The sequence below is a fragment of the Gopherus evgoodei genome, chromosome 8 (assembly GCF_007399415.2).
Source record: "Gopherus evgoodei ecotype Sinaloan lineage chromosome 8, rGopEvg1_v1.p, whole genome shotgun sequence".
In the NCBI taxonomy this organism is placed as follows: Eukaryota; Metazoa; Chordata; order Testudines; family Testudinidae; genus Gopherus; species Gopherus evgoodei.
In genome coordinates this window covers 64,670,101-64,958,458 of record NC_044329.1, presented here as the reverse complement: position 1 = coordinate 64,958,458, position 288,358 = coordinate 64,670,101, and the positions used below count along the sequence as shown (strand labels likewise).

The 288,358-nt window shown below is 41.6% G+C and overlaps 2 protein-coding genes across 4 annotated transcripts; one reads left to right on the top strand and one right to left on the bottom strand.

Annotated features, from left to right (window-relative positions):
• Positions 1–99,258: 99,258 nt before the first annotated feature.
• On the bottom strand, positions 99,259–281,895 carry CDC73 (cell division cycle 73). Of its 3 annotated transcripts, XR_004001500.1 has the most exons (18): positions 281,726–281,895; positions 271,289–271,394; positions 266,020–266,089; positions 265,170–265,232; positions 265,027–265,079; positions 261,791–261,879; positions 258,526–258,742; positions 243,483–243,581; positions 241,370–241,448; positions 228,515–228,579; positions 146,758–146,815; positions 141,565–141,600; positions 141,276–141,363; positions 123,839–124,000; positions 121,857–121,957; positions 110,166–110,307; positions 102,732–102,849; positions 99,259–100,690 (listed from the first exon to the last, which is right to left on the bottom strand). XR_004001500.1 is itself a non-coding variant. In XM_030571549.1 (17 exons), the coding sequence occupies exons 1-17, from the start codon at positions 281,854–281,856 to the stop codon at positions 100,642–100,644; spliced, it is 1,608 nt and encodes a 535-aa protein (XP_030427409.1). In that variant the 5' UTR covers positions 281,857–281,895; the 3' UTR covers positions 99,259–100,641. The 3 variants fall into 3 exon arrangements, 2 of the variants coding, with proteins under 2 accessions (XP_030427409.1, XP_030427410.1); XM_030571549.1 differs by lacking the exon at positions 102,732–102,849; XM_030571550.1 differs by lacking the exon at positions 99,259–100,690 and having other exon boundaries at positions 101,259–102,849.
• On the top strand, positions 179,603–187,436 carry B3GALT2 (beta-1,3-galactosyltransferase 2). The gene is made up of 2 exons (XM_030571551.1): positions 179,603–180,202; positions 185,278–187,436. Exon 2 carries the CDS (start codon positions 185,410–185,412, stop codon positions 186,685–186,687), a length of 1,278 nt encoding a protein of 425 aa, XP_030427411.1. The 5' UTR covers positions 179,603–180,202; positions 185,278–185,409; the 3' UTR covers positions 186,688–187,436.
• Positions 281,896–288,358: the final 6,463 nt, after the last annotated feature.

Below are 288,358 nucleotides of genomic sequence, written 5' to 3'. Positions count from 1 at the left end.
TCCCTCACTCAAAACTCTGATTCTCCTTCCTCATTGCTTGATAACCCTTTTCTCATCCACAGGCTATTCCTATTTTCTTTCTATGCCCATTACTTATGGTTTGTTTGTTTTTTACTCCATTTCCCTAGTAATGACTCACTACAGATTTGTTGGCATAGCAAGGCCTCAGGAAACTGACCGTGTCTACTGGAACAGGTGAGACATTAAGACACACATTTCCTGAGTCAGAGGCAGACCAAGCTCATAATGCATTACATGCTTCTGATCCAGAGCAGAACAAAGGCATTTAGTTTTGAAAACAGCAGCTGGGTTGGCAGCTGGATCTAATTTGACATGGCCGTGGTTGCTGTGAGAGGCCCAGGGCCTAGATAATGTCTTAGTGGCCCAGGAACTGACATCAGTTGTACATGGACAAGGATTTGTCTCAATAGAGTTAAGAGCTTGATGTAACTCTGAATTTGAACAAATTCATATTTGTTTTCTGTCTGTACAACACTTTGAAGTGAAATGCCAAATACTGGCATTGCTGTTCCTAGTGACTAGTGCTTTTCAATGGTACAAAAAGAGACGTGAGTAGAGTAATTAATTGTTAAAATTCTCACATTTGGATCACCTATGAACCTTGTCATCAACCGCTCAAATACTACTCAATAAGGCTATTTCAGTTGTGTTTCTAAACATAAAAACACACTCAACTTTTTCCTGTACCTTGTAAATGCTATAATGCAGTGTTTCCTTAAAAAAAAAGACTTGCTTGTTTTACCTAGCAGCAGTCAAAAGAACACACACTGCAGTTATCGGGCAGAGTAGCTGGAGCCATTATCATAACCTTTACTATATCCGCTGACATTCTAGTTTTGTTCCTAGCCCAGATGTCAGGTATAATGGCAAATATGCTCTCATTAGGTGCATTAGTGCCTGAGAATGCCAACACAATTCAATAAAAGGTTGGCTATTTTGAGACGGGGACAACATATTTCTAAGTTCTTCAGAATTCCTACCAGTCTTCCATAAACCAATGTTTTCTTCCTGTCCATCTTTTACGTGATGAAGTCAAGTACAATCTGGTTGGCGTTTTAGAGTCCTGACATAGGACAAATTATTTCACTCTATTGAAAAACACTTGCTTTAGTCAGGGTCAGTTTAAATAATGCTTACAGAATTATTGTAGGTTGCCCAAGTGAGTAAGGTGCAAGATGCATTTGCCTGAAACACCCTGCTAGCAGGCCCAGATCTTACTCGGGGAATGTTGAAGAATTTATGCTGACTCACTGAAGCAGGTGGCTATTTATCCTGGCCATATACAAGAAAGGTCTCTCTCCAGAGAGAGAAGCAGCAGAGTGTAGACTAAGCAATCCCAAGATGGAAACCCCAGGATTAATCAAGTCAGCGGAAGACTTGAGTTGAACTTTGTTTTATGATTGTTAATTTCTGTATTAATAAAAACTTAACCTAGAAAGAGGGGGAGTTTGGGATCTTCTCAAGTGTGGACTGTGAAAAGGAAGTTGTGAACAGCCCCTGGTACCCATTTTTCTAATTCCATTTGGGTGAGGAAATACACCAGGAGATGTGCCTAGCTCTGCCATGTGTGGTTCATGGAGAAGTTAAACTAATAGTCAACAGAATTTTCTTAAACAAGAAGCAGGTGCAGGCAGGGAGGAGTCAGGGTCAATGCACCAGGTGAGACATTTGAGTCTACATTGACAAAAATAACTTGCACTTTGCACATAACTAATTAGTTAGGTCTCATCCCTTCTTATGTAATAATGGGGAAGTTGCAATCAGTAATAGAAATGTGCAGAGCTGTGCAGAATGCTTGCATAATATTAGCAAGAGCAAGATAGAATAGACAAGCATGGTCAGATACTTATTTTCATAAGCACTTAAATCTAATCATATTTAACAGTAATTATTGTTTGTAGCACTTAGTACCTGCCAGCCAAAATCAGGGCCCCATGGTGCTAACCTCTATACAAACACAGTAAAAGACAGTGTCCACCCTCAAGAGTTTGCAGTCTAACTAGACAAGATGGAGAAAGGGTGGGAAAAATAAAATATTATTGTCTCCATTTTTCATGTGAGAGAACAGAGGCAGAAAGAGATTTAAATGACTTGACCAAAGTCACAAAGAAAGTTTGTGACAGAGCCAGGAACTGAACCCAGATCTTCTAATAGCCTGGTATGTTCACCACAAAGAGCATTAGTCTTCCCTTAGAGAGGCATTCTTTCTCAGGTGTAATTAAAAGCCATTTTAAACACAACAGAATACTAACACACAGTACCCTCTAAATGAACTGCCTTGGCAACACCCTGATCTGTAAATAATAAACTGGACCTGGTCATCTGGAATGGCTGAATTACATCTTCCATTGACCCTTCAGCAACCTTGTTTGCTGTAGCTAGACTCCCTGACACTACAATTGCACTGAAACTGCTGCATGCACACGTATAAAGAACAGAACTCTAAAAATTGGTGACTGTTTAGTTTATTGTTTGCTCAGTGAAGAGCAAGTGGGAAGCTGGTTGCACAGTGTAAGTTGAGTTATAATTTCCAAGACATTTCTCAGTAATCAGTCATAATTAATGACTTGTTTGATGGCAGAGTGTCAAAAGGAAAAGGCCAATGAGTTTCATTCATGCTCTAACAAATTAGTTGTTAACTACATTAACCACCACCTTTGCTGTTGAAAACTATAATTAACAGAATATTAGTAAATGAGCAGTTTTCCAGAAGAAAATATTGCAGCAAGCCTGGCTGAGTAAGTATGAGAGCATGTTACATTGCATAGCTTTACAAATTAAATAAAGTTAGCTACACGAGAATATCGGGTATTTTTCCAGGTATGCAGTATAAGTTTGCCTCCCTACTTGCCAGAATCGAGAAGCCTGCAAGTTCCCCCAGCTTAAGAGCAACTTGTAAATATATTTACATGCTCCCTCAACTACAGGATAAGACGACCCTGATTCTCACTGGTTTTATTTTTGTTCAATACGTTGGCTCAGAATGATCCCTCCCATGATAAAACGTGCAGATGCAACCTTATGGGAAGAAGCTTCAGAGGATCTCTCTGTTGAAGGTGAAGATCTTTCACTGCTGCTGGAAAAGGGCAGTGGGCCAGTCCTCAAACCAGGCAGCTCCCAGTGTTGCTGTACCTTTACACTGGGTTTGCTGTGCCCATACCACACACAAACCCTGGTGTAGTGTTTTAAACATGACTGAGGCATATTTTAGGATAAACTTATTTTACTTTAGGACTTGTCTACATGACGGAGGTATAATTTCTAAAGCACACTAATGTGTTTCATGTTAATTGATCTGTGTAAACCCTGATGGTGGGCTTTAAGGTAGTGCTGTTTGTAACACTGTTAAAATGCACTAGGAAACTTTTAGTGCACACGGGCAAGATCTACATGGTCAATTAATATGCAACACATTCGTTCACTTTAGAAGTCACACCCCCATAAAATACATTACCCCACTTGGTAGACAAGCTCTTACCCCTCCAACTGTCTAATACACTAGTTCTGTTTTAAATGCAAGATGAGTGTAGCAGTCTGGCTAAATTTCTGAAGGAAGTCAACTGTTTCGCTGTTCTCCAGATGATTAAAAGAATATTTCTGAGGACAGAATTCAGCCCATAATATTTAACTATCAGAAAACAAAATTAATGCCATCAATGAACAGGTTGTCCTTTGGAGTTTATTCATCAAAGTTGATGCTGACTACAAACCTTAGAATAGAGTATGGATTACCATATGTTTTGAAGAAATATAGTAAAAAGGTTTTATTTATATAGTCATATGAATAAGATCACAACCTAGTTTAACTAAGCTAAAATTACAAGAAGTACTAACCTTCATATTCTCAGACCTCAGGACATAACATGCTCACTTGCAGGAGTTATGAAAAATAACCCATATGTTAAAGTAACATTCAGTTAGGCACGCAATGGCATGAAATATCCTTTCAAGCATCTGGTTTGAGCCATTGAAAATACAGGATACGAGAATAGGTTGCCATACCAAAATAGAACAATGCCTATACAGTTTGATAAAGCAATTTTATGAACTAAACAAGGTTTTAAAAAAATATATGATCATATGAAAAAATATCTAGGCTTAATGAGTTAGTAAACTTGCCTCCAAGAAATTACTACATATCTACTGTGTTTCTAGAGGTAAGTGAAGGGGCTTTAGTGATTTCATTCCTGACTATTTCCAGCAACTATCATCACAACTGCAGAATGAAAAACATTTTTTAAAAGAAGAAGATAAAATTGTGTCATTCAAACGTTGTAGCAGAAAAAACGTATTCTATTAGATAAAGATTTAACTAAATTTTCTAAGGATTAAAATTAATGTGGTGGTGTTTAGTTCTAGTTTTGTAATAATCCATACTCAACTTTTCACTTTTGGGGGGGAGGTTGTTTTGGTTGATTGGGGTTTTCTATTATTTAAGATTAATTGATAAGAGCTTGCTTTACGCAATTTTAATTAACTGAAAAACATCCCTAGATTATTTACTATGTGGAAGTGCAATTATTGACTGTGCCATTACAGGTTTATTATGCTGTTAAAAGTTAATGTTGCAATTGCTTCTGTTTTCCTGAAGCTAAAATGAACCAATGGTATTAGTAATTCAAAGAGGCCCAAGAGATTTCTCACAACCTCAGGATGATAGGCACATGTCTGTCAACAAACCTAACCTGGAGATTAAAAAATTAAAGGGACTGTAATACATGGGAGCACATATTAAAAAACAAACACAACAACAACAACGAGGGGATGCATTTCTCACACAGTCTGTATACATAGATCATAACACACTTATTACAGATAAAATCCATCCCCCCCAAAAAAAAAATATTTGTGAAGATGAAGTTAAAGTTAAGAAAAAATATTAGATCTGCCTACTGTGGGGCAGGAGGAGATGAGGTGAGGGCTTGGGGGAAGGGCAGGGCTTGAGGCAGAGCAGGGGTTGAGGGGTACCCCCAGTGCCTGATTTTACCTTGTTAGTTAACTCGAGTTAAGATTCACGAGGCAGAATTCTTTATTTCACACACAAACAGCAAGAACATCTGTTCCACTTGCCTTTAGTTATCTATACAACCTTGAAGTCAAATTTTTGGGGCCATCAATATGTAAATCAGGAGGATAGTTTACTATGAATTACTGTAATATCACCACAATTTTGGTGCATATAGAAAGTCAGATTGTGAACCTCACACTCACACGGGTGAGTTTATTTAATCCAAAAAGGTGACAGGAGTATTCATGAAGAAACTATTCGTTAGTTCAGGTAAGGGGTTCATATTTGGACAAAGTTTACAATAAAAATTCATTTGCCTAAAAGTTGCTATGAAACTTGGCTCTTCTGCAGGGTTTATTCCTGCCACACTGTCATTATTTAAAAAAAATAATCTCATTTTGGTAGCTGATGGGAATAAACAATTTTTTAAATTTCCAACAAAAGCAAAAATGTTACATTTTCTCTTCAAATTTTCTACTTACAGGAAATGGCCTTTATGATAGTACAAGAACTGCTATGCAGCCTCACATCCTCCCTTGTCTCTCTGAAAGCCAAACAATAACTTGGGTGAGAGACTACGAATCTTCCACACCACGAGCAGGTGAGAAAGGCAACAGACCACACTTCCAACCCGTCCATAGGGCTTTCTACACTGAAGAATTTTGTTTGTTATAACAAGCCAAACTGAAATCTAGCTCAGAGCAGAGAGATATCAGCCTCACTGATACTTAAAACCTACTAGCTGAATGGAATGGCACTGCAGTCTTAAAAGGACGCTGCCTCCTCTCCCAGCCAGAGGATGAATGTAAAATGAGGAAAGGTATGGATTAGGTAAGGGAGCAGGCAATTGACAATATCTGAGGTTAGATCTGAAGGAACAGAGAGGCTACTTGGCATCTGTCTTTCAACAGAGTTGTGGTTGCCAGGGAAATATCATGTTAGAATGCCTGCACCATTACAACATATCAAATATTTTTAATTAAAAAACCTACCAAGAATTAAATTAATTTCAGCTCCACAAACAATTTATAAAAGTCAATTACAAGGTGAGCTGCTTAAATGATAACATTGCATATAATCAAGTATCAGAAGGGTAGCCATGTTAGTCTGGATCTGTAAAAGCAGCAAAGAATCCTGTGGCACCTTATAGACCAAAACGTCTGTTAGTCTATAAGGTGCCACAGGATTCTTTGCTGCTATTGCATATAATGGAGATTCTATAGCTATAATTTAGCATCTTTCCCACTCTCCCACTTACACAGATTGGAGACAGTCAATGAATTAAATATGTACTGAGACAACATACGGTACCTAGATAAACAGCAAAACCTTTATCCTAGGGTTCTGTGACTTGGGTGCTCCATATTTTAAGTGGGGACTGCTGAATAGTGCGGTTACTTGAAGGCTCTGACAAAAAGGTCAACAGATTCTGCTCAGCATTCTCAAACATGTAATTAGAAATACATTTATACTGAAACAGTCAGCCTCACTGAATCGCACACTTGAACCAAATTAAATTATCTCAGACACAAGAAGCCATTATCAGGTTTATGTCTTTTTTCTGCTCAGTCTAGCCTGGCATAACCACAGACAAACAGAGCTTAATCAAGGAATACTTATTAAACTGCAGGTTTATGCAGTTTCTGGGAAAATATAGAAATAGAAACCCATACTCTGTCAGTCAAGGAGGATTATTTTTACTCTGCCACTTGTATTTAAAAAAGGTAGAACCAGCCTGAGCAAATATGCATGGTGAGCAAATTTACTATGATTTTGTGCCTTGTTAACTTGCCCCCTTATACTGAAGTTTGTTCAATTTTGCCTAACTGTGCAACCCACCCAGAATACTTTGTCCATTGTATATAATGCTAATTACCTTAAGTGATTGCATCCATATTATTTACCCTACTCATTGTTTTTGTTAACCTGGGAAATATGCATATTTAAATGTCTTTCAAGTTTGACAAAGGGCTAGATTGTCACAGGTCTTACATGGCTGTGCCAGGGAGGAAAAGGGATTAAGGTCTTCTTCCTTGCTCCCCAGCTCAAATTTTGACTTTGACTATGGTGCGAAGAGCAGAAGACATGCCTCAAACACTCTCCACAGTGAGCAAGTGTGTGGAGAGAGGACAAGAAGTGATGGCGAGTAGGAGGAGTCCTGGAGTAGCTGGCCAGGGGCACCATGGGGAGGAAACTAGTCCATGAAAGGGGGAAAAGGAATTTATTCTTCCCCCAGAGTAAAAGGGAGCAGGAGAGGAATTGTGACAATCAAAATTCATTCTCTTGTCTGCTCTTGGGGCACTGCACTGCAACTACAAACACACGCTCTTCTTTATCTAGGTTGCAGAGTTATAGTCTAGACCACTATGAGGGTAATATGATCTAAGTTAAGTGGACTCAGGCCGGCAGTCCTTGCCCACCCCACACCACAATGGGGGAGAACAATACTTATTCAAGTACAAACATGGTTGAACCAATAAGACAAATATGCAATTTATAAGGGTACTAACTGCACTTCTTTCAATCATTATACATAGATGTAAATGTACTTCATACTGCATCTATGCAGGATGCATGGCAATAAGGAAATAAACATCTGCAATATATCAGTTAATTGCTGTAGTATTGTTTTAAAAATCACGTAGTCTGTTAACATGAACGTATATAGGGACAAACCCAGAGGCTCATACAAGTTTTAACTTGTGAAGAAATTAAAACTGGGGTCCAAAATCTGGTCCATAGCTCGTTTGGCATAGGATTATAATATATTCAATTGTTATACAGAGTATAGACTGATTAAAGAGGCAGCAAAATGTTCTGAAGATCTGAAATTATTTGGGTTGGTCAAAACCAGGCCAGATATTGATGAATCCCAGAAAGACCTAGAAACACATGATGTTAGGTGATAATGAATGTAAGACCGACACATGCAATGTAATGTACATTGGATGAAACAATATAAAGTCATTGTGCACAGCTGCAGCCTTGCTGAGAAAAAAAAAGTCTAGAAGTCTCCCTGGATAGCTCAATGAAGACATCCATCCGCTCAGCATTCATCAGCGCTAAATGGAGAAAACAGAGTGTAGGCTACACTAAGAAGGGGCAATAACAAAATCACCCCTCCTCAAAAAGTGAGTGATGCTAGTTGACACCTGGAGAGCAAAGTTGCCCTCCACAACAGAAACCAAAATGGAGGGTAGGCAATGAAAATATCATCTGTGTTTCTTCAGGACTGGCAGGCTAAGCTGATGCAATTTACACTTCTGTACACCTGCAAAAATGAATCTCTCCAATCCTCTCCTGCTACTAGAAAACCTAAATATGTGCCCAATCCTGAAGAGGTACACACTGGGGGGAGGGGGTGACACTAGTAAACCAACTGCTAGTTTTGGCCAAGGCTGTAGGCATTAGCTAAGGACTGACAAACTCATAGCTGGAAACCAAACCAGCTCACCTGTATGTTAGTTTTATTCAAAATAGGTATTAGTCTTAGACAAATGTATTTAGATTCTGAATGCTTGTTAGTTGCTGCATACATTAATCACATAGGTTTTGTCTGTATTCCATGCTACAAGGTAAAATATAAGTTTGTTTTAGAATTGTAAAAATGCCTGCTCTGAACTTGTGAAATCAGATAGGAATAATAGTTCCCTTTGCCCATCAACAAAGACTATCAAGACTTAACGGGCCATCTAGGACAAAGATTCGTTGATTGCCCCATCCACTAATGAAGAGGTTACGTGCAGGAGCCCTCCTCCGATAGATTTGAACTGTGGGGGAGGTCATATAAAGTTGCTCACAAGAAGAAATGGTTCTCTCTTTGCTGTTTGAACTCTCACAAGGCTAGGGATACTGAACTAAGTTATCCCTGAATCTGCCCGGAAGGACATTTTAAATTGACAGATTACATCTTCTCTGTCATCTTTAGGAACCATCTGTAAATAACTCATTTATTTCTGCTAGTTAATAAACCTTTAGTTAATTTATTACAGAATTGGCTTCCTTCAAGTGTTGTGTTTGATGTGAAATCTAAGGTACAAGCTGATCTGGGGTAAGTGACTGGTCTCTTGGGGCTTGGAGCAACCTGAATACTTACTGATCACTAAATCCAGCTTGCCTAAGTGGCAAGATAGATTGGAAAGCCTAAGAGGACTGTCTGTGACTACATGGTAAGACTGTGAACCAGGCGTTCACATTTGGTACTGGGTTGGTAAAATCTGATTATAGAACATACCATCAGTTTGGAGTGTCTGCCTTGAGAAAGGCACTCTCGTTCATTAGCCACTCCAGACAGGGTGTTCATTGTTTGTCCTCACCACGCCCCCTATGCTGCCCATATCAATTAATGTCCTACAGAATCCTCAACTCTAATTCATCATGTGTCCAACTAGGTGCTGAAACCAGTGATCCAGTCAACCTAATAAAAAATGAGAAACACAAAAATCAAGCAAATAATGCCCATATTAAAAACCTGGGTCCCTCAACACAGATTGCCAACACAAGGCCTAGGCCCCACTTTGTGGCTGTGGCTGTGTCTGCATAGGCAGGTAAAACTGCTATTTGTACCTGAGCTAGTAACCAGGGTAAACTGCACAGGTGCAAATAGCAGCTCTTCCTATCGACACTAGCAGTTGCACCAGTGTAGCTATACTATAAGCAAGCTGTTATCAGGGCAGCTCCCTAGTGTACAGGTAAGGCCTAAATTCCACTCACACCTTTTGCTGACCCCTGGTCACCATGAGGGAAAACTGCAACCCATCGTAACAATAGTGAACTTGATCTGCTAGGAAATGAGTGAAGTAGGTGGAGGGGATGGTGATAAAATTAACAGAAAATTCAGTATCAAAATGACCTGGGGTAGAATAAGTCTAAAATATGGAAATTAATTTATCTTCTCAGCTAACAAAGAATTTCTCCCTCGTCATCTCATTTGTAGAGCCAAGGTATTCTAAGCACCACATTTTAAAGCCAACTGATGCTGTTTGTCAGATAGGTCCTTCTTAAAACAAAAAAAATTAATTGAGAAACTGCTGCTTAATTGTTTGCATGGGTAACAAAATGGTTTGTTTGGTCTTTCTGCTCATTGGGAGATGCTTATTTACCAGGAAATTTAAAGCAGAGGAGCACTAGCAGCATGGTCACATCGACTTATTTCTTAAACATTAACTTTTTCTCAAAAAAGCCATTTCATTTGCCTTTCTTTTCTTTCTTGTACAGATGTGCAGCTACCCAGCAATAATGAGTGGTATTTACTCATTTCCCTTAATCATTTTAACTATCCAGGCTTTGCTGCTTGCAGTATAATAAAACGTACAAGATAATTGCTAGAGTTTACACAATGATTTTTTTCTCTATTGAAAATGTAAAAAGGATAAATTGTGCTGTTCTTTCAGCACCAAGACTTCAATCCATTTCTAGTTGAATATTAGAAGAAAAATATACTATAAAGCATCAACTAGTTTAGAAAATGTGCCATTGTTACATTAAATCCACTGGCACAGTCATTGCAGAAATTTCATAACTCTGCCACTAACTTGATTCTCAGCTGGGCCAGTAGATTACAGGCACATATTGAAAGTAACTCTGAGTGCAGGGAGTGAGACCTGTTCACCCGGAGCCTGAACTTTGAACTTGTACTAACACAAATAGGCCTCAGGCAGCAGTCCTATTGAAAATGTGTGAAGGTTGAAGACCTAATGGTGAAGAACTACAGGGTCGGTATATGAGCAGGTCATACCCCTTTGGCCAACATATGCAGCATTGTCAATTCTTGCCATTTTATCATGACTAGGGTGACGGGCATGAGTGAGTGACAATCGGTGTATGGGCTGCCAACCACAGATCTCCAGAGTCCTCTATCCTGGGCCATTCGCTCTAGCTGGTTCCAGGTATAGCCCAATTTTTTGCTATCAGCCTGAAGGTTGCGTCGCCAGGTGTTTCTTGGACAGCCTCTTTTCCGCTTGCCTTGGGGGTTCCACCGCAGTGTATGTCTGGTGATGTTAGTTGGCTGCTTACGTAGTGTAATTTTATCATGAGTCTTGTGGTATTTTGTTTTCTTTAAATCTCCAGTAGGCATATGGTTACATGAGAAATTCATCTTTCATTTAAAGTATGTTTCTAGCCCTCATGATTGTGAAGGAAAAACTAGAAAATGTGACCTGAGAGTATATTAAACTCTCCATAACCAGAAGGCAAAGGAAAAGAACCCAAAATGTATTTTTCTTGAATGTCATGATTGTTGAACACTTGGGATTGACAATGCTGCATACAGGATTCAAAATATGGTTGGAAAATAAGATGAAAGTCATTGTGGAACAATACAATCTAAGACATATGGAGAGAGGGAAATGATTCACAGGAAAAATACCCAGTAGAAAAGATATACCGAGAATGCAGTAAAGCTCAGAGATAGCAGGCAAAAAATAGACATGAAAGCATTTAAAAATGCAACAAAGCAGGGAGGGAAAGGCCAGTGCAACAGATAGCACATCAGGAAAAAAGGGAGATGTTTGTCCATCTTTCCATATTGCTTTAATGTGCCTGAACCTTATGTTATTAATTATGTTCTGGGCATCTGATTACCACAAAGATACAGGTAAACTAGAGAAGAGCAACAAAATATTGGGGATGCCTAAGAGATTGAATTATGAGGAATGATTAAATGAATATATACACACACTTAGCTTGTGTAAATAACTATGAAGGCGATGAGGAGAAATTATACATTTACACATAAATCTTAAACACCAAGAAAGGAGAGCAATTTGTGTTATTTGGGGTTATAACTAGGTTTGATGAACTTGAATGAAAGAACGGGAAATTTATTATAAATATTACAAAAAAAATTGACTATGAGCTCTATTAGGCTGTGAAATTGTCCCCAAGGGGAATTGATGGGGTCCTCCTCACTTAAAACTACATAGAATACACTGGGGCCGGGGGAAGGGGAGAGGGAGAAAGCACACCAGGCAACAATCCTGTATAGGTCTGAGGATAAACTGCATGATTTAATAGGGCTTTTCAATCTCTAACTTCTAGAATTCCATTAAACTGGATGAGTCTTAGGATCCCTTAGGCCTGCCGGCATCACATCCAGCTCTATCTTCTGCACAACACAAAAAGAAACACTGAAGAGGATGGGAGTAAACAGCATCCATTAGTTACATCTTGCCTCTACAGACACAGAAATAAAACTATGCAGAACAGGTACCTCATGTTCACTGGATCCAGATGATCTTTGTTTGATGTTTCATGAAGTGAACAGAGAGGGTTCACCCAAGTGAACTACCAACTTACACTATGAGGACTATTCCTTCCTCACCCCAGATTGGACAACAGTTTCTCCTTGTGTCTGTGTAGCTACTGATCTCACCTCCACATACTCCAGGTACCCATGTGGTTACAGCTGATGTAAAACAGCATAAAACCTCAGATCTCGATGGAGCTATTCCAATTTATACCAGCTGAGGATCAGGCCCTATTATTTAGCCCTTGAATTCTAGTGATGTAGATTCTGAGAATTTTTATAAGGCCATAGAAAGAATTATAGATGTTGAATAATACTGGAGGAGGTGGGAATTGATCATAGTTTCCATCCCCAGTGAGGTAATTAATGAATGTACTTCCTCTCAAAAATAAATCTATCACCAATATTAACTATGAGACCAACAAGTTTCAAGCAGGCTTAAGAGTTAAAAGTAAGCAGCTATGAAAATAACTAGGACAGCCACATCTCTCATCTCCAAAGAAGTGCTCATGTTCAAAAGAGGTTAGCTCTTTTGCTTTTAATTAGTTGCCATTTTGATGTCAACATACAGACAGCATGAAAGGGATCAGACCCCTGAAGAGCAGATATAACAAAATCTGAGACATCTCCTTTCCTTTCAAAACTCCTAATCATTTGTGTCGTGTTCAGAATGGTGGATGAGATTCAAGAAAGTTACAGGCTCCTTTCTCAGCCTCACTCACTACAAGACTTTTTCCATCTTTAAAACTGGAGTGAGCTTGTTCACCAGTGATTTGAGCTCTAGGGAATAAGCCCCACAAAGCTCACTCAGAAAGGCTCAGGCACTCCCGGAGATGTGACCCATAGATTCGTAGATGAAACATAAGCCTACAAGCTGCTGGTGTTTCCATTAAGAGATTCTGCTCTTTTTTCCAAGGAGCAAGAGAAATCAAGGAGAAAGAGCCAAGAAAACACATACATTTAAGTGCTTTTGTGGGGAGGAGTGGGAAGGAGAGGGGAGAAGTGAGTTCTTCCTTTTGACTTATTTAAGTTCTCTCCCTTGACTTATATACTAGGAAAGCTTTTAAAAAGAGAGAGCAAGAAAAACAGCAGTCAGTGGTGTCAGCTGAAGGTGATAAACGGGGGTCAAAGGGGCTAATATAGAGGCAACTAGATGGAGAAAGATGATTGGACAGTGATCAGCTGTATTTGAAGGTAATGAAGGATACAGAGAGAAAAAGAAGGAATAAGCTAGGTACTTCTGCAGATAAGAGGACTCTGGAGCAGGTAGCCTGTGACAGATGGACTTTAAATCAAGTATCAACTATTGGTGGACTAATCTTTAGTAGCCTCTTACCAATAGTCATACAAAACATATCAATAATTTTGCATTAAAGACACACTGAGATTGACTCTGTTTTAACAGCTTCAGCCAGGAACTACTAACAAACAAATCAGGGCAGTCATCTTGACCCTTTTGGCTGAATAAGGTATAGGGAAGATCAAAGGGGCATTTGAAATACTGGATTTCGACAGAAGAATTTGAAAAATACTTGCAGAGCTAGTCAGGGGGATTCTAGCAGAAATAAGAGAAAGTAATCATTGTACAAAGAACAGAGACCATTCCTCTACCCTAGATAGTACACCCAATCAAACATTACACTGTTGAAAAATGCTAATAAGCTTAGCCAGCATGCCTGATACAATAATGAATTCAAGCAGATTATAAAGGTCAAGGATCTGAGTTGGAGGTATGATCTAAGAACCAGGAAAGCATAGACTGTGTCTGTGACATGGACCCTGGCTAAGGGAACAGAAGAATGTGACTGACAGGCTGGGCAGTCTGAGTTGGGGGGAGAGGAGTGCTCCTTAGAAATACTACATATATACTGTGGCGTAGGCTAGTCCTGATGGGGAGCACCTACCGCCTCTGCCTAGATCAGGGGTGGGCAAACTATGCCCTGCGGGATTGACACCCCCATTGTGCCAGACAGCTAAGGCAGGTTTCCTGCTGCCCTGGCCCCGCACCACTCCCAGAAGCAGCCAGCACCACGTCCCTACAGCCCCTGGAGAGAGGGGGGAAAAGAGAACTCCGTGCACTACTGCCCTTGCCTGCAGGCACTGCTCCCCACAGTTCCCATTGGCCGGGAAAGGGGAACTGCAGCCAATGGGAGCTTCGGGGGCAGTACCCACATGCAAGGGCAGCACATGAAGCCCTCTGCCCCCCACTCCTCCCCCAGGGACATGGTGCTGGTCACTTCCGGGAGTGGCATGGAGCCAGGGCTGGCAGGGACCCTGCCTTAGCCCTGCTGCCTGCTGCTGCCACCCTGGAGCCACTTGAGGTAAGCAGTGCCAGGCTGGATCCCACACCCCAAACCCCTCCTGCACCCGGCACCCCAAACCCCTGCCCTGACCACCCTGCCCTGACCACACTCCCAGCAAGGGACAGAAGCAACTGTGGAGTGAGAGAAAGACTTATTTTGGTTTTAGTTAACATTTGAACTTCAGTATCTTCATAAACCGGACCACAAGGAGGGGTCTGAATTTTCATGACTGTCTTATCCCACCCTTAGTCACATTTTGCCCTTTTACATTGCATTCTTATCCATGCTCAATAGGTGGTTCCCCATTTGTTCCTTGGATCTCAGTGCAGCAAAAGAAATACCTTATGGAAAAGGTACTTTAAGTCTATGCTCTTTTGACTGAGAATCCCCAATTTCCAGGCATCCTCCTTCCCTAGATCATCAGAGAAGTTGAAGATTGTTCCACCTCTTCAAGTCAGTCTTCATGAAATTACCGAACAAGAGTCTAGGACTCAAGTTGTCTAATTAAAAAGAATATTTAAGGGAAGAGACACTCGGATTAAAACAAGAAGAGTCTGTGAAATATAGTTAGCCTGACACAGGTTCCATTTAGGTGTAGTTAGTGCAAGTAAAAACTGAGCCTCTTACCTTACTAACCTTTCCAAAGATCACATGGACTATTTACACTCCCCTTTTCATCCATCCAAAGCTGGCCTTTAGCACCCAGGACCCCAAATCCCTTGAATTCTAGGGAAGGTGATAAACCAATTCACATCTTGAGAGGGGTTGGGTGCCCATGCTGTGGCAGATGATGCAAGCTCCCTTCCAGTTAGGTGTCGGCAACTGAGCCAGCACTTCTGCTAAACAGGCAGTGTGGTCTTGAGGCACAAGAAAAAGTGTGGGAGGTGGCATGGGCTAGTAGACAAAACGCAGGGCTGAAAACAAGTGATTGGCATTCTAATCCCAGCCCTTAATTGTGGCTCCCTGTATACCTTTAGTCAAGTCACTTCAAAAGAGAGAGCTTTTTCCTCATCTTTAAAGTGTAAGTGAAGTGTCATTTTCTCCCTTCACTGAAGTGGGCGGGGGAGGATTCTGATGACTAGTTAATGTTTGTACAGGGCTGTGTGTACGCTGAGGGGAACACACACAAAAAGTTCAAACCCAGAGACTCTTGAAACCCCCCCAGCTTTGACAACTGACCCCCGCAAAAATATTTAAAACAGCCATAAATCCTAGTACCGACAGCAGGGCTCCACTTGTCCTGCAGCAGGATATGGTAGGAACTTCATGAACCGTCTCCCCATCTTCTAACATATGATGAGTCAGTTAAGCTTAAAGGTGCCCCAAAAATCATCTTGCAGACCTTTCTCCAACTCCAAAGGCATCTCTGTGTACAGTGATGTGATCATGATGGACAGTCTTGATACCTTGTAGACTTACCACTACACGTCTTCTTCCACACTGCCCACTCTGAGCTTGATCCAACACCCACTGAAGTCAATGGGAGGCTTCATCTAGGTCACAGACAAAATATAATAAAAGATCCTACGACAGAAAGGTGGCATATCTGACACCAGTGAAAGGAGTGATATATATGATGCCTCCGCTTCATTAATCAATTTGCAACAGAATCATGTAATATAATAGCCATGAATATGATTAGCTGAAGAAAATTTGTGCTGATGATGTAATTCCCATAATTTGATATCTGACTGGGGAACTCTGCTGGTGTTAAAGTTTCTGTGGAACCTGACAAAAGTGGATTTCTCCCTACACGTTAGCCCTACAGAGAATTATACTCCAGTTCAGCAAAGCCCTTAAGCACATTCTTAAATCAGTGGGACAATAAACACATGCTTTGCTGAACTGGGGCTTTAATCTCTTACTAGAGATAACATTGTATTAGCTTCCAAGCTCTCAGATATGCTATTACATCAGACACAATAAAAATAGGAAGGGCAGAAGTTTTAAAAGTTTGAAACGGAGAGAACAATATGAATAATCCATGCTTCTGAACTTCATACTCACTGAGCATGAGACACAACATCAGAGTCTGCTTATAAAAATAGACTAAAAGGAGCAAACTAGCTAGAAAGGCAATTCTGCTAACTCCTCTCATAGAAGAGATTTTACTGCACTTACCTGGGTTCTCACATTTTTTTTTGCAACTTCTGTAACCATGTTTCACCTGAAGACAGTCTTTGTCTGCCCTCTCCCTAACCCAAAAAATCAGGACGATGAGCCTAACACAGCTGTCAATCAATAGTTCATTAATTTAGTTCCAATCTTCTAAACTACATTTCATTTATTGTGATGGCCAGCATTAAGTAAGGTCAAGCCTCAGTTTAACTGCAAGAAGCACTAAAAATGGAGAAGAAAACTGGTGATGACCTATCATCTTTTATAATAAGACTTATGTAGGATAATTACACCACCACTAGTGATCTGTTGTGTAGGTCACTGCTATTCCAAACTCCGCTTGCACATACATGCTCCTGGACATTTCCATAGAAAAATTTTCATTTTAATCCAGGCAATTACTATGCTTCTCTGTATATTTTAAACTTTAATATCCAAGAAAGCCAGTAAACTCTGCAAGAAGTTGTCATTGCAGCATCCATTGCATTTAAAAGCATGGAACTATTTCCTTCCCAGCAACTGGCAGTGGCTGTAGTAATTTCATGACACCTAACCAAGAATGCCTCATAAGATGCATCTAACATTGGTTTCTGAGGCATCTGTTTCAAAATAATTACATCAAAGAGGTTTCAAATCATCTACTCATTGCTACTGCTTTTGCCCATTCCCCCACTTGCTTGCATTCTAAGTCTCAGAGCTTCTTAGGTCTGAAATTAATCCACAGTCATTAATTTAGGGCATGTTTTTGTTTCCTGCCTCTGCATGGTCCCATGTTATGTAACCTTTCCCAGACCAAAATACCTGAACCCTGTGGCATACATTTCATTTTCGGAACAGAAAAGTGTGTACAGCACTGAGCCACTGATCCCTCTTATTATAAAGCAGATCACTTGACTGATCTGCTAGAGGCCCCACTAATCATTCATGAAGAAAGTTGAAATGATTCAGCAGAGCCTTAAATGTTTCAGAAATCTGTTTTCCAAAGCAATTGCTAGTATTCTGACTGCTGTACTTAGGCTTTATACAATATCTACAGATAAGTACATTTCCAACCTCATTATAGAGCGATCAACAAGAGCCAAGCATTGAAAATATTTTATGCATTGCCTGAACTGTATTTCAGTTTGGAAGCAACAAGGAAGATGTGTAATCATAAGTAAGGTAGACAGAGGAAACAAATTGATGACATTACTTTGATTTTAAAGCATAAAGTAAATATTGATGGCTACATTCCATAGCTCCCTATTAATAATTTGTAAAGCTAATTTAAAACAGGTGGACTTTCTCACTTTATTTTTACTGCTTATCCACCATTGCCTGGATTCCAAATGTAAAACTCTGCTTGTCATGATGCCTGTCAAAACAGAAGATAGTAATAAAGGAGCCTTTACCCACAAGATCACAGCAAGATTTCAGCCTTTTGACAAAAAATGCAGCTATACTCAAGTGTACTCATGGCTATTCATGTGCCATGGAAGATAAGTCTTACAATACTCTAGGTCATAGCCAATTTATAACACACCAGGTCCACTATATTAGGCTGTTTCAGTGATTAGTTATTTTGAATGCCTCAGTTTTTGAGTTACCAACTGGGAACTCTTTAAAAGGGCCTCTCAAAATGCCAAACACCCACTCTCTGAAATATCAGGATCTTTAAAATTCTCATACCCCAAACCTAGCCACTTTTGAGAAAAAAAAAGATGATAAAAGCAAAAAATGGGAGAAACAAAATCCCCTATGCCCAGTTGTAGTCAGTAAATCCATGGCCCTAATGTGAAGGTGAACAGTATAACTAAAATTAAGCCAGTGTGGCCATTACACTTAGTAAATTTTAATTTGCTCATAATCAAAATAAGAGTAATTAATTCTGATCACCTGGAGCAATCATCCCCACTTATGCAAATATATATCATTTTTTTGAGAATCTTATGTTTCAACTGCTATTTACAAAAGCCTTCTATGAACAGACCAAGGTTGCACCTAAAGTAACTGTCAGAGAGAGAATGAGGGAGGAATGCACAGAAATTTTGTATTTCAATGATTAGCTCTGAATGAAAAAATTAGTCTGTCATGTACAAAATAAAGCGTATTTTTGTGAGTCGCACAGTGATGAGAGAGACAGGCTTTTAAAAAAAGGAATTTATTCTAATGATCCACCTGAAAAGTTTGTGGGTTATTTTAATACAAAATTAGAACTTTTATAGAGAAATAATGGATTAATGCTTTTTGATAAGTCACTTCACAGAACAGGGATCAGAATGCAAATTACAGTTATTTACCATAAGTGGTTTTCCATTAGGATTGCATTAATATGAAACATTTTCTTGTTCTTTTCCCATCAAGAGATTTCATGGTATTTCTGTTACTTAAAACACGACATATTAATTTAACAAAATTATATATAATCTTGGGTGTACTATGCATGATTCATTATCTTTTCCAACATTCATTATTTTCCTTTTCTTTGTCAAACCTGTTAATTGAGAACATAGCTGCCTCCTTTCATCAAGGTTTGAGATCAGGGATGCCACGTCTAGCTACAACAAATTATTATAGAAAAATGTAAGTTTTATTAGATGAAAGGCTCACACACACTCTTGGGTTCAATAATCCTAAAGTCCTACTAAGGAGAAATTTTGTTAAGGAAAAAAAGATTTCTTTAGCTGTTAATTTAGACTATTGATACAGTTTTACCATCTCTTCCGAGAAAGTGTTAAAGGGATGCTATCATGATATTGCTCTAGCATGTGGGATATGCAACATTAAAATTACTGGTGAAAGTTGTTTATGAGGAGAAAGCAGAATATATTGTCTTGTAAACTACCCTTTTCTGCGTGAAGTTTAGACACAAGCCAGCTGGAAACTTGCGTATTTTCTTGCCAGATTTTAGTATTGCTTTGTGATATCTATAGCTCTGCAGAGCAGTCAAAACATAGCGGATCCAGACTCCTCTCTGCTTAAGGGGATCCCATGATATAGGAGCCATCAAAGCAGTTAGTATATCACCTTTCCTAGTCCACCAGACAACATAGGAAGCATAACTGAGGGAAAGGGGATATAGCCAGGAAACATCTCTACATTCCAGATATCCCAGGCTGCCAGAATTTGGTACATTTGAGAAGCCAAATGTAAGTTAGAGCAGGGCGAAAACCTCTCTAGCTTGCACCAGGGAGTGGCCTTGTCTACCACTAGCCCTAGAATCAGGGAAGCATAAAAGGTGTCATCACCTCTCTAAATTTTATGCACTAAGTCATACTTAAGGATCTGGGCCAATTCAAAAACATACAATTTAAAGACTACTTTTTTTAAAGGTAGTAGAAAACCAAGGGTTACCCAGCCATTGTCCTGTACCACCATAAGCACACAAATACTTAGCACATAGAGATAAGGGTTCACTAATAACATATACAGAAAAGACAGACCTAATGATCTGTTTCAATTTTTATTTTTTTTTAAATTCAGAACCAATCTAATGATGATATGTAATGGAAAAGAATTTCTGTCTCTGTCAAATATCATCACTTACAAGGCCTGCAACCAGTAAACAGCATTTAACACATTTGGATTCAATTAGTAAAGAAAAAAATCTTTTTACTTTATTATGTTATGTTTTCTTGTCTCAACCCAGTGGCTCTGCAGTTGATGGAAATTCTCAGCACTGTAGCCTGTGAATCACAGTACTTGGAAGCCATTAAAGCAGCGGTTCTCAACCAGGGATAAGCAGGTCTTCCAGGGGGTATGTCAACTCATCTAGATATTTGCCTAGTTTTACAACAGACTACATAAAAAGCACTAGCAAAGTCAGTACAAACTAAAATTTAATACAGCCAATGACTTGTTTATATTGCTCTATACTATACACTGAAACGTAAGTACAATATTTATATTCCAACTGATTTATTTTATGATAGTGAAAATTAGAAAGTAAGCCATTTTTCAATAGTAATGTCCTGTGACATGTATTTTTATGTCTGATTTTGTAATCAAGTAGTTTTTAAGTGAGGTGAAACTTGAGGTACACAAGACAAATTAGACTCCTGAAAACGGTTGATGGACACTGCACCAGAGGGCCCAACAAATACTACAGATGGGGACTTTCCTATGAAAACCTCTTTAAAATAAATATGGGCAGATTCTGTAGGGGAATCATAATCCCATGTAACACCCATAACAATAGTAGGCTAGGAAAAATTGGTGACTATCAATGAAACCAAAGATAGACCAGCAACTGTCCCACTGGAAATGAAATAAACAAGTAGCAGCATCTGCAGAATCAGAATAGTCCAGCCAATGTCAGTTAAAGTAGCTAGCCCAGACAGACAAGCAAGATAGGGGAATCTTGGGCTCTTATCCTGCACTGTAGTTACAGAATCAAGAAGGCAGATGGGCAATGGGAAAAGAAGAATGCAAAAAACTGAACTTAAGAATTATTAGCAGAGGTCAGTTTATTAGTAATTATGGGAAAATCTCCAAGATAGTGGTCATTATGGACAATTAATTACTCATTTATTATTCATTGTAATTACTCACCCATAAGCCAATCAGCAGTAAAAATAATCATTGTATGTGGTAATAACTAATCCCCTTGAAACAATGTGCTTTATAAACCATGTTAACTAGTTTGCAACAGCAATCTTGTGCTTTTAAGGATATTGGTAAGTGGGCTGCTGAGAAATTGGTCTTCTGCCAGTTGACTATTGATTTTCTAGCCATCCAAAGCAGTATACAATCTTGCAGTTACTTAACATATTTTCCATAATGATGTTCTGTTAAAATATTGCATGTTTAAAATAGATAAATGCACATTTGAAGTGTCACAAATGGAATCAGTGTGAATGAACTTTGACATATATATTTTAAAGAAATAATTGGATAAATGATTCAGGCCCAGTCTACACTTTAGGGCTTTTACCAACATAGGTATATCGATAAAAATCACATCCCTAACCGATATAGCTACGCGGTAAAAGCTCTAAGGCCAGTAAAATTTATGCACTATTAGGGAAACTGGCATCAGTTATACTGGTATAAGCATTTTTATACCAATATATCTGCACCTTTAGTAGGGGTTTTTGCTAATATAACTATACAGGCAAACTGTACTTGAATAGAAAAGGTCAAACTCCTAAAGCCAAATTATCTCCGACTCATGCTTTTTCATTGTCATTTACACAAGTACAAAGTGCACATAAAAATATCAAATCAAATATTAGCATTTTATACTCTCTTTGCACACAACAAGGTAGAGGAAAAGGCAGAAGAAGATCCAGCCAACAGACTGAAGGATTTCCACCAATATATTTTACATTAGAAAATATTCTGGGACTAATAACAAATATATCTTTATTTCAAATAGGAGCAGTATGCATGCATGCCAGAACAAAATTTGTCTCAAATATTTAACACTATAAACTTCAGCTAAATAATATACATATCTAAATTGCTCAAGAGCCAAGGGTAGAGGCCTGAATGCACACACACACACACGTGACAGTGATGAGTGAGAAAGCCCATACCTCCGAAGTGAACAGTTAGGCCTGATCTCATGTGAACATCACACTGGTATAATGTGTCATTTAGGTGTGAGGGGTTTTACTCATATACTTATATCAGTACAATCTCTAGTGCACATGCAGTTAGAAAGGTATAAGGATGGCTTATACCAGTATAGTTAGTCCCCTTGCCATGCAAAGACTGGTCTACACTACAAACTTTTGCCGACATAGCTATGTCAGTCAGAGGTATGACGACATGTGATTTCTGACCAACATAGCTGTGGCATCAAAAGCTCTAGTGTAGATGCAGCTATACTGGTAAAACTGTTTTTGCCAGTATAGCTTATTGGACTTGTGGGGGGAGGGAGGGGACTGGAGCTTTAGAATAAGCTCAGTTTTGCCAGTGTAAGTTGAGTCCACACTAGGAGTGAATTGTAATATACTGGTAGACATAGTGTAGACATGGCCTGAAAATAGCTGTACAGGTATAGAGTACCTTTATACTGATATAGCTGCGTCCTCACTGAGGGTAAGTCCACACTACAGCACTACATCAGCGTAATTGCACCAATGCAGACATAGTGTCTAGTGAAGACGCGCTATGCTGATGGTAGAGCGCTCTCTCGTTGGCATAATTACTCCACCTTGGCAGGAAGTATAAGCTATGTCAGGAGGAGAGCGCCTCCCACTGACACAGCACTGGTGTGGACAGCGCAAAACTTGTGTTGTTCAGGGGAGGGCTTTTTCACACCCCTGAGAGACACAAGTTAGATCAACTTAAATGGTATCATAGACCTACCTTGAGTATGTGGGGAGCAGGCTAGGAGGTGATTCAAGTTCTACAACTATACCAGTATTGTTAAAGCAGTACCACTTCCTAGTGTGGACAAGGCCTAAACTACATAATATATGCCCCGTACAGTGTATAAAATGGTTAACATGTAGACGTTTTTCAAACTTTAATTAAACTTCATTTTGTTGTGTCTGCCACATTAATTTGAGAAATAAACATTAAATATGAATGGAAACAATTTGTATGGCTGCACCTGTTTTCCTCTTCTTCACCTGTTTTGGTTGGATACAGCACAGAGCTGTTTCATGAAAGCATTAACACTTTGAAATGTACTATACCATTCTTCAGGGGACGGGGGGAGGGAGAATAAAGTGAGTGAACAGCAATTTTGATCACCAGCTCATTCAGTTGCTACTCCTAAAATACTTACCTTTGCTGCTAACCCAGAGCTAGATTCTAATACCCTTACTTACATTGGGTAACACTTTACTCCAAGAGCATTCTCACTGTCTTCAACAGGACCATTCATGGAATAAGGAACCATTCCTCATAAGTAAGGTTATCAGAATCTGTCCCATACATAGACGTTGCCTACCACACAATTACCTTATGTTATCTGGCTTTTAAGGGGCAGAGGTGACCAAATAACTTTGAGACGTCATCAGAACTACAACAACTTTACAGACTGAGTTTTCTGATGCTGAGTTCTTAGACAAACAATTATGAGCGTTTATATTAATATCCACATTAATTTGCAATTTTAAATGCATTCCTATGTCAGTGGGCCAAATTCTGCTCTCTACACATCTAATAGAGCTGAATTGGGTCCAATGACTTCAGGTAAACTTGCACATGGTAGATTGGGACAGGATTTAGGCTAGGATTGTCAAAGGATCCTATTGGAGTTAGTTGCTGATTCTTATTCAGTTTTAAGAGAGCTAGGCGCCAAACTCCCATTATGTGTCTTTTCCCCATCATGAGCACATAATACTGGGTAGGTAGGGAATTATATTGAAATATCAACTCATAGCTAAAATAAAAACAGCGGTCTTATGAAAGAGACCAGTATTCTAAAACTTTTCAATATTACAAGGACTTTTCACCATGAATAAACTTTAACATGAATTTTTCTTTAGTTTCTAATTACAACTGGCACATGTAAGCCCAGTAGTGAAGGAGGCCAAACTTGCTAAAACTTGCTTTAATAACAGAAAAGACTATATTAACGATTAAAATCTACTGTACTAACAGTTTAATAAGCTCTTGTTCTGAATCAAAATGTTTGTAAATACCACAGTGATTAACATCTTTCATCTCTCACACAGACACAAATGACATGCTTCAGCAAGATGGCTGTCTCTAACTCGAGCCCTGATTCAGCAAAGCACTTAAGCATATTCTTGTTTTGTTCAACTCAATGGGACTTAACCATGTGCTAAACTTCAGTGCTTTGCTCAATCAGTGCAATGTTAAAACGTTGGGGAGAAAAATACATTTCAGAGTGTTTATAGTGATAAACATTTCTTGCTCTGAAAACTTGTAGGTAGATAGGTTAAATAAAGCCAGTGCAGTACTCCTTCCTGAGTTTGCATTTCTCAGTTAGAATACAGTTCTTCACATGACAGCTCTAAAGAAGTCAACTTGTCTCCATGTTAAGAGATGCCAAAGAAGAGCAAGGTCCATGCCAGAAAAATATCATCCAAACAAAACTGCCTCAGATATGAAGCATTCTAGACACATGGAACATTTTTACCTGAAAAACCTAATTAGGCGAAGGGGGAAATGTGCAGAGAAAGCCACTGTGCTTGTCAGACAGAATTACTCTTAATGGAAAAAACAATTGGTCATACACCATAAACCCTTGTTTTCAACACTTTACTGAAGGACAAAAGTGAAAAGGAAGGAAAATCCCATCTCTAATGCAATACTTAAGAGAACCAGGAAGAACAATATTAGACTTTTCATTTACTAAAGCACAGCCTGGCTCAACATGTGAGTAACCCTACATGATACATTAAGTGAATCACAAATCACCTCAGGACAGCCAGTGGTAATAGAACAGATGAGCAATGCAGACAACCAGTCACCTTGCTACCAAAGGGTGCATGAAAAGGAGACAAGATAACTGCAAAAATGGGCTGGGAGGGGGAACTTAGGCCTTTGTATTAGAGGCATGAAAAACCTGTAAAAAACTTTATCCAGTTACACAATCAGGATGTTATTCTGAGAGAATGAAAGGGGAGAAATCCTGAAGAACATCCCAAAGATGCATGGCAAGATGAAAACATCAGCTGAGGGTTATTGGCTAGAGAAGCCACCATGGATTACAACAAAGATAAAGCTGTGAAGCAGCAAAACTGACATTGTAGTTAAATTCTGAAGTCCTAGTTGCTGTACCTGGCCATTACTGTTGCCAGGGAGGGAGAATGCTGATCACACAGAGTAGAATTTCATTTCTATTTTTTCTATAAAATGTCCTGTCAACATCATACTCCTCTGATTACTTTGAAATAATTATAGTACCCAGGAGTGCTGTTGTAATACAGCAGCAGTCTCCTGTTTGTCTCTCACTGCTCCTTATTAGGCTGCCTTTAATAATGATAATTATACTGTAAAATCCTTTTATTCTGCACTCCTCCATGCAAATTTCATTGTAATGATAGATAAGCAAATGTGCTCCAATTATCTCTATCATATTAACCATGGGAAGATGCTCTCATATATTGGGAGGCAAACTAAATTCAGGAGTGTCTAATTGTCTACACTAATCTACTAGGAAAAGAGGAACATAAGGGACTTAATGAAGCCAGACAGGTAGGTTTTTATCTGCAGATTCCCAGAGAGTGACTGACCATATCATCTAGGCATTAAAACTGCATTTCATTCTAAGTCTTGTGACAATCATCTACATGCTAAAAAGGGAATTAAGCCTGAAGTAAGAGGAGTTTTTCCTGTTGATTTAAAGGGAAAGGTAAAGGAAGATTTCCTTTTTACAATTTGAGGAGATTTGATTTATAATCTTCATTCAAATTTTCCTGCCCTCTTCCACCCCTTAAGTTATGTTGCATCAACCAAGCAAGGTACTAACAAACTTCAACAGAACTTTATTTTTACAGTGGAAACCTCTTTACCAAGCTGCTGCTGCACATACTAACTCTCACTCAGCCTCCTCAACTCCTCCCCCCTCCTTCTTGTTTCCTGTCCTTTCAGACTCCCGACAGCCAATGCTCCCAGTTCTAATAATACAAGCAGCATCTAAACACCACATTCCCTCCTCTCTTAAGAAACTCTCCCAATTAAAACAAACATTGTTGTTCTAACTAACCACAGGAACAAATAAGGAACAAGACATTATACTATTGGCAAAAATATTACACTGGAAACACTGCAGATACTACATAACAGTCTCTGGTCCAGGAAGGTGGTCGTCTGGGTATGACAGGCCGTCTCTCAAGCCTTGGTGCAATGTCTTGTTGTGTTGGTTCTACGGTGAAGTCGTCCAATGCAGACTGGGTGTTGGCATAATCTCCTCTTGGTGCACAGGTAGGTGCAAAATAAGCAGCATTCCATACCCAGCCATCAGAAAGTCGATAGATGTAAAGTCCCTTCTTCTCTATGATTTTAAGAGGAGCTGTGAATTTATGGTCCCCTTTGCGTAAGATTCCGGGTTTTTGTATTCTAACGAAGGAACCACACTCAAACTTTGGTTCCTTAGCACCTCATCGCTTGTCTGTGAAAGCTTTACACTTTGCCTGGTTCTGTTAAACTGTTTTTCTCACATCATCCTCATTTGGGGCATCAGGTCATGTCTTTAACAATCCAGCAATGTTCAGTTTAGTATTCATCTGATTCCCATGCAGTAACTCTTGCAGTTGATCTTTGCATCGTGGCATGTCGTGTAGCCCAGTATGCTTGCAAGAAAACAGTAGTGAAGGGTATCCACAATTGCCCATCCAGTTTAGCTGTTTGCAAACTCTCTTTCAAACTTCTGTTAAACCATTCGATTTCCCCAATGGCTTGAGGGTAATATAGGGATGACCTTCTGTGTAAAATGTTCCTCTCTACTAGAAAAGTTTCAAACTCCAGGGAAGTAAATTGACTATCATTATCTGAAACCAGCTTTTTGGGGTTACCTTCCCTGCTAAAAACTGAAGAGAGGAACTTAATTGCTGCAGCAGAAGAGATTTGTGATGTAAATGCTACCTCAGAACATTTACTGAAATAGTCTATTAAAGTGATGGCATAATGACAGTCAATTGGAGCAGTATCAAAAGGGTCCTACAATGTCAAATCACCACTTTTTCCCATGCAGATTCAGGAAGAGGAACAGGCTGTAACGGAGGGGTACATGTCACTGCTGTCTTATCATGCATTTGGCAAGTGACACAGGATTTTATGAGTGCTTCAGTTTGAGAGTCCATCCCTGGCCACCAATACAGATTTCATAGTAGTAGTTTGGTTCCAACAATTCGTTGATGAGTATCGTGTGCCTGGTGTATGAGTTTTGAGTGTAATTCTTCTGGCACAAGTAGCTGGAGTGTACCTTGTGGCACACAGCCGCCAAGCAAAGTTCATCCCAAACTCTAAGATAAGGCAGCAAAACTAGGTCAAGGTTTTTAGGGTTACTCAACCATCTCTTCGTCAGAAATCCCTGCAGTTTTTGTTGAATTGGACATGCTGAACAAGCAGCTTGAAATTGTTCTCTTGTAACTGCAGTAAGAGTGCTTGTAATAAGCGCAACTACTACATCCTCATCCTCCGGTGGACCATCTGGTGAAGGCAATCAGCTACCAGAGCCACCTAGAGGATTCGGGGGCCTGGGACAAAGTGGGGGAGCTACAGCGCTTGTACTCATCCAGTGGCGGTCCAGGTCTTCAGCAGCATTTTGACAGTGGGGGGCCCTTCAGTCGCTCCATGTCTTCGGCAGCACTGAAGGGCCCCCCGCTGCTGAAATGCCACTGAAGACGCAGAGCGGCTCGCAGGGCCCCTGAGGGCCCTGGGGCAAATTGCTCCACTTGCCCCCCACTCCGCTCGGGCAGCCCTGTCAGCTACCACGTTTTTGTTTCCAGGCTTATATTCCTGTTCATAATTGAAAGAGAGTAGTCTTGCAGACCATCTAGCAATGCATTTGGTGCATGAAGAAATAAGAAGGCTTGGAAGTCAGGTTACCCATCTGCATGACGTACAGCACTCAGGTGTATAGTTACACATGCACAAAAGTGATATTCTCCAGAAAATTTAGCTCATTCTTTTGCGCTTATAATCTCTACGCTAATCAAAAGCCTCGCTGCTCAGAAATATATGACTCTACTGCACCTTACATAACTGAAAATGCTTGTGGACACCCCAGGCTCTAAAAGCACTCATCTTCAGAATCACATTGGACCATTGGGAGCCACAGTCATTCTAAATAAACAATTTTGTATACAAATCAGGATCTCAATGAGAACCAGAGAAGCAGAGTTTCTTTGGATAAATATCTTTCACAGAAAATACATCCCATTTTTTTATTGCACAGAATAATGGTCATATATGATGTGTTTGCTGACAGGAACAGAACATTTTCTTCCTTCTTCAAGATTGGGTCCAATTAATGAGCCAGAGCTGTATAAAATGGTGAGCTGTGTTCCCTAATATGTGTAAATTTTTAAATATTTCCCTTCTGTGTAGCAAATTATTCTTTGGGATATACCTGGATAGATCTACACCAAAGGTGGGCAAACTCTTTGCTGAGAGCCACATCTTGGTGGGGAAATTGTATACAGGGCCGGGGCAGGGGGTTGGAGTGTGGGAGGGAGTATGCGGTGTGGGAGGGGATGTGGTGTGCAGGAAGGGGTTCAGGGCAAGGGATTGGGGCAAAGTAGGGGTGTGGGGTATATGAGGGGGCTCAGGGAAGGGGGTTGGAGTGCAGGAGGGGTGTGGAGTGCAGGAGGGGGCTCAAGGCAGGGGTGCAGAAGGGGTGCCAGGTGTACAAGGGGCTCAGGGTGGGAAGTTGGGGTTCAGTAGGGGTGTGAGGTGCGGGCAGGGGCTTATGGCAGGGAATTGGGGGGGAAGGGTGCAGGAGGGCTTCAGTCTCTGGGGTGGCAGCGGCACGTACTGGGGCCAGGGCAGGCTCCCTGCCTGCTCTGTCCCTGGCCCCACGCCACACCCGGAAGTGCTGCGGCCCCTGGGGATGGGGGGTGGAGGGCTCCGCATGCACTGCCCTTGCTGTGCCTCCAGGTACCTCCCCCGAAGCTCCCATCAGCCATAGTTCCCTATTCCCAGCCAATGGGAGTTGTAGGGGGCAGTGCCTGGAAGCAAAGGAAATGCACGGAGCCCTCTGCCGCCCCCTGGGGAGTGCAGGGATCTGGTGCTGGCCGCTTCTGGAGAGCAGCGTGGGGCCTGTGGCACCACGGGGGCAATCCCATGGGCCGGATCCAAAGCCCTGAGGCACTGAATCTGGCCCGCGGGCCGTAGCTTGCCCACCCCTGATCTACACATACATTGAAAATGCCTATCTATGCAAGAAGTAGTAAACCAGAAGGAAAAAAAAATTGTATTTCTTTAAAATAAAAATCCATCACTATGCTTTTAAGTTTGAGAGCACAGCTTGCCTCCTGAATACCAACTAATTACCCTTTGCCTTTTAATTTTCTTGTGAGCACAGGCTTTGTCAAGTCAGTTGTAGTTCTGGAGTATGCATGACCCCCTCTGTTTGTGTACGTTCGCTTTACTGGGGTTGGAAAATCATTGAAAGATGCACTGAGGCATGGTAGACTGCTGGAACTTGTGTGTTGATAACATGCTATCCCATACAACCAAATACCATAATCTCTAAAACAAGCCCAACCCTCTGCACCTATGCTTCACTACTGCCCCCATGCTACATTTTCTGCCTGATGTCTGTAGTACTCAGACTTATCTATTACGATGCTTCAGTGTTAATACACTGTAGGGAACTGGCTCAGGGCATGATAATCTATACCTTCTCTTGCATTTGATGTAGCTCTACTTTGTGAGAGATTTTGTTTTAAACTGCCTGATGTATTTTATAGAAAAAATAATTAAATGCTGAGCTGCAGTTGAAATGTATCCACAGCTGATATATAATACATAAGTAAAGAAAAATACATTTATTTGGATCTTCCTGTGCACTCATGTACAGTTACTTTACTAGCATATCCATGCAACAGCAATGGTACCCTATTTCATAGACTCACCACACTGCAGGCACTCCATCATGGAGATACTCAACATTACAATAATTCTATCCTGGCTCCTCCTTCAGGCTCCAGTAGTCTGGTGATGTGGCCCTCTGGCCAGGACACACAGTTTCCTTGCCCATTCTGAGTTAACCATGTCCAAACCAAATGTCCCACAAAGCAAAGATCATGGAATCATAGAATACCAGGGTTGGAAGGGAGCTCAGGAGGTCATCTAGTCCAACCCCCTGCTCAAAGCAGGACCAATCCCCAGACATATTTTTGCCCTAGATCCCTAAATGGCCCCCTTAAGGATTGAACTCACAATGCTGGGTTTAGCAAGCCAATGCTCAAACCACTGAGCTATCCCTCCCCCCAAATAAAGGCCAAGCACACGGCTTGTGTGGGATTTGAACCAGGGACCGCTCACACCCGAAGCAAGAATCATACCTTTAGACCAACAAGACAGACAAACAAGATTTTCTACCCCACCTGGGTAGTTTTCAGAGTCCAAAGTAAACATAAATGAACCAACTCTACCACCCTTCTTGGGATCCTCTCTCTATAGACTGTGCCAAGGCTCTTCAGATTTCTTTGCTGCTCTTTTATAGACCACTGTAGGCTCAGCTTCCCTGGAGCTTCTCCCCTTGTTTGTCTCTTCACATATGCCTGATCACTTTTGTCTAGCTGGGGTTTAGCCTTTTTCCAGGACCTGCCTTCTCCTTTCAGAGCTAGCCCCATTAGATATTCTCCCTCTGAAAGCTCTCCTATCAACTGAGCCTACTCCTGCACCTCTCCCTCAGCCTTTTGGGGAAATCACCCATCTTCCTCCCAGCTGATCCTCCTAATTGCCCCAAATCACCAGATGATCAGGGTCAGCTAGGGAGGGTGGCTGACTCATCCCAAGCATTGCTAAGCCCAACTACCCTTAATCAGCTAGCCAGCCTGACACAGCACACATACACCACACTCTTTTATTCACTTTCACATATACATGAACGTAATGGGCAGCATTATTCATGTGACTGTCATGAGTGCAGCTGTCATTGTGATGTGGAGAAGTAGGCACATAGATTAGCATTGCATGTGGCTAAGGAACATCGGGCAATACAAAGACAGAATTTTAACAACACTGTGTATTGTTACATGGGCAGTGAGGAAGACTGGTTAAACCAGCCAACTCAGAACTACTCCTATTCTTAATTTTCTCAATTTCTTTGTGCCTTGGTTTGTCTAGTCAGAAATTAAGTATAATGAATAGTTCAAAAGCACTTTAAGATCAGGGCCGGCTCTAGGCACCAGCAAACCAAGCATGTGCTTGGGTGGCAAGTTTTCAGGGGCGGCATTCCGGCCATCCTTCTTTTTTTGCTTCAGGTGACAAAAGCCTACAGCCAGCCCTGGCAGCAGCAGCACATCATGAATGGGGGGCACCCTGGGGCCGCTGTGGTTGGTGCCGTGGGAGAGCAGTGCCCGCACCTTGTGGCTGGGCCAGGCAGGCTCTGAGTGGGGGACACTCAGGCTGGAGGACGCCCCATGGGGCACACAGAGCCACCTGCAGGTGCCGCAGGGCAACCGCCTCCAGTACCACAGTCGGGTGAAGGAGCCCAAGCCACCCAGGGACTGCAATAGGGCAGTCAGTAGCAGCAGCAGGGCCACAGAGGGTGGGATGCTGCTGTGCAGGGCCCGCATCCCACTCTCCGGGGCTCTGCTCTCTCTGGGGCTACCCTGCCCCAGCACCTCAGCCGGGGCAGTCTCCTGGCTCCGCTCTCCTGAGTCCCCGATGGTCCTGGAGATGGGAGCCCTGGCTAGAGGAACTCTGGGCTGAGGCGCAGCCTGGGAGCCCTGCTGCTTACCCTGATCCTGCCAGTGCTGGACCTACTGGAGGTGAGGGGTAAACAGGTGGAGTTACCACTGGTGGGGGAGGAGGGAGAACCCAGTGCTGGGGCGGCAGTGGGGGCAGGTGGGGGAGTGCACTGGGGGGGGGGGAGTGAGAGCCCAGGGCTGGGGTAGGGACAGCCAAAAACATTTTTGCTTGAGGCAGCAAAAAACCTAGAGCCGGCCCTGTTTAAGATGCATGTATGAAAGCTCACCACTCCAATAATTGTTTATCGCAAGGTGCACCACGGAATCTATATTTATAATTAAGATAGAACATTTGGACACTATGATAAAAATGAATAGACAGATAGTGTCACAAAAACAATGCAGGGAATAAGTGTTTTGATAATATACAAAGGAAGTAATACTCAGTACCCAATTAGTAAATACTCAGTACCCAATAGGCAAATTTTCAGTGACAAAGATTACTTGCTGAAAGAAAAAGGGTACAAGACTAGGGGAAATTGTATTTAATTTATTAGACAGAAATTGGTTAATTATAATACTGAAAGTGGGAGGAGAACTGAATGTTATTGTTATGAAAATAAATAATGAAGGGAGGAAAAATATGTGAAAAGTCATGTAGTCAGGAGAGGGGGAGATGGAGACAAAGGTAGTATGAAAAGATGTAGAGTTAGCAAGAGCAAGAGTATGAAGAAATGAGAGCACAGATGTGGGCAGCGAAAGAATCAGGCAGAACCTTGAGGGGAGGACAGAAGGTTTGACGGCAACATGGAAGGAGAAGAAAGGCCAGGTAAAAGATAGAGATATACACATAGGCCATGCCTATACTACAAAGTTAAGCCAACTTAATTTAAGTCGACGTCTAGCAGCTGCAATAATTAAGTCAATCAAGTGTGTTTCAGTGGAGTGCATCCTCACCAGCAGTGCACTGATGCACAGAGCAGTAGCCACAAGGGGGTTTGGGAAGGGTTTGCAATGCCTGATGAGACCAAAACATTGTCACAGGTTGGAATGGGAACTTTGAACATGGGCTTTGAACATGATGCAGTTTCCTCCCTCCCTCCCCTGATATCAATGGCAAACAACCCATACTTTTTCATGCCTTTTTTCAAAAGTCTAGCTTAGCCAGGCATATGCCATAGCCCGAGAAGCATGGAGCCTACTCAGTTGTGCACTCTTGCTGTGAGCATTACAAACGCCTCATGCCTTGGTTCTGGAAATACTACAGGGTAAGACAGAAGCTGCTGTGTCAAACTTTGTGATGTCCTTTAAGCAGCCCTGCTGCAAGCCATAGAATGAAACAATTCCTGGTTGCTGCTGGCAGTCACGCTGCTTCTGGTCCCAGGAAACAAGCACTGACTGGTGGGATCACATTGTTATGGAATTATAGAATGACTACCAGTGGCTGCAGAACTTTCCAGTGCGGAAGGCCACTTGCCAGGAACTTTGTGCAAAGCTTTCCCCAGAGCTAAAGAGCAGCAACACTAAAATGAGACCTGCTCTGATTGTGGAGAAGCAAGTACAATTGCTCTGTGGAAGTTTGCAAAGCCAGACTGCTACCCATCAGGGGGGCATCAGTCTGGAGTTGGTAAATCCACGATGGGAGCTGTTGTGATCCAAGTTTGCAGGGCCATTAATCAACGTCTACTAAGAAGGGTGGTGGCTCTGAGAAATGTGCAGGACATAGTGGATGGTTTTGCTGCAATGAGGTTCCCTAACTGTGGTGGGGCCACGTTTGTACCTTCCTTGCTCAATGCATAGTGACCAATAATATGTACTCATCCGTCTGAACATCTATCATTACCTCCTTCCAACCACTTCCAGTTATAATTTATTTCACAGTTTATAAAAGTGAACCATCTTAACAACTTTGGGAATGCATCTAACCAATTTACTTCTGTGAGAACAGAGCATATTCTTCACCTCACTGGAAGCACTAAGTGCCTGGCAGGGTCAAGCACATACAGACTATCTTCAGAGACAGATTTAGAAAATATTTTGTATGTAGGAAAAAAGTGGGTTTGCCGATTGGGCACTGAACTAATAACCTGCAGCATAATTGCAACATAAATATTAAAAATATAATTTCTATATTAATTAACTTTGGGGGGGATGCAAACTAGATGTATTAGTATCATTTTAATCACAATTGTGAATGCAATTGATGGTACAATGAGATGATTCCAGAGCAGCTACAACGTATAACGTTATTAAAACTGAGTGAAAGTAAAACACTGTGACGGTGCTGCCCGTGGGAGCCAGCTGAGGTCACTCAATCAAGGTGAACTGCAAACAAAACGGGGCAGACAAACCCCAAATGCTGGTGGTTATTCCAATACTTAGATTTACCAAGCCAGCACAAAACAGCTTCTATAGTACCTCACTGGTTACTTAGAAGTCCAAACCATGCAGTTCCCTTAAAGTGCCCAGCCTCAGGCCTCCGTCCAGACACATCTGTCAGATATGATGATGATTCCTGAAAATCTTACTTCATCATATAAAAGAAAAGGTTCTTCCAATCCCAAAGGGTCAGCCACATACCCAGGTCCAATTATAACCTAGATCTTACCCAAAATACACGGTATAGCCAATTCTTGTTAACTAAGCTAAAATTTATTAGAAAAGAAAAGAGAGAGAGTTGGTTAAAAGATCAATATACATATAGACTTGAATTCAATTCTTGAGGTTCAGATATATAGTAGAGGTGAGCTTGTAGTTGCCAAAAGTCCTTTTAGAAATAGTCCATAGGTTATAGTCCAATTTCCATATTCAGGGTGGCTCCAGTCAATGACTGGGGATCTCAGTCCTTGTGGCTTAAGGTTTCCCCCTCTTGAAACCCAGATCTGAGATGCAGAAGGATCATGTCCCAGGATTCTTATACATTTCCAGCAGCCTTTTGGCCTGAGAAAACAATAGGCTTAACTCCTTCTCCCAAATATCCTGGCAATTAGCATAGAGTAATTTATCCATTAAACTGTTCAGATACAGGTTACCATAACCTTCAAAGAGACATATAAACAATAATACTATTTCACTCAAGTATGATCTTAAATGCTGATATTCTCTTTTTTGATCTTTGAATTAAAACTATAGCAATAGACAAGACTTGTTTGCTGACATCCCAAGACCTGAGCAAACATCTACCCTTCTACTTTTAACAATGCAGACTTGCATTTCAAAGCTCTATTCATTTACTTATCTTCCTAACCAGTCCTTAAGGTTCACCCATGGGTCAGGTCAGTTAATTAACTCTTTCTGGCCCTGTCATCTTTCAATGAGATATTATGTTACACTCGTAACATCACAAAAACGTTAATGAGAATTCATTCACAGAGATGGTCAATGGAAAGGGAATTTCCCCCCCCTATTTAAAAGGCCATTGTAGTATGAAAATTATTCATTGCATAGTAGAAGTGTAGAAACAATATGCACAAAAAGATTTACACAGTATATGCAATCAGTAATACATGAGATTCAGATGGAATATTGATAGAATGTCAGACAAGGTGTAAAAATATGCAGAAATATATTAGCAAAAAGAGATAACACATTGCTATATCCACATAATTTAAGAGACAATTGTTAGACTAAGTCACCAAATCTATATACATTTCCTTTTATCTACTAAATTGTCTCTAGGCATTTATAAAGCACCATTCAGCATGGAGTAAAGGAACACATCCGATTAGAAAAAGAACAAATGATCTGGCATTCTAAAATTGTATAATTTAATTAATTCAAAATGCTTTAATTTAACCTGAACTCTTCCTAATTTTCATTTTTGAGAGCTAGAACATAAAAGCTTTACCTCCCACCCACCCAAAAAGTGCAAATGACCTCTGGTGCACTCTATGCTTGATTCTTGTCTGTTTTTGTACAACACCAATCTAAATTATATTGCAAGCTCCCCCAGCAGATATATTGTCTTCCACTGAATACGCAATGTTCCATTTACATCTATGGCACTACACAAATTAATACATAATCATAATCAGTTAACCAAGAAACTCATCAGTATTCAGAAGACAATATGAAACGGTTGACTAGGAGAATAGGGGTGTGGAAGAGTGTTTAGAAAAGTATAGGAGACAGGATATTGTAAAGAGTGGGATGGCCCCAGATACCTTAGGAAAGAACGGAAGAGTGTGAGTAGAGAAGTTTAAGAACATGAAACCAAAGAGGAGGCCAGAGTGATTGAAGAAATTAAGAGAGAAGGAAAGATAGGAGAGAACAGGAAGTTATAGTGGGAGAAGTGAGAAACACCATTGTCATAAACAGATGGTTAAGGGTTAATGCCTCTTTTACCTGTAAAGAGTTAAAAAGTTCACCCAGCCTAGCTAACACCTGACCAGAGGAACCAATGGGGGAACAAGATGTTTCAAAAGGAAGGAGAAAAGTTTTTCCTTTGTTTACAGTTTCAGCCGGAGTGAAAAAGATCAAGGAACCAGCCTCTTATCAGAGCAGTAAGTTTTAGAAAGGGATAAATAGGTTTATGTTTATTTTCTTTGTAACCTGTCTTGGTACCATTAGGGAATTATCAAAATTGGGTATTTGGGTATTTTTTTGTGTAACTAAATTTGTGCCCAGGGGAACATCCTCTGTGTTTTGAATCTGTTGTCTGTGAGAGTAGCTGGTATGCCAATCTCTCCCAGATGGTTTTCTTTTACCTTTCTTTTCTTTAATTAAAAGCCTTTTTCTTAATACCTGATTGATTTTTTCCTTGTTTTTAGACCCAAAGGGGTGGATCTGGATCCACCAGGAGTTGGTGGGAGAAAGGAGGGGGGATGGTTAAATTCTCCTTGTTTTAAGATCCAAGGGGTTTGGATCTGTGTTCACCAGAGAATTGATGAAGTCCCTCAAGACTACCCAGGGAAAAAGGGAGTATTTGGGGGTGGTGGCAGCGATACCAGATCTAAGCTAGTAATTAAGCTTAGAAGTGTCCATGCAGGTCCCCACATCTGTACCCCACATCTGTACCCTAAATTTCAGAGTGGGGAAGGAACCTTGACAACCATCATTGAAGTTGCCACTATACCAGCAGACAATCATGAAGTACAGCCTTTTCTAATTCTCCTTTCATCCTTCCCCAGCTTTTTTCACTTCTGGGTAGTTCTGTGCTTCTTCGTTGGTATTTGTTTTTGCTTTCTTTGGGCTCGATACAAAGCCAACTGGAAACAATGGAAAACTTTCTATTGATTCCAAGGGGATTTGCCTCAGGCCCTTGTTCTGAGGCTCCCTCTCACCAGAAGTCAAATCCATTGGTGGTTCCCTAGGCTGCATGTGTTTTTGCAGCTGAACTGGGTGCCAGGAGACAGGAGAAGATGAGCGTATCACCTATACAATGTGAGCAGCTCCTGTAGTTCTCTGTTATGGGGTGATGCAAGAGTAGTTTTCAAGAGCCACTCACTCAACCACAGCCACAGGAGCACACCTGCATTAGTTCTTGAAGTGAAGCTTCAGTCCTGCCACATTTCCGATCCCACAGCTTTTTTTTTTCCTTTTGCCCTGAACCACCCTAGACTTGCCTGAGCTGTCCCAAGAGAAGCCCTTCCTGCAAAGTGGGGCAACAGTGTTAAATGGTTTAATACTTGTCCATCAAACTACATTAAAAAAACTTCCACTCTGCCTTGTCAAAGTCTAACCCCAGTGACAATAGGAAACCTATTACATTGGCCACAGTAAGGTTTAGTTTAGACTTCTTTGCATAACCTGTTGTAGACATTAGCATTAGTCTGGAGTGTGACTCACTCTGGTCTGACACATTGATCTCTGTACCAGACAATGCTTCACAGCACAGTGCATCCAGCGAAGGGAGATTGAGAAACACTTTTCCACGATGTTTTGCACACTGCTTATGCCTGCTTGCACAAACACTTCAGAGTTAACCTGAGGAAATGTTAGGGATTGCACATGTGAACTGATCATCTTCTTTCTTTAAATGCCTGAAGAAACCATGACTTAGGCTGCAGAAATAAAACAACTGCCTGAATTAACAATTTAGCAAATTGGTTCCATATGCCTAGTGTCAGATATGGCAATTTTCTGCCAAATCCTTGGGGGACCCTATTTAATTAAATGTATAGGGTATAGTCACAGTACCTGGTGTATTTCATTGCCTAACTTATTTGTCATCTGCCAGTCACAAACATACCCAAGCTGTTTTCTTTTTACCATAGATACCTTTCATTCCTTGCTCTTTTACACCCAGAACATAACACAGGCATCTTGTAGAAGCTTCCCATGCAGTCTCCCCCTCAACACAGCTCACCTTCTGAGCTTCCCCTGTGAACTCTTCCTTGCCTCCTGTTCCTTCTACTTATATCCTCCCAGTTACATCATCAGTCTAGTAATTACCACACAAGTGCTCAATCCCCCTCAACAGAACATGTTTAATTGCTCATAGCTGAGCCACAGCCTTCATCATGCTGCAGCATCCTCAGTGATCAGGGTGCTGCTCCTAGCACTGTGACAAGTACCTTTGGGGCCCATTGTATTAAATGAATGGTTTAGGTATTATTGTGGTCCAGGATGTATGTTATCTCTTGAGGGGGGAGATGTGACAGATGTGAGACCTGGAGGTTCAAAAGATTACATTGAACAGCATGTCTGACAAGGATGGACTTTTAGAACGTTACATGGTTTTCCTGGAGAATATCTAAGGGAAGGCGAATGCAAATATCCCATCTCCAGTTATGCAAAATCCCAGCCTTTTGAAGGTATGCCCTGAGGAGTGGGCCATTGTCTGCTGATCACCTGTTACATGATGCCAAGTTCCTATATAAGGAAAGACAAATGTTCTTGGCTGTTCTGATTCTAAATCTGAGACAGTTATCAACATAGAACCACAGGGAAAACCCAGCTGTGGGTTTTGAAGGACTGACACCTACCAGAGCTCTTTAAGAATAAATGTGCTTGCTTATAAAGAGCTGTGTGGTAACTTTTAACTGCATCCCATTACACTGTTCAGAGCCTCTGAAGAGAACACCACAGCAGGCAGGGAACTGTGCAGCCTACAGAGATCCCAGTTAGGAGCAAGAGAGATACAGAACTTTACCCAAGAGATTGACAGCTGAGGAGCTGGGAGACAAGATTGGATACCCTCGAAAGACCACAGAGGGGCAATAAAGTGCAGTTGCCCTGAAACTGTGTGTCTCTCACACACACTCCCCCTCTCAGACTTTTGGAACACCACAATAGGAAAGATCAGTTTCATTTTTTACTCCCTCCTCGTTTTCCACATGACAGAAGTCTTATTATCATTTTTGTTTCCATTAAAAGATAGGTCCAAACTAAGCTGTAGATCTGGACCCACCTGAACTTTATGAAAATTAAATCCCAGATCTGAACTTTGAGTTTCAGCCCCTCTCTAGTTAACATTCTCCATCAATTGGATATTGTGGCAGGTGATAATATAACATTAGACAAGAGATTTATTAGGTGCTGACACTATAACTGCACGTCTTGCTACTTACAGATGCTCCTCTTTCATGAAAAAATATGCAGACAGTTTGACAGCAAAGAGATTGTTGAAGAGTATAAATGCAGTGTCGCAAACTCTCAGGATATTTGGCACTTTTCCTGTAGCTCCTGCTCTTGGAGTAGGTGACTATGGGAGAATCTCAGCTTCTATTTAGTAAAAAAAAACAAAAAAAACAAAAAGAAACAACCACAGTTGTAGCCCTCATGCTTGCAGAGAAAAGCATGAAAAACAGGAACTCTAAAGGCTAAAAATTCCAGTACCAAATAAATGGGCTGAGAAGCATTTTTAAATCTTTATGATTTTTTTGAGCAAATGATGTTTTGCCAATGGATTTATTTTATTTTTTGGGGGAGGGGGGGAACAGTCTGATTCATATATATATTGTGGCAAACCCAGGACAAATGGCTACAAAGGGAGGGGTAGTAATTAATCCTAGAGGGGTTAAAAGTCCTCTCCCTATCCATTGAGGAGAGATAGCCATGGAGAAATAAGGTTCAGCTGGAACAGGGGTTTCTAGGGAACTAATTAGGTTCAGCTGGCCCCAATTGCTGGAGACCTTTCTAAACCCTCCCTGGCATGGAAGCAGGGTGGGAGAGTGAGAGCAGCAGAGAAGCTGCCAGGAAGTAGGTGCAGCAGGACTCTGAACTCTTCCAGCAAGGAAGGCGGCACTCTGTCCCCAGAAGGGGAGAAAACCAGCACAAGGGACTGACTGAAGGAAGGATCAGCCAGACCCTGCGCGACCTGGAAAGACTTTGCTTTGCCCAAACCTGTGTCTCCAAGGCAAAAAGTGACTGAGCCAGCAGAGGAGAAGCAGGTACTTTGCCACTATATATATATATATATATATAGATATAGATATAGATATAGATATATTTTAAACACTTTGAGCACTTTAACTGTGCTACACTGATAGAGAAAAGTTACTTCCCTATACATAGTCAAATATGTAGAACTGTTGAAAAGAGAAATGCCTTGTCAACATTACACTTTTAAAAGCAAGAATAAAAAACTATGCCTTTCTTTTAGAAGGACACATATTTCTGGAAAGATGCTGACCTTAAGATTATGTTACTTGCCTGGTCATTCTGCTCAGAACCTTTCAAGCCAAGTACATCTCATGAAAAATAAAGCAAGGTATTTCCTTAGTTACTTTCTAAACTGGAGACACTGAGAAAACCTGAGAATGAATGCAAAATGAATGCTGGAGCACCCACAGGAAAAAAAAGTGGGTGCTTAGCATCCACCAGCCACAGCTGTTCGAGGGCATCGTCAAACAGCTTATTGGAAATGCCACCAAATGGCTGTTCGGTTGCTTGGGAAAGTGTATGGGGGAGAATGTAAAGCAACAAGTGGTGAGTGAGGGCCTCGGGGATGGGGCGGAGTGGGAATGGGAAGAGGTGAAGCGAGGGCAGGGTCTTGGGGGAGGGGGCAGAGTGGAGTGGGAACTTGGGGCAGAGGAGGACACCCGAGGAAAAGTAAAAGTTGACCGTCTGTGGTGAAAGATATGTCCAATGAATGCTTTGGGGTCTGTGGGAAAACAAAAATCAAACCCTTTAGCAGTTTTTGTTTTTTTTTAAGTGTCTCCCAGGTCTCTTTGGATAAGACCCATAAGGAAAATCAGTGGTGAAAAACATGTTCGCCTTCGTAGTGCCTTTCTGCTCACTGATAATTCATTGCTCAGACCAGACCTAGGGAATCATTTCAGAGATCTAGTTTGGTTACTGACATAACCCACATGATTTCAGATATCAGCTGGGTCATTGTTAGGTTAGCACCATTAGTGAGAAAGGTTGGATTACCAAGGGTAGATATCCTGCCTCCGGACCATCTCTAATGCAGTGGCTACAAAAAGGAAACACAGATTTCATGTGTCCAAAAAGCAAGAATGACTTTCAAAAGAAAGTATAATCCAAGTAAAACATTATAACCCTTCTCAGACTTGACCAAGGCTGAAAACAGCTTCTGCTGAACCTTCTGCAAAACCAGTTTCGGAAAAGTATTGACCTCAAAAATTAATTTTACTAAAGTACGCCAGCATTTTTCTTTTCATCTTCGCATGAAGGTCAGATTTAGACTGACAAATTAAACCCCAGGTGGGATAATAAAATGTCAAGAGGCTGGTCTACAGAGGTCAGCTAAGGATACCATTCATATGCTTAGGAAACACTGTTTAGGTTAGGAAGGGAACAAAGATACCAAGCAGCAAAGAATCCTGTGGCACCTTATAGACTAACAGACGTTTTGGAGCATGAGCTTTCGTGGGTGAAGATACCAAGATGTCAGAAGAGGCTGTTTAAGATTGTTAACTCCCTTTCAGAGGAGTAAAGAAGTTTCAACTGGAAAGTAAATAAATAGTCATTAAAGGGATTGGGCCGAGACATGAATTTCTTTGATTAAGACAAATTTTCGATCCACATTTTGATGAGACTGTCACCTAAATATGATGGAAAGGGGATGAGACAGAAAGAGAAGTTTACCATCAGAAAGATGGGAGAATATTCATGAGAGCCTTTCATATCCCTTTGTTCTTCTAAACAGCATTCACACTCTCTCTGTGGGGCTGTCAAAAGGAAGAGAATTCTTTCCCTTTTCCCCCATATCAAGAACCTTAAAGAAAGATTCAGAGATGCACTTCATGCATGTTTCTCGTCTCGTTTTAACAAAGAACAAGAGTTCTGTGCCTCAAATTTTTGACTCCTACTAAAAAGGGAAGATTTTGTCTTTGCCAGCATCTCAAGGGAAGAGGATACTTTTCACAAAGACTTCTTTCCCCTTCCCTCTCTAAAAGCCACAGGATTTGAAGAAATATCACAAGGAGTCAGAGAGTAAAAAAATCTCCTGCTAAAAGAATGGTCTAGGGGGAGAGAGAGAGAAAGAAAATCCAAGTTGGCGGTGGGAAGAAAGATATACATATATCTAATAATATCAGGTTTAAAGAAAAGAAAAATCAGTTTAGCCAAGACTCTAAATCCATTTCAACAACTTCATGAGAAAAGAAGCTTACTAAAAATTTTAAAAATAAAAAAAAATCAAAGAAATAGTGATAAATGTATATATGTTTCAACGATTGCCTATGGTAGAGCAATTGCAGGGGAAAAATAGATTATTATTATTAAATGTAAGATGTGTATGCTAAAATAGGGTACTCCAAATTCCTCTCAGAAGTCCTGATAAGTATTTTAATTTATGCTATTTATCCCTGTCAGTTCATTAATTTGAATAAAGTTTAGCATTTTCTTTTTATTAGAAGGCTAGATTCTGCCTCCTTCATTGATGCTGAATAGTAGCTTCCTCTCTGAGAAATCCCATTTATTTCAATGGATCCTACTTACAAAGTAAGGGACTTCTCAGTAGGTGGCAGAAATTGGACCATATATTTTAAGATTTTGATGGATACAGACAAAATACAGAAGAGTGAATGAGCGTGTGCATTCATCACATAAATCATTCTGATTTATCTCATAACAGGTACTTTGTGTTACGATGTCTAAAAAATGTATAGTATAATTACTATTTTAAAAATCATAATGCATTGAATATTAAAATGAAACAAAGGTTCTGCTCTATGCTGAGGTTTTTGTTTGTCACTGTCCTATCTATCCAGCTACTGAAATGAAACAGTCTAGAAAGGAGCATCATTACAATCACCTGATCTGACCTCCTGCGATGGAGAATCCACCATATTCCCTGGAGTAAGTTGTCGCAATGTTTACTTACCCTCGTCGTATAAAACGTGTGCTTTATTTCCAGTGTGAACATGTCCAGCTTCAACTTCCAGTCATTGGATCTTATTAAGCCTCTGTCTGCTAGATTAAAGAGCTTTGGGTGATGTCTCATTATTATATATCCCCTATGAGTATAGGATAAAATAATAGGATTACCTGGGCCCATGAAGCTGCTCCAGGCTCAACAGTTTTTCGTTTTGCTTAAAGTATTCCAAAGCCTTAACTGAATTTAAAGACATACAGTCTCAAAAATCAGATATGGGCACCCAGCCTACAGTACTCTTAGTCATGGTCTACACTACGAGTTTAGGTCACTAGGAATTTAGCAGAGGTAGGTTGATTTAACCATGCACCCTTCCACGTGACCAAGCCTGTTTTGTCGTTTTAAGGGGCTCTTAAAATCAACTTCTGTACTTCTCTCCAGCGAGGGGTTTAGCGCTACAATTGACCTCGCTGGGTTGAATTTGGGGTATTGTGGATGCAATTCAACAGTATTGGCCTCCAGCAGCTATCCCAGTGTGCTCCATTGTGATTGCTCTGGACAGCATTCTTAACTCAGATGCACTGGCCAGGTAGACAGGAAAAGCCCCAGGAACTTTTTAATTTAATTTCCTGTTTGGCCAGCATGGCGAGCTGATCAGCACAGGTGACCATGCAGTCCCAGAATCGCAAAAGAGCTCCAGCATGGATCCAACAGGAGGTACTGGATCTGATCGCTGTATGGGGAGAAGAGTCCATACAGGCAGAACTCCATTCCAAAAGATGAAATGCCAATATATATGCCAAAATCTCCAAGGTCATGATGGACAGAGGCTACAACAGGGACAAACAGCAGTACCTCGTGAACATTAAGGAGCTCAGGAAGCCTATCAAAAAACAAAAGGAGATAAATGGTCACTCTGGGTCAGAGCCCCATACATGCCGATTCTATGATGAGCTGCATGCAATTCTAGGGGGGGCCTACCACTACCCCATCACTGTCCGTGGACACCTGCAAGGGGGGAGTCCCACGCAACAGGGATGAGGATTTTGTGGATGAGGAAGATGAGAGGAGGAGGTGGTTGAGGATAACGCACAGCAGACTAGCAGAGAATCCCTTCTCCCTGGCAACCAGGAACTGTTCATCACCCTGGAGCCAACACCCTCCCAATCGTCCCAAGGTGGCTCCTGGATCATGAAGCCGGAGAAGGCACCTCTGGTGAGTGTACCTTTGTAAATATAATACAGGGTTTAAAAGCAAGCCTGTTTAATGATTAATTTGCCCTGAAGACTTGGGATGCATTCGTGGCCAGTATAGCTACTGGAAACATCTGTTAACATGTCTGGGGATGGAGTGGGAAATTGGGGAATCCTCCAGGGACATCTCCATGAAGCTCTCCTGAAGGTACTCCCAAAGCCTTTGCAGAAGGTTTCTGAGGACGGCAGTCTTATTCTGTCCTCCGTGGTAGGACACAAGCCAGTAGCAAGTAGTCTGGAATCATTGCAGAACAAAGCATTCCAGAAAATGGGCCCGGGCTTTGGTAGCATTCAAGCAACATCCATTCTTTACCTCTCTGCATTAGCCTCAGGAGAGTGATATAATTCATGGTCACCTGGTTGAAATATGGGAAATTTGTTTAAGGAGACATTCAGAGGTGTCTGTTCCTGCTAGGCTGTTTGCCTTTGGCTGAAAAGAAATCATCCCTGCTGTTAGCCATGCGGTGGGGGGAGGCCTGTTCATGCTGAGCTGTTCATGTTTGGCTGACAGGGATCTTCCCTGATACTAGCCATGTGGTGGTGGTGGGGAGGTGAAGCGATCATCCCAGAGAATTGGGGTTGGGTTGTGCTGCACATTCACCCTAAAACCACAGCCCCTTCTTTTAAATGGCCAACTCAATAGGCTTTGCTTAGTATGGGAAAGGAGGGCGCTGCTGTTTGAAACCATTCCTACATGTTATGAAGATTGAAGAAGTCAAAACTCTTAGCTTTACCATGGCTGCCTGCAAGCCGAATTCTGTTGCCCAGCCAAGCATGTGTGATGTCTCACACCAAACCAGCAGGCACTCAGTATAAGAGGCAAAAAAGAACATGTGCTATGTAATGTGAATTGCTTGATTCAGCGTGAAATAGTCTTCCCTTTGTTCTCTAAAATGAATCTTTTTAAATACTACTCTTCCTTTTTTTCCTCCTGCAGCTGCAAATGTTTCTATGCTCCTCCTATCATCTCCATCATAGATTAGAAGGCAAAAAAACTGCACTTGCGATGACATGTTCTCAGAGCTCATGCAGTCCTCCTGCACTGAAAGAGCTCAGCAGAATGTGTGGAGGCAAACAATGGCAGAGTCTAGGAAAGCATTAAATGAACGCGATGAGAAGAGGGAGGAGCACAATGAGAGGAGGCAGGATGCAATGCTGAGGCTAATGGGGGAGCAAATTCACATGCTCAGGCATCTGGTGGAGCTGCAGGAAAAGCAGCAGGAGCACAGACCACCACTGCGGCTCCTGTATAACCACCTGCCCTCCTCCCCAAGTTCCATATCCTCCTCACTTAGATGCCCAAGAATGGGGTAAAGGGGACACTACGGGCACCCCGCCACTCCACTCCAGAGGATTTCCCAAGCAACAGAAGGCTGTCATTCAATGAGTTTTGAACTGTAGTGTGGCCTTGTCCTTCCCTCCTCCCCTCATCCATCACTCCACCTAGTGCTTCCCTTCTCACCCACCGCTCCCGGGCTACCTTGTGAGTTTTCCCCTTATTTGTGTGTTGAATTCATAAAGAATGCATGATTTTGAAACAATAATGACTTTATTGCCTCTGAAAGTGGTGATCGAAGGCAGGAGGTTGATTGGCTTACAGGGCAGTAGAGTCAACCAAGGGGGTGGGTTTTCATCAAGGAGAAACAAACAGAACTTTCACACCGTAGCCTGGCCAGTCATGAAACTGGTTTTCAAAGCTTCTCTGAATAGCTGTGCTCTTCTAATAGCCCTGGTGTCTGGCTGTGCATAACTGGCTGCCAGGCGATTTGCTTCAACCTCCCATCCCACCGTAAATCTCTCCCCCTTACTCTCACAGATATTGTGGACCACACAGCAAGCATGAATAATAATGGGAATAATGGTTTTGCTGAGCTCTAACTTAGTAAACTGCGCCCGTGAGCTTTTAAATGTCCAAATGCACATTCTACCGCCATTCTGCACTTGCTCAGCCTATTGTTGAACTGCTCCTTACTATTGTCCAGGGTGCCTGTGTATGGCTTCACGAGCCATGGCATTAAGGGGCAGGCTGGGTCCCCAAGGAATTTCAACATCCCCAGTGGTAATTTTCTGGTCTGGGAAGCAAGTTCCTTCCTGCAGCTGTTCAAACAGATAAGAGTTCCTGAAGATGCGAGCGTCATGCACCTTTCCGAGCCATCGCAAGTTGATGTTGATGAAACATCCCTTGTAATCCACTAGTGCTTGCAGCAACATTGAAAAGTACCCCTTGCGGTTTATATACTAGCTGCTAAGGTGGTCCAGTCTTAAGATAGGGCTATGCATTCCGTCTATCGCCCCACCACAGTTAGGGAACCTTATTGCAGCAAAGCCATCCACTATGACCTGCACATTTTCCAGAGTCACTACCCTTGATAGCAGCAGCTCAGTGACTGCATTGGTTACTTAGATCACAGCAACCCCCACAGTGGATTTACCCTCTCCAAATTGATTCCCGACTGATCGGTAGCTGTCTGGTGTTGCAAGCTTCCAGAGTGCTATCGCCACTCGCTTCTCAACTGTGAAGGCTGCTCTCATCTTGGTATTCCTGCGTTTCAGGGCAAGGGAAAGCAAGTCACAAAGTTCCATGAAAGTGCCCCTACATATGTGAAAGTTTCACAGGCAATGGGAATCATTCCAGATCTGCAACACTATGTGCTTGTTTCCCAGGCCCAGAATTGGTGTTCCACTGCAAGAACCAGCCCCATTACCACCATGATGTCCAAATTGCCAGGGCCCATGCTTTGAGAAGTCTGTGTCCATGTCCTCATCACTATCGTGATCGTGCTGCTGTCGCCTCCTCATACTGCAGGATAATGCGTGAGGTGTTTACAATGCTCACTGCAGCAATGGTGAGATGAGCGGGCTCCATGCTTGCTGTGGTATGGCGTCTGCAGAACAGCAGGAGAGCAGAGTTTCAGCAGAAGTGGTGGATGATGATGGATGCCACGAGAATAGATATTTATACAGAATGAGAGGACATGCAAGGTGGATTCATGGCACCAGGAGAGCGGTGGATGATGACGGTTAGCAGTCCTACTTCACCGTCTGCTGACGGCAGCACCCAGGACACAATAGCAGTGGTGACGGTGAGCTGAGCTGAGCAGGCTCCACGCTTGCTGTGGTATGGCGTCTGCATGGAAAAAAGGCGCGAAACGATTGTCTGCTGTTGCTTTCACAGAGGGAGGGGCAACACAACGTGTACCCAAAACCAACCACGACAATGTTTTTGCCCTGTCAGGCATTGGGAGGTTAACCCAGAATTCCAATGGGCGGCAGAGACTTCAGGAACTGTGGGATAGCTACCTACAGTGCACCGCTCCGTAAGTCAATGCTAGCCACGGTAGTGAGGACGCATTCCACCAACTTAATGTGCTTAGTGGGGACATACGCAATGGACTGTATAAAATCAATTTATAAAATTTGACTTCTATAAAATCGACCTAATTTCATAGTAAGGGTATGTCTACAGTAGGTCCCTGGGTCACAAAGTCTTGTTTGATTTTCAGTAAGCCTTATTGAAACCTAAAGGCTTCTCCCACATTCTATTTTTTTAACCATTACACTTAAAAGGAGGGAGGCAAAGAGCAATAGCTTGTAGAGTTCCCACGGAAGATTGTTTCTAGCTTTCATCATTGTTACGGATTTACCTCCATTCTTTGGGTGCAGGAATTTCCTAAAACAGCCCCTAAAAGAAAATGCTCAGTTAGAGTTACTTCATGAAGCCACGGATAGTAAAAATTTGAGCAGGATTTTCAGAAGCTTTTGTTGACAATGGTAAAATTCCACTTGGCTTCAGCAGGGCTAGAGATAGACTTAATGCTGAGTACTTTTGAAAATTCCAGCTTTTATATTCACTGATCACTGTGATAATAGCTGAGTAATTTGCCACTAGATGGGAACTTCAAATCACAATAAATTGAGAAACCAATAATCTCTAAGCTGAGTCTACTGTTGAGGTAAGTGTTTTTTGATCAGATTCCCATTCACCAAAATAAATTAGGCCCAAAACACAGGGAATAGGGTTTTCCCAGATCTCAGAACTAGTAAATTCAAATGGAATAGCACTTAGCATCAGCATCCCCAGATCACAGAATATCAAGACTAATTATGTTTGCCAGTGTGCCATTTGTTCCAGGTTGAAGAGGCAGCCCATTTTTATTCTACGTGTTCATGGAAGTTAAATTTGCATTGGTCTGATTATAAAGCAATTGCAAGTATGCAGTGTATGTTGGTGAACATTGGGTCCTGAGTTAATATAATTAGGTGGGACAAAGCCTGATAGCTGGCAAGAGGGTAGGCTACTGGGGTGAAGGAAAAGTACAAGTTTAGAATTAAGTTAAACTTCATTTTTTCATGCTGCTGTTACTGTAAGTACTTTTCTCCACAACACTCCTGAGAATGGCTGCCAACACAGAGATGTAGTGCTACTCATGCAAATCTAACTTGTTTAGTTCCCCCAACTCAGACAAATTCCAATAGTAAAATGGACTCCAATATTGTTTGTCAAACATTTTTTTTTTTTTCAAAATCACTAGACCTACGTAGAAAATTGTTTTTCTTCCACAATTTCCAGCTGACATTATACTGGGTTGTGTCAGTTCACATCCCACTGAATGAGATAACACAGTATGATTGATGTAACAACAAGATTCATCACAAAACAAAGTACCAGTTAGAAAACCACATAAGCAGCTATTTTCATGGATAATTAACATATAAAAATGTAATATTTATATTACTTGCCATGAGACAGCCTGCAGGAATATGACACAAAGCTTTTGCAAAAGTACCATTTGATTCTATCCCTGACAAATGTCACTGGGTGATTCTTTCTTAGTGAAAGAATTACAATGTAACATCTAGTACCTTCAGATAATTTCAGCATACAATGTTGTCCAACTCTTAATACCAGTGACAATCTCAGATAGAAGGTACAGCAGATGTGTCTATCCATTTGGGTGTTTCCAACCTTAAAAAAAATTAAAAACCTAAAACTCTACAAAGGGGAAAGAAGTATCCTCACCACTACAAAAATCTCCAAATTGAAAATATTTTTCAATAACATTGTTTTGCCTTCAAGTGTTAGCCTGTGGCCCATTTACAGTAGTCAAAAAGACACTGCAAAAAAAAATTGGTTGGAAAATTTTGAGCTTGTGCCACCCTGTGAAACATCTTGCATCAGCCACCTTAGAAGTTTTGAAACCACTGCCATCATTCTTCCAGCTGTTTTAAAGCACTGGCTGCATCATGTGCAACCAAATTTCTAGCTCAGGTCCAGCTGAACTGATGCAGGCTACAGAGGAAACTCCCACAAGTGTTAAAACTGCTTCAATTTCACTGGTCCTCCTAATTCCATTTCATAAGGGTGCCTCAGTTGTGGAAGTTACCAGAAATTCCTTGCTAACAACAGCGTTAGGCACTATGGAGTAGGTGTTTCAGAAATCCCAAAATGAAATGGTACAGTATGGAGTGCAGATCTGCTAAAACAGTTCTGTCAAAAATAGTACTACTGGGTACAGAGCTACAAGGACAAACGTACCACCTGCTGGTCTCTACACCATGTTCCTGCAATGACTTCCTTATACATGGCACGTATGTCCCACCTGGATGGAGGGAAAAAATATTGCATGACTAAGTTGCCATTATAGCAAGCAAGAATTCTGCAGTCCTGTTCTTTGTAATATCACTACATAGACCTTAAGACTTTTGCACCTGAAAAAAGGTGTTCTGAAGATGGCATTCAATAGGAGCCAGGCATCTCACTCCCTTAGAAGGGTCTGAACACAGGAATGCAGAGGCAAGATTAGAAAAGCAAAGGCACAAAATGAACTCAAACTAGCTATGGGAATAAAGGGAAACAAGAAGACTTTTTATCAATACATTAGAAGCAAGAGGAAGACTAAGGACAGGGTAGGCCCACTGCTCAATGAGGAGGGGGTAACAGTAACGGGAGACTCGGAAATGGCAGAGATGCTTAATGACTTCTTTGTTTCGGTCTTCACTGAGAAGTCTGAAGGAATGTCTAGTATAGTGAATGCTTACGGGGAGAGGGTAGGTTTAGAAGAGAAAATAAGGAAAGAGCAAGTAAAAAAGCACTTAGAAAAGTTAGATGCCTGCAAGTCACCAGGGCCTGATGAAATGCATCCTAGAATACTCAAGGAGTTAATAGAGGAGGTATCTGAGCCTCTAGCTATTATCTTTGGGAAATCATGGGAGACGGGGGAGATTCCAGAAGACTGGAAGGGGGCAAATATAGTGCCCATCTATAAAAAGGGAAATAAAAACAACCCAGGAAACTACAGACCAGTTAGTTTAACTTCTGTGCCAGGGAAGATAATGGAGCAGGTAATCAAAGAAATCATCTGCAAACACTTGGAAGGTGGTAAGGTGATAGGGAATAGCCAGCATGGATTTGTAAAGAACAAATCGTGTCAAACTAATCTGATAGCGTTCTTTGATAGGATAACGAGCCTTGTGGATAAGGGAGAAGCGGTGGATGTGATATACCTAGACTTTAGTAAGGCATTTGATACAGTTTCGCATGATATTCTTATAGATAAGCTAGGAAAGTACAATTTAGATGGGGCTACTATAAGGTGGGTGCATAACTGGCTGGATAACCGTACTCAGAGAGTAGTTGTTAATGGCTCCCAATCCTGCTGGAAAGGTATAACAAGTGGGGTTCCGCAGGGGTCTGTTTTGGGACCGGTTCTGTTCAATATCTTCATCAACGATTTAGATGTTGGCATAGAAAGTACGCTTATTAAGTTTGCGGACGATACCAAACTGGGAGGGATTGCAACTGCTCTGGAGGACAGGGTCAAAATTCAAAATGATCTGGACAAATTGGAGAAATGGTCTGAGGTAAACAGGATGAAGTTCAATAAAGATAAATGCAAAGTGCTCCACTTAGGAAGGAACAATCAGTTTCACACATACAGAATGGGAAGAGACTGTCTAGGAAGGAGTATGGCAGAAAGAGATCTAGGGGTCATAGTGGACCACAAGCTTAATATGAGTCAACAGTGTGATACTGTTGCAAAAAAAAGCAAACATGATTCTGGGATGCATTAACAGGTGTGTTGTAAACAAGACACGAGAAGTCATTCTTCCGCTTTACTCTGCGCTGGTTAGGCCTCACCTGGAGTATTGTGTCCAGTTCTGGGCACCGCATTTCAAGAAAGATGTGGAGAAATTGGAGAGGGTCCAGAGAAGAGCAACAAGAATGATTAAAGGTCTTGAGAACATGACCTATGAAGGAAGGCTGAAGGAATTGGGTTTATTTAGTTTGGAAAAGAGAAGACTGAGAGGGGACCTGATATCAGTTTTCAGGTATCTAAAAGGGTGTCATCAGGAGGAGGGAGAAAACTTGTTCACCTTAGCCTCCAATGATAGAACAAGAAGCAATGGGCTTAAACTGCAGCAAGGGAGATTTAGGTTGGACATTAGGAAAAAGTTCCTAACTGTCAGGGTAGTTAAACACTGGAATAGATTGCCTAGGGAAGTTGTAGAATCTCCATCGCTGGAGATATTTAAGAGTAGGTTAGATAAATGTCTATTAGGGATGGTTTAGACAGTATTTGGTCCTGCCATGAGGGCAGGGGACTGGACTCGATGACCTCTCGAGGTCCCTTCCAGTCCTAGAGTCTATGAGAAAATCCTAGCCTCAATTCATAAATGACAAACTCACAAAACACAGCATATAGAAACAAGGTACAGCGCAATCTAGTCAACAGAGTGCGTGCGCATTCTCCAGTATCAATCTATTTTAATGGACCATAAAACAATATTCAGTCAAAAAGTGATATAGTATTTTTCCCATGGGATCTTATGACAATAGCAATATTTACGGCCCATACTTAGGGAAAAGACGGCAGGCAAATTAATCTGCCAAAATTACCTGTCCAAAACTCTTGCTGAACTTCCTCGAAAAAAAAGTCTATTATGGTATGATCAATAAACCAGTAAAAATATAGGGCCAGATTCTCAGCTGGTGAAAATCAACATAAATCCATTGACTTCAATGGCAATATCCAGATTTACACCAGCTAAATTGGCCCATGAACCATAAAAAAAATTATAGACTAATCAGCAACCAACTAACTTATACTGTGGTAGACTTTTTTATTAATTCCTACTGTCACATACATTCCAGTTTTATGCTTTGAAGGTCAGTTATTTCAGTCAGTTGAAACAGAAAAATTCTAAAAAACAATTTCACCTCCAAAACTATTATGTCATCTCGTATCGAATGCTACAGATTTTCTACCGAAGCTACAAGTCCTTCTGCCATTTATTCCTGGCAAACAAATATGGGATCTCGCAACACTGCACTATTAGGTTTATAAAAAGCTGTCCTAACAAATTCACCATAAAGTGTGTTACTACAAAGGCTATATATAAGCCATTTAGATGGGTGCTATAGTAAACAGCTTCCAGTTTCAAGATACTATATACTCTCTGACCCCGTGATTGATAGTGTAGCAACCTGCTTTTATAAACTCATTCTCAGATGAGACCATACTACAATAAACACAAATCAGCATATCTACTAGATGGATTTTGTGTCATTATTCTCACCACAAAAAAAAAAGGAAGATTAGAGACAACCTTTATGACTACAACCAAGTTGTTCTAGGAATTTATCCTTTGAAAAACACATTAATATTTTCACTGCCTATCTCAACAAAGGACTCAAGTAATGAATTTGTCACAGTACAGTAATGTTCCTTCATAGATATTGGGATTGTTAGGGTGACTTTTAAAGCACTACTTTAATGTAAAAAGGAAGGTAGCCTGGATAGAAACTTCAGAGGCAAATTTCTCCCTTGAGGTCAAAGATAGCAGGTGAAAGATAGGATTAAGTAGTGAGTGCTACTGCAGATTTTCATTTCTCTATTCTTTTATCTACTGTATCTTGAAGAAAATTGACATAAAAATTGTTAAATAAAAATCTAGTGCAGACTTGACAAAACAGAAGCCTTTGAAGGATTTTGGACATCAAAGCAACCTTGACAAGTTTGGGTATAGTTCCATTTCTTGTGTCTGCCTCCTCTGCCCAAACTTTCTGTTAACAAAAAAGTGAACAATAGATCACACCAGAAGATGATTTATTGATTTAGCAACTAACAGCACTGAATTCTCTGCACCTTGAGGTCTTTAAACCACAATTTGAGGACTTCAATAACTCAGACATAGGTTAGGGGTTTGTTACAGGAGGGAGTGGGTGAGATTCTGTGGCCTGCATTGTGCAGGAGGTCAGACTAGATGATCATAATGGTCCCTTCTGACCTTAGTCTATGAACCTATGAATTTAAAGTCAACTGATCACAATAGACAGTGTAAGAGCCATTTCACCAATCCAGCTGGGGAGGCAATGCAGTATAGTGGTTAGAGCAAAGGACCAGGAATCCTGTGTACTAATGCTGACTCTGCCAATGGCTCACTGTGATCATGGCCAACACAATTTGACCCCATAGCAAAGAACTTAAACACATGATTTACTTCAATCACATGATCAGTCCCATCGATTTTAATTAGACTACTTACACCCTTACAGCTAAGTATGTGTTTCAGTGCCCTGCTGGATCACATAATCTGAGAGTCCTGTTTGGAAAGTGGGTATAGTAGTGTCTATTTTACATAACTTGTACCCACTCAGCATGGTGCTCGTCCCTCCCCAATAGTAGTCATACATAGAGGTTGATGAATCTGCTTTAAGCTAGGCTAACGGAGTTAGATATTTTAGTGCTGGCAGTACAAAATCATACTGTGTGACCCAGAGGTTCCAGGTTTGATCTCTGCTGTTGCTGATCCATTACATATACCTATTGTACCTCATAGGAATGTTGTGAAGTTTCAGTAACATTTCTAAGAATGTCACTCCCCATGTGAATACTGTGATATATCCTATATATTACCATATGCATATACTATTCCTTTTCTCTCTAGCATGCTCTCATACACTATTTGTTATTCTCACACATTACTGTCTGTCCTTTGCTTTTCTTGATACATCTTTTTGATATACCCTTGGTATTGCATGTTTACATATGAATGCTTGGATTCTTCCTGCCCATTCATAAATCTTCAAGATCACTGACTGCTAGTATCAGCCCATATTCAACTTTTAATTCTCTGCATTTCTAAACATTTTCTCTGCAGAAGTCAAAAGGCGAAAGAGCTTGGGAAAAGAGCTTTCACTCTTTTTGGATGCTGCTTAGTATCATCATTCTCTCTCAGTTTCTTGCAAATAGGAGCAAGCAAGGTCCCTATGGACAATCTAACATCAAATGGTAATGTCTTACGTTGCTGATGCTTAAAATATCACTTGCCTTAAGCCCTGTCAGCAAAATTAGTCTTACTTCATGATCTCCCGACTTTTGAAGCTATGGGAGTTTATGTGCATTTTTCAGTAGGGAGGGGGCAGATCATCCCTTTGTTTATGTTACATACAGATTCTTATTCTAGACTCACTGGGTCTCAAATTCTACTTGAGGACAACAGATCTATTAAATAAAACTCTGTTAAGATTCAGTTTCTTATCACCACCCTGTACATTTCTGCAAACCTCTCACACACATTGGATCTTTTGAGGACAGCATCACTATGAAAATAAACAAGTGGAAAATGACTTACGGATTTATGAAGTTAATGTGAAATACTGTGGACTAAACATACCTGCAAAAGGTACTCTCAGTGAAGTTGTATGGTAATCCTGAGATTGCAAAGGTGGCAGCAAATGGAATTCATTCCCTCTAAGACACAGCAAGGACATTTTAAATACAGCAGAGGAAATGCAAGTGGCAACTCTTTGGTTGAAGTAGCTAGAGAGAACAAATTAATTTTTCCTCAATTTTAAAATGTCACTAATCCACCTTCTCACCCCTCTCCATCAAAATCTATTTCTAGAGCTCCAAGTCTTGGGATGGCTCTTCCAGGCAGTTTGGGGCTGGTGGGGAGGGGAGAAGACTGCCAAGTCACTGTTAATCTTCTCCCTCCCCTGGAAGTCTTCCAGGATCTCTCAGGCATCTGGGGGGAGAGAGAAGGAAAGGTAGGGTGACCTGGCTCAAGGAGAGACACACAAGGGTGGCTGAATCCCTTCTGGCTACCACTCCAGATTAGTCTCCCCTGGGGCACTTTCCCTTTCCTGCCTTCTCCTTACAGTCTCAGTAATTCAGAGCCTCAGATGGGGGATGGGATTTCCCTGCTCATTCTGAGCATCCCCAGTTGGTCCCCCTAGTCAGGGAGAGAAAGTGAGCAGTGCCAGGTCCTCAGCCAAGTCCCAGGCCTCCTCCTGTAGATCACTCTGTTTCAACAGCTACCACCTGTCAGTGTTCTTGCAGCTAATCTCTCCTTTATTGTCCTCCCACCTGACTGCCACAGTTCCCTCTTAACCAGGTCTTCCATAAGGAGTATCCCCAGCAGTTACTGATGAGGTGGTGCCTTCTCAACTCAATACTGCTCTATTACTCTAGTAGCCTGATCTATAGATTAATATATGGAAATATACCTATCTCATAGAACTGGAAGGGACCCTGAAAGGTCATCGAGTCCAGCCCCCTGCCTTCACTAGCAGAACCAAGTACTGATTTTTTGCCCTAGATCCCTAAGTGGCCCCCTCAAGGATTGAACTGGCAACCCTAGGTTTAACAGGCCAATGCTCAAACCATTAAGCTATCCCTCCCACTGGTTATATAGTAATTATATTGATTACCTAAGAATTCCCAGCTGTCACTTTGACAGGTTGGCAGGTTCTTATCCCAAGATCAGGGCCAATATTATTCAAATGATTATGTAGTTGATAACCCAGATATGCACAGCTGCAACACTCACACTACAGGAACTCTTCTATATTTACAAAAAGTTTATTAATATATTTAGTACAGTCACAAACACCTCAATGCAATAAGGTAGACAAAGATACTACAGAGTGCACATCTCCATCTCCATATATTCACACTATCCCTTGCAGAAAAACCTGAAAGGTTAGCCATCATCTTCCTCATCACCATCACCTTCTTCCTCATCACCAGTGGCCATCATTCTGGCACCTCCCAAGGACTACAACGCTTTCTCCTACTGCCCCTTGGCTGGGATGCAACTTATATAAGATGAAACGCTGATGCCAGTACATTTGACGCATATTCAGTACCCCTCCTTTTCCTTATTTGTGTATCCTAACTTTACTAATGCTGCACTGTCCTTCTCATATAGTTTAGTATATCAATTATCTCCACTTATTATCGTATATGTCAGTTCGCTCTCTTGTGGTTATGTATCTGCAGATGTTATGTAAAACAATTCATCGACTGACACTCCTGTGGTTGGGTAACATACTTGGGATCAGAACATCCCCTTATACTCTATTTTCAGTTCAAAGTTTATCTGTTCAAACGTCATAGGCCTTAAGCCTTCTGCTAATTGGTGAAGCTAATGTTTTACAGGATACAGGCCTGTAGGTTCCCTGCATTACCGCCGAATAGAATAAAAGCAGACTACAATGGAAAGCAGTGAATATAATAACACACTAGCCCACAAGGCTACACTCTTAACCTTAGTATAGAATCAGAATACCAGGGTTGGAAGGGACCTCAGGAGGTCATCTACTCCAATCCCCTGCTCAAAGCAGGACCAATCCCCAACTAAATCATCCAAGCCAGGTCTTTGTCAAGCCTGACCTTAAAAACCTCTAAGAAAGGAGATTCCACCTCCTCCCTAGGTAACCCATGCCAGCGCTTTGCCACCCTCCTAGTGAAAAAGTTTTTTCCTAATATCCAACTTAAACCTCCCCCACTGCAACTTGAGACCTCTCCCATAAGTCATTTTGGTGGAAAAGACGCGGGGGCATTTAGATGCCCCCACGGGTGCCATGGTGCCCGTGGGCACCAGGTTGGGGACCCCTGGTTTAGTCCATGAGTCTTCTTGGCTTCCCTTTTACAGAATATAGTATTACCCAGAAGTTGTTGCATGTGTAGTCAGCTAGTTTTCAGCAGAGCTGAATGAAGTTCTCAATTTGATGAATTTTCACAGGTATCCCCTTTTTTAGGTTCTGAGCTAAGGCCCAGCTCTTGCTGGCTCAGGTAACACTCCATGATGTAAGTTTCCATTCTCTCAATTTCTTGGGCAATTTTTTCTTCAAGTTTTAAAAGTGATTTTTTTCCTTAAGACTGGAGGAAAGAAATTTAACAGAGTTTGGCTGAAGTCAGACTGCAAGTGCTCAGCACCTTTGAAAAATATCAAGCCAACAGCTCAATATATTGGGGGTTTATTTCCCCCACTATATGAAACTTTGCTAAACAATGACAGTACAATATAGTCCTGTGAGCAAAGGACAAACCGGCCTGCAAAAGCACTCAAATTATGTCAAATTTTGCATGTCTTCAGCGGTGAGTTCTACTCTGAGCATCAGCCTATTAATACATAGCTTGTTCCAGCCTATTTATATACTAGTTACAAGAGGCTGCAATTGACCTATATGAAAACTTTGTCAGTATGCCAACTCACCTAGTCCCCTTCTCAACCACAAGTAACAGAATAGGTAATCTAAGACTGGTTCATTTGTCTCATAGTAAATACCTAGATGCTCTTATCTCTAGCTCAAGTAAACTTGATAAATTTAAAGACTTGTTTTTACTTATGTGGCCAATCAACTCGTTTTGTTTTTATGCTGTACATTATACTTAACCTGAGAGCATAATATCTCTTTAGTGCAGGGGTCGGCAACCTTTCAGCAGCGGTGTGCCAAGTCTTCATGTATACACTCTAATTTAAGGCTTCAAGTGCTGGTAATACATTTGAATGTCTTTTAGAAGGTCTCTCTCTAAGTTTATAATATATAACCAAACTACTGTTATATGTAAAGTAAACAAGGTTTTCAAAATGTTTCAGAAGCTTTATTTAAAATTAAAATTCAGATCTTATTAGTTTAGTGTGATCCTTGCCCTTGCTTTTCCTTGCTGAGTCTTCCTATGTCTGGTGGCACCTATTTAGATACTTTAAGCTGCACACAAGCTTCTGAGTTATAAGTTGATAACCAGCTGGCAGGAGGTCAGCGGGTGGAACCCCAAATCGGCAGCTGAGGTGAGTGGAGCTGGCAGGACTGAGCAGGGCCGGAGGCCTGGACCCCATCTGGCAGGGGGCCTGCACTGGAACTCCAACTGGAAACAAGGTGAGTGGGGCTGCAGAGGGGACCCCAGTTGGCAAGGGGCCAACAGCCAGAACCCCAGAGCAGGGGGCGGTGACCGCCAGAGCTCTGGGGTTTCCACCACTGGCTCTTGCCAGCTGGGGTCTCAGCCCACAGCCAGCCTGGTGTTCCTGCCCCCAGGCCAGCAGTGGGTGCTGAGTGGGACCCCAGCTGGCAAGGGGCCAGCAGCGGGAACCCCAGAGCGGCAGCGGGCTGAGCTGCTCAGCCCGCCAACGCTCTGGGGTTTCCACCACCAGCTCCTGCCAGCTGGGGTCTCAGAGCCCTGCCAGCCTGGGGTTCCTTCCCCCAGGCCAGCAGCTCGCACTGAGTGGGACTGGCAGCAGGACCCTGGCTGGCAGGAGCCAGCAGTGGAAACTCCAGAGTTGGGGCAGGCTGAGCAGCTCAGCCTGCAGCTGCTCTGGGGTATCGGCTGCTGGCTCCTTGCCAGCTGGGGTCTCAGCCTGCCGCCAGCCTGGGGTTCCTTCCCCCAGGCCAGCAGCAGCTGCTGAGTGGGACCCAGGCTGGCAAGGGGCCAGCAGCGGGAACCCCAGAGCGGCAGCAGGCTGAGCAGCTCAGCCTGCCCCATGTGCCATGAAAAATCAGCTCGAGTGCCACCTTTGGCATGCTTGCCATAGGTTGCCGATCCCTGCTTTAGTGACTCTCCTTTTAGACACTTGTATATTTGTCTTTAAAGCCACTACTATTTTAAAAAACTAACTCAGGTTACCTTGCTATGCCAAGTAATTTCAGAGCTTTATAATTTATTATGATTTATAGGCTTCAGTGCCAATCTTTTAAAAGTGGGGAAATGGTGTTATTTACAAGCTGGGAGAAAGTATCTCTGGGCCAGGATTTCTAGAGAAGGACTAAATGGCTGAAATTAAAGCCATTCCATGTAGGATATTAAGACATTTTGTACAGTGCAGCAGTACTGACCCAGGTCTAAAGTAAGAGCTACAAGAAAAACAGCTGCAAGATTTAAAATGATTTGGGCTTAATCTCTTAAAATTAAATAACTATTTAGCTCAATTTTTTATTTCTAAGGTAAACAATTTGAAGAACATCAAGTATCCCCCACCTCTTTTTGGATTTGTAAATCAATGTCAGAAAGGGACCATTACAATCTAGTCTTCCTTCTTGCATAACAAAGTTACAGAATTTCATCCAGTAATTCCTACATCAATCCTATAATTTCTGATTTGAAAAATTAATTGGTATTTATATAACATGTACCAAGATAGTATCCAAATTCAAACACAAAAGAGCTGGTGATGACCTCAAATTTACTTTAAAATAACAAACTAAAGTACTACTCTTCTTGCTGTAACACTAGTTTCTCAGGGCCAGTAATGGCAATGACACTCACCTGTTTCATAGGCTAATGTCAGTCTCTTAATAGCTATGTGGTACACAAAAACAAGTCACTTTGCATTAATGAATTCAGCACTGTTTATGATTAACACAAGTAACTAATGCCTTTTCCTTAAGTCAAGAAGTACCAGGTATGGTACCAGCCACAGCTGTCATTAGTCCAAGGTTGTGCTAACCAACCTTTAATTTTCTATCGTTTGTTAATGAAATGGCCTAGTATACTGGGATAAAAAGAAAAACAAGATTACTGATTGACTAGAAAGTAAAGAAACTAGTCATTCTCTCTGCTAGCAATAGAGGATTATTTATTTGCAGTGATTTACAAACATAAAGCAAGGTATAGTTTTATTTTTATTTTATTTTTATGTACAGTTCCCTCCTCAGAAGAGTTTACACTCCAAGGTGGTCTTTCACTACCTTCTGTTTTGTTAGAACACTAGACAAGGAAAGGGAGAAGGGAGAGATTATTGAGTGAGGAGGGAGCTGACTTAGACATATTTCAAAACATAAGGATAGCGTGACAGACAGATGACAGGCACATTCACCATGGCCCTACGCCTTGCACAAAGTGGTAGTAAAGCACTGCTATAATTTGGTATTGTTCTATACCCACTTCCCACTAGTGGGAGAGATATGGCCTTGTCTAAACACAAAGTTACACCGCTGAAATCATCTCATCTAGAACTGCAAACACTAAAATAGTCACCACAGGGAAGCATTTGTGTGCCCTAACTGCATTTCCCTACTTTGGTTTGTTCAGATTTCTTTTAATTGTAAGCCAAACTCTGAGTTGCCTGGGTTTGTCAAGCCTATTTTGAGGATAACTGCATCAATCCTGTGATATATTTAACCCTAAATTAGTACTAGGTGCTCTCAATCATAACTTTATTTCAATAAAGATATGAAAAGTATTATGAATAGAACTGTGCAAAAAATTTTGTCCAGAACTTTCTTTCACCAAAAGATACAGATTCAAGCTGGCAGACATTCTGAGAATTTGTATCAAAATGTGTTGAATTGTTTATCAAAAAGAAATCCCTACAAAAACCAAACACACTTGAAGTTTCAATCAAAATTATTTCTCATTTTGAAATTTACTTCTATTTTATTTAAAAAATTAAAAACATTTTTAAAAGCCCCAAAATGAAACAATATTTTGTTTGACCAAAAACTTGATTTTTCCTGATGACCAGTGAGCTGAAAAATCTGTTATTCAACCAGCTCGAATTATGACATTCCTTTATTCTCAGCTCCCCCTGCCATTTAATGAATCAGTGTTGCCAGAGAGTCTGATAGGCCATGAGCTACCCCTGGCAGCAAAGATTTAATGCCCTTTAAACTGAAGGGCATCCAAAGGCTATTGTGAAATGTAAGGTCATATAAAGTGAAATGTTACACATCTGATCAATCTAAAATTTAACCAACCCAGGTCTGTTTTGACACGTTATTTTCACTCTCTGATTATTAGTGAATTATTTGATTTTAAAAGGTTTTTCTTGCAGGGAGAAGGGTGGGTAGCAAGAAATATCAGGCGCAAAACCACCACAGCAGCTTATTCAAAAAACAAAATATTCAATTGACTTTGATAGTATATGGCTCTTTAATCTAGTAGACAAAGGTATTAGAAGATTCAGTCACTGGAACTCGAAGTTAGCAAAGTTCAAACCAGAAATAAGTTGCAAATTTTTAGCAATGAAGATAATCAACTAATGGAACCACTTATCAAGGGATATGGTAAATTCTCCATCATTTGAAGTCTTTATATGAAGACTGGATGTCTTTCTAAAAAGATATAGTCTAATTCAACCATAGTTGTGCATGACATCTATGGCCTGATTTATACAGAAGTTGGACTAGATGATCACAATGGCTTTTCTGCCTGTTAAAATCTATTACTTTACATTAGTATGATGCTTTAACTTTAAATTAAGATTGTTATTAATGGGGCTAATAGTCTAATAGCCGTTCCTTTCACAGTTCATAGAAACGTAGGTAAAGAGCCTGATTCTTTACTGCCTCACATCTTACATTGCAATTCACACTTCTGCAAAGTTAATGTAAAGAGGGTAAAAATATTCTACTTTTCTGATTTACTAGCATTTTACACCCACTTTTGTAAGAGATGAGACAAGATGCAAGCTCATGAAGAGTCCAAGCCTGTACCTACATAGCTAATACACCTCAATGTGGTGTAAGACACATTAAGACTGGAGTGCAAAGCTGCACTTACAATTTCCCTCAACTCCATGAGACTTGTTAGATTTTATTTCATTTTACAAAACACATCATACTTGGTAAGTTATTCAGAAGCATGTCCTGATCCTAGCACGTATGAGAAAACTTAAAATTCAGACAAGAATTGAAGCTGACAAACCATGTAAAGGATCTGAGTGGACTGTCATTTTTGTTTATTGCATCAAAAAAGGACCTCTCTTTATTCTACTGACATTCTGATTATCAAGGCTGTGTGTCACCAAATGTTTTACGTGTTGAATGAATTGCACTGTATCATTGACTCTGAATGAGGGATAATTTATCAATTCTGTGTATTCAAGGATGGATGGAATATAGCCTAACAGTTAGTGCACTGCTCCTCTCTTCCATCCCAGATAAAAGCAATATAGAGATAAAGTTAGAGAGACTATAACATCATCAAGCTGCTTTTACTTGTGAATCATCAGAAAAATATTCCCTTAGTAAATGAGTTACACTGAAAATGTAACTATTGTCTCCATTAGACACATGCAGTAACTGTACTTCTATGGAACTGTCAATCTGAGGAATTCACCACATTAATTTAGCCACAGAGCACCCTTGCCAGATAAGTATTATCCTAACTTTACACCTAAAAAAACTTAGCCAACAAAAGGTTTAAGTGTTTTGCCTAAAGTCTCATAGGAAGCCTTTGGCAGGCATGTTTGTAAACACAATATCATTGTTCATCCCATAACACCTTGAATACCTGTATCTACAGCACATTGTTGTGGCAGATACGAAATACTTCCTAGGTAGATTAGACAACGCAGACTATTTGGTCAACCCCCAAATTTCTCACTGCTGGATACCAGCTCTTACTTCCAATTTTCCTGATGAAGTCCTTACTTCACCAACCAGAGAAAGGGGACTTTAAGGAAGCAGGGCTCCTCCAAATCAGGAAAAAGTAACTCCACCTTTTCCATTTCCTAGAGGACATGGAGCTGAACTCCCTCCACCCCCCTCTGTAGATCTCACATATAGGATAAAATTCTTTGTTGCCATTAACTGAAGTCATAATGTAACCCACACACCTCCTGGGTGTGGTGCTCTGTCCCCTCTAGTGGCACCAAGACCACTTAGAGATTAATGAGCCTGCTACAGCCTCAGCTAAGGACCATGTGGCTTTTAGCTAAAGAATTTAACTCCAGAGGTCCCAGGTTTGATCCTTCCCGACGACGACCAGGGTCTGTCGGTGTTATGATAACACTTGCCAGAGGATGGAAGAAAAGGAAGGCACAAAAGAGTCATGTTTTTCAGAACCAGGACAAACTTTCCCTGATTGGGTAAATTTCCCAGAAGATCATGAGTAAAGCTGCATTTTACCACAGCTGTCACAGATTCCTGGATTGCCATGTTATAAATATCCATGCCTTGACATTATGGGATATTTGCCTGTGGGTGGATGTCGTACTATACACAGCTGAACCAGTTCCAGTGAGAGTTGTTGAGTTCATCCCAGTTGCCTGTAACACCCTATTGATCTCATCTCTTCCAATCACCTTGGCACTTCAGTTCTGTTCCTCTGAGCATTTGCTACAGCTCCAATTTTGGTGGCACTGGAAATTGGCCCATATTTGTATTTACACCACAGAACTACCTGCCAAAGGAAGAGGCTCATTAACAGGCTTCATTTCTTTTGCAGCAAGCCAAAGAGATAGCAGCACACAAGAGAGCTCTACTTGGAGACACACATGTATGCAATACTTTCTGGGACAGCAGGATCACCTTGTTTTATCTGTGTATATATTGTCAGTGTGATGGAAACCGCTCTGTAGGCCTGGAAGGATTTCCTGAATTTATGATAGCACAGCATCCTGCAGGAACGGCAATGGTTAAAACAGAAGTGCCAGAAAGAATATAAGGTAGTCTAAAAAGGAATTTGAGAAGAGACAACCAGATTGTGCCTTTTCTGAACTATTCCGCTCAAGTTAATGGGAGTTGAGGATACGCAACACCTTGGAAACATGAGATTTTAGGCCAATATGCTCACAAGAAAGTAGGGATTTTTATAGCATTTGGTTTTGGGCACTAAAAGAAGAGACTGATTTTCAGAAAGTGCTGAGTATCTGGCCTCTTAAAATTGGGATCCTTCCAGATGTCTCAAACTGGGCATAACTGTTTTTGAAATTCTCAACCTTAGTTATTAAGACAGAGAGGCTTCCCTCATCATCAGTCCTCTGTATTCATTATGGGCTCCAGGGGAAATGTTCAAAGGCATAAATGGAAATTTGGTACATCAGTTTGCCTTTGAAAATCTCCCCTTCTTTTAGTCTAAACCACCCAACCCACTAGTTTGGGATGAGAGTGTATATCAGCAGGCAATTACCTGGCCTCATGGGGATCATCTAGATCAGAGGCTCTCAAACTGAGCTCCATTCCGGTGATCCACGGATAGTTCCCTTTAAGGCATGTGCCTGGGTGGCCGCACATGAGAGAATGAAGGGTCAGCCTCCTAATTAGTGAAGTCATGCAGGCGTGCCTCCACTAATTAGGTGCCTGGATGCTGAAGACGACACACATGTAAGGTGAGGTGGTGGTGGGAATAGGAGGTAGGTGGCAGGGGGCAGTGAGGTGAGAAGAGAGGAGAGGGGAATTTGGGATGTGCAGGGCTGTAACGGCCAGAGAAACAGGCATCTTTCCCCAGCTCCAGGCCTGCGGCTGTCAAGGAGAGACAGCCCTCCTTCCCAGCCCCAGCTCAGGGGCTGCTGCAGTGGGAGAGAGAGGGAGAGACCCCTCTTCTTCCCAGCTCCAACTCAGGAGCTGCCATGGCAGGGGAGAGGGTACATCCATCACATTAGAAAGGTAAGACTACTGATGTTAAAATATGAATTGGTGATTTTATCTGTAGAACAAAAAAAGTTTATTGAGAGGTTTTTTTTTTATATCCAAAGCGCTTTACAATAGTTAGCTAATGGTACAAACAACATTTGGAGAGATCGTTAAGTAGTCCATCTAGACCCTCAGCAATTTTCAAGTGGTCCACGAAAAAAAGACTTTGAGAACCACTGATCTAGATGTCCCCTTCTTCTGACATTAGAGATGTCTTCGTTTTTCAAGCCAGTTCAGACACTTCTGAATTTGCAGTATGTATTGTAATTTACAGTAATCTGCAGAGATTTCAAAGAAACGTCAAGACAGTACACAGCTTTGGCATTAGAAAGCCACTCCAGTGAAATGCTAATATACCTTATGTATCTAAAGAATCAGAGTTTTTCACAGTTGTTGCTTAAAGGGAAAACTGCAATAAAATAGCTTCCACAGTTTGCCTAAAATATGCATAAATCACATTATTTATTTAAAAAGCCATTTCACCTATACTCCTCAAGCTCGGCTCTTCTGTTGTCTTTCATCTTATCTGTATCTCATACAAACACATCCTTTCTAATTAGGGTTGCTAACCCTCCCGGATTGTCCTGGAGTCTCCAGGAATTAAAGATTAATCTTTAATTAAAGATTGTCATAAGAAGATTGTCAATGAGAAGACGAGGAAGCACCAGGAAATTAGTCTGTGTTCACATGACTAGGCCTGTTCAATTACAATTGCAACAGTTCTGTAAATAGACGATTCAATAAAAAACCAGTTCAGATTTTTAAAATAAAGTAAATTTCTAGCTCTTTTGACTGCAGAATAAAGCTGAAAAATGTGAACCTTAAAGACAAACTAGATGGCAAATAAAAAAGATCTCCAAGGAGGAGGGCGTTTGTTTTGTTTTTTAATCTTATGGCTTTAATATAATCTCATTGATTACTAGGTGCCTGACTCATGATTTTTTTTTAATGCTTGGGGTTGGCAACACGGCACATGAGAGTTTCAGAGAAATGTCAGTTGGCCAGAAGGCTCATAGTAACAGCAATCTCCATGTGCATCCTAATTATTATGGGCCTGAGCCAAAGATCATTGAAGTTAATAGGAGGAGTCACTGATTTCCACAGATTTTGGATCATGCTCTTATTTTATTAACAGTGGGACTTTGGCTTTTTTTCTTCCGAGGTCCTTTTGCATGTTCTCTCTTTAATCTCCCTCTGTCTTTTCATTCTAATTTGTGTTGAGAATTTGACTGCATCTTAAAGGGCCTCAATAAAAGCCATATTATTAAAAAGCATTTTTGTCTTTTTAGTTGTGTTACTGACTCCTCCAACATCTCAGGGTGAAGTTTATTTGCAAAGTTTATGTCCTTCAGTTCTACCACTTGTTTGCACATGGTAATTCCTAGGCAAAATGAGGCTTGAGACATATCCTAGTACTTCAAGTTGATGTTCACAAGCAAGTCAGCATCATATGTTCACATGACTCTGTATGAGAGTGCGCTCAGGGCTTCCACACTATAGGAACAGGGTGTGGGTAAAATCAATTGCTCCCATCTACATGTGAGAGAGAAATGAATAGGAGCAAACATTATTTTGTTATATTACTGTTAAATACTAGTTGGACAGGGACACACCCCTCATTCCCTACACTGCAAACACAGTGTATCTGTGGATCTCAGCTGATAATAAGCTCTGCATGGACTTTGAATTTTCCTCTGGAACAGTAACACTTTCTCAGTTGATCCTGAGTTACTGAATTCCCATCCATGAAGCTGGCCAGTTCCTTTCTTTGGCAATTTCAACACTTACAGGTCTTCTAATACCAGATGATGTTTGGAACCAGTAAAGTCTATATTGCCTGAATCTCTCTAACAATCATTCTTAAGGATATTTGCTTCTGACAGTTTCTACCCACACAAGCAACTATTATTGTTTTTGGCACCATGCATTTGCAGTTCCCTGGTAACAGGGCAACAGCAGCATCTGCAACCACTATAGAGGTTTTCAATAGATGTTCAACTGCTTATTCTGAGCATCCACTTCTTTTCCTCCATGCTCAGGCCATAAGTGTGGTTCCCAGGCCTGCTTTTCTCCCCCTTGACCTATCAGGAAAGAGGTTTTCCAGGCCTCATCATCCTACAAGGTTTCCCAAGGAGCAGCTCTTCTCGTCTTTCTGGAGAAGTTCTACAGTTAGCAGCAGCCCATATTTAGCAGACATGGGTCTGTGTGCATGCGCCCATAGTACTGTGTACAAGAATCTTTAACACACCCTTGTGTGAGGTATTTACCTTTCACAGCCACAGCATGTCTTGGGGCAAAATAAAAACTTAACGTTAATCACAGATAGCAATTCTAAATACACATTGTTGGCAATAATTGTGTTTGTCACAGATTCCGTGACCTCTGTAGGAGCTGGTGAACCTGGCCCAGGAGCCACCTGAGTAGTTCGGGCAGCCGCTGTGCCAGTCACACTGGTTGCTGCTGAGACAGTCTTAGGTCCCCCGGCCTCCAGCAGCAGGAGTCTAGGGGGGCTCAGGGCTGGGAATTGGGGTGCAGGGTGGTGCTTACCTGGGGGGGGGCTCCCCAGAAAGGCGATAGGAACTCCCTTCTATCAGCTCCTAGCTCTACATGCTGCCTCTGCCCACAGGCACTGCCCCCCCGGCTCCCATTGGCCATAGTTCCCAGCCAATGGGAGCTGCAGAACTGGGGTTTGGGGCAGAGTGGAGGCAGCACATGGAGCTAGGAGCTAGAGATCACTGCTTCCCAGGAGACAGGTAGGGAGCCGGCCCGAGCCCCACCAACCCCCTCCCCCTCAGCACTTGCAGCAGCCCCTGGGCCACCATCCCTGGGCTACCCCCCAACTTTTAGTCAGGAGTTTATAGTAAAAATCATGGCTAGGTCATGGGTCTGAATTTTTGTTTACTGCCCATGACCCATCCATGACTTTTACTAAAAATACCCATGACTAAAATGTAGACTTAGCAATAGTACATGGAATTTGTGTTGTCCCTTTAATTTTTGTAAGCACACAGGAAAAATACAAGGGGAAATAATGAAGAAAGCTTAAGAGAAAGGAAAAGGCAATTTGAATGTACAGATGAAGTATATTTGGTGTGAAATATAACAGTCATACCCACATGCAGGGCCAGCGCTTGCATTTAGGCGGGCAAGGCAATGGCCTAGGGCGCCAGAATTATTGGTGGGAGGCATTTTGCCGGAGGGGGCGGCAGGTGGCTCTGGTGGACCTGCTGCAGTGGTGCCTGCAGACGATCGGCTGCTCACGCGGCTCCATCAAACCTCCCGCAGGCATAACTGTGGCAGCTCCACTGGAGCCGCGGGAGCAGTCAACCGTCCGCAGGCAGGACAGCGGCAGCTCCACTGGAGCCGCGGCACCAGCGTGCGGGGCAGCGAAATTGCCCGTCGCCTAGGGCACTCAAACCCCTAGCACTGGTCCTGCCCACATGCATTTCAAAAAGATCCAGACTCCAGTACAAAATAGACTGAAATCGCTTCAGTCTGCAGTTCCCTCCAGATTTCCCACTTTTTGCCCCCTTCACTGTAGCCACTTACGCCTGCTGTTTTTACTGTACTTTGTGTGTTTTCCACTACATGCATCAGTGCCCTTGTAAAATCGCCCACTGGGAACATGGAACATTTTTATATATTTCTCCAACTATTAAAGTATAGAAGTATTGTTCAGAAACCCAAGCTTTTTACTTCACATAAGTAGTGATGTGAAATATCAGGTTATGAACTAGGAAATGTGTTTGTGTGTTATAAACTTTGAGAGAAGCAAGCAACTGATTTACCAAGGTTCTGTACAACAAAAGTTTGTTCTAATTCTTTCATTTACTGTAACTTCTCTCATTGGAGATTGCTCTATGACCTTGTCTGTGTCTTTTAGAAATCTTACCAGTATTTCCAGTGTAAATTCTTTATCTATGACCATATTTGACAAAAGATATTGGTCAGATAAAGGTGAAGACTCAGTATTGAAAGGTTATTGAAACCAAGCCAGGAGAAAATTATCCTGCACTTATAGAACCAACAGAGTATTCACTGTGCTAGAGTAGGGAATTTGGGATACTTGAAAAAGCAGGATGCTTGAACTAGGCTTGTAAAGTAAGAAAAGAACTTATACACAGGAGCTGACCCTCAAAGTGCCTTCCCTCAAACAAAACCTAACTCGGATTCCATTGGCAGCAGCTTTGTATTCCTCCAATCCCATGATGTTTCTCAGCACAAAAAAGTGCATAAGATAAGCAACTGACATTTTTAAAAGGTGATTTCTGTTTCAAATATGCCCTTTGTTTAATCTTTCCCTGACAACACTTGAGAGGGAGAGCTGAGAGCTAAATTGCAGATTTGAAGAGTGAAGTCCTCTCTTTATCCTCAAAGCAGGGACAGCATGGGTAGCTGCTGAACTAGGGGGCTTATAACAATGCAAAAACCCAACCTCATCTTTGGAGGAGGTTGGAAATTGCATTTGTCCTGTTTTTAGCTTGCAGATGAGGGGAAATATTTGGAAAAGTTGCCAGTGGCTTTGGCTGCCCATCCTGAGACACCGTATAGGGACCTGTTTACCACAAAGTGAGTGCTCAGCACTTTCTGAAAATCAGGGCTATGGGGTGTTTCAAACTGGACACCCAAAAACTAAATCACCCACAGTCACTTGTGAAAATTGTGGCTTAGACCCTAAAAATCTATCAAATGAATTGCTGGTTTTAGTTCAGGGAGAGGTGAATCAGCACTGCCATCCAGGCCATGATGCACAAAGTACTATAAATACTGCCATATGCACGCTGCTAAAGCGTTTCCCCTGAAAAAGACCTTTTGCTTCTGAACTAAAAATCACTCTCCATCTCTCTAATGAAGTACAATTGCACCAACTCCCACTATTTCAACAAGTGACCGCCAGATCCCATTACTGTAAAAGCATGCACTACTTTCCAGTACAAAGGGGAATACAAATGATCATTTACCTCGCCAATCATCTTTGGTGTCAGCTGCTACAGAAGCTCTTTCATCAGTATTCAGATTGTAAACCTCCTCTGACCTGAATAAAAAGCTGCAAAACCACTCACCATGCAAAATCCAAGCTACATGAACATCTCCCACAGCAGAGTCAGCTGCAAAATATATATTTTATGTCCGCAGTTAGAAATTATTGAACTCCCATGGCTTTCTTCAGCTTTGAAACCCACACAGGAACATAGCTCTGCCTCCCTCCCACCTTTGACTTCCTAAACAATCATGCACAAAACAGAGAAGGCTGAATAATCAAAACCAGATTTCAGTCACTGAGAAACAAGATCTGCCAAAGATAGTTTTGAGTCCTTCACATTTGGCTGTATGTGCTTATATCACTTCAAAGGAACTGGCCCATGCAGAGCTCCCATATGTATACGCTAAACAATCAGTTTTGGGAAGGGGGAGCTGTTTGCACAAGCAGACAAGGACTAGCAGTCTACTGATTTGCTGTTAGAGTCATTTGTTTATTAAAAATATCCTCTTCTACACTTAGGTATTGATACATTAAAATACTATTTGGACTGTATTGGGTAGGCATCTTAACATAAAAGTTCTATACAAAAAGAGTTGAAAAATTTGAAGGAGATATAACACTCAGCTCAAAATTAGTGACAGTAATGTGCAACCAACTGGCCAGCTTTCGCTTAATCAGTACTAGTTTAAAAGTTGTGGTCCAATCTAAAGCACTGTATATGCAGTGCAGTATAAATTCACAAACTACAAAACATTTGGGTAGTGTCAGGATAAATAACTATATCCAGAGGACTTGCTATGTCCTGGAATACGTCCTACTCATTAAAGACAGCAAAGTGACAGATTCACTAATTTTTTTTCATGATGCTAAGTACAAAACAAAAACTCACTGCATTGAAACATTGGCTGATCTTTTAGAATAGAATTAGAAATGATTTGCTTTGTGGGTTGCTTTTTGTTTGTTTGTTTTTAAAGTGTTGTGTATACAGAAATCACACCACTGCAAAGGTAAGTGTAGCCATCTCTGTATAGTTGCTTTGGCAAATAAGGTTCTTGCCTTTTACTTCTAACCTCGCTCCAGTGGCGTAGCTAGGAGTGGAAATTTGGTTGGGCCCTGATTTTCGGGGGGACAGGCAATGACAGACTTACTAGCTCAGCTTCCCCCTTAATGCCACGCCCTCTTCCCCCAGACACAGGACATCACCTGCGAAGCTGGGCACGTGCATGCCTCACCTTGGGCAATCACCATCAGCAGCTCCTTCACTGCCAGGCTCAGCTCACCTCTCCTGAGGGCAGCCATGACGCCTCCTCCTTGCCTCCACGCTGACAGGGACCAGACACAGTGCTGTGTGGTGTTGAATACGGCAGGGACTCAGTGCAGCACCCCCACCTACCCGCTACCCCCCTCCCCTCAGAGCAGCTGCCAGTGAGGGCCCAACCATCCCCCCTCCAGCAGTGGGGGAGAGACAGGGCGGCCACCCCTCACCGCCTCGCACAAGGAGTTGATTTCCAAGAACAGATGGCCCACGCTGCGTTCGGGAGGGCCCGGGCCCTACGCTCCATATGTGGAGTGGTGTTTCCTGTTGTCTCCTTTCCAATCCTTCCCTCCCTCCCCCGTTAGTGGTCTGATGGTATGTCTGGGGGAAGAGGTCGCAGAACACTAGGGCACCTGATGTGTGTCCACAGCACTGTCCTTTACCGCTTCATTGTGTATGGGTACGTCTACACTACGGGATTATTCCGATTTTACACAAACTGGTTTTATAAAACAGATTGTATAAAGTCGAGGGCATGCGGCCACACTAAGCACATTAATTTGGCGGTGTGCGTCCATGGTCCGAGGCTAGCATCGATTTCCGGAGCTTTGCACTGTGGGTAGCTATTCCATAACTATCCCATAGTTCCCACAGTCTCCCCCGCCCCTTAGAATTCTGGGTTGAGAGCCCAGTGGCTGATGGGGCAAAAATCATTGTCGCGGGTGGTTCTGGGTAAATGTCGTCAGTCATTCCTTCCTCCGGGAAAGCAACAGCAGATAGACAATCATTTCGCGCCCTTTTTCCCTGGAAGACGCCATAGCACAGCAACCATAGAGCCCGTTCAGCCTTTTTTTTTTTTTTTTTTTTTTTTTAACAGTCACTGTATGTGTACTGGATGCCATGGACAGAGGCGATACTCCATCGCTACACAGCAGCATTCATTTGCTTTTGCATGATAGCAGAGATGGTTACCAGTTGTTCTGTACCGTCTGCTGCCAGTGTAATTTGGCAATGAGATGACAGTTATCTGTCCTTCTGTGCTGTCTGCTGCTATCATAGGTGCCCCTGGCTGAGATCGGCCGGGGGCGCCAAAGCAAAACTGAGAATGACTCCCCAAGTCAATCCCTCCTTTATGGTTTCTAAAAATAGAGTCAGTCCTGCCTAGAATATGAGGCAAATGTACTAGAGAAGCAGTGTATCAGAGAGTACAGCTGCTCTGTGTCAGATCCCGCACAAATGATGAGCTACATGCCATTCACGGGGGGTGCCCCTGCAACAACCCCACCCGTTGCTTCCCTCCTCCCCCAACCTTCCTGGGCTACCGTGGCAGTGTCCCCCCCATTTGTGTCATGAAGTAATAAAGAATGCAGGAATAAGAAACACTGAGTTTTTAGTGACATAAAGTGAAGGGGAGGCAGCCTCCTGGTGCTATGATAGTCCAGGCAGGACATTAAGCAGTGTGGGGGAGAGGAGCCCAGCATCCCGCTGCTATGATAGTCCAGGCAGTACTGAATCTTTTCTTTTCACATGAAAGGAAGGGGGCTGATTGAAGCTCAGTCCCTAGTTGCTATGATGAAGATGGTTACCAGCCGTTCTGTACCATCTACTGGGAATGACCGGGAGTAATTCCTATTTTCACCCAGGCGCCCCTGGCCAGCCAGGAACACTCACGGGTTGATAAGAAGGACGGTTATCAATCCTACTGCACTGTCTGCCACCGGGCAGGGGAGAGGAGCGGATACTTCTCTTCACTGCTGCAGCATCACGTCTATGAGCATCATTCAGTAGACATAGGGTGGCATTGAAAGAAGTCAAGAAATGATTTCTTTCCCTTTTCTTTCACGTGTGGGGGGGGGTAAATTGACGAGCTATTCCCTGAACCACGCCTGACAATGTGTTTGAACCTACAGGCATTGGGAGCTCAGCCAAGAATGCAAATACTTTTCGGAGACTGCTGGGGACTGTGGGATAGCTGGAGTCCTCAGTACCCCCTCCCTCCCTCCATGAGCATCCATTTGAGTCTCTGGCTTCCCGTTATACTTGCCACGCAGCACTGTGTAGCCTGGAGATTTTTTTTTCAAACGCTTTGGCATTTTGTCTTCTGTAACAGAGCTTTGATAGAACAGATTTGTCTCCCCATACAGCAATCAGATTCAGTATCTCCCGTACGGTCCATGCTGGAGCTCTTTTTGGGTTTGGGATTGCATTGCCACCCGTGCTGATCAGAGCTCCATGCTGGGCAAACAGGAAATGAAAATCAAAATTTCGCGGGGCTTTTCCTGTTTACCTGGCCACTGCATCTGAGCTGAGATTGCTGTCCAGAGCAGTCACAGTGGTGCACCGTGGGATACCGCCCAGAGGCCAATACCGTCGATTTGCGGCCACACTAACCCTAATCCGATATGGTAATACCAATTTTAGCGCTACTCCTCTCGTCGAGGAGTACAGAAACCGATTTAAAGAGCCCTTTATATCAATATAAAGGGCCTCGTAGTGTGGACGGATACAGCGTTAAATCGGTTTAACGCTGCTAAAATCGGTTTAAACGCGTAGTGTAGACCAGGCCTATGGCTGCTGTGTTACCAGATTTGCCCGTTACTTTGAGGTATGCTTATTTATTCGGGTTACTCTTCTGGGGGTGCAGGGTTCTGTAATTCTATCAATGTACTGCTTGTGCTATGTGTGCTTTCATATGGAGCTCTACATCTCCCTTATGCAAGTCCCGTCCCAGTGGAACTATCCTGCAGGACCTAGATTCTCTAGGGCTGGGTTCCTCCAGCCCTCGGACCGAATAAACACAAACACGCACACATTAACAGAGCAAGTCTGAGCGGACCAGGTCAATCAGCACTTTCAAGCTGACCTCTTGTATGTCCCTGGACTCAATGGGCTGGATCAAGCAGCACATTCAAGTTGCCACTCTTATGTGCCACAGATTCAGCATGACCCTATCCCCACTCACTCATAACAACTGTACTGGTAGTAACCTACTTGGTGAGCAAAACCCTCAGTATTTTGGGTGCTGCAGCAATCCTTAGCTTAGGTAAAAGAAGCATTGCTGCAGAGTAAGTGGAGGAAGCTAAAAACACAAAAAAGTATATTTTTATATTAAAATACTTTCTGGGAGCCCTTTTCATAAGAGAGAGAGAGAGAAGCAACCAGCTTAACTGTAAAAGTCATTTATTGAATAATAGTGATAACTACACAAGGAGGGCTAAATCAAAATAACATACATTATTAAAGGTTAATGCCTAAAGTAGAAAGGAAAACACAGAGAAAGACAGAGAGAGAGATCTCACCCACTCCATGACACTTGAACTGGTTGGGATTCCAAGGTGACGGTGGTAGCTCAGGGTCCTGAGTGCTGGAGACAGGCAGAGCCCCCAGCATGATTGGCCAGAAGACGACGGAGTCCCAATGGAACAGATGCATAGTTTGGATCTTAGCATCAGAACACTTACTTGAACGTAGGTAAGAGTTTTTGTAGAGAAACAACAGTGGTTCAAGGAAGAACACTAGATTTGTTTTTGGGGTTTTCTTTAGGCTAGACAACAGGAACTGATCACTCTTGGCTATGGGTGGTGGTTTCTTCCAGGGAGCTCACAATGCAACTAGGCTGCTTCAGTATTTTGGATATCAGTCAAGGATTCAGTACTAGAATTGGTCTGATAACTGCTGAGCTGGTAGGGTGACCAGACAGCAAATGTGAAAAATCGGGATGGGGGGGTAATAGGAGCCTGTATAAGAAAAAGACCCAAAAATCAGGACTGTCCCTATAAAATTGGGACATCTGGTCACGCTATGAGCTGAGTGTGAGCTGGCGTAGGTTTAATAACACTGGAACAGAGATCCCCATGATGCAGTGCTTCCCTGCTTTTCTGATCCCAGAGTTCAGTGCAGTTCTCTGTTCTTCATTCTGTATGCTAAACCCTGTCTCATCTTGCATGCAGACGAGGCTAGGGGAGTTGTCTCTGCTCTCCATTCTGTATGCAAATAGAGATGTCTTAATCTTGTCACCCTGTCAGGAGGGGTCTAGGTGTGTCTCCAAACGCCCTTCACTGCTCTCTGCTAGCCTTTTCTCTGGTCGGTCTTGGTTCAAGAAGAGAGCGAGGGAGTGGGGTGTTCCTCATGAGTCAGACAGGCCAGACACTGCGCCTGGGTTCCCCGAAAACACAGAGCTGACTGGTATCAGCTGCATACCACTGCTGAGGGGGGTCTGGATGCTAAGTAGATGCACCTCAGCCCACCCATGCCCACCTGTAGCTACGCCCCTGTCCCGTTCCTCTCTAAGAACTACACAAATCAAATTAAATGACCTCAGGACTCAGTCAGAAACTTAACACACAACTGAAACTAGTGTCTCAAGGATGAATTGGCTTCTGCTCATCAATAGATGCTGTGCTCTACTAGGACCAGATAACAGCACTTTGTATCACCTCCTCTCACTTCAATTCATGTCTCCACCTTGGCCACTGGTATTTCCCAAGCTGGTGTTTGGATGATTGTATTAACCAAACGTTAAACTTTGGAACCAATTCACTATCTTGTTAAAGGCTGGATGGATTTTTCCATTATTAATCTCTCACCAAGATGTCTGTTCCTTATGAAATATACACAGTTGACACATACCAGACTCTCCATCACACCTTACTTTAGAAGTAGTTCCATTGACTTGGGTGTGTTTAGCCAATTAAACTTGTTCTAATTATGTAAATACTACTATTTTCTGCCTCACTTCTTTTATTTTGTCAGACTCTCTTGCTGTCAGGTGATATCTGCTTGATGCCGAGGCCAGACTCCATTTTTACACATGGTTGAAGCAATTTTTTGTAATTCATAGATTTTAAGGCCACAAGGAAACATTATCTAGTCTGACCTCCTGCATAAAAGACAATGGAATTTCACCCAGTGATTCATGCATAAAAACTATAACTAAAGGCTTGATAAAAAGCCTTTCAATAGAGCTCACTAGTCTCTGTGAAATGAGCTTGAAGTCTCAGTCCAGGTTCTAGTGCACAGGTGTCTACATTGCAAAAAAAAATGTCATTAAAATTAGCAATCTTAGAAAATGCTAAGAATTGAATTGCTATTGTCTAAGCTGTTCTCTCATGCCTGGAAGCAGTCCCTTCAGGACAGGACTGAAGTGTATTAGTGGGGAAGAGGTAGGAATCTTGCATGCCACTGTCCATGTGTTATACTCTCCCAAAGACTGATAACTGTGGCTTTTCATTGCCATATATTCAATGAACATATGCTCATTCTTTCCCATCTCCATCTTTTTTTGAAAACACATTAAAGGATACCAATTTTCTAGGGGAATATGGCACTGCTCATAAAAAGCCAAGAAGCTGTGTATCAGCCAATGATATATTTTGTATATCTGGCTCATTCACACTGTGGTTCGTTTAAAGATTTTCTCCTTTCCTGGTTTACCATTATGCAGTTCAATTACATAAATTTTCTTAGTCTTAGAGATGAAAATTCTAGTAAAACAGATTAGTCAGCACTATCTTCTCTGCCTCATCTTAAAAACAAACTAGTTAGGAAGCAGGATATTGCTGCTTTCTATAAATATTCCTATAAATATAAAATCAGGGATAACTTACATTTACCTTAGCCACTATCTCAAAAGCACAACACACGTTAGTAACACTCTGTGTATAAGAAAGACTTGGCCACCACCAAAATGTTCATCAGTATAGAAACACACTAAGGGGCAGATTTTTCAAAAGAACTCTACATGCTGAGTGATTAAGCTTCTGAAAATCAGACCCCTATTGATGTGCATATATAGGAACTGAATTCTTTTGAAAATCTGTCACTACATAGTAGTTTAGGACAGGAAATAAGGACGAGCATTGTCATTGCAAAAATGTATATTTTTACAAGACTAGAGGACAGTATAAAAATAGCAAAAGAAATAAAGGAAAACAATCAAAATATTTCATCATTTAGAAGTGGGCAGATACCTGGCTTAGAGCAGTTGAGCTACAGCTGAGAGGAACAATGTTAGGGACATCATTAACACCACCACCACCACAATGGTCCCTTCTGACCTCAAAAAATCTATGAATCCTAGTGAATCCCAAAGAGACATGGCCTCATTACAGCTCAAGCACTGCCCAGGTCAATCTCTAGCTAGTTCCTTAAGGTGGTCTGGCTGGATATTCAATTTATGGCCACCACTGGTGATGTTCTTACACCAATAAAGATTTTGGTGACCACATGATTGCCAGATACCAGCATTTCTTGGTAAACACATTGTCATTTGCAGGTGTTTTCCATCCTAGTAATATGTCTCTATCAAGAAAGCAACTGGTTCCAAATGACTGCTGATGAAAGTGGTTGATGGGTTCAGTTATGAATATCCTCATTGTTGATCTTGTCCTGCAAGTTAATATGAAGCAGCTGAGATACAAGAATTGAAAAATGTCTGTCCACCACTCTTCAGCTTTCTTCATCTCATTGCCATACAAGAGAGGCGGTATATACCTTGTTCTTATGCACAACTTCATGGTAAGGTTGATGTCACAATGCCCCCACAGAGGCCATTGAAGGCCCAAAATATGGCACTCACTGCTGCTATATAAATGTCTACATCTTCCAAGTATCCTCCAGAACTGTCTAGGGCATTTCCCAAATATTTGACAGTTGCTAGCTGCTTGATGTCCCAGCTGGGCAGGTTAATACTGAGCCGGTTGTAGTCTGAAGCTGGAGGCTGCTTGATGACATAGGCACCAACTTTCCCTGTTCCCGGTGGGTGCTTGATCCCCACCTCTGCCCCTGGCCCCACCCCTGCACCACCCTCGCCATGCCCCCATTCCACCCCTTCCCCAAAGTCCCTGACCCCGCCTGCCCCCACTTCACCCCCTCCCCCAAGTCCTCGCCCCTGTCCTGCCTCTTCTCTGCCTCCTTCCTTGAGTGCACTGTGTCCCCACTCCTCCCCCTCCCTCCCGTTAAGTCATAAGCGTCACCAAACAGCTGTTAGGCAGCTGGGCAGCAGGAAGCGCTGGAAGGGAGGGAGAGTGATGAGCGGGGACGCGGCATGCTGGGGGGAGGCGGCGGCGGCGGCGAGGAGGGGGGAGCTGGGCTGCCGGTGGGTGCAGAGCACCTACTAATTTTTCCCCCTGGGTGCTCCAACCCTGGAGCACCCACAGAGTCGGCGCCTATGCTTGATGGTAATGGCCAGGGATTTAGTTTTATCTGGATTAATAATCTGACCAATGTACTCTGCTTCTTGCCTGATCCATGATTAGCCTGGAATATAGGGGGCTCGGGTTCAATTCCCTGCTCTACCACAAACTTCCTGTGTGACTTTGGGCAAGTTACTTTTCCTCTCCGGACCTCAGTTCCCCACCTCTTAAAAGGGGATATAGTACTTCCTTCCAACACAGAACTGTTGTGATCTCTGAAACTCTGGCCCCAATCAGTGGTGCCGGAACGGAGCGGGGGAGTAGAGGGGTAAAAGGGGCCATAGCCCCACCAGTTTTAAAAGTAGTAAGGACTAGCAACAGGGGAAGGGGACAGAGCCGTGAGGGGAGGGGCAGTGTGAGCGCAGGGACTCTGGAAGAAGAAGTGGTGCCACAGTTCAGGTGTTTAAAAAAAAAAAAAAAAAAGTACCATGAGGTATTTATTGGTTTGAGGAAAGAGTTAAGGAAATTGTGAAGAATAAGAAGTCTAGAAGGAGACTGATTACCCAGACAATACTGAGATCAATTTAAGAAAGCTCCCTGCCTCTCACAATTGCACAAGGAAGGAAATAACTAACATTTCCAAGAAATAGCATTAATCTACTTTCCCATGAACATAGTATATTATGGGACAACCTTGCATTTAAAATAGATTCCAAAAAATAATTTGTGTGATTTCAATAGAAAAAATAAACTATTGGAAAGCAAGTCTTTCATAATGTGTTCCTCTGCTTAAGCAGAGATCTGTATGAATTAAGTGAACATAATAATTGGCACTATTTACAGTTAGGGAAGATGATCAGCTACTAAACCTGATTGCTGATATTTGCATAGGAACATCAGCCTGGTTATTACTGGAAGATTAGCTTCAACAACATTTAAATACCCTAATCTTTTACTAAATAAACCAATTGCTTAACCTAAGGAGAACAGACTTGACATATACTTATAAGCAAGTTGAAATTTTTCATTTTCCCTTACCTACTTTTTTTTTAAACTATGGCCATGTCTACATCTAAAACTTTACAGCGCTGGTTGTTATAGCTGTATTAGTACAGCTGTATAGGGCCAGCGCTGCAGAGTGTCCACACTTACTGCTAGCAGCGCTGCAAGTGCTGTTAGATGTGGCCACACTGCAGCACTGTTGGGAGTGATGCATTGTGGGCGGCTATCCCACAGGGCACCTCGTCCCAAAGCGGTGCTGGGGCTTGTGGGAAGGGGAAGGAAGTGTGATTGTCCTTCTGCTTCCTGTTTCTGTTCCAACGGCCAGCGTTGCTTTGGTACACATGCGGTGCACTGTGGCAGCATTGTGACTCTAAAGCGGTTTTTCTGCATTATCTTTCAAGAATGGATCCTCAGGTACTGAATACCTTACTAATGACTATTGCCAGCACATCTCGCCTTACTGTTGATCTAATCCTTAGGCTGCTAAATGTGCGTGTGACTGACATTGAGGAGTGGGACGATGGTACTGAATCGCATCAATATGCAGACAGTACAATGCTAGTGGCAATAACAGACGTGCTCTGCTCCGTGGACCAGCGCGTTTGGGCTCGGGAAACCAGCACTGAGTGGTGGGATCACATCGTCCTGCAGTCATGGGATGACGAGCAGTGGCTGCAGAACTTTCGTATGAGGAAAGCCACTTTCATGGGACTTTGTGATGATCTCGCCCCCAACCTGCGGCGCACGAACACGAGATTTAGAGATGCCCTTTCTGTGGAGAAGCGGGTGGCTATTGCAATCTGGAAGCTGGCAACTCCAGACTGTTTCCGATCGGTGGCGAACCAGTTCGGAGTGGGAAAGTCCACCGTTGGAATGGTGCTGATGCAAGTTTGCAGGGCCATTAATCGAACACTGACAAGAAGAACCGTGACTCTTGGGAACATGCAGGACATTTTAGATGGCTTTGCAGAAATGGGCTTCCCTAACTGTGGAGGGGCAGTAGATGGGACGCATATTCCTATTATCTCTCCACCCCACCTGGCATCGGAGTATATTAATCGCAAGGGGTACTTCTCTGTGGTTCTGCAAGCGCTTGTGGATCACCGTGGGCATTTCACTGACATTTACTCTGAATGGCCTGGAAAGGTGCACGATGCACGCATTTTTAGGAACAGTGCCCTGTTCAGGAGGCTTAGGGCCGGGACCTTTTTCCCAGATCACAAGATAATAGTAGGGGACGTGGAAATGCCCATCGTGATTCTGGGAGACCCCGCTTACCCATTAATGCCATGGCTCATGAAACCATATACGGGGAAGCTTGACAGGAGCAAGGAACGGTTCAACTACAGGTTGAGCCGCTGTAGAATGACTGTGGAGCGTGCTTTTGGCCGTTTGAAAGCTCGCTGGCGCAGTCTGTTCGGGAAGCTAGATTTGATGGAAAGCAGCATTACCGCTGTTATATCCGCGTGCTGCACCCTCCATAATATTTGTGAAGGGAAGGGTGAAAGGTTCAGTGAGGCATGGACCTCCGAGGTTAGACGTTTGGAGAATGAGTTTGCTCAGCCAGAGAGCAGGGCTAATAGGGAGGCCCAGGAAAGGGCTTCAAGGATTAGGGATGCTATAAGGGAGCAATTTGATGCTGAGAGCCAGCAGTAATGTTTGGTGCATGTGTTGTGCTTTGCTTTACCTTGCTGTGTATAATTTACCTTTTCTATCACCAATAAAACATATTGAAAGAAATACAAACCAAATCTTTTTATTTGTCATACAGTAAAAAACAGGAAAGGGGGTATGGGTGGTTCACAGTACATTCAGATGTTTTACTATTTCCTATTTTACTCAATTGTAACCGTCTGATGCAACTCACCATTACTTTGCTGCAGAATGATGGGGGTGGAGTGCACTGGGTAAGAATTAAACATATCTTGGTTACTAGGTGATCTTATAGGTGTTGGGGGCAGCTGATGATAATAAGGAACTGGGTGCTGCATAAAGCTATTTTGAGGATACACAGGGGGACAAGGAACAGTGCTTTGGGAAGGCTGTGGGATATCACGGTATATATTTGTCTGCATGGCTACAAGAGACTCAAAAGACTTGGTTTGGCGAGACAGGAGTCTCATCATCTGCCTGGCTATTTTTTTGGCAGACAACTCCTGTTTCCTGCTTTCAGTCAGCCTCCATTCCTGTACACTTTTTCTCCACTCCTCAGTCTTCCTGCTTTCCCTGTTGTAGTGGTTCAGAACGATCTTGATCAGCTCCTCTTTTGATTTCCTAGGATTGCGCCTCAAATTCTGCAATCTACGTGAGGCCGGTGACACAGCTGCATTACTCGAGTTGCCTAGAAAAAGTAGAGATAGAGACATGTAAAACACAGGGGCATCATTGTTTATTATCAACTTTTGAAGGACATTGGAAACTGTAGGTAGCATCCCTCTCACATACCTCACATAACACTGTAGAGTTCAAGAAAGCTAAGACATGTCTAGCAATGGGGTGAGTACTTTTGCTTAAAATTCTCCCATGTTACTGGGATGCCTTGGTTCCTGTTTGGAAGGGGGGCCGGGTGAGGAAAAAGCACCCCGCAGGACAGGGTTCCCGCTTGGAAGGGGGGGTGGGGGACGGACAGAGCACACAGCAGGGCAGGTTTCACGCTTGGAAGGGGCGATCGGCGAGGAAGAAGCACCCCGCAGGACACGGTTCCCGCTTGGAGGGGGGGGTGGGGGACGGACAGAGCACACCGCAGGGCAGGTTTCACGCTTGGAAGGGGGAATCGGCGAGGAAGAAGCACCCCGCAGAACACGGTTCCCGCTTGGAAGGGGGGATCAGTGAGGAAGAAGCACCCCGCCTGGATGCCTACGTGCTGGGAAGGGCGGGGGGGGGGTGGATTGGGGCAGAGGAAACAGAGCGCCTTGCGCTGGGGAGCCGTGCTTCTAGCTACCTGCCCTCAATTATCCCTAAACTATCCACAGGCTTTCATAATGCCAGACATATCACTGCTGCGTGTTACCAAGGAAGAGCGGGAGGGTCTTCTACAGGAATGCGGATACCGCCCTGGCCCCTATGCAGCTCGCCTGTGTGCGGCCATGGTCCCCCCACCCCTCGCTGCACAGTGGATCGGACGAGTTAGCCTGACCGGGACAGGGACCACGGTGGCTCTACCTATAAACTTGTTAAAGCACATTGCCCAAGATCTAGCTGCAACTTTTCAAGAGATTACTCAGGCAGATTACACAGATGTCATAGATCAAATCAATGGGCTATTCCACGTTTAGGCATGCATGCAGTCAGCCATAACGAGAATCCTGCTATCACAAAGCATTGCAATCTACTTACCATGAGCACGATCCTCAGCTTCCTCATCAACGTCCGCTTCCAGCTGCTGTGACTGGCTAGTCTCCTCAGGGCTAGAGAAGAGCTCCTGGCTGCCTGTGTCCTGAGACTCCGGGGTGTCCCCCTCAATGCCAGTAGTATCACTGCATTCATCCTCTACACCATCCCCCACTTCTCCCTGCTCTGAACTCTCCATCGTGCTTCTAGGATTCACGGTGGGGTCACACCCAAGAATGGCATCCAGCTCCTTGTAAAACCTGCAGGTTGTGGGGGCTGCTCCTGAGCGTCGGTTTCCCTCACGGGCTTTGCAGTATGCACTCCTCATCTCCTTAATTTTTACTCTGCATTGCAAGGCGTCCCGTTCGTGGCCCCTTCTCATCATGGACTGCGATATCTGACCATAGGTATCGTAGTTTCTCCTTCTGGAGCGCAGCTGTGCTTGAACAGCCTCATCTCCCCACACACTAATTAGATCCTGCAGCTCTGCATTGGTCCATGCTGGGGCTCATTTGTTGCGTGGAGGCATGGTCGCTGACTGATTGATTGATTAATTGCACTCCACGCCTGACTGAGCAAACAGGAAGGTGATTTTTTAAATTTCCCGGGCCATTTAAAGGAGGGGTCAGGTGAGCACAGGGCAGAGGAGTTTTCTTGATTACCAGTGAGATATCCTCAGGTATGCTGGGATACCTGCTTATTCCACGGAGGTCAAGAAAAGCGCTGGTGAGTGTCTACATTGCATTACCAGCGCTGGATCACCAGCGCTGGATCCTCTACACCCGAGACAAAACGGGAGTACGGCCAGCGCTGCAAACAGGGAGTTGCAGCGCTGGTGATGCCCTGCAGATGTGTACACCTTCAAAGTTGCAGCGCTGTAACTCCCTCACCAGCGCTGCAACTTTCTGATGTAGACAAGCCCTATGTCTCCATCCCAGATCTCAAGCCCACCATCTGTCATAATGTTTATAATCCCTTGTTTACTATAGGGCCTAATTCACCTCCTTTTGAAGCCAGTGATTGCTTTGCCACTGACTTCAGTTGGAGCAGGATAAAGGCCTCACATTCTTGGGATACAGATCTTGTGTTATTTTTTCTGTAAAGCATGATGCAAACCTCTTATTATATAAACCCGATTCAGCAATCTACATAAACATGCTTCTAATTTTAAATAGTTCAGTAGTCTCACTTACTTCCAGGAGATTACTTGTTTGCTTAAAGTTATGTACATGTTTAAGTTTCTTACAGAAATGGCTTCAAATAATGAATGGTAATACACTGTGTTTGCCTCCCAGATACTAAAGCAATGGAAATATCTTGGTTAGGATAGTAAGTAAAATAATGGATCTGGGACAAATTTGTACAACAAATGGATAATCAGCTTTGAGCTCCGAGTGTGACATTGCGGCTGAAAGAGCTAATGTGACCCTGGAATGAAGAAACAGGGGAATCTTGAGTAGGAGTAGAGAGGCAATTTTACCTCTATATTTGGCATTGGTACAACTGCTGCTAGAAGACTGCATGCAGTGCTGGTGCCCAGAATTCAAGAAGTATCGGATAAAGGGTTCAGAGAAGAGCCACAAGAAAGATTCAAGGATTAGAAAACATGCCTTATAGTGATAAACAAAATAGATTGAGCTCGAGTCTAATAAAGAGAAAGTTAAGGAGTGATTTGATTATACTCTAAGTACCTGCTGAACAAATATTTAATCATGGGCTTTTCAAACTAAAAAAAGGTACAACACAATTCAATGGCTAGAAGTTGAATTCAGATGGGAAATAAGGCCTAATTTTTAATGGTGAGTAATTAACCATTGGAACAATTTACCAGGGGTCATAGTGGATTCGCCATCACTGACAATTGCTTAAAAATTAAGACTGGATGTTTTTCAAAAGCTATGCACCAGGAGTTATTTTGAGGAAGTTATACAGGAGGTCAGATTAGATGATCACAGTGGTCCCTTCGGGCCTTGGAATTTAGGAAAGCTATCATAGATCTTCTGATACTAAAGTACTAACAAGAGACATTTAAAATATACTATCATTCAACAAATAAGGGTCTGGGATTCTCAAAAGTAAAATGATTGTCTGTGACTCCATGTTTGAAAGTCCAACTAGGTACACTTTAAAGAGGCCTGATTTCCAGATAGTGCTGAACACCACCCTTCCGAAAATCAGGACTCCTTATATGTCTCAAGCTGGATACTCAAAATCACTAATCACTTTAGCCAAGATTTTCAAAAAAAGAACAAACAAAAAGCTGGAATTTCAAGGACAAAAATGGCAACTTGGGGCTGGATTCTCCAGACCTTACTCACACAGGTAGTCTGTCTTTAGGAGAATGGTCCTATTGACATCTATAAGCCTGTTCATACAAGTAAAGACATGTATTACTGGCTACTATAATAACCATTAAATGTGGATTCATCTGATAGTTAATTCTTTCTGGAAACGATTATAGATTAAACTAAACTTAAATTCTAATTTACCCACAGATCCACAAATATTTATAGTTGGAGCATTGCAATGTACCAACAAGGCTTATCTAATTGCCAAATGACTAATTCTCAAAAATATTGGAAAGAAAAACAAACACAAATAAAATAAATATAATGGAAAATCAGACAGGGCTTCTAGCCAGCATAGGAGAGTCATATCAGATACATGAGAGAGAAATTAAAAGAAGTTGCATCCTGTTTGCTAGAAATGTACTGTATTTTTGCACTGAAAACACTATCTGTAAATAAAATACATATTATGTTATTTTAAACCATTGGTTCTCAACCAGAGGTACACCGCTTGGGGTATGCAGAGGTCTTCTGGGGGTACATCAACATAAATAAAGGTGAAACTTGAGGTTGGCAAGACAAATCAGACTCTTGAAAGGAATACAGTAGTCTGGAAAGGTTAAGAACCACTGTTTTAAACAAAACACATGCATCTGACGAAGTGGGTATTCACCCACGAAAGCTTGTGCTCCAATACATCCATTAGTCTTTAAGGTGCCACAGGACTCTCTGTTGTTATTTTACAGATCCAGACTAACACGGCTACCCCTCTGATGTTTTAAACAAATCACAAACGTATTATTTTATATAAATAAAACAGAGGAGTCCCACAAAGGGCCCAGTCTTGCAGTGCTTGCTTAGGCAACCCTCCCACTGATCATCAGATGACTCACTGTAACAAAGCATCAAACACGAGTGAAGATAAATATTGGTTTTATCAAACTATATTAAGGTTTTGGACTGACACCCATCACCATAGTATTTGAATATCTTTCACATTAGTTTGACAATAGCAATCTAAATGACTTTGGAGCCTAAGTCCCATTAACTTTCAGTGGACTGTGTGCTTAACAAGAAAAAGCACTTTTTAAGAATAACATTGCCACCCTTGCTGTTTCCTTATATTCTCTTCCGATGAGACTTATTTGTAATTCAGTCAGCTCTAAGGTCTCTCTCTTATGTATTTTTATTTTCCCTGCCACACTCTCGCTTGCCATGTTTCAGATAGTGGAAGGACAACAAAGATATAGATTACTCTGTTATAAGTAAGGCTACAATTTAGTCACGGAGGTCACCGTAGTCACGCATTCCGTGACTTTACCAAACCACCGTGACTTCTGCAGCTTCAATGGCCGAAGCTGGGGCTGGAACCAGGACCATGCACCCAAGCCCTGCAGCTTGAGCTAGGGCCATGCATCCCAGCCCCACGGCTTGCAGAGGCGGGCTGCAGCAGGGGCCGTGTGCCTCCCTCATGGCTTCCAAGAGCCCTGTTTCCCCTAACCCTCAGCTGCCATTAGGGCTGTGCGTATGTGGTTGGTGTTGGAACTGGGACTGTGTGCCCCACAGCTGCAGCCAGCTCTGGCAGGGGCGGCAGGTTATATGGGCTCAAGGTGCTCAAGCACCAGGAATATCCAAGGCTGAGGGCTGTGCTCCACCAATATTTGGAGCTGTTTCTCTCCCCTGCCACCGCCTTGGAGCTTCCCTGCCTGAAAGAAAACAGCCAGTGCCTCTCTCCCTTGTTTGTGCTGCTTCTGCCTAAGGCTAGAGAGATCAGTGGCAGGCAGCCTCTTGGAGCACCGGGGGCGGGGAAGAGGGAGAGAGGAGCGGGAAGGAGGCACACACGTGCTTGGGAGCTCTCTCCCCCGGCCCCCAGCACCCACAGGCAGCAGCAGGAGAGGCCACATGTGATGTCAACCTCCCGCCCCAGAACCCACCATAGGGGAGGCGAGTGGGCTTTCTGGACCTGAGAGAGCCCCTAGGAGCATGTGCAGTGACTGTGGTGTGCTGCGGGCGGGGGGGGGGGGGGGAAGGGACACAGGAATCCCTTCCCTGAAGCTTGCTGCTGCCAGTAAGGGGGTGGGGAGGAGTCCTCTCTGGTCCTAGCTCTGGGGCAGCCTGTCTGCATCCCAAGTTCCTTATCCCCAGCCCTGACCCACCCCAGATCCTGCGCCCCCAGCACCCCAAGCCTGAGCAGCCTCCTGCACTGTGAACCCCTCATCCCCAGCCCCACCCCAGAGCCCTCACTTGAGGAGAAAAATGTGCAACTTAAATTTGGTGGTCAGTTTGGAGTATCATTCTGTTTAGCACAATACTTGATTTTACACCTTTTAAAGTATATAGGTGTTACAAAGTGGGAATGTTCTTAAGGTTTTCCCTGAATACTGTGTGGGTTCCTCAGTTTCCCCTATGCATTTCTCAAGGATCTAGATGGTGGGATAAGGGTGTGTGATTGTTGTAGAGCCCTAGAGTGCTAGTGTGATGCCATCTGCACAGAGAATGGCCGAAACCCTGTCTCCAGGCAACTGATGTCCTGGGCCGCTCTCCTGCAAGGTGCCTACTGAAAGTGTTGGAGAACAAAGATCAGGTGGCCTCCTAATGCCTGGAAGAGACAAAGGATAGAGGAGAGAGTGTCAGTGCCTGTGCGGACTTCCAGGAAGTGCATGGTGTGGAAGGGGATGCTGGGATGCATTGGAACTACTCCATACAGGGCCAGTCAGGATTCTTGGGGAGCCTCCTCTCTCTGAGCATACTGTCTCCAGGGCAAGAAGCTTACACCTTCCTGGGTCTGACCTCGGAGCATTCAGTTTGCCCTTCCACACTGTGCATTTTCCGCAGCGAGTCTGCCCAGGCAGATCCTGGGGCAGCAAGAGGTCCCTGCACCCCAACTCTGCAGTCAGACATGACTCTCAGCCAGCCGGTAAAACAGAAGGTTTATTAGACGACTGGATCACAGTCTAAAACAGCTTGTAGGTACAGAAAACAGGACCCCTCAGTCAGGTCCATCTTGAAGGATGGGGAGCCTAGACCCAAGTTCTGGGCCTCTCTCCATTTCCCCAGCCAGCTTCAAACTGACACTCCCTCCTCTAGCCTTTGTCTCTCTTCTGGACAAGAAGGCCACCTGATCTCTTTGTCCCCAACATCTTCAGCTGGCATCTTGCAGGGGAAACTGAGGCATCCACACAGTATTCAGAGAAAACATTAAGAACACTCCCACTTTGTCAAAACAGGTGCAACAAAATATAATAGCATATACTGAAGCAGGCAAGTGCTGCTTCTGACTTTCCACTTTTAATTGACCCTTGTAATCTTGTAGTGCCAACGCATTGTAGCTTCATTTTATATCGGCTTACAGGGCAGGAGCGGGAGCGGGGGGCACCACCATAAATTATACAAACCTGCCACCTATGAGCTCTGGAGTGGAGGCTACATGCTCCCACTGGAGCTGGGGCAGTGCCCCCCATTGTGGGAAGGACAGGGCTCTATCCTCCCCACACACACCATGGCGGGGGGGCTCGGACTGCCAGTCCCACCCCATGGGACACTAGCTGTCATTCCTGCTCCCCACCATACCTAGCTTTGCCTCTCAGTTATTTTTAGTGCAGTCAGGGGGTCTTGTGATTTTTTGTTTATTGCTTATAAACAGTCAGTGACTTTTAGTAAAAACAACAGTGACAAAATCTTAATTTTAGTTATAAGCCTCTTTACTTTGGTCAGTATCAGTGTGAAGACAAACTTTTTCTTTTAAACAAGACTTGAATATAACAGTCAAACATTTCGCTTATTCTGAAATGAACAGAAAGCTGGAAAAAGAGAAAACTACCAGGTGTCTACCAACTAGGTTTAAAATTTGTCCATATTATAGAGAGTGTTGAATTTATATCAGTTCATTACTTAGAACAAATCACTCATGAGTCACTGACCTTTCCCAGCTTATGTATTTATTTTAATGTCATTTACTTAAATATCTTCACCAGGTCATAGTCCTGGGCTTCTGCATCTGGTTTTAGAATAAAAGCAAATCAGCATATTTGGTAGCATTAGATATTTCTGGATACTCCATATCCTCTGAAGGCTTTGCTTGCAAAATTGATGGCATAAATCATAGTACAGGCCCAATGATTAAGTAAAGGAAAAGGTTTTAAGATGCTCATCTTCATGTTTTATGGCAGAGCATGAAACATTTGCTGGAATACCAGCAGTGACTTAATATTAATTTTGGCTTTCAGATTGTGAGGATAAGAGCACTGTTGAGACAGTCTGTGTGATGTTCCATATCCATATCCTCATGCTATTCCTGTCTAAAGCACAGATTATATCAAATTGCCGTCATTTGTAAGCTCTTTCTTAAGATGAAGTTTTGACAAGTATTTATTCTGCTATAATTCTCATAAGCCATTTCTCACTTTGACAAAATGGTTAAAAGTGACCATAGCTTTCTTCTATCATCTTCTTGGCCATCTACACTTTCACCTTGAAGATTTGCACAAATATTTTGAGAAGCATAGCAAAGGGAACTACCATCACATGCAGTTTTAGATTAGATAATATAGGTCCTACCCTTGACCCTGATTTTAGACCCCCAAATCACCTTCCACCCATGTGAATTTGGTATTCTGTAAATCTCTCGAGAGCTCTGTAGTTTTATCATGGTATACCATAAAAATCATGATGAAGAGAAAAAAAAAACAAAAACTATGCAGTATGTCATGAGATCTTTCTTCACATTAAAATTCTATTCTTGTAGAAAATCTGCACAATGAGTTGTGTTTACAAATACTAACCGAAGATGCATTTGGCTGTATCGGTATTTAGGGGAGTGAGAGGTCTCCAAAGGAAAGACCAGATACTGATCCAGGCCAAAAAGACTGAGGAAAATATTTGAAGAGCCAAATACATATAGAATGAAAATTTTAGAAAAGAAGGTACCTCATATCAATGAATCCAGCTGACTGCCATTGTAGGATCATTCTCTACAGTGAATTCCCTACATGCGTAGACAAGTTGTTAATCAAATTTTAGGTAAGACATTAGAATATTTGTGCATTGAACACCACAGTGCTTTCCCTAAATAATTTATAAGTGTTCTAAACACGTCTTATGCCAAGTGTTACTGACAACAAGAAGAGTTGGGCTCAAATATCTAGGAGTTTCTCTTGAAATTAACAAATGCACTGGCTCAAGCCCCTGCCCAGAAGCCTGGAAAACCTAGATCGCTATCCTTAATGGCCATACTGGGTCAGACCAAAGGTCCATCTAGCCCAACAGCCCATCTTCTGATGCTGGCCGATTCCAGGTGCTTCAGAGAGAATGAACAGAACAGGTGATCCATGCCTTGTCGCCCATTCCCAGGTTCTGGCAAACAGAGACTAGGGAAATACTACTCCTGTCACAAAAAATGGGTCAGTGTATGAAACAAAGAAACTTTTACTGAGAGAGAAAGGCACACTATATTAATTTGGTTAAACAATACATCAACTATATGTTTATACAGAAAGTAAGACTCCCACTCCCAAATTATTTTTTGTCAGTCCTTTGCCTCAGTTTCCTCACCTGCTGATATGTATGTCTGGTGGACAAGTGTCACATTGACACCTCATTTCCCCTCACCACCCACTTTCCCTTCTGTCAACCCCACTCTCACCTTGGTGTCAGCAATTAGTGAAGGACATGTCTGCACTACAGCCACTGCAGCTGTAGTGCCATAGTGTAGATACTTCCTACATTGACAGAAGGGATTTTTCCACTCATACCGTTATTCCATCTCTCTGAGAGGTAGTAATGTTGATGGAAGAATTCATCCATTGAGCTCACTGTGTCTACACTGGGGGCTAGATCAACCAAAGTACAGTGCTCAGGGTGTGAAATTTTTCACAGCCCTGAGTAACATTGCTAAGTCAATCTAATTTTTAAGTATAGAATAAGCCAAAGTCCAGAGATGGGGAACTTACTAGTGCAGGTCCATCTCCAGCCCCTAGGGGAAAACGCTGTCTGGCTTTTGTGAAGAGCTGCCCTGCTACTGGCTTGTCACCACTTTCCCATGCAGAGTATTTCACAACCTGACAATTTCACAGTAGGAAATTTCCCCTGCTGTTCAGTCTAAAATTTTCCCTTTCTTAATTTCACATTATTTTCTTTAGCAACCTTCTTGTACTGTCCTAATTGTTTGTATAATAGCACCCAAACACCCCAATTTCTACAGACTTTATGATGTTAGGCATTGTATAGAATAAATGGCATCCCCTATCCTGCAGCGTTTACCATCTAAATTTGAGACATAATACACCTATTGGGTTTACGCAAACAGCACAGAGGACAGACAGACCAGGGTAAGATTAAGAATACTGCATAGTTACATATGGCACAGATAAATTGCCTGACAGTTACCCTTAGATTCTGGCGAACTAGTAATAGCTTGCTCAATCGCAGGAGTTGGAACCTAATGGTACCTGGCAACCACAGGAACATGGAAGTGATATTAGTCCTTTGGTGAACTACTACCCAGTACACTGAGCATTTGCGTTGCCTTGGTCACTCAAGGCAAAGACTGTTCTTTGGCAAGAAGTTTTTCTTCCCTTTTTTTATTTTTATTTTTGCCAGTGAGCATAAAAAGGGTTGCCTTGTGGTTAAGGTGACAGATTGGAACTTGAAAGATCTGGGGTCAACTCCTGAGAGATTTCAGGTGGTGCTCAGGCTAATCATGTAAGTTCTATCTGCCATCTTTAAAATGTCCTTCCCCTTGTCTGTTCTATCTATTTAGACTGTACACTCTAGAAGGTAGGGATGGTCTTAGTATGTGTATATATAGCACTTATCACAACAGGGGCTCTAGCTGCTAGTGTAATCCAAATTGTAAGTATTAACAAACAACTTTATTTTGGAACCCTAGCAATGAATGTGAAGAGAAGCATGACAATATATTGAATATGAGCACACCACTTACACAAACAATGAGACTGCATTGTAACTATTGTCAACAGGCAATTTTCTACCCAACTATCTAGAAACATCAATTTTACAGGTGGCAACAAGTGTTTAGTTTTTTTTAAAATTTCCAATTTTTCTCAACTGTTAGATTTAGTAAAAGACAAAATTTACACATAGTAAAACTGAGAACCTCACAACAATTTACATAGAACATTTAACCATAATGCATTTTGCTGGACACATCCAAACACATGCATGTTTCTACTCTTGCATGTGCATAACCATATCTGAATAAGAGCAAGGAATCCGTTCTGTTTCTAGCACACATACATATTCACACACCTGCATAAAACCTGAGATGAAGTATATCCTGGAACATGGCCTCACAGTGGAAGAGTTGCTATACTCTGTACTTCAATGTGGAAAGGCTTGTATTGAAAAGAGCATCCAAAATGCTGAGTTTTACCCCTTTTCACAGTAAACTATTTTTATATTCTGATTGTAATATTCTTCTATTTGTCTTCCAGTGGGATAAAAAACAATTTTTCAGCTTGTCAGCACTTAGACTACCATAAAAAGAAGCTCCATTGTAAAGAGCCAGTACGTGTCATATAAAAAGCTAACTAATCAATATATAGCACGTTGGAGATTAGATCTTGACAACTTGGTCACTGCTTTACCACAACTACCTAAGCAGCAGCAAGAGTGTCTTTTACTGCTGTCAGTACTGCTTGAAACTCACACATATACTCCCAGTGGTCCTTTTTCAGTATGGGAAACACTGCATTTCTTCTTTAGAATGACAGCAGTTGACTTCTGACTGAGTAAAATGACCCTAACAGGTCACATTAATCGATCCTGATATTCATAAGGCAAAATCTTGTAATATAGCTCAGGATCAAAGTTAAAAATATTGCAGACAAATAGGTACGTTTACAAGTTCCCATGAATTTCAGTGTACAACCCAATTTTACATTGTGTGCCAAGTCTGACAATAGCTCAATTGTTGCCAAAATTTTGGTAACAGAACTATTTTTTTTAAACAACCAATTCATTACTATACATCATTTATCTGAAGCAAGTTTTCTATTGTGTTTCAATGATATGTCTATTCATGCTGTCAAACAAGCTGTTGCAGCTTCAATCCAGATCAGCGTGAGGAGAGTGAGATGTTTCCTTATTTTTGTTCTTTCATGCCCAATTTGCAAAGTTCGTCACTGATGTTCATGTTGTAGGAAGATATTTGTGCTTTGAAATTGTTACTGGGCACTACTTTTAGCTGAGAAATCTTGAAATTAATAGTTGGATTCTAGCTAGTAAGATACACATTTTGAAATTCTTTAGTGTTAAAAATTAGTAAGCAAGCTTGGATAGTCTATTCTGACTATAGTATAGCAAAAATAACCCAATATGGATGCAATTATATCACTATAAAAGTGCTTTTATACTGGCATAGCTATTCCGGGGGGGGGGGGAATAATGATAACCTTCACACGAATATATAAATGTACCCACACACGGGCTTTTATCAGTATGACTATTTTAAGAATCCATACCCCTCTAACCAAAATAATTATACCAGTACAACTTTCAAAGCCTCAGAAGGTTCTTTTCGGTATTTAATGCGAGTTTTAGTGGTGAAAGGTGCTAGATGTAATAATACAAGTCTTCCTATACCAGTCTGCCAACAAGCCTTAACCCTAACCTGGAGGGACACCTTTTACAAAGATCAACATTTCACTTATGTCCCCCATAGGGAGCCTGGGAATGTTTTACTACTTATGCCCATAGAGAGGAAAACCTGGCCACTCTTATAGGAAGAACAGAAACCTAACAATCTATGAGTGAGATTTTTTTTTTTTTAATAGCTGGGAGACATGCCACAGTGAAAATTAAACCTGTCAGGTTAGATATGTGGAGAAATAAAATGTGAAGTGGTACTACATCCTCCACTACCGGCCTCAGGCTACACATGTGACTCTGCAGAGAAACCTAAGAACATAATGCAGAGACATTTCTGGGAGTGGAAGCTTATCCCAGTCTAGTCTAGTGAAGGGTACCAAAAAAAAAACAACAAAACTGGGAGGCCACCTAGTCCCATTCTGGGAGAAATGATTTAGTGGTATCTCTTCTCAAAAAGGGAGACTCTGATTTAGGGCCTGAGCCAAAACCCAGACTGCAAGCTCTTAAAAATAAGAGAAATATAACCATCACATCCCTTGAATGTCAACATGGGCTCTAATTTTCAGTCTACCTGGTGAGTGCTTATATCTCAGTAGGCAACAAATGGATAGATGTCTTAAAGATTAATACCAGTCTCCAAATTGGACCCCAAAATGAACAGGCAGCCAGTGGAAGGCACAGCTCTTGGCCATCAGTCTGGCTCAGATAGGTCATGCTTGCTAAGTCCTCATCTAAGATGACAGTGTAGTTTCCTGGCAAGCTGGAAGAGTTTCCAGCTAATGTCACTTCTTGCTTAACAAGGAGCAGTGATCAATCCACTGAAATTCTATACTTTGAACTATTTTGACTATCAGAGAACATATGTAGTTAATGGGAGGAGGCAAGGTTACTGCTAATTGATCCAAGGACTTCCTTCTTCCTACCAGGTGACTTCAACCTTTCCTGAATCAGATGCCTACTGTCCAGTTTCACATGTCTTGGGGCCATTAATATGTGGTGTAAACATCAGTAGAAAAAATTAGAAGCAAATTGGGAGCACTGTAGTCCATTGAGTTACACGTCTTCTCCTCAGGAACTTATATGGATTGTGTGTTAAAAAGAGGAGGGAACTCGGCTGAGTCTTAATCCCCTCAAAGAAATGCAAGAGAAAAGATCAAAAACTTTATAATGCTTCACTATCTATTCCCACTGAATCATGTTTGCATTTCAGGATATAACTAAGCATATAAATCTCATTATCAAAAGATTTCAGAGTGGTAGCTGTGTTAATCTGTATCAACAAAAAGAATGAGGAGTACTTGTGGCACCTTAGAGACTAACAAATTTATTTAGGCATAAGCTTTTGTGGGCTAAAACTCACTTCATAAGATACATGGTGTGGAAAATACAGTAGGAAGATATATATATATGTGTGTGTGTATATTATATATATATACACATATACATATACACACACACACATATATATACACACATACACACACACACACACACACACACACACACAGAACATGAAAAGATGGGAGTTACCATACCAACTCTAATGAGACAAATCAATTAAGGTGGATTATTATCAACAGGAGGGAAAAAAAACTTTTGTAGTGGTAATCAGGATGGCCCATTTCAAACAGTTGACAAGAAGGTGTGAGTAACAGTAGGGTGAAAAATCAGCATGGGGAAATAGTTTTCAATTACAGACCTAAAAGTGGCAATTCTTCAACAAAAAAACTTCAGAAACAGACTCCAACGAGAAACTGCAGAACTGGAATTAATTTTCACACTGGGCACCATCAGATTAAGCCTGAATAAAGACTGGGAGTGGATGAGTCATTACACAAACCAAAAACTATTTCCCCATGCTATTTCCCCCTTACTGTTACTCACACCTTCTTGTCAATTATTTGAAATAGGCCATCTGATTACCACTACAAAAGTTTTTTTTCCCCTCCTGCTGCTAACAGCCCACCTTAATTGATTTGTCTCAGAGTTGTCATGGCAACCCTCATCTTTTCATGTTCTCTCTCTCTCGGTATATATATCTATCTTCCTAATGTATTTCCACTCCATGCATCTGATGAAGTGGTTTTTAGCCCATGAAAGTTTATGCCCAAATAAATTTGTTAACCTCTAAGGTGCCACAAGTGCTCATTCTTTTTATTATCAAAAGGAACTCCTGTCGTAATAACAGGGCACAATAGTACATCTCAGGAATAGAATACCCTCCAAGAATGGAAGCTCAAAGCAACTGCAGCACACTGTTTCCTGACTGAAAACCAGTAAAATATCAGTGGACTAGTCTTGCACTGAAAGGAAATTATAAATTCTATTCAGATGAAATCCATTAAAGCCTGCACTAAAAAGCAGGTTCTAAGGCAAAACGTTTGCTTATTTGTCTATTGACTGAATCAGGATATTAATGATCTGCCTGGTGCTTCTTATTTATGGAGGGTGATATTGATTTAGAGCTGCCTGTAATAATTTATGCATACTGTATCTTGACCTGGTTAGTGTATGACTATCTTGGATTAAATCAACTGTTGGGAAAACAACCAGGAAGGCAAGACAATAACTTGACATAAGACATCTACACACACATTTGGGGGGTTGTTACAAAACACTTGAGGAATAATACAAGGGCTTTTTAATTTGATGCTCTAGCTCCACCATCTGCAGAGTTCAGACTGGTTTGGGGGAGCATATTAAAGCCTGGGAATTTGAGAAAAGTTTCGACTGGATTTAATAAGAGGTCCTTAAAGACAGAAGGAGAATGTGTTATGAGAAGAGACTAAGTCCCAGACTCCCAAAGGTTAGGAAGAGACAGGTCTGCCTAAGACTCAAGGTAAGATAAACATACATGTAAACACCCTAAATTATGCTTTGCTGCTACTCTTAAGATTAAACAATGCTTTTGTTTTAAGATGGCTGGTGTGTCGCTATATTCACTGTTGCCCACAGACTCCTGAAGAGAAGAACTGCAGATGCCAAACTCAATTAGATCAGATAGGTGAGCACAGTTGGTACAGACAGCTGTAGTCCAGAACCCAATCTAAGAGCGTGAGAAATCACCTGATTCCCCCCACCAGGAGAGGTGCAGACATGAGGACTGAGAGCTGAGGGGTGCCCTAAATGGGTCATAGATGCAGCTAAACCTGTAACAATCACAGTGTATGTTTAAACATGTTTAAATGAGAAGATGCACTGGTGTGTGCTAGCACTATCAAACTACTTGAGAACACACACACTAATCCTGTGAGATTAATACATACTTGAGGTATCCAATTTTCAATTACAACCAACTCCCCCCGCCAAGTTAAAACATACAGCCTGATGTTTTCTTTGTACGCAACAATAGCACTTCAAGTCCCCTCACCAGTGATGTCACACTACCAGTGTCCAGAGTCCACGGTAACTTTTTGGTCACACTTTATATTAAGGTGCCATTTATAAATGGCTAACAAATTATTAATAGCTGTTATAAAGAAAGAATGTTATCAACATCAATAGTATGTTAAAACTGAATCTAAGTACATCCGTAAAAGCTATTATAGATCATAACCTACAGTGGATCATAAAATATAGCAATAAGGAAAAGTATTGACTGGTTAGACCAACAACTAATCATTTATTAAAATATCTAATCATTTACTAACCCTTTTAAAACCATTTTTGGAACCTTTATACTAAATGTGATCAATTTTTTTAAAGATCTAATACAATTGCCTGAGATTCAACCCTTACACTTTTATAAAACAACTCCTCCATCCCTACTTGCCACTCTTCATTCCTGGAAGATTCTACAGAATCTCTCATTTTAAAACTCTCAGTCTTTAGGACACTGGGTAAATCTAGGCCGGAGTGAAATCAGTGGGAGTTTTGCCTTTGACTTCTGCATGGCCAAGATTTCAACCCACCCTGGTATACAATCTGGGAAGGCATCAGCTGAAACTGAAAAACTCTAGTTCACACAGTGCCACTCAAGCACTTTCATTAGACAGGCTGGGCAAACTAGATTTAAAATTAAGCTTCATTTTTTGCTTCCTTCCTTGCTTGTTATTTTAGACAAATCTGCACTCATAACTTCAGGCAATTACAGTTTCAGGAAGATTTACGTTTGACAATTTCAGGAATATACACAAGCACGGTAATCAGGTTTTCTGACTTTGGAATAAGTGAAGAGTAGATGGAAAGAAATTTATAGATGCAAATAAAATCCATGAACAGTAATACTTTTTTATATAGATTTTATATATTACCTCAGAACTTTTCCAGCTTTACAAGTAAACTAGCTTATGGATTTAAATTTCAAACACTTAAGAATATTCTTTGGATCTGCACTCATTTAAACAACTTCTGTTTAAAGAAAAATGAATGCAGTGAAGTCAACTTAGAAACACTGCCTGTCAGCATTTGCTTCTTACCAAAATGTGTTCTGCTTCAATAAATAACCATTTTCTCTGAGTTTACAGCAATTATATTTCTCACCAGCAGAGAGAAAAATGAAAGTCATGGAAGTCAACAGCAGCCTTCTCATACAAGTTACATTGCAGTATTCTCTATACCAGCGGTTGGCAACCTTTCAGAAGTGGTGTACCGAGTCTTCATATATTCACTCTAATTTAAGGTTTTGCGTGCCAGTAATACATTTTAATGTTTTTTAGAAGGTCTCTTTCTGTAAGTCTATAATATATAACTAAACTATTGTTGTATGTAAAGTAAATAAGGTTTTTAAAATGTTTAAGAAGCTTCATTTAAAATTAAATTAAAATGCAGAGCCCCCTGGACCGGTGGCCAGGACCTGGGCAGTGTGAGTGCCACTGAAAATAAGCTCGCGTGCTGCCTTCAGCACGCGTGCCATAGGTTGCCTACCCCTGCGCTGTACTCATTGGCACCAAGCAGAGGATTGTTGGACTCACCACAGCATGCTTATACTGCCAAAAGGAAGGAGCTTCATTTCAACTTCTTCACATTTTAAATTATTTCCTTCCACTCTTTATTACCTCAGGATTTACATACAATGTTAAAGGTCTTCTGGTAAAGAAAAAGACTGCACAGCAAACCAAAAAGATAAATGTGTACTTACAATTTGTAATGAAGCATGTATCCGTCCAGACAAGTGAAACTAACAGGACCATAGCACCTTAAAAAACAGGTGCTACATAATTCAGAGAGCTACAATTTGATATTCACAGAATCCAATCTATATGGCATATTTTTCCACAGATTTCTTTTAGCATTCCAGGTGAACTTTAACCTGTTAGGCCAACAATTTCTTCAGTCAGAGATTTTTAATTTTTTATGAACACATTGGTTTAATAAAGTACTTGGCATTAGTTATGGCTTTTGAATTAAAATGAGCACAACCTCACAACATTAAATTTTAAACCCACCATCTAATCCATTAATTTTGACCAGCTTATTTTTGTATAGTGTTAGCAAGTATTAGCAACGAAGTGCATATTTCAATGGGTATGAGAATGAAAAGTTAAAATAATAAAACTTATTTTTGAAAGTCATTGAAGAGAACTAATATTTTACACACTGATTGAACACAGAATGAAAGCCAAAAACAAATATGCTGTTCAGATAAACATTTATCTGACATCAAATATCACATTATCCTTGATCATAGCTTCAGCTCCTTTATGAACTTTATACATAGTACACTTCCCACATATTACTCCTTATCTGTATTAAAAAATAATAAGTTTACAGTATTGTAGAATAGTTCTATAAATCATGTAGCTCAAGCACTGGCTTTTAGCATAACCTTGTAGAATTATCTTGATAGAAAAAAAATTCACTGCCAATAACTATATAGTAGTTAAGCCTATTCAGTTGAAGGTGCTGATCCGTTATTTCTTCAGGTATACAAGTCTATTTAAAAAGAAATTACCTCTGTATTTACTTAAGAAATCTGCTTCTGCCACTTTGTTCAGTGCAGCATTCAGAAAGCTCAAGTAGTTTACAGACAACTCTTTGTATAAATTATAAGCAATAATATTTTTAATATAAATCGGTATTTCAAAAGGTCCCTATTGGCAGCTATAATATTGCTGTAATTTTTTTAAACCCTGGCAGTATGAAACCCTGAATATCACACTGTAAGCCAGTTTCCATCTTGTCTTAATACTTTTTAAACAATGATAGTAGAGGTGTTATTGTTTAGATATTTCAAAGCAGTTTTGATTATTAAAACAGTACTAGAATAGAGAGGAAACAGTCAATTTGATATTTGAACCCTAGGTACTGCTTGTGTCATTTAACTTTTATGTAAAACGACAGTCAGTAAAATAGTTCACATTCTCACTTATACATTTTAATTTTCAATACAGTTTACACAAATTATACACGTCTCAGCACTGCAAGCTCTTAAAACTGCTCACCAATAGGAATGCAGCTCACTTAATTAAACAAATGGCAGATAGTACAGCTTCTCCAGTTATTGGTACCAGTTTTCCTTACAATTCATTAATTTGTAGATAAATTAAGCATAAAAAGTGATCTCAAACATCTGATCTGTTGTAAAATGATGCTGAATGGTTAAACTTTAAGTCCAAGTAGTTTCATAATGTGTGTATAAATGTATATATAGAAAGACCACAGGAGAGCTATTCTGTGAGGACCTTATCCAGCTCCCACTGAAGTTAATGGGAACTAACTGCGCAATGACTTAGATAGAGACCTCACTACCTTCACAAATGAAGAGACCGAAAAGTGCCATTTCCTTCATAAATAAGTTTTAGATCGTAATCACATATTATATTGCAAATAGAAAATTCCAAAAGATTAAAAGTCTGGCTTTGAATCCACAGAAAATGGTACAGTTCAACCAACAGATTTCACACATTCTGCTCTCCTGACAGTTTCACACCTGCATCACTCCACTGCCTCCAATGGATGTACACCAGTGTAAGCGAAATCAGAATCAGGCTGTCGTCCAGTGTGCCACATTGAGCCTAAGCATTGCAGGGTCTGAGACTGACTGATGAGCTGTAGCACCATGTGCTTTGAACACATAACACAACAAACAGAGGATGGAGAAGAGATAATGTCAACTGGACTTTGCATATTTAAAAAAACAACACAGTATAATCTGTAAATTATAATGCATGTGAGCAGTACATGTGCATACCAAAACCTCAGGGGAAAAGTTGCAGCTGCCCATTATAGTAGTCTTTTAAAAACTAAGTACGTTGCCCACATACATAGTACTGACTAACTCTACAAAATTGCCCATTTCTGAGCAGCAGAAACAGAAATATTAGATGCCCCAGAACTTCAGCAGTATGAAACCCCAAATTGTATTGATCATTTCTTCACAGTAAAAGTGCTGTGCTAATGACAATTGTTCCCTAGTTTTATCTCAAGGTTAAGAGATACAAAGAAAGGAAAATTCTGGTTAATTCTGTGAAACAGAATTAGTGGGAGAGTCAGTGCCCTGGATCTGACCAAACCTCTTAAACCAGTTGAAGGAACTTTCTAAAAAGGATTTTATTTAATTATTTTACAGTCTTGAAGTTTTTGCTCTTCCCAGTGATTTTGTGATATCCATTCAAAACTCCACTCTTAGTGCTACTGATGTGGATTTTAATTGCTATGAAAAAAATTGAATTGGGAGGTTTTTATTTTTCCTAGTTTTAAATGTAAAAATTGTAGTCTTAGAACAGTTGAGATGAAAATGTTAAGTACCACCACAACCACTGGGACCTCAGAGTCCTGGTATGCCAGTATGGTTCTAAAACTTATGTAGGAGCTATGCTTCAAGTTATATTAAAAAATGAAGATAAAATGTGAAATAAAAGCAAAAGAAAATGAATATGTAGAATAGTTTACTTTTGTTAAACCTCAAATGCAAAGCATAAGAAACATGGTTCAGAATTTAAGAGCAGAAATATAAGCACATTTTCTACCCCAGAAAAGTATGTTATAGTATTTAATCATTCTGTTATATCAACTGGTATACTATATTAAATCATGTCATAAAGTAAGTAGTTACCATAAACTCATACAAATACCAGTGTTTTCTTGCCTTAGTGATGCTCATAATCTAGATCAAGCAAATGTGTTCTTTGGTAACTGGAGTAGGTTTATTTTGAGTACAAGTACAGTACTGCTGGAAGGCTGCATTAGCTGCTCAGATTAGAAAATGGCAACTCCTGGAGACAAGGTTTGGGCTACTTTTGTCATAAGGGAAAAACATAAGAGGTTATCTAATATACTGGCATTAAAAGTATTAATTCCATGTGGTGACTTAAGAAAAGCAAACTCTCCCTCGTTCTATTCATTATTTAGTCTATACAATGTTTGGACTCTCATATATAAAGTATTTGACAAGTAGTAGTGTACACATACACACTTGAAATTTTAAATTAAAGGATCTGTGTGGAGGATGGACATTCTGTGTTAACATTACTTGAATGTATTTGTAATAAAGTTTAAAGATTTGTTAAACTGGAATATTATAAGCCCAAAGAAGTGGTTCTTGATTTTTCATCATCCCGTTTTCAACAAAACAGAATATACAGTACATATACAGGTTGACATTTTGATTTATCCAAAACAATTGTCACTTTGCTTAGTTTTGCAAGTCCTATAGACTAAAACATAATACCATTCACAACAAAATATTTTCAGTAAGTGAAACAATAAAGCAAAGGACACCAGAGCTAAACTCAGAAGCAAAGTCATTTTGAGCGCCTTATAACATCTCTCTCTCTCTCTCTCTATATATATATATACACACACACACACACACTGTAACTTTCAGTGAAGATCAACCTATTTTCTAATGAGGAACAAAAATGCATACTGTTTAAAAATTTTCCTAACTTAACAAAATGGGGAAGAAACTGCTGCTATCAAAATATACAATTTGATTTGCAGGCTAGAAGGCTAACATTATTAAAAAAATAGTTTTAAGCAAAACACTTTTGCTTGTAATAACAGCAGGTATTAACCTGCCATAACACGAAGCATCCAAACAAGATCTTATAAAAGATTAAACTGTGACCCTTTCTTCATTTGTAAAGTTCTGACAAATGCATACAGTGAGAGCCTTAGTCTCCAGACTGGAGCATCTTTCATATTTCTCAATCACACTCCACAAAATGAATGGCAGCCAGAGGATTCAGAATCTCAAGTGGGATTTGTGCTTTACCATGTACCTGCAATGTTAACAAAAAAACAGCATTAACAGCACTTTCTGGTAGTTATAGAAAGTGTTTATTCAAGGAACAACGCTGCACAGTAGGGAGAAAAGTAAAATTATTTTAAAACCTAATTCTTAGAATATTAACAAATGTTAAAAGATCCAAAAAAAGATTCTTCATGAGTCATGAAAGTTGTGTACAATGCTGTGTTCCTTATGCCTGAAAAGAGGACAGTCAAATGTTTCCTCTCGGAGAACATTGGCTTGGTTTATAGACCACAGAAATGGAGGGCTGGAAGGGACCTGGAGAGGTCATCTAGTCCAGTTCCCTCCTCTGAGGCAGGATCAAGTAAACCTAGACCATTCCACTGATAGGTGTTTGTCTAAACTGTTCTTAACCTCCAATGACAGATTACACAGCTTCCCTTGCAAGCCTATTCCAGAGCTTTATTATCCTTATAGTTAGAGAGTTTTCCTAATATCTAACCTAAGTCTCCCTTGCTGCAGATTAAGCCAATTACTTGTCCTACCTTCAGTGGACAATTGAACACCATCCTCTTTATAACAGCCCTTAACGTATTTGAAAACTTGTCAAGTCCCCACCCACACCCCGTCTTTTTTTTTTTTCCTGAAGACTAAATATGCCCAGTTTTTGTTAGTTTAATATTTCCTCATAAGTCAGATTTTCTAAGACTTTCATTTCTGTTGCTCTCCTCTGGACTCTCTCCAGTGTCTCGACATCTTTTGTACAGTGTGGTGCCTAAAACTTGATACAGTGCTCCAGCTGGGGCCCCACTAGTGCCAAGTAGAGTGGCACTTCCATGTCTTCCGTACAACATCCCTGTTAACGCATCTCAGGATGATAGTCTTTTTTGCAATTGCATCATGTTGATTTATATTATATTTGTGATCCACTAACCCCCAAATTCTTTTAATCAATATTACCGCCTAGCCACTCATTCTCCATTTTGTAATTGTGCATTTGATTTTTTTTCTTCCTAAGAACAGTACTTTGCTCTCATCTTTACTGTTGATTTCAAAGACCAATTCTTCAATTTGCCACAGTAGCTCTGAATTCTACTCCTGCCCTCTGAAGTGCTAGCAATCCCTCCCTCCTTGACATCATCCACAAATTATGTAGGCATACTCCTTTCCACCATTAAGTCATTAATGACAATACCAAACAGTACTAGACCCAGGACAGACCCCCCGTGGGACTCCACGAGATACATCCCATCAGTTTGACAGCACACCATTGATAACAGACAGTTATCTTTTCTGTAACTGGTGTTCTTTGAGATGTGTTGCTCATGTCTATTCCACAGTAGGTGTGCGTGCTCACCATGTGCACCGGTGCTGGATTTTTTCCCCTAGCAGTACCTGTAGGGGAGTGCCCCAGCGACCCCTGGAATGGTGCCATCATGGCGCAGTATAAGGGGTGCTGTGCGCTCCTCCCACTCTCAGTTCCTTCTTGCCAGACAACTCCAACAGTGGGGAAGGAGGGTGGGATGTGGAATGGACATGAACAACATCTCAAAACACACCAGTTACAGAAAAAGAAACTGACTTTTCTTCTTTGAGTGATTGCTTATGTGTATTCTACAGTACATGATCCAAGCTACAACTGTTGGTACCATATACTGAAAGAACAAGCGGTTTGGGGGACGAGCTACAGCAAAGCTGGAGTAGAGCTGTTCCAAAGCACCTTCACCTGCGGCAAGAAGGGACTGAGGGTGGAAGGAGCACGCATAGAATACACATGAGCAATCACTCGAAGAACTGTCTTTTCTTGTTCAAGTGATCGCTCATGTGCATTCCAAAATAGATGATTCCAAGCTATACCTATTGGAGGTGGGTAGGAGTTCACAGACATTTGAGATGGAGCACTGTCCTGCCGAACCCGGCATCCTCCCTGGTCTGGGAGACGATTGCATAATACAAGGTGAACATGTGGACCAATGACCATATAGCAGTCCTACAAATGTCCTGAATAGGGACGTGAGCTAGAAAGGCGGCCCACAAGGCTTGCGCCCTTGTCGAGTGCACTCTCACAATCGGTGGCAGGGGAACTCCCGCCAGGTTGTAACAAATGTGGGTACATGAAGTGATCCAGCTGGAGAGCCGCTGAGTGCAGATCGGCCGATCCTTCATGAATTCGGCTGTGGCGATGCACAGCTGTGAAGACTTCTTGAACTGTTTTATTTGTTCCAGGTAAAAAGCCAGAGACTGTCTCACATCTAGCACGTGGAGATGGCGCTCCTCACTAGATGCATGGGGCTTGGGACAGAGCTCATATGATAAGTGGAGACCACCTTGGGAAGGAAAGAAGGGTGTGGGCAGAGCTAGACCTTATCTTTATGAAATACCATCTACAGGAGTTCAGAGGTCAGGGCTAGCAGATGTGATTGCCACAAGAAAGGCTACTTTCCACGAGCCAGGAGCATGTGGCAAGCGGCTCAAATGGAGGCCCTGTCAGCCTGGCCAGAACCAAGTTCAGATCCCACTGTGGGACCGGGGGCCTAATGTAAGGAAAGAGGCAATCCAAGCCCTTAAGGAATCAACTGGTCATGGCGTGAGAAAATACTGTGTGGCCCTGGACTGGCAGGTGGAAGGCCAATATGGCTACCAGATGCACTTTGACAGATGAGGGTGTTAGGCCTTGGGCTTTGAGATGAGGGAGGTAATCCAGTATAAGCTAGAGTGGGGCAGCCAACGGTGAGATGCCGCAATCGGTGGCCCACCAAGAGAACCTTTACCATTTTGCCAACTAAACAACAGTCCAAACAGGGAAAGCTACAGCAGAGATCTGGAGCACAGCAGTTCCAAAGCACCTTCACTGGCGGCAAGGAGGAACTGAGGGTATAAAATCATAGAATATCAGGGTTGGAAGGGACCTCAGGAGGTCATCTAGTCCAACCCCCTGCTCAAAGCAGGACACATCTCTAACTAAATCATCCCAGACAGGGCTTTGTCAAGCCTGACCTTAAAAACCTATAAGGAAAGAGATTCCACCACCTCCCTAGGTAACCCATTCCAGTGCTTCACAACCCTCCCAGTGAAAAAGTTTTTCCTAATATCCAACCTAAACCTCCCCCACAGCAACTTGAGACCATTACTCGTTCTGTTATCTGCTACCACTGAGAACAGCCTAGCTCCATCCTCTTTGGAACCTCCTTTCAGGTAGTTGAAAGCAGCTATCAAATCTCCCCTCAGTCTTCTATTCTGCAGACTAAACAATCCCAGTTCCTTCAGCCTCTCCTCATAAGTCATGTACCCAGCCTCCTATGCATTTTTGTTGCCCTCCCCTGGACTCTTTCCAATTTTTCCACATCCTTCTTGTAGTGTGGGGCCCAAAACTGGACACAGTACTCCAGATGAGGCCTCCCATTGTTGAACAGAGGGGAATGATCTCCTGGCAACGCCCCTACTTATACAGCCCAAAATGCCATTAGCCTTCTTGGCAACAAGGGCACACTGTAGACTCATATCCAGCTTGTTGTCCACTGTAACCCCTAGGTTCTTTTCTGCAGAACTGCTTCCTAGTCATTCAGTCCCTAGTCTGTAACAGTGAAGGAGATTCTTCCATTCTAAGTGCAGGACTCTGCACTTGTCCTTGTTGAACCTCATCAGGTTTCTTTTGGCCCAATCCTCTAATTTGTCTAGGTTCCTCCGTATATCCTATTCCTTCCCTCCAGATCATTAATGAAGATTGAACAAAACTGGCCCCAGGACTGACCCTTGCAGCACTCCACTTGATACTGGCTTCCAGCTAGACATGGAGCCACTGATCACTATCTGTTGAGCCCGACGGTCTAGCCAGGTTTCTATCTACCTTGTAGTCCATTCATCCAGCCCATACTTCTTTAACTTGCCGACAAGAATACTGTGAGAGATGGTATCAAAAGCGTTGCCAAAGTCAAGGAATAACACATCCACTGCTTTTCCCTCATCCACAGACCCAGTTATCTCCTCAGAGAAGGCAATTAGGTTAGTCAGGCATGACCTGTCCTTGGTGAATCCATGCTGACTGTTCCTGATCAGTTTCCTCTCCTCTAAGTGCTTCAGAATTGATTCCTTGAGGACCTGCTCCATGCTTTTTCCAGAGACTGAGGTGAGGCTGACTGGCCTGTAGTTCCCCAGATCCTCCTCCTTCCCTTTTTAAAGATGGGCACTACATTAGCCTTTTTCCAATCATCCAGGACCTCCCCAGATCACCATGAATTTTCAAAGATAATGGCCAATGGCTCTGCATCACATCCACCAACTCCTTTAGCACCCTTGGATGCAGTGCATCCGGCCCCATGGACTTGTGCTTGTCCAGTTTTTCTAAATAGTCCGGAACCACTTCTTTCTCCACAGAGGGCTGGTCACCTTCTGCCCATACTGTGCTGCCCAGTGCAGCAGTCTCAGAGCTGACCTTGTTTGTGAAGACAGAGGCAAAAAAAGCATTAAATACATTAGCTTTTTCCACATCGTCTCTCACTAGGTTGCCTCTCTCATTCAGTAAGCGGCCCACACTTTCCTTGACTTTCTTCTTGTTGCTAACATACCTGAAGAAACCCTTCTTGTTACTCTTAACACCTCTTGCTAGCTGCAACTCCAAGTGCGATTTGGCCTTCCTGATTTCACTCCTACATGCCTGAGCAATATCTTTATACTCCTCCCCGGTCATCTGTCCAATCTTCCACTTCTTGTAGTCTTTTTTTTTGTGTGTTTAAGATCAGCAAGGATTTCACTGTTAAGCCAAGCTGGTCGCCTGCCATATTTACTATTCTTTCTACACATTGGGATGTTTTTTTTCCTGTAATCTCAGTAAGGATTCTTTAAAATACAGCCAGCTCTCCTGGACTCCTTTCCCCCTCATGTTATTCTCCAGGGGATCCTGCTATCAGTTCCCTGAGGGAGTCAAAGTCTGCTTTTCTGAAGTACGGGGTCCATATTCTGCTGCTTTCCTTTCTTCCTTCTGTCAGGATCCTGAACTCGACCATCTCATGGTCACTGCCTCCCAGGTTCCCATCCACTTCTGCTTCCCCTACTAATTCTTCCTGGTTTATGAGCAGCAGGTCAAGAAGAGCTCTGCCCCAGTTGATTCCTCTAGCACTTGAACCAGGAAATTGTCCCCTACACTTTCCAAAAACTTCCTGGATTGTCTGTGCACCACTGTATTGCTCTCCCAGCAGATATCAGAGTGATTAAAAAGTCTCCCATGAGAACCACGGCCTGCGATCTACTGACTTCTGTTTGTTGCTAGAAGAAAGCCTCGTCCACCTCATCCCCCTGGTCTGGTGGTCTATAGCAGACTCCCACCACGACATCACCCTTGTTGCTCACACTTAATCCAGAGACACTCGGGTTTTTCTGCAGTTTCATACTGGAGCTTTCAGCAGTCATACTCCTCTCTTACATACAATGCAACTCTCCCACCTTTTCTGCCCTCCCTGTCCTTCCTGATAGTTTATATCCACCCATGACAGTATCCCACCAAGTCTTTGTTATTCCAATCACATCATAGTTCCTTGACTGTGCCAGGACTTCCAATTCTCCCTGCTTGTTTCCCAGGCTTCTTGCATTTGTGTACAGGCACTTAAGATAACTCGCTGATTGTCCCGCTTTCTCAGTTTGAGACAAGAGTCCTCCCTCTTACACTCTCCTGCTCGTTCTTCCTCCTGGTATCCCGTTTCCCCACTTACCTCAGGGCTTTGGTCTCCTTCCCCTAGTGAACCTAGTTTAAAGCCTTCCTCACTAGGTTAGCCTGCTTGCGAAGACGTTCTTCCCTCTCTTCGTTAGGTAGAGCCTGTCTCTGCCTAGCACTCCTCCTTCTTGGAACACCATCCCATGGCCAAAGAATCCAAAGCCTTCTCTCCAACACCACCTGCGTAACCATTCGTTGACTTCTACAATTCAGCGGTCTCTACCCAGGCCTTTTCCCTGCAGATGGAGGATGGACAAGAACACCATTTGTGCCTCAGAATCTTTTATCCTTCTTCCTAGAGCCACGTAGTCTGCAGTGATCTGCTCAAAGTCATTCTTGGCAGTATCATCGGTGCCCACGTGGAGAAACAAGAAGGGGTAGTGATCCGAGGGTTTGATGAGTCTTGGCAGTCTCTGTCACATCGTGAAACCTAGCTCCTGGTGAGCAGCAGACTTCTTAGTTTTCATGGTCGGGCAGCAGATAAATGACTCAGTCCCCCTGAGGAGGGAGTCTCCAACCACCACCACCAACCGCCTTCTCTTGAGAGCCGTGGTCATGGAACCCCCCATCCCTAGGACAGTGCATCTCCTGCCTTCCAAATCGGTGGAGCCTCCTTCTGCTCCCTTCCCTAAGTTGTATCATCTTGTCCACTCTCCGCACACCGTGCCCTTTATACCATGCCATGGTGCTGCCACTCCGGGGGTCACTAGGGGAGCTCCCCTGTGGGTACTGCTAGAGGAAAAACTTCCGGCACCAGTGCACGTGGTGAGCGTGCATACCTATTGTGGAATGCACATGAGCAATCACTTGAAGAAGAACTACTCTGAGTACAGTCTTTCAAATAGTTTTGTATGCACCTTATAGTAATTTCATCTGGATGACATTTCTGTAATTTGCTTATGAGAATGTCATCTGAGACTGTGCCAAATGCCTTACTGAAGACATGAAATTACATCTGAAATTATAAGACTATAATAAAAGGAATCTAAAGTTCATTTTGATCAGTGATCTCTGGGAAGGCTTTAGAAACATTTGTGCAGTTATTTGTGGAAGATGTTGATGGGGAGATAAAACAACAACAAAGTTTGGAAATGAGTGATTTCACTGGGATTGTCAGAGAAGCCTGAAGGAATTCTAACTTCAATGGGATTTAGGTACCTTAGGCAGTTTTGAAAATCTCAGCTTTAATTGTTTATATATTTTGCTGTTAAATAATCACAGTATCAAAATCAAACTAAATTTACACATTCATACAATAGCCTCATCTGTTTTCTTCACGTTTATTGAACTGCTACATGGGAAATGGTTCATAACACTTGTTCCTCAGGCTCCTTCTCTACATTATGAAAAAAACTGTAGGTATGGACTTAGTATTAGTAGATGGTTTAGCAGCAGTTTTACCGTCACACTTTTTTGAATTAAACTGACACTTTTCATTCCAAGAAGACTGGTTATTCCCCCTAGGTCTATCTGTATTTTTTTGGAAATTTAAGGTGGCTTTGCAGTGTCATAATCATGAATAGCAAGCAATATTTTGTCTCCAAGCTATTGCTTGGATCTTTCTAAGATATACAATTTCCTTGACACCTTATTCTCCCTCCCCACAAAAAACTCATAGTAAAAGTTTTCAGCATATTTACCTGTCCAAAGTTTCCCAGAAACGTAGGAATACTGGTCTGTCCAAGTGCCGTTTGTGATAGCTTAATTCTAATACTGTTACATCCCATTTCTGTACATTTGGATCTAGACGCACTTCATCATACTTGAGATGGAAAGCTTTAACTACAGGACACGAGGGAGCAATAGTTAGATTACAATCATCCTAATTGGACAAAAAATTCTTCACAGTTAACGCACACTAGAAAATGTAATTAAGGGCACACATCCATGTCTACATATTGGACCCATGACCCAACTCTCTCAGTATACATCAGGGGTGGCCAACCTGAGCCTGAGAAGGAGCCAGAATTTACCAATGTACATTCCCAAAGAGCCACAGTAATAAGTCAGCAGCACCCCCATCAGCTCTCCCCTTCTCCCAGTTCCTCCCACCCACCGGCAGCCCTGCTGATCAGTGCTTCCCCCTTCCCTCCATGCACCTCCTGTTCAGCAGTTTCATGGCATGCAGGAGGCTCTGGGGGGGGAGGGGAAGGAGCAAGGGCACGGCAGGCTCAGGGAGGGGGCGGGAAGGAGTAGAGTGGGGGCAGGCCCCGTGGCAGAGCCATGGGTTGAGCAGCGAACATCCTCTGGCACACTGGAAAGTTGGCACCTGTAGCTCCAGCCCTGGAGTTGGTGCTTATACAACGAGCCGCATATTAACTTCTGAAGAGCCGCATGTGGCTCCAGAGCCACAGGTTGGCCATCCCAGCATATATCATAGCAGCAATGCTATGATTATGGGTGAAGTGGCAGTCTCTATTTTTAATGCACAGAGATTCTTGGAAAAATAGCTTGTTGAGCTGAATTCAAGTCAAATGCAATTTTCGGTGGGGTGGGGGTGGGGAGCTGACATTCTATTTAGCCATTTCTGAGTTGTCTCAAGATGAAAATCAGTAAATTTAAACCTTTTGAAGCCATCTTAATCATTTAAGGGCTGTCTATGCAGCAACCTGAGTTGCTTGAAAGTGAACGACTAGGGGGACATTTAGTTTGCATAAATTTAACTTTTTGTGCATAAACAGTCCTCTGCACAGCAAATCTATTAGCCTACATGAAAGTTATTATTTTGACTCAGTGCAAAAGCATTAATTTTCGGAACACTATAGAGGTCAATAAAATAATTTAAAGAAAGGAAAACACAGCATTGCTTTATTCAGTAGCCTGCTAGAATTACTTACAACAAGAATGCAGATCACAATTATACCAGATCCAGTAGCAGGATTCTTGTTATGTTCTGTGTTCACAATGTGGGGTTCAGAAAACATCATTTTCCTCCCAGAAGCAGAATCCTCCTCCTTTTACTCCCCTTATTACAACTGCTCTGTTTTAGTATGTACATCTGAGGTTGAGTTTTTAACTTCAAATACTACACAAATATACAGTAGGATTCCGCCTCCCACTCCAGGCTGTTGCCTTCTCTCCAGGCTTGCTTCACTTATTACTGGTGTCTACTGAGGACATAATGCAGCGTTTATCAGAGCTGAGACTCTTGGACTCATTGCAACACTTTGAAACATTGATGCACAAGTAGTGACCACCAGAGCTTTTATTCTGGACTATAGCTGCTGCCCCATCCTGTCAAAGAAGAGTACTGCTCTCACACTACTGTGGTTGTGGGTAGCCACTGATCTGAATAGTGCTACCCTGCTCAATATCAGTACTCCTGTGGATGGCTCTTGGCTCCTCGTGAACTGAGCATGCTGCTCTAGTGATTTTCAATAATGCATTCATGAGTCTCAATTCCGATACACACACTACATCTGCAAAAGAAATGAGTTAAAACTGATGAGGCTGCTTCCCACCAAGCCAAGTTTACTTTCATAATGCTAAATATACCTTGAGCTCCATAGCAAGATAATGTTCACTGTTTACATATTCATTTGTATAAATGGTACCTTATGCTGTAATATCATCAGATCTCAAATTATTTTAGGTCAGTCCCAATCAGTATTATGATAGAACTTCAAGGTAATCCTAAGGTGCTGCAGGAAGTGTTTTTAATGATTCAGTAGCTGACACTTACCTCTGAGTTGGTACTTGGCTAATGCACCAACATGACATTAAGAGACACTGTGCTATTAGAAGTGCTGTCTCTTGGGGATTAAACAACACTAAGAACTGACCACACGCGCGCACACGCACACACACACTCTATTGCAAAATAATACCACGGGATGGAGAATATATATCCATTCCATGGTATTATTTTGCAACAGTAGGGAATTTACCTCTCTCTCGGCCAAATTCCAATTTAGATATTACATCCAGTCTTTAATATTTAAAATTACCCCTACAACTTCAACTTGATAAGGTATTCTGATGCATTTCCTGTCCTAAATGGTCTGAAACTTTGCTTTGATGTTCAACAAATGCGGCATTCCAACCCAGTAGGGAATGAATTTAACTGGGGGTTAGGTGAGTGAATAGATAGACACATGGTTTTCATAAACTCCTTGCTTACTTTGATATGGCAGCAACTAAGTAACACTGTCACTTAGATATAGTATAACTATAGTCAACAAATAGAAAAAGTCAAAACTAAGGGTACGGCTACACTCAAAACTTCGAAGTGCTGCTGCGGGAGCGCTGCCACAGCAGCGGTTTGAAGTGTGAGTGTAGTCGCAGCACCAGCTGTATTCCACATCCTCATGGGGTTTAGCTTGCAGCGCTGGGAGCTGCGCTCCGGCACTGTTTACACTGACGCTTTACAGCGCTGTATCTTGCAGCGCTCAAGGGGGTGTTTTTTTCACACCCCTGAGCGAGAAAGTTGCAGCGCTGTAAAGCGCCAGTGTAGCCATGGCCTAACAGTTTAGAACCACAGTGTGCTTCCAGTTCACATTTGTTGTTTTTTCAAGAGGCTTTTACAACAGCATTTGTTTTCTTATTTGAAATTTCTACTAAAATAAAAAGGTGGTGATTCAGAAGGAGCTGAGACCATATGAACTTCGTATGCTACACTGGATCAGCGGTCCATTTAGTATACTACTCTGTTGTCAACAGTACAGAATGTTGGACTCTATAAAAAAGCATCATCCCGTGCCTCCCACCATACATTTAACTGTGTAATGTGGAACAGAGAGGGAGATTTCTCAGACATGAGAACTGATAACCTAAGTCCAGGATAATGAGGAGTATGGTGACACTTTAAAGACTAACATTTATTTGAGCATGAGCTTTTGTAGGTAAAAAAAACCACTTCATCAGATGCATGGGGTGAAAATTACAGATACAGGCATAAATATATACTGGCACATGAAGAGAAGGGAGTTACCTTACAAGCGGGGAACCAGTGTTGATAAGGCCAATTCAGTCAGGGTCGATGTGGTCCACTCCCAATAATTGATGAGGAGGTGTTAATACCAAGAGAGGGAAAATTGTTTTTGTAGTGAGCCAGCCACTCCCAGTCCCTATTGAAGCCCAAATTAATGGTGTTAAGTTTGCAAATGAATTGTAGCTCTTCAGTTTCTCTTTGAAGTCTGTTTTTGAAGTTTTTTTTGTTGAAGGATGGCTACTTTTAAATCTGTTATTGAATGTCCAGGTGTGTTCCCATTCCTGATGTCTGATTTGGGTCCATTTATCCTTTTACGTAGAGACTATCCGGTCTGGAAAATGTACATGGCAGAGGGACATGGCTGGCACATGACGGCATATATATCACATTGGTAGATGTGTAGGTGGATTAGCCCCTGATGTTGTGGCTGATGCAGCTGGGTCCTATGATGGTGTCGCTAGAGTAGATATGGGCACAGAGAAGGCAACGGAGTGCGTTACAGGGATTGGTTCCTCTCAATGTTTCTGTCGTGTGGTGTGTAGTTGTCACATTCTACAGACCACTATCCTCCAATCTCACTGAGGAGTACCAAAAGAAACTACACCATCTGCTCAAGAAACTCCTTGCTACAGCATGGGAACAAATCTATACCCCTAGAACTGTGACCAGGGATATTCTATCTGCTACCCAAGAGCCATAAACCTGGAAATCCTGGATGCCCCATCATCTCCGGCATTGACACTCTTACAGCAGGATTATCTGGCTATTTGGACTCTCTCCTCAGACCATAGGCTACCAGCACTCCAAGCCCCCTGATGAGGCCACAGCACACCTGGCTGGCTGAGTTTCGTTACTTTATCCTCACCCACAACATTTCAGATTTGGGGACAACTTATACCTTCATATCAGCGGCACTGCTATGGATACCCACATGGCCCCACAGTATGCCAACATTTTTATGGCTGACTTAAAACAACGTTTCCTCAGCTCTTGTCCCCTCTACTTATGCTACATTGATGACGACATCATCATATGGACCCATGGGAAGGAGGCCCTTGAAGAATTTCACCTGGATTTCAACAATTTCCACACCAACATCAACCTCGGCCTGCACCAGTCCACACAAGAGATCCACTTCCTGAACGCTACAGTACAAATAAGTGATGGTCACATAAACACCACCCTCTACCAGAAACCTACTGACTGCTATACTTACCTACATGCCTCCAACTTCCATCCAGGACACATCACATGATCCACTGTCTACAGCCAAGGGCTAAGATACAACCGCATTTGCTCTAATCCCTCAGAGACAAACACCTACAAGATCTCTATAAAACATTCTTAAAACTACAATACCCACCTGGGGAAGTGTGGAAACAGACTGACAGAGCGAGAGAAGTACTCAGAAGTCACCTGCTATAGAACAGGCCCAACAAGGAAAACAACAGAACACCACTGGTCATCACACACAGCCCCCAGCTAAAACCTCTCCAGTGCATCATCAATGATTTGCTATCACAGGCCTTGGGAGGCAGGCCAATCCTTGCTTACAGACAGCCCCACAACAGCAACTACACACCATACCACAGAAACACTAACCTAGGAACCAATCCCTGTAACAAACCCAGCTGTCTTTTCTGCCTGCATCTGAAGAAATGGGTTTTTTACCCATGAAAACTTATGCCCAAATAAATCTGTTAGTCTATAAGATGCCACCGGACTCATCATTGTTTTTGTGGATACAGACTAACACAGCTATCCCTCTGGTACTTAGGTCCAGGATAAAATTACAAGGTTTAACTGTAATGCTACTCGGTTCAAATCTTCAATCTCAAATGCCTAGGCTACAATACTTGCCTTAATATCCTGCAGTAGGTAGTTCCACAAACTAATTATGTGCATTGAAGCTTATTTCAGTCTATTTTATTAAGCTTACAGCCTTCTGAGTTGATTTTCATTTTTGTAGTATAGGAGAAGAAAAAGGAACATCTGACCAGACTTTTCTATGTAATTATTTTATATAACTCTAGCCAGATCTTCACTTGCAATTTTCTTGTTCAGTACACCAGCCCTTCATCTTTCCTTCCCACCCAAATCTTTAACCAGACTGGGCTAGTCATTGTCATTGCCCTCCTATATCCATGGGTCATTCTATAGCAAGATGTACCTACGTGCATGAAAAATGTAAACTTACAACACTAACATATGCACAAAATAAGGACCTCAGTTTGCCTTTTTTGTACAAAAAGTTCTCATTTCTTTATATTAGACAATTAAGAAGTTGCCTCAATAAATAAATCACCTTATGTACTAGACTGTCAAGTCAACTTCAAACCTTCTGAATGAAGGCTAAGAATGAATAAAGCTAGTTTTTTCATATCAAATGATGCCAAGTCTTTCACAATAAGCAGATAAAGAATAGATAACTGCATACCAAGACTATACATTTACAAAGAAAATCTCTGAATGTTAAACAGAACCTCTGAGTTTAGGTTAAAGATAACTGAACAAAAGTCAACTAACTAAAAAACTGGCCTTCAGATTCAACAGAAGCACATTAACATGCTATAGCAGGAAGACCTTTAAAATGGCATTTAAATAAAATATTTATGTAGATTAAAATGGCAAAATATTCAACTTTTCATTTGATATGCCCATTTATGGATGTAAAGAGTATACAAGTAAGAAAACTGTTATTTTTATATGCGTGTCAGTTCAAAAATACAGTCAAAACAGTTTCACAAGAAGGGCCAAAAGCTGTAGATTGAAAAGAAAATAATGGATAAGAAGAGTAATATTTTAAGCTCGATTTTAACCAGCATCAAGTGACTGAGACAGCAAAACTAGTTTGATGTGATCCGGGTAGAGTCTAATCCATGATTTACTAGATGCATTTAGATCTATTTGCTTAGATTTTACAGCAATCAACTTCTTATTTTCCAAAATTTTAATCTACAGTAACAAGCTTTAAATCTCTGTTAATCATCATTCTGGAAATGGGCCAGATTGCCTCTGAAAGCTTTTAGCTTCTATAAATGCTGGCAGATTACAGGTTTGATAATGGACTGGTGCAGAAGCTGCTGATCATATTTAGTTAGGCTTTTAAAGAGATTGTATAGGGGCAAAATGATAAATGGAGCCAGAGTGGCAGGTAGTACCAGCCAGCACTTGCTCTTTTGAATAGCCCAGAAAATACTAAATAGTTTGTTTGGAAGATGGAATAAAGCTCTTGTAGGAAGATCTAGAGATACTTCTTTTTTAGGAAAATATTTTTGAAATATCTAGCATGTGACACAATCTGGTGCATTTCTAAGCTTAAAAAAAAGTTTGTTTTTCAGAAGTACTTTTATGAGCCAGGGAGAAGTAATCACATTCCCCTTTCAACTTGAATACATGTATGTCCCTTAGACAGACGACATACTATATGTTGTAACTCTCACAACCCCTTCTTCGTTTGTGCCTTCAGACTAAACTCTTAAGGGTAGGGACATTTTTCTAGCATAGCTTACTGTGTTATCCCTTTTCCTCTTTCATTTTCAGTGCCTACTGTTAACTTGTCCCTTTTCTCACTTTCAGGCCTTCTTTTCTCCATACTGAGTGCCCTTTTCCATGTTCTCAGCTCTCATTCCTCTCCCTCAGTCTTGCTTCTTTTTCGCAACTAGCATCCTCTCCCTCATTTCTCTTCCACAAACTCATCACTCTCTTCTTGCCTCGACTAGGGCAGTGGTAGCAGGACCTAGGGATTTGTAACTATAGCTCAGAAAACACAGGGCAAGAGTGTGTGTGTGTTTGGGGGTGAAGAGGAAGAGGATTCTCAACCTGAAGGCTGTAGCAACACCGCCGGGTAGATATAAATCAATGATTTTTTGATTTTTGTTTAAATTATAGTAAGCTTTTCTTTTTAAAAATAAACCTGTTTAAAATATGAATTAAATACAAAGTACCTTAAGGCCTAAACTTATAATCTCTTAAAACATTTAAATAAAAAATAGATACCATATATACTCGTTCATTAGCCCGTTCATTTATAAGCCAACCCCCCAAGATCGTTGGGGTGGGCAAACGTTTGCTCCTGGCCCGTTAGGGTAAGACTCTGGTGGGCCTGGACGTTTTGTTTACCTGGAGCGTTCACAGGCACGGAGCCCCTAAGCTCCCAGTGTCCATAGTTTGCTGTTCCCAGCCAATGGGAGCTGCGGGAAATGGCGCCATTTCCTGCAGCTCCCATTAGCTGGGAATGGCAAACCGTGGCCACAGGGAGCTGAGGGGCTCCGTGCCTGTGAACGCTCCAGGTAAACAAAACAATAATGTATTAGATATTCAATTCGTTGATTCCATAGAGTTTAAAATCAACAAATTTTGGTGTATACCTGTTTATAAGCTGATGCCCACTTTTTGATGTGTCATTTTTTTTACCAAAAACATTCAGCTTATTAACAAGTATATACGGCATGCTGTTTTGTGCGTTTAATTAAATTCCAGCTACCATTCTAATGCAACTTGACACAAATTACACTGGTCTACAATTTTTGAGAAGTTGTCTGCTTCAGAGATAAAATGTGCTATTTATTATTTATTTTGATGTGCTGAATTCAAATATGACAATTAAAACGACTGATTGGCTACTGTTTTTAAGATATTTAAGTTTTTACATTTTATGTCTATGTATATTGTGTAGATAGTAGAGTTTTAATCATAAATTGTAAACCTAGGTCTTTTCATGTGTTTATGGTTGCTTTACATGATAATATTTCACCTGTCCTGTTTATGTAACCCTTTAAAAATCAGCAAAAGGGTTATATAAATAAAATTTATTATGAAACAAAAGGCAAAACACTATTATGTACATAATTTAGTCCTATTCAGTGTCTACTCGGTGCTTCTTGGCTTGTCTCTTGTATTCATTAAATAGAGCATCTCTTGTCACTGTCCAGCAATAGTCTGCAAGCATTGATGGGCTCCATTTGCCTTCACAGCGTTTCTCCATTGTTGCAATGGTGAAATCGCTAGCCGTGCTCATCGCTCACTGCTCCGCAGTTTGGTGGAAAAAAATCTAGATGAGAGTGCAAAAAATGTATCTTTAGTGACATATTGCAACCAACGCTTTTGTATGCCTGGAGGAGGTTTTCCACCAACAACCTGTAGTTGTCTGCCTTGTTGTTTCCGAGAAAATTTATTGCCACTAACTGGTAGGCTTTCCATGCCGTCTTTTCCTTGCCACGCAGTGTATGGTCAAATGCATCATCTCGAAGAAGTTCACGAATCTGAGGACCAACAAAGACACCTTCCTTTATCTTAGTTTCACTTAACCTTGGAAATTTTCCACGGAGGTACTTGAAAGCTGCTTGTGTTTTGTCAATGGCCTTGACAAAGTTCTTCATCAGACCCAGCTTGATGTGTAAGGGTGGTAACAAAATCTTCCTTGATTCAACAAGTGGTGGATGCTGAACACTTTTCCTCCCAGGCTCCAATGACTGTTGGAGTGGCCAATCTTTCTTGATGTAGTGGGAATCTCTTGCATGACTATCCCATCCGCAGAGAAAACAGCAGTACTTGGTGTATCCAGTCTGCAGACCAAGCAAGAGAGCAACAACCTTCAAATCGCCACAAAGCTGCCACTGATGTTTGTCATAGCTTATGCACCTCAAAAGTTGTTTCATGTTGTCATAGGTTTCCTTCATATGGACTGCATGACCAACTGGAATTGATGGCTAAACATTGCCATTATGCAGCAAAACAGCTTTAAGACTCGTCTTCGATGAATCAATGAACAGTTTCCACTCATTTGGATCGTGAATGATGTTGAGGGCTGCCATCACACCATCGATGTTGTTGCAGGCTACAAGATCACCTTCCATGAAGAAGAATGGGACAAGATCCTTTTGACGGTCACGGAACATGGAAACCCTAACATCACCTGCCAGGAGATTCCACTGCTGTAGTCTGGAGCCCAACAGCTCTGCCTTACTCTTGGGTAGTTCCAAATCCCTGACAAGGTCATTCAGTTCACCTTGTGTTATGAGGTGTGGTTCAGAGGAGGAGGATGGGAGAAAATGTGGGTCCTGTGACATTGATGGTTCAGGACCAGAAGTTTCATCCTCTTCCTCATCTGATTCAAGTAAGAATGATTCTGGTGCATCAGGAACCGGCAGTCCTTCTCCGTGGGGTACTGGGCATATAGCTGATGGAATGTTTGGATAATGCACAGTCCACTTTTTCTTCTTTGACACACCTTTCCCAACTGGAGGCACCATGCAGAAGTAACAATTGCTGGGATGATCTGTTGGCTCTCTCCAAATCATTGGCACTGCAAAAGGCATAGATTTCCTTTTCCTGTTCAACCACTGGCCAAGATTTGTTGCACAAGTGTTGCAGCATATGTGTGGGGCCCACCTCTTGTCCTGATCTCCAATTTTGTAGCCAAAAGAAAGGTGATAGGCTCTCTTAACCATAGTGGTTATACTGCACTTTTGTGATGCAAAAGTCACTTCACCACAAACACAGCAGAAGTTATCTGCACTGTTCACACAAGTAGGAGGCATCTCTGCTCACTTTGGCTAAACAGAAATGTGTCCCTTTGCAAAATCAAACACTGACAAATAAGACAGCACGACACTGTATGATTTCTAGAGCTGATATAGGGCAATTTGTTCAGCAGAGTGATGTAAGCTTCGTTATGATTGCATCATCCATGACTTCTAGGAATAACATGATGCAATTCATATCATGTATGACGCAATACCAGCTTCAGATTGCATCATTCATTGTTTTGCCTAAAAAGCAAGTACTGTCCAAACCCAGTCAGATTTATTCACAGATCCAGTCAAAGATGTATTTTAGTCATTTCTGGTTTAAATTGAGATCCCTTCCCTTTATAACTCACTTATCCTCCGCCATTCCCAAGTCAAGGGTCGTATATACTGACCCAGTAGCATATCTTGAAAACTAGAGCCAATCAACAATTTTAAGCATCATTTTCGTTTTCAGTGACCCAGAATTAGTAAAGTTTGACTATATTTATTTCAGAAGCATTTTGGCTGTAGAGCAGTGTTATGAGCAAAAAGTTAATTATCCCATAAATAATCAATGTATTATTGCTAACATGCTAAAAACATACAGCTAATAAGCATCTGAAAATATTAGACTATCCAATTGCTTAAATTCAAGTATACAGTTATAGTGTTCCCTCATAGGTACCAAGATGATGTACCAAATTTAGTGTAAAGGCTGTTTTTAGTTGTAAATCAATATGTTTTAACAATTATATCAGCCAATGAGAATGCACCTTTTTGTAGAAAAGCAGTGAAGTACAAATGAAAAAGCTAATTAAAACTGATTTAAATTGAGGTTTTTCCACTGGAGATTTAAATCAATCCACTTGCAACAGCAGCACATGAAATGGGAGTACAGTTCAGAAGCGGTAAAGGCCTGGAGTTTCCTTAGATGTCGCTCCACATGTTGCAGTCAGAAGAGTAAGCATCAGTTTGTGCTTGCCCATCTAAGCAAACAGCACTGGCCTCAAGGCACACTAGGCAAATTCCTGGCTGCACAGGAATCTAAATCCAGGGCCTGCATGTCATTATCAAATATCAGCACACTAACTGCCTTTCATCTAGCTTGTACCTGAGAAGTAGCTTTACCTACGTCAGAGCTTAAAGTTTTAGGAAGACATCTTATTTTATACATATGCCATGCATAGCAAAATACAAACTGATGTAACCCATTCATGACAAGAGAGAGGGGAGCTGATTGCAACCCTGTAATACTCTACATTTTAGGGTGTTTGTGAGAACGGAGAAAATGCAAACTTGTGCACTTGCTAGTTCAGAAACAACTGGTGAGTACTGTGAACTTCATGAAGCAGCAAGATTTCTGGGAGTTGCTGGGTTGGGGTGGAGGGATATAGTTGTTGGGCTGTCTTGGAGTAAATGAAGAGAGAAGTTATCTGATGGTCCCTGCCTGGCTGAAGGATAGAGGAGGAGCAGTTCTGTAACAGCAGACCACCTTCTCAAGGAAGATTCAGAGCTCAGACTTAGTTAACATATATTATCAGTGTTTCTGGGGGTAAAGGGAAATCAGAGCTGTTTGAGGCATTAAAGGGTCTCCCAGAAGTCAAACAGAAGCCAACTGCTCTGTAGCAACAGCCCCCTCATCTTCAAGAAATCTACCTCGCTGAAAAACTTGTTTTCTTGAAGGTGTGTGGAAGAAGCCAAGGTGCTAGTTCATTTCCTGGAGGAGAGGGAGCTGTAGAGAGCAAGAATCATACTTGCCAACAGTGCCAAGACACTAGCTCCATACCACAACCAAATCCGATAACGGTCCCAGCCAAACCTGGACTATTGGTGAGTATGCATTGATGATAAAAACATGTAAGAGCATTTATCTGTAAGTAGAAGCTTACTTTTTGCAAAAATATCAACAGGCGATCCATCAGGCAATAGCCATGGCCAGCCTTTGAACTGCCAAGCAGGACCCTGCACAAACACTGCAACTACACGATCCCTACAATTGAAAGAGAAGGAGACACACACATTAAAGGACTTGAGCTTTTAGCCACTGTAAATCCCTAAAAGGAAAAAAAATCTCTATTATTCGTATGACATAGGTTGTTGTCAATACTACTGTGAGGACAGCATCGTACATTAGCATTTTCTCTTTATAATTTCACCATTATAGCACATTAATGACTGCCGTGCTTCCAATACAGCTGCTTTTTCCACGTATATGTCTCTTCAGCATTAACACTATTTTTGCATGTAATATTTCTGGACTTATGTCTGATTTTTGTTGTATATAGCTCAGTTTCAAACTTTGTATTTATCAGAAAATAAATGCTGTTCATTTCTTGAGATTACTGTTTAGGATTTTTTTTTAAATGCTTTGGAATTTAAAAGATAATCCCCTATGAATTGTACTGTAAACTAAATGGGATGTAGAAATTTAAAAATGCACATACTTTAAACTTTTAATACAAAAAGTTCATTGCAACAGGATAGACAGCTGCAACAATTTAACCTACATTTTCAAAGTGTACTTTTTATAAATATACATAACTACCACCTGTAGTCTAAGAAAAATCTATTCACTGTTAATACAGAAGATAAAATTCACAAATAGCAAGTTCTTTGAGACAGGCATTGTCTCTGCTATACATTTGTACAGCAATAGGGCTGAGGTTTCTAAGCACTACCACATTACAAATAAATAATCCCATAATCTAATTCCTAAATTTACATTATTGTAAGGATTTCAAAACCCCAATGAAGAAAAATAATCAGGTCTCTGAAATGATAAAAACACACAGCTATACACTTAAAAACATTTCTCACATTAGCTGTTACGAAGTTGTTGAAACAATAAAACTAACATTAATTCCCTATCACTGATTCCACTCTGGGAAATCAATCACAAAGATAGGTTTACCTTTGTCAGAAATGTTTACAGTCTACTGAAGATGCAAACTGCCTTTTGGTACCTCGGCAGCTATTATTGTTTTCTGTTTGCCTGCTGCTCCCAACACAGAGAATGCCTAATTATCTGGAGAATTAGATCTTATTTCCTTTTAACATCCTGCTTTGAATGTTACAGACTACTAGGTCTTGTACATGCCTTAAGTATTCTTAAACTGGGAGGATAAAGAAAGAATACTGGTTATTTGATTAGTCAATATTAATGGGTTGTCTTTTTACAAACCCTCCTGGAGTGTAAAAGTTCTGACATATACTGTTCATCTTTTTACAGGCCCTCACAAATGGGCCTGCTGGTTAAACAAACAAACCTATGACACATTTGCAAAAAGATGCCCCGTGACTGCATCTCCCCCTTCACAGAGCTCCATCTTGAAGTGTATGTCAGTGTCTCTGACCATTATGCACGTTAGCTTAAAGCTGATGCAATTTATTTCCAGCTTCTTTTTTTTAAATTTACAGTCAGAAATATAAGGCCCCAACATTTTCCCTTCCAAATAAAATTCAGAAAGATTGGCTTTAGACAAGGATTTTTCTTTCAGAGAAGCAACATGTTTGAGTGAATGAAGTAATATAGTAGCTCTAATCCTGAACAATTTAAGTGTTACTTGCATACTCCTGGAGGGTTTTGAACAAAAAAAACCATGGGATAAGGCAGGAATATTGTTTGTATCATTGAAAGATTACAGTTTGTTCTTTAAAAAAAGTCTCCTTTAAAAAACACAACCTGAAAGGAACAAGTTGCTATATAATTGCTGTAATTGCTATCCAGCCATTTCCACACATATTTGTTAATGTTTTATGCACCAATTAGCTTGGAGTTATTTTAGTAGCTTATTTCAAGATCTGTGTTCTTGTTCTGAAAAAAAGAACTAAATGTGTAAAGAAATAATTCAGAATAGCAGCTCTGCTTTACCAATCTTGTGGCATAAGTTTCAGAGGCTGGTCTACCACTCGATAAGGTACAGTAACGCTGACTGTTGTGCCCCCAGGCTGCATCTGGTCCTTCCTTCTCTGTATTAAAGTTTCATTTTCTCGCTGACAGCCCTGTTTTTTCTTTTCATCTGATGGCACAAACCTAGGGAACAAAGAGGCATTTAGCAGACCCATGTTATTTGTTTGCTATAGTCAACAAGAGAAGTAAGTAAACCATAACCTCTTCTGATAATGCAAGTAATCTGACAAGATCACAGTAGAAGTTTAACAGGGTTAAAAACTATTCTTTAACTCTATGCTTTGTCTCTGAAATGCCTCTGTACAGAACTGTAGAATATCAGGTGTCAAGGTTCCTTCCCCACGCTGAACTCTAGGGTACAGATGTAGAGGTCTGCATGAGAACCTCTAAGCTTAATTACCAGCTTAGATCTGGTTTTACTGCCACCACCCAAATCCTTTAAGATTTGGAAACTCTGTCTATCTCCCTCCTAGTAGCCTTGAGAGACTTCTCCACCAAGTTCCTGGTGAACTCAGATCCAAACCCCTGGATCTTAAAACAAGGAGAAATTAACCATTCCCCGTCCTCCTCCCCCACACACCACTTCCTGGTGAGTGCAGATCCAACTCCCTTGGATCTTAAAACAAGGAACAATCAATCAGGTTCTTAAAAAGAAGGCTTTTAATTAAAGAAAGAAAGGTAAAAATCATCTCTGTACAATCAGGATGGAAAATAACTTTACAGGGTAATCAGATTCATAGAGCCCAGAGGAATCCCCTCTAGCCTTTGGTTCAAAGTTACAGCAACAGAGGTAAATCCTCTTAGCAAAAAGGAACATTTACAAGTTGAGAAAACAAAGATAAGACTAACATGCCTTGCCTGGCTGTTACTTACAAGTTTGAAATATGAGAGACTGGTTCAGAAAGATTTGGAGAGCATGGATTGATGTCTGGTCCCCCTTAGTCCCAAGAGCGAACAACCCCAAAACAAAGAGCACACAAACAAAAGCCTTCCCCCCACCAAGTTTTGAAAGTCTCTTGTCCCCTTACTGGTCCTTTGGGTCAGGTGTCAGCCAGGTTACTTGAGCTTCTTAACCCTTTACAGGTAAAAGGATTTTGGTGTCTCTGGCCAGGAGGGATTTTATAGTATTGTACACAGGAGGGCTGTTCCCTTCCCTTTACAGTGATGACATCAGGGTTGGAAGGGACCTCAGGAGGTCATCGAGTCCAACTCCCTGCTCAAAGGAGGACCAATCCCCAACAGATTTTTGTACCAGATCCCCAAACGGCCCCCTCAAGGATTGAATTCACAACCCTGGGTTTAGCAGGTCAATGCTCAAACCACTGCAGAAGGGCATGCTAAGAAAGCTTGATCATTAACTAAATCTCTAATTTTACACTAATTTTCTCAGAACATAGGTGATTTAAGTATTTCCAGTAGCAAAAAAAATCAAAGTATTAATATATGGAGCTTTTGCACTACATATTTATAGATTTACGTATTTAGATAGTTTATGTCATTAAAAAAAAGTTTCAGATCTTTGTCCCAGACATGCAAGAACACAGATACGATGCAAGCAATGTGGTTTAATTAGGCCACAACTTTATTAACGTAACTCATATGGGAAATATCCAGCAATAACTTATTCAATGCAGGTCATCTCTACATCCTTAATCATTTCCCCCTGTTTAAGAACTCTGATCTGCCCCTGATCCAGTACTGGTCCCAGACAGTCTTTGGGATTCTACCATCCTCCCCTTGCGTGAGGGTTAAGGTTTCGGGGGAAAGGGTTGTCTCCCATGCTGTACCAGACAGTAGGAGACTCAACCTCATTTCCCAGCATTCTATGAAAGATGTGAATTTACGCTTCCAAAACTCTTGAAGACTAAGGCATTTATCCAAAATTCCTTTGACAATCTATTGCATTAATGATTGAATCCTCTACTTTTGAGCTATTATACACAGACAGAAAACGGATTATACAAATCTTAGACAATAGTAACATAGACCTTTGATGTAACACTATCTTGTAAATATATATTGTGAATTCAAACCATGAAGCCATTATGCTCACCTATCAATACATACTGTAGCACGAAGGGTTCTAACCTACCTAAATACCGACCATTTCACTGGAATAAATACCAACACCATAAAGATCAAATTCAAATCAGATAGAATTTCTTTCCTTCCACTACTTTTAATTCAGTGCTTGCTGGCAGGTTGTGGCCTTCCATGACCAATGACAGTATAACTAAAGAAACCCAGTAGTCATTGCAATCCTCGACTCCTGAATGTAACAGCAGTCACTGTCTTTGTATTCATGTCAGGATTTTTATGTTTTTGAAAACAGCATTCTTCATACTACAGTTAAATTGCATCTTAAACATAAAGGGCTATTTAAACAATTGTGACCACTCATGGGTCACCCAATGAGACCAATCATGAGTTCTTACTTCCTGAAGTACAGACGGTTATAAGCAGTTTGACAAAAGGGAGCAGAGTTGATTTCTGAAAATCGAAGTGCGAGTTGTTGTCACTCCTCTGGGGCCTGCCTACTTACCTACATGTGATGCACTGGATGGGAAGTCAGAAAGCCATGGCAACAATAGGGGGACACCAGCAGTTAACCCACGAAAACAAATTAAATAATGTCATGAAGCTCATTGGTGCACATTTTATAGCTTTTGGCTACAAGGACTTGATTCTATCCATGAAAATTATGTCTTAGCACAAACCAAAACATGTGGGTTTTTATCATAATGCTGAAGTTAAAGATTTTTTTTTAATTTTTCATCTAGTTAGATGGTGAGAACTGATAAGACAGAGATGAATTATTTAACTCAGCACAACAATTCTGGATTTCTGAATGTTTAGTCTGAGGTCTTGGGGTTCCCCCCCACAAATCATGCTCAATTATGCATGAAAAACTAAGACGATATGATTCTCATGTCTTAGATAATCTCTTAAGGACAAAATAAATCTTCCTAGCCCCAGTCCTAAAAATGCTCCATACATTTGAAGAGGTCTCTTTATCTTGCTGTAAACAAAATGCATGGAGCAGTTTGAAGAACTGTGGTCTTAGATCCCAAAAACATATACATAAATTTATATAGTAGTTATATATAAGTGCTTTTAATCAGTAGACCCCAACATGCTTTACAAAGGAGGCATTACTGTCCCATCTGCAGATGGGGAAACTGAGGCACAGAGGTGAAGTCAGGAGTCCAGTTATCCAGAGGCCAGTGCAAAGTTGAGGATAGAACTCAGGTCTCCTAGTCCCAGTGCAGAGTTCTAACTACCAGAAAACAATGCATCTCCAAAATAAAATTATTTTACACTAGTAATTAGAGTTGGGGAAAAAATTCAGTTTAAATTTCTGTCTCCAAAAAATGCATATTTGAGAGGACCAAAATATTTAGTGAATTTGTGTCAATTTTGGCAAATTGTTTCAAAGAATTTTTTTCATGTCAACATGAACCATTTCAAGATTTTCAAAATGAAACTTTCAAATTTTTTAACTAGATTCACAAGGAAACTTAGGCCCCATTCACAAAGCCCTGAAGGAGGAAGAGATGGTGGTGGTGTCCCCTTAGACCGCATAGTCCAGGCAGCACTCACCAGTGCTGGGGGATGAGAGACACCAAGATTTGAATCCCCACTCTAAGGCAGAAACTTGAACCCACTGCACCCCAGGTGAGCAGGATGGATAAAAACTGATGATATTACAAACAGAACGCTGGATTATTTTTTTTAATTTAACCCTATTTAATCTTAAATCTATGTTAAGGCCTACGTGTATTAAAATAATTTAAATCAAAAACAAAATAAATATTAAAACATGTTTGCTGTTAAGTTTCAAAGAAGGGGAAGTCTCTGAATGGGTGAAAGCTAAGCATCTGGAATCAGAGTTTGTTGAAATGTTAAACCAGCTTTTGACAGTAACAGCCTCTTCTACAGCTGCAGAGAGAATATCTTCTTTTCAATTTATTCAACTAACTAGTTCAGTTCAGTGACTAGTACATTCAAAGTTAAGAAACCAGTTGGGACTTGACAAAACAGGAAAGCTTACCTTCTTCCAATCTACGAATAAAAAGTAGGTGTGAGAGGGTGAAATCTCCTAGCTCTAAAATCTTGAAGGACATAGTGACCAGAAACAATCAGTTCAAATCACTAATTACAAATAATACTTTCCTGGCTTAATAAATCAGTTGTTTTTAAATGCAAACATGTTTTGATAAAAAAAAAAAAATTTCTTAGCATGTAAAGTAGTTTTATTTAATACAAGTCTAAAATGCTGTTTTTGTGCATTTTAATGGAATTTGGATTTCTTTAGACCTTGAAACAAAATTAGAAGTAAAAAATTCATCTGGTCTAGTAAATAAAAAATGCATTCATTGCTCACCATCTTTTAACATAATAAAAAATTAAGTATCTGAATAAATCTAAGTTAAGCTATATAACTGCATAAAAGAGTATAGACATAGTGCAGCCTCCTAGTTAGCAAAAAGCAGCATCAAATTTAGTATGCAGGCTATATTTAGTTGCAAATGAACATATTGTAATGGTTATCAACTAATGAAAAATCAATTTCTTTAGGAAAATAAATAAAAAGTACAAATGCAAAACAAGATTAAAATGAATTTAAATCAAGGTTTCCACCTTGACTATTTAAACCACAATTAAAATCAGTGATTTAAACTGCCTTGACCGTCAGGTGTATGCTCCAACCACAAGGTCAACCTCTCCTGTTGGAGTTGTCCTACTTTGTATAAAAATTTAAATATTCATTGGGTAAGAAAGAGAAAGGATGACTCTCTAAATTGTGGTTAGTGCACCCAGGTTCCAGTTCTCACTCCAGTTAATATTTACTGCCCTCACAGCCCTTCTCGATTTTGTGAATGATGCCTAAGGATATGTCCAACACTGCAAGTAGACACCCGCAACTGGCCCATGCCAGCTGACTTGGACTCTCAGGGCATTGGCTAAGGGACTGTTCATCTGCAGGGTAGACGCTTGGGCTGGAAATCTTGCCTTGTTAATCTAGCCTTGTTTACAAGTTCCCTTTGTTTTTATTAAAAAATGGTGAAACCTCCCCAAATCAAAAACTTAAATCCTTTCAGATTTGCTAAAAGTTGCAAAAATTTTTGGTTTCATGTTGACCCTATTCCTCCCAGACCACCAGATCTGAAAAATCAGTAATTCATATACCTTTAACAGCAATTATGGTTGATGCTGGATTCTTAATACCATGGCTAGAGAAACATTTATTTTTTGTGTAATTACAAATAGCTAAAAAAAAGAAAATCAGAATGTGTTCCACTTTTAATGCCAAGATAAATCAGAAGTTCTGATGCCAAATTTTAGAACATATTATCTTGTACATAATTAGGAAGATATATAGTTATCAGAAATAAAGTAACATTTAAAAATGGGCTGCACTCTTATTGTTTCATGATAACAGAAGAACGTTACATTAGTTTTTCAATTTTTTTCTCCTGCTTAATTTACACATTTGAAAAATCAGATCCTGCTTAGCTTGGAAGACACTAACTGTAAATGACTGGAAAACTAGCCAAAAGAGTCAAGATAATGAAAGCTGAAAAACTAAGATGAGAAAAGGATTTTAGTCAGACTGATTATAAACTCTAGCTTTTGTAAACACCTATTTATCTTACTAGTGATCTTCAATGACTAATTAACAGTTTGGAAAAGGAACTTTGTTTCAGATTCATCACCACCATCTCTTTAATTAGGAAGCGAGAATTAATAATATATACGGTATATCAGAGACCCATAATGAATCTTCAAGCAAAATTAGGAAAGATCAGACTTGACTTTTCTGATGTTTCAAGGAAAAAGTGAAAAAAATCTACCTCATAGCCTTTCAGGACTTCTTTAATACATTTTAAGACTGCAGAAAAAGGGCACAATCCCAATTTTTAAAATGTACTTTGCAGGTCATCTTTAACAGTACTTAATTGTACTGGGATAGTAAAAAGTTGGAAATGACTGAGAATTGGGAAATAAAATTAACTAGAACTACAGTTAAGTTGATAAAAGTGTGATTCATGAGGGACAAGACAAATTAGAATTTAGTTTTTCTTGTCTAATGCATGTAACAACATAGAACACTCGAACCAGAAATGGCTATGCATAAGGTATCCTGGAAAAGACTTGGTAAAGCAAAGAATAGATAGATTTAAAGAAAGATACTGATTTTTATAAATATCATTTATACTCCTCAAAATAGTATAAAATATTTTAAGACATACACATTCTTCTGATATAGGCTCTGAAATAATTAAACAATGTGAAAGGGCAATACATTAAAATATATTTTACTCGATACATCTTATAAGGAAGATGGACAACACCACAGCTCTTTATGGAGCAACTCATGGCAACCATCAAATGCTAGAAATGCATTAATATGCCTCTGATGCTGCCACTAAGACATCGCCACCAGAATCAGTTCTGTTTCAGAACAAGAACTACAATTTGATTTAACAGTTATTCTGGAGAATGCTAATCAAGTACCATATATACTCGTTCTTTAGCTCGTTCGTTTATAAGCCGACCCCCCCAAGATGGTTAGGTAAAAATAGCAAAAAAACCTGTATGACCCTTTCATAAACCAACCCTATATTTCAGGGATTGGCAAACTTTAGCTCCTGCCCTGTTAGGGTAAGCCTCCAGTGGGCCTAGACATTTTGTTCACTTGGAGTGTTCACAAGTGTGGAACCCCTTGGCTCCCATTGGCTGGGAATGGTGAACCCTGGCCAAAGAGAGCTGAGGGGCTCCATGCCTGCAGACACTCCAGGTAAGCAAAATAACAATGTATTAGATATTTAATTCAATGATTCCATAAAGTTTAAAATCATCACATTTTGGTGTAGACCCCATTTATAAGCCTACCCCTGCTCTTTAATGTGTCACTTTTTGACCAAAAATATTCAGCTTATGAACGAGTATATATGGTAGAGATCAATCAACACCACAGCCTCAAAGAAAGTGACTGGATTTGAAAATTCCAAGGTGGGAAAGAACAGGACCAAGTGGATTCCACACTGTAGGTTACAATATTTAAAAGTCTTTTGGGCTAAATCAACCACAACTATGAGAGAATATAGCAACTCTATGTAGACTTCCTCATAAACTAAGGATATTAATCTTCTACTATTCACTGGATATTACTTGAAGTCTACACCTGCCGTTCCTTCACCAAATTAATGTGAAGCCCACAGGAAATGTTAACACTGAATTAAGATCTCATCACAAGTCATATTTGGACCTCTATGGCAGCCATTGTGTGTTGATCTGCTGATGCAATCTGTCCATAAAATCAGTGGATCTGGGCACTGGGAAATCCTCTGATGACAACAGTCACAGCAGCTCTAAACACTTGGCACACAGTTCCTGGCCACCGGTGTAAAGAGATGACTGAGAGGCCCCCACATTCAGGGTTGTGGGAGCCAGGTGCAAATTAGGAGCATCTTTTTTCAGCAAGCACTAGCCTGTTCAGTCCCTGGTAGCCCTGGACTTAAAGCCAACACTGTCTTCCCTACACCCTCAGGCCAGTGTCAATCACATCTCTGCACATCATAGGATTTGGTCCCAATATTCCAAATTGTTCCATAAAAATAAGCCATTAACCATAATACATCTTTCAAACTATAGTTGGGCCCAAGTGATTGGTCAATTCACCAGTCAACCATTGCTGAAATTGTCAAATACCACCAAAAGTGGTCAAATATTTTGAAATACTAATTTGTTAGAAGTGTAACAAAAGACAGTAAGACTATGGCCTCAACTAGGATTAGTATTTATACCTAATTAAAAAAAACCACAAACAAAAACACACCTTACTTAACTGAGTTTTTTCAACTCAGAAAAATGTGGAACAATGAAATGAAGTTCTAAAAAATAAAAAATTCTTAGTATTGTTAGGTTAGCATTTAAATGTGAACACCATTCAGGACTGAACTGATACAAAAAAAGCAAAATATAATAAAACAGAAAAACATAGCAACTATAAAAGAAAAAAATATTTGAATTTGTGCTCAGTAGGCAGCAGGCCAATTCAAGCTTCTTACTTTTCATTATTATTTGTTACCATCCTCAACTGCTTCATCTATATCATTGCTATCAAATTTAATCAGTATCTCCTTCTTCCTGCTCATCTAATGAAGTCAAAATGTTGATGTTGTAAAACACAAGTTTGCATGGTGAAATAGTGATGGATTCCCAACGGGAATCTTATCACTAACCGTTTTTAAAACAATCTATGGAACAAAGCCAAACTTTGCAACACTGAACTTGAAAGTAAAACTAACTTAGTGGATTTTCATTGCACAGAGAAATCCAAGCGGAAAGCAAACAGTGCATATATAGTAAAATTGTCTCATTTTAAATTAATTAACAGCATAGGACTTTCTGAATGCAAGATACCTTTAGTTTAAGGGTTCAGCTACACCATATAGTCACACAATATGGTTCCATGTGGTAATGAAATGGGGTATTATATTGAAAATGCTATGTTAGAAGAATTTTATGGTGGCCAACTCAAGCACTCAAAATTTACAAAAGGACAGTGAAACCTTAATTCAGCCTCCTTGAGAGAATGCATATAGCAGTTTTGCCCATCATCGTGTAGGAAGCCCAGTATTGCAAACCCTAAGGATGCCGAAATCTTGAATGATGCTGTCCAAAATCTTAATTTGTCTTAAAACTCATGAGTTTTAAAAAAAATAGTAAATGTTGGGTTCATTTAATCTTTGATTTGTTAGCCTTTATAGTTCACCTTCTCAAAATTCTTTCCCTAATCACGAGGGTCAGGAACTTTTTTTTTTTAATTAAACAAAATCTGAGATTCTCACATAACATGACTGCAGGAATTGATACTAGGAAACATTGCCAAATATTGTGAAACTTGATGTCTCAAGAGTTGGCAACACTCAACGTTTGTGGCCGCCCCAGAGACAGAATCTAGCTTTCCTGGGTATTCGTCCAGCCCTTTAAATGCAGAACAAGATTATTTTCTTGGTATACTCTGCCTCATATACTATCCAGCCTGTGCACTGATGGAGGCAGGATTCCTGCAGATCAAATATGTGATCAAATTAAAGTAATTACAGACTGTATACAGAAATTTATATCTGATTGCAGTAACCAGATTCTCATATGGATGGTAATCCAAAGGTCACATTTGCAAATTCAGTTTAGAAGTATTACAGACAGCCACACTTACACTTTAAATGTATTGTATGGTAAACTGAAATCCATTTAGAAGACAAACATTGTCTCTCTCTCACACTCTGTTGCTGTACTGTACGACAGTGATCACAGTTGTTAAATTACTACAAGTTAAAGATCTGTGACAGACCCAACGTGTGGTTGAAGCACCATTCTTAATTCTACATTTTAGGCTAAACATTTCTGTGTTTAACAACTCACTTCAATATTATTTTATTGACAGCTCCGCCACAGTTGACAGTTAGCTGGAGGCTGTGCTATATAATTAATGCATAATTGAAAGCCTCCTCAATGGCTTTAACCCTTAGCTTACATTAGCTTCAATTCAATTTTGCTTTAATATATAAAACTGAGTCGTCTCCAATTCATTCCTTCAAGAAACCCACAATGTTGCCTTAATATTCTGAGCTACAAGAGAAGAGAAGTTAATGGACAAGAGATACTATACAAAGAACAGAAGAAAAGATAACAATCAAAAAAGCATGCAGGAAAAATTTAGATCAGACACATAAAAGCAGTAGATGAATAATTGATATCCTGCAGAATGTTTCATACAAACACTGTTGAATTCCAAGCTTTTATAGCAATGCAACCACCGTTTTCAAAATCTGATAAAAAAGCAAAATAAAATGTGTCAAGTGCATGTTAATTAACTTGACACATTAGTTTTCAGTAACCTTTACCCAGGCTTTCCAGGAAAGTAGCACAAAACATGTTTCCAGTTATATTTTGAAACAGTGACAAAAGTTAGTCAGTCCAAGAATCTACAGCTTTAAATTCCTTAAACGTTCATAGCTACGTAAGATATGTGCTACGTCAATGTGGTCCATGCAGAAAGCTGGAACTCTTATACAGATGCCAACTTGAAATCTAATTTTTTAAAAATTAGTTACAGATACTATACCTTCCCCAGAACCCCCCCCCCCCCCCCCGCACATTTTTGAGACTTTAAAAATCTCATTTCCCTCAGCTCTTACTGTCTGAAATACATTTCAGGCAAAAGAGGTAAATAACCACAGGGGAAAATCAGTTACACTGAGTATATATGAAGTGTTCTCAGATGCACAAAATAAACAACTAAAACATACAGAAAAGTGTTGTTTTTTTTTTCATCTCTGTTACTAACAGCTAAAATGTTGGACTGGAAGTGAGTAATACATTTTCAAAGTGAAGTGTGATGTTTAAGCTGACAACCACTTTAAAACACTAAGGGTTGGGAAGTAGCATATACCTGCAGCCCCGCGCTTGGGACAATGTTGGAATTATTAATATTTGAAATTATTAATATGGAAACCAAACACTAATTTAACCATAAATTCCTTTATTAAATCTAAAGGATTTATATAATTGCTTTAAACATGCCTGAAGAGCCTAAATAATAAGCAATTTACTACACTCAAACAGTAACAAAAAACATTTATAAGCATCTGATGAAGATACTTGCAAATTTAAACCCAGGATGCTTAGACTCTCAGTGGTCGGCTCCAACGTGATCAGGAAGGTATAAGCAGTTTACCCTTTAAGAATTTCCTTTTTACATCCTTCAACAAAGAGATGGCATTGCCAATTACTGACTTCAGCTAAAAATCAATTTGAGACAGTTCACCTTTATTTCCAGTCTTAATCCAGGTACGATTTACAACCTCCTATCTTGCCCCGGCCTCCTCCCCTCCTCCTTGCTGACCAGCAGTTTGTCTTTTGCACCTGGGTTCACACAAGCCATACGTTTTGATGCAATAATGGTATGTGTGGTGGGAAAGGCCATGTTGGCTCATTTTAAGACTGATCTCTTTTGTCTTATTCAAAACCATCAGCAGTCACCCCTATTGGTCAGAGGCCTTCTTTTTAGAAGTGTCCCCTTATGAGTTATTCTTTGAACCAGACATATTTCCTACTTCACTCCTTCTGGCCTTTTAATTCACCATTTTCAAGGCCTTCCTTCTATTTGCAAGTCAGGGCCTTTCTTTACAACACATATATTTCCTTAAGATAACCTTAATTCTTTAACTTTCTATGTGTGTTACAGAGAGCATGGTGAGGGACCACTTTATATAAGATGCAAGCGGCACTGTGCTTTAGGATAGTTTAATGCTTCCAGAACTAAACTGTAGGCTTGGCTTGTGTAGCAAGGTGGACTCCTGCTCCGGGAGAGAAGGAGTTAAAGCAGCCCTGGCAAGGGGCCATAGCTGGAACCAGAAGCCTGGGCTGATGACAGGAGTGGCTGCAGCTGGGGGCCACACCCCAAACTGAGCCACAAGGCTGTATAAGGCGGCCAGGGAGCCAGAAGCAGGAGTCTCTCTCTGATAGGGAGAGAGAGACAGGCCTGGCTGCTCGGGGACTCACCTAGGGAACCTAAAGGAAGGCAGGGCTGGGGGAAAAGCCTTAGGAGCTGGGAAGCCCTAGGCCAGCAACTCCCCAGGCTGCAGGGCCTATTTCTAGGCCTGCAAGGTACTGGGCTTGCAGAGGGGCAGCCGGAGGGTGGGTAAAGGCAGCCAGGCCAAACCCCCCTTTGCCTGTGATGAGTGGCTGATACTGCAGTCTGCCCCAGGGCGTAGGGGCTAGACAATGACTGGGCAGTAGCCAATACTAAGGCAAAGTGGGAATAGTGGGGTGAGGGTTCCCCTGGGCACCGAGGTCCAGGGAGGGGCCCGGGGCCAGCAGAGGACAGGTGGATCACTGGCCTGCAGAGGGCGCTCCGTGGCTGGAATCGAGCTAATTCCCTGAAGCAACCAGCAGGAGGTGCCGCAGGGGTGAGTCTACTTGTTCACAGCTTGACACAAGTAATTAAACATAGGGGGGAGGCTTCATTTTTTGAAAGACAGGATTAGGGAGGTAACTAAATCAGCAGGCTACAAGCAGAATGTTTGTGCTAAATTAAGTAAATTAAGCAAAAGTCAGAATATCTGAGCTAGCTAAGATACAAGAGGAAACCCCAAGGGAACCTTTTACTAAAAACAAGAAAATAATGGACAAAGAAGAAGAGAGCACAAAGATGAGGTAAAGAGTAAAGCTGAACATGGACAGGGATGGACAAAGCATGCTGCACAGGGAGATTGGTTCCAGCAAAGTAGCCAAGTCAGACCCAAAACGTGATGCAATGTATAGTGAATGTGATGTGTAAATGTATATGACGGCATGGGATATCTGTAACTTCAGATGTGTATAGCCAAGTCCCCCTCCCTAACATATGTGCCATCTTTCCCTTCCTTGCCAGCTACTACGCTTAATCCAATTTGTGTACTTCAGAGAGCAATGCTATTACATGACGACAAATAAGCAAACTTTGCATGTGTGGTATACGCTGTAACCACCCCTACATTTGAGTCTGATCAACTCAGCGTGGCTTTGCTTTATGCCAAATAAAAGAGCCTGAGCGATGAGACTGGAGTCAAACTGAGTTCTTGGGGAACCAAGTGGAAGAGATCTCGGAGGCTACTTCAACAGTCACTGCGAATGCTAGATAAGGAAGAGGAAACAGTAAAGACTGTGATGGTGTACCCTCTTTTCTTCACAGAAGGTAAGGGCAGCAGCAGAGGCTTTGTGATCCTGGGACTCTTGCCCTACAGGACTGATTTCCAAAACGAAGTATGCACGGGGCCACATACACTTATTTTGGAGTGGACCTGAAAACTGACTATTGAAGAATGCAAGTTGCATTCTCACAAAAACCTGGCACTTTCATCCCACTTCGAAAAGACTTAAAAGCAGGCAGCTATGATTAGGTCTCATATTATCATGACCATACTTTTATAAAATACACAACACATTTGCTAGCTTACAAAATGTTAAATACAACTAAACTAGACTTGACAAAATAAGTGAACAAGTGCACCAAATCTGTATGCACAAATTATTGTAAGCAAAAATGTATCTTTTCTGTTTTCATCCAAGTATTGCTGGGCTGATGCATCCACAATTTTGATAACTAGTTCCACATTTATTATTTTAGTATGACTAGGACCTCAGCTCACTACAATAGTGGGTGCAGTATAAGAATCTAAATAAGAGCAGGATGAGGCCAGGGATGATATATACTCACCAAAGAGAAAACTGAAGGAAAATATTAAGTTACTAGCTAGAGAGGGGTCTGGAATGATTTTGTACTTTTTACTTTAAAAAAATAGTGTCAGGACAGTCCTTTTCTAATCAATCATTTTTGGTAGGAACTGAAACTGGAACTGTAAACTGCCAAACTGTCCATAGCATTATGTATTTCAATTCTATGGTTTCCTACAATTTACAAAAATAAACTACAGATGCTTCTGTCTGCAAATGGAATGCTGGCATCTGAGAAGCCTTCAAGGAAGGTTGGTTTTCAGTATGCAGACTACACACAAAAATGATGCATATTTTACATATACAAGATCAATTTTAACTCCATTTTATTATATGTTTAAATGATTCCGCTTTAAGTACAAGTAGTAAAACTAAAATTAGTTCTAAAATAAAAGACTTGGACAGGATCCATTTGTATGATGACCAAATATGAAAGGCCTAGCCAAACACTGCTGTGCTTACAAACAAACTTTACCAAAAAAAAAAAATCTAAATACAGCATAATGCACTGGGTCCTACAAATATACAGTTGTGAGCACTGTTGACTACAGCTTGCAACTGACAAACTTACATTTGGCCATCCAACGTATTGAATGTCTAACTGTTTTAAAGTTCAGAGACATAAGATGAGAGATGCATCTTGTGTCTCTAATAATCTGAGATCAACACAGCTACAATATCACTGTAAACGTGTTTTAAAATTTGACCATTAATGGTCCCCTTTATGATTTTTCAGTTTTTCCTCTTAGTTTCTTTTTGTAAAACTAATCAAGAAAAGTTAACTCTTCATATCTATTCCAAATCCATCACTCCAAAAAATTGGCACCCAAAGTGGTAACATAAATAAGCATTGTGTTTTATACATAAACTTTTATGAATAAAGAGACTGAAATTAATACAGCTTCATTAATTTGTACTTCAGCTGGCAATGCCACTCACATTCTTACAAAAACCTGGCACTTTTAGGTCTCATATTACCATGATGTTACTTCTATAAAATACACCACTACACATTTACTAGTTTACAAAGTGTCAAATAAAACTCAATTAAACTTGACAAAGTAAGTGAGCAAAGGACATTTTATAATGCTTTATCCTTGAGACCTACATCCAACTTGTTCATTTAACAGCAAATTTGTGAAGTCTGATAAGCCACACTGTCTCTCTTGGTCATTAGTGTGAATTAGTGCACTTGTACTGTAACAAGAAATCACTTCAAAGGCCTTGTTTACACTAGGACTTTAACACAGATTGAAATGAAGTGGAAACTACTAGTATTTGTGGATTATGGTGCTTCTCATCACAGAATCCCAGAGACTGATAGACCAGAGGCCAGTTATGATTCTTCAGGAGTCTACATGCTGGGCATATACACCTTTTATTACTCCTTCTACAGTTGATGCTGTGCATAGTCAATCCTCCGTTCTAACATATGCACTCTCTTTCCCTTCCTTGCCAGCTATTACACTTTAGTCCAAATTTTGTACTTCAAAGTGCAGTGCTAAAATTACATGATGGCAACTAAACATTTTTTAGTGAATTATATCAGTGTTAGCATCAAACTTAACATAATGGTTACACTATGGTCTTCAATTTGCATCTTGCTAATACAATTTTAGTTTTACTTCTGCGCTATATATCCTGTGGCAAAATGTAGCTTCCAGACATTCTTTAGCATTAGCAGTTCTCAAAACAGGAAAAAAAATGAGTTAGAAAGCTGCCATGTGTAATATTTATGGGTAGCAGATTGAAAAGATTAAGTACTTGGAACTTATAAATAAGCAGGTGTCCTTTACTATTTCTTCTACAGAGACATGCTCTCCACAAAGAATAAAAATTAAGCATTGCTAACAGGTGGCTACAACATGTGTCTCCAGGTGTCCCTCATGAACAGTTACAGCTCTGATAAGTGTGTCCAAATAGATTTCTTGAAAATCAATGAAGTATTTGCACCAGTAACATCCTTCTTGTTTTTAATTACTATTGTAATTATGTTACCCTTCCCATTTTTCATTTGTTTATGCAGAACCACCAACTAAACATTTTTCAATAACTTAGTGTAACTGTACACGCTATCAGCTAAAAGATGGAATTTAAAAGGACAACCCTGGCTAGCGACACGTACATGCTCCCCAGAAAACAAGCAGCAACTATGGAACTAAACTCCCTAACCAACACTAATGTACATTAACACTCGACACAATCACCTTTAAAAGAGTTACTATGATTCACAAGCATTATGTGGGAGGAGAGGCTGATTAAAACCATTAACTAGAGTAGCATTTTAAGTAGTCGTTGACTACTGAAAGTAAAGCATATTATTGTGCTGTGTGAAAATAGTGTTTTTGTTAGGTCATCTGTATTAAAATATATTCAGAAGAAGCAAATATATGCCAATGCTGCCACAATTGGTCATCTATTAATTCAATTGTGACAGAGATGGTTACTATGGGTGATGACTGCAACTCTGACATGGCACTGGATTTAGAAGAGAACACTAAAATGCAATAAAAACTACAAAGACAAAGAAAAAGTTATGTAAATGAAGATTATAGTCCCAGATATAAAGGTGAGTTTATAGTTAAAGGTATTAAATACAGACCAATATTAAACTGTTAAAAATTAAACTGTTTTCTGGAATCTTTTTCTTCCACTTCCAGTTTACAAAATCTCCCTCAAATCGGAATTTTTTTTGGTCTCTTTTACACACACTACACTTGTGTTTAACCTCTCCCACAAACCTTCATTTCCTTTACTTCTGTAGGAAGCAGACTGTGCTACAGTGGTCAGATTACTCTGAGGGCTTGTTTACTCAGAAAAGTTGAATCATTTTAACTATACTGGTACAGTTAAAGTGGTACAACTGCCCCAGTGCGTACACAGTTATACCTGCGCAAAAGTGCTTCATACTGATTAGCTATTTCCATACACTATATTAGACACCTTTTACCAGTATAACTGGTATAACTTTTTTCCATTAAAAGTCGCACCCTCTCTAACCAAAATATTTTTACCAACACAGTATAAGTTTTTAATCCAGGTCCTAGGCTCAGAAAATCCACAGAATATTTCTGCTGCTTTACAGGAGTTTCTATACGTTCTTTGCAATGAGCACATACTCCTAGCGCACCTTCAATGCCAACTACTTCAGTTCAGCATAAACTAATTCATGTCTGGGGTTTTTTTGGTGAGCCACGACTGGGTATATTTGGAGTTCAGACACCTCAAAGTGCACAATTTAGCCTCAAAAGATCCTAGGGCAACAACTTGCCATGTTTCAGCAAGGAAAAAAAATAAATCACTTTTAAAGAACACAGCATATAATTTACAAAGGGCCCCATTAATGAAGCGTTAACAGTGCAGGAACAAATGTCCTTTTCATTTTTTGAGTAGTTCCTATCAAGCCAATTTATTTACGGGAATACATTTCTAAGCAATGATTACTACTTCTTTTAGACCCACAGAAGTAATGGCTGGTGAGAAATACACAACTTTGCACATTATGATTTACTGATCTATTACATTTTTAACCAGAAGAGTAGTTAGTTACACTGGAATAGCAGTTGGTTCAGCAATGCTGAATTTGATTTTAGACTGGCAATTAGGTATGCTTCTTTAAGAAACAGCTATCATAATGCTATAGCATCATGGTTTGCAGGGTATCAAAATGATGGGAGTATTAGTTCAACAGTATTTCTATGTGCTAATATACTTTGCTATAAATATTTCAAGTTCTTGCTTTATTTACATTTTTTAGTAACACGTGAACTCACTCATTCTTTGTGTGAAGTGCAAATCATTCCCTATTTAGCAATGATTTAGACAATGGGTAAAATTTACCATTTAAAAACAGAAGAGCAAAAAGGTCTGCCTTTAGACATTATATATTAAGTTGGTTCAGAGGTCACCATTCTTGCAAATAATATTCACATTAATACTTTTACCTACCATTTCAAGGATGCCTATGCTTCCTTAAAATTTGGACTGTAAAATTAAAATCCAGTTGTCAGAAGATAATAGATACTGCTTCTTGAATAATTACTACTCTGGCTATACCTTTATATCTGAAGACAATCTTTTATAAAGCATTATTTAGTTAACTACTTACTTTAAATCCTGCAGAAGGTCTTTTGCATTAAGCATAGTTATTAAAGAAGTTGTAGCCGCTGGAATAATGATTATGGGAGTTCGAGATCCTGTAGAGAGAGAATGCAAAAAGGCAAATATCATTTTAACAAAATGCAATTAAAAATTGTATCACTTGCCTTATAGATCAAAATTGGGAAAGAATATCAAAACCCTCTCTGTTTTTAGCCTTATCCATTCAGGATAAAAACGTATATTTACATGAAGATTTGCCTTTATAAAAGGGGCTTGTATAGATATAAGTAACTCACCTTTTTTCTGGTTTGGAGGTGGTCTTGCTTGGGAAACTGTAAAACAGAAAATATTAATGACTGACATATAAACACAAATGCTTATCATTTACCACTCATAGGACTAACTATGTACCAAGGTGAACAAAGGATTCACAGTTGGTACTTGGAGGATAAACATCTTTGGCATTAATAAAATAATCCTGAAACAGTTAAACCCACTTATGTCAAAAAGTTTACTGAAACTAATCCATACACTTTTCTCTTGCCCGTTCCCATCTCATACCAACAAAACACTACACATTACGAAGGATTTTCAATGGCAAAAAGTTGCATGGATATTTCCTTGTGCATGATGTAGGACTGAGCTGAGGATCTATGCATGAAGAAATAATCTTCATAGAGCCTCATCCTCTTACTAGTGGCAGTGGTGACAAATGGCAGTAGGAAAACTTGGTTGCCCTTTAATACACTGAGTTCACAATTGCCAAATTTGAATGTCAGGGCATGTTTAGTCTCCAACACTCTGGATTAGGTGAGCTCCTCAGATATCAGGTACAATAAAGCATAGCAGCCCTCAGGCTGAAAAGATGACCAGAAATCATCAAGAAGATTTAACAACTGCATTATGGTAGAAATCCTTTCAACAGATGGGGAACATATTCCCTAAGCTTGGACACAGGGTTCTCTCTTCTTGTTTTCAGGCTTCCAAGGTCAGTGACCTGCTCACATGGGAGATATTCCAGTTCAAGTGTGGAGTTATTTCATGGCTAAAAAATGAATGCGGCCATGGCTCACTTTAAACAACCTGGTAAAATCAGACAGAGACCCACTACGAAAGTGACTAACTGACAACAGGTATGCAACTCTAAGGCTAAAGGATTGCTTCTCTTACGAGAGCAAGCAATCGTTCCAACGCCGCCATGGAGGTAAGAAGGAACTGGACAGGGGTGGGCCAGCGGGGGTATATATGCACGGCCAAGTGGTGCCACTCTGGTGGGGGCCCTGGTGGGAGCCGCTAAGGGAAAGCTTCCGACGCTCATGCACGCACACACCTAATGTGTAATGGATGAGAACAAGCACTTGAACTATTATATACAGCAAAAGCACTATAAAAAATTCTAAAATTTAAACAAAAAAATCTGAAATGATACGTCTCCAGCTCAAGTGCGACAAAATACTTTTATTTGATGGACCAAGCAAACATTCCCATGCTGTAAAAGGACAACAACATTCCCTGCAGACATATTCCTGATACCTGCTCTGCTATTAGTCCAATGTTTTAAAGAATGAGGAAACAAAGTGTCGCAGGATGGGCATGATATGAATCCATTTTGGAGCAAAAATCCAAGAGACATACTTGCTCCAGATCTTTAATACCGCTGTTCTTAAAACTGTTTGCACCTTACAATACATGGAAGGCTAGCTAAGGGGCAACACCAACATAACCTTTTTTAAATATACAAATACACAGGTCTGTCAGTTAACACGTGAAATTTCATCTAGCAGTGTAGCCATGTTGATGACAGTGGTTTATCCATTTAGATTTCTGCTCTTGCTATTTCTACCCTTTTCATATCCTTGTTTGTCAGTTCCAAATACATTCATATTCTCAACAGCCCTAGTGAGATAAATATGACAGACAGGGTGACCTTTCTAGCACTGAAACAACTGGGAAGATAAAAAAGAACAAAAAAGGATACAACACCACAGCACAATCTAAAAACAATTTAGATTATTCAATACTTAATAGACTTTCATGGGGAAACTATTTTACAAAAGCAAATCTTTAACCATTACTTTCACTAAAAAGATCCCACGGAATTAACAAGGTATATACTCACAACATCTGGTGATCTACCCAGACCACACAAAGCAGTAGTTTTATATATTGCTTTAGCAACATCACTATTCACTGCTTAGTGAAAAGCTTAAAGAGCATCACTCAATTTATTTGAGAAAGCTATGAAAAAAATTCTTGCATAACATGTCCCAAAACAATATGGCCTTTGCAAACATCTTCACAGTATCTACACCTGACCAAGTCCTGTAAACAAATTTCCCCCAATCTTTCAAAATTTACCAGCTGTAACAGTAAACTTTTCTGAACGTGTGTATTTAACGTGAGCAAATCAATGACCACCGCATTATGCTAAATCACTAGGGAATATCACAGATTATAAGATTAAAAGGGGAGAAGAGAAAATAAATATTGCACTTCTTGGGGTATTCTGCACCAAAAAACTTAAAAATTCTATGCCCAATATTTTAAAATTCTTCAAATTGTATTTGTCAAAAACAAAACTACGTAACCATAACAGTTTCAATTATTTTGGTAATTTATTTCAAAATACCTGTCATCAAGTAGGTCTGTAACATATAGACAAATTTTCCCCCAGGAATAGAGAGTTAAGGAAATCTCTATGACAACGCAGTTCCTATTTCTCTGCCCGCTTCCTCTCACCAAAGCCCAGCTGAGGGAGTGTGTGTGTGTGGGGGGGACCCAACAGCTCAGACGTGCCCCTCCCCCCAGCCAGTAAACCTCCTCCCCAGAGCCCAGCCATGGGGCCCGTCCAGCCCAGACACCCACCCCCTTTCTTCGCTCCCTCCCCCTGCCCCCCACCTGAGTCCAGAGGGAGAAACATCCTAATGCATGGTCCCAAGGCTGCATGAAATTTCCTGTACACTGCCTTCTCCTTCCCTCAGAGCATGCTGGGAACTGCAGCTGCCAGGAACCCTCTAGCTCCCTCCTCCTCCCCCCAGCAGTGTCTTCTATGTGTGAGCTGGGCTATGCCAGGTCCTCTAGGGGTGGCTAGCAGCACTGCAGCCCATTTCTGTAGGGGAAAGGAAATGCTGCGCGCCTGTTAATTTCTGCAAAATTCTGCACTGCGCAGTGGTGCAGAATTTCCCCAGGAGTAGTATGGGTTTCCGTATAGCAGGGCCAATATTAGTCTGCGACACTGTAAACTGTTGGGTTGGGATTGTTAAGTGGCTTCTAAGTGTCACAATAAAATTGTCCCCCTCCCCCCATGGGGTCCCCTGGCTAAGCACCAGCATTGTATATTGCTAGTGCTTTGAGACACACTGGAAAGAATTCGGGGAGGGTTGAAGGTGTGAGTGTGGAATGAAAGATTTCTTTGTAGGTTGTGAGACGCCAAAGGGGGAGGAAGAGAGAAGAGAGTGGGTTAACTCGATGCTCCAGCTAGCTCCGAAGATAAGATGCTGACTCCAACCCAAGGCCACGGCACACAACCTACTCTCAGCTGCCTGCAAAGAAAGACGGGCCTGGATTCCAACCCCAATCAGTTGTGAGAAAGGAGGATTCAGCTGAACAGAGCTGCAGGGGCTGCAAAAACGAGTGAGACGGCGAAGGCCAGCAAGAGGGAAAACAGAGTCTTGTGCCCCTGAAGCCGGTGTGTTTTGGGAAAGCTGAGGAAGCCGCAGATGGCTGGTTTGGACTGGGACAAAGAGCACAAGTGACAGAGTTCCCTGAATGAAACGCCTCCAAAAGAGCCCAGGACTTAAAATCTTCGAGAGCCAAAACAAGTTGGAGATCAACAGCGGACCCTGGACGGCCTGTGCACAAGACAGAACTCTCATCCACCCTTCCCCATGTTACACCCAGACTTGGCCAGCCGTGGGTTGTGCGTGTGCGAGTATGAAAGTGGGTTTGGGCATGGGCACTAACGCTTTCTTCCTTGCTTTGAATGACATGGGGGGCCCCCACACCCACTGCTGTAATTTTATTAATAAAGCTTTAAAACTTAGTCACTTCATGTGCTCCTCCTCCTCCTCCCCTGACAACCCTGCAGCCCAGCCTGATCACCTGACACTCCAGGCAGATTGGTAACAGAAATCTGTCACACTAGGTATACTTAGTCTTGACTCAACATGGGGAGATGTTCTAGATGACCTCTGAAGTTCCCTTCTAGCCCTATATTTTTATGATTCTGTGATTCTGATGCACAATATGTTGTGTGTTATGATCTCATCAGTAATGGATTGGGGAAGGGGGGAGGAGGGATTTTTCGGTCCACAATGCTTTTAAGAGTTTTTGCTCCTCCTCACCACACCAATTTTTTATTTTAGTCTACACTCTTCCACTATACCTCCCCTTCCTGAATCTGTCCCTTTCATCCCCCTTATATCCCTGATTCTTCTCTGAAACCCATACTCTCCCAGTCTCACATTCCCCTGTGTTCTTGCTCCTCTCCCATCAATTCCTCTGGTCTCTCGAAACAAAAAAGCTGTCTTAGCATGTAAACCACCAATATTGTAAGGTATTCAAAGGAAGCCACGATCTTGGCTGGGGTTCTAAGAACTACCATAATGCTAATTCTACTAATACTAATATCTGAATAGCACCCATCACATTTTTAGATGCTTAGTGAACAAGAAGAAAGGGAATCTTTGGAAACGTTCTTGAAAATTAACAGTAGTGCCCAACGCATGACTAAGAAAAAAAAATCATGCCCGGATGGCATTTCCCCCCCACCCTTATCACTGGGTCAAGACAAGTGCTTGGAAGAACTGTACTATCACTGAACACATTTGTACCAGTCACCAGATTTTTCCTAGGTCTAACAGGTGTAGTGATACTGAAACTTTGTCATGGAAGTAATGGTATACAGAATGACTGCTTGATTTCAACATTTTAACTGCCAGTCTCAAGAAACTACAGAATAGAAATTTAATACTACACAGTATTTCAATGCTGGCATTAAGTATTTGGAGAAAGTATAAAGCATAGAGGTTTCTTGCTTTAATGGTTCATAAGAAATCAGCTGTTAAATTCAACTCAAAATTGAAATGAAACACCCCCACACACGAACTCAAATACCTTAAATTTTGGGCACCAGTAGTTCTTGAATTGCTAGGTCTAGAAACAAAAGTTTTATGGTGTGCCAAAGTTGGGTTTAAAAGCATTCCAACAGTATATGGTATTTGATTCTAGCCCTGGTAGTTCACAAGAAATCAGACTGTAAAATTGCCACTAGTCCATCAACCTAGCAGTGCTATTTCTGCACTAGTTCAGGGTGAGCATAGCTAATCTCAGACCTTGGACCACTGTGGTGATAATGTTAATTAATACACAGTGGCTATATACTTTCAATACATATCTTAACAAAATGTATTAAGATTTTAGCTACAATCTTGTCCTAACTCAAAATGCATTCACTCCAGATAATACACAAATAAAGTAATACTGTTTACCTGGTCTTGGCACAGGCTGTGCTGCTGGGGTTTGAGTTTTCCGGGCAGAAGCACCTTCCTTTAAAAAGAGAAAAAAAGAGTTAACATTTACAGGAATAGCTTTTCTCTGATTCAGATTCCCTTTCGGTTACATATAAAACAGCTTTTTAATGATGATTAGGACATAACATATTCTAATAACTAAATATGCAGAAAACTTTGAACAGAAAACTTCACAACCATTGTTTTGGACTTAAAGTCTGAAAAATAAAAAAACAAAACTTTTTTGCATGTTAATGGTCTATCCACCACAGCTAGTATATACCAGTCAACATTTTATCATAAGGTGAAATTGCTGATTTACAGGATTAACATTTTCACCTTTTAATAAGTAAATAAAAATATCTAGCTCTTCAATAGTAAATTTCAGAGTACTTTACAAGGGAGATCAGTGTCATTACATATGGCAACTGAGGCAGAGAGGTGAAGTGACTTGATCAAGGTTTCCCAGTAGACTAGTAGCAGAGCCAGGAATATAACCCAGGTCTCCTGAGTCCCAGTGCAGTGCACTGCTCTGCTCTACTCACTAGGAAACAGTGCTTCCCCTTTTACATATGATCACTTGGACAAGATATAATATGTGAAAAAGTGGGTACCCATCCATATCACAAACCAGAACTGGTATTATTCTCTGAAGCTGCTCATGAGATGCTCTGGGCTGGAATGTTATGGCCAGGATTTTGAAAGGCATTTCTGCTCTGAAAAGTCTGTATATAAAAACTGTACCTTCTTGCTCAGTAGATCTGAGCATGTGTCTTCCATGTCTTATCTGTTTACTTTAACATAAAAAACCAAATTTGTACCACCACTCTTTACTCCTGTTTGCTCTGCAGCGCCAACACATTAGCCAAGAATGAGCCAATTATAATTGGTTCTGCATCAACATTATAGTTGTTTCAAATGGAAGGACAAATTCTGTTCTCATTTATTCCTGCGAAACAATATTGGATATAAAATCCTTAGATAATGCACCAATGCAAAAAGGATGAGCTTAAGTTTATAGGTCTGACCGAATAATCGCTTTTTGATCTGTAAACTGAGCATACACTTGATCTGGAAGTCATTGAGACATTACAAACACTGAACCCCAAAATACCATTGTTATGAAGTGCTCCGCAACCCTAAATGGGGAACGATTTTCAAAAGAGCTATATGAAAAGGAGGTCAGCACCTGCTTCCCACATGGGTATGTAAACAAGTAACACTGTGCTCTGTGACTAAGAAAATTCATCAGTAGGAGACTGAAGACCAGGAGCTACTAGATCAATGACACTGTTTAAAAGTCACACAACCCCTCTAAATCTTAGCATTTCTCCAATGTAAGTTAAAACCCAATCTTGATCTACAAAACTATGTGATATGAGCATAAGGATGCATCAGTTGTCAACTTACTAAAAGGCTCAAATTCAGTCAGACATCTCTCCACTGAACTTCAAAAGAAAATGCCTGATTAATTACATACGGGTAGGGCTCAGCTTAGTATACAGTCAGCTTCTACAACTTCTAAAGCAACGACTCTGCTGCTGACCTTGACACAAGGATTTAACTTCCTCCTTAGAAGAAAAGGATTAATGCTGAATTTCTCTGTGTTGTTTTCGGTTGGTTAAAATACCGTGGTCTATGCTGGCTGCTCCATTAACTTAAAAGATCATTTTTGCAAGACATGCTGCATCTCTGGTCTGGACAAGCTATATTTTGCCACTATCCTTTCAGAGTAATTATTCAACTGCACAGAAATTGGTAAGAGTCAAAGCACTGCACTCTAAGGGCAAAGCAGCAAGCCAAACTGGCAAGAGCAAAGGATGGCTATCTTAGAGAGATCCCTTGCTACTAAAGAACAGCTTGAATGTGAGACAACACCTATTTTTTTTCTCCCCTGAGAAAGTGAGAATACGATTTCTGCAGTCCATCTTTACAGGAAAGTCAATGTCATGGTCTGCATGAAGACAATGTTGCCACAAAGGGGTTTTAGTTGTATATGTTGAAGAATACTCTTAATGTTGCCTCCCATAAACTTAGAGTTAAAAAAAAATCCCAAATTAGTAAATTTCCTGAAAGGGATGGATGAAGGTGCGGGGAGAATCATAGCAAGCGCCCACAGATAAAGACAAAAGCTCACAAACACAGAAAAAGCCATAGCTATTCAGTTTTAAACAGAGTTTTAGATCATACCCTAGCACTATTCTTTCTCAGATTCTGTAGCAACATTTTTGTATAGAAGTCCATACTGTTTGATTTTGAGAGAGTAAATTCAGTTGTATTTAATTGTTGCCTTGTCTCCCCCCATCACTTTAATATAATAATTTAATTATTAATTGAAAAACTTTTTAAAATACCAACTAACCAACCTTAAATGTCATCTTACTGTGCAAAGAACATACAGCTCTTAAGATCCACCAGCTAAAAAGTGGCAATAGAAGTACTGGAAGGTGGGAGAGGAAAGAGTACAGGAATGAAGACACGACATGCCAAGTCAAAGAAGAAGTCTGCAACCCTCCACATAGCATGAGAGCAGAATGCAAAGTTTCAGCATTTTGTGACAAAGGCCTGGTCTACACCACGCGTTTAAACCGATTTTAGCAGCGTTAAACGGATTTAACGCTGCACCCGTCCACACGAGGCCCTTTATATCGATATAAAGGGCTCTTTAAACCGGTTTCTGTACTCCTCCCCGAGAGGAGTAGCACTGAAATCGGTATTACCATATCGAATTAGGGTCAGTGTGGCCGCAAATCGACAGTATTGGCCTCCGGGCAGTATCCCACAGTGCACCATTGTGACTGCTCTGTACAGCAATCCGAACTCGGATGTAGTGGCCAGGTAAACAGTGAAAGCCCCGTGAACTTTTGAATTTCATTTCTTGTTTGCCCAGCGTGGAGCTCTGATCAGCATGGGTGGCGATGCAGTCCCAAATCCAAAAAGAGCTGCAGCATGGGCCGTACGGGAGATACTGGATCTGATCGCTGTATGGGGAGACAAATCTGTTCTATCACAGCTCCATTACAGAAGACGAAATGAGAAAGCATTTGAAAAAATCTCCAGGCTATGATAGACAGAGGCCACAGCACAGTGCTGTGTGACAAGCGTAACGGAAAGCCAAAGAATCAAATGGATGCTTGTGGAGGGAGGGAGGGGGTACTGAGGACTCCAGCTATCCCACAGTCCCTGCAGTCTCCGAAAAGCATTTGCATTCTTGGCTGAGTTCCCAATGTCTGTAGGGTCAAACACATTGTCCAGGGTGTTTCAGGGTATATGTCATCAATTTACTCCTCCTCCCATGAAAGAAAAGGGAAAAAAATTGTTTCTTGGCTTCTTCATATGTCAGCCTATGTCTACTGCATGCTGCTGGTAGACGCGGTACTGAGGCAATGAATAGCAGCATCCCCTCCCCGGTGGCAGACGGTACAATATGACTGCTATTCATCGCCATCATCAGCCTGTGAGTGCTCCTAGATGGCCTCAGGTGAGGTCGGCCGGGGGCGCCTGGGTAAAAATAGGAATGAATCCCTGTCATTCCCGGTAGATGATACAGAACAGCTGGTAACCGTCCTCATCATAGCAACTGGGGGCTGAGTTCCATCAGCTGCCCGCCCCCCCTTTCATGTCTAAAGAAAAGATTCTGTACTGCCTGGACTATCATAGCAGCGGGATGCTGGGCTCCTCTCCCCTGCACCACTTAATGTCCTGCCTGGACTATCATAGCAGCTGGAGGCTGCCTCCTCATTTTATTTCACTAAAAAGTCAGCGTTTCTTATTCCTGCATTCTTTATTACTTCATCACACAAATGGAGGACGCTGCTACGGTAGCCCAGAAAGATTGGGGGAGAAGGGAATCAACGGGTGGGGTTGTTGCAGGGGCACCCCCTGTGAATGGCATGCAGCTCATCATTTCTGCGGGATCTGACACGGAGCGGCTGTGCTCTCTGGTTCTCTGATACACTGGTTCTCTAGTACACTTGCCCCATATTCTAGGCAGGACTGACTATTTTTAGATAAACCAAAAAGGAGGGATTGACTTGGGGAGTCATTCCCATTTTTGTCTTTGCGCCTCCGGCTGACCTCAGCTAAGGCCAGCCAGGAGCACCCATGACAGCAGCAGATGGTACAGAATGACTGATAACCGTCATCTCATCGCCAATTTACAATGGCACAGCAGACGGTACAGAACGACTGGTAACCATCTCTGCTACCTTGCAATGGCAAATGAATGCTGCTGTGTAGCACTGCAGTACCGCCTCTGTCAGCGGCATCCAGTACACATAATGGTGACAGTGACAAGGCTCCATGATTGCCATGCTATGACATCTGCCAGGGCAATCCAGGGAAAAAGGGCACGAAACGATTGTCTGCCGTTGCTTTCATGGAGGTCAATGAGTGACAATATTTACCCAGAATCACCCGCGACACTGTTTTTGCATCATCATGCATTGGGATCTCAACCCAGAATTCCAATGGGTGGGGGAGACTGCGGGAACTATGGGATAGCTATGGGATAGCTACCCACAGTGCTACGCTCCGGAAATCGACGCTAGCCTCGGTACATGGACGCACACCGCCGAATTAATGTGCTTAGTGTAGCCGCATGCACTCGACTTTATACAATCTGTTTTACAAAACCGGTTTATGTAAAATCAGAATAATCCCATAGTGTAGACATACTCTAAGTTTCTGAAGAAAATCACTAGACTTCCACTCACAGGACTGGGCAAGACATACTACAGACAGTCTTTGTCCCTGCAACATGCTGAACAACTTGAGTACTTCCAGCCAAATATACAAATATACAGGAAAAAAGCAACACCTAAGTGTAGTAAACTCTTATGACTAACAAATACTAACATTGCCAGCTATGTTCACTGCTAGTCATTTTGGCAGAAGCTTCCAGCTAATGGCAAAGGAAGGCAAGGGAGTTAGACTCCCATTTCCCATTCAGTGAGATTTGATTACCTAACTTCCTTTGGCTGGGGTTTTCCAGGGACAGTACATGTTTATGCATTGTGGTTGGATATTAGAGTCAGAAAGAGGTGGGAGACAACATCTGAGGGGAGAAATGTCTCCCCTGCATAGCTACATCAGTAGAGTAGTTAAGTGAAAAAAGCCAGCAAAACCTGGAAAGCAACATCCTATATTGAAGTGGATTTGGAAAGTATGACAAGGCACAATTTGGTCTCATCTGACTATATGTTAGTCATTCAATAGCAGAAAGATAAGAAATTATTTCCTAGAGTATAAAGCAACAACATTCACTCATCTTCCACATTTTAAAGGACCACCATTTAAGCTGCATGGGGAAAACTATGAAACCTGGACTAACACTATACAATAAAGGACCTGAAAGAAAGCAGTATATTCTTGAAATCTTCGAAAATACAGGACAGGCAAAAAAGTAGTCACCTATTCATTCAACAATCACTCTTCTAGTATTAGCACTGGTTAAGGAGGCAATGAAGTGTCGCTAACGACACAGCTCCATTCTCTGACATCCCAATTTCACAACATGTTCTAAGAGCCCTGAGCCAATCCCCACTACACGAACATTATGTTATAGTTGTCATACTTCTAGCTAAGTTAGACAGGATGGAACTCTTCAACAAAACCACTCCTTAAATCAATCATAGGAGGCACTAGAGACACAGGGCACACTCCATCCCAAGGCCTGAGAGCAATAACAGCACCTGCCAGCTATACAGGGTGAAGGATGGAGATTAGGAATCTAACAGTCAGGTTTGCAAGACAGTGCTGAGAACGAGCACAAGGTCAGCTCCTAAAAATCCCTCTCCACGCTACCAGGATAAATCACGTGTACTTAATGTTAAAACCATATGGCACATTTCCAAAGGATACATCTAATTTATATTTACTGTAGAACATTATGCACCTTCTTCAAAGGCTAAAGAAGAATTATGATAAACTGTTGTTTTGAACAGCATGCTGTCTCATAGCATCTGTTTTCTGATGGGTAGCACACAGAAATTGGCACTAAGAAGAATTGTACATCTGATTATCTTAGTTTTGTGGTGCTGGCATTATGAATTATAATGGCAAACTTTTGTTCTGTAAAACATATTTTGTAGTTTATATGTATGTGTGGTTTCTTTCTTCCATAGGCTATACATACAATGCCAGAATAATATGTACATAGAACCATCCTGAGGATATTATTAATTTCAAGGAGCACATGTTTTTCCCTGAATTTTCATCTTTATTGTAGAGAAAACCAATGGTCAATGATTCACACCTGAAGTCAAAGAAAAAATATAAATACCACCAAATTACTAGAGAATGGAAGCATTTAAGATCATGAAGTGACAAGATATCTGATTAGTTGTGCTGTAGCAAATAATTTCAACAATTCTATTTAAATGGCTGGATAATATACAAAGGTGACCAGCATCCAGAAGGGGAAAAATATTTGGACTCTTCAGAGAAATGACGAATAAAGAATTAGGGTCAAAATAAGGATTGTAATGAAGGAGAGAAGTGAAGTACAAAGAGGAGTTCAATCAAGATTCAAAAAGCTATCAGCAAGTCGAAGATTCATGCCTGAAGTAGTACATGGCCAGGAGAGAAAAAGCAGCACTTTTCCCATCGAGTAATGGAAAAAGCCAAGAACATTTTGTGAAATTGTCTCGTATTCAAAACAATGAAGGAAAAAGACTGAGCAAGAAGCAAATGAGACTCTCCTCAGAATATGGGATCACCAACAGGAAGATGGTGGATGAAATTTACTTTAGACAGCTTACAAAGATCCACCACGCCAAGCATTCCAACAATTCAGGAAAAACAGCTAATGAACTGTTGACAACTGATGATAAATACTCCTATAAAAGACATCTTACTTTGAAATTGCTTGATTCCACCTCTTTTCCCTTTAAGATTACTGATGATTTAATCTTTCTGACCCTCACACTAAAAACTGTGCAGACCATGCAGTAGAAGAAGCAATTTTTAATAACTGTTTAGAGAGTACAAGATTTCAACACTACTTGTTTAAAATTTCCTGCAATGAGACAAATATATCAAGTTTGAAAAAAGTACATCTGGCACAAAAGTCATAAACATGATAATTTTGCTGCCCTGAAAAAGAAAGTTGCTGAGCTTAAGTAGAGAATAAATATTACTTTTCAGTTGTTGTTTGCAAGTAAAGGTAAAGATTCTCATGTTCATTAGTTGTAGTTCAGTTTGTGTCTCAACTATCACTACAGATACACAATACTACGGTTTTCCAGAGGAAGACGAGAAGAGATAACTTGGAAAATTTAGTTGTTACAGTAAGCATCGGGAGAAGTAGCAATGATCACACCTATTGAGCAAATGACACTCATTGTCTCACAAAAGTTTCTGAAAAACAAGGAACTTTTTTGCTCAAAGGATGACTACCTAATTCTTATGCATAAACTGTGTTAGACTGGTAAGGAGTAGATTATGAATATTCATAAACAAAGTCAGTAATTAGTCACAAAACCCTGTAATTTCAAAAACAAATCTTCCTTAGACAGACGTCTTACACAATATTTTAATCACGAACAAGTTCGTTTAGTTTTCCTAATTTATCTTGCAAAGTTGTATTTCGCTAACTCATGACTTACACACTTAACATAAGGGTCTTAATCAGCTTTCATTATCTGTTTCTCTGCTCCCACATAACTACCATTTTGCTTTTAGGTATGAGTATCAGTTTAATTTATTATTACATATTCAGATACGCAATAACGACATCCAGTGTAAGCGTTTTCAGTAAAGAGTCATTCATTCCATTTCAATACTCCTTGCTCCTGTAGGATCAGACTCAACAACTCAAAATATGCATCAAGAGAACGTTAATCTTAAAGGATATTTCTCAAACTTCAACTACATAACAGAGCCTATGGTGAATGAACAATGGGTACTTGTCATAAACAGATAGCTAAGGGTTAATGTCTCTTTCACCTGAAGCACCTGACCAGAGGACCAATCAGGAAACCGGATTTTTTTCAACTCTGGGTGGAGGGAAGTTTGTGTCTGAGTCTTATGTCTGCCTGCCTGCTTTCTCTGAGCTTTGGAGAAGTAGTTTCTGCTTTCTAATCTTCTGTTTCTAAGTGTAAGGACAAAGAGATCAGATAGTAAGTTATATGGTTTCTTTTCTTTGGTATTTGCATGAATATAAGTGCTGGAGTGCTTTGATTTGTATTCTTTTTGAATAAGGCTGTTTATTCATATTTCTTTTAAGCAATTAACCCTGTATTTTGTCACCTTAATACAGAGAGACCATTTGTATGTATTTTTCTTTCTTTTTTATATAAAGCTTTCTTTTAAGACCTGGTGGAGTTTTTCTTTACACCAGGGAATTGGTGGGAGGAAGAAATCAGGGGGAGATCTGTGTGTGTTGGATTTGCTAGCCTGATTTTACATTCCCTCTGGGTGAAGAGGAAAGTGCTTGTGTTTCCAGGACTGGGAACGGAGAGGGGGAGTCACTCTGTTTGGATTCCCAGAGCTTGTATCTGTGTATCTCTCCAGGAGCACCTGGAGGGGGGAAGGGAAAAAGGATGATTTCCCTTTGTTGTGAGACTCAAGGGATTTGGGTCTTGGGGTCCCCAGGGAAGGTTTTCCAGGGGGACCAGAGTGCCCCAAAACACTCTAATTTTTTGGGTGGTGGCAGCAAGTACCAGGTCCAAGCTGGTAGCTAAGCTTGGAGGTTTTCATGCTAACCCCCATATTTTGGACGCTAAGGTCCAAATCTGGGACTAAGGTTTGACAGTACTGTTGTATAAATTTAGATGGAATAAATGGGCCAAAGGTGTTAACATAACCCAGTCAATGTCCAACATTAAAAAGGGTTAAACAAGGTTCAGGGTTTGGTATAGAGAGACCTCAGACTGCTTAGAACCACGGCAAACACACCACTGAAATCCTTTTAAACTTTTATTAAAGGTACAGAAAAGAGGGAGAAACAGTTAAGCCATTTGAAGAATTAAGTAAGGCTTTCATTTTAACATTTCTTTTTCCCTTTAGCTGGAGAGAGTTTTAGGAGGAAAAAAAAACCCCTTGTTTGAGAGTCTCTTAGTGGCATCAAAGATGGCAACAACTGTCCTTTCTGGGAAAAGAGAAGTAGTTAGTTGAGATGAACTAGAGCTGTTGCTGCTAAAATCTGAAACTATTTCATGCCAGGAGGGGTATGGGATTCAGCTGGAGCTGGTAGAGATGGCAGTATTATCTGGGTCCCTCTTTTTGGCCCAGTCGGTCAGGACATCTCTTAGGATTAGGACCAAAAAGGAGCAGGGGCCTCAGGTAACAGCCATGATGGTGAAGTTTGCTTCAGCAGCCTCCATCTGTTTTTCTATTCCCCTCCACTCCCCTTTCCCCCGGTCTCTTTCTTTAAGAACATACAAAGGGAGTGATGAGTAGAATAGCCCATCCACTCATTATTCCCTCCACCAATTAAGCCTAATATACAACTCATCAATTTTGGTTCATTAATTGCCAGTTCCCTATCTTCTGGTTTTACCAAGCCTGATTAAAACAGAGTTCTTTAATTATATCCATATGGTCTTTTTATTTGAACTAATTCAGTCTGTCTGGTTCTCTTGCACCCGTTTATAACATGCATTACTGGAAGTAACAACCTATTTTCCATCATCTTTTGTTATTATAAATTGTTGTATTATTTATAAACCTTTACATACTTTTTACAATTGAACTCACAAAGTAAATGTATTGGCCCAATCATCACAACAGTACTCAAGACCTGTACCACTGGCATAAATAAAAGATACAATAATACATCTAAAAATCTGACTCTTTGCACATAATTGAAGAAACCAAAAAATGGTTTCTGATATTCTTACATGTCCTTGAAATTACTTTTTTTTATGTTCCACTCAACTCTTGCTTTTTCAGATATTTTTCTATTTTGGCTTTAGAACTTCCTAAACCACAACCAGCCTCTCATCACTCATAATATGGTATATGCCATTGTCATGTTAGCTAGTGAGTGAAACTTTCAGAATTTACATACATTATATCGCTGCTCATAGGGTTTCCATATGAAAATCCACAATCTGACTTTCTACCTTTCGAAGAAAACAGTTTTAGCAGCAAGGGACAGAGACATAAGTCTAGCTAGGCATAAAGCACTGTTTCTATCTTTAAAAGCCATCAAACCAATAAACTGTGCATGAAACCTGTACACACAACTACACCTTCCTGTCAATGTAACTCTATCTTGTCTTCCTCTGCTAGTTACACTGACTTGCTGCATATTATTTTAATAGAGATTGCAAGTTCTTTAGGACAGTCTCTTACTATGCATTTGTACAGCACTCAGCACAACGTGGCCCCAGTCTGACTTACTTTAATACTAGTCAATATACTGAGTAGCTAGAAATTTTGAAAAATAATCATATTTGGGGAATAGTTTGCACTACAACATCACAACTTATCATTAAGGCTATGAGTTTGTCACTTTGCGACTTTCCGAGACCTCCGTGACTTCTGCAGCAGCCAGTGTGGCTGGCCCGGGGGCAGTCTTGGGCCACCGCACCCCATCCCCTGGCAGCAGCAAGAGTTTGGGTGTGGGAGGGGACTCGGGGACCAGAGTTGGGGGACTGAAGGGCTTGGGGCAGCGCTTACCTTTGGGGGCTCCCTGGAAGCGGCAACATAGCAAGCCAGGAGGCTCTGCCCACTGCCTCTGCCTTCAGGTACTGCCCCCGCAACACCCATTGGCCATGGTTCCCAGCACCTCTGCCTAGGGGCTGCAGGGACATAACAGCTGCTTCCAGAAGCCACACTGAGGGCTTGTCTACATCACAAAGTTGCAGCGCTGGTGAGGGGGTTACAGCGCTGCAACTTAGGAGGTGTACACATCTGCAGGGCATCACCAGCGCTGCAACTCCCTGTTTGCAGCGCTGGCCGTACTCCCGTTTTGTCTTGGGTATAGAGGATCCAGCGCTGGTAATCAAGTGTAGACACTTACCAGCGCTTTTCTTGACCTCCATGGAATAAGCAGGTATCCCAGCATACCTGAGGAAGCCTCTGGTAATCAAGCTGGTCTCCTTTCCCGGTTTGCTCTCGCGTTCCCCGAACCCCGAGCAAGCAGGTCTCCTTCCCTGTGGTTTGCAGGGTGGTTCGGGGAACGCGAGAGCAAACCGCGGCGAAGCCGGTCTCCTTCCCCGGTTTGCTCTCGCGTTCCCCGAACAAGCAGGTCTCTTTCCCTGCGGTTTGCAGGGGGGTTCGGGGAACGCGAGAGCAAACCGCGGCGAAGCTGGTCTCCTTCCCCGGTTTGCTCTCGCGTTCCCCGAACCTCCGTGCAAGCAGGTCTCTTTCCCTGCGGTTTGCAGGGTGGTTCGGGGAACGCGAGAGCAAACCGCGGCGAAGCTGGTCTCCTTCCCCGGTTTGCTCTCGCGTTCCCCGAACCCCCCTTGAAGCCGCCCAACAGCGCTGCAGTATGGCCACATCTAACACCACTTGCAGCGCTGGTTGCTGTAAGTGTGGCCATTCTGCAGCGCTGGCCCTATACAGCTGTACTAATACAGCTGTAACAACCAGCGCTGCAAAATTTTAGATGTAGACATACCCTGAGCCGGATAGGGAGCCTGCCAGCCCCACCCGCCAGAGCACCCACCAGCCCCCAGGCCACTGCCACCCCCCTAGAGCACCCATGGTGCCCCTGGGCTGCCCCCTGCTCCAGAGCACTCAAGTTTTAGTCGGGGGTATATAGTAAAAGTCATGGACAGGTCACGGGCCCTGAATTTTTGTTTACTGCCCATGACGTATCCCTGGCTTTTACTAACCTAATATCCATAAATCTGGAAACCCTCGATGCCCAATCATTTCAGACATTGGCACCCTAACAGCAGGACTGTCTGGCTATGTAGACTCCATCCTCAGGCCCTACGCTACAAGCACTCCTAGCTATCTTCGAGACACCACTGACTTCCTGAGGAAACTACAATCCATTAGTGATCTTCCTGAAAACACCATCCTGACTACTATGGATGTAGAAGCCCTCTACACCAACATTCCACACAAAGATGGACTACAAGCCATCAGGAACAGTATCCCCAATAATGTCATGGCAAACCTGGTGGCTGAACTTTGTAACTTTGCCCACACCCACAAATATTTCACATTTGGGCCCCACAGTATGCCAACATTTTTATGGCTGACTTAGAACAACGTTTCCTCAGCTCTCGTCCCCTAATGCCCTTACTCTACTTGAAAAATTGATGACATCTTCATCATCTGGGCCCATGGAAAAGAAGCCCTTGAGGAATTCCATCATGATTTCAACAATTTCCACACCAACATCAACCTCAGCCTGAATCAGACCACACAGGAGATCCACTTCCTGGACACTACAGTACTAATAAACGATGGCCACATAAATAACCACCCTATACTAGAAACCTACTGACCGCTATACTTACCTACATCCCTCCAGCTGCCATCCAGACCACATCACTCGATCCATTGTCTACAGCCAAGCTCTATGATACAATCGCATTTGCTCCAACCTCTCAGACAGAGACAAACACCTACAAGATCTCTATCAAGTGTTCTTACAACTACCATATCCACCTGATGAAATGAAGAAACAGATAGACAGAGACTGAAGAGTACCCAGAAGTCACCGACTACAGGACAGGCCCAACAAAGAAAGTAACAGAACGCCACTAGCTGTCACCTACAGCCACCAACTAAAACCTCTCCAGCGCATCATCAAGGACCTACAACCTATCCTGAAGGACGATCCATCACTCTCACAGATCTTGGGAGACAGGCCAGTCCTTGCTTACAGACAGCCCCCAAACCTGAAGCAAATACTCACCAGTAACCACACACCACACAACAAAAACACTAACTCAGGAACCTATCCTTGCAACAAAGCCTGCTGGCAACTCTGTCCACATATCTATTCAGGAGATACCATCATAGGACCTAACCAAATTAGCCACACTATCAGAGGCTCGTTCACCTGCACATCTACCAGTGTGATATATGCCATCATGTGCCAGCAATGTCCCTCTACCGTGTATACTGGCCAAACCAGACAGTCTCTACGTAAAAGAATAAATGGACACAAATCAGATGTCAAGAACTATAACATTCAAAAACCAGTTGGAGAACACTTCAACCTCCCAGGCCACTCGATTACAGACCTAAAATTCACAATATTACAACAAAAAACCTTCAAAAACAGACTCCAATGAGAGACTGCTGAATTGGAATTAATTTGCAAATTGGACACCATTAAATTGGGTTTGAATAAAGACTGGGAGTGGATGGGCCATTACATAAAGTAAAACTATTTCCCCATGCTTCTCTCTCCCCTCCTTCCCCGCAGTTCCTTATATCACCTTGTCAAGTGCTGAAAATGGGACATTTTCATTACCACTACAAACAGTTATTTTTCTCTCCTGCTGACAATAGCTCACCTTAAACTGATCACTCTCCTTATAATGTGTATGGTAACACCCACTGTTTCATGTTCTCTGTGTGTATATATACACACATCTTCCTTCTGTATTTTCCACTACATGCATCCGATGAAGTGAGCTGTAGCCCACGAAAGCTTATGCTACAATAAATTTGTTAGTCTCTAAGGTGCCACAAGTACTCCTATTCTTTTTGCGGATACAGACTAACATGGCTACTACTCTGAAACCTGTGATTAAAACATAACCTTACTTATCCTCACAAAAGCAACAGGGAGCTTCCCAGCTGTCACAAATTTAACCAACTCTAGTCATATTTACTAAGGCCATTATTTTTTATAAAGTATACTAGTTTTTCCTCATATTCCTTAACCTAAAGCTGTCATAAGTGAATTAAATATTTTGTGATGCATTATTCTTGCTTTTTTTGTTGACTTAATTTGCAAAATTCAGTAACTGACAATTGATTTCCCTGTCTTTAGTCAGGTCCCACTGTACATTTAAATACTGCCTATTTCTAAAGTCTGAAGGAGCATTAACATTCATAGTCTGAATTATATCAATTGACTGATGAATTGACAAAGTAATTTTCTTTAAGTCTGGTATTGCCATAATATAAATCATTACTACAATTTGGGAAAATACCCCGAAGATTATAAGACAGATGTATACTGTGTTGTACAACCTTTTCCCAAGAAGCATGTGTTATTTTTCCTTGGAGGAATCTTTTGTGCATACAAGTTAGCTTACATTCTAATGTAGTGCAACTTGGGTGGTGGCTGGTTATTTAAAAAGAGGTTGCTTATTGCTACTATTGAAGTCATGAATTATAGCAGTGAGTGAAGCTTTCAAAATTTGTATGCCTTACCTCACTGCTCATCTGGTACCCAAATAGTTTCTATATGAAAATCCACAAACTGATTGCACTGTTTTTTGACCTTTTGAAGAAAACAGTTTGAGCAGCAAGGGACAGAATTGACAATTTGATGCCATCTTGTGGCTTTCCTAATTGTGGAAGTTTAATTCTCATTTTGGTCCTTTCAACATTTTTGCCCTTTATCACATTTAAAAATAAGGTTGTGCTAGAGTTTTACTCAGAAACATTAAAAATTAAATATATCCACACTGCTGAAATATAACATAAGTGCAGATAAAGAGGATAACATGACAACAGAAGATAATAATTTGCACGGTCCATCTTCAGCCTGGACATACAAAATGTAAAACAGCTTTCCATATTACTGCCACTATAGCAAGACTAATAATTCAACATTTCATCATTAAGTTTTTCTACTTATTAAAAGTTTTGGCACTTCAGTCATGGGCAAGAATGAAACACTTCATCTGACAGTGAACTTGTAAACCCAAACATAGAGGAACATTTATCTATTCAATTTCAGGGAGAGCAATGTATAAATATTATCTGATTTGAAACTACTACAGTATTTTAATGGGAAAGATGTACAAAGATGTGTGGTAACAATGCCCAGAAAAACTAGAGAATCAAACAAATCAAATCTAGAATTATTGCTGAATAAGCTTCTGCTCTTTGAGAAAGTGAGGGTTTACAGTCTATATCAAGTATACATTTTTGTAGAAATTAAGGTATATGTGCTTTCAATTACTACAAAAGAGACGCGCAATAAGAGGTGGAAAGACAAAAACTGCAAAGACTTAGAGATGGTAAACATGTGACCTGCTTGAGACATCCACCCATCCCATATTAATGATTCAGATTCTGTGAAATGCCAGATGTCTTTAAAAAAAGTTTCTTACCCTTATATTGGGGGGAGGAGGGGTGGTGGGGAACCCTTTTAAGTATGAACCAAGCACAAATAACTCAAATGTAAACTGCCCCCACTCATCTCAGTAGTATGTTCCCTGTTAAGTCCAATGATTCTATCAACCACACGATCTTTAAATATTTTGGGAATGAAACTTGTATGGCTCATCTGCACAGTTGTGTGTACAAACTGCACGTGCATATAGTCAAAGGGCTGAAATAAATTTGAGTCTGAAGATGTCTACCATAATTTTACATTATATTTTTACTACTGAATCCTACTTTATTTCATTGTATTCAGGTTCTTATATCAGACTCCTTACTGTGCTAACTGAATGCAATTGTGCAGGGGTGGCCAAACTTATAGACTCTCCTAGCTGCATCCAATAATCTTCAGAAATTTCAGAGCCTCGCTCCTGCTGAACCCCCGAGACACCACTCCCTCCTCACAGGGCTGAAGCTCCTAGTCCTGTCACCTTGCTGCAGGGCATAGGCCCTGAGCTCTCCCCCACCCCCCAACAAAGCCTGGTAGGTAAAGAACAGGGTGGCGGTATGGGAGGTCCCCCAGCCACATTTTAACAGTAAAAAAGCTGTATGTGGCCTGAGAATTGCAGTTTGGCCACCCCTGCTATAGTAGTTTAATTGATAACACCATTTAAGGGCCATATCTACCTCTAATCACTGGGAAAACTGAGGTGAACTGAGTATAATAAGTAGCCTATTTTATAGATCTGGCCCCTGACCATAATTCAGAATTAATCTGACCCAGTCTGTCTACAATATGAAGCAAAACTCTGCTATGACCTCTTCATTCCCCACCCCCAAGAATCACAATTAGGATCTTCACGCAAGCCTATTAATAACCAACTAGTCAGGAATAAGGCAAAAATAAGATGGGTCACAAAAGCTCAGCAAATATACTATATTAAGAATGCAATTACAGTGGAGTTGCACCTTACGCAGGTGTTAGGTTCTAAAGTCAGTGGGAAGGCAAAAATTGTGTATATGCAAAATTACCCTCGAAAATCCCTTAAATCGCCCATAAAGTAAGTGTACTGTACATGGTTGTGTATAGCATACAATCCTATACAGCAATATGTATAACGTATACAGTAATGCACAGTATATAATAAAGAGTACATGGGCAAAATATAATTTTACAATACTGTATTTTTAATTACAGGGGGTTGTCAGGCTTGATGTCGATCCAGGAGACAGAGCTGACGGAGAACTTGGGTGATGGAGAGCAAGTCTTCGATGAAGTGGCTGGCTCTGGTTCAGCTCGAGAAGTTGATTGCGTAGGCTCATCTGCTGCTGGTTGTTTTTCCTTGAAAAACATGGTGATCAGCAATTGTTGCTGTTGTTTCTTGAGCTGCTCAAACATTTCTTGATATGACCTCAAATCGTCTGTAATACGATGTGTGGTTTTGAGGCTTCGTTCCATAGAGGGATCATATTCAGAAATTAAATCATTCAAGTGTTCCGCTGCTAGGAACACTTCAAACTTATGAAGATTCCAACTTGCTGGATCTTCCTGTTCGTCGTCATCATCTTAGTCTTCTGTAGACATTTTATCATTTCCTCTAACTTTTCGTTAGACAATGTTTCTCTATGGCTGTCAATTAATTCTTCAATTTCTTCCTCAAGGATGTCAACAAAGCCATCACCACCCACTTGCCTGGCCACCTGGACAATGCGTTTCACTTCTTTGTCAATGGTTGGGAAATCCTTAAAATGATTCACACATTCTTTCCATAGGTTTTGCCAACATGCATTGACTGTTTCAGGCTTGATTGTATCCATTGCCTGTTTAATATAAGTGATGCAACTGGCAGTGTTGAAGGACTTGCAACACTCCATCACATTAAGATTGAGATCAGCACCCATAGTGCTACATATACATAAGAATGTAAGCCTCATATACGTGGCCTTGAAACAGCGCCTTGGTTGAGAGATTGGAAGATGGAGGTGGTATTGGGGGAGGGGAGAGAAAGATGACCTCAACATCATTATATGCAAACCAGAGTGCGGTAGGGTGGCCAGGAGCATTGTCTGCGATCATCAACATTTTAAAGTCAAGTCCTTTCTCTTCGAGGTACCGCTTGACCTCCGGAATGAAACACTTGTGGAACCAATCCAGAAATAATGCTGCCATCACCCAAACCTTTTGATCTGATTGCCAGAACACAGGCAGGAGATTTTTGTTCTTGCCTTTTAAGGCACGGGGATTTGCAGTCCTGCAGAGCAAGCCTAGGTTTATTAAATGCCCAGCTGCATTGCCACAGAACACCGCACGGTCTTTAACTGCTCCGAAGCCAGGGGCTTGTCTTTCTGATTTCGAAATTTAAGTGTGGTTGGGCATTTTTTTCCAGAAGAGCCCAGTCTCGTTCTGGAAGATAGCCCTTTTCTTCTATGATTTTCTTTAAATTGTCTGGGGAAGGCTTTTGCTGCCTCTTCATTGGCAAATGCACTCCACCAATAGTCTGTATGTTACTGAGGTTGAAGCGGTTCCTAAAACTGTCAAGCCAACCTTGCCAGGCTTTGAATTCCTTCTCATCAGAAGGCTGTCCCTCTTCAGCAGGAGGTTTGAACAGCGCGTAGATGCTAAAAGCCTTTTCTCGCAACATGTTGCCATCGATCGGCACACATTTATGGTTCATGTCTTGCATAAGTTTAATGCCTTTTCAGTCTTCACTAAAGTCTTTGCACGCACCTGGCTTGCCACCTTAGCAGTTATTGGAGCACTTGATGCCATGGCTTGATGAATTTCTCTCTCTCAAATCTTGATGGCACGGATGCTAGATTCATTGCAGCCATATTTACACGCCACGTTGGAGACTGACATACGGTTTCTCAGTAAGTCCAACACAGCCAGTTTTTCCTCCAGTGTTGGAACAGATCGCTGTTTCTTTGGTTGAGCACCAGATGAAGTAGTTGGCTTGCGTTTAAGAGCCATGTTGTATGAAAAATATGTATCTTTAAACACTAGAATCACACTCAGCGCAGCGAGATGCTCACGCTATGAGAGGCACACAGGAACCGAGACCGACTGAGGGAACAACAGATTCATGTCTCCCATCTCATGCTCACTCTAGGGCACAAACTCATTGAGTGGAATGGTGGGTGGAATCGCCTGCACTACCTACAGGTATCTTGTTATTTTTCCTTTTTTTGCCGAGCGCACATAGCTGAATTCGCATAAGTTAAATGTGCATATAATGTGACTCACTGTACATTTGTTTGAAAATGGGTAGGGGGGTTGAGTGTGTTGGCTTGGGGGGGGCATATCTGGGCTCTGCGGGGGAAGGGTTGTGGGTGTCTGACCTCCCGACTGGGCTCAGAGAAACAGGAATTGGGTTGTCATACGGTTTCTTTAACTCTCTACTCCTTCGGAAATTTTTGTGTGCGTCTACATTGTTACAGACATACTTGCTGACAGGTATTCAGAAATAAATAACCAAAATAATTGAAACTTGTATGATTATGTAGTGTTATTTTGATAAAGAAAATTTGCAGAATTTTAAAATATTGTGTGCATAATTTTTTAGTGCAGAATTTTTAGGCACAGAATGTCCCCAGGAGTAATATGTGTAAGAAGCTTATTTAATCGTTCTACAAAAAAGGAAAGGTCAGAGTAATTAGTGGACAGATCCCCCGCTCTCACGAGATATTTTCTATCTAATGATCTCAACTCAGACTGTTGCCAGCCTTCAGGCACGTAAGGAAGATTGGTAATAGGGTCAAAGTAAAAACTTAACATAAATATACATATTTATTTTACTTTGGATAAAACTTATTTTATCCAGTTCAGAGTGTCATTCAGAGTCCTGTTCTCCTCTGTCAAGCAAAGATGTGTCCACAATATCCTAACTTCCATTTCTTTAAAATCAAGCAAGTTTCTCATTCTCTTTATTAGTCAACAGAAGATGCACACGTAGATATCACTAAACAACTTATATATATTTCTTCCTGTTCAGATCATTAATTAGATGAAGAACTATTTCAAGACTATTACTTGGCAGTACACAAGACATTTGACATAATTTTAAGTAATTAGAGAGCCATCAAAGATTTAAACTTTGTCAAAAGGCACGTGAGTGGCAACACAATGCTCTGCTCAGCATAGCACGCTGAAAGTTTATTTACATATTCTAAGTAGAATTCATGTGATGTATGAATCAAATAAAGTTTTCAACTGGGATGTGCATAATGAATTCATTACAATCTTCCGGATAACAGTGGGTAATATTAAAACTCCAAGTTTGTGCATGGGATTTGTGGTTCGAAAATCACCTGTGCCAATGGCAGGGACAGAACAGAAATGTATGTAACAGTGCAGTTTGATGCAGAAGCCACATAGGGGAAAAAGCAGGGGAGGGGCCAGGGGCTAGCCTCCCGGGGCTGCACCTCAGGGGCCGGGCAGGAGGGTCCCGTGGGCCACATAATTTGCCCAACTCTGCTCTAGATATAAAGACTCAGAGGGAAAGCAGTGAAAATTTAAAAAGTAGAGGAAAAAGGGAAATGGGAAAAAGAGGGAGAAAAAGCAGTGGATTATTCAGGGAGACCCAAGAGTAGCTCTGTACGTTGCATTTACTCATAACACAAGAGCAAACAGAAGTGTGCAGGTCAGCATGTGTTCTGCTGCTCAGACTTCAGCTTCCCCTTGCCCCCTCCTTGAGGCGGTGGGGCTCAGGCTTCTCCTCTCTTCCCCTACCATCTGCATCAGGGCAGCTCAGGTGGGCTCAGGCTACAGTTCCGCATCATGGGGTTGTGTTGTAATTTGTCATCAGAGGAGGGTCACAGTGCAATGAAGTTGAGAACCACTGGTCTAATTTTATTATTTTCTTCCAAACTCAAGTTTTAAGGTTTTTTTTGTATGCATCCTGTGTAAAGTACTGACTCAACACTTGTTTGGTATTTTACAAATTCCTTTGCTCTACACAAGCCAAAACTGAATCTACACAACTACAAACCATTTCCCTGAACTGCTTTGGTTGTTTTTAATTATTTACACAACATAAAGGTGCTGCGATAATTTCGCAAGACACTTGGCGTAGTATAAAATACGGTTACTCACCTTTGTAGCTGTTGTTCTTCGAGATGTGTTGCTCATATCCTTTCCAGTTAGGCGTGTGTGCGCCGCGTGTACATTCGTTGGAGATTTTTACCCTAGCAACACTCGGTGGGCTGGCAGGGAGCCCCCTGGAGTGGTACCGCTATGGCGCCTGATATATACCCCTGCCGGCCTATCCGCTCCTCAGTTCCTTCTTGCTGGCTACTCCGACAGTGGGGAAGGAGGGCGAGTGTGGAATGGATATGAGCAACACATCTCGAAGAACAACAGTTACAAAGGTCAGTACACAGTCTTTTCTTCTTCAAGTGCTTGCTCATATCCATTCCAGTTAGGTGATTCCCAAGCCTTACCTAGGCGGTGGGGTCGGAGCGAGACATTGCAGAATGTAAGACCGCTGAGCCGAAGGTGGCATCGTCTCTGGACTGCTGGACCAATGCATAGTGCGATGCAAAGGTGTGGACAGAAGACCAGGTGGTCGCGCAGCAGATTTCCTGTATGGGAACATGGGCCAAGAACGCAGCAGATGAGGCTTGAGCCCAAGTAGAGTGGGCGGTGAGATGGCCAGTTGGAACGCGAGCCAAGTCACAGCATGCCCGAATACAGGATGTCACCCAAGATGCAATCTGTTCGGAAGAGGTTGCCATGCCCTTCATACGTTCTGCCACCGTTACAAATAGCTGAGGTGAAAGACGGAAGGCTTTGGTCCTCTCGATGTAAAAGGCGAGAGTCCTGTGGACATCCAGAGTATGCAGCTGCTGTTCTCATCATGATGAGTGCAGCTTTGGAAAAAAGACTGGCAGGAAGATGTCCTGATTAACGTGAAAGGCAGAGATGACCTTAGGGAGGAATGCCGGGTGTGGTCACAGGTGTACCTTGTCCTTATGGAACACCGTATACGAAGGATCCACAGTCAATGCTCGAAGTTCTGAGACTCGTCTAGCCGAGGTGACAGCGACTAGGAATGCCGTCTTCCAGGACAGGTACAGCAGCAAGCATGTGGCTAAAGACTCAAAGGGGGGGCCCATGAGCCTGGTTAAGATGAGGTTCAGGTCCCAAGTAGGGGTTGGGCATTTGACCTGGGGCAGAGTCGCTCCAAGCCCTTGAGGAATCTGGAATCTATAGGGTGGGAAAAAACGGAACTGCCAGCCTCCCCAGGATGGCAGGTGGAAATAGCTGCAAGATGCACTCGAGAAGAGATCGCTAGACCTTGCTCTTCGAGAGACCATAAATAGTCCAAGATAGTGGGGACTAATACAGATTGCGGAGAAAGGTCCTGCTGGGCGCACCAGTGACAGAAGCGCTTCCATTTAGTGAGGTATGTTGATCGCGTGGAGGGCTTTCTGCTTCCCAGCAGCACCTGTTGCACTGCAGCGGAACAATGCAACTCCGATTGGCTCAACCAACCAGCAGCCATGCTGTCAGATGAAGGGACTGCAGGTCCGGGTGGTGCAGCCTGCCGAAGTCCTGCGTGATCAGGTCCGGGCAGAGTGGCAAGGGAATCAGGTCTGACAGACAGGTCGAGCAGCATGGTGTACCAATGCTGCCTCGGCCAGGCCGGAGCAATCAAGATAAGGTGGGCTTTGTCCCTGCGGAGCTTGAGTAGAACTCGGTGGACGAGAGGAAACGGTGGGAAGGCATTACAGAGGTGGCCCGTCCACGGAATGAGGAACGCGTCCGACAGGGAGCCCGGGGAGCGACCTTATAGGGAGCAGAACACCTGGCATTTCCTGTTCACTCTGGAGGCAAACAGGTCTATGTGGGGAAAGCCCCACCTCCGGAAAAGCGAATGGAGAATGTCCGGACGGATGGACCACTCGTGCAACAGGAAGGACCTGTTCAGATGATCTGCGAACTTGTTCCGGACTCCTGGGAGGAAGGAGGCTACTAGGTCTATGGAGGAGTGGACTATGCAGAAGTCCCACAGTTGGATCGCTTCCCAATACAAGGGGGAGGACCATGTCCCTCCCTGTTTATGTAATACATGGCCGTTGTATTGTCTGTGAATACTGAAACACAACGGCCCTGCAGATGGCGCTGGAACGCTTGGCATGCCAGCCGAACCGCTCTCATCCATCGATGTGTAGCGTCAACTCCTGGGATGACCAAAGGCCTTGGGTGCGCAGGTGCCGTAGGTGAGCACCCCAGCCCAGGGAGGACGCATCCGTTGTTAGGGATGTGGAGGGCTGGGGAAGATGGAACGGAAGACCTGCACACACCCAGGATGACGTTCGTCACCAGTCGAGGGAGCCGAGAACGCTCGGCGGAACTGTCAGAATGATGTCTATGGCATCTCTGCCCGGCTGACAGACGGAGGCAAGCCAGATTTGTAGAGGGTGCATTCGTAGTCTGGTGTGTTTTGTGACGAATGTGCATGCAGCCATGTGACCCAGGAGACCAAGGCAAGTGCGAGCAGAGGTTGTCGGAAAACTCTGAAGACTTTGGACAAGGGAGACTATGGTCTGAAACCGGTGTGGGGGTAAACTGGCCGTTGCAAGGTTGGAGTCCAGCATTGCCCTGATAAACTCTATCCTCTGCGTAGGCACCAGAGTGGACTTGTCTAAATTGATGATCAGGCCTAGACGCATAAAGAGGTCCTTGATAATGGTCACATGGCTGACGACTTGTGCTTTGGAGGCCACTCGGATAAGCCAATCGTCGAGGTAAGGAAAAATGTTTATTCGACGACGGCTTAGGGAAGCAGCGACGACCGCCATACACTTCGTGAAGACATGAGGGGCCGAGGAGAGGCCAAAGGGGAGGACAGTAAACTGGTAGTGTCGATGATTTACCACAAACCGCAGATACCGCCTGTGCGAGGGATAAATTGCAATGTGGAAATATGCATCCTTCATGTTGAGAGCGGCGTACCAATTTCCGGGATCCAGGGAAGGAATTATGGTTCCCAGGGATACCATGCAGAACTTGAACTTTTTGATGACTTTGTTCAGTCCTCGCAGGTCTAGGATAGGCCGGAGGCCCCCTTTCGCCTTGGGAATTAGGAAATATCAGGAATAAAACCCTTTGCCCCTTAAATCCTCCGGTACCTCCTCTATAGCTCCGATTGAGAGGAGCCTGCGGACCTCCTGGATGAGGAGTTGCTCGTGAGAGGGGTCCCTGAAGAGGGACGAGGAGGGGGGGTGGAAAGGAGGGGGTGAGACAAACTGAAGATCGTATCCAAGCTCCATCTTATGTAGGACCCAACGATCTGAAGTCAATTGGGACCACGCAGGAAGGAACGGGGAAAGGCGGTTGTAGAACTGAAAGGGATCCAGAGAGGCAACTGGTACACTGCTCTCGGGCACACCCTCAAAAGTTTGATTTGGGTCCTGGTGTTGGTTTGGTGGGACCGGAATTGTTACCCCCTTGAGGTCCAGACTGACCTCTGCAATTGGTACAACCTCGTCTTCTGGCAAAGTCTTGTCTTGGCCGAGGCGGGCGGTAAGGGCGCTGAGGTTGGGAGCAGAAGGACCGTCTCTGAGTCTGAGGTGTATGCATTCCCAACGAATGCATAATTACTCGGTTGTCCTTTAGACTCTGAAGTCTAGGGTCTGTCTTTTGTGAGAACAAGGCTTGTCCATCAAACGGCAAGTCTTGTATGGTATATAGTAGCTCAGGTGGCCGACCGGACACTTGCAACCATGATATACGTCGCATGGCTATGCCACAGGCGACCGTTCTAGCCGCCGAATTGGCAGCATCTAGCGAGGCTTGTAAGGAGGTCCTCGCGATCCTCTTCCCCTCCTCCAGGAGTGCTGCAAATTCCTGGTGGGAATCCTGCGGAACCAACTTGGCAAACTTCCCGACCGTCTCCCAGGTATTGTAATTGTATCTGCTCAGGAGAGCTTGTTGGTTCACCACGTGGAGTTGGAAACCTCCCACAGAATAGATTTTCCGTCCCAACAAATCCATGCACCTGGCCTCCCTAGATTTAGGTGCAGGGGCTTGTTGGCCGTGGCGCTCCCGTTTGTTGATGGACTGTACCACCAATGAACAGGGAGCGGGGTGCACACAGAGGTACTCATACCCCTTAGAAGGCACCATATACTTCCGTTCGACCCCCTTGGCTGTGGGTGGGATGGAAGCCGGGGATTGCCAGATAGTGTCTGCTCTAGCCTGGATCGAATGGATGAAGGGGAGAGCCACTCTGGTTGGTGTCTCTGCGGATAAGATGCTAATCACCAGGTCCTCCACCTCTGGAACCTCCTCTACTGGAAGACTGATATTCTGGGCGACACGCCGCAGAAGGTCCTGGTGTGACCGGAAGTCAATCGGAGGTGGCCCCGACAATGATGTCCCCGCTACTGCCTCATCCGGGGAAGAGGAGGATGACAGCCCCGGGACGAGTGGGTCCTACACTGAAGCCTGGTCCGGGGGGACCTCCGTCTCCAGAAGATCATGCGGGTCTGGTGCGTGTGCACTGGTTTCCTCTGTGCCAGCGGGGGGAGGTCTGCTGACGGTGGCCTCAGGCACATGGTGCTCTGAGTGACTGGAGCATGATGGGCCAGTCAGTTTGCCTTGGGCTTGATAAGCCCAAGGTGTCCAAAAGGACCACTGATCAGGTCCGTGGTCCGGGCTATGGGCATGCGTATCAGAATCCCCGTAGGAGGCACTGTCTGCATGGGAGGAGACAGATGGATGATGCGAAGGCCACGGAGGAGCTGAAGTTGATTGGACCAGGTCTCTGTGTCCATTGGACTCCTGTCTGCGCGGTACCAGCGAACGGTACCGGGAGTCATAGCAGTGCCGGGAGCGGGACCGGGACCTGCGACCAGCACGGTGCTGGGAGCGGGACCAGGACCTGCGACCAGCGCAGGACCGGGAGGTCGACCGGTGCCTTATGTCTCCATGCCGAGACCGGCTGCGAGAGGTACGGCAGTGCTGGGATCTGGACCGGTGCCGAGAGTACCGCGATGGAGACTGGGATCTCGAGCAGTGCCGCAAGTACAACCGGTACCGGGACGGAGAGCGGTACCGGGACTGCAAGCGGCGCCGGGATCGGGAGCGATGGCGGGACCGAGAGCGTCTGCGGGACCTTGATCGGGACTGGCGGCGTTCGATAGTGTCTGGCAAAGATGGCCTCATCATGGCGGGCTTGCCCAATGATTGAACAACCCGCACTAGCAGTGCTGGGGGTTGGAGCAGCTCAGGTTCCGTCAAAGCAATTAGTTCCCGAGCCGTGGAGAAGGTCTCCGGCGTGGAGGGTATGATGAGCTCGACCACAGCGTGCGCCAGGTAGCTGGTAGGCACCGGACTCGACGGCTCCTGTGAGACTGGTATCAACAGTGCGGAGGCAAGTGGTGCCACAGCAGTTGACAGTGCTGGGACGTCCACCTTGGATGTATGCTCCGACTGCGGTGTAGATACAGGTGCCGCAGGAGCCTCGTGCCTCTTGCTCCTCAGGGAGAGGGATCGGTGCCGGCCAGAAAATTGAGCCGGTGAAGGCTGGTGCCGAGGAGCCTTTACTGGAACCGTGCGCTCCGGTGCGGAGGGAGCACTTGTCCCCGGTGCCAGAGTCGGTGCCGAGAATGGAGGAGTTAGAGCTGCCTCCATCAAAAGTTGCTTCAGGAGAATGTCCCGCTTTGTCCGGGGCTTGAAAGTCTTGAAGATTCGACACTTGTCCGCAAGGTGGGATTCGCCCAGGCACTTTAAACAGGAGTCGTGCGGGTCTCCCGTGGGCATCGGTCGATGACAGGCCGCGCAGGGTTTGAAGCCTGGTGAACCAGGCATGGGCCCCGGTACCGGGGGAGGAGAAGGAGCTAGCCCCTGATGCTCTTTAACTATATACACTACTAATATAAATGCTAGCTAGAACTACAGAAACAAACTATGTACACAATAACTATATGAACGAGCGAAGAGCTAGGAACGTGGAGATCTGCTAAGCCGCGTTCCACTGTTCCGACCGACATGGGCGGTAAGAAGGAACTGAGGAGCGGATGGACCAGCAGGGGTATATATCAGGCGCCATAGTGGCGCCACCCCAGGGGGTGCCTTGCCGGCCCTCCGAGTGTTGCTAGGGTAAAAATCTCCGATGAACATGCATGCAGCACGCGCACACCTAACTGGAATGGATATGAGCAAGCACTCAAAGAAGAAGCAGTATTTTTTCTGACCTTAAAAAACAAGGCCCTTTCTGTTTGTGTTTCTCTGGCAGGTTTCTTAAGGTTTGCCCTGGTATCATTTACCATCAAGTATAGAAAGAGAGTGCACAACTGTGATAACTGATTAAAAATAGAAAGGGGCGGGGGAACATGGTCCAAATGCCAGAAGTATCTGCTGCTCTGTGCTCAACATCATAGTTTTAATTCCTCTAGTGTTATTGCTATATTTCTGTTAGCCATGTAAGAAACTCACAGGTTAATGTAAACATTATAATTCTGTAGATTAGCTAGTGTTAAACTTGGAGAGGTAAAATTCCAAACTGCTTTTAGAAAAAATTTTAAGCAATTATAATGTATGTGGAGTAATTAAGCAATAGTAAAAGTCTGAAGGAAAATAATGAAGACAACACTGACACTTGTGGTCATTTCTAGAGTTTCATTTTTCATTCGTTAAGAAAATGCTTGTGATAAGAAGTTATGAACCTGTGTTCTGAGCATAAAATAAACCACAAATAAAACACTGCAACACTGACTACAATACAAACTGAATAATTTCTCTACTTAAGACAAAGAATGGTTACTAGTATATAGAATCATAGATTATTAGGGTTGGAAGGGACCTCACAAGATCATCTAGTCCAACCCCCTGCTCAAAGCAGGACCAATGAATAAATGCTTATATGCAGAGAGTTTTTAAGATACAGAATCTTCTCTAACTTAATTAGAACTAAAGATAATTAATATATTTCTGAAAACAGTTACAGCTGTGTGTGAGTAAATAAATACCAGAATGGGAAAAATAATGTATATAGGTCTAGTGACTGAATTGTTCATAGGATTCAACTAAGGTCAAAACAATCAACTTGAAAACGATGCCATTTGCTGTATTTAAATCGTTCATTGTAATATTCTGAAAACTTTACAACATATACATTTTGGAAAAGCATCTCACATACAGCTCTGCAGAGAAACGTCAGCCTTTTCAGCCACATATACCTGGATTTAGAAGCTAAACTATTCCAGCCTCAAAACTGTCTGTTCCATATCTTTCAAATACAGATTTGCACAGCCTGCCATTTTATTCTGTTTTAATAGCTACCAGTATTTAATTCAATGACAGAAGTGTTTTTAACCCAAAATATAAATTTAACAGAAGTAAAAATAACAAAATATATAAAATGATTCTAAAATTATGCTGTGCTATGCAGCAGCATGCAAAGTAAAGCAGTTACAATTGAGAAGCAGAAGCATACTGCAAGTTAAGTGGTCAGGTGGGTAGTCAGGAATACAAGTGAAGTAACACTGATGGCCACAAAGGGCTTGTCTACATCAGAAAGTTGCAGCGCTGGTGAGGGAGTTACAGCGCTGCAACTTAGGAGGTGTACACATCTGCAGGGCACCACCAGCGCTGCAACTCCCTGTTTGCAGCGCTGGCCGTACTCCCGTTTTGTCTCGGGTGTAGAGGATCCAGCGCTGGTGATCCAGCGCTGGTAATCAAGTATAGACACTTACCAGCGCTTTTCTTGACCTCCGTGGAATAAGCAGGTATCCCAGCATACCTAAGGAAGCCTCTGGTAATCAAACTGGTCTCCTTCCCCAGCTTGCTCTCGCATTCCCCGAACCCCGAGCAAGCAGGTCTCCTTCCCTACGGTTTGCAGGGTGGTTCCGGGAACGCGAGAGCAAACCGCGGCGAAGCTGGTCTCCTTCCCCAGCTTGCTCTCTCGTTCCCCGAACCCCCGAGCAAGCAGGTCTCCTTCCCTGCGGTTTGCAGGGTGGTTCGGGGAACGCGAGAGCAAACCGCCGCGAAGCTGGTCTCCTTCCCCAGTTTGCTCTCGCGTTCCCCGAACCCCGAGCAAGCAGGTCTCCTTCCCTGAGGTTTGCAGGGTGGTTCGGAGAACGCGAGAGCAAACCGCGGCAAAGCTGGTCTCCTTCCCCGGTTTGCTCTCGCGTTCCCCGAACCCCGAGCAAGCAGGTCTCCTTCCCTGAGGTTTGCAGGGTGGTTCGGAGAACGCGAGAGCAAACCGCGGCGAAGCTGGTCTCCTTTCCCGGTTTGCTCTCGTGTTCCCCGAACCCCCCTTGAAGCCGCCCAACAGCGCTGCAGTGTGGCCACATCTAACACCACTTGCAGCGCTGGTTGCTGTAAGTGTGGCCACTCTGCAGTGCTGGCCCTATACAGCTGTACTAATACAGCTGTAACAACCAGCGCTGCAAAATTTTAGATGTAGACATGGCCAAAGCCACAAGTCTGAAAATGTACCCTTTTTTTTGTTTGACAGAAACATTTCAAACTTTTCAAAATAGATGCACAAACATTTCTGACAGTACACCTATGCTAAAGAGGCCAGATTCACTCCCAAGTTAAGTGGGCTCTGTTTTGCCCACACACACACACACACACACACACCCCTTGGCTGCTTTCTTCACTGAACTATGGAACTTTCATGGGCCATGGTACCTTACTGGTTTTCCTTATATAAAAAAAAGAGTGGCTGCTCATTAGCACAGTGTGACACACTGTATGTCAGAGGAACACCCTACACCCCCAAGTTCATCCTTACAATATGATTGTGTGGTATCCAATGCAAAGTTTGTCATGTTGGGTGTCTTTGGAAGTCTCATGATGCACTGAGCATTGTTGTTATAATAATGTTATAGGTTGTAATTTCATGTATAGAGTTATGAGGCAGAAAATGTGTCCTCATGGCTTAAAACAAGCCCAGACAAAACTATCCAGGAACAGAGGGACAGCTCAGACCTCATCAGGACACATAAGAGACAAGCCCAGCCCCACAGGAACAAAGGACACTGGCCTAGGCAGCAGCAAATAATCTGTTGGACTCTCGAGTGAGTCACCCCCTGGCACTATGACAAGGTAACGCTCACCTGACCCTGAAGAGGTGGAGGCCAAAGCCAAGAGGGAAGAAAGAACATGACAAAAGGGAGAGACGTTTGCCATGCTCTCTCTCTCTTCCACCTCCATCTATGGACACCACCACCAAGCGACTGAAGCGTTGATCAAAGGGGAAAGCCTGGCTGAAGACTAACAAGCCAGGCTGTGGTGAGAAGCATCTAAGTTTGTAAGGACACTGGAAGTGTGAATATCAGCTTAAAATGCATTTTGCTTTTATTTCATTTGACCAAATACCACTTATACTTTGACTTATAATCACTTAAAATCTAACTTTTGTAGTTAATAAATGTGTGTGTTTATTCTACCTAAAGCAGTGCATTCGGTTTGAAGTGTGTCAGAGACTCCCCTTTTTTATTTTTATTTTTTAATTTACTGATATAAATCCAGCAGCCTGTCAGCTGATATTCAAAAGCATGTAAATCACTATAAGTATGTAATTGTGCTTCTGTAAATCACTATCAGTTAACTAACTATATGAATTGTTTATTATTTTCCAGGTAATACTTCAGACAATAGCAGGTTAGATTTCAACTTGTCATGTTTGGTGTAATCTGTTACTATACATATACAAACTATGGGCCTGACTACACTTACAGTACTGCAGTGGTGCCGCTGCAGTATTTAGTGAATACACTACAGTAGAAACTCAGAGTTATGAACACAGTTTCAAACTGACCAGTCAACCACACACCTCATTTGGAACTGGAAGTATGCAATCAGACAGCAGAAAAGACTAAAAAAAACAAATGTAGTACAGTACTGTGTTAAACTACTAAAATATTAAGGGAAAGTAGCATCTTTCTTCTGTATAGTAAAGTTTCAAAGCTATATTAAGTTAATATTCAATTTAAAGAACAACCATAATGCTTTGTTCAGAGTAACAAACATTTTCTGAGTTACAAAATCTCCACTCCCAGGGTGTTCATAAATGAGGTCCTAATGTACCTCCACCGGAAGAGGTGTAGTTAATCCACCTCTGAAAGAGGCAGTAGCTATGTCGATCAGAGAAGCCCTCCCGTTGACCTGCTTTCTACACCAGGAGTTAGGTTGGTATAGCTGCATTACTCCAGGGGGTGGATTTTTCATACCACTAAGTGTCAGTCAAACTGACGGAAGGTGGTAGTGTAGATCAAGCCTTAATATATTTAAGTTTGGAAGAAGGGGAGGATGAGTAGTATATGTCCCAAAGTTTGAACAGACATGTCAGTAGGTAGGAGGCATTCACACTTCTCAATACTGATTCTTAATTATTTATAGTACACTTTGGGCAGTACAGTTACTGCCTACAATAATTTACCCTTTTGCTTTTTTTAAACCACTATTTTAGACCAAAGCAGGTACAAGTCAATATACAGTAACTCCTCACTTAACGTCATCCTGGTTAACGTTGTTTCATTGTTATGTTGAGAATTAATGTCAGTTAGAGAACATGCTCGTTTAAAGTTGCGCAATGCTCCCTTATGACATTGGTTGGCAGCCACTTGCTCTGTCCACTGCTTGCAGAAACAGCAACCCATTGGAGCTAGCTGGTGGGGCTTGGAACCAGGGGGAACCAGCAGCTCCCCTATCAGCTCCCCTAAGTTCTCTGCGCGCCAGCCGCTCAGCAGGCTATCAATTGACAGGTAGTTCAGCTGTTCCTCCCTCCACTGCCATATGCTGCTCCTGTGCTCTGCCTTGGAGCTGCTCCCAGGATCCTTCTGATTGCTGTGCTGGCAGGTGTTTGGGTTAGGGTGTACTTACAGTAGGGTCAGTGTATTAAAGGGGCAATGCACACATCTCGCGCTTTCTCTCTCGCTCGCGCACACACACACGGTATATCTCTGTCTCTCTGTCATGCTGTGTCTCCTCCCTCCATTCCTGCTGCCTTGTAGACCATGAGCCTACGTTAATAACAATGTGTTAACCCTTGAGGGCTCAGCTCAATGCTAGTTCATCATTAAACAATAATGAATTCCCTGGAAAATATCCCACCCTCTGACTACCACCTCAACCAAGCTTCACAATCATCATTGCTGTGCGAAGTATTATATTAATTGTTTAAAACTTATACTGTGAGTGTATATTATATGTGTGTGTGTATATATTATATATACATAAAATATATAGTCTTTTGTCTGACAAAAAAAATTCCCTGGAACCTAACCGTCAACCTCACCACCCCCTTTTATGTTAATTCTTATGGGGAAATTGGATTTGCTTAACATTGTTTTGCTTAAAGTAGCATTTTTCAGGAACATAACTACAACGTTAAGCGAGAAGTTACTGTATATAGTATCTCAAAGACGGTAATAGAGTTTACACACATTGTAATTAGGACTGGAAATACGAAGACTGAAAAAAGGTCATTCTAATTAACATGGTGAACTTTTATACATTGATATTTTTGTAAAAAAGGTATATATCTAATTAAATAATTTTTGTAAGTTATCAGAACATGAGACTGGAAAAGTAAACTACATTGACTGCACCTGGGGAAGCACAAATTGTTACTTAATTTCCAATACAGCAGGTACTTGCCCAGTGCACTACAGAAGTCAGAGACAGCATATGATATGGTAGTCCAATGAAGAAATTCTCAATCTTAGTCAATGGCTCGTCCCATTAGAAGAGCTGCAGAAATGAAAAATCAGTGGACCATTTCCAAAGGACAAGATGGATAATTACTCAAATATTCATTCTTCAGTACAACTGTGTTCCCTATAACTGGATAAAATCTTTGGTGTTTTTGCTTATGTACTGCATACACCACAGAATTTACTATGATACTATGCCATAAAAGATCAGGTTGTTGAAATGAGAGAAGAGAAAATGTAATACAGGTTGTATTAAGAATATCAAGAAAATTTCATACTGTGGACATTTTAAAAGAATAAAATTTATAAAAATATCAGGGTCTCTTACAGTCATTCAGTTCCCCTCCCTTATTTCTGCAATGCTGAACTTTGTGACCTTTACCAATGAAGGAAACCACTAAAGGCTGAATGCCTTGGTGTTTGTACATTAGCTGCTGCCAGCTGCTTTGACTAAACTAAGATCATGAAGAAGAGTTTCCACATGAGCAGTCATGGGTGTAGGAAATAAAGGTAGGGTCATTCTATTTTTATTTTAATATGATAATATAGTAGGACATAGGTCCTATTTTACACAGAATAACCAGGCATGTTCACAGAGCAGTGAAGAGGTTAACCCAAGCTAACATATTTAAAAGTATATAGCTCTTATCCTCTTCAGAAGTATATCTGGAATGGAAATGGAATGTCTAACATTAAAAACATTAGTGAATTGTAAGTTATGGCACTAAAGATAAGGGAATACAATATGAAAAACAAACTCAATCATTCACTTAATAATTATCCCATTTTCATATTATTCACTCATCACTACACTTGTACTGAATATGTATCATTTATCAAATAGAAGTAAAAACTTATAAGCTTTCTGGCTGCCTTAGGATTTAGTCAAAATGAATGCAAACAATCACGTGGGAGTCAGCCAAGCAATGACGTTAAATTCTGCTCTGTCAGAAGACGGCATCTGTCAAAGTCCACATTTAAACTGCTGCCTGCCTGTGCAGCAGCTGAAGAACTATGGAATGGATTTTATAGATCAAAACCCTTAGTTAAAATTGCTCAAAACCTTTTCAGTTACTGCCTAGCAACAAAGGAGGAAGGAAGGAAAAGAGGGAGGGAGAGATAAATCTTATTACTCAATGCAACTGAACCACTACATTCTAGCACTTGCTGCTTAACATTATCGCTAGAAATATGGATACTGAGAAGGGAATACAGCACTGCATTGTCCGACAAGGGAAATACCAGATGTAAAAGCTTCAATGCATCAATTGTCAGGAACAGACAACCCTCCTCGGAACACAAGCAAGAGCTACTGTTCTTTCATTTGAAAGATGAACAAAAGACCAAGAAATGGACACTTCTAAGCAAGGAAGGTAACACAGCAACGAGCAGACAGATGGACAGATTGGATACCGTGAAAAGCAATCGCAGGAAGCAGACGTTTGGGGGATGTGCGCATGTTCGATAGCATCTTTTCTGCTGAAATGATGGTGTGCCAAAACTATTTTCAGTGGGCATAATCCTTTCAACGTAAATGGCCTAACCAAGGAAGGTATGTCTAAACCACTTGTGAGATATTCATTCATCTATTACCTTTGCATCCTATAGGTATAGATCATTGCTAACCTATAATTCCCAGAGATAACATTTCCATGAACAGTGAAAAAGAATTCTAGCAATTCCTCCCCCCAGCACTCACACAACAGAGAACAAATGTCACTACTGCTTTACTTCTTAGTTATTAAATATATGTTTCTCATGGTCAACTGAGGGTTAAGGGTATGGAAAAGGGATTATGGGGCTAATGTAGCTATGTGTGGTTATTGTATTTGAGAAATTAAACTTAAGAACCTCTTGTTTTAAAAAAATCATTTAACCATCCTCTCAAACTAGGTCAATTTAATCCTTATCTGAAGTAATCTTAAAGCCCTGGTAAAATGGCTATGTGTGACACACGCTGAGTGCCCTGAACCATCAAAACAGACCATGCTGTCAAATTACATTAGTTAAGTAGTATCTTCAATCTTTCACGCATTTTCCACATATTGCTCTTAAACACAAGCAAAATGTCATCAGATTAAATATCATCAGCATGCCTAATTTAAGATTAAAGAAGCAAGCAAAAGAATGGACATGATTTAATCTACCAGCAGTACAATTAACCACCACATTTTACAAGTAGTATCAGGCTCGACTGAGATCTCCAAAGGAAACCTTAATACATTGGTATCACTCAAGATGGTGAGCATGTAATGTACATCATGCCATCATTACAAGTTATCTGCTTAATATGTAACAAATTGATTGTTTAACTACAACTATAAAAAAGGTACCATGATAAACTGATTGAAAATCTTTTCTATCTATTGTTTAAGCTCGGTAATCTTAAAATACTTTATTGATAAAAAACAGACAGGAATCTCATGTTACTATCACAATAAAAATAAAAGACCTGAATCTATAACAATCTTATAGAGCTACAGAGTGAACATCCTTATCTGCAAAATCTAGCAATAAAACATAATAAATTATTAAAGAGTAATATATAAAAGTGCTCTCTTTGTCCCAGGCAATTCTAACACATAAAACTAATGCAACTGTGGACAAAGTCTGCATGTCTAATTTAACAAAAGATGTAGCAAGATGATGTAACTTGAATACTGAGTGGCACCTTAACCAAACATAACTCATGTGTTAAATTTGTCCAAAACTTTAATTTTGTAAAAATTCACCAGGGGGTGGGGTTAGGGAACTAACCTCAGCAGATGTTCCATTGAATGATAAATAGTTAATTTTGTGAATTTAATGATTTGAAGTTATTGGATTTTAACTAGCAGAAAACAAACATCAGTTTGAGCATAGTCTATTTTGTGCAACGGATTAATGTAGTTAACATGTCAACATAGATATTACGCCCTGAATAATGTGTTTAAACCCTGCTGCTATTTACTACCAGTACACCAATTCTCAGGCCGCCTTCTCAACTTTTCCCTCTAATTAAGGGTTTGCCCACAGAGCTAATCAAAATAAGAAAATCCAGGATGTATAAATGCAGAGCTGAAACTAATGCTTCTATCTGCAGAGCCATAATTATTGAGTACTACTGGAAATAGAAGGAGCTGAAACAAGGGGAGCAAAGACAAAAATAAAACATTCAAGAGGCATTCTACAGTCTAACTTTGTCTATTCACAATACATCAATCACCGCACATTCAAGTGTTGAGAAACAAATAGAGCTTTTATAATATGCTTAAAATGCACAGCTGCATACTATAGCATTCAAAGGACAAGGTGACTATTCGACTCTGGGCAGATTTAGTCCCACTTACCAGTAACACAGGATGTGTTAATTCTACACTATTTAAAAAATACAGCTTAATATTACTGATTGAACAAGTGTTTGATAATACTCTACCTAATACAACAGTCAAGTGGTAGGAAACAAAACCATTAATGTTTTTCATAATGTATATTGCCAACTTTTCACAGTTTGTTAAACATTAGGCTATTTTTATTAGGTAATATAATATAATACTTTTTTCCCCCCAAAAAGGACAATTATTATTATACTTCGTGATAAAATTCTTAATTTCCTTCATGCATTTTAAAATATTTTGAACCACAGTAACAAATGACATAACGAAGACATCAAGTTTTAATTCAGTCTTTCAGTAAATATTTCCACAAGCCTAGTGAACAGACATGTTTTAAACACAAGAAATTATATAATTTTTGAATATACGGTTTTATTAAAATACATGAAAATCAAGAAACATTTGAAGAAATTGCATCATTTTTATCAAGTTTTGAGCTAAGGATAGGCTTAACATATTAAGAAATTTAAACAGACCACATAAGCATAAAGATTCTAAATAAGCTTTAGCTTTTAAAATCCTCTATTCCTATAATATTTTCTTGTGAAAATTAATTGAATACAAGTTTTCAGAAGCTCATTCTATACGTTTGCACATGAAATATTCGTAGATACTTTCAAGTTCCGCCAACTAAAAATGGGTGCACCGCAAAAAGTTACATTAAAATATTACTTAATAGTTACAGCTACCAACTTAAAAATCACTGAAATCTTTTGCATTTAATAAGAGGAAGTTGTGATAATAGAATAATTCAGTGTGGCTACAAAGTTCAATTGAACTGCAGTTGCTATCCTTTATTCAACTTTTCAAGAAATTCTGTGTTTTACCTTTCTGAAATCTACAAGAGCCTAAATACATAAGAAATGGAATAACAATTTTTTTTTACCAAATATATCCCCACCATCAGAAGCTGACATTAAATATTCATTGCACTGAGAGATGTTGGCTGAACAGACACATTTGAAGTAAGACTGTTATATTTGCTTTTATGTAAATTTAAAACTCAAACCACTGATATTGCAAATAAAACGCATTGTCAGCGATATACATTTCTCTCTCACATGCACACACACACACACACACACACACACACACACACACACACAAGTTCATGAATAGGCAGATCAGCTCAAAATTAAAACCTTAGGGATTTATTTCCTCCCACACAGACAATTTCAGGTTAGTTCTCAAATTAAATAATAATCACTTACAACTTTAACCTCCATGTTACAGGTATGCGTTGTGCACATTCTAAAATAGTTCTAGAGGCAGCTCAGTATCAAATAAACAATAAGTCAATAAACAATTTCAACTTCAGACAAAACTACTTCAACTCAGTGGGCTTAGGCACTGCATACAATACTAGAAAATCTTCATATAGAAGGGTTTAATATATCACTGAGCAAATATTTTACTGTTTCAGAAGCAGAATTTTGGAACTATATGGTCTTTTCAGATACATTTACATTGTTGCAAATCATGGTTAAAATCCCCACTTACTTGCTCCTCCTAGTGGAGGTTAATAAGATAGACAAACTATAGCTTTCATTCAGTAAGATAATACTTTCAGCACTGTATCCAAATATTCTAAATGAGCTGTCCTCTGCAGAAAGATCTATTCATTTTTTCATTTTAAATTTAGTCTGACATAGGGTCATTTTAAAAGCTTTATGTAGAATTTTTTTTTAGAATTTTTATTTTTCTACATGTTTTGGGCACAGTCTTGTAGGCTACATATGCATACAAACATAAATGGGGGGGGAAGTAAGTAAAGATTTTTAATCTCTAACCATGGCATGATTTAATAAATTATCACATCTGTGCCAACCTTTCAAATTACATCTTTACAGTTTAAATCTTGTAATTATCCATGTAACATGTCACTACCTTTTTTAAAATGAAGAATTAATCCAAATATTGGCTTTGGAAGATAGCAAAGTAATTAAATAAATTCCACATTTACATAAAAGAAGTGTTTTCCATGGGACTCCTACAAGATAGGAGGTTGTTGTTTTTTTAACCAACTCAAATCCCTCGAGTCTAGAAATAAATTAGAGCAAATTGAAAATCACAAACAAATTTGTACTGTGCAATGAAAGGCCCATTTATGAGATGATGTGATCAGCTTTTAATATGCAGCATCATGAAGCTGCCATACTGACTCTGCTCTTGAATCTCAAAATAAATTTATGAGGAGATGGGAAGTCATGCTGTAAAGCTATGTTAGCAAATTTTCTATAATTGCAGCTGCTAGTATAATTTTGTCTTCACTGTAACATTTTAACAGAAGCACTAGTTACTTTAAAAACAAGAAAAGCATCAAAAATAATCTGTGGTTTACTATAAAAATTGAGAAATTACTATGTAATTTTACTTCCTATTTTATACTTCCTGAACTCTCCATCCCTACATTAGATAAAATGTTTAATTTTAAAATTAACCACAGAAGATTCAGGTAAGGAAAATGTTCTCTTCAACCACTCATTGGGGAACTAAAGGTTAAAGATGAGTCAAAGACGAACGAATGCATTTTATCAATTTGTTACTGTCTGACAATTGTAGTGAGGTTACTGGACCCTGAAAATTAATGTTGACAGGTGCAACTTCTCACTGAGTTTCTGAACACAGTAGGGGCCAAGGAAAACAGGCCTAGCAGTGTACTGTGACTAACAGAACTCTGCTATAATCAACTTTGCACCGTCTGTCCCACTACCCAAACATGACCATTTTACAAAAAGGGCCTCTGACTGACAGCCATACTACCCACTGCAAGTCAAATCAATTTTATTTAATGCCAAGAAACCTTCCCATCTGGTATCACGGCCTTTTCACTTGGCCTTTCTCAAGAATTGTAGAACAGTTTTACATTCACTATACATAGAGCCGATTTAAGTCAGCCTCAGACTTTCTTGTCCAGAGTTGAACAAGCTACCTTTTATTGCACAGTGGGAAGGAAAAGACAAATCATTAGTATCTAGGATACACTATCCATATAAAGCAAAAGCTTTTTTGTAATTTGTAAAGCGCTGCACTTTTCCCAAATGCTAATGTGTCAAGTAAATTTTAACCTAAAAAAATGAAGTTTGCCTTTTAGTGTGGAATTCAACTTTCTGTTCAGATAATTACACTGAGACTAATATTTTACAGTAAAATTGAAATTTTATTTGCTACTTGTTTCTCACTGTAACTTTATATTATAAAAACCTGATCTTAAGGTGAATTGTAAAAGCTTGTTATTTTTTCACCTATGCAGCAGGGTGACCCTTTTGCAGAGAATTACTCAATGTGAATATAACAGAAGATGAATACCAAAGAATAGCAGTGGATTCAAAAGGAAAGGAAAAAGCATTTTGTTCAATCATTATCTCACATCCCATTGTTGGATATGTACAACATGCTTCAGTGGAGAAGACGACACTGCTGTTTTGCAAAAATGACGTGGAATACCAAAAGGTCTCTGTTTCGCACCCATCTTATTGGTCTGCTTTCTCTCGTGTTTCTTTTTGCTATGTTTCTGTTCTTTAATCATCATGACTGGCTGCCAGGCAGGGCTGGATTCAAAGAAAATCCTGTGGCTTACACTATTCGAGGATTTAGGTCTACAAAAAGTGAAACAAACCACAGCTCTCTGAGGAATATTTGGAAGGATACAGTCCCTCAGACTCTTAGGCCTCAGACAGTTACTAATTCCAACAACACTGACCTGTCACCACAAGGAGTAACTGGTTTAGAGAATACACTCAGTGCCAATGGAAGTATTTACAATGAGAAAGGTACTGGACATCCAACTTCATATCATTTTAAGTATATAATAAATGAGCCCGAAAAATGCCAGGAGAAGAGTCCTTTTCTAATACTACTCATAGCTGCAGAACCAGGCCAAGTGGAAGCTAGACAAGCTATTCGGCAAACATGGGGTAATGAAAGCCTGGCACCGGGTATCCAAATTGTTCGCATTTTTTTGCTGGGCTTAAGCATTAAACTAAATGGATACCTCCAACGTGCCATACTGGAGGAAAGCAGACAATACCATGATGTTATTCAACAAGAATATTTAGACACTTATTATAACTTAACCATTAAAACTCTTATGGGAATGAACTGGGTTGCCACCTACTGTCCAAATGTTCCCTATGTTATGAAAACTGACAGTGATATGTTTGTCAATACTGAGTATTTAATACATAAGCTTCTGAAGCCAGAACTGCCTCCAAGGCACAAGTATTTTACAGGTTACCTAATGAGAGGGTATGCACCTAATAGGAACAAGGATAGCAAGTGGTATATGCCACCTGATCTGTATCCAAGTGAGCGTTACCCTGTATTCTGCTCAGGAACTGGTTATGTATTTTCTGGAGATTTGGCAGAAAAGATATTTAAAGTCTCTTTAAGCATCAGACGCTTGCACTTAGAGGATGTATATGTGGGGATCTGTCTTGCCAAGTTGCGTATTGACCCTATGCCCCCACCCAATGAGTTTGTCTTCAATCACTGGAGAGTTTCTTATTCCAGCTGTAAATATAGCCACCTAATTACCTCCCATCAGTTCCAACCTAGTGAACTGATCAAATACTGGAACCACTTACAACAAAATAAGTACAATGCCTGTGCCAATGCAGCAAAAGAAAAAGCTGGCAGGTATCGCCATCGTAAACTGCATTAAAAAGGACAATACTCTCTATAAAAGTATCCCATGTGCAATTTGTAAATATTGCTGAAAGCATGTACAGTGAAAATGGATGAGCTTAATGGGACAGTCTTTAGTTAAGCCCTCATGACATAATGGAGTTTGAAAATTATTTTTTTAATTTTAGAAGAGTATAATTCTTGAAGATAGTAATATTATGAAACTATAACCAAAAGGTTTTCCAAACAAATTTGAGGAAAAAAGATGGTATACAAGGATTTTTCTGTGTTAATGTGCAATAATAAGCATGCACACTTTGGTGGTACACTTGCTATTTTATGTGCCAATAAAATATAATTGAGAATATTTTCCACATTAAATTATTAATTTTTTTTTAAATACACACACTGCTCTAATTCAAAACAGTATTTCCTCTTCAGCCATTAATGATTTCATTCTGTTGCCTAGAACTGTTGCAAATAAAACTATCCATGACAAGTTAAGGACATTTTGTAAGTTTACAAAGAAGTTTTATTCCTTAACTTCAGAACCATGTTAAAAAGTGATTACACAGCTGTTTCACAGGCAATAGGAATTTAGTAATGTGACATTTACAATTTGAGAAGAAACTATCAATACATTTTAAAGTACTGAGCACATACTTTACTACAGTAAGACAAACAAAACCCGCAGTTTAGAAGGCTGATATTTTGTGGTGTGACAGCTTGTAATGTGAACTGAGGCTTAGGGCTTGGCTACACTCAAAACTCCAAAGCGCTGCTGCAGCAGCGTTTTGAAGTGCGAGTGTGGTTGCGGCGCCAGTGCTGGGAGAGAGCTCTCCCAGCGCTGCATGTACTCCACCTCCCCGTGGGGATTAGCTTGCAGCGCTGGGAGCCTGTTTACACTGACGCTTTGCAGCACTGTAACTTGCCATGCTCAGGGGTGTGTTTTTTCATACCCATGAGCAAGAAAGTTGCAGTGCTGTAAAGTGCCAGTGTAGCCAAGGCCTTAGATTAAAGTCTAAATTGAGAAGTCATTGATGGTTACTACAAACTCAGTTATATTCGGAGGATGACATAATAACCTTGGTAACAAAGAGCATCCTAGTCCTAATACATTACTCACCATGCAAGTCCATTGTATCTGCTGTTGCATTCACTTTCTTTGAGGTAGTTAAAGGTGCATGAAAAATGCACAACTCAGAACCTTTGATCTGGTTTAAAAAATGCTCCAATTTTTTGGGGGAAAGACTGCAGTTCCCTTCCCCTCTCAAAAATACTATTAATTAAGTGAAAAATTGTCATTTGAGCAAAGTAAGCCAAAAATCATCTTTTCCACAAAGGTGGTAGGGAAGTGATAAGTTAGCAAAATTGACATTTCTGGATAGTAAGATGGTCTAAAAAAAATAAAAAGAACACGAGTGCGATGAAAGTCACTCCTGTGTCCCACTGAAAGTGGCAGTTAAAGATACAGATTTAATATATCTATAGGTTTCCACTCTATCAATGCACATACACTGCTACCTCGATATAACGGCACCCGATATAACATAAATTTGGATATAACACAGTAAAGCAGTGCTCCAGGGGGGCAGGGCCGCACGTTCCAGTGGATCAAAGCAAGTTCAATATATCACGGTTTCACCTATAACGCGGTAAGATTTTTTGGCTCCCAAGGACAGCGTTATACTGAGGTAGAGGTGTATTTAGGAAACATTTCCCAGTAGGCTGCTGCCTACTAATGCTAGATATTCTAAGTCACTATTTGTCGTCATAGTGCCAGGATACAGCCATAAACCTTTGATTTAGTAGAAAACCATTCTGCAACCTCCAATAGTACCTTTCTTGGGCAAAAAGAAAAATTCCTGAAACATTTGGGGAATAGTTATATTATTTGATTCACTTTTATTATTTATTTTAATAAAAACAGACTATATCTATGGTCACTCAAATCTTCCTTTACAGGAAGGTTACTCAGAAGGTAGTGGTTAGTCAGTTTCTGCATTATTTAAGACTTCTCTGGTTTCCCCTAATCTTTATTGCACTGGGTTTTCAAACTATGTAAGGCACAGAGACTGCATTTATTTTTTGGCTGATCTTCAGGTAATAATGGAAAGAGATCAGAGTCCATACAGATACTGTTTACTCTTTACAACCCTTGATATGTCTGACCACAAGGCAAGTACTAGTAGGTACGAACAAGCTGAATTACAGTGGTTGTGTTTGTTCCTCCTAGGGAACACTGCGCTCTTGGGTAACATGAGTAATTTGATTTTAGAGGTCCTGCTGTTTTCTATTTCACCACCTTTCTATATTCAATTTAACTACTCAGATGGTACCACAACCACAGGGTATGAGCATTTTCAAAGTATTAAACAGAACACTCTCTCTTCTTTCCAAACCTGTAGGAAAAATTGCTTAACTAGTTTACAGGGCCGGTGGAAGGATATTTTGCGCTAGGAGAAACTTCCACCTTGTGCCCCACCCTCTGAAAACTAGTAAATGTAGCATTATAAATAGCCTGTCAGAACGGGAAAGGGCTTTGTAATGTTTCTTTTTTACCTTTAAGGCATTTCAGTTGCTTGCCATTGCTTCTGATGGTGTTCCATTCAAAGTCTTACTGTTGTGCAAAGCTAAATACTTGAGCCTTGCATTGCATCACCAGCCAGGTTAGGCCGGGTGACAAATCCCCTTTGCCCCAAAGGGCCATTATCCCCTGGTGACTAATTTCTACTCCAAGTCTATAAAGCAGGCTTTTAAGGTAAATATATTATTCCTTCAATATTACCCATGCACACATCTCACTCTTGAGAAGTTACCAGCTTTGTGTAGATCCCCTCCACATTCCTCTTTGTGGGTAAGTGCCCTGTAAGACACGTGTTGGGTGCAGTGAGTTTGTCAGGCCAGTGGCGACGGCTGTTTGTGAAGATCAGAGGGCCTTTTGCCAAGGGGTGCTGGTGTCACAGTGAGCTTGGAGTGGTTGACAGTATGGGGCAGGACACTGAGGCTGGTGGGGCAGGTAACAGGCACTGGGCTGTGGGGCAGGCGGTGCCGGGAGTGGGCAGGGGCAGGTACCTGTCAGTCTCCAGCACTCGGGTCCTGCCAGCAGCCTCTTCATCTCAGAGTCTCCCCTGCTTGCCCAGGGGACACTCCTCTTCTCAAGCTCCCCGGCTGCTGCCGACACAGCCACCTGGGAGGATGCAGATGGGGGGGTGCCGTTGAGGATGAGACGCAAGGGGTTGGGCTCAGCTGGGGCCCTGCACCTGCTGGCCGAGAGAGCAGCAGGAACTAGGTGAGTGGGTATGCCGCTTGGATTAAGTGAAAGCTGCACTGAAGAAATAAATCTCATTTAGTTCTAAAAATGACGACGTCCATAGCCATTCCCTCTACATGTACATGAAGGTGACTGAGGGAAACAGACTTTGGGGCTGCTGCTTTACCACTGTGCTGATACCCATGTTTGGTTTTCCTTCAAATACAGATCCAACAGTTTGCTTTCCAGTTGATACTTGTCAGAGATAGCAGTCTGGATGAAAGCTAGACAAGATGGAAATAATGCTGCTGGCTATTGGGAAGACATCCGGAGAGATGGTTAGGGGCAGACTGTTCCCTCCATTAAGGATGTATTCTGTTCCTTAATTATGTGATATGCTATCATGGTTTCATAATGCATCCAGCACTGGGCCTTGATGTTCAGTTAAGAGCAATGGCTCAAGATACCTTCCCTAATCAACAGCTGACCCAAAGAATACAGCCCTTCCTTTCTGAGTAGGACCTCAGTGCTTTGCCACACCTTTGGCACTTCCAGGCTGGACCACTGTAATGGACTTTTTATTTGAGTTCTTCAGAAATTTCAGCTGGTCTAGAATATTGTTTAACGAGCATGAAAAAGACATATACAGCACATAACACTTCTCTGTATTGGAATTCTGCTTGCTGAAGGCTAAATCCAAGGGGTTAACAGCGAAACCTTATGTGGTTTGGCAGTAAGTTATCCTCTAACAGACTCATCTTTGGAACTTGTTCCTCCTTAAAAGTCTGCCAGCGTTTGGCAGCATTTTAGGACAGGTTGCAACATCCATCAGTTTAGTCTGGCACTGTAACTGGCAGAGGATTTGTTAGCGATCAGGTGCAGAGAGAGAGTGTGTGTGAGTGTGAGTGACAAAAGCTGCTTAGTTTTATAAGCTATATTGAGAGTCCATCACAGTTTGTAAAAAAATTGTATTAGTGCCTATGTGTAACTTGAAGGCACTTTATAAATACAAAAATAAATATTTGGACTATACACAAAATAGCCAGTCTACTGAAGTTTTTTTTGCCCCTGAACATTGTTCTCTTTTCCCTTGTTCAGAACCAACTTTTAAGAAGTGAAGGGGGCTTTGTACACTGAAAGACTATTACAGGATGAAATAGTAAAATGTTTTCCCATTTAAAAAAATAAAAACTGCTTTCCATTTGTCTATGTTGTGTTTAGACACCACTTAGTTTCTGCTTACCCTAGTACAAAATAAGAAAGCATTAGTTCATGTTTAAAATAATGCAATAGCAATTTATGGTACAAATTCTTTACTCATTTATTATTTTGCTTGTAATTTTTCACTTACAATATTCTCTTCACTAGAAGAGAACTATGTTTTGAGTTTCACATTGTCACCTTTCCAAACTAAGATGGACAGAAACTATATTTTTCATAAAAGTAGTTTGAGCATTTGTGGCTAAAGATAAAGAATCTGTTCCATGGTGTGTTCCTACAATACACATGTACCTACATCTCAATATATACCTCAATTGCCAATGTTAAAGGAAGTATTTTCATTTATCTGTTTTTTGGTTGTAAGATGAGAAAAAGAACAAATGCAATCAAACTATAAGATGACAGTAATATCAGGTAGATATAAGGGAAGGGAATATAGTTAAAAGCAGTCTTAAACGATGAGAACAATGGGTTAGTGGATTATCAGTAGGGAAGTATCAACTGTTAGCCAAAAATCATGAAACTTCCTCAGCTAAAAAGACATGCATATAAAATAACTATGAGTAATCCAGAAAGTAACTATTGAAAACAGCCATCATCTGACAATATGTCTGTCCCCTGTGCATCTTCAGCTAAGTGAGCAAGATAGGTTCTTTTCCAACTCAAACATCAATAGCTTTCTCTGTGGAAAAACAAGGTCTTATGGCTAACAGCACGGGGTTGGGAGACAGGACCAATTCTGACAGATTTCCTGTGTGAGCTTGGGCAAGTCTCATAACCTCTCTATCTCAGTTTCCACATGCAAAATAAGAATAAAAATACTTCCCAGCCTCAAGTGCTGCTGTGGGGAGAAATTCAGTGTCTGTAAGATTCTTTTGAGACTTAAATGGAAGATACTACAGAAGAGCAAAATATTCTTAACTAAATTCAAAGTTATTAACTCAATTTTTCATGGCAGTTATGTATAGCACAAACATCCAACTTTCAGATTCTAGGTTGAAGATGACATGCTAGTAAATAGTTCAACACCCTACCTCAAGCACTGATCATATTTTCTCAGTGTATGTCTACACTACAGACTTAAGTCGACCTATGTTAGGTACACTTACAGCCAGTCATTTGCTGATGTTTACGCTACCTTCCTTCTGCCAGTGGAGTGCATCCTCATCAGGAGTGGGGGGCTAAAAGCCAGTGCAGCTTCCACTCAGTTCCCTGCCGGGAGTGGGGGATGCAGCCGCCTGGGCATCTCGCTTCCCTGATCGGGAAGCCAGTTGCAACAGGGCTTCAGCTTCCTGGCTTTCTTGTCAATTTCACAGCTCCAACATGGAGCCCTGAAACTGACAAGACAGCCAACTGCCCATGTAAGTAACACACAGTGTCTACACAGACGCTGCATTGCCCTAACTACACTGCCATAAGCCCTATGTGTCTCATGGAGGTGGATTTATTATGTTGATATAGTAGGGCACTTACATCATAATTAGATTGACGTAAGCTGCCTTACATCAATCTACATAGTGGAGACCAGGTCTTAGGAAACTTTGAACATCCATCTGATATTGTGAGGAGGTAAACATGGAATCTCACATATTTTACAAGTTATATTTCAGAGTATATCGTACATCCATACTAAACCAAGCATTATATTCTGGTATCCTTACTATTCCAAGCATTTTTATCTAAAGAAGTGTAAAAGCGCAGCTAAAAAAAATCCCTACTCTGAAGGGTCTCTTTTCTCCCCATCTATTTTCCTGATGTGTCCTAACCCAGCACAAGCTTCAGACATACGATGGTATGAAATAGTGGGAGAGACTAGCAATGAAATTAAAAATTTAGAGCCATAAGTAATCAGTGAAAACTTGAGAGTGAAAGGAGAAGATAATATAAAAACACCAATTCCCTTCAGATTTCTTGTTAACGGTAAATAATAACGCATAGTTGAATCGATAACTCTCAGTTAGTTTTGGGTTTTGTTTTTTTTTTTAATGACTACAATAGTACATTTGCCAAACTCAGAAAACATTGCTTTTCTTAATTCTGCATTTTTATGTATGTCATGTACAAATATTTTATGCCTTTAAAAAGAACAGCATATTTAGCCACAGGCTGATTGAGCAGGACAATTACAGTAACTCAGAGTATGGTATCTTCCCTTAAATTTCACTGGATGTAGATAGCCCAAAGAGGATTTTACACAGATAGCAACTCAGAGACAACATCTTCCAAAACAGTCTATGTTATAACTGGTATGTGCTAATGGCTTGGAAGACTGAAGTGACTCAAGTCTGTAAGCCACAGTTTAAGAATGTAGTATTTACTGTACTATTGTAGGTCAGATCTTTGGTATTTCAGCATCCTACCTCAACATTGATCATCAATATCTATTTTTGCCTGCTGAGCTATTAACATATGTTTCTAGCCAGCTGTACAATAATGTGTAAAGGAGGCAAAGAGAAGGCAAGAATGCCACCTTTACTCTATATCCAAGACAAAAATAAAAGTTACAGGTGTAAGGAATAAAGATAAGCACTTCGGCCACCTCAGTTAAAAGAATATCTAGTTGTCAGGCTACAAAGATGAAATTGTCAGGCACTACAAATGAGGCAAGTAATCAAACACTATATTCAGGTTAAAAAAAATAGGATACATCTAATGTTAATTTTTTTAAAAGGAGGAAAAACTAGAAAACAATGTCTGAATCTATAATTAGAAAGGCCTACATAGCTGTCCATTCTGAAAGAAATAAAGTACAAAGTAGAGGGTAAATCCATTTCTATAGCAAAATTTCAAGTCATTTCACAATTACAAACGCACACTTTTAAAGAGTTGTACCTTGATCAGCGGGAATACTAGAGAAAGTGACATGACAGCATATCAGGAGATACTAACTCCAGAGGTAATCTTTTCCACAGACGGCTGTCAGTGAATATTCAAAACAAGACAAAGGGAATGAAAAATAGATCTGATGATCTAAAATTTAAACAGTTTATTTACCATTAAATTAATTAATTATTGTTCCTTTTTGATTAGTGCAGTAATAAATGAGAACTAACCTGGCTACAAAATGGCACTTTCTTTTCACAGTTAAATGATTACAAAAGGATTCAGCTGAACATGGATATAGATGAAAACTACCATGTTGCCTTCCTGGTATTACCATGGCAACAGTTACAGGTGCTCTCTCCTAAGTATTTAAACCTGACAGTTTCACAGTAACACTAACACTAACTGAATAATGGTGATGCTGTATTTTGCTTTATTAGCTAACTGCTCAAATCACAGAATATTAACTATTTTCTTCATACTTTTCAAAAACTAACTCTTGGACAGAGTACTCTGAATGAGAATAATCTTGAATGACTTACCGTATATACTCATTCATTAGCCTGTTCATTTATAAGCTGACCCCCCAAGATGGATAGGTAAAAATAGCAAAAACCTATGATCCTTTCCTAAGTTGACCCTATATTTCAGGGGTTGGCAAACTTTGGCTCCTGGCCCACTAAGGTATGCTGCCAGCAGCCCTGGACGTTTTGCTTACCCGGCGCATTCACAGCCATGGAGCCCCTCAGCTCCCAGTGGCTGCGGTTTGCTGTTCCCAGCCAATGGGAGCTGCAGGAAGTGGTGCCTCTTCCCGCAGCTCCCATTGGCTGGGAATGGCGAACCATGGCCATAGGGAGCTGAGGGGCTCTGTGCCTGCAGATGCTCCAGGTAAACAAAATGACAATGTATTAGATATTCAATTCAATGATTCCGTAGAGTTTAAAATCATCAAATTTTGGTGTAGACTTGTTTATAAGCCGACCTCCGCTCTTTCATGCGTCACTTTTTTTTACCAAAAATATTCAGCTTATGAATGAGTTTATATGGTATCTTAAAATAAATAGAAGTCCGTCCAGCATAAGAAACACTCTTAGCTACGCCTTTATGTAGTCTCAAAGAGTCCACCTAAACCACTTACGTTGAACGTCATTGGTGTAAAGTTGAAGTCAATACAGCTAAAATCTTTGATAGATTTTCTCTCAAAGGGTTACATTCTTGAAATAACTGGTCAAGAAAGTAATATAAGCATGTCTGAGAAAAAAGAGATTGTCTGTCTAAACAGAGAACAATTTCAGTATATACCAGGGCGGATAAAAAAATTATATATATATATATATATATATATAAAATTTACAATCAGATTTTCATAAAATTCTTTGAGGAAAAATCTATCTAAAGATCATTTTATTTAAGATACATTATCGCTCAAAGATAGATCTCATCATGGCGTAGGGATTATAAATTTTAATTCTATAGCATGAGAATATATTCATGTAATGTTTAAGAAAAATATTGTAAATGAGTTCCAATATTTCATGGATTACGGACTCAATCTTATGCGGTTCCCAGGGCTTCCGTGTAGATTATTTAGGCTAATCTTTCTATCTACTCAATGGGACTCAGTGCTCAGTCTAGAAGATACCATCAAAGATATTTAGTTTTGAAGTTCTCAAACTGTGGATTTGTGTCCCCAGAGACAACATGCTTGTTAACAGCAAAAATATTTTTAACTAACTATACAGAGGTGAGAAATAACACACCTCAACCCTACTGTCCCTCGGCAAATTTGTGTAGACAGAGTCAATCCCTTATCTCTCTCTAAAAGTGCAAAGTTTCAAAAAATTCAATGAATAGACGATTATTGGGGGCAGAATAGATCTGGACAAGTAAAAGTCTCGAGATAAATGTGAGAATGGAGGGCCAGGCAGTATAAATGAAAGTGAAACTGTTTGAACAGCATATTCCAAAAGTCTTGAGGTCTTTCTGAGTGTAGCCTTTATTGATTTGAGATCTACCATATTCTCTCACTAGAAGGGAAAACCCATAATGGCAGCAGGTCATAATGAAGACCCAGTTTCGGAATAAGAATCATTCAAAAATACATGTTTGCTGATATTTTAAAGAAAGTCACACCAGTGAACTGGTGGAAGTCACTTAAGCACTTGGATTCAGAGACTGTTAAAGTGATGCTTCTTCTGCCAGTGCAAAAAGAATATTTTCTTCTTTTGGACTAATTCAATCCAAATTGAGAAATAGTTTGGGACCTGAAAAAGCAGGAAAGCTTATTTTTCTTTTCCAGATTATGAACAAACAGGAAAATGAAGGTGATGATGATTGAGTTATCTGCAGAAGCCAATATTTGAGGTTTCTCATGTTGACCTGACTGACACAGTAAATTTAGTTTTTTTGTTTGTTTTTTAAATATTTCATTTAACTATTTTAGTTTAAAACAACTTAAACAAAAACAAACCTGATTTTAAAAAATTTGAATGATTAACTAAATTCAAAAATCCGTATGCTTGTTTTGTTAAAATATTCTCTGTTTACTATTGAAGAAAAAAATCCAGAATGCATAACACTGTTGTTTTAGCAGCAAAGAATCCTGTGGCACCTTATAGACTAAAAGACGTTTTGGAGCATGAGCTTTCGTGGGTGAATGCATCTGAGGAAGTGGGTATTCACCCACGAAAGCTCATGCTCCAAAACGTCTGTTAGTCTATAAGGTGCCACAGGATTCTTTGCTGCTTTTACAGATCCAGACTAACACGGCTACCACTCTGATACTTGACACCATGCAAGGCACTGCATTTAGCCGTATGGAATGGAAATCCATCAACCTCATGAAGAAACTTGCACAAATACAGACAGATGATATCTTCCTTTCCAAATGCAAACGGATGGACATCATACCAAATGGACTAAAGGTAAAAAATCCGCTGCTATCTACATACTACACAGACCACAGTGAGAGATTATGTCATACTCTATCAAAAAAACTGAGGAACCACCTGATCAGCATCCTATACAGCAAACAGGAAAACATCAAAAAAGAGCTCTCCAACCTGGAGACTCTCATTAATAACCAAACTTCTATACAAACGGACTTCACTAGAATAAGACAGGAGATCTACATTACTCACTTCACCGCTCTTCAAAGGAAAAAGGACTGTAAGCTGTCTAAACTCCTACCTGCCACATGGGGCCACAACAGTGGTACCCCTAACCCACCCAGCAATATCGTCAATCTATCCAACTACACACTCAGCCCAGAAGAAAAGTCTGTCCTATCTCGGGGACTCTCTTTCTGCCCTGCCACCCCCACCAACATGATACAGTTCTGTGGCGATCTGGAAGCCTACTTTCGCCGTCTCCGACTCAAAGAATACTTCCAGGACAACACTGAACAGTGCACTGATACACAGGTGCCCTCCCACCAACAGCACAAGAAAAAGAACTCCACATGGACTCCTCCTTAGGGTCGAAATGACAGCCTGGACCTATACATTGAATGCTTCCGCCGGCATGCACAGGCAGAAATCGTGGAACAACATCGCTTGCCTCACAACCTAAGTCGTGCAGAACGCAATGCCATCCACAGCCTCAGAAACCACCCTGACATTATCATCAAAGAGGCTGATAAAGGAGGTGCCGTTGTCATCATGAACAGGTCTGACTATCAAAAGGAGGCAGCCAGACAACTCTCCAATACCAAATTCTACAGGCCACTTCCCTCAGATCCCACTGAGGAATACACTAAGAAACTACAGCATCTACTCAGGACACTCCCTACACTAACACCAGAAGAAATCAACATACCCCTAGAGCCCCGACCAGGGTTATTCTATCTACTACCCAAGATCCACAAACCCGGAAATCCTGGACGCCCCATCATCTCGGGCATTGGCACTCTCACTGAAGGACTATCTGGATATATGGACTCTCTACTCAGACCCTATGCCACCAGCACTCCCAGCTATCTCCGCGACACCACTGATTTCCTGAGGAAACTACAATGCATTGGTGACCTCCCAGAAAACACCATCCTAGCCACCATGGATGTAGAGGCTCTCTACACGAACATCCCACACACAGATGGAATACAAGCTGTCAGGAACACTATCCCTGATGTTGCCACAGCACAACTGGCTGCTGAGCTCTGTGCCTTTATACTTACACACAACTATTTCAAATTTGATGACAATATATATCTCCAGATCAGTGGCACTGCTATGGGCACCCACATGGCCCCACAATATGCCAATATCTTCATGGCCGACCTGGAACAACGCTTCCTCAGCTCTCGTCCACTCACACCCCTTCTCTATCTACGCTACATTGATGACATCTTCATCATCTGGACCCATGGGAAGGAGATTCTGGAAAAATTCCACCATGATTTCAACAGCTTCCACCCCACCATCAACCTCAGCCTGGACCAATCTACACGGGAGGTCCACTTTCTTGACACCACGGTGCAAATAAGTGATGGTCACATTAACACCACCCTATATCGAAAACCCACCAACCGCTATGCCTACCTTCATGTCTCCAGCTTCCATCCCGGGCACATCACACGATCCATTGTCTACAGCCAAGCACTGAGGTACAACCGCATCTGCTCTAACCCCTCAGACAGAGACCAACACCTACAAAATCTCCACCAAGCATTCTCAAAACTACAATACCCGCACGAGGAAATAAGGAAACAGATCAACAGAGCCAGACGTGTACCCAGAAGCCTCCTACTGCAAGACAAACCCAAGAGAGAAACCAACAGGACTCCACTGGCCATCACATACAGCCCCCAGCTAAAACCCCTCCAACGCATCATCAAGGATCTACAACCCATCCTGGACAATGATCCCACACTTTCACAGGCCTTGGGTGGCAGGCCAATCCTTGCCCACAGACAACCTGCCAACCTGAAACATATTCTCACCAGTAACTGCACACCACACCATAATAACTCTTGCTCAGGAACCAATCCATGCAACAAACCTCGATGCCAACTCTGCCCACATATCTACACCAGCGACACCATCACAGGACCTAACCAGATCAGCCACACCATCACTGGTTCATTCACCTGCACATCCACCAATGTAATATACGCCATCATATGCCAGCAATGCCCCTCTGCTATGTACATCGGCCAAACTGGACAGTCTCTACGGAAAAGGATAAATGGACACAAATCAGACATTAGGAATGGCAATATACAAAAACCTGTAGGAGAGCACTTCAACCTCCCTGGCCACACTATAGCAGACCTTAAGGTGGCCATCCTGCAGCAAAAAAACTTCAGGACCAGACTTCAAAGAGAAACTGCTGAGCTTCAGTTCATCTGCAAATTTGACACCATCAGCTCAGGATTGAACAAAGACTGTGAATGGCTTGCCAATTACAGAACCAGTTTCTCCTCTCTTGGTTTTCACACCTCAACTGCTAGAACAGGGCCTCATCCTCCCTGATTGAACTGACCTCATTATCTCTAGCTTGCTTGCTAGCACACATATATATACCTGCCCCTGGATATTTCCATAACATGCATCTGAGGAAGTGGGTATTCACCCACGAAAGCTCATGCTCCAAAACGTCTGTTAGTCTATAAGGTGCCACAGGATTCTTTGCTGCTTTTACAGATCCAGACTAACACGGCTACCCTCTGATACTGTTGTTTTAGTTAAATAAAACAATTTAAATGTCTGTTTGGTGATGTTCTTCTCCTAATACAGCATGGCAAGAAAATCCTTCAAATGTTAATGATTAACCTCTTGAATTGGAGATAGTTCACCTCCCAGTGACTTCATAAATATCTGCTTCAATTACCTTTGGTAAATGAAATAACCAAACAATCCTTCATTTTCTGATACAGCTGTAAAATTAATCTGAAAAGTTTTCAAAATAAATCACTTAAAAAATGTATAGTTGTACCTTCTAATAACGAAACCTACATCGATCTGAGTTGTGGAGAATATGTATTAAAGTTATAACAACCAACAAGAATGCACTTTTATGCAGAAATTCATCATTAAATAAAGTCATCTTGACTAGTGATTTAAATCAAATCCACCCTTGTGTATATCTTGAAAAAAATTACTTGAGAGAGCAGGAGGATAGACCCACAATCTTTTCCAGTCTTGAACTGTATGTACTCTACTATTTTCATCAAGTTGTAGACAATCTTAACTCAGTGGGTATATAAAAGGATATTATAGGCAAATGCATTAATTGGCATAATTCAAACACTTTCACCTCCAAAAAAACCTCTTCAAAACGCTTCACACCAACACCTGCGCAACAGATTAAATAAGTATTCTAGCATTTATTTTGTCTTTAATCATAAAGTATAGGATACTTCAGTGGTCAGTTGTCAACAAGACACTATTATGTATACTAAAAAGAAAACTGATATTTCCAATAACTAAGCAATTTTCTGAGTACTGATTACAGATATCTGAAAATGAACTGCACGGTAGCCACAAACACTATTAGAAGCTTGCAAGAAAGTAAAATATTTCATTTCGCCAACAAAAAAGATCATAGATTCAGACTCATAGACATTAAGGTAAGAAGGGACCACTATGATCATCTAGTCTGACCTCCTGCATAATGCAGGCCACAGAATCTTACCCACCCACTCCTGTAACAAACCCCTAACCTATTTCTGAGTTATTGAAGTCCTCAAATCGTGGTTTGAAGACCTCAAGGTGCAGAGAATCCTCCAGCAAGTGACCCATGCCCCATGCTGCAGAGGAAGGCGAGAAACCTCCAGGGCCTCTGCCAATTTGCCCTGGAAGAAAATTCCTTCCCAGCCCCAAATATGGCAATCAGTTAAACCCTGAGCATGTGGGCAAGAGTCACCAGCCAGCACCCAGGAAAAAATTCTCTGCAGAAACTCAGACCCCACCCCATCTAACATCCCATCACAGATCACTGGGCACACTTATCTGCTGATAATCAAAGATCAATTCCCAAAATTAGGCTAACCCATCATACCATCCCCTCCATAAACTTATCAAGCTTAATCTTAAAGCCAATCTTTTGCCCCCACTACTCCCCTTGGAAGGCTGTTCCAGAACTTCACTCCTCTGATGGTTAGAAACCTTCATCTAATTTCAAGTCTAAACTTCCTAGTGTCCAGTTTATATCCATTTGTTCTTGTGTCCACATTGGTACTAAGTTTAAATAATTCTTCATCCCTCCCTGATATTTATTCCTCTGCCCTATTTATAGAGAGCAATCATATCTCCCCTCAAGGTATGGCTACACTCGAAACTTCAAAGCGCTGCCGTGGGAGAGCTGCCATGGCAGAGCTTTGAAGTGTGAGTGTGGTCGCAGCGCCAGCACTGGGAGAGAGCTCTCCCAGCGCTGCACATACTCCACCTCCTCACGGGGATTAGCTTGCAGTCCTGGGAGCTGCGCCCCAGCACCATGGCACTGTTTACACTAGCGCTTTACAGTGCTGTATCTTGCAGCGCTCAGGAGGGTGTTTTTTTCACACCCCTGAGCGAGAAAGTTGCAGTGTTGTAAAGCGCCAGTGTAGCCAAGGCCTCAGCCTTCTTTTGGTTAGGCTAAACAAGACAAGCTCTTTCAGTCTCCTTTCACAAGACAGGTTTTCCATTCCTCGGATCATCCTAGTAGCCCTTCTCTGAACCTGTTCCAGTTTGAATTCACCCTTCTTAAACATGGGAGACCAGAACCGCACACAATATTCCAGATGAGGTCTCACCAGTGCCTTGTATAATGGTACTAACACCTCCTTATCTTTACTGGAAATACCTCGCCTGATGCACCCCAAAACCGCATTAGCTTTTTTAACGGCCATATCACGTTGGCAGCTCATAGTGATCCTGTGATCAACCAATACTCCAAAGTCCTTCTCCTCCTCTGTTACTTCCAACTGATGTGCCCCCAATTTATAACCAAAATTCTTATTATCCCTAAATGCATGACCTTGCACTTTTCACTATTAAATTTCATCCTATTACTTACACTCCAGTTTACAGGATCATTCACATCTTCCTGTATGACAACCCAGTCCTTATCTGTGTTGGCAATACCTCCCAGCTTTGTGTCATCCGCAAACTTTATTAGCACATTCCCACTTTTTGTGTGAAGATCAATAATAAAAAGATTAAATAAGACTGGTCCCAAAACCGATCCCTGAGGAACCCCATTAGTAACATCCTTCCAGCCTGAAAGTTCACATTTCAGTATGACCCACTGTAGTCTCCCCTTTAACCAGTTCCTTATCCACCTTTCGATTTTCATACTGATCCCCATCTTCTCCAATTTAACTAATAACTCCCCACGTGGAACCGTATCAAATGCCTTACTGAAATTGGGGTAAATTAGATCCACTGCATTTCCTTTGTCTAAAAAAATCTGTTACCTTCTTAAAGAAGGAGACCAGGTTGGTTTGGCGTGAGCTACCTTTTGTAAAACCATGTTATATTTTGTCTCAATTACCACTGATATCCTTAACTACTTTCTCCTTCACATTTTTTTTTCCAAGACCTTGAATACTACAGATGTCAAACTAACAGGCCAATAGTTTCTCGGATCCCTTTTTTTGCCTCTCTTAAAAATAGGAACTATGTTAGCAATTCTCCAGTCATACGGTACAACCCAAGTTTACTGATTCATTAAAAATTCTTGCTAATGGGTTTGCAATTTCACACGCCAGTTCCTTTAATATTCTTGGATGAAGATTATCTGGGCCCTCCAATTTCATCCCATAAAGCTGTTTGAGTTTGGCTTCTACCTCGGATGTGGTAACATCTACCTCCATATCCTCATTCCCATTTCTCATCCTACCATTATCCCTAAGCTCCTCATTAGCCTCATTAAAGACTGAGGCAAAGAATTTGTTTAGATATTGGGCCATGCCTAGATTATCCTTAACTTCCACTCCATTCTCAGTGTTTAGCAGTCCCACTTCTTTCTTTGTTTGCTTCTTATTTATATGGATATAGAACCTTTTACTATTGGTTTTAATTCCCTTTGTAAGGGAAAGCTCTACATGGCTTTTGGCCTTTCTCACTTTATCCCTACATGTTCTGATCTCAATAAAGGTAGCTCTCCTTGCTAATCCCCCCCACCTTCCACTCCCTGTAGGCTTTCTGCTTTTCCTTAATCACCTCTCTGAGATGCTTGCTCATCCAGCTTGGTCTACAACTCCTGCCTCTGATTTTTTTCCCCTTTCTTGGGATGCAGGCTTCTGATAGTTTCTGCAACTTTGACTGGAAGTAATTCCAGGTCTCCTCCGCATTTAGATCCACAAGTTCTTCAGTCCAATCCACTTCCCTAACTAAATTTCCTTAATTCTTTAAAGTTAGCCCTTTTGAAATCAAAAACCCTAGTCCCAGACCTATTTTTGTTTATCCTTCCATCTAGTTTGAACTGAATTAGCTCATGATCACTCAAACCAAGGTTGTCCCCTACAACCATTTCTTCTATGAAGTCCTCACTACTCACCAAACCAAATCTAAAATGGCATCCCCTCTTGTTGGTTCAGCAACTACTTGGTGAAGGAATCGATCAGCTATCGCAGCCAGAAAGATCTGAGCCCTATTATTATTACTAGCACTTGTCCTCCAGTCTATATCTGCGAAGTTAAAGTCTCCCATGCTCACAAAACTCCCATTAGTGTTTACTTCATTAGAAACATTTAAGAGGTCTCCTATCCATATTCAGATCGGATCCCAGCAGTCTGTAGCACACCCCAAGAACTGTCTCAGGGGAGACTCTAGTAGCTTTCTTTCCCAATGTGATTGTTACCCAGATAGACTCTGTCTTATCCATTCCATCACTTCTTATTTCTTTACAGTCTACCTCATCATTGATATACAATGCTACTCCACCACCTTTGCCTTTATTTCTGTCTTTCCTAAACAGCACATAGCCTTCAATACCTGTACTCCAGTCATGACTACTATTCCACCATGTTTCTGTTATCCCTATAATATCGGGTTTCACTTACTGCACCAGTAGCTCTAGTTCCTCCATTTTGTTACCTAGGCTCCGCACATTAGTGTACAAACATCTTAATTTTTGCCGTTTGGCTTCATTGACATTCTTTACCCGATTAGGCACAGATATTCTACTACCAGTATCACCTATTAGACTGGTATCTACACTACCTATCAACAAGTTAACTATCCGCTCCTGTTAACACTTTTCAAAAATGTCATACTAGGTTACAAATCGGTATGATGCCTTGGTTCATAAAACCACTAAATCCCCTAGCTCTTCTTTTAAAAAACAGCTCTTCTTGTGAAAATGCCAAGTGCTCCCATGCTTCAGTATGCTTCAGGCTTTAAACTACAAAAACTCTGACCACACACACACACACACACACGCTTTGCTCATAAAATGCTGAATACCTCCGCCCACAGGAAAACACATTTTGTTGAACTGTTTTAATTAAATATTTCATATGTGTTGTATTAGTGGAAGTGGGGTTGTAAGAAACATTTGAGAAAGAGAAAGAGATTCTATGCCCCTTGTATGATTTCCAGGCAGCACACACTGCCTCCAATATGACGTGAACTTTGGTATATGAAATGAGCCTCAGCATTAACAGCCATTGTAACTACAGTTCACAGGCAGTATAGCATAGTAAACCAAGACAGAACCACTGGGGAAATAGCCATCTGAGAGTCACTCTAAAATTTTATTTCAACTGTTAGTACTTCCATTTAATGCAAATTCCAGTCTTCTTACAGGCATCCCTCTAAAGTCCACTAGACACTGATTTTTGTAGACAGAAAAATTCAACTCAGTTAGCTAACCCTGTGGAAAAACTAATTTACGCCTGTATCATCTCTGAATAATGTAAAGCATTTGTGTTCTTATAAATTGTTCTTTTATGTACAAGAAGGTAGCATTTATGTTCCAATAATTTTATGGAACAACGATATAGTTTAGATGTGCTCTTAACATTACTTAATTCAGACACCGAACTGTAAGTCAGGGGTTCTCAAACATCATTGAACCATAATCCCCCTTCCGACAATGAAGTTACTACATGACCCATTTGGAGGGGTGGTGAGGTTGGGGGTTGGTGCCCGAGCCCTGATGCCCTGGGTGGGATAGAAGGGAACTGCAGGCCAAGCCCTGAAAAGCTTGGGTGAGCGGGAAAGGAGGTTGTAGCCCAAGCCCCATTGCACTAGATGTGGGTGGAGTTCAGGCTTCAGCTTCAGCCCTGGGTTCCAGCAAGTATGCTGGCCCTGGCAACTCAGTTAAAATGGAGTTATGACTCACTTTGGGGTCCCAACTCACAGTTTGAAAACCACTATGAGTCAATATCAAATATACAACTGATGGGACAACTAACACACCTGGTGCTGAAAAAGCAAATTCTAAAGCCTATTTTGTAAACACATGGATATATATAAAATTTAAAGTTGCTCTTGAAATAATAGATACATCTAACAGTAAATATCCTCTAATAATTCCACATTAATGTCAACAGAACTTCTCAGTATTTTTTTAAAGGAGATACATTTTAAATGTATACAAAAGACACATTTTACTATTTTACCACATTCAAAAATCACAAAACAAATTAAAAAAATGCTTCTGCTGTTTTAGAAGTTTATCTTTTAAATATTCAGAGTTTAAAAGTTTACTCTTTTCTTCCCTGCTTTCTCAAAATATGATCACGGATTGATAATTACAGGAGTGTGGTCACAAATCTATGAAAGCATAATTCAATACTGGTGCTCTCAATCAGAGAAGATAAAGACTTATGTCACCAGTTCAAATTTAAAAGACACAGAAGTTTCCATCTATTTTTAACATTTTGACTTTTCAGTAATGGGTGAATCACTTTTCTTCCTTTCACAGACAATCTGCTTTCTACATCCAATAAGATGTGATTTTCTGTCTAGTCAACTGCGAAGATTGATGTTGCAAACAAACCTGTTATGTCCAACTTTCATTAACGTTAGTAACTAAAATCAAGGTAAGGAAATGAGAGCTTAATTAAAAATTGCAGAATTTAAATCTGAGGAAAGAATAAGTATTGTCAAGTTCATTATTCACATACCAGATGGGACTACCATCATTTTTTTTTCTTTAAAGCATTACTTCACTTCCTACTCCTACAGCCAAATGACTACAGTGATTTATTGTCTGAATTTCGCACAACTAGAGCGGAATGGAAAAACTAGCAATAAAATATATGATAGCAAAAAACTATTTCTTCCCCATGTTTCCTTCTGTTCATCTAAAAAAACCTGTGCACACTTAGTAATTATATAAAGTGTATATTGTGACAAGATGGCTGATGTTGATATGGTGGGTCCCGTGCTTTTCTTGGAGAAGGGCTAAGATGCCACCCCCTGCCCCTGGCACCGAGGGCCTGGATAGTGGCCCGGGAAGGTGGTAGAGGAGGGTAGCAGGGGAGATGTTTGGGTTTGCTCCTCACTCTGAGCCCCAGCCCCGCTCAACCTCTGTGGGTTTCTTACCCTCTTCTCCCTTGGGTGGGATTACCCTCAGTTCTTAGACACTGGGGGAGGGAGTCTCCCTGTTCTGCTGGTGCAGGGTCTCCCTTACTTCAGTCCTCTGGTCTGGAGGTGTGTGGAGGTCACAATACACCTCCAAGCTCCAGTCCTCTCTCCTTCCTCCCACACCGTCAGCCTAAAACAGGTGGTTTCATAAGGCTCCTGCCATGGCCTTATTGACTACAGGTGCTCCAATTAACCTGTAGCAACACTCCTTAGACTACAGGGAACCACGCCTTAATTAGCCTAGGACTTATATATCAACTACTTGTATGTCTACCACTGCTCCCTGGCTCTCCTGTCAGTATAACTACGTCACTTGGGGTATGGAAAATCCACACCACAGAGTGACACAGTCCAACTTACCCAACTCCTAGTTGGACCTATGTTGATTGGAAGGCTTGTCTCGTCAACACACCAACCACCTTTGAGGGAGCTGGAGTACCTACCGCAACAGTGTAAACACACCCAAAGGCATATGAACACACACACAAACAAAATATACACACACATTGCATATACACAAGGCTTTGTACCACTCAGAACCAACAGGGTCCAGGACTCACTTCTAGAGTGAGAGAGATGGTTGCATTGCATTTGCTGCACCATTGAGGATGCACTGAGATTTGCACTTATATATTATATTATATTATATTATATTATATTATATTATATTATATTATATTATATTATATTACATCCTCTACAGAGGATTTTCAAGTAAATCTTAATTAGCTTATGAAATGAGCACATTTTTAAGTAACTGCTTCTTGAATTTTGGTAAGTCTAATTCTTTCGGTACCCTTTCAACAAAGAAATTCATTATATTTCAGAGCTGAAAACTAACTCAATTAGAGACATTTGCAAAATCCGAGGCCTTTCCAGTGGGATTTTAGCCACCAAAATAGCTGTGCCAATGCAAATTAGTAAGCTAGAAACCATTTACACTTGTGCAGTGCAATCTGCACATGTGTGGCTTACCTCAGTTTCAAATTGAGATAAATTGTACCAGTATAAATAGCAGCTTCACTAGTAGCTGAAGTCCCAGTGCAGACAACGCCTAACACATGGGTTGTATCTCCAATTCATTATGTGCACATTTTTAATGAATACTAGTGGTCAACAATTTCTACTGATGTGTTATATGTGGTGCAATTTTTTTTGCCAAATATATTTTACAATTAACATCAATGATTGTCAAATTTTTGGTCTTGGCGTTTTTGGTATTTTTAAAAAGAGAATGGAATCCACAAGATATTTCTGTATTTCTCCACAAGCAGAAGCTCAGCCAGGGCTGTACCAGCATACACAAGAGGAACACTGAAAGAAAAATCTATTGAGAAAGACCTGGAAAAGAAATTGATATACAGACTCAGACTAAATATATAGAAAAAGCCTATTTAGAAAATCCATCTAATGAAGCACTATCAGAGTAAAATGATTATAAAACCAGTGGTGGTGAGCTGGAGCTGATATGTGGGAACTGGATGTTAAATTTAGAAGCTGGTTTAGAACCAGTTGTCCCACGCAGGCTTCTAAATTTAACAACCGGTAAGTTGAAGTGACCCAGAAGCGTAGCGGGGGCGGAGAGGAGCGGAGGGAGCTGGGGGAGCACATTATCCAAAAATGGTGCCTTAGATGTCAACCCCCGTGGGTGCTCCAGCTCCCTACCCCACCCCCAGCTCACCTCCACTCTGCCTCCTCCCCTAAATACGCCACCCCACTTCTCCTCCTCCCCCCCCCCCGCTTCCTGCAAATTAGCTGTTTGAGGCCACGCCACAGGAGGTAACTGGGGGGGAGGGGCCACAACCAGGGGAACCACTCCCCGCCTCAGCTCACCTCTGCTCCACCTCCGCCTGCCTGGGCCTGGGCCTGGGCATGAAGCCGCCGCTTGCTTCTCAGCCCTCCCAGGCTTCCCACAGGAACAGCTGATTCGTGGGACGGGGGGGCAGGCTGCAAGCTCAGTCTGACCCGAGGCTCCAGGCGCTGCGCCTCAGCGGTGTGGCCCAGCTCAACAGAGCAGCACGGCTGTAGCACCGCCAGCCACCTCCAGGCAGCGCGGTAAGGGGGCAGGGAGCTTGGGGGGGGTAGCAGATGGGGCAGGGAATTGGGGGGGGTTGTCGGGGTGGGGGGAGTGGATAGGGGTCGGGGCAGTCAGAGGGCAGGGAAAAGAGATTGAATGGGGGCAAGGGTCCCAGGGGAACAGTCAGGAAGAAGGGGGGTTGGATTAGGCAGTGGGAGGCAGTCAGGCGACAGGGAGAAGGGGTGGTTGGATGGAGGGGCCATCAGAAATGCAAGGAGGGGTTGGATGGGGGAGGGATCTCAGGGGGGTGTCAAGGAACACTGGGGGGTTGGATTGGGCAGGAATCCCAGGGGGCGGGGGCAGGCCACAACCCCCTTGTGGGGTGAGGAGGGAACTAGTTAAGATTTTTGCAGCTCATCACTGTATAAAACAAAATACAATCTACAGTGACAAGTCTACATTTACACTAAATGTAAAACAAATTCCACTATGGACTGAGCAGTATAATGAGAAAATGTGGAAAACAGAAGAAGGAAGAAAAGAATCATATTGTTCAAAAGAGAAAACAGGAGCTTTAAAAGCAACTCAGAAAACTTTAATCTTCATTCTACAAAAAAAAATTACAGAAGATTTTTGGAGGAGAGCAGGCCACCCAGAGACACAATATTTTGGGAATGTAAATGGCTCCAACCCTCTTTAGGTTGGCCATTGAAACACCATCCAGCCACTTATGGATGTGAGAGAACACACTTGGTTTCCCTTTCCTCCAAATTCAATTCAGACAACGGATTAGTCAAATTCAAAACAGCTAAGTTAAAGAAAAATGATTTTACAACAACAAAAACATTTTCAGCTGCATTTGCCAGGGAATACTAGTAAAAACAAACCCCTTTTTTAAAGATTTAAATTACTAGTGGGAGAAAGCAGTAAGTGTTCGACATCTGGGCAGCTCTAATTGAGAACACAGCAAGTTCTGTCAGCCAAGCACAAGAGTCGGTAGTTATGTTTTCTCACAAAACTTAACAGTACATTACTGAAATGAAAGTGTGACTGTTTAGACATTTGGCATATGATGTAGGATTATCAATGTATCTGCATACAGAAAACATATTTCAATATGGTATATATATGAGTTTGCTTAATGATGAAGTGGAATTTTCAAACAAGATGCAGAAAGCATTAGAAAGTTTATGTGAAGAAAACCATGAAGTGTTAAGTACAAGTAAAATAAAATAGTGTTAATTCATTGAAGTCTCAACATAATCTTACATATATTTTCTTAAATATATACAGCGTCATAACTGAGAAGACTTTCACCAATATTTGTATACTAACAACCTCTGTTTAATAAGGGTAAGAAATTCTTGACTTGCTTATTTGGAATACAAGATGAGTATCAACTATTTCTATTACCTGATGCATTTATACTTGATATAAACAAACAGCAAACAGTTTTCTGGATCTTGTGCAGTTTTCTGGGGATCTTTCCATTTAAGAAACAAATATATTTAACAACCTATTAAGATGTATTCTCAGCATGCAGATTTTTTTTTAAATTACACACTTTATAATGACCATATGGAATTACTATTCATATGTGAATTAAATTTAACATTGAAGTGAAGGGCAGGTAGCCTTAAAGAGCATAAAGTAAAATAAGATCCCAAACAAGATTCTATCAAATGAAAAAGAGATAGGAAAGGAGTCTGCTGAAATGAAAGATCATATCCAAAATTTAGTTTAGGGTACCATCTGACCTTACACTGGCCTGACTGCATTTCTGTTAGGCAATGCAAATATACACTCATAGGAAATCTGGCCTTGATAAATCCTTATTATGTACCAAAATCATAGTGGGACAAGATTTCTGAAAGGGCATTCTTTTCATGCAATTTGAATCTATTAACTTGTTCTCTTTTGAATTACAGGTACTCAAGTATTGTGCCTGTAAACCCAATGGAGGCAGTTAATTGTGCAAGCACTCTCATTTGCAGGTTTAAATTTTAAAGGTGAAATATGTAAGAACTGGAAGAAATTCTTGGAAAAGACCAGTCTTTTAAGCAGGCTAAAATAAGGCAATAGGCTGAATAAGTTTGAGATTTATTGTTATCTATCATTTTTACTGCTTTAATACACATGATCTTCTGTTAAGTCTTTCTGTCCAAGTCTAGACACATTTGGAATTTTTTCCAGGCAGTAAAGCATAAAGTGAGATTTTCAGGATCTGAAATTCTTTAAGTTATACTGTACTGTAGCAGCATGTAACACCACACTAAATTACAAGGTAATTTATATGCCTACATAAAGTAACTCTATATATTATCAGCAGTTAGTTAAATTAACTAGAACACAAGCAATAGAATATTAGGAACAAAGTGTATTATAAAGCATATTTTGCCCAGAAGTATTCCACTGAGTTTTATAAATAAAAATACAAACAGAACGTGTTAACTCATTTTCTTATGACATAACTAGATTGACAACACTCTTTAACGCTGCAATTTGTTTGCCCAACAGTCAATAGATCCCCAACATTAACTAGCAAGCAGTATTAAAATGAACTGAAATGCAGTGCACGCTCCAGATTCCTTGCTCTAGAATATACAGGGAGGGAGACTTATGTTTAAAAGAAAGAAGAAAAAATAGTAATTACGTATGGATCAAAATAAAAAAATAATAAAAGTTACTTTGACAGTTATCTCAGTAAGTAGTGGTTTCTAGGAATGTTCTTATAGTTTCAAGTCCTCCACAGCACATATCACTAACGCTTGTCAGCCATACTGAAGTTCCCCTCAGACCAGTCATTTTACATGAATGTTTAAGAGTATTTGTATCTTATGAATAGGGCGGTACCAAATTCATGGTTCATTTTGGTCAATTTCATGGTGACAGGATTTTAAAAACATTTTTAAAAATTGTAAATTTCATGCTTGCAGATATTTAAATCTGAATTTTCACAGTATTGCAACTGTGGGCGGGTGGGGGAGAAGATTGCAAGGCTATTATAGGCAGGTCGTGCTACTGCCACCCTTACTTCTGTGCAGCTGCTAGCTACGGTTCGGCCTCTAGAGTTGGGCATCCAGAGAGCAGCGGCTGCTGGCCAGGCGCCCAGCTCTAAAGGCAACAGCTCTGCCAGGAGTAGCGCAGAAGCAAGGGTGGTATGATATTGTCACCCTCACTTCTGCTGGCTACTGGTAGGGGCACAGAAGTAAAAGTAGCAATACCACATCATGCCACCCTTACTTCTGCACTGCTGCTGGCTGTGACACTGCCTTTAGAGCTGGGCACCTGGCATGAAATGGGGAGGGGAGCATATCCTGAAATAAATGAGTTCAAGTAATAATAAGATGAGACAATGAGATACTGCAGTATGTAACTGATTTCTGCCCATGATACACTTACTCTTTTGTAAAACAAAACCATCTTGTCTATTCTACTCATATTAAAATAGAACAGTTACCCACATGGTAACAAACCACTCCATAAGAGCCAGAGACAAGGCTCTTCACAACCTCTGGGAGCAGAAACTCCATTTTGCTTACTTCCCCTTCAACATTACTGGTTCTTCACAAGACCAGCGCTTCAGAAGCCTTTGCAAGTTCAAGCTATAAACCATATCTTTGCTAGTACAGCATTTTTAGTCTTTGACACACAATCTCCGGGCGAGCAACAGGTCCAACCATCTCCACCATAAAACTGATTCACTTAGCAGTTGCGATACATTTACTACTATCATCATCATCTTACCAAAAAAAGTCACCTAGTTTTGTCCTCCTAATCTTTGCCCTCACTTTTTTATATGTCCCCTGTCCAGAAACCCCTCCCTCCAATCTAGCCTCCTGATTCCCTCACTTCTATCACCACAATTCCCTTCTCATTTAAATGATTTTGAGCCATCACATTGTGCCAATTGCTGGTTTATGTAACCACAACATCCACACCACAGTGTTACCCTCTAATTCCCTCCTGCTGTTTGCTACACTTGTATCTTGTCTTGAATTAGATTTAGAGAGTCCTCAGGACAGGGACTGTGGGTATGTTTACACTGGAGTTGAAAGTGTAATTTCCAACTCTGGTAAACATAACTGTGCTAGCACCAATCTACCTGGAAAACAGCAGTGCAGTCCCAGCAGCCGGACAGGCTAGCCACACCAACTATATAGGGATTCATATGGGTTAGTAGTTAGGGCAGCAAACCCATTCCACTGCTCATGTCACTGCAGCTATTTAACTATTTTTAGCATGCTACCTGAATCAGAGCTAGTGCAGATATGTCTACCCTAGCTGGAAATTATATTTCAAGCTACAGTCTAGACATGCTCTATATCTTCCTATAGGTTGGTTCAGTAGTTAGCATACTGGGGCTGAGTTTGACTGAAGCCCATTGATACTACTGCTAGATAATTTTAAAAACCACAACAACATAGGTAATTACCTCCAATTTGTTAAAGCAATTCATAAAACTGCCATGTGAATTATAATTTATACTTCAACTAATATACTGTAAGCAATAGGTCCATGTGTACTACTTCGAAATAAATTACTGATTTCATGGGTTTCCCATAGAAAATGTTAAACATTTCACAGTGAAGACTGTTAGGGAGGGATAAGAAAGATGCTACAAATATGCTCACATCTAAGTTTTCTGAAACTGTAAGTCATAAAAGCTACATATTGTATCTGAACAGAAAATTTAGAACGAATCAGTACACTACATGTGTCAAACAGATAATCAAGGGTTAATAGAACAGAAGTACTTCATGTCTCTTTTGCCTGTAAAGGGTTAAGTTCAGTGAGCCTGGCTGTGACCTGACCAGAGGACCAATCAGGGGGCAGGATACTTTCAAATCTTGAGAGAGGGAAGTTTTTGTGTGTGCTGTTAGTGTTTGGTTGTTGTTCACTCTGGGGGCTCAGACGTGCAACCAGGTTTCTCTCCAATCTCTCCAATACAGGCTCTTATAAGTTCAGAATAGTAAGTACTAGGTAGATAAGGCGAGTTAGGCTTATGTTTGTTTTCTTTATTTGCAAATGTGTATTTGGCTGGAAGGAGTTCAAATTTGTATTTTGCTGAAAGGATTTTAATTTGTACTTGTATACTTAGGCTGGGAGGGTATTCCCAGTGTCTATAGCTGAAAGACCCTGTACCTATTCCATTTTAAATTTACAAAGATAATTTTTACTGTTTTTCTCTCTTTAATTAAAAGTTTCTTGTTTAAGAACCTGATTGTTTTTTCATTCTGGTGTGAGACCCCAGGGGATGGGGTCTGGATTCACCAGGGAATTGGTGGGAAGAAAGGAGGGAAGGGGGAGAGAAAGGTTAATTTCTCTCTGTGTTAGGATTACTGTCTCTCTCAGGGAGAGTCTGGGACGGGGAAGAGAGAAGGAGGGGGGTAGGTGCATTTTCCTCTCTGTTTAAGATTCAAGAAGTTTGAATCACAGTGCTCTTCCAGGGTAACCCAGGGAGGGGAAGCCTGGGAGAGGCAACGGTGAGGGAAAGGGTTTACTTTCCTTGTGGTAAGATCCAGAGGGTCTGGGTCTTGGGGTTCCCCGAGCAAGGTCTTGGGGGGACCAGAGTGTACCAGGCACTGGAATTCCTGGTTGGTGGCAGCGGTACAGGTTCTAAGCTGGTATTTAAGCTTAGAGGAATTCACGCTGGTACCCCATCTTTTGGACGCTAAGGTTCAGAGTGGGGAATTATACCATGACAATATGATATCCAAGCTCTTCTTTCCCTGTCTTTTCTGTTAGATATTTGACTCTCTGACAAGAACCTGCCATATGAAGACCAAGCTATTATATATTCTGAAGGAGGAAAGGTCATTTGTAGGAGAAAATACATTGACAAGAAGGTTTACTGGTTAAGCCATATGAAATACATGTGATTCAACTACATACAAATTAAAAATAACTAAACTTCTGTAGCTCAAGTTCAACTGATACGCTGAACGAATAATGTTTTACATACAGCCTCCTATATATTCCCATTTCTACAAGATGTTCAACATAACTATTTGGGGGTCGAAGTAAAATCCGATAATCAACCAGTACTGAAATTTCGCAAAATAAACTTCTGAAAGCCCTCTCAGTATATTTTTCTATTATTTGGAAAACCAAAGCTATTGTGCCTTTATGAGAAAAAAAAAAAATTCTACATCACACACATTACGTAGTTACCTGATATCTGTTACTGTTTTAAGGTAACTGCACCAATATGCTCCTCCATCCTCTCTTGAGGGCACACAATTAAAGGTCCCTGGTTCCCAGGCATCACTCATGAAAAGACACCTGCACCTCTCTCCCTCCTGATTTTGATTTTCCAGGCTGCACAATACCCTACCTAGACTATGATACTCCCATAGCTCAACTGCCTAAACAGACCAGCATCTGTGCTTTGCTTTCTCTCCAAAGGAGATGAATAGCATATTGCCTGCAATTATAATATATGAGACAGCATTTTGTAAGCAAGCACACTTATTCTTAAGGTGAAAGCATTACAGAGAAAATATTAAAAACCATAAAAGAACCTATGTGAATGTTAAAAGGCTTACCAGAGGTCAAGCCTGATTCCAAAGGTTCTAGTAGGTTTCAGTCCTTCAAAAACAAACGTCTTTTCCCCGTGGCTACAGGTTCATAACTGTCTGATTCAGAAAAATAATTATGGCTAGACAGATAGGCTGTTTATATAGCTCAGGCCTTTATTCTCTAGTCTCTTAGAAAAAGTAATCAGCAAAGACCCATGGCCAGGATGTAGTTTCAAAAGGCAGAATTTTTGCATAACTAACTAGAGGCATGTATGCGTAAGGGAATTTACATTAATCTCCCCCCTACGTACTCCTCAAGAAATCCACTTAACATTTATGTCCCAAAAGTCCATTCTCAATTTAGTCACATTTTCAATACAGTCCTTTGAACTTCCAAGTCTCACATCATTTCTCCCCACTAGAGAAGTTACATGTAATCCCAGCCAGCAACAGTACATAAACTTGGCACTTACTATAACGGACTTCAAACATACTTAAATTCAATAAGGAAATTGCCATATCTGTCACCACCCACTTTGGGCTAGTGGAGATCTGCAAATTCATATAACAATTATCTCAAAATAAAATGGATCCCTTTTTGAGGAACAAAACAAACAGCACTATTGTGTGTAGTGCACTGGCACCAAGTCAAAACAGTTACCCAACACAACATGCCTTGCCACATCTGTACATGATTTGAAAGCTATCCTACATGAAAATTTGTGGACTGCATTATTCAACTTTTAACTCTGACTTTTTTCAAAGTAACACCTGCATATGCTGCTTCTTCATCTTATTAAACAACTTAAAAACACAACTGCCTGTTTGAGTGCATTCTAGCTAAAAGAAAACTTGTTCATCTAATCCGACATCCACAGAACCACAACACTATGGGTACGTCTACACTACGGGATTATTCCAATTTTACATAAACCGGTTTTATAAAACAGATTGTATAAAGTCGAGTGCACGCGGCCACACTAAGCACATTAATTCGGCGGTGTGCGTAGCATCGATTTCCGGAGCATTGCACCGTGGGTAGCTATTCCATAGCTATCCCATAGTTCCCGCAGTCTCCCCCGCTCCTTAGAATTCTGGGTTGACAGCCCAGTGGCTGATAGGGCAAAAATCATTGTCGCGGGTGGTTCTGGGTAAATGTCGTCAGTCATTCCTTCCTCCGGGAAAACAACGGCAGACAATCATTTCGCGCCCTTTTTCCCTGGATTGCCCTGGCAGATGCCATAGCACGGCAACCATGGAGCCAGTTCAGCTTTTTTTTTTTTTTTTTTACAGTCACCCTATGTGTACTGGATGCTGCGGACAGAGGCGATACTCCAGTGCTACATAGCAGCATTCATTTGCTTTTGCATGATAGCAGAGATGGTTACCAGTCGTTCTGTACCGTCTGCTGCCAGTGTAATTTGGCAATGAGATGACGGTTATCTGTCCTTCTGTGCCGTCTGCTGCTATCATGGGTGCCCCTGGCTGAGATCGGCCGGGGGTGCCAACGCAAAACTGGGAATGACTCCCCGAGTCAATCCCTCCTTTATGGTTTCTAAAAAAAGAGTCAGTCCTGCCTAGAACATGGGGCAAATGTAGTAGAGAAGCAGTGTATCAGAATTTACAGCTGCTCTGGTCAGATGCCGCACAAATGATGAGCTACATGCCATTCACGGGGGGTGCCCCTGCAACAACCCCACCCATTGCTTCCCTCCTCCCCCAATCTTCCTGGGCTACCGTGGCAGTGTCCCCCCCCATTTGTGTCATGAAGTAATAAAGAATGCAGGAATAAGAAACACTGAGTTTTTAGTGACATAAAATGAGGGGGAGGCAGCCTCCCAGTGCTATGATAGTACAGGCAGAATATAAAGCAGTGTGGGGGAGAGAAGCCCAGCATCCCACTGCTATGATAGTCCAGGCAGTACAGAATCTTTTCTTTTCACATGAAAGGGAAGGGGCTGATTGAAGCTCAGACCCCAGTTGCTATGATGAAGACGGTTACCAGCCGTTCTGTACCATCTACTGGGACTGATAGGGAGTCATTCCTATTTTTACCCAGGCGCACTGGCTGACCTCACCTGAGGCAAGCCAGGAGCACTCACGGGCTGATAGTGACGACGGATATCAGTCATATTGTACCGCCTGCCACCAGGGAGGGGAGAGGAGCAGATACTGCTCTTCACTGCTGCAGCATCACGTCTATGAGCAGCATTCAGTAGACATAGGGTGACATTGAAAGAAGTCAAGAAATGATTTCTTTCCCTTTTCTTTCATGTGTGTGTGGGGGGGGAATTGACACGCTATTCCCTGAACCACGCCGGACAATGTGTTTGAACCTACAGGCATTGGGAGCTCAGCCAAGAATGCAAATACTTTTCGGAGACTGCTGGGGACTGTGGGATAGCTGGAGTCCTCAGTACCCCCTCCCTCCCTCCATGAGCATCCATTTGAGTCTCTGGCTTCCTGTTACGCTTGTCACGCAGCACTGTGTAGCCTGGAGGTTTTTTTTTCAAACACTCTGGCATTTCGTCTTCTGTAACGGAGCTTTGATAGAACAGATTTGTCTCTCCATACAGCAATCAGATTCAGTATCTCCCATACGGTCCATGCTGGAGCTCTTTTTTAATTTGGAACTGCACTGCCACCCATGCTAATCAGAGCTCCATGCTGGGCAAACAGGAAATGAAAATCAAAATTTTGCGGGGCTTTTCCTGTTTACCTGGCCACTGCATCCGAGCTGAGATTGCTGTCCAGAGCGGTCACAGTGGTGCACTGTGGGATACCGCCCGGAGGCCAATACCGTCAATTTGCGGCCACACTAACCCTAATCCGATATGGTAATACCGATTTTAGTGCTACTCCTCTCGTCGGGGACGAGTACAGAAACCGATATAAAGGGCCTCGTAGTGTGGACGGGTACAGCGTTAAATCGGTTTAACGCTGCTAAAATCGCTTTAAACGCATAGTGTAGACCAGGCCTATTTCAAATTACCTAGTCTTGGGAAAGCTAAAAATACTATGAGAACGATGAAAAACTGCAGGACTTTATGACAGGATTTGAATTTACTGAAGGTAGTTACATCTAACTTTAAAAAAAATTATTCTGGTTACCAAGAACATTATGGCTGTCATGGGAAACATTTGAAAAGCTGGCTCAAGAAGAAAAAAGTTAGGAACTTGCGTCCCAGAGAAGAGTAAAACTGCCTGTCCAACACTGTGGCTATTTGCTCTGAAGATTAAAATCTCATCGCATGGGGTGCTTTCACATGATTCTGATAAAACCTGAGAATGGTGAAGTCCGTTGGACACTCCTATTTACTCTCATAAGCATTTTGAGGCAGAGACAATATTTTCATTTACAGCAAGGGTGGGCAAACTATGGCCCGTGGGCCAGCTCCAGCTTGCAAGCTGGGGAGCGGGGCCTGGAGCTTGCCCATTCCGGTGCTCCAGCCAAGGCGCTGGGTTGGAGGTCGCTCCAGAGCTCCAGTCAGGGCGCTGGGTCGGGGCCACAGCACGCGTCTTCCGGAAGCTGTGGCACGGACCCGCTCTGGCTTCTACGTGCTCCAATGGCCCCTTCTGGCACTCCAATGGGGGCTGCTGGGGTGGTGCCTGCAGATGGGGCAATATGCAGAACCACCTGGCCGAGCTTCCATGTAGGAGCCAGAGAAGGGACATGCCACTGCTTCCGGGAGATGCTTGAGGTAAGCACCACTCAAAGCCTACACCCCTGAGCCTTTCCCCATGCCCCAACCCCCTGCACCAGCCCTGATCCCCCTGTTGCTCTCCAAACCCCATCATTCCCAGCCTGGAGCATCCTCCTGCACCCCAAACCTCTTATCCCCAGCCCCACCCCATAGCTCGCACCCCCAACCAGAGCCCTCACCCTCTCCCGTACACCAACCCCATTTTTGTGAGCATTCATGGCCCGCTATACAATTTCTCTTCCCCGATGTGGCCCTCAGGCCAAACAGTTGGCCCACCCCTGATTTATAGAAACAAAAAATGTTACAATATATTACTTATTGTGAATTGATGGTTCACATGCCAGAATATAAAAATGGTCTGCTATAGTTTTCTGGTCAGTTTTCTCTTCTGAGTTATATAGAAGCAGTTAGTTTAGGTTTACATTTGAAAGATAACATTGTCCAGTAGATAAGCAAATGTACAGTCCCCAGCTTCACCCAATGCCCTGTCCTGTAACCTTGAGCAAGACCCTATTTGCCCTCCTACTCTGTGTCTGACTTTTCTATTTAGACTGCTATTTATAAAGGGCCTGTCTTATACATTTTTGCACTAGGCATTTCATCCAAGTTGGAAGTAGTGCCAAAAGAACTTTGTTGTACCTTTTCTATTCTCTGCTTTGGAGTCAAGTCATCTGGTGCATAACATTGTATATAAAGAAATTTAAAGAAAAAGAATTTTCACTAGGCTATGTTTTCATTTAAAAAAAGATACCCAATACCTATACTATGGGCCTGACCTATATAACCGAGCACCTTTAAATACCAGTCAGCCACCTCAATGACTGTTTTTCCCTGTTTCTATGGTTAAACTTGACTAACGCAGGACTAAAAATGCTACAGTTACAAAACAGGTTACCATTATGTCCACACCAGGTAATTTACAGAACACAGTTCACTACACACGAGAGACACTGGACTGAGGTTACACCTGTACAGAAAATAATGACCAGCTTGTTATGTAAAGATCGCAAGCCAACTGTGCTTAATTTCACTGAGAAGACAGCAAAACATCTATTGTTTAATGGCCCATTCTTTCAGTCTCCCTCCCACATCATCGCAACCCATTTCATAATATAAAAATCTTGTGTAACCCACACGCAAATAGTTTTGGAAGTGGCTATTCCTTTTCTAGTGTTAAACACTAACTTCCGTGGTGGATTTAGAGTTAGTCAGGCCCTGTGTGCAGCTTCATTTTCAGGGTCCCCCCCTTGGGATCCAGCCAAGAAAAAGAACACTCTCTTATCTCACTCCCTATCCCCACTGTTTTTCCATTTTTTTTTCCTTCCTCCTCCTCCTCCATTATAAGTAATGGGAAGTAAATGAAAATAAAGTGAGGTATCTTGATTGGGGCAGGGGGTTGGGGTGCAGGAGGGAGTGCGGGAGGGCAAGCTCTGGGAGGAAGTTTGGGTACTGGGTGTGGGCTCTTGGCTGGGGCAGGGGTGTGGGCTTTGGGAGGAAGTTTGGTTGTGAGGTGCAGGATCTGGGCTGGAGCAGGAGTGCAGGAGCTGGGTAGTGCTTACCTCAGGCAGTGCGGCTCCCAAATAACCGGCACACACACCCCTCCAGCAGCTGCTCCTAGGCTGAGGGGGAGGGGGTCTCCACATGCTGCTGCCCACAGGCGCCGCCCCACAGCTTCCATTGGCCACAGTTCCTGGCCAATGGGAGCTGCAGAGTCAGTGTTCAGGGCAGGGGCACTGAGCACTGAAACCCCCATTCCCTCACAGGGGCCGCAGGGACATGCTGGCCGCTTCCAGGAGCGGAGCAGCACAGAGGAAGGTAGGCAGAGCAGGCAGGGAGCCACATTAGCCCTGCTGCTGGCACATCTCTGCACACCCCTTGAGGGAAGGGAGGCAGTGGGTCTCTGTGCGCTGCCTGGGATGGGAGAAGTGCGTGGAGCCACCTCCTGCCCCCACCAGGGTGCACAGAAATGTGCCAGCAGCCGGCTGCTTCCGGGAGCAATGTGGGGCCACGGGCCACGGCATGCAGGCAGCCTGCCTGCCTGAGCCCTGCTGTGCTGCTGACCAGGACTCGGGGGACGGGTTTTCAGATATTTGTTCTGTATTTTGAAAGGTCCCCTGTCACTGGGGGCCCCGTGCCACAGCACGTTTGTTTCATGGTAAATCTGCTCCTGACTAACTTTAAAAGAAATCTGAGGAAGATGCTACAATTTACCCATTTATTTGAAACAGGTAATAATAATATTATACCAAACATAAAATCCCACTAAATGCTTCTCCCACACAGTTTTAAAGTACCTGCAAGCAGCTAAATGGGTTAATTTACCTACATTCAATCCACTCACATGCAGGAGATCTTGCACAGGGCACAATTCTAATTTTAAAACTAACATTTTTTAAAAGTTTGTATTGCCCTCTGGGTTGAAGCTAACAACTTTACAAAAAAATTGATCCGGATGGATTTGTATCCTTTTGATTATATTTCTGAAAATCCTGTGTAATTGTTTGTTTTATGCTGCTGGGGAGCACTGCAACTTGCCTTTTTGATAGGCAGCAGCAGCGTGAGCGCTTGCCTCATGCTGGGTGGCCTCTCCCGGGGAGCAATGCCTGGAAGCAGTAGTTTTAATTTAATTTTTAAAATCACATATGCAATGAAAATTAAATCACACATATTTACATTTTTACACCACTACAGTCCTAAATCTTCCTGATGGAAATACTTCATTTCAGACATGCATTTAATCTCCGTTTTGGTACCGAGATGCATTGTGTTCTTTTATTTCCTCTGAATACACCTCTACCCTGATACAACGCTGTCCTCGGGAGCCAAAAAATCTTACTGCGTTATATGTGAAACCGCATTATATTGAACTTGCTTTGATCCGCTGGAGTGCACAGCCCCGCTCCCCGGAGCACTGCTTTACCACGTTATATCTGAATTCATGTTATATCAGATTACATTATATCGGGGTAGAGGAGTACTTCCTTTTAATTAATTGACCAGCATCTCATGATTTACTCATATAGGTGCACCTCAATTATCCAAATCTTCCATGCAAAGTCTGTGTGCGCACATAATGTTGCACCTCTTCCCCAACCTCAATGACCCCCTCACATGCCAGCCTTAGGGAATTCAGTAGCTCCTCTCTTGACTTTCTTTAGCCCATCACTTAATAATCCATGGGGGAGACACTGCAATGCCCTACTTATTGGATCTTCATATAACCTTTGTTAACTGGATTTTGTATAATTGAGATTCTACTATATGACAAAGTTGGAGATTTTTTTTTTATTTTTTTTTGAGGGAGGGGCAACAAAATCCTTCGATTATTTAAACCTTAACTTAGTCAAGTCTCAGTTCTTGAACATCAAACTGAAATTGATCTAAAAATGCTTCCACATGTAATGGAGTTTAGCTAATATTCAGATTCTTCCAAAATAATTGTCAGAAGTGTGGTTTACCTACCAGTACATGTTTATCCTAAAGTGAATTTTTTTCCCCCTGTATAGACTATATAACATACTAACTTCATTTTGAAAACATTACCTGTGAACCAAAACCTCTATTTGGGTAACTTTAGTCCTTGGCAGATAATCAAACAAATATCACAACTGGACTTTCAATTATCACTAACTGCTAAAAAAATCTTTACAAATAAGGATCTCTTTTACACCAACTATTTTAATCTGGAAAATTGGAGACTAGCCTGTCAGCACTGGAAAAATAGTTTTTTAAAAAGACAATTTAGAAGCTTTAAAAAGAAGTAGCAAAGAGTCCTGTGGCACCTTATAGACTAACAGACATTTTGGAGCATGAGCTTTCGTGCTCCACAAAAGCTCATGCTCCAAAACGTCTGTTAGTCTATAAGGTGCCACAGGACTCTCTGCTGCTTTTACAGATCCAGACTAAGGATCCAGATCCAGACTCTGATATTTAAAAAGAAGGCTTCCTTCCCACAAACTAGGATTTCTTAAGTGTAGAACATATATATTTGTCTACACTGCAGCAGTTTACATTTTAGTTTGCTATTAGCAAAATAGCCCAAACTGACTAAAACCTAGCTAGCCAACAGGACTTGTGTAAAACCAGTTCAACTGACCAAGTGTCTCACATCAAGGAAATGTAGACAAATATGATGTGGTCAAATCCATGCCTTCTGGCAGAGGTTCCCAAAGGAGAGTGTTAACAATGGTTGTAGCTGAATATGACCTTCAATGACAGCCTCCAACATCAGCAGTCAAAATAAACAGATTGTCTATGCTTCACAGGCTGTGATTTCCAAAGGAAAACGGAAGTATTAAGCGCCACAGGTCCCTAAAATCTAAGAAAGGCAAAAAATAGAATCTGTTACACTCCCTATGAAAACAAACATGCAGGTCTAATCTGCCTATAGAAAAACTGAAAACCATGTCTCAGATCAGGGGTGGTCAAACTACAAGCCGGGGGCAACATCCGACCCTCCATCTGGTTTAAAGCAGCCCTGGAGCTCCTGTTGGGGAGTGGAGTCTGGGGCTCTGCAGCTGTGCAACAACCCCGAGGGCTCCTGAGCACCTACAGCCTGCTGGCCATCTTCCAAGGTATTGTGGTGAATGGCGCTCCAGCCAGGGAGCTGGGTCCGAGGCTGCTCCGTGCGCATGTGCCAAGGCTCCTGGAAGCAGCAGCATGTCCCCCTTCCGGCTCCGATGCTTAGGGACAGCCAGGGGGCTGCGCACGCTGCCACCACCCCAAGCACCACCCCTGCAGCTCCCATTGGCTGGGAAATGCGACTAATAGGAGCTGCAGCGGCAATGCCTGCAGACAAGGAAGCACGCAGAGCTGCCTGCCCGCACCTCTGCATAGCAGCCGGAGAAGGGACATGCCACTGCTTTCAGGAGCTGCTTCAGGTAAGTGCTGCCCGGAGCCTGCATCCCTGACCCCCCTCTCATGCCCTAACCCCCTGCCTTAGCCCTGATTCCTCTCCTGCACCCCAACCCCCTGCGCCAGCCCAGAATCCCCCCAACCCCCATACCCTGAACTCCTCATTTCTGGACCCACCCCAGAGTACACACCCCCAGCCAGAGCCCTCACCTCCCTCATGTCACAACCCTCATCCCCCTCCTACCAACTGAATTCCTTGGTCACAGGAGCACCCTCATACACCCCAAATCTCTCATCCCCAGCCTCACCCCAGAGCCTGCACCTCTAGCCGGAGCTTTTCTCTTCCCCCCTCTCCCAGCCCAGAGCCCCCTCCCACACCCTGAACTCCTCCTTTCTGGCTCTACCCCAGAGCCCTCACCCCCAGCCAGAGTTCGCACCACCCTGTTTCAGATGGTGGCACTGATAAGGAGACCCAGTTTAGACCCTTGCCACTCCAGTTAATGGGATTGCTACATTTGAAAGAGAAGGTTATTATTTGATACAGGATTATGCAATTTACCAGTACACTTACGTGAAGGGAAGGAGAAAAACCAGGACACAGGAGAAATAAAACATAGTGGCAAGGAAATCAGCTATAGGTAAAAACTTAGGTCACACTGACTAAGCCTCGTCTTTGTCCTGGACAAGTAACTGTTCTTCATATGTGCGTATGGTCAACACAGAGCATGTCCTCATCAAGGGAAAAGCAAAAGCCAACTTTATTATACATGAAAATCACAAGCAACTCTCATTACTCCAATATTCCGCGATGAGTCATCAGACAGCTCTTTTGTGCTGACCTTTACAACCATGTCAAGCTGTGATGACAGCTAAGGGCTTCATGTTTTTTGGTTACAGCAATCCTGTTAGTCCAGAATTCAGTTTCATTATGTCTAATGCAATATAAAGGTTAAACTATTTTTTAGGTTTTCACTAGATGGCACTAGCTTGGCTTTCAGCTGAGCATCTTCCTTTAACAAGGTCAGAATAAAAAAGCATCAAGTATATTTTGTGTCCATTTTAAACAAGTATGTTTGAACTCTTAATAGTACAAAGTTAAAAATGTGGGGAATTCTTCCTCAGCATTCACTGGGAGAACAAATGCCAGCTATCATCCAACTTTGTATACATGAGATAGAGGTAGGACTATCAATATGATCGTCTTCCATATTCATGTTTCCACTGACCCTACCCTAATTACCTTGACAGTGAGCATTTCCCATTTTAAAATGAAAAAAAATAAAAATAAAACCAGTACATGAGATTACGGTTTGCAGTGAAACCTATAGGTAGGATGGAAGGTGACGTGTTTCTAAAACACAATGAAGGTGCTGTTCAGTTTGCAGTATAAACTGCTGGATAACTAAATATCAAAGTGTTAATACCAGTAGTTTATTGGTCCATCAATTTTAACCATCCCAGGAAAATGGGGAGATGTAGCAGGTAAGAAAAAGGATCACTCCTGAAGAAGTTCTGTTACTGTAATCAATTCACCAACAGAAATAATGAACTTCAGGGTTTAGCAATAAAAATTCATTACAGAAAGTCAGTTCTTGCCAACTTCCCTACTATAGCAAAGAACTGCCAGCAGCACAGATTTTAGCTGACACTACTTCAAAAAAGCCCACTATTCACAATCTATTCTGTTACAAACTTTGAATTCTAATTGAGCTTCCAACACCACTTACAAAGCAGCAGTAAAAATGTAGTTTTGTTTATTTGTAGAAAAATGCAAGCATCTAGAGTCTCTCAAATTTAGGTTATAATCCAGAAAGCAATTTCAGTATATACATACTCAATAGTTTTTGAGAGTTTCATAAAAATCAATGCAAAGCAGTTACAACAGGAAGATGAGAGCAGGTGGGAGAGACAAACTAAGAAAAACTCGACGTTCATAACAGTAAGAAGCCTACGGAAAACTGGACAACTGTATATGGATTACAAGCTGCACAGAAAAGGTAGGATTTTAAGCTGCATTTCTAAAATGTCAGAGGTGGGAAAATTACTACAGAGAGCTGGGTTCCACATTATGGCCCAGAAACAAACAGAGATCTGTCAAGTCCTTTATAGTTGTGAGATGAAAATTCCTGGGAACTAATACCAGCGGGGATAGAAAAAGGAAGTGCTGCTATCACAAAGTGATTCACAGAACAAAAAGTTTGAGAATCACTGAAGAGAAGGAACCGAGGAAATTGTATTTCGATGCCTATGCACCATACAAATCAAGGATTGAAGAACAAAAACCATGAGGAGTATGCCCAACTCACCAATTTAGTACTTGATAAACAGGGGTGGCTCTAGGCATTTTGCCGCCCCAAGCACGGCAGCCTGCAGCGACCGGCAGAGTGCCCTCCCTGGCTTGCCCGCCCCAGGCACACTTGACATGCTGATGCCTGGAGCCGCCCCTGTTGATAAATCAAGGTTAGATCAAGTAGTCAACAGTGTTCAACACCCAGTTGTGCTCAGAGAATCAACTGGAGGAACACTCTTCGCAAGGTAGTCAGTGATCTCCTCCATTCCAAAAATAAATGATGCAGCAGCCAGAATAGAAACAACTCAAGGATGCTATGAGTGAAGAGAATCAAGAGAAGCATCTACCTTGCCACAGTATGCTTTATATCAGATTTCAGCATTTTTCCCAGAAATGGGGATTGACCAAGTATTCTAATGCATATTTATTATTTTTTCATTCAACTTGTTGGAAGCAAATTACTGCATTATTTTATTTTTTAAATGTGCAGAATATGTTTCAATTCCCTGGCAGTCTGATTTCTTCCAGTACTGTGTGAAGAAAAAGAAGAAACAGGGCTGAAAAGGAAGAGTGAAACTCAAAAGAAGTCACAAACTTGACAGGGTGGTGGCTGTCTGACTCTGGATATTGTTACAATTTCTTTTAAACCATGCCACTCCCTTAAGTGAAATCAAGCTTGGAGAGAGATGCATATAGTAATATTTCTGCACCACTTAAACAACAATTATTTCCTCCACATTCATAACACAAATCCAGGATTCCACCACAACTCTCAGATTTAGCTTTTAAACTAAAGAAGTCTGACATTTCTGGTGGAAAATAAGACTGTAAAAGTAACACAGAACTTGATTCTTAGATGGAGTAATTCTAAAATGGCAGATGAGATTTTATTGTTTCTCATGGCACTGTAAAGATCTTCTGTGTAGTCTAATAATAATCCAGTTTCTTAAAATGTTATTATTTCAAAAGGTTCTAGATTATATTAAGTAAAGAACCAGTTTTAGTTTCATTAGTTTGGGGGTTTTTTTGGGGGGGAAACTGAAATTTTTCTCTTCATTGGAAGAGGTTGTGGGGGAAAAAACCAAAGGAATCCAATTTAGCAACTTGTATTCAAGATTTCAGTTCCAAGTATCTTAAAACTATAGATCTTGTGTTGAATTTATAAAGTGGGATTATCAGGGGGGAAAAAATGCCTTGAACTTTTGGATGTAGAACTTTGATATGACGCCATGGAAAGCTATATTTCTAGAGTCACTTTCCTGACTAATTGCAATGTAAAGATTTTTTTAAATTTTAATTAACCCTAGTTTAGCTAAAGCTTTGAACAACATAATAGAAATTGGTTTTTGTTTTTTTTTAAACACAGGATAACAAGCAGGCAACCTGTTTGCCAAGTCACAACATGACGATTTGAAGCAGACATTACACCTGAAAATCTGTGTTTAGTAACCTAGTGCTGCAAGACCCTTCACTGGAGCTAGCCTAACAAGCACCATTGTAACACAAGGCCTTTGATTCAAGCAGCCACATTTTTTCCCCTTAATTATACACACCAGTGCATTCTGAATTCATCTACAAGGCAGGACTTTTGGCACCAAATGGACTTATTACTTAAAATTAAATATTAAAAAAAATGAACTGGATGCCAGTGTTTTCAGATTGGAGGATGACAATGGCAAAGCAGTTATAAGACAAAGGAAAAAGTTCCAATAAGAATCAATTGGTTTTGAAACATTTACATTCTAGGCATTACTTTATGCTCAAATTAGGAGTGCACAGTAGGCATAGGTACACAGATTTAGAAGAATGTTTAGGGCTTTCTATTCAACAGATTTATATAGGTATACAGATGGCAAAAGCCTTAATGAGGCCTTTTTGTTAGTTTTGTGACATCTATCCTACTTATAAGCAGATCAAAACAACATTTGTTTGAGAATGTTCAACCAACTTCCATATAAGTAGACAAATTAAGACAAACATAAAATAAAAAAAGTCTGGTTGAGGGTCTCAGCTTTCTCATCTGTATGTACAGCAATCCATATTAAAAAAGATAAATCAAGTCATCTGGTACATATGGTCATCAATCTCACCAGGCCAGATGGAGGAAGAAGCTTAAACAAGTACTGCAGAGGTCAATGAACTCTACCATCACTAAATTAAATCCAAACAGAAAGTTGGATGTGAGGCAATATTCCAAGTCCACAGTTCAAAGTTTTGCTGACATGTTACACTGTTAACCAACATAGCTATTCTAGCAAAAGCCTTAGGGCAGACACAATTAGACCGACAAAAAAGACCTTTTGCTGGTATAACTCCTATCATTTAGAGGAACTAGTATAAACAATACTGGCAAAAGAATTGCAGATAATATCACCTGCATCTCCAGTAGGAGAGTTTGCTGGTATAGCTATACTGGCAAACCCTTTCTAATGTAGGCAAAGTATCAGCCACTACCCAAGGTTACAAACAATCTTTGAAAAAAGAGCTCTTCAATTTGTACACAACTAGTGCACTCTCCAGGTTTTAAAATCAGACATTGACTTCTCATTAACGCTGCTAACAAATAGACAACCCTGTTGAGAGGCACAGGCCAAGTAAACCTGAAACATTTATATATGCTGTCACTGAGGCACACTACATTTCAGAAATGCTTTTTAACTTACCGTTACAGACTTCAAAGTCATTCCATGGTAGGTTCCCATAGTGTCAATTTTGAAGCCTTCCGTCTCTGTAAAGTAAAAGAGCCTCTTGTAAGTCATTCCTCATGCAACCCTCAGAATAAAGCCCATGTTTAAACTGGCAGGATAGGGGAAATTCCTTTCCAGTCACTTTTGGGAGGAAAAAATGCCTTCTTGCTGGTGCAGTATTTTAAGCGCTGTTCACACACTTACTTTTAACTACATTAATCACAGTCACTATCTTGGTTGGCTCTAAATATGGCCTATGACTGGTTAGGTGAAATTCTGGTCTCACTGAGGTCCCAGGGAGTTTAGCCATAAACTTCAATGGGGGCCAAGAATGCTCTCTATGTTTAACACTGGTTAAAAACATGGATAGCAATCATGGATAGCTCACACAGTGTTTTGCTTTGGGCAGATGACTACTTTTGCATGTTTGTTTTCCCTGTAACCAGTTTTCCTATAAGCAGTTCACAATACTTTACTGCTACATGGAAAACACTCCTCTACCCATGCTTGTGTATCTAGTTTGACTGGTCTTCCTCTCTCATATATCTTTCCAATATTGCAACTGCTCTATATGCTGCTGGTGCTTTTCTAAATATACATCCCCATAACTCATCTAGGCTAGATTATGATGGGACAGTGTCTCAGACCATGAACTGAGAATAAGAGTTGTGATTGCACTATTTGGCCCTTAAATTTGGTTTTGATATCCTGACATGCATGTTAGTTTTACAACTCAACATATGCAGAATACTCAAAGGAAGCCTGAAAGAGAATTTTAAAAACTGGGATTTTAGTACAATAGCAAAATAAGGAATATAAATTTACTCAAGCATGTTCACTTTTAATACAATTCAAGTAGTCAATTTTAAATGCTGATTCTAACAGACGCAGAAGCCCGAATTATGCAGCTGAAAGCAGCATTCCTAACAGTCTCATGAACCACATTCTACACACTGTACATGTGCAGGTAGATAAAATTAGTTTTATAAACACACACACACCCCTAAAATCACCATAAACAAAGAAATGTGTTAAAGATTACACATTTATCTGAATACAGTAGTAACACTGCAGTTACACTAATAGCAAAAAAGTGTTAATGACTAATCAATCCTTATTCTTCAGGGCATAAACTGATCTCCAGTAAGATTAGGATAAAGTTTTCCCTACAACTCCTCACTGAATGCATTGTGGAGGCAAGAGGATTACAACTTCCTCTGGAGTATGTTGCAGTAACCACGGTTAGAAAACTGTAAGAAACTGTTAGTCAAATATACATGCTAACTAGAGAAAGCAATAGTATATATAACATAAGAAAATATCAAGGAATGTTTGCATTTTGTATGTCTCTGCTGATGCAGCATTTCAGAACTTAGCTGAAACAGCTTCAGGATTGTGTAAACTATCAGGATTGTGTTTATCTCTCTTATTTGTAAAAACCTTGGTCTGTGTAACAGCAGAGTAAAGCAGAGCATCAAGCTCCAGGTGTTCCGCCTCTCCCCAACAAGGAAAAAACCCAAGGTCATAAAAACAGATCAGTAAGGAGAATAACTATCCTAAGGCAAGAACTGGACAGAGCCAGTGAGGAAGACAGTAAAGAATAGATGACAGAAGCAGACAGATAAAAGTAAGTTTTAGCAGGATAAGCAAAAATGTCTTAGTTTAGGTTAGTTACTGTGATTAATAGACTCAGACTTTAAGATCAGAAGGGACCATCATGACCCTCTAGGCTGATTTCCTGCACATTGGAGACCACAGAACCTCACCCATGCTTCCTGCAATAGACCCATAAACTCTGGCTGAGTTACTGAAGTCCTTAAAGCATGATTTAAAGACTTCAAATTACAGAGAATTCACCCTCCACACTAGTTTAAACCTGTGCCCCATGACCCAGAGGAAGGCAAAAAAACCCAGGGTCTCTGCCAATGTGACCTGGAGGGAAATTCCTTCCTGACCCCAAATATGGCAATCAGTAAGACTCTGAATATGCGGGCATGACCCACCAGACACACACCTGGGAAAAAAATTGCTGTAGTAACTGAGGGCCCTTCTCATCTTGGCAATATTTGGTGCTAGCAGTCACAGATCAGTTACATTCCATTGCAGGCAGTCTCATCATTCCAACCCCTCCATGCATAAGAATGTTTTAATTAGATAGGTACACAGATGAGGTAACTTGGGAAATAGATTCTGCACAAAGCTACAGAATAAGGGATAAAAGATTGTGATTGACAACAAGAGCGTGTAGAAGACAGGGAAAAACAAACAGACCAGAGATTTGAAAAAAGTTGCTCTATCCTTAGGAGACAGAACTTGACAGAACTCTCTCGCTTTATCTGTTTTTGCATGTATATGTCATTCATAGGTGATAATAGTATTGTCTTAAAATATACAAAATATAGGCTAAGATAAACTGTTTATGCCTAAATTGAAGAGGATCTCATTTTTCACCCACCATCACTGATATGAGAAACCTAACTAGCTGGATCATTGTTATGGCATAGCAATTCCCATGTTGTAGCCTAACAGTAATATCAGATGGTTCAATAACCCTGCATGTGTCAACAAATTTTATACTGTGGACCGCCTCAAAAATCTTGGACTACCTTCGCTCCCAGCCTCACTCTGCTGCAAACACCATAACTGGCTCCATTTAAAAGGGCTAGGCCCCAAAGTGAAAACAAGCCAGTAAGCACACTGATGTGAGTTTTTCGGTCTGACTACATTCCACCACTACAATTTGTACACATGCTCTTTATTTCCACTCTCCTGGTAGATTTTACATTTTTAGTACTCAAAATATTCCCTCATTGCTTACAAGCCCCACTAACCATTCCAGGTCATTCTGCAGTTTGTTTCCATGTCCCTTTTGTTGGCTATTCATCCAGTGTTGAGCCGTCAGTAAATCTGATCATGGTTGAATTTACATCAAAGTAATAGCTGACAAAAAAAAGACTTAACAGACTTTAATTCCTGGAAGGAACCCAAACAGGCTAAAGCAGCACAAGGGAGAACTGCTAGGAACACGAAGGAGCTCTGGTTGAAGGCTGATTCATCCATCCCTAAAATGAAGACTGTACACCACTCCCCATTTCAGTGGTACATGTCTCATTACTGATGACAGCAGCTCTTTGCACTGTCTGGAAGGGGTCCACTAATCTGTTTTAAGAACCACTATGCAAACGAAGTCAGACATCAAATTTCACTCCAAACAAGATGTTAACACACCCCTCTTTACTAGCAGTCAAATCAAAAACAAAGGGCTCCATGCAGTGGTTTCTAAACTACATTAACGAAGTAACTGAATTGTACAAAATACATCAGATATAGAGAGACTTTATAAATCCCCTAGCCTATCAATCACTTATCAAATAGTTCAATCATCTCACAACTGGAACTCAGCATGAGCTTCCGTTTAACAGCCTCTCAATACCAATCTGCAGCCGACGAAATGGGCATTCACCCATGAAAGCTCATGCTCCAGTACGTCTGTTAGTCTATAAGGTGCCACAGGACTCTGCTGCTTTTACAGATCCACACTATCATGGCTACCCCTCTGATACTTAAACTGAGTATAGTAACGTTTTATTTGCAAATATTAATTTTATAATCTTTTAATACTCAGACATACATCACATCACCCAGCTCACCCACACCAGGTTGGAAAAACAAGACGACATGTATTTCTTCAAATCAAAATCTGTGGACGCCTTGCATATTTATTCTCTATTATTAATTACATTCATGTTTTGATTGTCGGATTCTATTTCTAAATAGAAATTTAATTCTAAGCACAAAAGAAAAATCTGGGCACAGAGCATAATTAAAATCTAGAATTTTGGCAGAAAATGCCATCACACATCTACAAGACAGCAGCAAGCTCTTAAAAACCCCATGACAAGACAAATTCATTTATAGTACAACTTCACTGACAACCTGGTTCTCGTAACAACAAATTTGCTTAGTACCTGCAAAAAAGCAGCTTCAGGTTTAGAAACTGGAGACTCTCCCCCTCTATTTCATAAATTTACTGTTCAAAAGAAGTGGCAAGTATGCAGTCTGAACACATTAATTTATTGTTTAAATACAACTGTACATAAACATGAAGCAAAATTACAGGTGTGGGTGAAAAGTGATGCCCACACTAAGTAAAACAACAAGGCTTTCAGTTAAACATGGGAAAACATTTAGATGTGGTAAAGATGACACTGTGGCCTGTAATGACAGAAAGAATACTATCAGTTTATACTAGATGGGATCACAAGTAGTGTCTGTTCTGACAGCAATTCAGCTTTTGATTATGGGCACCTTGGTGGCAATCTCAGCAGAGAAACAAAGGCCAGCATCTCACTTCTCAAAGTAGCGCCTCAAGTCAGGGAGAGGGCACTGGTGGAGAAGTTTATATTGCTACCACCTATGCTGTACATGTTGGATAGAAAAGATTATGCAAATCTTCTGAGTTATCATTTCAGCACTTTTCACATGTGCTAACGTCACTTTAAAAACGAGGTTGATGAAACGCAGGCAAAGAAGTCTAAAAAGGTCAGCACAGAACAATTTAGCCACTGCTCTTAAAGCAGTTTATTACTTGAATATCCTATAGAACAAAAAAACACCGTCATACATTAGCTCAGTGGTCAAGCATGTCACCGGCTAAATTAAGTACACACAGTTCAAAATGAAGGACTAAGCCTTGATGTAAGAGGGAGAAGGGTGCCAAATATGCTGTTCAAGAAGAGCATTGTCTCTGTTTCAGAAACAATTATGAATCAAAAATATAACTTGTTAGATTGCCAAGATTGATGTGACAGGTTAAGGGTTAGAAAGAGGTGGTCTGTGCCATGAAAATGATACCATGCATTAAGTTCTCTTACCTCCTTAATGCCCAGTCAAAATTAAATTGAGTTAAACTTAAAGAGTAAGCATAAAGGAGAAAATCTAGTATTTACATTTATTTTGTATTGTTATAGACTTGTGCTGCTCACTAGCAATTTGAAAGTCAAAGTCAGAAGTGAGGAAATAATGCTGAGCAAAGCAATTGCGGTGTGTTTGCCTTAACAGCTCGATTGTTTGGAGGGGATGGGAATGGCCAGGTGTACAGCCAGGTAACATGATCTTCCAGACAGACGATTTATGATGGATGGAGCTGCAAGACACATTCTAACATGTTTAATGTGACATACAATAATTTAAGTTTAAAGACAAGACAACTTTCCTCCTTTTAATCATAGCTGGCATAATAAAGTATGCTTGAGAACGAGCACTGGTCTGTGTCTACTACAGGACTGCTAAAGCAGTTCAATTTACTATGGGTATAACAGACTTGTTCTTTACTCTCAAAGAATAGTACTTAAAATCTAAAAACTTATTTACTATTGCAGCTACCTTAACTAAAGCATTCCAGTAATAGAACTTGTCCTATTTGGCATCGACACTGTAAGGCAAGCCATCTAGGTGAGCAAACTGATACTACCTTCTGAGTAACAATCCATCCCAGAATATACAGAAACTTGGCTGCAACTCAGCAGTCTACTTACCATATCTTGCCAAGTTAAAGTGTTTTAACCCATTATCTTACATCTACACGTTTAAAATTGCTTATGTTAACAAGCAACCTGATTCCCATATTAATCCAACATACTGAAAGATTCAAGGTAGAAAAAACCCACAGAAGCAATCAATTTCCTAATTAAGACTTCCATGGATAATACTGTAGTAAAATTGAGATTAAAATAATCTAAGTCCTTATGCAGTAATTGTTAGTTTAATACTATGAAACTCTTTTAATATTGTAAGATCCTCTGATAGAAGAGCTACAATGACTACACACACTATTTTTGTGGCAAGTCGTATATACAATTTAGTCTGGTTTTTAACAGGTTATTCAGAACAGCATGAGTAATGCTTTATGGTATATTTTCCTTATATCTATTCATTATGGAGGAAAATTCAGTGAGTTTTCCTGTTCCTCTCAAATGCTAATAGCATACTGAGTTTTAAGATCAGAAGCAACTATTATGATAATAACTTCCTACATATCACAGGCCCTAGAATTTCACCCAATGATTATATGCTGAGGCTGAGATTTTCAGAAGTGACTAATGATTTTGGGGTGCCAACATGAGATTTGTTAGAGTGGCCTCATTTTCAGACGATTGGCACTTTAGCATCTTCTAAAAAAATCAGGCTCCCTTGAGGTGCCAGAAGTTGGACATACAATTCCTAGTCACTTTTGAAAATTTTGGGCTTAAAAGGTCTTTATCTATTGCTAAATTTGCTAAAATACTGACAATGTGGTAGAAAGATAAAAAGAAAAAAAATCAAATGGTAAATGATAAATTTGAAACAGTAAGTTTTTAACTTATTACCAACAAGGTATTAGGAGAACTAGAAATATTTAAAAATAAATGCTATACTAATATATTTCATGTAAGGAATTCTTCTCCCTTAAGCAGGGCCGTCCTTAGGCATAGGCAACATAGGCAGCTGCGTAGGGCACTTGAAAATTTGGGGCACCACTGGGTCTTAGTGTCCACCCTCTTGTTTTCCTATCCCTGTTCTGACCCTTCCTGCAGGCTCCCACAGATGGCTGCTCTAGTCTGGTGAGTCTTCCTTGGGAGGGAATCTAGTAGTTAAAAGTGAAAAAACCTCCAGCCTGCCAGACCTATTAGCACAACATTGAAACTCTTAAAGAGACATTCAAGGGGTAATAAAGCCATTTAACAGGCATTTGCCAACCCCAAGGTATATACTGACAGGTTTCAGAGTGGTAGTCCTGTTAGTCTGTATCAGCAAAAACAAGGACGAGTCCTTGTGTCACCTCAAAGACTAACAAATTATTTGGGCATAAGCTTTTGTGGACTAGAACCCATTTCATCAGATGTCCACGAAAGCTTATGCCTAAATAAATTTTTATACTGTCAGTTTCTGACTTTACTGACAAAAACAGTTGTGCATTAATGTAATATTTACACAGAACATGTCAGTCTACAGGACCTTAGTTTAAAATTTGCTTTAAAAATATTTCATTAGTGAGCTGGTGAAGATTATAAAATCACATTTCTAAAAAATGCTTGCATAGAGTTTTAGATGCACAATCATCTTTAGCCTTAAATGTGTGGATCTTCACACATAGTTTTTTAAATAAATCCTTCAAAAGACCTCCCTTATCTAAAATGCACATTTTAATTACTATAGTTAAAAAAAAAAGTGCTACCAAATCTTCCTGTCCATCCCTTCACCACCTCTCCCCCCACTCCCCACTAAAGAGAGCCCTTAAAGGGACAACAGTCCTTCCCTTCCAGATAGCTGGACAAAGAGTTCCCTTTCTTTACTTCTGACTATCCGACAAACTAGTTTTAAAAAAACCCTCCAGCAAAATCAGTACCTTAGTAAGACAAAATCCTTGTTATACCTAAAATCTTTGGAAACATATTTTCCAAATATGGGAGGGATAGCTCAGTGGTTTGAGCATTGGCCTGCTTACACCCAGGGTTGTGAGTTCAATCCTTGAGGGGGCCACTTAGGGATCTGGGGCAAAAATCAGTACTTGGTCCTGCTAGTGAAGGCAGGCAGGCTTAATGACTTTCTAAAAAACTGGCTGGATAACCATACTCAGAGAGTAGTTGTTAATGGCTCCCAATCCTGCTGGAAAGGTATAACAAGTGGGGTTCCGCAGGGGTCTGTTTTGGGACCGGTTCTGTTCAATATCTTCATCAACGATTTAGATGTTGGCATAGAAAGTACGCTTATTAAGTTTGCGGACGATACCAAACTGGGAGGGATTGCAACTGCTCTGGAGGACAGGGTCAAAATTCAAAATGATCTGGACAAATTGGAGAAATGGTCTGAGGTAAACAGGATGAAGTTCAATAAAGATAAATGCAAAGTGCTCCACTTAGGAAGGAACAATCAGTTTCACACATACAGAATGGGAAGAGACTGTCTAGGACGGAGTATGGCAGAAAGAGATCTAGGGGTCATAGTGGACCACAAGGTTAATATGAGTCAACAGTGTGATACTGTTGCAAAAAAAGCAAACGTGATTCTGGGATGCATTAACAGGTGTGTTGTAAACAAGATACGAGAAGTCATTCTTCCGCTTTACTCTGCGCTGGTTAGGCCTCAACTGGAGTATTGTGTCCAGTTCTGGGCACCGCATTTCAAGAAAGATGTGGAGAAATTGGAGAGGGTCCAGAGAAGAGCAACGAGAATGATTAAAGGTCTTGAGAACATGACCTATGAAGGAAGACTGAAGGAATTGGGTTTGTTTAGTTTGGAAAAGAGAAGACTGAGAGGGGACATGATAGCAGTTTTCAGGTATCTAAAAGGGTGTCATCAGGAGGAGGGAGAAAACTTGTTCACCTTAGCCTCCAATGATAGAACAAGAAGCAATGGGCTTAAACTGCAGCAAGGGAGATTTAGGTTGGACATTAGGAAAAAGTTCCTAACTGTCAGGGTAGTTAAACACTGGAATAGATTGCCTAGAGAAGTTGTGGAATCTCCATCACTGGAGATATTTAAGAGTAGGTTAGATAAATGTCTATCAGGGATGGTCTAGACAGTATTTGGTCCTTCCATGAGGGCAGGGGACTGGACTCGATGACCTCTCGAGGTCCCTTCCAATCCTAGAGTCTATGAGTCTATGTAATGTTGTATTCAGCAGGACAGCTGACTCACCCTTACTATGAAGTTTTTGCAAATAAATCTCTGACAACTTCAGGGCATATCAAAAAACCTGTGACTGACATTTTTTATTCCCAAATGTTAGTGCTTTTAATTAGGTACTTTCTTCATGTCCATTCTGCATGAGGGAGAGTGCATGGAAGTCTCTGCGGGGAACTGTGACTCTCTGCCACCATGAGGCAGGCTGGGCATCTCATTATCCTTTGCTGTCAAGTCCCTCCTCCTCCTCCCTCACCAGGCTGTGAGCTTGGGCTGCCATCCGGCATGGGGCACCAGTTTAATAATACTGCGTAGGGCCCCATAAATCCTAAGGACGGCCCTGCCCTTAAGTCTGTTCTATACCCCACAGACTGCAGCAGGAGTTGCAGAGTAGCTTCACAGTTCCAGCTTCAGCTTCAGGATTCATCTCTTCCCCCATTTTGCAAGACTTAGCATTATGTTCCTAATAGGTTCTGCACTCTGCCTTTGTACAGGGTATGAAAATTTAATGCTTAATGAGGTGAAGCTTTTTAAAGCGTAAGTAGTTTCTTTTCCAATAATGTTCTAAAATACTTTGTATACTATGAAAAGCCCCAAAATTACCTACTCCCCTTCCTAGAATTTGTCTTAATTAATATAATAAGATTTCACTAGATAAAGCTCAACCCATGTCTTCTCTCTAGGTTTAGCTGTTTCTAGGATTCCTATCCCAGGATTGTCCAACCCAAACACAAGGTTCTTTTTCCCTCTAGGGTACAGAACTACTCCCCACCTCTGTACGACCATACTGTATCCATACAAGAGTAAGAAACCACCAGAAAATGCTTAGTGAATCTAAGTGCCATCAATCCTAGTCACAGGAACAAGAACACTGCCAGCCAGTTACTCTTTGGTGTTAATTAACTCCATGGGGAAACTGCACCCTCCTTGCTTAGGCATGAGACAGAGGGAGAAGGGGGCTTTTTTGTTTGTTTTGTTAAATGCAACTCAAAATTTTTGGTTGGTTTATTGTACTTGATTTAAAAGAGCTCTTATCAGTTTCGTTAGAGTTCAGTCTATTTGCTTTTACAATAATGAGATTAGTGTGTGCATATTTAATCACTATGCTGCACAGATCTACAATTTACTTCTTTTTTTAACTTAACTGTATTTTGTGGGTGCTTCAATTAGCACAAATTTAGCAGTGAGGCAGACTGCTCTTGAGCCATCCAGATATAACAAGGCTCAGAACCACATTATCTTCTCTCTGAAAAGATTATGATTTTTCCCTTCCCTACATTTTATACCATATGGAAAACAAATAGTAGCTAGTTTGACCGATAGGTGAACCATTAGTCTTTCCAAGAAGTGCACATTGGTATGGCTGACACAGGTTTCAAATTGTAAAAGCAGGTATATAAAATACGATACAAGCAATAGACAAGAAATCTATACAGTTGGGAGAATTTTGTAGTTTAAAAGATCCTGGTCTGGTGAAATGAAAGTGCTGTGGTCACCATGTTTGAGCTCACTGCACTCCTCTTTCAATAATCCATTATTACATTCTTTTTCTAAAAGAGAGAGTTCGCATATTAAAGGAAACCCTACAAAAACTAATCCTGTTAGTAACAAAAATGAATGCTACACTACATATTCAGCTCTACACACAAGACAACTTGCTTTCTTCTGTTTTCAAGACTGGTATTAATGCCCAATATGATTTGCTCTCACCCAGGCCAAATGATCTTCCAAATGCATTTCATTATGCCAGGGGTTTTCGAACTTCATTGCACTGCAACCCCCTTTCGACAACAAAAATTACTAGAAGATTGCACCGAGCGGGGAGGGAGGAAGCCTGGGCAAGGAGGCCAAAGCTGAAGCCAAAGGGTTTCAGGCCTGGGTGGAGGGGTGTTCAGCCACAGCACGTCTAACCCCAGCTGTGGCAACCCATTAAAATATGGTCCCGACACACACTTTGAGAACTGCTGCACTATGTATTCATTTAGATATTTAACATCCAAGTTTTCATATGACTTCATGCATAAAATGGATGGATATACAACAGAAAAAATATGAATATGCCAATCAGGTTTTTTATTTTTAATATAATCTAATTGTTAAAAGTCAGTTGTCACACTTAATTTATTAAAAATAGGATAGAATAACAAGTTTAAAGAATGGCATGAAAGCTGCTTGACCTGCAGAATATTAAGGAGAAACTACAGAGCAAAAGACTGAGAGCAATAGACATTTAGCTCTTGATGGTTATGAAGTGTTACTGTTTTTGCAGCTTAAACCTATTTTCCACTTGAATGTTCGGTACATCATACATTGAAGGTTATTATTTTTATCAGATGGTTACATTTCCAAAAATTATTTGCACTTTGTCAAAGGCTGATGTGTTCTGCCTAAAGATTTGTCAGTGTTTATTACCATGCTCTGCTAAACCCACAGGGCTTTTTGTTTTTGAAGATGTAAAGCCATGGCTTCTATTATCTTTGAGGACATGAAATGGTTTTAGAAATAAGAACATGAACATTCCCTTTTTATAAAGCTATGGGTACTTGAGATGCCACCATGAGTCTCAATCTCACCCAATCAAAAAGATGCCATACAGAGAACACATTATAGAACCCACATGGGTTGGAAACTTTGAAGGCAGAGGACCCAGGTCTGTCTCAATTATTAATCACTATTAATGATAATGGCTCAGGTACTGAGAGTTGCTGTGCCTCAAAGCCAAGTAATAAGCTCTCTTGCCCTTCAAAATCTTTCCCAGAATCCCAGGTCCCATAAGGTCTCCATAAAAAGATAACTATAGCTTGATAGCTTTATTGTCTCTGCTTTTGTCTTTAGATTATAAGCACTTCAGAGCAAGGGGTCACTGTCTCATATTAAATGTAGCACTGAATACATTATACATACGAAGAATTGTGGGATTTGATTTTAAGCCACACATATTAGGTACACTGTATGCTACAGAAAAAAATGCATTCCTTATTTGTAATGAGAACTATAGTGGAGCTACTAATTATCTTTAGTCTCTGCTGTTTAGGATACAAAAACCATAGCTTCTCCAGCCCCATATGGGTTTTAATTAAATTATACTCCTCTTTCAATTTTTCAAAATTTTGTACTTTTAAAAAAACCACCACACACACACACACGACACTTAGGCCTGGTCTACACTGGGTGGGATCAATCCAAGTTACGCAACTTCAACTACGTGAATAATGTAGCTGAAGTTGATGTACTTAGATCTACTTACCACGGTGTCTCTGCTGGATCGATCGCTGCCCGCCGATCCAGCCGGTAGTGAAGACACACTCTTAGTGCCCAAGTTGTCAAAAGAAATGGCTGACTAGCAGTTCCCCAGCGTGGATTCACTGCTAGGGGAGAAATCCCCAGGTATTCCCTTAGCTCTCTAAGAAATCTGAAGGCCAATCACTGGTTCTGTGGCTGACTTTATAAAGTTACTGAAGCAATTTCCACGAACACTACACCAGTATTTATGAATTAATCTTGCTGTTTAAAACCTGTTTTTAAAAGAAAAAAAAAGAGCACCAGTGCAGCATTGCAGTATGTATCAGTGCCTCTGAAAGAATAGGTTGGCATATCTCCACTCTTTCAACAACTCCCTCCCTCCCAAGGGAGGGGAAAGAAGAATGGACCTGACCATGTTATGTATTAGGCCCAAAATATTTGAGGCATCCATTAGAAACAGAAGAACCTTCAACCTTTTTTTTTTTTTTTTAAAAGGATTTTTTTCCCTTTAATTTCAGGACATACTATTTAAAGGATGCTCTATCAGATTTTTTTTTAATTAGTATTGAAGTGGACTATTGGCTTGACTAATATATGTGCATATCCATGTCCTATGAGTTTAAACTACTTATGCTATCGCTGCCTTGAAACTGAACAAAAAAGTGTTTTAACGTGTAAGTATTGTTTTTAACTAGACAATCTGTTTCTTAAAGGCTAAGGTTAAAAAATAATTTTTAATAAATAAGATTCTTAGCTTGTGTTACTACCAGAGACTATATGTGAAGATGTTTCAGTCATCATTTATGGGCTTATACTTTACACTTTATTCAGCTTTGACAATGAAAACAGACGAGTCAGTTTCACTTTTCAGTTCTCAAATGCAGTGTTTCCTTAATGCTAATTAGTAATGTTAGATCAACTTACCTTCCTTTCCTTTAAATCTTTCCTGATCATATCTGTTGTAGGCAGCTGGAATAGACTGCTTAGTCCGTAAAGTGGGATCCTAAAACAAATTAGCAAACAAAATATGCTACTGCATCTCAAAATGTATGTTGATTAACACATTTTAGTTTCTGAACTTTGGAAAATATTGTATGTAAACTGACTTGACAGTTTCAGGAAATTATGTAGGTGTAATTTTTCAGACAGTTTGTACTTTTAATTAACTTCATTTTAACCTCTTATTGAGACAGTATATTTTAAAGAAATACTTAATGGCAGGCAAATCTAGAGAACTGACAACATTCTGAAGCAAGACAAAAGTAACACCAGAAAGCCACATTAACTGAGCTAAATGACTGAAATCCATAGTTATCAATTCCATTAATTTGCGAACATCTTGGGGCTCAAGAATGAATTATCATCTGACAACATATAGCTGGTTCTTCAGCCACATGCACAGAAGACTCCACCACAAATCTGATTAAAGCTAAAGAGGTGCTAAACCTATAGAACAAGATTAAATTGAGAGGGAAAAAAGGCATATTTAAAATGCATTTTCAAAATGCTACCAATCTAATGATGCACTAAATATCGATTCATGCATCTTTTTCATGGGTGACTTAGTCACACAGTTACAATCATTCCAAACTGTATGTCTGAGTAGTTCTATGAACAATTGATCAATTTCAGCATAAAGCAAGCATTTAAATGTCAAAATTCATCTTGCTTCTCCAATCTGGTACATATAGCACAGAGGTATCAAAATAAGATGAAGATTAACTGGCTTTCATAGCAGATTACCATTAGGAGTTCAATAATTTAATTATTAAGTTTAATAAAACAGTAAACATCACAACTCAAAACCACTGCTTTTCTAATGCCTAGATAGACCTGAACAATAAAAATGTAAAATATCATGGTTGAAAGGGACCTCAGCAGGTCATCTAGTCTAACCCCCTGCTCAAAGCAGGGCCCATCCCCAACTAAATCATCCCAGCCAGGGCTTCGCCAAGCCTGACCTTAAAAACCTCTAAGGAAGGTGATTCCACCACCTCCCTAGGTAACCCATTCCAGTGCTTCAACATCCGCCTAGTGAAAACGTTTTTCCCAATATCCAGCCTAAATCTCCCCCACAGCAACTTGAGACTGTTACTCCTTGTTCTGTCATCTGGTACCACTGAGAATAGTCTAGATCCATCCTCTTTGGAAACCCCTTTCAGGTAGTTGAAAGCAGCTATCAAATCCCACCTCATTCTTCTCTTCTGCACACTAAACAATCCTAGCTCCCTCAGCCTCTCCTCATAAGTCATGTGCTCCAGTCCCCTATGCATTTTTGTTGCCCTCCGCTGGACTCTTCCCAATTTTTCCACATCCTTCTTGTAGTGTGGGGCTCAAAACTGGACACAGTACTCCAGATGAGTCCTCACCAATGCCAAATAGAGGGGAATGATCACGTCCCTCGATTTGCTGGCAATACCCCTAATTATACAGCCCAAAATGCCATTAGCCTTCTTGGCAACAAGGGCACACTGTTGACTCATATCCAGCTTCTCATACACTGCAACCCCTAGGTTCTTTTCTGCAGAACTGCTGCCTAACCGCTGAGTCCCTCGTCTGTAGCAAATCTGTCTTTTTGATACAGGCATAGGACAGCTGATTCGATCTGTTGCTGCTCAAGAGTCATGTTCCAGATTCTTAAACATTTTACTACTTTATCTGTCAAAAAATACAGTTAGGAAGGCATTTTGCTGGAAATGGCGATAGTCTCATCTAATATAATTCTTCCAAGTAGCTGCAGAATGCTAGTGAGTGTTTGTGGCACATACAGTAGTTGGCATTAACTGTTCAGTCTATAAATGGCAACACATATAGAACAAATGAAGCGTATTCAACTCCTCCAAAACCACCATATACAGTTTAAGGTAAAGAGGATCTAAGGAAAAGTTCTGCATGAAAAAGTTACTGTAATTTATTTAATTAGAGCCAAACAAAATGAAGAGTAGTTTCCGAAGAATTCTTGCCATTATTTACTCGATTCAACCGCAGCTATGGAGCCACGACCAGCAGGTCCATAATAATAAGATTTATTTCTTACCGCTGGTGCTGTATTTGGTGCAGGTCTCTGTTCAGGTGCACGACCTTCTTCTCTGGCTTTTACTGACTGAAGAATTGCAAAAATATTCTTGGCAAAGTTCTGGAAAACAAGTTACACACTTATGAATCCCACTGACCATCAAAGCTGGTTGGAACACTAGAAATACAGCTAGAAGACATTCTGAGTCAACACATGTGCTTCAAAGAGTATATGCCTGCTTGTAAACAGAGAAAAACTGCATACAAATTATAGAGACTTTGTTCACCCGTTTGGGAGTGCCTAATGAATGGAATCATTGTGCCAGGTCTCTCACACATCTCACGGATTTCCATCGTATCACCCAATCTGTTCAATGTAGGTGAGGCCCCTTAAAGATATGGAGACACCTAAGTTCAGCAATCCTTAGTCTGTCACCACCAAACTCTATTTTATCCTGACTGAAACCAGATTCTACAATTTTCTTCCTCTCCACAACAGAGCTCTGGATGGAAAACAGCCATCAAACTCAATACAAACGTGACACATTATGTACCAACCCCAGCTAGACTGACTAGTGGTCTGGTCTGATGTGGCAATTCCTATTATGCTGGTAGGAAAGGGAAAGCTATCCGATTATGACAGCTACTTCAACAGAGAAGTATGGCTTCTCTTATCTCAATGGTTTGTAATCAAAGGAGTTTAGTGAAACCATCGGTGCTCCTAGATTTCCAGGTTGCAGCAGCAGTATCAAGTGCATTCCCATCTTTTGGGTTGAGAAATCTAAGCAGAAACCTTAAGGGACTACAAGGTTAACACCCAAATCTGAATCCATTAAGAAAAAATAATTCCAACTAAACATTTTTAGCTGGGCTTCAGAGAATTTCCAAGCTTCTAAGCTGGGTGACCTAGCAACTACCAACTCTGGAGCACTGTCGGCTTATCTGTCAACGCAACCATCCACCAATCACACTGTCCTACTCAAAAAGCCTGCAGAACTTGAGACTACTGCTTCAATTAGAACAATGCTGGCCTGCTTAAGCCTTGGTTTTGCCCCATCTAAAAAATGTGACTAATAATTCGAGCTGGTAAAAAAAATGAAGTTTATGGAAATATCTGCAAATCATTTTGTGGAAATTTTCATTCTAGCTGGTTAGAAAATGAGGAGGAATTCATAAAACAATTTTTACACTGAAATTAAAGCTTTTGAGACTATTAATTATTAACACAACCAGCTCTATTAACAATACAAGAAAAGGGTGGAATAGATGCAGCCTGAGCACCAAAACAAAGCTACTGGGTATTTATGGTATTTATTCTGAGACCGTATCCTTTGAAACTGGAGTATACTCAGCCATTTATGATTGCGAAGATACCTGCGTGCAGATGCTAAAGCAGGGGTGGGAAAAATACGGCCCGTGGGCAACATCCAGCCCGTCAGACCTTTTAATCTGGGAAACGGGGTCGGGGGCTTGACCTGCTGCTCCCGCTCGGGAGCAGGGTGGGGGACTTGCCACATTGCGCCCACCTGGCACTCCGTGTGTGTTCAGGACCTGCATGACAGCATGCATATTATTCTGGCTGCACAACCCAAACAAGCCATCAGAGCCTGGAATGTGCAAGTCCACATGCCAGCTACTTGTTGGCTTAGATGACTGATGTTTCAGTAGTGTTCATTTTCCACTGCTGAAGATAAAAGAAAGAGTAGTTCACCCAGGAGTGCTCAGTGTTCAGTGACAGTTGTGGGCTGTCGAGATTTCTGAAAGCAGGGGCTGGTGAATCTCAATGAGTTCCAATGACTTGAAGCTGACGCCTAACAAATCCAGGCAAGAGAGAAAGGGCGTGGAAAGGGGGTAAGTTTGGTTTAATTATTGTAATACATTGTTATGATGGTATAACAGTAAGTAAGGTTTTATATTTATTTCTACTAAAATGTATCTTTAATAAAGAACATTTATTTGAATATCTCTGAATTGTTAATTTTGTGAACATTCATGGCCCGCCATACAATTTCCATATCCAGATGGGGCCCTCAAGCCAACAAGTTTGCCCTCCCCAGTGCTACAGTGTATTTAAATGTACGTTAGAACAGTCTCTTCAAAAAGACATTGCAGTGGAATATAGCTTTCAATAACAAGATCCAGTGTAAAAACCATGACTAAATCACCATATTTTTAGATACGAGACAAGAAGCAGCATAGTGTCAGCCTGACAACATGTATGAAGACATGACTATCAAAGATGCAGTCAGAGACGTAGGAAACAGCAGGAGATTTCCACAGATCTCCAAGTAAGTTCTGAACTTGGGGAAGAGGGGGTGGAGAGGGAAGGGAGGAACAACTCTTCAGCTGGGCTTAGCTTCTGCAGAAGGACATCTAAAACTCACCCACAGAGATGCTTAAAGTCAGTCAAGTTTGGGGTGCACTCAGACCAGCTCTGCATATAGTGGTATGATGGTAGACAATAATTAGTTTTGTTTGGGCATAAGAGTTAGCAACACACACAGTCAGTCCTGACTCTTATAATTTTCAGTCCTGGCTACAGCTAATACTAATACTTATCTATACTAAACTAATACTTATCTATATCTCTTTAGTGCTACATCTATATTCAGAGTAAACATCCAAAAATGAGCCTCTCACTGTTGCATGTGGGCTCATTCTGGAACGCAAAATTACAATCTTGTGACAGGAAAAAAAAAAGACAGTCAAAGTCAGTATTGCAACCAGTTGACCTACGTAGCTAGTGCTTTCTCAAAGTCCCGAAAGGTAGAAGCAACATTAAGCTTTCATTTTTCATCTCGACACACACTTGTGTCTGAAAATTCCTCTAACTTCTGCTCCAAATTTAGCTTAAATTCCAAATTGTGCACTTTTAGATTACTAAAATTCCCCCATCTGGGGGCACAAACTAACAATGGCTTCCTTACTGAAATCTTTGGGTAATTTGAAAAGTACTTTAAAAACTACTGACTACCATGGAAATCCCATTGTTTGTCGTTTCTCTTTGTCTGGTTACTAGCATCAGTCATGTGGAAGCTATTCTAGTTGCTTCAGAGTCCATCTGTACCTGCTATTTATTCATTATGTTATATGGACAAACTTGTTATCAAGTACAAAAGTTAATCAGAATTTTCCATTTACTCTTTAAAAAACCCTGAAATCACCAAAATATTAAAGGGGAAAAAATCTGCTGGGAAACGAAAAGTGTGAAAGAGAACAGGACAGCTGCTTATGTGGAGCAAGAAAAATACAACAAAAGTCAGGCAAATATAATGAATCATTTTCCTCTAATTCATACTAAAAAAACCAAACAAAACAAAGAAAAGAAGAGTGCTCCATAGTCAAATGGTCCATCTTCACTTCCATAATTATCCATTTGGTTTTTAAATGACATGGGGAAGTGCAAATGTTGCCCAACTGGTGCCAGTTCAGGCCTCATTTCTACAAGTTACGAGCTGGACACCATTGCCTGCAGAATGAAAGTCTCAAGTGGCAAGTGAGAAGTTGGTCAAACTAGAGCCCTTCATTCTGAACCAAACCCATTAGAAACATTGGATCCAGGTCAGGTCAAATGAGAAGATGACCTGATCCAAGCGAGGGAGGGTCTGGTTATTTCTCCTCCTCGCCTGTAGGATTGGCACTGTAACCTCACAGTGCTCTGCAGCTGGCAACCAGCCGCTGCCACATCACTGCTCTGCATGTGCTGTGGGGTGAGCATGCTGATGAGTTGCAGCACCTCTCCATTCACAGCATACACAGTGCATCAGGGGCAGGGCAGACATTCGCCAGCACATGCAGCCATCGACAGTCCAAAACCACAGACAGGAAATGGAGGTACTGGCTGAGGCTTGGCAGGTAGAAAAAGACGTTTGGATTGGAAAATGACTCCTCTCTCTCTAATTCAGGTCCTGTCAGGCCAAAAAATTAAACCCAAGCAGATCTCTATGTCAAAATATATTACATGCAGATTTTGTCTGTACTGTGGCTTGTTACTGACTGGTAGATGAACTTCCAGTATTGTTTTAATGCAAGTGGTACCCACATTTAACCCATCTTTTTAGCTGGGCTTTTAAGAAGGAAGTAGACTGATGGACTGACAATTAAGTTTTACTGAGTCTGTGGTTAGGTTAGTGTGCATGAGATTTATTACGGGAGACTGCAGTAAGTAATACATTTTAAGATTGTGTGAGATGCTTAAAGAACGTGAAATGATTAGAGGCTGAATTAAATTCTGCAGCAGTATAAATACAACAGCCACACACAACCTTTCACAAACAGCTGCTCTTTGAATAAAGTATTGCTTCCTAGGGTTCTAATTAGAGGTTTCAGCAGTTCTATAGTGCACTACAGTCTGTGCAGAAAATGCAGATAGATGTTTCCATTAAATGTGTGGATTATGTTTCACAGAACAGATTTCACACCTCATTTGTTCTGCATTATTACACTTTATTCCACTAGTATTTTTATATTAAAAAGGTATTACATGAAAAAGATATTTGAAATTTTTATGTGAAACAGAATAAAGACTAATTCATAAGTTTGGAACAGCTATAAACATTACAATATGTCAAAGACAAACAATGACTAAAACTGCATAAAAAGTCCATTTGCTTCATTTTTATTTTTTTTCCCCTATCAATACATTTATGGAAAATGGACTCTGCCTTCAGGGTTTCCATGAGGCTGGTCTATATAAGAAAGTTATTGTAAAATAAGCAAGGGTGTGAATTTAAAATGCAATAGGTATTTTGTGCTAGCTCCCTGTCCAGACACACTTATTCTGCACTAAAAGTGCCTTTGGAAGTGTACTAACCTAACTGCACAATGGCAGTCAATGTTCACATGGAGAGCCATTCCCCGACAGCTATTCAGGTAAGGAAACTAAGGCATGAAGGCAACTCCCCAGCATAGACAAGTTCTTGTTAGAAATGCTGCTCCTGTGTGATGGATTATTCATTTAGGACCCAATTCCAAACCCCTTATTCAAACAGAATAGTACTTTACTTCATGAGTAGTCCCAAAGAATTCAATGGGATTATTTGTGGAGTAAAATTGAACAGTAGTCTATGTGAACAAGAGCATAGAAATCTGGCCTTAATTGCAGGTACAATACATACTGGGGATGTTCTTATACAGAACAAAAAATGTACATACAAAATATGTATGTTGATCTCCATTACAAATACTAGTGTAGTCGTAAGTAAATTCCCATACAGCTGAAATGAGGATTGGGATCATAAAATGAAACTTCCATCAGATCTGCAGTGTCGTTGCGGCCATGCTGGCCCCAGGATACAGTAACTCCTCACTTAACGTTGTTTCGTTGCTGATCAACTGGAGAATATGCTCATTTAAAGTTGCACAATGCTCCCTTATAACAATTGTTTGGCAGCCGCCTGCGTGTTCGGTGCTTGCAGAAATGGTAGGGGCTGCTGTTCCACTTTGGTTCCAAGCCCCCATCTGTGTACAGTATTAAATTGTTTGTTTAAAACTTATCTCTGTGTCTGACGAAAAAAAATTCCCTGGCACCTAGCCCCTCCACCCCCATTTACATTAATTCTTACGGGGAAATTGGATTCACTTAAAGTACCATTTTTCAGGAATGTAACTACAATGTTAAGCGAGGAGTTACTGTATTACAGAGACAAGTTGGGTGAGGTAAAAATCTCACATTCATGCTGTTAGACAGTCACCATTTTTAAACTACAAATTTATTCAGTTTGAACAAGCTAGTAACAAGGATACTAGCTCCTAATTTAACTGGGCATACTTCACCCTCATAGATTGCTTCAGATATCAAGTTCACTGCAATAGCTGTGAATTTCAGAACCACGGAACAATTCTGCCCCCTAGAGCTCATACACAAAATTGCTTTTACACTCAAAGAACAATTTTTTTTTGTTTGTTTGTTTTATTTCCAAGCTTTATCTCACCACCTTATAGAGGTCTTATTGAAGTGCTACAGCAGCACCAAAATCTACTATACAGAACCTTTAATATAAGGATAAAATTGCAAAAGTACAGAATATTAAACTTCTAAAGTTATTATATACCGCTGTGGGAATGGTTGGAGACTGTATTCCCCTCATGTGTAAACAACTCCACAACCAGGAACATTTTAAAAAATATAGTTAGAATGACAAAAATCTAGGAATTTCAGTGAAAGCAACTTGGTCTTCATTCAAAATTTCTATCAAAAATTGCATCACTTCAAGACGGGCAAGTACCATGACCCAGGCTCTTCTGAGTTCTTTAAAAGATGCAAATTAAATTTGTAAATGATATAAAACTGGGAAGTATTATAAACCAGTTAACGCAAAGGAAGTACACACAAATCATAGCCACAGACAATCAAAAATATTGGCAAGCAATAACATGGTATTGTGTCAATTAATGCTGCTGAGGGGAGAAGATAATTTAGAATACCTATGCAATGGGAAGAAGAAATCTGGAAAGCAATAATGTTGGAGGGTACCTAGGCATGATGGATATCCAATTAGACAGGAGTGCAGTGCAACAGAACAAAAACACAGTGATGTAGTTGTGTGCCGTATACACACACAATCATCAAAGCTGCAGGTGGGAAAGCAGTAGTTCCTCTTTATACAGTCCAAATGTGACCATCTCTAGAATGTCTCATTCAGCTCTAGGCACCTCATATCTCTCTCTCTCTCTCTCTCTCTCTCTCACACACGTTCACAGAAGCAAAACTGATAAGTGGACTGATTTATGAATCAAGATTAGAGTTCAATACATATAGCTTATTTAAGGGTGTCTTACAAATGAAAAAAGTGGGGTTGTGCCCAATTTGCTTCTAAATGACAAAAAATTGCACTTTAAAAAAAAAACAATATCACATACAGTCTACCCTATTTTCCAAGGAAGACAATCGATAACAGAGGGATTAGCAGAACATTACAAGAGAAAGGAGAAAAATTTTAATTAGATAGTTTAAACCCCTATGCTGAAATACATTCCTAATAGTTGGGAAGAACTCCCTCTAGTAAAAATCCAAACATTTCCTGCCATCCCTTCAACTGAGGGTTGTGAAAACACCTGCTCCACTGCACTAATCCTCCTGAGAATTCTCCAGCGAGAGCAGGGAAGATGAAATAGATAGTTGTGAATTTCTCAAGCAGGAGTTTTATTTGTTTGGGGGGTTTATAAACTCTTTCAGGTCTTCTTTATACATCATAATAAAAACAGAGGACAGTCTTCTTTTCCTTTGAAAGTTCTTCTTGGGGTCTGCAAGTAGAGGAAACTTAGTATACACAAATATTTGAAAGGTGAAAACATCCACAATGGAGAGGATGGTGAATGAGAGGTATAACCAGCAATGATACAATGAAATTTTCCCTTCCTAAACGTATGAGTATCAGGATCAGACAATCTGATAGTCTTCCAAGCAAAGTGAGAAAGCCTTAGTGCTTGTAACATTTATATCTAGGTTGGACAAAGCACTGGTAAGTGTTCTGAAGGGAACAATCCTGCATTGGAAAGGAGATAAGTCATTTCCACCTGTAAACTCTCATCAATCTGTAAGATACAGCCTCCAAAAAAGGACTTTTCTATAATTGTGATCATATAACAAGTTGTAATGTCGTAAGAATTGTTCTGGGTAAGTGTTATTATCAGCTATGCGTGCAAGGCATCTTAAATTCTTATATTCTTTAATTTTGTACAAAGCTACTTCTCTTTGGGCAAGTTTTTAATTCAGATCCACATTTCCCATCTCCAGTTTCTATAGTTCTACGCCAATGCTCTGTTCTCCCTTCAGATTTCCCCACAGACAACAATAAAAATTCAGTACAGGTAAACAAAGTATAATATCTGCGATGATCTGTTGTTCAAATCCAAGTGGGTAATCTTTTCTCTTGTATTCAGTGTAGTTGTAGCCATATTAGGCCTAGGATATTAAAGAGAAAAGGAAGGTAAGGTAATATCTTTTAGTGGACCAACTTCTGTGGTTGAGAAAGACAAGCTTTCAAGCAAGAGCAGAAGTTGGTCCAATAAAAGATATTACTTCACCCACCTTGTCTCTCTAATCTTTCCTCTTGGCCTTTTGTTGCCCTATGGTGAAACTCACCAGGCACAGAGGGTTGGTGTGAGGCCTTTTGTGTCACTTAAGACTCATATTAGGGCAATTTGGTTCCACATCCAGGCCTCCAGAGTGAGACTTACACTTGCAGCAGATATAGCAATTTCCTGAAAAATCTCTGGTAGATCTCAGTATCATTAGGGGCCAGGGACTGTATGTAATTCCATGGCAGAGGGTAATCATAGCTCTCCAGGAAATAAAAAGAGTGGAGGGTTAATAGGCAAAGTCATTCAGGTCCCCACCTTCTGGGGAGATCGCCTATCCTAGTTCAAAGGGGATTCTCCAGAGACCAACAGACAAAGAAAGGATAAATAGACTGAGTTAAAACTGACTCAGAACTTTCCTTTCTGATCCAGCAAAAGGGATAGCACCTTCTGTCCAAGGGGTGGTCCCCAATTCTTAGGGAAGGGCTGAAAGAACTGACACTTACGAGAGGCCTTGTGGAGATAGGAGGTGATTTCTAGTAGGCATGTGTGTAGGTTCTTTTACTGTTTTCTCTGTAATGCTTTTACCCTAAGAATAAAGATGCTTGCTTACAATATGCTGTGTGGTAACTTAAAACCACAGGCAGTTACCTTATTCATAGCCTTCAAAGAGAAAGCAAAGCAGAGATGCTGGTCTGTTTAGGAAGCCTGTCTTGATTGGGATATCACAGTATAGGCAGTGAACTGTGAGGTCTGGAAATACCCATCAGGAGGGAGAAAGATGCCTCCCTGCCCAAGAGAGGTGCCAGCTGGAAGTTTGGGCACAGATGCCCTTACTAGACTACAGATATGACTGGTGCAGTTGTCCTGAATTGTGACAGCATCGACCCCAACAAAGAAGGCATTTAGGAGCCCGTCAAGAGATGGGCCATGAAATCCACAAAGCCAGTAGCTAGGAACTCCCAGCATAAGCATCATAAAAATGGATATAGCAACCATTCCAGCTTGTTGGCTAATGTAGAGACCATGGAAGGACTGTGGTGCAGTCCTTCCAGTCTTCCCAGAGGTTGGCTGGTATGGGAAAAGAACAGGGTTAGCTAATATTCTCTCAATCCTGTGGGTATGACAATCTCATGTAGAAAAAGTAACTTTGAAACATCCTATATTTTAGATTGTGGAAAAATATTCCACAATAAAACATGAATAAAAAGCTCTCACTGTAGTTAATGTTGGAGTTCATAAACTCAGACTTAAGGTCAGAAGGGACCATTATGATCATCTAGTCTGACCTCCTGCACAATGCAGGCCACAGAATCTCACCCACCCACTCCTGTAACAACCCCCTAACCTATGTCTGAGTTACTGAAGTCCTCAAATTGTAGTTTAAAGACCTCAAGGTGCAGAGAATCCTCCAGCAAGTGACCCGTGCCCCATGCTGCAGAGGAAGGCGAAAAACCTCCAGGGCCTCTGCCAATCTGTCCTGGAGGAAAATTCCTTCCCGACTCCAAATATGGCGATCAGTTATACGTGGGTCTTACGTGGGTAAGACTCACCAGCCAGCACCCAGGAAAATTGTTTGCAGTACATTTAGAAATGGGTTATAGAGGAAAAAGATAGAAAAACATGGAAGAGCGCAGGGAGTTCTCAAAAAACCCTGTTCCCAGGAGAATGGAGGTTTACTTTAAAAAGTACATAAATACACAAGCACAATCATAAAGCATTTGTTAGATTTCAATTCTGAGATTTTTCCTCACACAACTGCCACATGTTCAACCCAACCTACTGAGTTACCACACTACTTAGTATCTGAGAAATATTTCTGAGCATGCTGTGAGAAAAGGTTTTGAAGCTGGGTACATCAAAAACCACTGAGATGGAAAGACTCCCTGCCAATATTCCTGTGAACTCTGCAGCTCTTCCTTCCAGCTCCAGCACAAACTAATTTAATTTGTTATAAAGGAAGAATAAGTGACACTAACCCTCTGATGGTACAGACTGAACAGAGGAAATGCTCTTTTGAATACAAACTGGTCACTGAAATCTCCTGTGGGCAGAATTCAAATGCTCATTTGTCATAGGTTATTTTGGAAGGGAGGTGGAAATGGGGTGAAAAGAAGAAATTAATTAAGCAATAACTGTTTCAGCAAAAGGTAATGTTTTCCTTATGCGTTCAGCTCTTTGTTTTACAAAATAAAGTTCAGATACCTAAAATCAAGTTTCCCTTCTTGTCTGGTTTACTGCTGGGGGAATTCTATGCCATTGCACATGAACAGAACTCGTGTTCCCTGCAGACTTTTGCTCTGAAGAAAACACATTCTGCCTGAGAGGTGCTGCAGTTATGCCTTTCATCCAGCAGGGGCTACTGTGGCACCAGAACAGAGGGCAGCTGGCTCAATAGCAGCTAGGAAGGAAGGAAAGCCTGCGTTCCTCACAGTACCCTGCCCACAGGACTAAGTGAGGAGGCATGGGATATGCAGGAGGGACAGAGAGCGGGGTACACAGAGCTTCAAGGGGTCACAGATTGGGGTTCAGAAGGGCTAGTGCAGGGGGACAGACTGGGATAGGGCACAATGGGAGTTGGGGTGCAGGGCTATACGGGGATGAGGATGGCTGAGTGGGGGTGCAAAGACATAGGGACAGGGTAACTGAGTGGGAGTGCAGGGACACATGAAGATAGTGGGGGAGATGTGCCTGACTGAACGGGAAAAGCTAGAGGTCAGCCACGGTCTGCACGGGGAAGGCTCCCCAATTCCTTAACAATCCCTCCGCCTGCCCTCCCAGCCAAAAAACCCATACTTCTCTCACCCATAGCCAACAACCCTCCAGGTTCACTCCCAGTCTCCTTCCCTCTCCCTCAGCTCCATTACCCCGACTCCCCCAAGCCTTGGCACTGCTTCTGTGGGGTGTGGAAAATACATTTCAGGATTGTAGTTTAAAAAATTATTACTCAAAGTTCTGTATTAATATGCCCAGTAAGGAATCTATGTATCAAAAAACATTTGCTGAATCTTTTTTGTTGTATTATTACAGACATACTTGCTGACAGGGCCGCCCAGAGGATTCCAGGGGCCTGGGGCCATTGGCAGCAGGCAGCTCTGGTGGACCTCCCACAGGAGTGCCTGCGGAAGGTCCGCTGGTCCCGCGGCTCCGGTGGAGCATCCGCAGGCACGCCTGCGGGAGGTCCACTGGAGCCACGGGACCAGCGGACCCTCCACAGCCATGCCTGCGTGAGGTCCACCGAAGCCGTGGGACCAGCAAGCGGCAGGGGGCCCCCCGCGCGGTGAAATGTCTAGAGCCGGCCCTGTTCGGCGGCGGGGGGGGCCCTTCCGTTCTGGGACCCGCCACTGAAGTGCCCCGAAGACCCGCGGCGGGGGCCCCCTGCCGGCGAATTACCGCCGAAGCGGGACCCACCACCGAAGTGCAGCCCGCTTTTTGGAGGTAATTCGGTGGCGGGGGGCCCCCGCTGCGGGTCTTCGTGGCACTTCGGCGGCAGGTCCCTGAACGGAAGGGCCCCCCGCCACCAAATTACCGCCGAAGACTGGGTTGCACTTCAGCAGCAGGTCCCGCTTCGGCGGTAATGCGATGGCGGGGGGTCGTTCCGCCCCAGAGCGGAAGGACTCCCCCGCCAGCGAAAACCGGGAGCGGAAGAAGCTCCGGGGCCCGGCCCCGCAAGAGTTTTCTGGGGCCCCCGAGCGTGTGAAGGACTCCGCTCCAGGGGCCCCGAAAAACTCTCGTGGGGGCCCCTGCAGAGCCCAGGGCCTGGGGCAAATTGCCCCTCTAGCCCCTCCCTCTGGGCGGCCCTGCTTGCTGATAGGCATTTTGAAAAAATTTACCAAAATAATTTAAACTGATGTGATTGTAGTATTTTGACAAATAAAATATGCAGAATTTTACAGAATTTTAAAATATGTTTTCCCGCCACACTGTGTTTTAAATTTTTGGCACAGAATTCCCCCAGGTGTATGGTATACATCTTTAAAGAAGGAAACCAACGCCCATTATTCTCAATGTTTTATTCTGTAGCTGTTCTACTTAAAGGTCCAATCTTAAATTATTGTTGACAGAGTACAAATCCACTCTGGTAAAAAACGTTTTTCAGCTGAAGAACTTACAATGGGAATCTCTTATTAATTTTTTTTCAAAGATTTGTAGCATTAAAAATGTGAATATCACTTCTGGCATATGTGAACCAGTCAATATTTCAGTTCAAATTCCTTGAAATTATATAAATATTTGACAAGACAAGTCTAACCTTCTCTCTAGAAATAGATTTAGTTGTCAATAAAGTGACTGCAATGGCAAGACCTCATGCTACCTAATCTGGTGAATGTCAATGCTTCAGACTCCATTAAGCGCATGCTTTACAAAAGTCTTAGTAAACAGCATTTTCCTTTACAATCACTGAATAGAAGCAAGATCTACGGTAGCAAGACCTGTCCAATTTAAGGGGAAGGTTGATCTACACACCCTTAATCTAATCAGAAATAAACATACATATTTCATTTCTGTTAAAAACATTTTTTATTACTCTTTCAGTAACCACTAAATTTACTATACCTGAAAAAAAAAAAGTGAATTACTCTAATACCTCTGTTTACGTTGTGCATTTGAGAGCACTTTGCATACAGTTTCCACTTTGTGTTGGTCTTTCACACAAAGGTAAGAAAAATGCCTTAAAATAGGAAATTGTGGCTGTAAAGAAAAAAATTCAAACACTTGTAAAGCAACTGAGAAGCATATGTAATGTTGGAAACTACTTAATCTGTCTTAAAAGTTGACTAAAGTTCAAGTTGGTAGTGTCCTTTAAGACAAGTAAAATCAACTGTGTTCCCAATTAGATGCTTTCACTCTAACCTGAAGATATGCAACACTGCAAAACTGATTCTAAACAATTCCTCTTCCAAAGGAGTTCCAAAAGTGAGCTGCTTTAAAGGAAAAATAGGCTAAATAACTGATATCAAAAAGTATGGTTTGGCTCTGAAACGTGATTATATAAAACTGGCACCTACTTAACAAATCTGTTCCTTTGTGTATTCAATCAACTTCTATGACTAAAGTTATTATAGTTTTTCACTCCTGTTTGCCTACCAGAAAAAAACGCAGCAAAGCCTGAATGAATCAAATTCTATTCCAATTTCCACAGAATTCTTCACTGAGGGCAGGTCTACACTACAACCAGGATCAACGCTCTGAGATCGATCCACCAGCAGTTGATTTAGCGAGTCTAATAAAGACTCATCAAATTGACTGCAGACCACTCTCCAGTTAACCCCTGTCCTCTACTCCCAACAAGGAACGTAAGGTAAGTCGACAGGACTCCCCCACAGGGTAATTCACGTAGCTGGGGTTGTGTAGCATAGGTTGACTTACCACAGTAGTGTAGACATAGGCTAAATTGCAGTCATTTAAACTGTTGTAAACTAATTGGAGGAATCAAGGTTGCACCAAACCTATATTACTGGCAGCGATGCTCAGTGTTCAAAACCTAGGCAGAATGATCAGCTAGGATATTTTTTTATGCTTGTGGACTGAATATATCTGATCTATGAACTGTGGACATACTTTAATCATGGAAGACCATACTACCATTTTTACACCATCACTTTTCTAAGCCCAAGCACACTAACAAATTGAGCAGGGTTTTTTTTGTTTTTTTTTTAATCATTTGTATGATGGCAAGATGTGGTTACTTTCTTTTCATGTTCAATTGGTAGTTGATTATTTCTCACACCTACATAGTACACCTTGAGCTACTGACAAAACAAGGCCGGCCGAAACCTGCACTGAGAACTGTGCCAGTAGAGTTCTGGAAAGAGATCAGTTTCTCTTTCCTTTTAACTATTCCAGTTTAGATGCTACTAAGGCCACATCTGCACTACCACTTACGTTGGCAAAATTTATGCCGCTCAAGGGTGTGAAAAAAACACCTCTGTAACCGATATAAGTTTTGCTGGCATAAGTGGTAGTATGCACAGCGCTATGTTGACAGGAGAGCATCTCCCGCCAACACAGCTACCGCCACTTGTTGTGATTTTATTATGTCAACAGGAGAGCTCTCTGTATCAGTATAGTTGTGCCACTTTAAGTTTGCTAGAATAGACATGGCCTAAGTCAGGGGTCGGCAACCTTTCAGAAGTGGTGTGCCGAGTCTTCATTTATTCACTCTAATTTAAGGTTCCGTGTGCCAGTAATACATTTTAACATTTTTAGAAGTTCTCATTTCTATAAAAGTCTATTATATATATATATATATATATATATAAACTATTGTTATATGTAAATAAGCTTTTTTAAATATTTAAGAAGCTTCATTGAAAATTAAATTAAAATGCAGAGCCCCCTAGACCGGTGGCCAGGACCCGGGCAGTGTGAGTGCCACTGAAAATCAGCTCGTGTGCCGCCTTTGGCACGTATGCCATAGGTTGCCTACCCCTGGACTAAGTTATCAAGAAATGACAAGGCCCAGTGTAATGAAGATAAAAACTCTCTCTCTCAACTGAGCTTTTTCCAGGTATGCCAGTGGCCCTTCAGCCTACTGTTTTCCCGCCACACTGTGTTTTGTTAATCTTCCTCCCTGCCCCACCATCAAATCTATTTCCATTTTGTAGGGGGGAAAAGCTCTAGGCACTGTCCATGGAGTTTAGGGCACGAAAGGCTGCGCAAGAGGGTTGAAACTGATTTAGCAATGCATTACAGAAACTCTTCAGATTTTTTTTTTTTTATTCCTATCTTTAAATCCTACAAGTGACATGACCAAGAAGTCTAGTTATTTAAAATCTGGTAAAAGGATCATCTGAGCAGCAGTAAATTCAGTTACTATTTGTAGCTGTCAAGACAGAAAGGGTGGCAGAGAAAATTACAAAGATGAAAAGAAAATGAAATGGTTGTTACCTAGGTGTTATATCATACATGTTAATATCATTCTGTTCAACTTAAAAAAAAAAAAAAAACAAGGAAGGTTTTTTTCCCACAACTACTCAACATGGGCAATGCATTTAGCCTCTAAATGCTGGTTCAAAAAAATTGATAACAAAAAGCATTACCTTGCCTGTGCTTTGTAAAATTGTAGTTCTTGTCCTCCACACTCTCTCCCTGCTGACAATGTCTCTGGTTACATCTACCTCCGCATCAACAAAACTTCTTTGTTTAAGAGCAGTTATGTCATCATCCAGATCTGTCTTGATTGTAGATCTTTTCTTCGCCATGATTTTTGCTTTGATAGCAGCAATTTTTTCCACAGACATGGCTTCAGACAAGGATCTAAACAAGAATATCAGAGGAGGCTGAGTAAAGGCATACATCAGTTATAAGTTTTGTGTTCTGAAGTACATATGAACTATCAGCCTCGATTTCCTCCCATACTACTAGAAGTTCACATCTGTGCCATACATCATAAGGTGGTCTCCGCAGAGACATCAGCACTGCTGCTTTGGCCATTAGAGCCATTCCCTGACAGATGACTTCCCAAGTAATTTAAAAACATCACAAGAAAACTAACACAATATACAGAGCGAGAGAGAGATGCCAACGTTTATGAAATGTACAGCCCTGGGACTACAGGATTCAGGTTACTGTATGGACAACACTTGTCCCTCTGTCACCCACAAATGAATATCGTTCAAGTTACCTGTCTATTCAATCCTTGGCCACTGCTCGTGTTGGTAAAAAGAGCGTAGTTTAGTACCTGCTATGATAGTAGTTTTGTTATGCTGACACTTTTCCTATAAGAAGTGGATCAACATTACCAATTCATTTCACCCAGACCAAATAGTCAAGATGGCATTAAACTCTGATGCTACAAATCTGTGCGGTATTTCAAAGAGTTCTTCTTGAGCCAGTATTTCCCCATCCTATATTTTTAAGTTGCATGTGTGTTATGTTTTATGTTAACACACTTAATGTCTTATGTGTTTATGTTTAAATGTGAACAAAATGAAACTCAGCTACCTGACAGCCTAACTCCAATTCAGATACTATCATTCTCAAGATGAACTTCAGAATAAAATGAAAAATTGAGTTAGGCAAAGAAGTCTGTGTTTAAGTCAATTTTCATTTTATTTTGCAGTTCACACTGAAAAAAGTATCTAATGATCATCTGATTGGAAATCATTCTATTTATGAAAGTAAGCTATGTAGAAAGGGATCTTTTTGTTTGTGCAGTTTGTTTTTTGTAGTAGCTTAACTAATTCAACAGGTATGCACACACTTTAATACCTTTAAATATTATGTCACTTGCATTTTAAATGAGTGTCTTTTGTACTATTAAAAAAATTTAAAAAAAAAAGACATGATATGCAAAAAATAATGAATAATCAGCAATCCTCATTGCAGCATTGCCTGGTACTCCACAGAACACCAAAGGCAGTCTGAGAAGCCATCCGAACATCAGGAACACCATGACCCTCAGTGACCTGACTCAGTACAAAGAGTAGGTCACTAAACTTTTTTAAGTTAGACAGTAATTAAGAATTCTTATTGCAGTTAGCCTTTAATTGCACCTATGCAGGTGGCAGTCTCCATCAACGAAAGGTATGTTTCATCCTGGATTTAGGTGTTATTTGTGGATTCTAGACCATCACTTCGCTAGGCTCTGAAAGTTCTTTCAAAGCTAGTGGATAAGATGAACGCTGGAATAGTAACAACTGAGGCCTCCCTATCACACTGTCTGTACAGTCTGAAGAAAGTTCACTTGATAAGGAAAAGATATTTGCTGAAGTCTTGTTCATTGTTGCATTCACCACAGTATCTGAGCTCCTCACAAACTAAGTCATCCACCATATCCCCTTCAGATTTGGAAGGGATATCCTCACTTTACAGCTGGGGAACTGAGGCACAGAAGAGATTAAGTGACTTGCACAAGGTCACCCAAGAAGTCTGTGGCAGAGGTAACTGAATCCAGACCTTCTGAATCCCAGTGCAGAGCCTTAATAAGACCACTCATCTGTCCATTTGCATGTCTATATAAACTGACATAGTATGTGTTTAGAGTACAACTCTGGCATTCTCGATTACTGAATTCTTCAGTTTGAAGGGACAGAGAAATAATATACCTTTTTGCTCCACTAACTGGGACTGCTCCAATTAGCGTTCTAGGCTTTTTCAAATAGTTGGTTCCAAGTATTTGAGGGGCAAAAGGGGTTTTTTGTAACTTTTCAGAATGCTTTTCTTACTAAGAGCTCACCACTTCTAGAAACATTCTGCCTAGCTCTGAAGTGGACTGTTTGCTCTAGAACAGCTTGGCACCATTTTTATTCTTTCATAGCTGAGAAGTGCTAGAATAAGGAGACATCCAAATGCTCTGTCCCTTCCCCCAAGTCTCTTGAGTTTTCTTACTCAATTAGCCAATTAGAGTCTGACATATTCCACAATGCCAAACCAAAGATGTTCAGAAATATAACAGAGTCTTTGCTCCATGCTTTAGCAATCTGCTCTAGGGAGCTAGGATGGGCCAAGGACAGAACTTGGAGGGATCCTGAGGTAATAATAAAAGGATAGATCTAAGCAAGGAGAAAGTGGGCGGAGGGAAATGATGGGCAGTTATGCCCACGAAACCTAAGGCCTTTACATCAGCCAGGTTTTGCCATGGATCCATCAGCTTCTGTGCCCAAGTTCGGGGAAATCCAGTTTAAGGCTCTGAAGGATGTTCATCTGTATCCCTACAGAATTTTGTAGAGGTACAAAGGAAACTGAAACTGCTGAGCTATTAGAATCCTTAAGATGCTGATGACTTCTTGTGGCAATGAAAGTCTTCCTTCTCTGTAACCTTCTCTGCAGAGCTTCATCTACACATCTTATGGAAGAGCAATCCAATTTAGAGCCCTAATAGGAGACTCATCTGTGCTTCAGCTCGCTTCTTGCAAGATTTTACTTTTTCTAGAAGCAAAGTGGACACACATTCCTCAACAACTTTGGGTGTTGTTTTAAATGCAGGAGATAAAGGGTAGCTGCTGTCCTCGATGGTGTTTCCCATTTTATTAGCCTGTCTATGTAATACTATGGCTGAAACAAGGAAAGAGGAAAACACTAGTCAATGAGACAATCCAACAGTCTGATCATTTCTGGGTGCTGACTGATCAGTCACTGCTGTAAATTACCCCTCCAAAACAGGAGAATGATCTCCAATCACATGAAGCTCTGCCGCAGTCTGATGGCTGACATTTTTCCACAGACAGTTTTTCTGCAGAAATCCAGGGAACCCCTCAGTGGGGCTGCTGGGACATACACTTGAGAACAGATGAAGTAACTGGTCGGCTTTACGGTCCTTAAAACTAGCAATTACTACCCCAGGACCGAAATAAGATTTCTTACCTGATCTGCTCTGTCTGCACAATACCTTCTTTATGCCCCTCCAATCGAGCTGCCAGTCGCTCCTTGTCAAGACGCACACACTCTTCATCCTAGTAGCAATAAAAATGTTTATTTATAAAGCAGCTTCAGTACAATCTCTCTGCCCTCTCTGAAAACAAGATTAAAACAAACTTCACAGAAATCAGCATGTTTAACTTTCTATGACTAGATGAATTCCTTGCCAATCTGGTGTAGTTTTGTAGCCATACTGCACGGATGAATTGCCGAGTGGTAGACTACTAAAAATTGATTCTTGAAAGAACAGAAAGAACACCGAGTAGTTAACTACAGAAAGCTACAAGTCACCTCTTGAAAGTCACAGACAATAATTTAAAGAATGGCTTCTATGTTGGCTGCCAGAGCACATATTTCTTGAAATATGGAATTATATCACTTCACTTTCCCTCCCAAAGGAAATTTAAAATTTGCACAGATACTTAAGTGATGTATAAGCACAGAGAAAGTCAAATTTAGTTTATATCCTGATGCAGATCTTCTCCAAATGGCACTCCCAAAACAAACTAAATTAACTAGTTTAAAAAAAAAAAGCCAGATTCTCTTGTTGAACTGTGCTTAAGGCAGAAATGTAGTGGGAAGAGGCAGCAAAGGTGGACTTATGCCATCTTTTCAGCTTTTTTAATTTAGGGCTGGTCAGAGTCAGTTTGGCACCCAAAAAATCTTAAAGCAGCATCAAGTCTGATCCAAGTTGCATCCCACTCTGTAACTTGAAGGGACCGTTGTGACAGTTATAAATCACTGGAGCACACTGTAGCTAGCCAAACTCCTACATCAGGCAGATATGGAGTCACTACACAGGGAGAATCCCCAGGTACCTGGTTAAACGGGCTTTATAGACTTTGAGCTGCTAGAACAGCACAGTGTTTTCTTTAAGAACTATTTACAAAGAAGTCTAATTTATTCTGAAGACCATGATAAGAAATCTGCAGTATCACTGAAGTGAAGCAGAACCATAACTTGATCTGATAATGCAATGAAGTTGTAGATCACTGGTACTCCATCGCACTGCCCCCTAATGTCTTTGCTCCATAGGAGTAGAGTCTTTGCACACTACTTACAGCTTCTCATGCCATTGCACCCAAGCACAAATAATGCTCCAATCAAATGTCTATTGAAGAGCTGAAGTGGTTGCAAAGATTATTTCCTTCTGAGATGCAAATACAGAGCGACAGCTGTAAACTGATGTGGCATCTCCCTGTTTATTTTACAAATAATTGCAAGGCATAACTGCTAATTGAAAGAGGGGCTCCCAGACATTAGTGTGAATTAATGAGGTTGTACTGTATACTGCCTATTAGAAGGTGAAGAACTTAAGTTAAACATCTGTGACAAGTGTTAACATACTGATGTGGGCCCCTGAGTGGAAGATATTTATCTAAGAAAGCAACAGAACCAGTTTCTTTAACATTAACTTTAAGAAACAGGTATCTCCCCACCCCCTAGTTAATTTAAATGGGTTTAATTGATTTTTCAAAAAGATTATTTGCATCCATCAAGTTGCACACAACGAATTCTTTGCAGTGACCACTAATCAGCACGAGTTAAATTAATTAGCTTTTAAGTATTTTGTTATTTTCATCAGCAGGGTAGGTAAATCGAGAAATCATACGAAACAGCTAGGACACAGGAAAGAATGAGGACAGACAGGATCCATCTATATTGCAAGAACTACTTTTCAGAGGACCTGGTTACAGAGTTGTCTCCTGAACAGAGCTGCATAGATCAAGACTGCAGCATGGTTCCAGAATATACTTAAACCAGAGTTTAGTCTACACAAGATGGAACTGTGTCCAGAGACAACTGGGTGCCTATACTGTGCTGCAAAGGTCTTGGTCTGTCCAATCTTGTTTTAACTATATCACAACATGCCTGTGATGTCAACATAAAAAAAATGGGCAAAACTGTGGCATTAGCATAGACAAGCCCTTAAAGTGAAGCTATGTTGTATGTTTTTCTACATCTGAAAATGAAGCAAAAATTGGTAGAGAAACTGTTAGTAAGTCATATACTCAATTACTGATATTAGTGCTGCTTGAATCATTCATCTACTAAGCACCAGGCTAGTGAAAGAGTGGAATAATTTGCAGTAGCTTCACTAGCAGTGAGCACATCTAATCCACTTTATCAGCAATGGCACCACCTCCCTAAATCTTTTAAGGATGACTGTACTGTCAAACAAGTTACTTTTCCACAGCAAAATGGTAAAAATAAGTCATGATTTTAGTTTAAAATAGGACCAGTTACAGGACAATATTTTAATTGTTTGCTATGGAAAATAATAAGTTAAAAAAGTAGGAACATTTAGTAATATTTAACTGGTAGTTTCAGACCACCTAAAAAGAAGCCTATAATACACAGGATATATGTACAGTCAATTTCATAGAGGAATCTTAGCAAACAACTGACCAGGATGATACAAAAAGGTAATTGAGAAAAAACATTAAATCAGATTTTGTCACATAATCATCGTCTTGACTGTAAGTAATGCTAACCACCTCCTAACTGAATAAATAATTGTAATATATTGCTTTGAAGATGCACTTGTGTAAGTACACCATTAAATGAACTATCAGGATGTCAGGTCAGACTAATGGTAACAACGGTGGACTGTAGTTTCACATGTTACCAAGAGCACTGCAGTATGAGAATAAGTAAACCAAGTACGATAAGGATCCATTAACAAACACACCTAGAATAATGATGGGAAGATGTAAATTAAAGGTCAAATGCTTTGGTCTTGAATGGGGACGTAAGAGTAGCTACATGTTAAGAGGATGAAATGTGCCTAGGTATTTTTAATTCCAGTAAATAGGATTTAGGTCCCAATCCTTCATCCCTTATTCAAGCAACTAGGTTAACTTCCAGCCATGTGATACAAAATATACATCTGATCTATAAAGTTGCAGATTTCCCCTCTTATACTACAGACCACTTAAGTGTGTTAGAATTTAAAGCCAGTAAAGTCAAACATCAACGTTCAAAGGAGAAGCTGAAATTCCTACGAAGTATTGGTGCACAGTCTCCATTTAATTCACATAAACAACTCCCATTCACATTAATAGGAGAAGTATGTGAACCTACAGGAAAGGAAGTTTATCTAAATTACACTACCAGAGGAAAAAAATCTAGTCAGTCCCAGAAGAAAAACTCAGATGGATGACATTAGTCATTTGCATTACCTCTATTCTTGGTTTCTTTGCTTCTGCTAATATTTCATCTGCCGCTCTTTTAACTAAAGGGGAAAAAAAGATAATTAAAAATGCAGAATCGTGGCAGGCTTTCATAAAATTCATACTAACACTGCTTAGCAGTTAAATCATACCTTGAGTGGATCGCTGAAGACCAATTTCAAGTGGTGCACTTCTGTCTATACTTGATGACGTTGCTAAGGTTCAAACACAAAATTGTATGTAAGTATTCAAAGACGTGAGCACAGGAAGCAAACAGCACTGCAAAGGCAACAAATATTTTGTAATCTGGAATCAACTCTCTCTGTAAATTCACTTACATTTGTAAGAGGAAATTAAACTAATGGCCCCCATTGAAATAAAAGCATGCTTATCATACATATCACAAAAAGTGAGTAGCCTCAAATTCCAATTAAAAAAAAATACAGTACTACAAGAAAAACTGCAGAAAAAATATTGAAAACACAACATGCATTAGTATTCATCTACAGACAGGCTAACATTCAAGCACCTCTCTTCTCTGACTATAGGTAACCTAGATTTTAATGCTGGAAGACCATACAAATTGCTATGCTGCTAATGAACAAGTGTTAGCATGTAATATATCATTTTAGCAAACTGTAGGACTCACTCTCAATTCTGGTATAGGATATGTGTGGTGTTACTGAATAGGTCTTTTTCACACTCTAGAAAAAAGTATATGCACATCCGTACCACACAGAAGCATTAACATCTGAAGAAGCTGTTGGCTCAGCTGTCACAGTTTGTTTTATCATACAACTACTAATGACACACAGAGACAGACAAGTGAAATTCAGCACAAAGAGGTGGAAGAACACTTGTAAGCCCATTTGAACAGGTCTCATACACTCCAACAAATATACACGTTCATATGTCCACTCTTGTTTAATCTCCCCCTCTCACTGCAAAAGTGAAGCAATAAAATGCAGTATAGCCGTGCTAAAAAGGAAGAACTTCACTCACATGTTTCCCCATTTAGGTACGCAAGTAGATCTTTTCTGTCAGGTCTTCTTACCACAGGAATGTTTTCAGTCTGAAAAGAATTGAAGATTTTATTTTAGATAGACCACATCCAAAAACAGGATGCCTCAGAACAAAACCCCAAACAATATGACATGTATAAACTTTGTGGGGAAGCCATTTCCTTTATTCAGAAGTTGCTGTTCACAGATACAATTTATTTACAATATAATTTGTGTAAGATCTTTTGGAAATGGAGACGTGAAGAATCTTCATCTACTAGGTTTTCTAACAAGTTTATCCACAGTGCTTAGTAACTATAAAAGAACATGCAAGCTGTTTTTGGGAAAAAAAACTGTTGTTGGCAACACGATAAAACAAAACCACTAAATTTCATGTCTTTTTCCTTTTAAAATTGTTCACAAGAATGATCCTATTTTTCAAAGTTTTCTTTTACAGTAAATCTGTTGAGTATTTGAGTTTAAAATTAAGCATTTGCACATAAAGCCAAGCTTCACCAGGAAATGAATTATTTCATAAAATGAACTAAGTGCTTAGCACTTGCCATGGTTCCTGCATGGTTACACAGTAAACCATAAGCTAAAATAGGAAGAAGAGAAAGGGCTATTAAGCTTTATCCCCAGCCTATCCAAACGCTTTCAATAACATATTAAAAATATACAGCTGGCTCCACTTAAATGCATAATGGTACATGTAACACCAATGTACTGTCCACATCAGCAGCCAACAGATTGCAGTTACTTTTCAAGCAAGGAATGTTCTAGATATATCACAAAATAAATATTAGGCAGCTGCTCAACATCGGTGGATGCATAATTCATTTAAGCTGCATTCAAAATTCAAGGTGCACATGCTATTCTCAACTTAATTACTTCCAATAAATCAATGGCAACATTGGGCATATCATTTAACACCTTGGCTCATTTCTGGGATTATCTATGATACCTCAAGTAATACTCTGGTAGACAGATTTCATTCTAAATTGGTTAGAATGTCTGACTAACCTATTATTTTAGCCATCTGAGCATCAAAGTAAATAGCTACAGTTTTGGATTTGGGTGTAGTTCTTTTGCATGCAGTATGTCAAGGTAGTCTTATGATTATGCATCTAAGCAGAGTGTAGAATAAACTAAATTGCCTTCAAGTAAAGTCTGCTAGATGGAAACACACTGCAGGTAAGTAAATTTTAGCCTAGAATCTTTACAGTATCTCTTTCAGTTTAGTTGGCTTGTCACAAACATATGCTATCTGAAAAAAACATTAAGGTTATAGCCACTTGTCCTAAACATACAGATAAACGTAGCATAAAATCCCTCCTGAGCAGCTGTACTGAATCTTTACCTGTATAGGGTTAAGAAGCTCAAATAACCTGATTGGCACCTGACCAAAAGGGCCAATAAGGAAAAAAGTACTTTGAAATCTGGGGTGGAGGCTTTGTTTGGGCTCTGTTTGTTCCCTCTCCCACAACAGAAGCCAAGCAGAGACAATGTCTCCTGAAAATATACCTGGAATAATCCATCTAAGAATTACAGAAACTGTAAGGGAGGCAAGGAAATGCGTTAGGTTACACTGGTCTACAATTTTTGATAAGTCATCTGCTTCAGAGATAAAATGTGATATTTATGATGTATTTTGATGTGCTGAATTCAAATATGACAATTAAAACGACTGATTGGCTACTGTTTCTAAGATATCTAAGTTTTTACATTTTATGTCTATGTATATTGTGTAGATAGTAGAGTTTTAATCATAAATTGTAAACCCAGGTCTTTTCATGTGTTTATGGTTGCTTTACTTGATAATATTTCACCTGTCCTGTTTATGTAACACTTTAAAAATCAGCAAAAGGGTTATATAAATAAAATTTATTATGAAACAAAAGGCAAAAAACTATTATGTACATAGTTTAGTCCTATTCATTGTCTACTCAGCACTTCTTGGCTTGTCTCCTGTATTCACTAAATGGAGCATCTCTTGTCACTGTCCAGCAATAGTCTGCAAGCATTGATGGGCTCCATTTGCCCTGATAGCCTGCCAGGAGATTCCACTGCTGTAGTCTGGAGCCCAACAGCTCTGCCTTACTCTTGGGTAGTTCCAAATCCCTGATAAGGTCATTCAGTTCACCTTGTATTATGAGGTGTGGTTCAGAGGAGGAGGATGGGAGAAAATGTGGGTCCTGTGACATTGATGGTTCAGGACCAGAAGTTTCATCCTCTTCCTCTTCCTCATCTGACTCAAGTGAGAATGATTCTGGTGCATTAGGAACCGGCAGTCCTTCTCCATGGGGTGCTGGGCGTATAGCTGATGGAATGTTTGGATAATGCACAGTCCACTTTTTCTTCTTTGACACACCTTTCCCAACTGGAGGCATCATGCAGAAGTAACAATTGCTGGGATGATCTGTTGGCTCTCTCCAAATCATTGGCACTGCAAAAGGCATAGATTTCCTTTTCCTGTTCAACCACTGGCCAAGATTTGTTGCACAAGTGTTGCAGCATATGTGTGGGGCCCACCTCTTATCCTGATCTCCAATTTTGCAGCCAAAATAAAGGTGATAGGCTTTCTTAACCATAGTGGTTATACTGCACTTTTGTGATGCAAAAGTCACTTCACCACAAACACAGCAGAAGTTATCTGCACTGTTCACACAAGTACGAGGCATCTCTGCTCACTCTGGCTAAACAGAAATGTGTCCCTTTGCAAAATCAAACACTGACAAATAAGAGAGCATGACACTGTATGATTTCTAGAGCTGACATAGGGCAATTTGTTCAGCAGAGTGATGTAAGCTTCGTTATGATTGCATCGTCCATGACTTCTAGGAATAACATGATGCAATTCATATCATGTATGACACAACACCAGCTTCAGATTGCATCATTCATTGTTTTGCCTAAAAAGCAAGTACTGTCCAAACCTAGTCATAGATTTATTCATAGATCCAGTCAAAGATGTATTTTAGTCATTTCTGGTTTAAATTGAGATCCCTTCCCTTTATAACTCACTTATCCTCCGCCATTCCCAAGTCAAGGGTCGTATATACTTACCCAATAGCATATCTTGAAAACTAGAGCCAATCAACAATTTTAAGCATCATTTTCGTTCTCAATGACCCAGAATTAGTAAAGCTGGACTACATTTATTTCAGAAGCATTTTGGCTGTAGAGCAGTGTTATCTTTTGTTTCAGCTTGTGAATTTTCCCTATGCTAAGAGGGAGTTTTGCTTCACAGTTACAAAACAGGAATGAAGTCCAGAAGGGAGTTCTCTGTGTTTCAAATCTTTTTATTACCCTGAAAAGTTACATTCCATCTTCATTCTGCAGGTGTGATTCTTTTACTTTTTTTTCCCTTTATTATAAAGTTCTTTTAAGAACCTGATTGATTTTAGTGTCCTAAAGATAAAGGTTCTGGTTTGTACTTACACTAAAGGCAATTGGTTGGTAGATTATTCTCAAGCCTCTCCAGGAAAGGGGGGGATAGGTAGTGGCCCCTCCCTGAATTTTTGTTCATGTCACTTTGTGGTGGCAGCAATACCGTCCAAGGACAAGAAAAGGAATTTGTGCCTTGGGGAAATTTTTAACCTAAACTGGTGGACTAAGCTTAGGGGGTCCCCACATCTGTACCTCAGAGTGAGGAGGGAACCCTGACACCACCCAAGAGCACACATCTGATCCTACATTTTTGCACTAAATCAACCACAAGTTACAGTTAAGCTGTTAAACATGAAACCTTAAAGACACTAAGTAAAAGACTGATCTTCAAAGGAGCAAAAGAAAGACAACAGCTTTTAATGTACAAACATTAGTGCTATTCTGGTTCTTTAGCTGTACTAAATAGAAATTTTCTGAAAAGATAAGACTGTATGTAACCAAAAGCCCTTGTTTTGATAAGTTTTTAATACCAGGGTTTAAACTATCACTAAACACACATAGCAGAGATGCTATGCTTCAACTGAGACACAGATTAATGAACCAATAAATCACACCTTGTCATGTCTTTCTGCTCAGTTTTGCCACTGTCTTAAGAACAAAAGAATATTTGTTTTTAAAATATGTTCAAATATATCAAATAATTCCTAGCTGCAAGAGTAAGAATGGCAAAAAAAACCTTCCTGTTTTCAAGCTTACAAATAAGTAGTAATAGATTTCACATTTAACTCCCTCTTCCTACCCGAATTCAGAACAGTGCGCTCAGTTGCCATATCCAGCACGGCTTCTGATTAGCATGCTATCCTTTAGTATTATGCATACCTTTCCATGTGATTTTGTAATCTTTTCTCTTAAATTCTCTTCTTTAAAATAATGTCAAAGTCCACATTGAAGTCCAGTATCAGAGAGGTAGCCATGTTAGTCTGGATCTGTAAAAGCAGCAATGTGTCCTGTGGCACCTTATAGACTAACAGACATATTGGAACATGAATGGGTATTCACCCACGAAAGCTCATGCTCCAATATGTCTGTTAGTCTATAAGGTGCCACAGGACTCTTTGCTGCTTTTACACATTAAGTCCAGTACTCAGTGTGTCAGATATTATAATTACTGTGAATAATGAATCATCTACTCATTCAATAAGAAAATTAAGAACAGGTGTCAGTGATTTCAGACACACAAGCTTTTGAGCTTCACAGGTCAAAGATTTTCTTCAAGTCAAAGATTTTAGTCAATTTCAGTATTTCAGACTAACAGATGCTAACAGCATACAAAATATTCTACTAACTTGGATTAATGCTTATGAAGTATTCAGGAAAGAAGGTACAGGTCACAAAGTGATTTACTTGTACTGTCAACATTGAAGTATTAAAATATGACGGCCTTTTTCAGCAATCTAGTGATTATGCTGAAAGATATTCTATGCTCTTTATTAGTCCTGTATTGTTTTCCTTCGTGCTACCCCAATCTCAGTCAGCAACTGCTTTTTATGAAAATAAATAAATAAATAAATAAATAAATAAAAACTACTTCAAGTACCAATTCCAGTTAGGTGAGGAGCGAAAAAAAATAATCCAAGTCACTGAAATCTGTGCTTAAAGTTATGTTTTTACTGTTGTTCATGATTAAAACTATGCCATACCATGTTGTTAGCCAAGTAACTATCAAGAAACAGCTGAGTATTTGTATGTATGTTAGTTAACGTCACAGTAACTGTTCTCCTACTTTCCGGAAAATACTAACATGATCACAAAAATTATTAGCTGGCAAGTATGCACCCTCCAACATTATTAAGGAACAAAGTTCCATGTGCTCTACTTACTGCAGCACGCCGGACGTAAACAGGATGTGAAAGGTGTACATTATTCAGCAGGAACAAGATAGAGTCCAAAGTGTAGTATTCCCTGGGCTGGCCCTCTTTCCCTGTCCTGTAACATCAAGGAACAGATTTTATTTACAACCATATTTCCTCACATATATACTCCTCATTAATCTTTGGTATACAGCTATTTAAAAAAAAATTGAAAAGCCACTAATCAAATTTGTCAGAGAGTACAACAGATATTTTATCAATCATTACCCATATACTTACAGCCTCTACATGGAATAGATTCAAAACTCCTAAAGCGGGTGGAGTAATTAGATGCAAGAAAAGAGGCCAACTAATAAAAGGTATAAAAGTATAGTTACAATTCTTGACATCTATATAAGATTAATATTTGTTTTTCTTTTAAAAAGTTTTAGAAGACAAATCACTACTTCAGGGTTATTCCCCTAATTTTCAAAAGAGCTGCAATAACTTACTCAGACCCTTGGGGATGGGGGAGAGAGGCTGAGGAAATTTTCAACATACATTAGGAAATAATTTAAAGTGTTCTCCAGATGACTTGCTCTGGAGATAGACCTGTAAAATCTTCACTGTAAAATCTATTATCAGAGGGGTAGCCATGTTAGTCTGGATCTGTAGAAGCAGCAAAGAATCCTGTGGCACCTTATAGACTAACAGACATCTGTTAGTCTATGTTAGTGAAGAGCTCAGAGACTTCACAAACAGAGTGTATCCTAAATATTTGAGGCACAAGAGAGTCTGGATACAAGTAAAATGTAAGGAATCCTTACATGACAGAAAGCTATTCAGAAGATAAACCAGTTAGATGGAAATAAACTTACAAATTTATATTGGACTCCCAGATTGCTGGCATCAGACAGTGCCATTTTTCAGCAACACAGCTGCTAAAAGCACATTAGGAGTTCAGCCTGATCTTCAAAGTAACGTCTCTTTGCACAAGCAAATGACTTTTCCAGCATAGCTAAAAAACCTAAATAGCTTTTTCTGTGCCTTGTGACCAACTATCAATCATTAAGGTAGTACCTAGGGCTTGAAAACTCCACTCCAGAAGCAGCAAGCTTAGCAAGAGAAGATGGGGCATAAGGCAGAATTTTAGCTTATTGAGCCTTTATGCTTTAAAGAGCACCTACCAAATATAAACCAATGTAGTAACGTGGTCCCAATGTTCCAGACACTTGTGCCTCTACAGGTGCTATGACTATTGCTTTACTAACAGTAGAGTGAAATTAACCAGACCAGTCAGTTTCAATGATACTATCAGGAAGCACAGATCAGCAGCCAAGCTATCAAGAATCATATTGGTGGGGGAAGAGGAGAAGAGAGAGGTGTGCAGCTTCAAATCAATCAGACACAGACTAGACAAGAGCTGGTTTTAAAGCTAGTGCCCACAGAGCCAAGTTTTAGGATCTGTACCCTGATAGAAATCCCAGCAACCTGTCATCCCCAGAAGCTGATGATGGTGAGAGGGAGGGGGCGGTCCCAAGTCACTGCCCCAGCAGCTTACTGATGGGCCCCTCCCACTTATTTTCATCTTTTTTTTTTACCATTGGCTATTAGATGTCTAGAAAATTTCTTGAATCCTGGTAGTAATGAAGGCTCTTCCTCCATTCAACATCCCCCAGAAGTGATGTCATCCACTACAAATACCTGACTTGTGCAGTAGTATTAACACTTAAAAAAAATCATTCTAGATTTTCTTTGAACTATTGCTTATCTCTATGTGATCAGGCATAATAGGCATTTTAGTCTGAGTTTGCAACTGATCAATAAAAAGGCAGAAAAAAACTGCTAGATCTCTGTTACTACACTGGCTGTGGATATGGTGTTACAAGGCCACATTCTGACTTGCTGATCATGCTATTTCGATGATCTAATAGCCATCACCAACTCGCAACATTGCTCTGGTGCTTCATTGGTTAACCCCTATGAAAAAATTCCTACTCCCATTATGGGTGATGGGAAAGTTAATACAGAGCAAAGACGCTAAGATAAATCACACTAGGAGGAGGTGGGAGAAAGATAGGTAGGAGAGTGAGAGGCTGAAGAAGGAAAACCAGTCTGAACAGCACTTAGTGGGAAGGGCAAAACTGCCATTCAAGCAGCAGTTTTTAGTCCTTCTAGCCACTTCAGACTTACTTTGTAGCCCAAAAGCCAAATGCCAGCTTGGTCAATAAGCAAAATATATAAATTAAAAATGAGTTGAAAGTGGCTGTTGGGTCATAAGCTACTGCTGAAAGGGCAAGTCAGAACAACACAGGAACCTAGAGAGAAAAAAAAGGTTAGAAAAGTATAATTTTCTATACTGTTATCACTTATCCTTTTTATAGGCACAACTTCTCACAGTAGAAGGATGTTATATAAACCCCAGAATTTTTTTTTCCAAAACATGTTCTTAAATAAACAGAAATTAGCCACCCCAGGGTATGCTATAGTAGATTAACAGTGCACTTCTTGGGCAACTGAAGGCATTTGGTCCCAGATCTTACAATGCATCTAGGTGGTTTAACAGTCTACCACCACCTCAATAAACCATGACAGGGTATGCAACTGAATACATGCCAAGACTTTGCCTAAAAAAAGATATTTAAATTTTAATTCCTTTGAAAGTCAGTTCCTCTCCTTGCTTACATGTCAAGACCTAAACTGAGGATAGCTTGCTGCAGTTGATATCATAAATACCCAAAGCAGCACAAGGACTAATCCAACTTCTACTTTTGTGTTAGTAATGCCATCAAGTGTTTCAAAAGAAACAAAGTACTGAATTTAAGGCCACACAAATACAGTATTTTTCATTCATCTTGTGAATCTCTCCACTTACATGTAATTCCAGATGAACAATTTCATGCCATATTAGTAAAAGAAAGCATCTGCATTAAGCAAGGGCAAAAGTTTTTTTGTTTTTTTAACCAGACACTTGTATTTCCAGTCCATTCATTTATCCTCAATCTGTAGATGCCAAGAGTTCATTAATCCATCAGACTACTTTCTCTTTCACACTGGAAGATGTGAAAGATATTGATTTTTACTGGCATGCTTAATGTAGAATACATCCCCATGCACAAAAGAAAGCAGTAACATGGACAGCCCATTACCTGAAGAGAATAATCTATCTTCAGAAACATGCACGTGTAAAAGCAACGTGTACACTATAACACAAATTACAGCAACAGTGAACTAGCTGTTCACTATTCACTAACCTCAACTCTATAGAGATTGCCCCTTCTGCTGGCTAAGTAGACTACATAAAAGTATTTCTCTGGATCTACTTGTCTGCCCCTTGGCTCTGTAGTTGCCTTTCAGGAGTAACAAACAACTAGCAGATCAGAGGCCAACAAACAACTTTACACACACACACAAATACTATGTTTACTAACCATGTGAATGTAATCTACTTAGCAGTGAACGAATGGTAAAGGCAATTTTAAAAGTGTCCTGTGTCCATTGAGGAAAAAAAACAAAACAAACACAACTGGCTTTAGAAGCTAGCTAGAGAAAGGATTTTAGAGTAAATGTAATCCTTTGGAAAAGTGCTGAATTACTGGAAAGCTCTATTTATCCACAGAAAATATACAATAGCAATGGAAACTTCCCCATATTATCTTGATAATGTACTTAAACTTAATTCCAGAGGGACTAATTTTAAGGCACTCAGAATAGCTTTGTCTCCATGACTATGCAGTTTTTGACCCCTCTGTCCAGAGTGAAAGGAGGGTTATCAGTTACAATTAAGTGAGGACAAACACCTACTACATATTGGACTGAAACCACACACCCTCTGCAGAGCCAGGCATTAAGAACTATGAACAGGGACTGGATTCTCTCCAGTGATCTAGATGTAAAAAGATCTGAATCCTGTTACTAATGTTCTAAGCCAAGTGGATCTCACTCACCTACAAGAATCGGACAGTTATATAAATAATTAGTCTAAATGAAGATGTGAAAATTTTACTGGACTCCTTCCACCAAGGCTGATGATATAAAAAATAGGGGAAGAACACCCACCAAGGAGGTCCAGAAGTAGCATCCAATCCTCACACTGCTAAGAAGAAAGTGAGATTCTCCTCATCGGGCTATCCTTGGACCCCGCTCAAAGAACCTTCTTTTGGATCAGCCTCCCCTCCTATTCCTTCTGGCTCCCAAAAGACATTCTTTCAGACAACCAAAGACTCTTGGTTCTCCCTTCCACACACCCAGAGCATCTCGTCCACAACTCTTCTTCCCTCAGCCCCACAACTACAGTGAGGAATAGAACTTTACTATTACTTGCCTCAATCTGTTTTGGATCCTCCTTCCCTGTGAACAGCTCATACCTGCCTTAGGGCTCATCCACACTAGGGGGGGAATCGATCTTAGATACGCAACTTCAGCTAAGTGAATAATGTAGCTGAAGTCGAATATCTAAGATCGGATTACTCACCCGTCCAGACGGCGCGGGATTGATGTCCGCGGCTCTCCGTGTCGATTCTGAAACTTCGTTGGGGTTGATGGAGTTCCGGAATCGATATAAGTGCGCTAGGGAATCGATATATCGCGTCTAGATTAGACGCGATATATCGATCCCCGAGCAATCGATTTTAACCCGCCGATACTGCGGGTAGTCTGGACGTACCCTCAGACACTGCCTGAAGCTTTCCTAAGCAGCAGCACTTACACTGACAATGTAGTTTACCAGCATAGATGTGATGTGTCTTGATTTTAATAAGGCTTTTGACACAGTCCCACGTACGCATAAACCAGGCCTGTACAACTCATAAAGCGGTGAGGGCCACATTAATCCAAAGAAAACAGCTGAGGACCGAAACCTCCTGGCCCCACAGAAACACCCCGCCCCATGGCCCAGCCCTGTGGAAACAAACCCTCTTTCCCCAGCACTGCCCCACCAAAACAGCTGTGGGCCAAAAAGGAAAGTTGGGGGTGGGGAGGTGATGATTTAAAATAAAGTAACTGAGGGCTCCCAGCTGAAGAGGTGGCTGGGAGCCCTCAGGGTCAAATTAAAGGGCCCAGGGCTCCGACGGCTGGGAAAACCCGGCAGGGCTGGCTCTACATTTTTTGCTGCCCCAAGCAAAAAAAATTTGGCTATCCTCCGTCCCAGCCCTGGGCTCCCCCCTGAACCTCCGTGCTGCCCCAGTCCTGGGCTCTCCCCTCACCGACCCACACCCCCTGCCGCCCCAGAGCTGGGCTTCCCCCTTTCCTCCCCACCAGTGCCCTCCGCCCACCCCCCTGCTGCCCCAGCCTTGGGCTCCCCCCCACCAGTGCCCCTACACACACACTTCCTGCCGCCCCAGCCCTGGGTCACTGGTAACGCTCCCAGGGCAGGCCATTCAGCAGGAATTTTGGATGTGCACAAAACACAGACAGGATTGGTTCCCATATGGTTACAGAGCTGCAGTAAAGTGGAACAATTTTCAGATTGTGTGATTGGAGGATATCTGGATGCATATTGTAAGACTGTCCTCCATAAATGAGGAAAAGTTGAGGTGTCTATTATTTTTTTGTTCCACTCTTTCCTTCTATGGGGAATTAGCCAATGCAATATCACAGTCTTCCTTTTAAACAAACAAAAAGGCAATGGCTGTTGAAAATAGCAATTCCAGTCCTAATAAGCATCTCTTGCTCAATTTTATCCTACTTTTTCTACAGCAAGTTACAGTGAATCAGTATATTTGATGTAGGAGAAATCAAGTAACAGCTGCCCAAACTGAGCTTGAGCACTCCTGAATTTTGAAGTGTTCAAATCTGGAAGGCAGGTGCTGGGTGGCGGGGCCTGTGGGCTCCGCGGGAGAGAATGGCAGCAATGTGTCTGGAGCAGCATGGAGCCAGACACGCAGGTCTGAGTGGCACGGTAAGGGGGCTGGGGGTTGCAGAAGGGGTAGAAGGTTCAGGGAGCAGTCAGGGGACAGGCAGCAGTTGGATAGGCATGGGAGTCCCAGGGTTTTATCAGGGGACAGGTAGGGAGTGGGGTCCTGGGGGAAAGTTCGAGGGGTCTCAGGAGGAGGCAGTTGGGGACAAGGAGAAGGGAGGCTTAGATAGGAGCTGGGATCCCAAGTGGCAGTTAGGGGCAGGGGTCTCGGGAGGGGGCAATCGGGGGACAAGGAGCAGCAGCATTTAGATAGGGAGTGGAGTCCTGGAGGGCAGTTAGGGGCAGATGTCCCGGGAGAGGGGTATTAGGGGACAAGGACCAGTGGCGTTAGATAGGGGGTGAGGGTCCTGGGGGGCAGTTGGGGCAGGGGTCTGAGGAGGGGGCAATCAGCGGCTGCAGGCCAGGATTCAAAGGGCTCTGGGCTGCCCACAGCCGCGGGGAGCCCTGAGCCCTTTAAATCCCAGCCGCGGCTGGGAAATCTCTGCGGGCAGCCCCAGAGCCCTTTGACTCCCGGCCACGGCTGGGATTTAAAGAGCTCTGGGCTCCCCATTCCCAGGATTCAAAGGGCTCTGGGCTGCCCGCTGAGCGCTGTGTGCGGGGGATTTAGAATCCCCCTGCGGGCCGCACAGTGAGGCTCCGCGGGCTGCATGTTGTGCAGGCCTGTCATAAGCCAACTATTGTAATGTATTACATTTGAAATTACTATAAGGTGGGTGTGAAATTGATTGATCATACTCAATGAGTAATTATCAAGAGGTTGGTGTGAAACTGGACAGGCTGCATGTAGTGGGGTTCAGCAAACATCAGTCCTGGGTCTGATGCTATTCAATAATTTGATAAATAACTTGGATAATGGGGAGAGAGTATGCTTTTAAAATCTGTGGATGACACTAGCCTGAGAGGATTGCAGGATTAGAATTCAAAACTACCTTGAGAAATTGGAGAAGGGGTCTGAATTCAACAAGATGAAATTCAATAAAGACAAGTGCAACGTACTACATTTAGTAGGAAAAAAAATAAACGTACAATTACAAAATGGGGAACAACTGGTTAGGCAGTTGTACTTCTGAAAAGGTTTAAAGCGGATCACAAATTGAACATGAATCAAAAATGTGATGCTGTTGTGAAAAAGGCTAATATCACTATGGGCTATATTAACAGGAGTATTGTATGTAAGAAAAGGAAGGTAATTGTACTTCTCTGGTCAGCGCTGGTGAGGCCTCAGCCAGAATACTTTGTCCAGTTCTGGCTGACACACTTTAAGATGTGGACAAATTAGAGAGAGTCGAGAGAAGAGCTACAGAAATGATACAAGATTTAGAAATCCTGATCCATGAGGAAAGGAAGGTTAAAAAAAACTGTATATGTTTAATCTAGAGAAAAAAAGACTGAGGTGGGACCTGATAAGTCTTCAAATATGTTCAGGTCTGTTACAAAGATGACAGTGATCATTTGTTCTCCATGTCCACTGAAGGTAGGACAAGTAGTAATGGGCCTAATCTTTAGCAAAGGAAATTTAAATTAAATATTAGGATAAACCTTGTAACTATAAGGATACTGAAAAACTGAGTGAGGCTTCTCAGAGGTTGCAGAAACCCCATCACTAAAGGCTTCTACAAACAAGTTGGACAAACACCTGTCAGGGGTAGTCTAGGTTTACTTGGCCCTGCCTCAGAGCAGGGAACAGGACAAGATGACCTCCCAAGGTCCCTTCCAGCCCTACATTTCTATGATGTTAGTTTCTCTGCTCCCTCACATAGTTCTAAATAACAGTAATGAAACTGATCAGAATCTTGTTAAATTTTACTGGTTGCTATCCCCGAAGACTTTGAGCAGGAGACACCCCTAAGTTGCCTCCCTGCTTGCTCAAGAAAACAGCACTAAAAAAAGCTATTTGGAAAGATATCTAAAGAAATCATTCCCCTCCCCTTAACTAGGAATTATCCATTTTGGCAGAATTTATGCGAGGCGAGAAGGGGAGGAAAGTGCATATACAACTCAAGTAAATTTTGGAAAACCCTGAAAGAAGGGTAATAAAGTCACATATTTCAGATTCAGAAGGGTAGCCGTGTTAGTCTGGATCTGTAAAAGCATCCGACGAAGTGGGTATTCACCCACGAAAGCTCATGCTCCAATACATCTGTTAGTCTATAAGGTGCCACAGGACTCTCTGCTGCTTATACTTCAGATTATAAACTGACTAGTTGAAAGAGTTAGGGATTTGTTTCTGACTCTAACCCCAAATTAACAGGAAAGAACAACTGGCTAGCTGCATTGTGATCTGGACAAACTGGAGAAATGGTCTGAATGAATTTCATCCTATTTACTTAAGGACAAAGGCAAAGTACTCCACTTAGGAAGGAACAATCAGTTGCACTCATACAAAATGGGAAATGAAGGAATACTGCAGAAAGGTCATTGGACCACAAGCTCAAATATGAGTCAACAGTGTAACGCTGTGGCAAAAAAAAAAAAGCGCAGACATCATTCTGGGTTGTATTAGGAGTGTTGTAAGCAAGACACGAGAAGCAATTCTTCCACTCTACTCTGTGCTGATTAGGCCTCAACTGGAGTATTGTGTCCAGTTCTGGATGCCACATTTCAGGAAGGATGTGGACATATTTGAGAGAGTCCAGAGAAGAGCAACAAAAATGATTAAAGGCCTAGAAAACATGACCTATGAGGGAAGATTGAAAAAACTGGGTTTGTTTAGTCTGGAAAAGAGAAGACTGAGAGGGGACATGATAACAGTTTTCAAGTAGGTAAAAGGTTGTTACAAGGAGGAGGAGGAAAACTTGTTCTTCTTAATCTCTGCGGACAGGACAAGGAGCAATGGTCTTAAACTGCAGCAAGGGAGGTTTAGGTTGGACATTAGCAAAAACTTCCTGTCAGAGTGGTTAAGCACTGGAATAAATTGTCTACAGAGGTTATGGAATCTCCATCATTGGAGATTTTAAGAGCAGGTTAGACGAACAACCGTCAGGAATGATCTACTCTAGATAATTAGTCTTGTCATGAGTGCAGGGGACTGGACTAGATGATCTCTCAAGGTCCCAACCAGTTCTATGATTGTGGTGGTGATTTGACTTCTGAAAGTTAGGGCCACCACTATAAATAGAATACTGGACCACTGGGACGGATCCAGTTAACAAATCTAATGCTCTTACCCTAATTCAGAAGTTCTTTAATAATGCCTCAAACTTCAGATGACCAACTGAAAGATCCTTGAGTTTGTTGCTGCCTCCCCTTTCCCTGCTTATGGAGCTTCTTTGGAAAAATTATTTTTCCCTTTGAACTCCAGCTTTCTCTGTAGCATTATTTTTGGAGAAATTGAATGCCTTACTACAATTTAATGACACTTAATAAAGTCCAACTAAAAACCAGGCACTCATTTTCAAGGAGTATAAGAAAGAGAAGGAAAAAGCAATCCTTTGGCTTTTAGCGAATACAATTGCTGGGCTACAAAATGTATACAGTACAAAGAACATTTTGAAAGTTCACTTTAAAAAACAAACACACTCTCTTTCTATCTGGGGAGATATTTGCATTGTGAATGTACTTGTTTACAATGTGTCGTCTCCCAGAAAAATTGGGAGACAAACTATATTAGTATTATAGTAAAGGGGGGGGGGCGCCCCACTAAGGATAGGCCTATGTGGCTCCATAGAAACTTCTGCAAAGTTCACAAGTGGTCAGATCCGGACTTTCTACTTGGACCCAACTATACTCCCTACACAACGAGGGGAGAAGAGTCTAGAAACACAGCCACATGAAAGGGTAATTAACAAAGTGAGCAAACAACACAGAAAACTTAGCTAGAAGATTAATGGTAAAACAACTTCTAGGATACTTGTCACTTCCTTTCAGGATAAGGTACTAAATCAGAAAAAAAACAACTCTCAGGCCAACCACCAATCTCATCTATAATGTGCCCTCTGTAGAGCAGAAGTCTAAAACCCCAACACCTGAAATGGACATAACGCTCTTGCCAGCTCCCACGGCAGGAAAGAAATAACCGTCTTTCCTTTGAGGTGCTGGATCTGCTCTCTCCAACTGGCTGAATCTCAGAGCTGTGGGGAGCCAGGTTCCTCCCAAAAGGAAGAAAAACAACTTCGCTGTTTGACTTGAGATCAAGGCTCCCAGGGTGACAGAGGAGCGACATCCCCCAGGGCACAGGGACACACACCGCGTACAGCTCACCCCCACCGGCTCGGCTCCCGCTGGCCCCCCACCCGCGCTCTGCCAGCCGGGACTCGCTCAACCCTGGACACTGCACCAGGAAACAAGGGGCCACGTCCAGCCGGGGCCACCCGGGAGCAAGCAACAAACAAAACAAAAAAACAAGCAAACAACGGCCGGTCCCGGGGAGGGGAACCGGGCTCCGGGCACATGGCAAAGCCCACAATGGAGACAGGACCCCCGAGGAGCCGGGGTCCCGGGCCCCCCGCGCACGAGCTTCCCCGCCCCGCCTCCCGCTCAGCGGTAGCAACTTCAGGGCAGCTTCCACCCCCTGCCCGCATGCGGGGGGCAGCAGCGGCCGCGCGACTCACCCCCAGATGACATAGTTGGTCTTGACGTTCTTGGGCCAGGAGAACTCGCCGAAGATCACCTCGTCCCCCTTCACCACGATCTCCTTCTTCTGCGTGTTGTACTGCCGCAGCACGCTCAGCACGTCCGCCATCTTCGCGCCGGGCCGCCGCCGCTCCGCCCGGCCCGGCCCGCTCGGCCCCACAGCCAGCCGCGCGAGGACCCCGCCGCCAGCCGCTAGGGCCCCGCCGGGCTGCCCCTGCCGAACGCCTGAGCGCTGCCGCCTGGGGGAGCCGCCGACGCCGCCTGCCTCACCTACGTACTCCTCGCCGCCCCTGCCTCCTCTCCGTGCTTCTGCCCCCTCACCCCAGTGCGCACGGCTAGGGTGGCCGTATAGGCCGGTTTGGGCCAGCACAGTCCCTTTTTAAGCCCTGTCCGGGTGTCCTGACGTCTTTGGGCCTGGGCCCTTGTCCCGTCTCCTCTTGCCAGTTGCAAGTTGCTCTGACCCATGGGAAGTGCAAGTGGCACATCCAGTTCTTCTTCGAGTGCTTGGTCATGTCCATTCCAGTTAGGTGTGCGCGCCGCGTGTGCACGTTCGTCGGAAGATTTTTACCCTAGCAACTCCGGTGGGTCGGCAGGTTGCCCCCTGGAGTGGCGCCGCTATGGCGCCTGATATATACCCCTGCTGGCCCACCCGCTCCTCAGTTCCTTCTTACCACCGTGTCGGTCGCTGGAACTGTGGAGCGCAGCATAGGTGTCCTCCACGTACCTAGCTTCTCCTTGTTACTTGTTGTATATAGTTATCATTAGTGTATAGAGTATTTAGTTCATAGTGTCAATTAGTTATTGTACATAGTTTAGCGGGTTCGGGCTCTAGCCCTTCCCCGCACCCAGTGCCCGGGCTCATGCTCGGGTCGCCGGGATTCAAGCCGTGCTCGGCCTGCAAAAAGCTGATGCCCACGAGCGATCCCCACGACGCCTGCCTAAAGTGCCTTGGGGAATCGCACATATCTGAGAAGTGCCGCATTTGTAAGGGCTTCAAGCCGCGGACCAAGAAGGAGAGAGACCATTGGTTGAAGACTCTCCTTATGGAGGCAGCTCTTAATCCTCCTTCCTCGGCACCGAGTGCTGACACCGCGCCGGCACCGGACCGCGCCGGCACTGCGAAGAAACCTCGGCACTGGCCTTCCCCAGCACCGGGTCCCGACAGAAGAACATCAGTGGCCTCTACTCCTGCGAAGCAGACTCATGCGGACTGCCCGGCACCAACTCCTGCCGCGGCCCCGACGCCAGTAATACCGTCGACTCCGGGTCCAAGAGGTCCGTCGAGTCCAGTCTTGGTGAGCTCCCCGGTGAGACCCGTGGAAGAGCTGATGGTCCCCTCTATGCCCGAGACATTCTCGTCAGCCAGGGACCTGATCGTGATGACCGAGTCTGCTCTGCCTCAACCCCCAGCACCGCTGGTGCGGGTTCTTCAATCTAGAGGCAAACCGGCAGCCATGAGACCTCCGTCCCTGGAGTCGACAGGCCGGCACCGATCTCCACCTAGGTCCCGGCACCGCTCCAGGTCCCGTGGAAGATCTCGATCGAGGCGCCGCTCGCAGTCCCGGCACCGCTCACCACGGCGGTACCGGTCGTACTCGCCGCGCAGATGCACCTCCCGGTACTCTCGGTACCGTTCCGGTTCTAGTCATCATTACTGGCACCGAGACTCCCGAAGCCGCTCGTGATCCCGATCCCGGTCGACCTCCCAGCACCGAGCTGGTGGCAGGTCCCGGTCGCGATCTCGGCACCGTTATGACTCCCGGTACTGGTCTCCGGCACCGAGAAGGTCTCCACCAACGGGTGCAAGGGGCACGTACCAACCTCGTTCGGCCCCCCCCGGCCATCTCGCCAGCCGTCTGTGTCCTCCCAGGCGGATAGCCTATATGCCCCAGACACAGATGTCCCTACCACATTATTCCACGAACCCCAGCCTCAAGAGCATGAACCGCAGCAGTGGGGGTTCTGGACACCTTGGGCGTACCATCAAGCCCAACGCCTTCAGCCGGGTCCCTCACATTCCAATGTCTCGGAGCACAGGGTTCCTGAGGCCACGATTTCCCGTCCTCCTCCTCCTACCGCGGAGGAAAGGTTGTCCCCACCTCAAGACCCTGAACCCCCTGCGGAGTTGGATGCCGTCCTTCAGGCAGAGCCCTCCGCACACCCACTCCTCCCGGGTCTCTCCTCGTCATTGTCTCCGGACAAGGCTGTGGCTGGGACATCATCTACCAGCCGCCTCCACTTGACCTTAGGGTGCAACAGGACCTCCTCAGGCGTGTTGCACAGAACATGAACTTGCAGGCCGAGGAGGTCTCGGAGAGACAAGATCCAGTGGTGGACATATTGTCAGCAGATGCCCCCACTCGGGTGGCCTTTCTGTTTATTAAAACCATCCAAGCCAACACCACTACCATCTGGCAGTCTCCGGCTTCTGTTCTCCCCGCTGCGCGAGGGATGGAACGTAAATATATGGTCCCCTCAAAGGGGTATGAATACTTGTATGTCCACTCTTCCCCTTGTTCCCTTGTCGTCCAATTTGTGAACGAGAGGGAGCGACATGGTCAGCAGGCCCCTGCCCCAAAGTCCAAGGAGGCGAGACGCATGGACTTACTCGGCCGGAAAGTCTACTCTACGGGGGCCCTCCAGCTCCGCGTCTCTAATCAGCAGGCCCTCCTTACCGCTACAATTAGAATACCTGGGCCGCAGCGGACAAATTTAAGGAGCTGCTCCCTCAGGATGCACGTCAGGAGTTCTCCGCGATCCTTGATGAGGGCAAAAAGGTCGCAAGAACTTCCCTGCAGGCTGCCCTAGATGCCGCGGACTCAGCTGCGCGTACTCTGGAATCTGGCGTTACTATGCGCCGTATCTCATGGTTGCAGGTCTCCGGCCTCCCCCCGGAACTCCAGTATACCATCCAAGACCTCCCATTTGAGGGCCAAGGCCTGTTCTCTGACAAGACTGACCCTAGGCTACAAAGCCTAAAAGACAATATGGTCATTATGCACTCCATGGGGATGCATACACCTGTTACCCAGCGCAGACCCTTCCGGCCACAGCAGCAACGCTGGCCCTTCCCCCAACCCCGGCAGAGGCAGGACTTCGCCAGACGGCAAGGCAGGAATGGTCGCCGCAGACAATCCGGCAACCAAGGGGGCCAGAACCAGAACCCCTCCTAGCCTTCTTCCAGGCCCAAACCTTCCTTTTGAAGGTGCGCCCGAGGGCGTTGTACCAGTTTCGTTGATGAATCCATCCCCTCCTTTTTCCAACCGTCTTTCCTTTTTCCTCCCTGCGTGGTCCCAGCTAACATCAGACCGCTGGGTCTTACACACGGTGGAATCTGGATACTACCTGCAATTTGCTTTAAATCCTCCTTCCCACCCACCTCCCTCGTCCCTCTTCAGGGACCCCTCTCATGAGCAACTCCTCCTACAGGAGGTGTGAGCGCTCCTCGCCAAAGGAGCCATAGAGGAGGTTCCCGAGTTCGAGCGGGGCAAGGGGTTTAATTCCTGATATTTTCTAATCCCCAAGGCTAAGGGAGGTCTCAGACCTATTCTCGATCTGAGGGAACTCAACAGATACCTAGTAAAGTTGAAGTTCCGTATGGTATCCCTGGGGACCATTATCCCATCCCTGGATCCTGGAGACTGGTACGCCGCCCTCGACATGCAAGATGCCTACTTCCATATAGCCATCTTTCCACCCCACCGGAGGTTCCTCCAGTTTGTGGTCAACCGGCAACATTTCCAATTTGCGGTCCTCCCGTTTGGCCTTTCTACAGCCCTAAGAGTGTTCACCAAGTGTATGGCTGTAGTTGTCACCCACCTTCGCCGCAGTCGTATACACGTATTCCCCTACCTGGACGACTGGCTTATCTGGGGGACTTTCGAGGCGCAAGTCCTCAGGCACATCCGCATTGTCACGAACCTGTTCATAAGCCTAGGTCTACTGATCAACGTAGAGAAATCAACGCTAATCCCCACACAGAGGATAGAGTTTATCAGATCCACCCTGGACTCCACAGCCTCTCTGCCTCCCTCGAGGTTCCAAACTTTGGCAGCCATCATACGGAGACTGCAAGCAGTGCCCCTGACCTCGGTGCGCACCTGCCTTACCCTCCTGGGCCACATGGCGGCCTGCACGTTCGTAATGAACTATGCAAGGCTCCGCCTAAAACCCCTCCAGTCTTGGCTCAATGCCCAATACCGTCCAGTCAGAGATCCAATCAACATGATTGTCACAATTCCACAGGGCGTCTTGGACTCCCTCCAGTGGTGTGCGGGGCTCCCGTTCCATCCACCCCTACCCTCGGTGTCCCTGACAACAGATGCCTCCTCCCTGGGCTGGGGGGCTCACCTCGGGCTCCTGCAAACCCAAGGCCTGTGGTCACCTAGCGAACTAGTCCTCCACATCAACATCCGGGAGTTGAGAGCGGTCCGCCTTGCTTGTCAGGCGTTCCGTCACCATCTGCAGGGCCGTTGTGTCTCGGTGTTCACCGACAACAAGATGACCATGTATTATATAAACAAGCAGGGCAGCACGAGATCCTCTCCCATGTGTCAAGAGACCTTACGGCTCTGGGACTTCTGTATAGCCCATTCTATTCACCTCATCGCGTCCTTTCTCCTGGGGGTTCGGAACACGTTGGCGGATCGTCTCAGCAGGTCCTTCCTGTCCCATGAATGGTTCCTTTGCCCGAACATTGCTCTTTCGCTCTTCCGGAGGTGGGGGTTTCCCCGAATGGACCTCTTCGCATCCCCTGGGAACAGGAAATGCCAGATGTTCTGTTCCTTCCAAGGCCTCTCACCGGGTTCGGTGGCGGACGCCTTCCTTCTTCCGTGGACGACGCACCTGCCCTATGCCTTTCCACCGTTTCCGCTTGTCCACAAGGTCCTATTGAAGGTGCGCAGAGACAGGGCCCGCTTGATCATGATAGCTCCAGCGTGGCCTCAGCAGCACTGGTACTCCATGCTGCTGGACCTTTCCATAGCCGACCCTGTCCCGCTGCCCCTTCATGTGGACCTGATCACTCAGAACCACGGCAAGCTCCGTCACCCTGACCTTCAATCGCTCCACCTCACGGCGTGGCTCCTGAGTGGCTGACCTGGTCTGAGCTCCGTTGCTCTACCCCAGTGCGGCAGGTGCTCCTGGGCAGCAGGAAGCCTTCCACTAGAGCGACGTATTCGGCCAAATGGAAGCGCTTCACCTGCTGGTGTGCGGAACGGAGTTTCCTTCCCACCGAGGTCTCCATTGCTCAAATCTTGGACTACCTCTGGTCTCTCAAGCAACAGGGCCTGGCGATATCATCTCTCTGGGTTCACCTGGCAGCTGTCTCCACCTTTCACCCAGGCAGGGATGGCCACTCGGTATTCTCTCATTCTATGGTGACTAGATTCCTTAAGGGCTTGGAGCATCTCTACCCCCAGGTTCGCCACCCTGCCCCTACCTGGGACCTTAACCTGATTCTGACCCGGCTCATGTCCACTCCATTTGAACCATTAGCGACTTGCTCCCTTCTCTACGTCTCATGGAAGACCGCTTTCCTGGTGGCCATCACATCAGCGAGAAGGATCTCAGAGCTTCGGGCCCTCACGGTAGATCCCCCGTATACCATGTTCCATAGAGACAAGGTGCAGCTGAGACCGCACCCAGCCTTCCTCCCCAAGGTGGTATCGGTTTTCCTTTTTAACCAGGAGATCTTCCTACCTGTCTTCTTCCCAAAACCCCATTCCACTCACAGGGAGCAGCAGCTACACTCACTGGACATCCGTAGGGCGCTAACCTTTTACATAGAAAGAACTAAGCCATTCCGCAAAACCCCGCAACTCTTTGTTGCGGTGGCGGAATATGTCAAGAGGTTACCTGTCTCCTTGCAGAGGATTTCCTCGTGGGTAACGTCCTGCATCCACGCCTGTTATGAATTGGCGCATGCCCCCCCCCGGGCCACGTGACTGCGCACTCCACTAGGGCTCAAGCCTCATTGGCTGCATTTCTTGCTCACGTGCCCATTCAGGAAATATGCTGGGCAGCAATCTGGTCTTCTGTCCATACCTTTGCTTCCCATTACGCTCTGGTTCAGCAATCTAGGGATGACGCAGCCTTCGGCTCCGCTGTGTTGCTCTCTGCGACATCTCTCTCCGACCCCACCGCCTAGGTAAGGCTTGGGAATCACCTAACTGGAATGGATGTGAGCAATCACTCGAAGAAGAAAAGACAGTTACTCACCTTTGTAACTGTTGTTCTTCGAGATGTGTTGCTCATATCCATTCCACACCCGCCCTCCTTCCCCACAGTCGGAGTAGTCGGCAAGAAGGAACTGAGGAGCGGACAGGCCGGCAGGGGTATTTATCAGGCGCCATAGCGGCGCCACTCCAGGGGGCGACCTGCCGACCCACCGGAGTTGCTAGGGTAAAAATCTTCCGACGAACGTGCACGCGCAGCGCGCACACCTAACTGGAATGGATATGAGCAACACATCTCGAAGAACAACAGTTACAAAGATGAGTAACCGTCTTTTTTGCCAGGACTGGGCTGACTGCCCGAGCCCCACGCCGCCTGGAACTGGGCCTGTCCACACGAGCCCCACGCCACTCCAGGCTGACTGCCCGAGCCTTGCG

Coding starts and splice junctions, on each gene's coding strand:
- B3GALT2 (XM_030571551.1), top strand. CDS start 185,410: ATGTACAACATGCTTCAGTGGAGAAGACGACACTGCTGTTTTGCAAAA.
- CDC73 (XM_030571549.1), bottom strand. CDS start 281,856: ATGGCGGACGTGCTGAGCGTGCTGCGGCAGTACAACACGCAGAAGAAG. Junction 243,582..258,525: donor TTTTACAAAGCACAGGCAAG/GTAATGCTTTTT, acceptor CTTGTTTTCCAG/AACTTTGCCAAGAATATTTT. Junction 110,308..121,856: donor TGTTGATATTTTTGCAAAAA/GTAAGCTTCTAC, acceptor CGTGTCCTGTAG/TTAAAGCTTTCCATCTCAAG.